Raw genomic sequence first — 288,358 nt, 5'->3', positions numbered from 1 at the left:
TGTGGAAGCTGTGCGGCATTGGAGGCACTACCTAGCCGGTAGGAGGTTCACCATCATCACCGACCAGCGGTCGGACGCCTTTATGTTCGACAACGCAGAGCTCTCCACCTACACATACGATATTAAGTATCGTCCGGGGGCGCTCAATGAGCCCCCAGATTCCCTGTCTCGCGGTACATGTGCCAGCACGCAAGAGGATCGACTGCGGGCTATCCACAATTACCTCTGTCACCCGGGGGTCACCCGGCTTGCCACTTTATTAAGGCCCGCAATCTGCCCTACTCCACCGAGGAGGTCAGTGCCATGACCAAGGATTACCAAGTCTGCGCGGAGTGCAAACCGCACTTCTATCGGCCAGGCAAGGCTCACTTGGTGACATTCGGGGCAGGAGCTGCAGTGCAGGCTTGGGCCACCGTCTAGCCCATTAGACCTGATTGGGCATGGGGGTATGCACCATGTTAACATCCTCTGCAGGCAATGGTCTTCGGAATCCAACCAGGAATAGTGGCCTTCATCCTGGCCGGATGCACTGAGGTTATCCGAGCAGGAGCTGCTCTGGGAGGACATTGCAGGGGTGGAGCCTGCGCCAGAAGAATAGGAGGCAGCCGGTGAGGATGGTGAGCTGGTCACTCAACAGGCCGAGGAGGAGGAGGGAAGGAGACGCTGCAACAGGCCTCGTGTGCACCAGCAGCCCCTGTCATTCGATGACCTAACGGACCGGTCATGTTGCTGAAGACTCCGGCTGAGCAGGGGGACAGAGCGACATCTCTGCCAGATCATGGCGCACCTGGCACTGCAGGGGTATGTTCGCAGGGCTGTCAAGGTAAGAGCCACTCTGAACATTAACGCAATGGGGTCCTTCCATACACAAGTGGGGACCTGTCTGGAGACTCGCAGATCTCGGTGCACAGGTTTCATGGAGGCCCTGTTATGTCCAGACATCGCAATACATCAGTCTGAATATGGACCAAGCCTACCAGGATGCCCGGGCAGCCAGGTTCACCACTATCACCGGGATGCCCAGGTCCAGGGGGTGATTGACAGGATGCATGTCGCCCTACGAGCTGCAACCCACGATGGGCTGGTCTTCACAAACTGAAAGAGGTTCCATGAACGTGCAGCTAGTATGTGACCATGAGCTGCACAGCATACACGTCTGTGCCCAACACCTGCGCAGTGTGCACGACGCTTTCATCTTGGCACATTTGACAATTCTTGACACCTTTGAGATGCACCCCTGGGTAAGGAGTTGGCTCTTGGGTGACGGGTTATCCGCTGTGTTTGTGGCTGATGACGCCTATTCAGAGGCCACAGACCAACGCGGTGTCCCCTCTACAATGACACCCGTGCAGCGACCAGGGCCGTGATCGAGCCATGCACTGGCATCCTGAAGATGCGGTTCAGGTGGCTGTCCTCTGGAGCGACTGGTCCTTGATGGGCCCGCCTGTTGCTCGGGTGTCCAAAGTGGCATGGTGCCACACTGCTTTGCCCGCTGTCCATTGGATGCAGCAGTGACAGGACGGGGGAGTCCAAGATGCTGTGATATTTCAGCACCTCCCCTGCGGGAGTCACCGGCACGGTCCCCATCACCCCCTCCTCCCACGGTTTGCCCGTGGTGGACACGGTAGCACAGTGGTTAGCACAGTTGCTTCACAGCTCCAGGGTCCCAGGTTCGATTCCCAGCTTGGGTCACTGTCTGTGTGAAGTTTGCACGTTCACCCCGTGTCTGCGTGGGTTTCCTCCGGGTGCTCTGGTTTCCTCCCATAGTCCAAAGATGTGCAGGTTAGGTGGATTGGATTGCTCACGCTAAATTGTCCAAAAAAGGATAGGTGGGGTGACTGGGTTACAGGGATAGACTGGAGGTGTGGGCTTAGGTCGGGTGCTTTTACCAAGGGTGCAGATTCAATGGGCCAAATAGCTTCCTTCTGCACTGTAAATTCTATAATTCTATGATAGCACCCGGCCTACTCCGTAGGATGGATGCAATTGGACTGAACTCCTGGGGCCCACCGCCACCTGTCACTGCCAGTCCTGGAGGTCCGCTCTCGTCTCGACCAGGGTCTCCATGCTTGTGCCATGGAGCACAGGCACTGGGCCACCTTCCTCTGGGATTGTGACACATCACTCAGTGACTGTGCCACCTCCCTCCGTGACTGACACAGGTCTACCAGCGCCCTAGCAATGCAGATGACTGGGCCAAGAACTGGAGCGTCACTGCTATGTCCAGGTGGCCCTGGTATATGGCTGCCTGTGACAGGTCAGCCCTGTTCTGTACCTCGGCCATCGCCCACATAGATTACCCCAAGGCCTGGATGGTTGCTGACAGCCCCTCATGTAATACCTGTCTTTGTGTCTGCATCTCCATTATCGATGGGACCACCCTTTCCAGAAGCCCAAGACCTGTGCGAATGGCAACTGGTCCCTGGTGCTGGGCCACCCTACAGCCATCGACCCTGTTGGGGGTTCCTACCTCCATCTAATCTACCGCAGCACATGTGTGGTGCACACTAGATACTGCCCCAAGAGTCTCTTATAAGACATAGAAGCAGAATTAGACGACTCAGCCCATCGAGTCTGCTCCCCATTCGATCATGGCTGATATTTTTCTCATCCCCATTCTCCTGCCTTCTCCCCATAACCCCTGATCCCCTTATTAATCAAGAACCTATCTATCTCTGTCTTAAAGATACTCAGTGATTTGGCCTCCACAGCCTTCTGCAGCAAAGAGTTCCACAGATTCACCACCCTTTGGCTGAAGAAATTCCTCCTCAACTCTGTTTTAAAGGATCATCCCTTTAGCCTGAGATTGAGCCCTCTGGTTCTAGTTTTTCCTACATGTGGAAACATCCTCTCCACGTTCACTCTATGCAGGCCTTGTAGTATCATGTAAGTTTCAGTAAGATCCTCCCTCATCCTTCTAAACTCCAACGAGTACAGACTCAGAGTCCTCAAACGTTCCTCAGACAACAAGCTGTTCATTCCAGGGATCATTCTTGTGAACCTCCTCTGGACCCTTTCCAAGGTCAGCACATCCTTCCTTAGATACAGGACCCAAACTGCTCAAAATACTCCAAATGGGGTCTGACCAGAGCCTTGTACAGCCTCAGAAGGACATTCCTGGTCTTGTATTCTAGCCCTTTTGACATGGATGCTAACATTGCATTTGCCTTCCTAACTGCCGACAGAACCTTAAGAGAATCGTGAACAAGGACTCCCAAGTCCCTTTGTTCTTCTGATTTCCTAAGCATTTCCCCATTTAGAAAATGTGCTACGCCTAAATTCCTCCTTCCAAAGTGCATAACCTCACATTTTTCTGCATTATATTTCATCTGCCACTTCATTGCCCACTCTCCTAGCTTGTCCAAATCCTTTTGCAGCCCCCTTCCTTCCTCAATACTACCTGTCCCTCCACAGATCTTCGTATCATCTGCAAACTTAGCAATAGTGCCTTCAGTTCCTTCTTCCAGGCCATGAAGTGGAGATCATAGATCATAGAATTTATAGTGCAGAACGAGGCCACTCGGCTCATCGAGTCTGCACCGGTTCTTGGAAAGAGCACCCTACCCAAGGTCAACACTTCCACCCTATCCCCATAACCCAGTAACCCCACCCAACACTAAGGGAAATTTATCATGGCCAATCCACCTAACCTGCACATCTTTGGACTGTGGGAGGAAACCGGAGCACCCGGAGGAAACCCACGCACACACTGGGAGGATGTGCAGACTCCGCACAGATAGTGACCCAAGCCGGAATCGAACCTGGGACTCTGGAGCTGTGAAGCGATTGTGCTATCCACAATGCTACCGGCATTGGACTGGGGTGAGCACAGTAAGAAGTCTTACAACACCAGGTTAAAGTCCAACATAACTTTCAGAGCACTGCTCCTTCCAGGTCGCATTGTATATTGTGAAAAGTTGTGGTCCCAGCACAGGCCCCTGAGGCACACCACTAGTCACCAGCTGCCATCCGAAAAAAATACCCCTTTATTACCACTCTCTGCCTTCTGCCAGTCAGCCAGTCCTCTATCCATACCAGGATCTTACCCTTAACACCATGGGCTTTTAACTTATTTGACAGTCTCCTGTGTGCACCTTGTCAAAGGCCTTCTGGAAATCTAAATAAGTAATGCCCACTGGTTCTCCTTTGTCTAACTTCCTTGTTACCTCCTCAAAGAATTCTAACAGATTTGTCAGACATGACTTCCCGTTGACAAAGCCATGCTGACTCAATCCTATTTTATCATGCACTTCCAAGTACTCCGCGATCTCATCTTTAATAACAGACTCTAAAATCTTACCAATGTCCGAAGTCAGGCTAACCACTCTATAATTTCCCGTCTTCTGCCTCCCTCCCTTCTTAAACAGCGGTGTACATTAGCCACTTTCCAGTCCTCTGGGACTTCCTGCCTCTAGTGATTCCTAAAAGATCACCACCAATGTCTCTGCAATCTCCTCAGCTCAGCTATCCCTTTTAGTACCCTGGGGTGTAGTCCATCTGGTCCATGTGACTTATCCACCTTCAGACCTTTCAGTTTGCCCAGAATCTTCTCCTCAGTGATGTCCACTGCACTCACCTCCGCCCCTTCTCCTGAAGCTCTGGCATCCACTGGTGTCTTGCACTGTGACGACTGATCCAAAGTAACTATTCAGTTTGTCTGACATTTCTTTATTTCTTATTATTACTTCTCCAGCCACGTTTTCCAGTGGTCCAATGTCTATTTTTGCCTTACCTTTTATATATTGGAAAAAACTCTCCCTATCTTCTTTTATATTACTAGGTAGCTTGCACTCATATTTCACCTTCCCTCCCCTTTTGCTTTCTTAGTTGTTCTCTGCTTGCTTTTAAAGGCATCCCAATCCTCTGGCTTCTCACTAATCCTCTCCACTTTGTATGCTTTTTCTTTTGCTTTTACGCTGTCCTTTACTTCCCTCGTCAACCATGGATGCCTTGTCCTCCCCTGTGCCTCCCAAATAACCCCCAGAAACCCCTGCCATTGCTGTTCCACTGTCTTCCCTGCTGGGCTCCTTTTCCAATCAACTCTGGCCAGCTCCTCCCTCATGTCTTTGTAGTTACCCTTTTTTAGTTGTAACACCATTACATCTGATTCCAGCTTCTCCCTCTCAAACTGCAGAATAAATTCTATCATACTGTGGTCACTGCTCCCTAAGGGTTCCTTCACCTTAAGTTCCCTAATCTGGTCTGCCTCATTACACATCACCAAATCCAGAATTGCCTGTTCCCTAGTAGGCTCTGTCACAAGCTGCTCCAAAAAACATTTCTTAAACTTTCCACAAATTCCTTTTCTTGGGATCCACTACCAATCTGATTTTCCCAGTCCACCTGCATATTGAAGTCCCCCATGATTATTGTGATATTGCCTTTTTTACATGTTTTCTCTATCTCCCGATTTATTTTCTGCCCCTCATCCTGGCTACTGCTGGGGGGCCTGTACACAACACGCATCAGGGTATTTTTACCTTTCCGATTCCTCAACTCTACGCACAGAGATTCTAGGCCTTCTGATCTGATATTGCTCCTTGCTATCAATTTAACTTCATTCCTTACTAGCAATGTAACCCCGCCCCCTTTTCCCATCCACCTGTCCTTTTGATAAGACACATATCCTTGGATATTTAGATTCCAGACCTGGTCCCCTTACAGCCACGTCTCTATGATGCCCACAACATCATACCGGCCAATTTCAATGTGCGCAACAAGATCATTTACTTTGTTCCGTATACTGCGCACATTTGTCGACTTTTTTGCTCTGCCTGAGGGGGATGTTGTTCTCTATTTCCCCTTCAGTGATGACACCTTCTAAACTAATGCTCTGGTTCTGACCCCCTGCCATTTAAACCTCCCAGCTACTATGTTGCTACCACAGTGTGTCTTTAACCCGTATGCGGTGGACAAATGACTGCGAATCGACTTTGTTTAATCAAATAGTGTTTGTTCACACTCACACAATGTTACAGTTAATCAATCACTCCATCAACACAAGTTATTCTACAGAGTACTAAAAGTTCATACTAGACCTTAACTTATCTTCTAAGTGACTAACAAGTACCCTGACAGATATTGGCCTTTATCTGTGTGCTGACTCCTGTAGTGCTCGATGCTTGGTCCTCGGTCTGGTCTGATGCTCTGACTGTGGTCTTTCTTCTGTTTGGTGGCTGGGGAAGATCACTGTTCTTTCGTTGCTGTCACTGGCTGCTGCAGAGAGAGTTTCTAAGATGGCGCAGCACCTTTTAACATTCCTGGATTTCGCGCCATTTTGGGTGATCTCAGGATCATTGCCAATCAGTTGATCAGTGCTCGATCACCCTGATTGATTAGGTCCAGTCAGGGGCTGCCACACCAATTTCAGGATGGGCCCTCAGCGGCCATGCCTGCAGAGGTTGGGGGTATGTAGTCTTTCCAAATAAGGACTTTAGGTGCCGCTATGTCTGGTAAACAAGTGTGATTGACTGGATAGTTCTATTGTTCCTGGGATGGTTTGGAGATGGCCTTTTCCATATGTATTGCAATGTCTAGGCTGCAGCTTGCTCATCGGTGTTTAATTAAACTGTAGCCTGCTTGTCCATATACTTGGCCAATTCTCCCAGCATCCTTTGCAGGAAGCCTTCTCAGGTGATCATTCAGCCACACCTAACATGTTCAAACAAGGTCAGTATCTCTGGGATGATGGAGGGTGTTGGCGACAGCTGTGATGGGAAGTCATTGTTGTCCCAGGACTGGTGCTCCGGGGTGTCTTGGGCTGGCGTTTGGGGACTCGCGTCACGATCCGTTACCTCCTCGCCGCTTGATTTTTGCTTGGGGTTGGGTCGGGGGCGAGGGGCACCAGAAGGGCCCCCTCGTGATCAGGTGATCCTGCAACACATAAGATATGACCCATGATTGGATTGCAGGTTGGGTTGGTAGTGGGGGTGATGTGGAGGTGGTGAGGGGGTAGTGGGAGTGGTGAGAGGGTGGTGAGGGGTTGGGTGGGTATAGTACCATGCATGCTATGGGAAACCGTAAAGCAGCGGGGTTTCCCATGGTTGCCCGATGCTGATCTCTGCCTGGGCGACCGTTCTCTCTGTGAGCCCACCGATCAGGTCCAGTAGGTGTCGTTCTGTGGTAGTGAAGAGCCGAAAGGTCCTGCGGACCCCCTCCGATATCTCTCTCCAGTTATGCGCCGCTTTCTCGTGAGAGGGGACGAGACAGAAAGTGCGCAGAGTTAGACTGTCAGCCACTGGCAGCATAGGGGGTGGGCAGCTGATGGCTTTTGTGGTAAGGGCACCGGCCATGGCTGCCGGTATGGGTGCTGGCATGTGGTGCAGGGTGGGGAGCATGCTCACTGCCAGCGGGTAGGGTTTGTTCGTCCTCAAGGTGGAGGAGAGGCAGGATACGGGTGCTTGGGATGGGGGTTGGGCCTATTCACCCAGGCCTGTGCTGCAGTGAAGGTCAACAGCAGGAAAGTGCCAATCCAAGTGGACAAAGTCGATAAAGGTGAAATGACTTTTAAAAAGTTGAAAGTTGCTTATACAGCAGTGTGATCAGGCTGGCAGAAAAAAAACAGTAAGCGCAAATCTTTCACATAGACAGGGAAGCCACTATGCAGTTTCAATGTTTCAAGGTTTTCCAGTCTGTCAACTTAATTGATCAACAATGACCCACTGTTCCCTTCCCTTGTTGACCCTGGCAGGTTGGGAAACCCATGTGCTGGCTGTTAAAACCAGAATGCTGGTAAAAGACTCAATAAATTGCTTGTTTGAGTACTTAAATAAAGGACCTGGCAGCTCCACAGGGGTTTCTCACTCACCTCAGTATATGTTCCGGTAAAAGCTGAAGTGGGTGGAATCATTTTGGTTTTCCAACACGCCATCATTTTTGGGGACTAAATGCCCAACCGCATCAGAACCATTCGCAATTAAAATGGCACCCTTTAGATTGCTATTTATCCTTGAATGCTCAAATAACTGTATGGGAACTAATGGCCTCGAGGGATTGATGAGAGGACTGTAGCAAGAGACTCCAACCTGTTCATAATTCCTTTGACTGCGACTACCATCTTTCCTCCATGAGGTGAAATAATTCTAATGTGTTTATGGAATTTTGTGATTCCGAAAATATTCCTATTGCATGGTGTAGAGCAACCAGCAGTCCAACTCAGAACTGAACTAGAGTCAAATTAGATACATTCCATTGGTTTATGTGGGTTTGGGACAAATATTCAATCATTCAGTTTTGAAGCTTGTGCTTTTATTATTAAATTATCAGATTCGAGGGCAGCACGGTGGCTCAGTGGGTTAGCCCTGCAGCCTCATGGCGCCGGGTTCCCAGGTTCGATCCCGGCTCTGAGTCACTGTCTGTGTGGAGTTTGCACATCCACCCCGTGTTTGAGTGAGTTTCGCCCTCACAATCCAAAAGATGTGCGGGCTAGGTGGATTGGCCATGCTAAATTGCCCCTTAATTGGAAAGCATGAATTGGGTACTCTAAATTTATGAAACAAAAAATTATCAGATTCTCCTTTGCATTTATTCTTCCTTGTATTTATTCTATATTGTGATGAAAACATACTTGCATTCTGTCTCAAAGATGTTGGATTCGGATTCTTTCTGGGCATAAGTCCAGGCTGGCTTTCATGAATTTCACAAAGTGATATTTTTGGAGAAAAATGCAGTGGTAGATCTAAGGTGTTAATGATTTAAGTCCAGAGTCATTGCATTCAATCACAGCTTTTACTTTCATTGTCCAAAAATGGCTATCCTTGTAGTTTTGAGAAGAGAACCATCATTCTTTGTACAATGGTCTTTTGTTTGAACATGCCTCCAGAGGTTGTCCAAGTCATGTTGGCACACATCAAAGAATCAGGCTCCATGTGGGGGTTTATGGTTTTGATTAAAACTTGCTTCTGAGACTTTTGAGAATGGAATAGGGTCACCAATTGATGAACAGCTCGGTGGTTGGGGTCTTCACTGAAGATATCAATGTCGGGTTTCATGTGCTTAATTCAACAGTCTGCAGTCTGTTTGCAGCTCTCCAGCCAGAAGTTCTGTGTTTCAAGTTAGTGCCAGCACAGCAGGAAAGAAAGGTCAGTTTCAAACTTTACAGATCAGGCAATGGGCTTCTGTTTAAGACATTATCTAGAAAGAATGAGTGGGACCTTCATTAGTTTATATTATCTTGGTGGGTAGTGAAGTGTCAGATTCATTGCTTTCTACTGTGTACCATTTATTTACCTGTTTTATGCAAATAATCCATCTGTTTGGTTCAAAGGCTGAGTCTTTGGCTGCTAGAAAGCACATTCAGTTTGCCTTTTAAACTTTAGGGAATCACACACCATACAAGAGAGGTTATAATAGCTGGTTCTGTGTCTCAATCAATCAGATTTGCTATTTTTTTTTTCAGATATTGCACTGCAAAGATACCAATCTTCCTGTGGAGGCAGAGGGCATGACTGAGATAAACTAATTTTGCGACTGTGTTCACTAGGAAAGAGGACATTGTCAACGGAGCAGTAAAGGAGGAGGCTGCAATAATATTGGAAAAGGTAAGATGACATGAAAGGAAAAGTAATTTCAAGGTTGGCAAATGGAAAATTTGAAAAATAGAAAATAGATGTCTCCCAGGCGACTGAGTTTTCGAATTATAGATGTCCCGGCCACAATGTTCCAATCCTCCTTGGACTTGTATGTGGTGCCAAAGGACTGGAGAATTTAAAATGTTGCACCACTGTTTAAAAAGGGGGAGAGAGATAAATTGGGCAACAACAGGCTAATCAACGTGAGATTGCTGGTGGGATTAATAAATTAGTAATACAATATGGGTTAATAAATTAAAGTCATCACATTGGGCGGCACGGTAGCACAGTGGTTAGCACTGTTGCTTCACAGTGCCAGCGTTCCTTGTTCGATTCCCGTTTGGGTCACTGTCTATACAGAGTCTGCATGTCCTTCCTGTGTCTGCTTGAGTTTCGTCCGGGTGCTCCGGTTTCCTCACATAGTCCAAAGATGTGCAGGTTAGGTGGATTGGCCATGCTAAGTTGTCCTTAGTGTCCAAAAAGGTGAGGTAATGTTGCAGGGATAGGGTGGAGGTGTGGGCTTAAGTAGGGTGCTCTTTCCAAAGGCCGTGGCAGACTCAATGGGCCAAATGGCATCCTCTGCACTGAAAATTCTAACAAAAAAAGTGCAGCAGGTCTGGCATCATCTGTGGCGAGAGAAAGTGAGATATATTTTGAGTCCAGCAAAGCTGTTCTGAAGAAGAGAATAAAGAGAAGCAATATAAACTACTGGTACAACAAGGGGTGCAGGAACAAAGAGAACTGGGGTATATGTTCACAACACCTCTTTGAAGGTGACAGGATGAGCTGAGAAGGCTGCCCTAAAAGCATATGGGATCCTTCGCTTTTATAATGATAAATAAGAAGAAACTGTTTCCAATGACAGAAAGGTCAGTAAACAGAAGTTGCTGTGATCTGTCATGCCCATTCTTGGTTGCTCTTGAGGAAGTGATGGTGAGCTGCCTTTATAAGCTGCTGCAATCCATCTGGTGTGGGAACACACAGTGCTGTTTGGAGCAGAGTTCAAAGATTCTGATCGATGTAAAGAAGGGCGCATGAAGTGAGATGTGTGCTGATTGCACAGAACATTGACTATGAGAGCTGTGTGCTCCCTCTGCATCCAATCAAGCAGAAATATTTATTTTGTTTTTCCCACTTGAGGTTGATGGCAGTTCATTGATTTTGAAGGATAAAGCATTTTCTATAAATTAAATAAATTAAACATGAATTAACAGATAAGTCATGGCCAATACATATCGCAAATTACGCATTAAATAGTGAATACAATAAAGGCAGACTCACAGATTTACTAGGAAGTCCCCTCAACACATATGACTCAATTTTCAACAACAAAATAATCCTCAAAGTTCTGTACTACATTGGGAAGAATTTCACCTCCTTTTCCTCAAGGGTTTAACCGCTGATTCTCATCCAACAGCAGCTCCCAATTAACCTGAGTTCCATGGGGAAGGTCACCAAAATGACGTACAGCTGCAGAACCTCCTCGGCATGCTGCCAGCAATCTTGATGGCATGATTCCCAAAAAACAACCTAGTGCACCTTTTGGTGATTTTGTTTGGTCAACCATTTACTTTAACTAACAGAAACACGCTTATGTGTGCTTGTTGCCAGATCCTAGATGCTGCCTTCATTTTCTTCTTTTTTCAGCTGTACTTCCTTCTCACCAGCAGAACTTGGTCACATAGGCTGATTTTCACACCGGCTGGGCTCATGTGGACCTGTTTTGCATTGTTCTGCACAGCACCTGACATCATCATGCTTGACAGCTGATGGCGGAACCAGCGCATTCTTAAATGTGTGGACTACAACTCCCAGATTGCATCAGGCAAAGGACAACTGTGCAGTATTGGCAGTGCATAGACCCCAGTGTGCTGGAACGGAGGTGTGGTGTCTTGAGACATATACTGGAGGCTTGATGAAAGGCAAAGGCAGTCAAGTAACAGGCACAGAACATAGAACACAATACAAGTCTTAACAATTCTGCTCCTTTGCCCACACTACCTGTTCCAAGGATTCCGAGCAAATTCCCGGGGTTTGCGCGCTCCTGTGCAATTGACCATGATCTGGTCCATGGAGCCCCCCTCCCGAATGGGGCTGCGCTACCACACTGCTCTGCACCCCTCCAAGTCACTTGTTACAACTACACCAAAAACTATAAACAGAAGTTATAAATGTTAGCAGAGACAACAGAGGAAAGAGTATCCATCAAAGTGTCAATTGTCCTGGAGACCTCCGGGTCCTCCCAGACCTCCGTAGCCCTTTCACAGGCTCAGCACTTTTTTGGCAATCGAGTGGTCAACAGTCGGTGCCACCTCAGGAGGCTCCACCTCAGGAGGCTCCACCTCAGTGACAGGCGAGATGGCCTCACCCGTCTTGACAGGTGCAGCTGGTTGAGCAGAATCAGGAGTCCCTGGCTCCCCTTGGCTGGACAGAGTTACAGGAGTGTTCACTATGCTAGTTCGACTTGTCAACTCCAAGTTGGGGGTCGCCACCCCATGACTTCTCAAATGACCGGCGTACTTTCTGACTGTCTTCCCGTTAACATTGACCACAAAAGACACCGGCCCTGACTGGGCCACAACCCATCCTTCTAACCAAGGCATGCCTGAAGCAAAATTACGGACCAAAATCGGGTCTCCCACCCGGAACAAATTGTTGCATCTCTGCTCTGACTGCTGTGTCTCCACCCACCCCGCCAAATTTGGAAACAGAAGATCTAATTGCGTTCTCAACCGACGGCCCATGAGCAGCTGAGCTGGTGTGACACCCGTGGTGGAACGAGGGGTTGAGTTGGACAGCAATAAGAAATTAGCCAACCGCTGGCGAAGTGGTCTGTCAGATTGCTTTTTCATGATGTTTTTGAAAGTTGGAACAGCCCCCTCAGCCAAATCATTCAGCGCTAGGTGGTAGCGCACTGTCTTTGTGTGTCGTATGCAATTTGCTCGCACAAAAATTTGGCAATCATTGCTAATGAAGGGGGTGCCATTGTCTGAAACAATTGACTTGGGAAGTCCTTGCATGGTAAAGATTTAGCACAAGGCATCTGTCATGGCCGCCGAAGTAGTGGTCCCCATCTCTTGACCAATAACCACGTGGAGTGGGTAACCATCAGCACTAAAATCATCTTGCCCATAAACAGGCCAGCATTGTCAATGTAGACCTTGGTCCATGAGTGACCTGGCCATTTCTAAGGGCGAAGGGAGGCAGAAGGTGGCAATGATTGCTGCATTTGCCAAGGGTGGCACTGTGGTACAAGTTCTTTAATGGCTTTATATATACCTGGCCACCAGATATAGTTGCACGCCAGCATATTTATCTTTGTCTGCTTTGGGTGGGCGCTGTGTTTTTTTACATAGAATTTACAGTTCAGAAGGAGGATATTCGGCCCATCGAGTCTGCACCGGCTCCTGGAAAGAGCACCCTACCCAAGGGTAATACCTCTACCCTATCCCCATAACCCAGTAACCCAGTAACGCCACCCAACACTAAGGGCAATTTTGGACACTAAGGGCAATTTATCATAGCCAAACCACCTAACCTGCACATTTTTGGACTGTGGGAGGAAACCAGAGCACCCGGAGGAAACCCATGCACACACGGGGAGGATGTGCAGACTCCGCACAGACAGTGACCCAAGCCAGAATCGAACCTGGGACCCTGGAGCTGTGAAGCGATTGTGCTATCCACAATGCTACCGTGTTGCTCTTAAAGTAATGGCCCCCTGGCCTGAAGTGGGACGACCATCCGTGATCCTCATAAAATCATACCATTTTCACATCTCAACTCGTCCTGATAAGTGAAGTAGGACCTCTGTAATTCATACTTCTCGCAATGCCAGCCTGTCTGTATCAGTCGTTTAACCTATGAAAGTATCGGGTCTCTTTGGGTCCAGTTGCGGATGTGGCTGGCGGACATTGGCAGTGTCTAGGAAGTTTAACGCCAGAATTATCTCCTGGCGAACAGGTGGTGGCAGTATGTTCTTGGGCAGGGGCAGGTGCCTTAGCAATTTGCGTCTCAGGTGGGTGCTGGAAAGCATAGTTGTAGGCTGTCAACAGCAAGGCCCATGCTGCACGCTCGCTGAGGCTATGGGTAGTATTGACTTATCTTCCCTTAAAGTCCAGTAATGGCTTGTGGTCAGTCACTATGTCGAACTGCCAAAAGTACACACACTGGTGGACTATCATCATACCGTATTTAACCGCTAAGTCCTTCGAGAAGAGTCCTTGAAGGAAAGACGATAAGGCGTTCCAAACCACCTCTCATTTTGTGGGATAAAACTGCCTGTATCCCCGATATATCACATGTCAGCACAACTCGTTTTTCCAGGTCAAAACGCACCAAGACTGTAATGTTTGCTTCATGACTCAGAAGGCTTCCTTCTGGGGCTCTCTCCATTGCCACCACTGATTCTTCTCTAATAGCTGGTGAAATGGTGCCAATGCTGTGGCTAAATTCGAAATAAACCTTCCATAATAATTGACCATACTGAGGAAGGATTTAAGCTCACTGATATTTTTGGGTGGAAGAACGTCTCATATAGTCTTGACATTTACTTCCACTGGGTGTAACCCTGTCGCATCAATGTAAAATCCTAGGTGCGTCACTTCTGAGGCCTGAAATGTACATTTTTCGTGTTGTAGGCAAACGAAACCTCTTTAATATTTCCTCGAGACTGGTCATGTGTTCTTCTGGTGTAGTGCCGGTGACTAGCATGCCATCAAGGTAAACCTTCATCTTGAGAATTTCCTGGGGGAGATTTTCCATTGTGCTCTGGAAGATAGCGCATCCTGAAGTGATGTCAAATGGCCATCTGATATTCAGGAAGAGGCCTTTGTGGGTATTGATTGTAGCAAACATCTGAGACTCCTTATGCAAATCTAGTTGCAGATAGGCACGACTGAGGTCTAATTTTGAATAGGTAACCCCCCCCCCCCCCCCCCCCCCACCCTCCCAGCTGCCCTGTGCGTTAGCACAGTGGTGAGCGGCCTGGTGGCACAGTGATTAGCACTGTTGTTCACAGCTCCAGGATCCCAGGTTCGATTCCCGGCATGGGTCACTGTCTGAGCAGAGTCCACATGTTCTCCCTGTGTCTCTGTGGGTTTCCTCCCGGTGCTCCTGTTTCCTCCCACAGTCCAAAAGTTGGGCAGTTTATAGCACCAACAAATCCTTAACGAACAATCGGGTTTAAGGACAGGGACTATCAGCACTGCCCTTTCTGAAAACTGTATCGGCTTGATCATACCCAGCATTTCCAATCTCTAGCTCTCCTTCAACCTTCTGATGTAATGAGTGTGGCACTGGTCTGGCTCTGAAGAACCTGGGTGTCGAATCTGGATTGAAATATATCTTGGATTTTACGTCTTAATCTGGCCCAGTTCCTTGTGGAAGACGTCTTCAACCTCCTTACGACATCTTGGAGGAACCTGTTGGATAATTTGAAGATTGCTAACCAATTGAGCTGAACCATTTGTAACCAGCCTCTTCCCAACAGTTTCGGTCTATGTCCTCCCACGACAGCCAAAGGCGGATTGGCCTCCTGCCTTCTGTAGGCCACCGGGGTATTGATTGTTGCAGGATCTTCAAAATGTATGTTGAAAGCTTTGCTGTAGTACTCTTCAAACTAAAGACTGTGTTTCTGCATGAAGAAATTGGAAAGTCTGCCCACCCACTACAGTCATTGAAGCCCAGGTGTCGACTTCCATTTGAAAGAGTTTACCATTTACCCTGAAGACAATTTCAGTGGGAGTTTACTTATTGAACTGGACTGCATTCAAACCACGCACTGCATGGTCTTCATCAGAGCTCTTTTTCACTATGTTCAATGGTGCTGTGACTGCTCCTGCTGCTGTTTTTTTTGCATTGGTGCACTTTGCCTCATGGGGCAATATGCTTGAATATGCCCTCTTTGGTTGCATTGGAAGCACATAAACTCCCAAACATGACAGGTCTCCTGGGGATGGTCTCCCCCACAATGATAGCAGTCCACCTTGGACTCTGGTTGATAGCCCAACTTCTTCCCATTCCGATCAAGCCCCAAGGACTGTGCCTAGTACTGCGCTGTGCTGGTTGATCCTGCCACAGACTTCGCAGATGTACCATCTCATACTTGGTTAACCTCCCCTTCAGCCACCTTTACGAGCCCAGTGGCACTTTTTGCAGCATACTCCGTCACCTGAGCAATCTCAGCCACTTTCCAATGTAATCATGGTCTCTACAAGAAGTGTCTTCTGGATATTAAGGTTATGGATTCCACAAACCAGCCGATCGCGCAACATGTCACGAAGCGTGGCCCTGAACTCTCAAAGTTCAGCAAGCTGCTGAAGCCTGGCTCTGAAGGATGAGACTCTTCATGGTCCCTCACTGCAGAGTTAAACTGATAATGTTGGAGATTAATCGAGGGTCTTGGGTTGAAATATTCTTTAACTAATTTTACTATCTGCTCAAAGGTTTTCAAGTCAGTTGCCTCCAGGGACGTGAGGTTCCAAATCAAATTATATGTTGGGGCCGACAAACTGTCAGAAGTATCACCTTCTGCTTGACGTCGTCTGTGATCTCATTTGTGGTAAAACAAAATGGGGCTGTTCAATATACTGATTCCAATTCTCAAATCCTTGGTCAAATGGGTCTAGTTTTCAAATTATAGGCATTTCCATGCTGTGGTGATATGCCTGTAGCTAATATTACATGTACTCATCAGTGTGACCTCCCACCAGCAGGTGGTCATGTACTCAGCAGTGTGACCTCCCATCAGCAGGTGGCATCAGACATTAGTCAGGTGGCATCCTGCTACCAGGAGAAGGTTGTAAGGTGTACATGAGGACAGTCGCACATAAATGTAGTTCCAGGAGTCTAATGTAATGCTATGATAACTTGGTCTGTATCTAATCGTAACCTTACCAAGTGTATATTAACAATTCATATTTCTGGCTAAGTCACCAGCAGTTCTGTAGAATTATTGTAAGACAAGATCAAGGAACACAACATGGTACCAGAAGTTCTGAAGATTTGAGGTAACGCCAGGAAAGGCGAAGTTAAAATCGGCTGAAGAACCAACCTGGTGAACTGCAACCATTGGTGACTCAGCGCAATAAAAGATACTGAAGTTCGAGATGGAAAGTTTAAAAGCACCCCTTCAGCTTCCAGTATCAGATAACGTAGATGGGAACTGGCTTGTCTTCAAACAGCAGTTCAAACTCTATGTCTCAGCACTTAGCCTGCAGGCACAGCCTGACCAAAGACGAATTGCGTTGCTGCTCATGGTGACGGTCCACAAGCAATTGAAACATATAACACTTTTGCTTTTGATAATGAAGAGGAGAGCAAGAGGTGCAATGAAGTCATTGGGTACTTCGATCAACATTACCCCTCCAAAATGAATGAGACATTTGAGCGATACATGTTCCATACATGTACCCAGAAATCTGGCCTATTTTTCAACAGTTTTGTCACTGACTTGAGCTGAAGGCCCAGTCCTGCAATTTCAGTAGTCTGAAATCTTCTGTAATCTGCAACCAAATTGTGTTTGGCATGTTAAATGATAAGCTACGTGAGAGGTTGCAGTGGGAAGAAGATTTTATATTGGAACAAGCAATGAAGATTTGCCATGCGAGTGAGTTAGCGGCACAGCAAATCAGCACACTCAGCTCGAAGCATTTTACCGTCAACATAGAGGAAGATGCCAGCGCCATTAGCGCTGTGATGCACGTCATAAAGAAACGGGATCTCAGTGCGGGCAGCCATTTTAACAGCCAACAGGAGCCGCCATCTTGTGCCAGAATGTGGCAATTGACATGGCCCATGGCAATGTCCGATCTTTGGAAAAGTCTGTTCCAGGTGTGGTCATGTTGGCCATTTTGTGAAACAGTATTTTTCGCACCCTACAGTGGACCATGTCAGATCAGTCGCGCAGTTGATGAGATGTCTCCGGATTAACAATTCTTCATCGATATTATTACACCCAAGGACCAGAAGAGTCTGACGCAGAAAGCTGAAGGCCTAATCTCAAAAAGTAAAGGCATTAGTAAGAACAAACCCTGAACCTAGTTATGCGACTGTACATTCCAGAAGATGGGTGGCCAGCCTAGCTCAACAAATCCCAGCGAGACATGATAGTGCAGTCATTCAATTCAGCAGAGGTACAGGCGGAGGAGGACAAATCAGATGAAGAGGTGGAAGAGCCAAAAAGCATTCCACAATTCTGGTTAACAGTCTTCAAGAAGGCATATGTACTCAGTGGCATGATACAGGAGCATAATGAGCCTGTATTAAAGCATCTAAAGGTGTGAATGTTAAATGTTCAGAGCATGAAAAACCGAGGAGCTTCACTCTGAGTTCACGTTGGAGCCTAATATGTACTTTACAAATTAAATGATTACAAAAGAATACCAGGTAGAATCGTGGCCTGACGAGCTTGGATCTTCATTCCCTGATGAATGAGAAATCATAGGGCGCACAGGCTGACAAATTGACTGGAAAAAAGGGAAAAATTCATGTTAAAAACAGTCAAACTAAGCTGCAGCACAAGGGTCGGCGTACTCGTAAAACAGTTACAAAACTGTACCAAATGACTAATTCCTTAATTTCTTCAGTCCTCCTTGAAATTGGCGGCCCACTGCGAGAACACATAATTCCGTGTGCAATGTTGTATTTTACAGGACAAATTATTGCAGAAGATACTGACTCTTGTGATGAATACTATGAAGATATATATGACGATTACGAAGCTGATGAGGAAAGTAAAGATGTGGAAGGCGAGCCAGTTGAAGACAAACATGAAATGTTCATCAATCTATTTCGTAGGAGTAATGGCGAGCTCGATGAAGGGACCCAAGAAGCGCTGCTCCAGTGATTTGGTGGGAATGACGAGGTGGTGACAAGGGACTCCCAGACTGGGCAGGACACCGTGAAGTGTGAGAGCTCTGAGATGGCATGCTCCAAAATGAAAAGTGAGATTGAAATGGCCAACACCATGGAGGAACAGCTCTCGAATAAACTGGTAAGAGAAGATATTGTACCAATCTTGGAGAAGCTTTCTCCAGAGGCATATGGGTAATCGTCACAGGCCTCTGAAATGGTCCCTGTTGCTTGAGGTTACTCCGCCGGCAGATGGGTTAGAAGGACTGATGACTATATCGCCATGCAGCTCGTCAGATCACACATATACACATGAGCAAGACTAGGATGATCCATCAGCTGGATCATCAGGGCCAGAAAACATTTGTATCATCATTTGCAGTGATGAAGAGCCATTAATCGTTGTTCCAACAAGCCAAGAAGGGACAACACCTGATGTTATTAATGTGACTTCCACCCAGGCACCAGAGAGCGAGGTTATCAAACCTCCAGATGATGGCGCAGAATTGGGCGTGGCTACACAATTCTTTGGAGACACGTCGGCACCACAGGTCTCAACTGAGGATCCACACACTTCTATGCACAGGGTGCAGACAGCACTAAAACCAGGGATTGCCAAACAAAAACATAAAAAGAAATGAATTCATCAGATGATCGTTAAAACAAAAAAGAGGAGGAAGAGGAGGAGAAGAGTGGGAGAGCTAGTACATCTCACTGACAAAAACAAAAGAGAAGATGTTGATGTTGTGATTGACAAGCAGAGATAGAAGAGACAGAGAACTTACAGCAAAGCAACAAACAACTCTGTGGGAATAAATGGAAAAAGAAGCAGCTGGTGACTCACGTGTGGCCATTAAGGATAAATGCCTGCAAAAGGCACAATGTTCAAAGGATACGAAGCAAGAGACTGGCATGCAAACCAGTCTACGAAAAGGCTGGCAACAGCCCAAGTGATCACGGCGTGATCCCGTGAGGGAGGTACAATGAGCTGTGCGAAAGAGACAGATGCTGATCAGAAATATCATGTCTATGTCTAGTTATATCTGTTCCTGTTGTTTATGTTTATCACAAATGTATAAAGCAGAGATAGTAATCATGTTTGTACACAGACATCAATATCACCGAAGGAAGGGGGATGTTGTGACATGCCTCTAGATAATATTACATGTATTCAGCAGTGTGACCTCCCACCATCAAGTCGTGTCAGACATTAGTCAGGTGACATCCGGCTACCAGAAGGTTGTAAGGTGTACATGAGGACAGTCGCACAGAAGGGTGGTTCCAGGAGAGTCTAATGTAACTCTATGATAACTTGGTCTGTATCTGATCATTACCTTACCACATGTACATTAATGAATCTTAATTCTGGCTCAGTCACTGGAACACAGCACACAACACACACCTGACCTAATTGCTTCTGACTCTTGATGGAGCTTCTCTACTTTCTCAACTGTTCCTTCCTTTCCCCCTCAATTTATGATGACTGACAGCTGCAACTGAAAACTTTCACCTCGTCCCCATTGTGGTGCCTCAAGACAGGCACTGAAGGCTTCCCGTAATTAGCAAAGAGATTTATTGATGAAAGGCAAAGGCCATTGAGTAACAGGCACACAACACTATACAACAGGTCTCAACACTTTGGCTCGCTGGTCCACACTGCCCGGGAGCCTGCCCCACTGCCCCATGCAAATTCCCTATCGGCCCGGGTTCATGCGCTCCTTCCTGTACAATTGGCCCCGAGTGGTCATGTCGTTGTGGAGCCTGCCTTCTGAAAGGTGCCGTGCTACCACCAAGGGGGAGGGGGATTTCACAATAAAAGGAGAAGGCACTGATTGACCATTAGCTGGAAAGTGAACCTGCTAGAAGCAACACTTTTATGACAGTTAATGTGTAACAATCAAAAATTACAAAAGGAAATGGGGCGGGCTGTCACTTGGTCGGGAATAAATTTGCAGCGTTATGGGGATTGAGTAAGGCTGGCTGGATTGCTCCAAGGGGAGCTGGTATTGACTTGACGGGCCAAAAAATCTCCTTCTGTGCTGTAAATGATTCTATCATTCTAACATGCCTTTGCTTGCACCAATCTGCTTTTATGTTCTCGCCGCCATTCTTGTTCATTTTGATCTGCAGCCTGACTGCCACTCTGGCTGCCCCACTCGCATACTGATAGTTACACAGAAATTACAGCCTTTATCAAGACAGTCTCAATATTGCTAAGACATCCATATTCAGGCACTTTCCTGTAAGGTGACTGTTCACACCACTTAATCTTGTGTTTCATGAGAAGTTTTATTGAATTTAAAATGCACAAATATATAAATCTGTGCGGATTTGAATACTTATTTAGTTTTTCCTCACTGACTGCTTGGAGTAGCTCTATATTAAAAGGCTGTGTTCAAACATCACTTCAACAACCTTTTACATTTTTGCAAGTTTGGAATTTGTTGTTAATTGGAAACATATGTCTGAAGTGCACAGCATTTATTTTTGATAACACAAGACTATGTTAACTATTAAACTTCAGTAATATGTTTAATACATTATCCCTCTCTGACTTTTCAATTTCTTTAAACAATGCAACGTCTGGGTTCAGCAGACACATGCTTTATTCCATCATTATGAAAAGGGCTACTGCACCATTATCTTGGCAAATTAATTTTCAAATGGGAGGTGCTGTCAAAGAAGCCTTGGCAATTTGCTGCAATGCATCTGCTAGATGGTATACATTGCAACCACAGTGCACCAATTGTGAAGGAAGTGAATTTTCCGTCCCGCTGCACCAGCGCGCCCAGGGATTCGCCGTCTCGCCAGCCAGCTAATGGGGTTTCCCATTGTGGGCAGCCCCACACCGTGGGGAAATCCCTTGGCTGCCGGCACAATGGAGAATCTTGACAGCGGAGAATCCAGCTCTCAATGGCTGACCTGCTCCTCCAGACATGGTACTTATGTGTCATGTACAGTTGTGTTTCTGGTCGACAGTGACCTCAGGATGTTGATGGCTTGGAATTCTATTTTGTTAATTTCATTGAATGTTGAGGGAAGGAGATAATCTTTTGTTGGAGAAAGTAACTGTGTGACACTTGAGTGGAGTGAAGTTACTTGCACCATATCAGTCCAAGCCTGAATATTGTCCAGGTCTTGCTCTTTGCGAGAACGGACTGTTTCAGTGTCTGAGGAGTTGTAACTGGAACTGAACATTGTGCAATCATCAGTGTACATCCCCACTTCTGACCTTACAATGGTGGGGAGGTAATCGATGAAGAGGTTGAAGATGGTTCAACCTAGGACACTATCTTGAGGATCTCCTACAGTGATGTTCTGGGGCTGAGATTACTGGTCTCCAAAAACCACAACCATCTTCCTTTAGGTATGGCTCAAGCCAGTGGAGAGCTCTCCCCCAGAATTCCATTGACATCAATTTTATGGTTCCTTGATGCTACACTCAGTCAAATGTTTTCTTGATGTCAAGGACAAACAGTTCCATCTCACCCTTGAAATTAAGGTCTTTTGCTTATATTTGGATGACGGTAATGATGTCTTGAGCTGTGTTCTTGCAGAAAACCAAACTAAGCAACAGCGAGCAGGTTATTACTGAGTTATGTGCCTCTTAATAATGCTATCAATTAAATTCTCCATCACTTTGCTGATGGTTGAGAATGGTTTGATTGTTCGGCAACTTGCCAGATCAGATTTGTCCTGCTTTCTGTGAATAGGACGTATCTGTGCAATTTTCCACATTGTCAGATAGATATCAATGTTGTATCTTTGCTAAACAACTTGAGCACAAGTCTACAGCACTACGGCCAGCATATTGTCGGGGCCACATCTTTGCTGTGTCCAGCTGAACTTTTTCTTGATATCACACTGAGTGAATTGAATTGACTGAAAACTATAACATTGGGGACCTCGGGAGGAGTCTGAGATGGATCATCCACTCGGCAGTAGGTGGATGGTGGGTGCAAATACCTCATCCTTGTCTTTTGTATCATGGGTATGTGCATGGATACTTCTCCTTCCATAAGTTGTTTCATTATTCACCACCTTATAAGACTGGATGCAGCAGAACTGCAGAGCATTGATCTGATTGATTGGTTGTGGGAATACCTTGCATTGTTTATAACGTGCTGCTTTTATTGTTTTGCACGCACATGGTCCTGTGTTGTAACTTCACCAGATAGACTTCTCATTCTTAGGTTTGTTTGGTACTGCTCGTGTAACATTTCATGCCATTCTCCAAATAAGTCTAGTGTATTTTTATTGATTTATTCAGATATTTCACATATGTTGGACACCAAAGATCACTCCTTTAAGCTTTCCTTCAGTCTCTATATTTGGACCACGACTTTCTGTATACACAATTCAGTAATGCAGCAAAGGGCAGTGGCTGAATCTGATATTCTAATAGTTTATGGAATTAGCAAGAACTGTTTTATATTTTCCTAATGTTTGTACAGCAGATAAATATACACTCTGTCAGATTGTATGACTTGAGCTCTGAACCATGAATCATCAAATTAAAAATAATAATTAAACAGCAGCACAAAGTTAATACATCAGATTTTGCTTAATTACAGATTTCAATTTTCTGGGTAGAAAAACTCCCCTCTTTCATATGGAGAACATATAAGTAATTAACTCTCTAAGTAATACTGTGGTTTGAAAGATAATGGAAATTTTAATTGAAAGATGGAATAACAAAACATCAAGAAACCAACAATGTAATAAAGCATGAACTTCAAAAGAGAAGGTCCTGCTTGACCAATCTTCATAATTCTTTGAAGAAGTATCAAAAAGAGCAGATAAAGGAATGCAATACAATCAATATATTTGGATATTTAGAAGTCCTTTGATTATCGCATAGGGGATTCGTGACTAAGGCCGGAATGTGTGGATTCGGGTAGCGGAATGGATCACGCGTTGGCTACAAAACAGAAAACAGGGAGGAGAGTTTAATGGTAGTTCCACAGACTGGCAACAGGTGGGAAGTGATATTCTACAGGAAGTGATGCTGGGTCCACTACTGTTCACAATTTACATGAATTGTTTGGACTCGGAGTCAGAAGTTCAATTTCAAAATTTGCAGAGCACCAAACTGAGAGGTAGTTGCTACCAAGGAAGGATGCAGCAGCAAGACATTAATAAACTTGCACAAAAGGTGTGTAACTGACTAATTAATCTCAACAGACAAGTGTGAAATGATACAGATTGGTAAGAAGAACATGAAGGCCCCATACAGATTGGATAATAAGCATCTGAATGGGGGAAGGATCAAAGTGACACTAAAGGTAATTTAGCATGACCAATCCACCTAACCTGCATATTTTTGGACTGTGGGACGAAATCGGAGCACCCAGAGAAATCCACGCACACACGGGGAGAACGTAGAGACTCCGCACAGTGACCCAATCCAGAATCGAACCTGGGACCCTGGAGCTGTGAAGCAACTGTGCTAACCACTATGCTACCATGCTGCCACACATGCAGTTCACAGTGGTGGGGGCGGCGGTGAAGGAGTGGCTGGGGTTGGGATTGGAGGGAGGGGGGGCACATGAAGGGTTGGGGTGGCTTCTCGCGTTGGGGTGGGATATTCTTGGGCTGGGGGCTGTCAATGCAATGTGCGGTCTGGTGTAGGTCGTTGACCTTCTTGCAGCACTAGGGGCCAGTCTCCCTGATCGTGCTGCCTGAGCTGACAGCCACTAACACCTCATCCCAGTGGCACTGACTGCCCGATGGCCATCGTGAGCCTCCCACTCTGGGTCTCACCTTGGCCTGATGGGTGGCTTCGTCCTCATGGTAGGGGTGGGGTCCGGCACATGGCCATCTTGCGCCTCTGTTCATGTTGCTGCTGCCACCGTCTCCGGCGTCTGGTCTCCCCACCTACCAGCAGCCACAAGGGATTGTTCTGCTGGATCCAAAATACCGTCCATACCATCCAATAACTGATAGGAATTGTGAGCGGGTGTTGTTGTGACGAACAGAGGTGCCTCCCAACCTAGGCTCCCACGTTGGGACACTCCACTCCCCAGATCTCGGCAACAGCGTGCATGATGTTGCCTCCTTCAGTGTTCAGGCACAGTGTCCAGGCATCATGGCTTGATTGGGATGCTTAGGCAATGGCTCCCACATGCTACATAGCCCGCCCATCCACAGGAATCCACTCGGGATGTGTGAAGTGCTCACTTAACCAAGATAGCCAATTCAGCAATAGCCTTCAGCCGCACAATACCCTCTCTGTGTCTCCGCAGGAAAAGCTCCCTTACAATCTGCAGTAAGCGGGGGTTATGGGTGGTCAGTGGGGCATATGGGCAGTGATAAGGGTCACACCCGGAACGGGTAAGCACAATCCAGAGGTTGGCATGGAGGAACCACGCGCGATTGCCCCCCCCCCCTCCCCCCCATTGGACCACACTCATCCGCACCCCACACAACTCCGCCCTCCCCCATTGCGGGCCACCCCTGCCGAGGGTGCCCGCCCCCCGTCAAGTTGCCCCCCACAAGATCAGAGATGACAAGCCCAGTGCCCTGGGCTCATTGCCTATAAGTGAAGATGGCCACTCACTCCTCGGCTCCCTGCAGGAACCTTTCCGCCAGGTTCACAGTTTTAAAAAGGAATACAAATCGGCGGCAACGTGACTCCTTGCCGGGGAGACAGCTGTTTCACGGGAGGCCGTTGGCTCCCATTAATTGTATGTAAATAGGGCTGAACTGGTGATTAGTGGTTTCTCGCCACGCTATGGCGTGATCTGATTTCGCCGACGGGAGCATGCTGGTTGCTTCTCCCTGCATGGTTCTCGTTTTTGGACTCTCCCGCTATTCAGCAGTCCCGTCGTGCTCTCACTCAAATGAAACGAGGCCAGAGAATCGCATCCGATATATCTGTATTCCAGTTAAACAAACCAATGTAGTTCAAAGACCACTTATAAATAAAATTAACAATCAGGTTTACTTGCTTTTTTGTGCAAGATCTTGGAGAGAACCGTTCAGGAACCAGCTGAAGACATGCACTGTTGGACTAAAATCTTATCGCAAACTGCCAACTTCAGACCGACCTCATGTGTGGAAGTGTCAGATGCAGAGAGCTCCCTGAGTACCAACAGTGGGAATACTGCTGTAGACCAGGACCATACTGAGTCAAAGTCAGATGATGAGCATCTGGAACGTCCATCAGGCCGCAAATGTTTTATGCCCAGTGAATTCATGGGGAGATCTGTCAGAGAGCCATAATAATCTGTGTGCCATGGCTTCCGTCACTAATGAGTCCATGCGGAACATGAGCACTGTGTTGTCCCTGAGCACAGTTGTATCTGTCCAATTCAGGTACTTCAACCAGCTCCTAAATTAAAATTTACCCAGATGTCTTTATTTATGAGTAGAACAAAGTACGGATACGGATATAATGCAACACACTGTATTAAATATAGTTAACCCGTAAATTACCCACTATACATATAAGAAACACCCAGGATTCGACTATACTATGCGCAAAGGTGGTTTGGTAAGTTGTAGATCAGATCAGTGAGTCCCTCTGGTTCATCTTTGCAAAGGTGATTCTCACGGGCTGTTTCTTGCTTGCTTGCTTCTGGTCTGGTCAGGGTCACCTCACATACACTGAGTCTTTGATTCGAGTCTTCTGCTTGTCTTCTGCTCTCCTGCTTGCTCTTCTGCTTCTTCTGCTTATTCTGCTCCTTCTGCCCCTGGTGTCTCTGAGATGCCTACTAGATCCCCCTCCTGCACTCGCTTTTCCAGAAACTTCTCTGGCTTCCGGCTAATGAGGTTTCGGGAAGGAGGTCGCAGCAGCCAATGGGCCGGTTGGTGACTGTTTGACGGACCACCTGAGCCCGCCCCAGGTGTCCCATCTCTGGTGGTGTGGGCTGCACAAGACATGTTCCCACATAAGGCAACAATAGATACTCCCGGTGACGGAAAGTCTGGCTCGATCTGGGCTAAGAACAACCGACTTCCTGAGGTTTGACTGAAAATAATTTTTAAATGATCACAGCACCAAGCGTACATCCTCTTCCATTGAGAGTGGAGATTCTCGTGGAGATGCTGCATGGACATCATCGGGCATTCCAAGGTTTGCGCTTTGACCTGCAAGCCAGCACACCAGCTGTGACCTCTGTGAGGTCATGGCCAGTGTGAGAGGTGGTTGAGGCACCTAATCTCTGCTAGGTGCTTGCCCCCATCAATGGTGAGCAGGGAGTGCAGATATACCTCACCCTGGTGGCAAGCTGTCTGTCGTCTCTATGGGCTCCTCTCAGTGCACTCTAGAGGAGGGCACCAGCTCCTCCACCCCTCTGCCAGTGGCCACGGCATCTGACCATAACATCTGAATAGTGCGCAGCCATGGGGCTGGATGCTCCTTCCCAAATGGAGCCTACTCCATCATTGGTGAGCAGAGGATGCCCGCCGAGTTCATCATGGCCACCAGAGCATCAAATTCAGCAGGCTGCCTCCAATGCCACTTCCAGCGAGATGGGTCACCAAGGTGCAGCACCCACAAGCGTATGTTTAAGGCACTTTAAACACAACAGGGGCTTGTCATAGGTGATATTATTGTGTTAATTGCTTTCCATTTTCTGTTAGCTTTGGCACATTTATATGCTATTCACTTGTTCAATCTCATAAAAGTTTTGCTGAATTCAATGGGCTGAGTTAATTGCATGCTGTGTATATTGGCTAGTTGTTGCACAGGCTTGTAAGATGCGGGCTTTGCCTGGTGCAGGATTTCCAGGAGCTATCCATTCAATCCTGCAGGAGACACGAAAAGCCTTGATACCTGGGATTGTCGTAAGATGTATGAATCGCGTGAACTCTGGATAAATGGCGCAGGCTTGTGGAATCTGTGTCCTGTGGTCACAAACAATCTGCACAATCATCGAGTGGTACCTCTTCCTGTTGTTGAAAGCCCCGCCTCACCTACTGCCGCTCTGGTGGCCCCATGCATGCAATCTATAGCACCCTGGATGCGGGGAAACTCTGCCATCTCTGCGAATCCTCATGCTCTCCACCGGGCTTTCATCATCTGCAATAAAGTTACTGTCAAAAGCCCCTAGTGGTAAATGGAAGTGCTGGTGTATCTGAAGATGACATCAGTCACTAACTTGACACAATTGTGTACGGCTGATTGAGAAAATCTACATAGATCCCCCACTGAACCCTGAAATGAACCGGAGGCATAGAAGTTGAGGGCCACTGTTATGGCATGAGGTGACCCCCCCCCCCCCCCCTCCCCCGCGACACACAAAGGTGGAGGTGATTTTGGGACCTATCATGTCACAAATTGATGTCACTGTGTCCCTGGAGAGGCAGAGCCTCCTGTTGCACTCATCTCGGTGATCTAGGGGTAGTTGGTGCACTGCTTGTATACTCTAACCATTGAATCTTTGGCGTTTTCTCCCACCTTGGCTTACCTGCTGCTCCTGCACCAACTGAGCCTGTGCCTGTCATCTTACAGGCCTCTTCCCGGGATGCTGCCTGTGCTCACCTTGCCTACACCCCCTCATGCCCCTGTCTTCCTCTTCAGAGTAGGTTACAGATGATGGAACATTATCGTCCAATCCTCAGGAAACTCCTCCTGAAATTCTGAAAGTCACGTCTCAAATGCTAAACGATTAGGAGGAAACTCAAGCTGAACTCTATACTCACACAGCTCAGAGCTCTTTCACACTGAAACTGCTGCTGCACCAGGGACTTTTTATCTCACCCTTGCGATGAGGAAGTGCAAAAATATAATGAGCACCCACCCATTTTCCCCACGCGCTGGGCTAGACATTGCATGGGCAGTGTAAAGGCCCCAGTTGATTAGTCGCTTAATGGCCTTAATTGGCCCTTTAATAATAATATGTATTGTCACAAGCAGCGCCGGCCCTAGGGTTGCTGGCGCCCCGGGCAAGCTGAACTTCGGCGCCCTTGGGGGGGGGGGGGGGGGGGGGGGGGGGGCGGGGGGGGGGGGGGCCGGAGGGGGGGAGCCGGGGGGGCGGGCACGAGGGGGGGGCGGACCAGAGGTGGGGGCGGACCCGAGGGGGGGGCGGACCCGAGGGGGGAGGCGGACCCGAGGGGGGGGCGGACCCGAGGGGGGGGCGGACCCGAGGGGGGGACCCTTGAGCCGGCCCTGGTCACAAGTAGGCTTACATTAATACTGCAATGAAGTTACTGTGAAAAGCCCCTAGTCACCACATTCCGGCGCCTGTTCGGGTACACAGAGGGAGAATTCAGAATGTCCAAATTACCGAACAGCACGTCTTTCAGGACTTGTGGGAGGAAACCGGAGCACCCAGAGGAAACCCACGCAGACACAGGGAGAACGTGCAGACTCCACACAGACAGTGACCCAAGCCGGGAATCGAACCTGGGACCCTAGAGCTGTGAAGCAACAGTGCTGCCCACTGTGCTACCGAGCCGCCCCTAATAGTCAGTGGGTGCACTACCGACTCGCTGACCTCAAAATCGTGTGTGCCAGGATGCCATCGGGTAATACTTTCGATTTCTTCTCACGAATATTTACACACTTCTGGGTCATATTTATGCCCAGCCCAGACACGAAAAATTCTGGCCCAAGTATTAAGACATTTGTTTACAATTACAAGCAGGAATTGTTTTCCCAATATTTTAAAGAGAACGGGATTAAAATAATTTGAAATCTTGACAGTCCTATAGATCGTATCTGTCCCTTTGTTGCCAGTCACCACCAGTGTCACCAATAATGATGCCAATTAATAATGATGCACTTTAGAGTCGCCAGGTATCAAATGATACCACCTCAAGGCTTTACCGGATATCGATCAAAGGACCACACAACCAGTTGGTCAGTTTAAGTTCAAAGGTGGTTTATTTACACACAAGGGTTACTTTGACATGCAACACAAAACACTACAAGTTAAACTACACCCAACAACTACCATAACTTATACTTAACTTCAGGGCAATCGGCTCTATGCAGATGGAGAAGGCCTTTGACCAGATCTTGCGTGGCTGGGTGGAAGAAGTGGCTCTGTTTCTGCTGGGCTCATCCGTCTGGTAGCGATCGTGGTCTTGAACTTGTCTGTCTGGGCATTATGCTGCACTTGGGTTGGCATCGGCCGGATCCAAGAGAGACCGAGCACATGGCTGTGTCTCTTCTTATCCCTCTGGGATTTTGCATTCTTTGGGGTGGTTCTTAACTTGGACCCAAGAATTCGACAGGCTTCGATCACTGCCTTCAATTTTGGCCAATAAAGGGATGTGTGCCTTGATGGCTGGGCATGTCCTTAGCGGTCATTGACCTTGGCTGTTTGGGCTCCCTGTGTAAAGGGAGTGGCGCTGATTAGTCTGTATCTGTATCGGTTACCCGAGTACAGTTCTTTTGTTCTGGGGAAATGGGCCATTAGAATGCTAACAAGCGGAGGTTTCGATCGCGTCTAGCTATCTGGGTTGCAAATACACACACACACTCTGAGTCTGTCTGAGTCCTGGGTTGGTCATAATTCCCATGTCCTTTGCAGGAGTAATCTGAGATGGCTACACCTTCAAGAGCATCGACAACCTTTCTAAACATTCATAACTTAATACTGCGAGATAAGGTCCCTTTTCTCCAGCCGAACATGGGATCTGTTTGAATTCGGTATTGAGTTCAAATTGCTCTGCTGAGTTTGGATTTCCCTCATGTTCAGTGTTGGAGGGAGAGGATAGCCCAGAGAGGTCAGGGACAGAAAATATTTGGTTAGAGCCAAGAAACAAAAAAGGCAAATTACAGTACTCAGCGTAACTAGTGGGAAATATGTTATGGAACAAACTTCCAAGAAAATTACAGAAAGAAGTGCAAGAATTATACAGTCATTATAATTATCTGAACATAGATCAAATAGAATAAGGGCAGACTGGCTCCAATGTTTTAGGAAATTTTTTACAGCAGCATGTTTCCAATCACACAAGAAAGGAGATATTGCTTGACCTGGGGCAGGATTCTCCATTGCCCGGCGCCAAATCGTGCTCACCGATTGGGTGGAGAATTGATTCCAACTCCAGAATCGGGGTCGGCGCCGGTTTAACGGCGGTTTGCAATTCTCCGCCTCCTCCAAACCGACGTCATTGTGACGCCGCCGTGTACAGTTGCAAGGGTGTTGGCGCCCCGTCCCATCCCCGATGTACCAAGTTCCCAATGGCGCAGAACACATGTGGTCTGAGTCGGCATGCCGGATGCGGACTGTGTCAGCACCGCCAACTCGTCCGGGATCCGTGCCACTGGCTGGGGGGGGGGGGGGGGGGGGGGGGTGGTCATCTGCTCGGGCTGGGGGACGGGTGGGGGCTGGCTAGGGGGTGGGCTGTGGGGTCGCAGTTTGCGCGTTAGGTTACACGCACGGCCGATGCCATGTTGTCCGACGCGAGCGGTACAGATCGTCAGCCGTGCACATGCACAGCCTGGGACCCTGCCATTCTCCGGCCGTTTTGGCGCGATCCACGGGCGTTTCACTTGGTGCCAGTGCTAGCCCCTTACCAGTACAGGAATTGGTAAGGGGTTCGCGCCGGTTTTGCTGACGTGAATCTCCCGCGGATTCTCCGTTCAAGCTGGCACTTAGCCGCAGAAACTAAAATTCCCGCCTCTGATTTTTATGAATGAGGTGGGCCAAGTGGAACAAGTGTCAACAAGGGAAGATTTAAGGAGCAGTGAACCTTGTTTCATAATGTTTAGGTTGGCTATAGAAAAGAAGCCAACTTCAATGGGGTAAGAGTGGATCTGATCCAGAAAAACTGAGCTTAAAGTCTGACAGGCAAAACTGTAACTGAACAATGGGATGCCTTGAAAGAAGATGGTTCAAGTAAAGTCAAGGAATATTCCCAAAAAGGGGAAATGAAGGGCAAACAAAGCCAGAGCTCCCTGGATGACAGGAGAATTTGAGGTTAAGATGAAGACAAGTAGAAATTAAAATGAAGAAGAAAAAATATGCTTATGACAGCTGTCAGTTGGATAATTCAATAGAGTTCAATAGAGTTCGATAGAGAATCACACTGAAGACAGAAGATTCAGAGGGGAATTGAAAGAAGTATAAGAAAAGCAAAGAGAAACTATGAGAGGAAACTTGCAGCTCATGTAAAAAGGAACACAAAGGTCTTCCATAGGCATAGAAAGAGTAAAAGGGAAGGAAAAAGAGGAGTGGGGAACAAAAAGTGGATTGATGCTTGGAGGCAGGAGCATGGCTGAGGTATTAAATGAATACTTTGCATCCATCTTTACCAATGAAGAAGATGTTGTGCAGGTGTTGGTGAAAGAAGAGCTAGTTCAGACACTTAGAATTTAGAACAGTACAGCACAGAACTTGAAGTATTTAAAACTGAGGAGGAATTATTGGATAGATTGTATGTGCTGAAAGCTGTTAAGGCACCAGGACCAGATAAAATGCATCTCAGGATACTGTGGGAAGTGAGAACGGAAATTGCGGAGGCAGTGGCCATAATTTTCCAGTCTTCCTTAGCCTCGGGGTGGTGCGAGAGGACTAAGGAATATTGAACCTTTGTTCAAAAAAGGGTGTAAAGATAAACCCACAACGACAGGTCATTCAGTTTAACCTTGGCAGTAAGCAAGCTTTTCAAAATGATAATTCAGGATATAGTTATTGTCACTTGCTCAAATGCAGGTTAATTAAGGAACGTCAACATGGATTTGTTAAGGGAGAATTATATTTAACTAACTTGCTTGAGTTTTTTGAAGAGGTAACAGAGGAGGTTGATGAGGGAAATGCGGCTGATGTACATGTACTGCCATTGGAGTGGCGGTCAGCAACGCCACCTGGGATAGCAGCCTGGCTGGGGAACTTATATGACTTTCTTCAGTTGGAAAAGATCAAATACGGGTTAAGGGGTTCAGCGGAGGGATTTGAGGCAAGGTGGGGGATGTTCGTGACCATGTTTGAGGAGCTGTTCATTGCAGGGGGATGGGGGTGGTAGGAAGTGGGAGGGTGAAGAATGGGAAATATTTGTACAAACTGTATAGTTGTGTGTTGGGAAGTTTGTTTCCCAAGTTGTTTATATGTTGTAGCTTGTCATATAAGTTTGGAATAAAAAACATTTTAAAAAAAAGAATAAGATGGTGATGGTCCCTGAGGGGGTGAATTGGGTGTTCGAGGCCTTTTATAGGAGTCTCAAAAAGTCAGAGCCCCCGGCCGGGGAGGAGGATCTGCGGCGGTTAAGGATGGGTTAGAAGTTCCCAAAGTGGAGGAGGGGCTGGTTCAGAACTGGGGACCTGAACCAGCCACGTGTGTGCGGGCGAGCTGAGTAAGTTCAAGGTACTTTGGGCTGTATTGTGGGACGGGGCAGGGGTGCCAACTCTCCCTGCTGCTTTCCGCCTTGGTGATATACCACTGGCAATGGCACTTAGGGCACCGAGGGACTGGAGAGGGTTGGGGGCGGGGGGGCGTCGAACACACGGTCTCATTGTATACTGCGACCTGTTAGTATATATTTCGGACCCGGTGGGCAGCACTGGAGGCATCATAACATATTGCTCCAAGAAAACATCCCAAATGCACATATAAATTAATTCTCTTGGCTGCCATTTCCAATTTGATTAGCCCAATCTATATGAAAATTAAAGTTACCCATGATTATTGCAGTGCTCTTTTTATGTGCATGTGCTTTTTCTTGATTTAAACTTTTTCCTACAGCATGGCTACTTTTCACAGGTCTATACAATACTCCTGCCACTCTCTTCCTTCCTTTGGTATATGTCACTTCCACCCAAATTAACTCCACATCCTCTGAGCTTAGATAGTTCCTCAGAATTGTACTTATTGCCTCTCTTATTAGCAGAATAGTAAACAATAGCTTAAAATGGCACAGGTGCAGGGCACAGTTTAGTGATAGGGGCGAGGGCATGTATCTGTATATATGTTTTCATCTTAAACACCTGTGCACAATGTGGATATTGGGGATGCTCTGGGCTCAGGGACCTCAGTTTAGCCAGCGCTCACCACTCCAGTATCCCACTCCCACCCCAGGGTTCTAAAAGAGATAGCTGAGGAGATTGTGGCGGCATTGGTGGTGATCTTTCAGGAATCACTGGAGGCAGGGAGGGTCCCAGAGGATTGGAAAATGGCAAATATAATGAGGGAGGCAGAAGACGGGAAATTATAGGCCAGTTAGACTGACTTTGGTCATTGGTAAGATTTTAGAGTCCATTATTAAAGATGAGATTGAAGATTACTTGGAAGTGCATGATAAAATAGGACTGAGTCAGCATAGCTCTGTCAAAGGAAGGTCATGTCTGACAAATCTGAGAATTCTTTGAGGAGGTAACAAGGAAGTTAAACAGAGTAGAGCCAGTGAACATGATCCATTTAGATTTCCAGAAGGCCTTTGACAATGTACCGTATAGGAGGCTGTAAAATAAGTTAAGAACCCATGGGGCGCAATTCTCCTATCAGGAGTGACGCCGGAGTGAAAACCAGAGTGTTTCACTCCGGCATCGGAGGCCGCTCCCAGACCTCTATTCTCCCACCCCGGGGGGCTAGGAGCGGCGGCGTGTCATTTACGCTTGCAATAGGAACATTTCCCCGGAAGTCTGTTGCTTAAACTCCCTGCTAGTGATTGTTGAAGAGACTACAAGGTTTTTTGGCGACAAGCACGTCAACTAATACTCTGCCCTAATAGCAACCAGCTGTTTGGGAGTAGATACAATGTTCACATTGGATGTAATTTTGAAACACAGACTTATTCAGAGAAATTCCACAAGCTAAGGGAGCCCATGAAATGACTTAAAAACCTCTTGGACAGTACTGCTCTATGAAACTCTCTGCACCACCAGACCTATAATGGGGGAAGGTGACATGTAATTGCAGGAGCATCATAACCATTGTCAACAAGACTTGGGCCGGGATTCTCCCCTACCCGGCGGGGCGGGGGGTCCCGGCGTGTCGGTGTGGTTCATCGGGCCGCCCCAAAGGTGCGGAATTCTCCGCAACTTTAGGGGCCAAACCTTCACATTGAGGGGCTAGGCCTGCGCTGGAGTGATTTCCACTCCGCCGGCTGGCGTGATCGGCCTTTGGCGCCACGCCAGCCGGGGCCAAAAGGACTTCGCCGGCCGGCGTAAGGCCGCACATGCGCCAGAGAATCAGCGGCTGCTGACTTCATACCAGCGCATGCGCAAGGGAGGGGGTCTCTTCCGCCTCCGCCATGGTGAAGGCCATGGCGGGGCAGAAAAAAAGAGTGCCCCCATGGCACAGGCCTGCTCGCCGATCGGTGGGCCCTGATCGCGGGCCAGGCCACCGTGGGGGCACCCCCACGGGGCCAGATCGCCCCGCTCTCCCCCAGCACCCCTGAACCCGCCCGCGCCGCCAATCCCGCCGGTCAGGTAGGTGGTTTAAACCAGGCCGGCGGGAGAGGCCTGTCAACGGCGGGACTTCGGCCCATTGCAGGCCGGAGAATCGCCGCGGGGGGCCCGCCGAATGGCGCGGCGCGATTCCCGCCCCCGCCGAATCTCGGGGGGCGGAGAATTCGGGACACGGCGGGGGCGGGATTGACGCCGGCCCCGGGCGATTCTCCGAGCCCCTGGGGGGGGTCGGAGAATTCCGCCCCTGATTTTTCATCACAGCAATCCATACAAAATTTCCTAGGAGCAACGACAATTCATTGATTGTCATCCAATCAGGTCAGTGCAAGATATTTCCGTATATACATTGTTAATTGATTGGTTAGCAAATATTTATTTTGCAATCAATAACCAATTGTTATATTATTTGCTTTTTAATGATTTACCTCATTCCTAACTGATAGAAACTTAAAACTTTAATGGAAAAATAACAGTGCTCATAGGGCTATGTGATTAACTTTTAAATAAGCACTTGAATTTTCAGAATGTATTTTGTTGTATGAATTTCACTGGGGAGTTTATACTCTCAGAATATAAGCATCCAAAGGAATATATTTTTCAAAAACCTGGTGCATGTGCGTAGTTATGGAACTTTCTGGAATCAATGAAGGTTGCTGAAGGGTAATGTTAACAAGAACATGCTATTCAGATCATCTGTGATACTATTATGTCCACGTACTTTTTCTAAGTGTAAATCTGTAAACCTAGCCATATGTGCATTCAGAGGATATAAAATGAAACTTTGGTTAAGGGCACTTGGCGACAGATAATAGAGTTAATCTAACCATGTACATCTGGAGGGTGAAAATCACTCAGGGTTGTCCTGCCCCACCCACTGCCATGTATCTCTGGTCTTGTCAAAGTCAATGGATGGTTGAATGACTCGCTGCATTTGCCTTGGGGAATTGCCAGCAGTGATGTCCGGTCAGAAATTTAGGATCACACTTGGAAACGACAATACTTTGTAACGAACATGCTCATCCTTTGGGAACATGAGTTTGCAGTTTCCAAAGTTTATCATCAACATTGTATTCAGACTCCTCAATCTGTTGGGAAAATACTAATTAAGATTATTAATGGTGTTTCGGGGGTGGGGGAGAGATCAGAAGTTGTGTGGTGAAGAAGGATGGTGCAAAAGATGAGGGAGATGGGTATAAATAGGCAGGCCATGCTCTACATCCTCAGACACAGAGGTAAACATAGAACATAGAACAGTACAGCACAGAACAGGCCCTTCGGCCCTCGATGTTGTGCCGAACAATGATCACCCCACTCAAACCCACGTAACCCATATCCCAACAATCCCCCCATTAACCTTACACTACGGGCAATTTAGCATGGCCAATCCACCTAACCCGCACATCTTTGGACTGTGGGAGGAAACCGGAGCACCCGGAGGAAACCCACGCGCACACGGAGAGGACGTGCAGACTCCACACAGACAGTGACCCAGCCGGGAATCGAACCTGGGACCCTGGAGCTGTGAAGCATTGATGCTAACCACCATGCTACCGTGAGGCCCCAAAAGGTAAGGGAACACAGTCATTGCTAAAGGCAGCAAGCACCAGCACCAGCACCAGCAACACCATCAAGGTTTGTCACATAACAGATATATTTCTGATTAAAACAAGTACAAGAAGAAGAACTAATCAAATCTAATTTCCATTTATTTCATTTAATTCATTTACCTGTTCCACATGAGCAACATCATATGCTCATCCCATAAGAGTAACCTCGAACTAGCTGAAATATATTGAAGACCTATGCAGTATAATTAAATAACAATATCCTCAAACTATGGTTCTCATTTTTGTCATATTTCCCATTACTATAGAAATTCCTGTTACTTTCTTCCCAATCAGATGTGTGATATATGTGTGTTTGTGTGTGTGTAATGAAGAGGGCTGAGTAAAATGGATCCAAATTTGCTGATATGATACAAAGTAGGTAGGATAGTAAGCCTAAAGAGGAACTAGGCCACTAAGTGAGTGGGCAAGTGTCACAAGTAGTGTCACAAGTAGGCTTACATTAACAGTGCAATGCAGTTACTGTGAAAATCCCCTAGTCGCCACACTCCAGCGCCTGTTCGGGTACACAGAGAGAGAATTCAGAATGTCCTAACAAGTACATCTTTTGGGATTTGTGGGAGGAACCTGGAGCACCCAGAGGAAACCCATGCAGACTCTGGGAGAGCGTGCAGACTCCACACAGACTCCACTCCGAGTCGGGAATCAAACCCGGGTCCCTGGCGTTGTAAAGCAACTGTGCTAACCACTGTGCTACCGTGCCGCATGGTTGATAAAATATGACATGGAGGAATGTTATTTTCTAAATGGGGAAATGCTTCGAAAAGCAGAAGCACAAAGGGACTTGGGAGTCGTTCACGATTCTCTTAAGGTTAATGTGCAGGTTCAGTCGGCAATTAAGAAGGCAAATGCAATGTTAGGATTCATGTCAAGAGATCTAGAATACGAGACCAGGGATGTACTTAAGACAGAGATAGATAGGTTCTTGATTAATAAGGGGATCAGGGGTTATGGGTAGAAGGCAGGAGAATGGGTATGAGAAAATATCAGCCAGATTGAATGGCAGAGCAGTCTTGATGGGCCAAGTGGCCTAATTCTGCTCCTATGTCTTCTGATCTTATCATAGATTATTATAGAATTTACAGTGCAGAAGGAGGCCATTCAGCCCATCGAGTCTGCACCAGCTGTTGGAAAGAGCACCCTACTTAAGCCCATGCCTCCACCCTACCCCCTTTATCCCCGTAACTCAACTTAACCTTTTTTGGACACTAAGGGCAATTTAGAATGGCCAATCCACCTAACCTGCACATCTTTGGACTGTGGGAGGAAACCGGAGCACCCGGAGGAAACTCACGCACAAATGGAGAGAACATGCAGACTCCGCACAGACAGTGACCCAAGCTGGGAATCGAATCTGGGACCCTGGAGCTGTGAAGCAACTGTGCTAACCACTAAGCTACCATGCTGCCTAATGGTCTAATGTTAGTAGTGTAGAATCCAATGGAATAGATGCAGGAATGTACGGTAGTTTAGCAATGAACAAAGTTTTATTACAGCATACACAATAATTACAAAAGCCAACAATTCCTCTCCCTGAATGGCCACCCTCCTTGACCTGCACCCAGGTCGGCGGTTTTATACTGAAAGGTTCCCCACTGTTAAGGGGAAACCTTGCCTTTAATTACTGGGAGAGTTCATACTCTGTAGTGAAGGTGGGGAATTATATAGAGCATTGTCCTTGCCCCCCCCCCCCCCCCCCGAGAGTTTAGGTAACACCTACCCCCCAAAGTCTGGAGAAACGCCCATTTCCGTTGACTGAGGCAGGGGTTCTCTCGTTAGCTTGGGGAGCGGACGACAGTCTGGTGTCGGCAGGGTGGGGTCGGCAGGGGTATAATGCACCGGCAATTGCTGTTTTAGTGCTGAGTGCCGAGGAAGGAGCAGTGCAGCAGTTAAGGGCGCCAGTGTAGATGGTGGCTGCCTGACTGTCAGCTGGGCCAGCGTCCATGTTAGAATCAGTGTGTGAGTTCTCTAAGGGCATCTTGGCCTCCTGGGCTTCGACAGGTGGAGGTGATGGTGCCCAGGGCAGCGATCTGGGTGACCGTTTAGGGGTGCGATCCAGGTGGTGATGGTGACTGCGGGCAGACCCAAGCAGAACATGCTCAGGAGGTTCCTGTGTGATGTGGTCTAAGTCACTGTTTTTCAAACTTTTTTGCCCAGGACCCATTTTTGCCAACTGGCCATCCTTTGGACCCACCCTGGCCGGTCGACCTTCACGACCCACGCCAGCCAAGCTTCCCAACCCACCATTCTGGCTTACATTTAATGCGACAGGTGAGCCTGCTTGATCCTCATGATCATACTTGCTTTGTCATTCAGTGTTACATTTCTGCGAAGACGAGCTGATGATTTAAGTTCTCGCTGCATCCTTTGAAAAAAATCAAGAGGTGTGTCCTTGAACATGCCATGCTTTGTCTTCAAATACCTTAGAAGATTTGAGGATTTTAACCTTTATTTTCCAGTACTTCCATGCATATAATGCACACAGGCTTTGCATCCTAATTTGCTTTGGCACAAGCAATAAAACCAGACCTCAAGAAATTGTATTTATATTGCTTTGTTCCTGATTTCAGCTTCTCCTTGATGGGTTGTCCATCAGAGGCCCGGGAACTCATACCAGCACTGCTTTGTCCTGCCGTGGACTCTCCTGTGCAGCTCTCTCCAACAGATTCAGTTGTGAGATCCTGGCCTGTTTGAGTCTCTGGCCCTTCCTTATTACAAATTGATCCATCTTCAATTTGTCACAACTTTTGTTGCTTGCTTGGTGGCAGCTAAAAAATGGAGGAGCCAAAACACGAATCACATGATGTCAGTGTATGTTCCAGACCCATGACCTGCTCTCTGTTGCCGCTTCTGGTGGGAAGACTGCCATTTTTAAAATGGAATTTGGTCCTGGGACACCATGCTGACGTCAGGAGGAGATGGTACCTGGATAGCACGCTGACTTCAAGAGGGACAGTTTGCCCTGCTGGGCACCGTGCCTACGAAGCATTCTCTTTTATTTTAAACAGCACATGGAGTCCCATGAGTTTTATTTGTGAAGACTGATAACTTATAATACACTATTATAGTGACATGATTGCAGAGGTTTCAAACATTCACACAGATTTCACATGCTGGGCCTTAAATTTTCCAAGGAGAACCACACGTCACTATATTTTCTCTGATTGCTACTGGTGCCTTCTTCTTGGATCTCAGTTGAAAAAACAGACAAATTACTGCAATCTGTGTATATGTAGCTATCACATAATCCCCCCCCCCGTGATGGTGTAGGCATTGAAGTACTTGTGGAAGCCAGTGAATTCGTGCTGACTTCCAGCATCATGACGCACCATTCTCACCTCTCACACAAATGTCACTCGTCTCCTTTCCGTGTCCCTCACAGGCCCTGAGCCCCAACAATCCCACTGCCGGAGGTACCACCCCCGCCTCCTCCTAATGGTCAGCAGATCAATGGGCTGCCAGATGTGATGGTAGCAAAGCTATTCATCAGGTCGCGCTGGAGAGGGGCTCCCACCGGTTGGCGGCATTACGCCGTTTTCCGGGGGTTTCCCCGTGGTTTCGCCAGTCGCGATTTTTCAGCCGTTGGGGCCTGAGGGACGGGCGCTGGATCTGGCAGGTTTGGAGCCAGTGGGGACCCCGTGACCGGAGGAGCAGGGGCATGGAACCCGAAGCAAGCGGCGGGGGAAGAGCGTGACCTGAGGCGAGGCCTGAATCCAGCACAGATATAGAGGCGGAGCAGTGCACACCGGGTGGCCCACCGTCGAAGATGAATGTTTGGGATGTTTGACGTCTGGTCCCAGGAGAAAAGATGTTTTGAACATTGATTTTTTTTCAAATTATTTTTATTATAATTTTTTTTAATGTAATTTTTTATTTTGTTTATTTATTTTATTATTTATCTCGAGATTGAAGAAAGAAGGAGAAAAATACTAAGTGGTTAAGAAACGCCACAACTGTGGAGAAGGGAGGAAACACAGGTTTTTCGCCAAAGGAGAGGACCAGTAAAAGCGCTGACAAGATGGCGGATGCCAGGCCGCGTGGTGGGGCCGCGCTATTTACAGTGTAAAGGATGACCGAGGTGGTGGCTGTGGAGCTGTAGAAGCAGTTTGCGAGGCACATGGAGGCGTTGAGGAAGGAGATGGCGGTCACACTGAGATCATTGGTGGAGGAGGCAATCACTCCGGTGAGGGTAGATGTGGCAAAGACGTCGGCCGAGGTGAGAGAACAGGGTGAAAACTGAAGAAAGTGGAGGAGGCCATGTCGCAGCACAGTGACCAGCTCACCTCGATGGGAGACGAACTACAGAGGGTGGTGGAGGTCAACAGAGGACTCTGAGCAAAGCTTGAGGACTTGGAGAACCGCTCGAGGCGGCACAATCTGAGAATTGTGGGCTTTCCTGAAGGGGCAAAGGGCTCAAGGCCAACTGTGTACTTTGCGAAGAGGCTGGCAGAGTTGATGGGGGAGGGTAAAGACCCCTTCCAGTATGAACTGGACCAAACTCATCGGCGTTAAGGCCGAAACTCAAAGTCAATGAGCCGTCAATGAGTAATTATCTACTTCCATAAATACCACATGAAGGAGAAGATGTTAAACTGGGTGAAGCAGAAGCGGGAGGTGCAGTGGGATGGTGCTAGAGTTCGGATTTTCCTCGACTTGATAGTGGAGTTGGCAAAGAGACGAGCCACGTCAGCCGAGTGAAAGTGACACTGTACAACAAGGGTCTGTAATTTGGTATGGTATACCCGGCAAAGCTGAGGGTGACGTCCAATGCCAAAGATTTTTATTTTGAAATGGTGGAGGCGGCTGAGGCGTTCGTAAAGGCAGAAGGCTTGGGACAGAAGTGAGGAGTGGAGCTGGAAGAGAGATTTTGGACAGTGATTGGGGAGCTGGAAAATGGATAAATGTTATAACTTTCTTTTCACTGACCTGTATTGTAACTTACTTGACTTCACATTGTTATAGAGTTTAAGTTTTTGTTTCGTTTGACTGGCATTTTTGCTCCTTTTTCTCTTGCAACGGTTATATGTTATTTCATTGAATTGCATGGGTCGTCAAATAGTTTATCTTTTTTCTTCTGAGACTGGGTGGGAGGGGACAGTATGCCTTTTTGGGGGAGAGGGGTCTATCTGCGCTAGCTAACTAAAGTTGGCTAGTGAACAGAGGTGAGGTGAGAGGAGGGCTGCGGACATTGGAGGCTGGTTAGCAGGTTTCGATGGGCCTACGAGGCAAGCAAGTAGGGAGGAGAGGATCGATACTGGTGAGAATTTTTTGAGGGGAAGTGCAGTGGGGGATTCTGGGAGGGGGAGGGGGTTCGATGTTAATAATGGAGAGGGACGGGTCGGGCTCATGGGGCAGGGCCCGGTGGTATGATGATGGTGAATAGGAAGGCTGTGGGGGGGGGAGGGGGGGGGGGGGGTGAGAGACCCCCAGTTAGGATAGTCACGTGGAACGTGAGGGGGCTGGGAGGCCCAATCAAGCGGTCAAGGGTGCTTGCGCATCTTAAAAGTTTGAAGGCCGATGTAGCAATGCTGCAGGAATCTCACCTGAGGGTAAATCTTACCTGAAGTAAAAAGGGCGGGATTAGTCAGGTGTTTCATTCTGGATTTGACGGAAGAGCTCAAGGGGTAGTGGTAATGGTCAGCAAAAGGGTACGGTTACAGCTGAAGGTGGTGAATAGCGCACCTTACAAAGGTGAGGATCAGCTGGCTCTTTGAGGGGGTAGAAGATGTATGCAAACGTTGCGGGGGGGGGGGGAGCGCAAACCACATTCATATGTTTTGGTCCTGTCCAAAGCTGGAGAATTACTGGAAGGAGGTGTTCAGGGTGATCTCTAAAGTGGTGCACGTGAAACTGGATCCGGGCCCTCAGGAGGCCATATTCGGAGTGTCGGACCAGCTGGGGTTGGAAACGGGCGCGGAGGCAGATATTGTAGCCTTCGCCTCGTTAATCGCCCGAAGGCGGATCCTGTTAGGTCGGAGATCAACCTCTCCACCTTGTGCTCTGGCATGGGGTAGGGGACATATTGGAATTCATCACGCTTGAAAAGGTCAAATTTGAACTGAGGGGAAGGATGGAGGGGTTCTACAATTCATGAGCATTATTCATAATGCTCTTTCGAGAATTGGATCACATCGAACATGAGGGGGTTTGGGGGCTGGGAGGGTTGGGGGGAGATGGACTGTATGTGTTAATGGTGACTGTGGGTGATACCTGATTCCTTTTTGTCATTGTTTATGTTAACATGCGGGCCAATGTTTGGCGTTTGGTGGGAAAAGGGGATCGTTGTTATTGATATGGGGATTGACATTACATTCGTTACTGATCATTGTTTATTGTTGGGTGTAAATTTGGGAGAAAATGTGAAAACGGAGGAGAATAAAAAAAGGAAAGCTATTCATCCATTGAATAATCTAGGTGCCAATCGGATGGAGCAATGAAAAATGCTGCAGCTGCTGGTATTCTCAACCTAAAAGCCGGTCGCGATCGGCATTTTTAAAAGCCTGTCGGGGCCGTTGGGCACTTCTCCTGTGATCGGGAATGCCACAACAGATCACTCCTCCACTGTCCCGACACCTGCCCACAGCCCTGAGTTTGAGAAACCTTGGTCTAAGTGACGGCTGGCATCATGTCCCTGTGCCTGGACTGAATAGTAAACTAGACCAGTTGCTCTGAGCACCACGACCGGGTGCCGAATTTCTGAATGCATACCGTGTCCCCTGGCTTGAAGTCACATAGCTGCGTCTGATTCGGAGCGGTCCTGTCGCTGGCTGATTCGTGCACCTATGTCTGGGATGACGAGGCTGAGATGGGTCCTGAGCCGACGTCCCATAAACAACTCCACCAATGCCACCCCCGTGGTGGAATGAGGGGTCATCCAGCAACTGAAAAGAAACCGGGCCAGCCGTGTCTCCCAAGATCCGGTGGTCAGCTTCTTCATGGCATGCTTGAAGGTTTGGACTGCCCGTTCGGCCAACGTGTTTGAGGCTGGGTGATATGGGGCAGTCTGCACATGTCTGATTTCATTCGAGGCCACAAATTACTCAAACTCCCTGCTGGTGAGAACCACGCCGCTATCAGATACCAACACTTTGAGGATTCCATTGGTATTGAACGTGTGCCTCAGCCTGTCTACAGTCACCTTTGTGGTCACTGTTTGCACCTTGGGGACCTCGAGCCACTTTGAGTGGGCTTCCTAAGGAAGAGGGACATCGTCCCCTAGAATGGGCCAGCAAGGTCTATGTGGACGCGGGACCAAGGTTTTCCAGGCCACTCCCAAGGGTGCATCGCAGCAGCAAGAGGAGCCCTCTGATTCTCCTGCCAAGGGCCACAGCACTGCGCACCTTCTCAATGTTGGAGTATCTCCCAGGCCACCAAACGTAGTTGCAGGCAAGCTTCTTCATCTCTGATACCCCCAGGTGTCCAGTCCATTGTGGAGGTCTTGTAGCAAAGCTGCACATCTGCGTTCCGGGATGACCATCTGTCCCCCATAACAAAACCCCATCCTCCATGCTCAGCTCTGGGAGCTTCAAGGTATAGGCCCACAGATTGTCTGACAAGGCTCTGTGATGGGCCCCGTACTGGACCATATGCTGGACCCAGGATAACTGCAGGTCTGGCTTGCTCCACTCTTTGATGCGGGCAGCCGTGACCGGCAAAGAGACAATGAAGGGAGGGCGCTATTACTGCTGTGGCCGAGGTGGGTGCAGGCGGCCTTATGGAGAGGGGCAGGTGACTCAATACATCAGCATGTGGGATCCGCGTGCCTGGGCTCAATCGGTGAAGTGAACGGGGTGGATGATGCCAATGCAGTCCACAATCTAAGCGACCCAACTCTGTGTCGACCTTGTGGCATAGTGCTTATGGTACTGGGTGGGTGTGGAAATAACACGGTTGTACATTTTCATCCGTACTGATTTTGATCACCGCGCCTTTTATCGTGCTGAGGCCTTTGGCGAAGACTCCAGGAAATTTTGCCAGCATTCCTTCTGGGTGGTGAGGGTACATACAGCAAATGCGTTGCCAGTCCAATTTAAAATGAGGCAGCCAGTTGTGGTACAGAAAGCTGGGTCCTCCACCATGGACTGTCAACAAGGGCAAACATGCAGAGTGGTGTCCCGGCCCTGGCCGCGGTGCCCAGCTAGCTGTCTGCAACCGCCATCTTGATGCTCCGGCTCAGGGGAGTCGCCTCGGTCGCTCCCAGGTGCATCATGGTGATGACCATTGTTCCCGTGGCCAGTCCTGCTTTGCGGAGGTTCGCTTCTCTCGGCTCCAGTTGTGACTGGTCAGTGGTCGCTCCAGTGACCGAGGTTCAGGACCACCAGGCCCTGCAACTTTTGGACCCCACGCTCTCCCGGGAAATGGTGATGTCTACCGCCCATTGGAGGGTTAAATGGGCCTCCACAAAGAGTGTTCTCTGGGTGGCAGCCGGCGTCTCAGAGTCCACAGACGAAATGATCCTGTAGTGATTCAGACAGTGCAGCCCCAAACTCACACTCGGCATCTTCAAGTGCGCCAAAACTTCCCCACTGAATTCCCTTTGCGCCTGCGAGGCCATTTGGAAACGGAACTGGCCGATCAGTATTGGAGGCTTTACAGTAGGATTTACAGTGCAGAAGGAGGCCATTTAGCCCATCTAATCTGCACCGGCTCCTGGAAAGAGCACCCTACCCAAGGTTAACACCTCCACCCTATCCCCATAACCCAGTAACCCCACCCAACACTAAGGGCAATTTTGGACACTAAGGGCAGTTTATCATGGCCAATCCACCTAACCTGCACATATTTGGACTGTGGGAGGAAACCGGAGCACCCGGAGGAAACCCACGCACACACGGGGAGGATGTGCAGACTCCGCACAGACAGTGACCCAAGCCGGAATCGAACCTGGGACCCTGGAGCTGTGAAGCGATTGTGCTAGCCACAATGCTACCATGCTGCCCATGTTAGTAAAAGACTTGGAGAAGGCCTGTCTGGGTGGGTGAGGCTTCTGATGAATGCAAAGGTGGCTCCCGCGACTACGCTCGGTAGGATAACGGTTTGTCAATCATCCTCAACAATGGCATTCAACTGAAAAAAATACTGTATTCACTCGAGGTACTGGGTCTAGTCATTGTTACTAGCATTGAACTGTTCAAGCTTTCTGATGTGCGGCATCTCTCTGCTCTGAGTGGAGGCCTCTCTGGGCCTGGACGAAGTGAGTTGGCATATAATGCACGATGGCTGCGGCAGCTCCACTTCATCTTTGTCGCCAGTGTAGAATCGAACGGAAGAGACACAGGAACACACGTTGGATAGGAGTGAACAAAGGTTTAATATAAAAGAGTCACCCTCCTCGACCCCCAGGATTGGAGTTTTTATACTGAAAGGTTCCTCCTTGTTCAGGGAAACCCCTTTCCCAATTACCGGGGGTGTTCATACTCTGTAGTAAAGGTGGGGAATCTTATGAAGCATAGTCCTTGGCCCCTGAGGGGGTTTAAACAGTAGGAAAATTAAGAAGCAGGCCATTTTGAAATAGTGGGAGACTGGGAGATGTCAGCATTCAGATGGACCTGGAAGTCTTTCTACATGAATCAAGCAATTAGGAAAGCAAATTATATATTGTTCTTTATTACAAAGGGATTGGAGTTTAAGAGTAAAGAACTATTACTACAATTGCAGAAGGTTTTGGTGAGGCCACACCAGGAGTACTGTGCACAGTTTTGCTCTCCGTAACTAAGGAAAGCTATACTTACCATTAAAGGAAGTGCAACAAAGGTTCACAAGTTTGTGGGACTACTGAAAATAAGGAACTGAAAGAATTTAGTATGAATAAAGAGGTAGTACTTGAAAAATTAATTGGATCAAAAGTTGAGAAATAGCCAAGACCAGATAAGCTTCATCCTGGAGTGTTGAAGGAGGAGCTTATAGAAATAGTGGGTGTATAGTGGTTCAAAATTCTACAGATTCTGGTAAGGTTCCTGCGAACTGGAAAATATCAAATGTTTAAGAAGTGTGGGAGGCAGAGAACTGAAAATTACAGATCTGTTAGTTTGGCATCAGTAGTAGGAAATATGTTAGAATCTATATCGAAGGATGTGATAACAGGGCATTTGGAAAATAAAGATATGATTGGGCAGATTAAACATAGATTTACGAAAGGGAAATTGTGTTTGACAAACTTGTTGGGAGTGTTTTGAGGATATTACTTGCAGCATAGATAAAGGCAAACCAGTGGATGTGGTGTATTTGGATTTTCAGGAGGCTTAAGGTTTCACACAAAGGGTTAGTAAACAAGAGCAAATGGAACTGGGTGTATGCTATGGAACAGTTAACTGACAGAAAACAGAGAGTAGGAATAAACAGGTCTTTCTCAGGATGGCAGGCTGTTATTAGTGGGGCACTGCAAGGATCAGTGCTTGGGCCACAGCTGTTCACAATCTAGATAAATGATTTGGGTGTGGGGACCAAATGTAATATTTTTCAATCTGCTGATGGCACATAACTTGGTGGGAATGCGAGTTGTGAGGGTGATGCGAAGAGGCATCAAGGGGACTTGGACAGGCTAAATGAATAGGCAAGATCATGGTAGAATATAGGCCAGAATTTTCATTTTAAATGCATTCATGTGCCAGACCTGACCTCGTGTGGAATTGTGTGAGAAGACATCATCCTGCACTGGAGCAATATTATGTTTGGCGGGTGCACACCAGAGTTGGCAGTGTGCCTGCCAGCAATTAAGTAATTAAGGTTAGTTAAAACTTCAATGAAGTAACATTTATAGTGCCCATGCGGGTTTGCATTCAGCAAGGACACCAGGGAGGCCTTGATTCAACGTACCTTCAGCTATGTTGCCAAAGCATTGCTTCTACCTCATGCCAGGGCAGCCAACCCCTTACCAGGTGTTGCAATGACCCATTCCATTAGACCATAAGACATAGGAGCAGAATTAGGCCACTTGGCCCATCGAGTCTGCTCCGCCATTCAATCATGGCTGATATTTTCTCATCCCCATTCACGACTTCTCCCCATAACCCCTGATCCCCTTATTAATCAAAAACCTAATAAAACCATTGAAACCAAATTCCACATGCTACCTGTGCAATAAATTTCACAGCCTTCCACATCTATTGTGAGCCACTGGCATGCCATGTACCTTAAAACAAGTGATGCATAGTCAGGCTATTAACACAACAAAATTTAAATGCTCTTTGCACTTACAGACAATGAACTCAACAGTTATAAGGTATTAGCAGTCACACCAGTCACGGCAGAACGAAAGATCACCCATGCAAAGTTCATGTTGAGCACAGGGTAATGTCAATTTAAGATTGCGAGTGGTGAATCCTGGTGCTCCCCATTCCCCGCTTTGCTAACAGCGACATTGAGCCGTGTGCGTTGGACCACCTCATGGTGGCTGACATGGGCTGCCACCTCTACCCAAGCCTTCTTGCTCAGGTGCGGTGCTCTCCTCCTGCCATCCCGTGTCGGAAAAATGACCTGCCTGCCACGGACCTCCTCCACCAGAATTCCGAGGCAATCATATGAAAATCTAGTAGAGTATCCACTGGACTTTCCCTCCTGTCTGCCTGCTCACTTGGTGCTTAGACCATGACTGCTGAGAAAGGCAAGGTCAGACAGTCTCTTCCAGGCAGCTCCCTGAGGTTACTCCCCAACTCCAGCCATCCTTCAGGAAACTACAAATTTTTTAAAAAGCCTCCAACATGTCACCAGTGGACCCAGGGCCCGACGAGCTCCCACCTGGACCACCCAAGGGTCATGTTTCACGGTGGGTGGGCGTTAATTGGCCTGCATGCACAAAATCTGCGATGTCAACCAGGAGCGGATTCCACACTCACTTCCGGACTTGCCCATTTGGCACGCATGATTGGCATGAAATTCATAATGCGAATTAGTGTGAAGTTATCCACTTTGCTTGGAAAAACAGATAGGCAGAGTATTTCTTAAATGGTGAGAGGTTGGGAAATGTTGATGTTTAAAGGGGCCTGAGTATCCTTGTTCATGAGCCACTGGAAGCTAGCATGCATGTGCAGCAAGCAATTAGATAGGCAAATAGTATGTTGACCTTCATTACGGGGGTTTGAGTCCAAGAGTAAAGATGTCTTGTTGCAATTTTATTGAGCCTTGGTGACACTACACCTGGAGGATTGCATAGAGTTTTGTTCCCCTCATCTCAGGAAGGATGTATTTGCCGTACAGCGAGTGCAATGGAGGTTTGCAAGGCTAATCCCAGGGATGGTGGGTTTGTTTTATCAGTAGAAATGTGTAAACTGGACCTGTTTTCTCGAGAGTTTCAAAGAACGAGAGGTAATCTCATTGAAACTTACAAAATTCTTACAGGGCGTGACAGGGTAGTTTTGGTTAGAATATTTCCCTTGGCTGGTGAGTCTAGAACCAGAGGACGCAGTCTCAGAATAAAAGGCTGGCTATTTAAGACTGAGATGAGGAGGAATTTCTTCACTCAGGAAGTGGTGAATCTTTGGAATTCTCTACCTCAGAGGGCTGTGGAAACTCAATCATTGAGCATGATCAAGGTAAAATAGATAGATTTCTGGATATCAATGACATCAAGAGACATGGGGAAAGTGGGAAAAATTACACAAGAGCTAAATGATCAGCCATGATCTGTGCTAATGATGCAACAGAGTCGATGGGCCAAATGGCCTACCCTTTCCCCTATTTCCTATATTCCTATTCCTAGGCCAATGTGTGATTGCATTGAGAAATATAATAACCTTAAAGGGGTTGAAAAGGTAAGTGCTGGTTGGAGTGCTAGATAAAGGGGTTACAGTCTCAGAATAAGGGGTCAGCAATTTAGGAATGAGATGCGGAAAAATTTCTTAACACACAGGGTTGTTGTTATGGAACAGGATGTAGAGAACCCCAAAGTGTATCATGGAGTTTGAAAAATGAAATGAAAATCGCTTATTGTCACGAGTAGGCTTCAAATGAAGTTACTGTGAAAAGCCCCTAGTCGCTACATTCCGGCGCCTGTTTGGGGAGGCTGTTACGGGAATCGAACCGTGCTGCTGGCCTGCTTGGTCTGCTTTCAAAGCCAGCGATTTTGCCCAGTGTGCTAACCACCCCTTACCTGAATTTATCTGACCCACAACTTTTAATAGATTGTCGTATGGGGAGCACACAGCCCACTCTACAGGTGTGGTACAGCAGAAATGGAAAAGTAGTTTTTAAAGCAAAACAATGTTTATTGTATGGACTCAAGTTAACCTTTTTAAATCATACAGTGAACATCTTAGCAACCATTAATTCAAATACAACCCCCAAAGAATACAACACTAAGTAATCCTTAATAACTTCCCAAACAACATCCAGAAGACAAAAGAAACGCCTTTTAACAGAAGCACATCAGGTTTACATTCACGACTGAAAACATTTATAATTCTGAATTCACCAAATGATCAAGAGATAGTCTTTTCATGGCAGAGATCTGCTTTATCTGGCTTCAACTCCAACACTGAAAATGAAACTAAAACACACCCTGCAACAAACAGCCTAAAACGAAAGTAAAAAGCTGACAGACAGCCCAGCTCCACCAACACTCTGACATCACTGTACCAGCCTCCCCGAATAGGCACCGGAATGTGGCGACTAGGGGCTTTTCACAGTAACTTCATTTGAAGCCTACTTGTGACAATAAGCAATTTTCATTTCATTTTCATTTTCATTCACTGATAAACACCCATTTCTTAAAGGTACTCTCACATTAAAGTTGTGAACCTTTGGAATATTCTACCGTACAGAGTTGTGGATGTTCAGTAGCTGAGCATATTTAGATGAGAGATTGACAGATTTTTAAATTCCAATGGAATTAATGATATGGGGATAGTGTTTGAAGGTGGAGCTGAGGCAGATCAGCCAGGATCTTATTGAATGGCTAAGCAGACCCAAAAGGCCCAATGGCCGACTCCTGCTACAAGTTCTTTCATAAAAGTACCTAATTTTATAGGTACGGTATAGGGGTGGCACAGCAGCACAGTGGGTTGCAATGTTGCTTCACAGCTCCAGAGTCCCAGGTTCATTTCCCGGTTTGGTTCATTGTCTGTGCAGACTCTGCACGTTCTCCCTGTGTATGCGTGGGTTTCCTCTGGGTGCTCTGGTTTCCTCCCACAAGTACTGAATGACGTGCTGTTCGTTTAGACATTCTGAATTCTCCCTCTGTGTACCCAAACAGGCACCGGAATGTGGCGACTGGGGGATTTTCACAGTACCTCATTGCGGTGTTAACGTAAGCCTACTTGTAAAAGCCACTAATAAAGCTTATTATTATTTTGGCTGGAATATTTTATTTCCTTTTCAATACCTTGGCCAATACTTATCCCTCAAACAACAACACAAAACACAGATTATCTGGTCATTGTCACATTTCTGTCTGTGGGAGCTTGCTGTGTAACATGTGGCTGTCGCCATCTAGAACATAGAACAGTACAGCACAGAACAGGCTCTTCGGCCCTCAATGTTGTGCCGCGACATGATCACCCTACTCAAACCCACGTATCCACCCTATACCCGTAACCCAACAACCCCCCCCCCCCTTAACCTTACTTTTATTAGGACACTACGGGCAATTTAGCATGGCCAATCTACCTAACCTGCACATCTTTTGGACTGTGGGAGGAAACCGGAGCACCCGGACGAAACCCACGCACACAGGGGGAGGACGTGCAGACTCCACACAGACAGTGACCCAGCCGGGAATCGAACCTGGGACCCTGGAGCTGTGAAGCATTTATGCTAACCACCACGCTACCCTGCTGCCCTATTATAAACCCTGCTGCTGCATTATAAAAATTACTCTACGTAGCTCATTGGTTGCAAAGCGCTTTAGCGCGTCTGGAGGTGGCGCAAATTCCTGGTTCCAACCTAAAATAGAGTTGAGGTGGCGAAAAGGCGCTTTCTAAATGCATGTCATTGTTTACTTGCGGCAGTCAAACTGCAATGAAATCATTGGGTCCATCTATCTGTGTTATAGCTTCTGAAATCCTGTCAATTCAATGCGATTTTTGCGGTCAACTCTCAGTTTGGCAATCAGTATTTCATATTTATACACCGACTTCCCGGGACCGGTTCTCGGTGCTCACAGATACAAGGGGCACAGGAGGCGGCCGCCTGCTGCACTGACATTCGGCTTCCCCGAATTGTTGGCCGCACGGACACAGCCGGCTCTGGGCCAAGAGAAGCGGCGGGGCCGGCAGGAAGAGCGGGCCGTGAGGCTGCTGTAGCTGTGGGCCGGGCCTGATCCAGCCGAGCTGAGCCGTGTTTCCACCGTCATTTACCCTCTGCAGTCGGAGTGACGCTCGCCAGCAGAGCTCTTGGCAACATCGGGGTGTGGGCTGAGGGGCAGTGCCGCACCCAGAGCGGGCACCGGGGTGAGTGGGGTAGGCAGTGCCGCACCCAGAGCGGGCACCGGGGTGAGTGGGGTAGGCAGTGCCGCACCCAGAGCGGGCACCGGGGTGAAGGGCAGTGCCGCACCCAGAGCGGGCACCGGGGTGAAGGGGGTGGGCAGTGCCGCACCCAGAGCGGGCACCGAAGTGAGTGGGGTGGGCAGTGCTGCACCCAAAGCGGGCACTAGAGTTCAGGGGGGCGGAGCCGAGTGGCGTCTCCTCGTTTAAAGCAGTGAACACATTTGCAGCGATTGAAGGCACCGAGCCGGACACCCAGTAGGGGCGGGGAGAGTTTCTGGCTGCAGGGTCTGAAGCTGAAGCTGCCAGTTCTCGTCTGAGAGCCCGGGTCTCCGCCCTGGCTGCTGCTGCTGATCGGCCGCCTGGCTCTGCTGCTCCATCGAGCGGCCATAGCATCTTGTGCAATACCGCGCCCCCGGTTTAATAAGGAAGAAGAAGTTTGTGTGGAGAGAGAAGCCCAGTACAAGAGGTCCGCACGCCTTACATGTTCCTTATTGGATTAACTTGTGTACTCGCCGTAAACTGTGACGCTTTCAGCCGCTCGCTCAGTTCTCCCCTCGAAAACATTTAGTGAGGAAAAAGACGGAGTGGAGAAAGCTTGCTTCGCTTTTGGTGAGGATGAACAGCAGCAGTATTTACGCCAGCCGTAAGAGGCGAAAGCCAGTTCAGAAAAGGTAAGATAGTTGGAGGTTAATGCGGATTGTGACTCTTTGCTACATTGTCCTTCCCGGGTGCCGCAGCTAGTTTGTTGCTGTCGGAGACTAAGCGGGTTCAAAGTAACACTGATCTTGGCATATGGAGAAAATTGTCCGATGTGGACCCGCCTGTCAGCCTCAAGAATTGTCTCGAATCTTTTTTTTAATATTTTGTTCTCAGTATCGCGAGCTGCTTTACTTTGGTGATTTATAAACGTGCTGTATTTCTGATATCTGAAGATCCTGCATTCTCCCCTTTTCATTCAGTCTCAACGCTATCGGTGTGGAGTAACAACACTTCAGTCTTCAACGTGCACTGCGATTTTACACATGTGGCGATTTGTGAAATTTACTGAACAGTTACTGGATAATTTAGATTTTCTTCTTGTTGATCTTACTGCCCCGGTAGCTGGAAATGTTGTAAACATGGGCAACGTCTTTATAAAACACGCGCTTGGAATATTAACTATATAACCCAAGAAACAAAGCCCACCATTCACTCTAACCCCAAAATTCTATAAGATTCCTCGCGCATAACAGGTGATCAGAACACCCTTTTGCCATAGATTCTTGAAACCTAATCTCCGACTCTGCCCAAAATAATAACCTATAGAGCTGCAGTACAGTTGCTGTACTATAAACTAACTTTAGTGTCCCTCTGGAAAAAATAAATTCGATTTGCTTGTTTGTCAATAGCATTTATCAGTAGTGAAATGTTATATGTAACTTGAGCACTGTTGTACTCTTGAAAGCAGGCATTTGCAGTTTAGAAACATACTAAATTTACAAAATATTTAATTAGCCAGCCCATTTGTTTTTATTTGCTTTTTGCTCACCCCTCCTAAATGCAATTAGATTGTGAAAGTACTGTAGATCAAAGAAAATGGATGAAATTATAACTCTTTGTGACCTATTGCAAACGCAAATACTTTTTTATTGGAGGAGGTTTTGGGTGGGTGGGTGGGTGGGGGGGGGTAAAAAGGAGATAGGAGTGAAGGGGGGAGGTTGTGGCGGTGAGAGAGTAGGAGGAGGTTGATATTATGTAATCTTCCTGCAAATAAATGGTAATATTTGGAGATGATGTCACCAACACTACCTTTCCCTTTGCACTGTGTGGAGCAGGGGAAGTTTCAGAGTGACATCACTGGCCCCGCTCTGCAACATGTGCACTTGTTTGAGATTTAAATTTACATCCATAATTTATTTACTTACCTAAAGTGCTGTATACAAAGAGACCGAATTCCACCCACGTTGCTGTTACATTTGTCAAAAATTATTCTACTTATAGCTTACAAAGCATATTTCAGTTCTGTGATAATTATGTATTTGAGCAGAGCTCTTTCTCCTAAAATGGTGAGACAAGGGTGATTCAGTTTTCATAATGTACCTCCCTGGCTCCCAAGCATATGTTTTGGGTAGAGACTTCTAAAGCAGAGTCATGTTTTTGTCAATTTTGAGCCAATGAATATGCTTCTTCCACATGCTAATACTGGTTGGCAATAAGAGATTGTAAACAAGGGGTGCCCCTGGATAAAGGTGGACTGTGTCTCTGATAGCAGAGCTATGGAACTGGCATCACTTTGTTAATTTAGCCAAAATTATCATTATACTTTCTGTAGTGTTAGCTGTTGAATTAACCTCAAGTTGTAACCTTTTGTTGTGTGGCTTTTACAACAGAATATAGGCCACGATCCATAGTAGCCTGCTTCCCATTTTTAAATTGGATCCCGACTTTGACTTGACAAAAAAGGGGAAAGGGAAGGAATAAATATCTTGATATATGTACATCTCAAGGAAAATTATAGGGGCCTTTTATTTTTAACGATTGACATAAGTGCAATTTTAAAAATATCTAATGGGAAGCAGATGAACACAGCTTTGTGTATGTTTATTTTTACTTTTAAATAATTGAGTGTTTGTAGTTTTTTGAAATCCATCTTCTTGACCTTTCCAAATATCTAATTCTCTGATTCAACATCTAATTTGTTTAATTATGTCTGAAAATCACCGTGGGACATTTTTCTACATTAAAGGTACAATATAAATTAAGTTATTAAGGACATTGAACATAGCACATACAGTGCAGAAGGAGGCTATTTGGCCCATTGAGTCTGCACCGATCCACTTTAAGCCCTCACTTCCACCCTATCCCTCTGACCCAATAACCTCTCCTATCCTTTTTTGGACACTGAGGGCAATTTAGCATGTTCAATCTACCTAACCTGCACGACTTTGGACTGTGGGAGGAAACTGGAGCACCCGGAGGAAACCCATGCAGATATGGGGAGAATGTGCTGACTCCGCACAGACAGTGACCCAGCGGGGAAACAAACCTGGGACCCTGCTGCTATGGAGCCACAGTGCTAACCACTGTGCTACCATGCTGCCCTTATTGTTTTTGTATTTTCTGTAACTCTGTTACTCAGTCTAGGTTCCTCAGTAGGACATTATAAGCACAAGCGAATGGCCATATGCTTTATATCTATTAAGTCAGTCAAGTTTGATTTATTGGAAAAGTGCCACCTATGTAAAGGGCAGAAATTGGCAACTGTACTGAGAAACCACTATAAGGCTCTCAGTTTAACATATGAATCTACTATTGTTGCTAATAGTATTGTTGGAAACAATCCAGTGTGCAACAATGTACTTTTTTTTTCAAGTTTTCTATCGAACGGCCTGGCACATATGCATATATTTTCCATCTGTGAGTGTAGATCTGCATAAAATTAAACCCATAGATGTATCTTTCATGTGGTGTTTCAACTGGATTGGCAGAGAAAGGATGGCTGGAGATGATAATGCAGAGATTACTTCTTCCCCAGTTTTAGAGGGTTTTCCTTTGTTCTGTAAAATGTAAGATATTCTAGATTCTGGTGCTATGATTTATTTAGAGCCAAATATGCTGTTTACTTATTAGCGTAAGTGGAGCCAGAAATCTGAAACTAGCTAATGACAACATTTAACATTATGATTGATTTTCTATTTACCATTTGCAACTCCACTATTTTGCAGAATATTTCCCAGAAATTGATGTTGGGAACAGTTCTTGGGAGGAAACATGAGTGCCCTTCTGCAATAAAGTACTTTTGAGGAAGGAGGAGAGGACTGGTAGTGTGGTCTTACTTTGGCAGTCAGCTCTTAATGCCCAGATATTGGATAGTATAGAATCTGATTTGAAACATCAGGATCCCTTTCTTTGGGGTGTTTTGTCCTCCCAATTGCTGAAGGAGACATGGTAATGTAGATTGCCAGTGCAGATTACCTAGGATACATTGCACAAGAACAGGCCATCTGGCCCAATGAGTGTAGTACAATTCCACTCTATTCTCCTGCTATTTTTCCTCCTCAGCACTGGACAAGAGATAAGGATGATGATGAAGTCTCTTTTTAAAAAAAATTATATATTTTCTGCTGTCAGGCATAAAACATTGCAGATTGTGGCATCTATCAGATGCACTCTTATGAATTCCGCTTAGCAGGGGAGTGCATCTGCTTTTGTTGAATGTTGGTTAGGTGCTTTCTTTAAAGGACGATAACTCTAGGAAGGTAGGACTGTATAATGCAGATTTTTTGAGCTGAGACAAAACATTTTGTAAAAAATACAATGTAGAAAACCACCCTGAAATGTAAAACAAAATAGTGGGATAGGATGCTGAAGTATTTTAAAGTTAGAAAGAGAGAAATAGAGAGATTCTAAAATTTAGGGAGAGAATTTCAGAAAATATGGCTCAGGCAGTCTGTTACCAATGGTGGAATGAAGGGAAGGGTTTGAGGAATGCAAAAATATAAAGGCCAGAAGACTGATTTTTGGAAGGAAACATGAGAATGAATGAGGTAGGGAAAAGGGCAGACCAGGGTGATGTAAAATTGTTTCAAAGTTTACGTGCAATGGTTTAGGAACCAATGTAGTTCAGTAGTGTGCAGAGTAAGACTAGTCAGCCACAGTTGTATTTTGTCAGATTGGAGTTTATTGAGATTGAAAGATGGGAGGTCGATTGACTAGGTGAATATGGTGAAATTGAGTCCAGGAGAGATAGACAGCTGGATAACTGATTCAGCAAAAGTGAGAGAGTTTGGAAGCGGGAGTAAATGGTTACCATGTAGAATAAGATGTGGAGTTTAATGTTCATCCATTGTTGAATAGTTTGACCAGTTCACCCCTATTTCTTATTGCCATTATTCAGCCTCAACATTTTGATAGGTAATGATGGAGGGTCCGAAAGGAATTGTTTTCATGACCGAAGCCAAACAATGACGACTCGGATGATCTTGATGTTCAATTGAAAGACATTTTGACTCAGTGCCAGACAAGGAAGTCTGACAGCACTGTCCTCTACATCTATCAGAAGTGATAGAAAAGTGGAACTGAGTGTTTCCAGCATAGATATGGAAGTTGACCCTGTGGATGATGTCATTGGCAAGTAGTATATAGAGGAGGAAGAAGCTAGGCCATGGGTATACCCTCCGAGAGCCCGAAGCTGACCTCAGGAAAGGGGGAATTAAAACTGTGGGACATACAATGTCAGTGCTGGGACAAATACAGATGGAACCACCAAGCATAGTCCCATAGAGCTGGAGAATGAGAAAAGAGGTTATGAGATGTTTATACACGATAGGAAGGTTGAGGAGAACAAGAAGACAAAATTGTTTTGTACCTTCGGCCAAGTTACTCAAATAGAAATGAGAAATCAGTTTAATGTCTGCGCTCTGAGGTGGATTAAAAGGTGCCATTATTTTGAAGAACAAGGACATTTTATGCACTCTACTGGCCAATATTTATTCCGTAACCAATATGCAATGACAGATTATCTGGTCATTCTCACAATATTGTATGTGAACTCAGAAGTTGGCTTTCGTTTTTCCTATACCAACAGTGGCTGCACATCAAAAATATTTTATTAGTTGCCAAATAGTTTGGCACATTCTGATATTAATGATCTGCAAATACACGCTACTCTTTTCTCTTTTCAAAAGCAATTAAACAAAGGATTTTTGAGAGAGGTGGTCATGGATCCTGGAGGTGAGGATGTTTCAGGACACTTTGGAGAGGAAAAGGAGGGTAGGGAGAGGATGGACAAGTCGAGGATAGGGGTTACGATGAGAGGGTGGCGACAGCTGTTTTGAACAGGGAAGGGTTGATGCTCAGCAAAGGGAGCGATTAGCAGTATCAACAATAGTGCACATTTAAATTAAGCTTTTAACATGCTATGATACCACATGACACTTCAGACAATCATTATTGGGCAAAATCTGACTTCAAATTATACACGGAGATAGTAGAACGGGTGACCAAAGATAGAGAGGTAGGTTTTAAGAATTGTCTCAAAGGGGGTAGTGAGGTGATGAAGTTTAGGAAGGGAATTCCAGAGTTTTTAAAGCCTAGGCAACTGAAGGCATGGCTGCATATGGTCAGAAAATGCAGTTGGGGGTTCACACAGGGCCACAATTGGAGGAATACAGGGTTCCTGGTGAGTTGTAGAACTGGTGGAAAATATTACAGAGTTTTATGGAGGTATTTGAACACCTGTTGAGCAGATACATCAGTGAACACATGGACTTGGTGCAAGTAAGGATATGGGCAAGAATGTGCTGAGTTTATACATAAGGTGGTCATAGATCGTGAACGCTTTGATGAGAGTGAGAAAATAGTCTAGAATATGGTGGAGATGTGAGTAGTGATTGTTACAGTACTGGCAGGGCTAACAAGCAAGAGAGGTGGGAAAGAGGTGCAGGGAGGTGAAGCTCAGAGTAAGAACTGTCCATGGTTGTTGGAAACTGAGAGATAAAACAGTTGTAGTTTTTGAAATAGGCATGCAAACTGCACCAAGAGAGGGGCATAGTGAGACTAATTGTTTTTCAGGAGAGTTTCTAGCTGGTTTGGGAGATTAGAGAGAAAGTAGATTAAGAGCAGTATCAAATGGGGAAAGGGTTGGCTCTGTTTGGGGACATAGTGCAAGCCAAGACTGAAGTGAGGTGAGTTATGGCTGGAGAAGCCAAAATGAGGAGAGAGCAGATCAGGAGGAGAGTCCAAGATAGGTGGAAACTTTGGTTCAGACAGACTAGCCAATATATGCAAATGAGTGGGCACATCCAGTGATCCCCACTTTCAGAAGCAGCAAGATAAGTGCAGTAAGGAAGATTCTAGGCACTAGTTATCATTTTAATGAATTTGCTGGACTCTTAGATGGAAACGTCAGAACTATGCATTGTGCTTTAAACTTGGTCAGTTATGCACTTCGTGGGAGCAACGGTTTGTTTAGAACCTTGTCTTGTATGTTGTTATGAAATCCATCTTCACTGCCACACTGTTGACTCCCAGTAATCCCCGGGAAGTGACTGAACCTTTTGGAAGGCTCTAGGTCCAAGAATCTTTGCTTTCCCTTGGTTGGATTTTATTTTTAGTAGCAATTTTAGCTTTTTTAATTAAAAAAATGTAAATGCAAACATTCTTTAATGTACTCCGTACAAAAAACAAAATAACTTTAATTTGAAAAGTTTTGCTCTGTGATTTTTCTTTTATTTCTCTTTATTTCATGCATTTGATGTTCCTGTGGCGCAATCTTCCTGTCTCTTCTGCAAAAAGGATCCAATTGTGTTGCAATCAGTTCCCAATTATTTATCATCTGACCGTGATGGAATGATTGCCAATCAGAAACCAATAATAATCTTTATTGTCACAAGTAGGCTTACATTAATACTGCAGTGAAGTTACTGTGAAAAGCCCCTAGTCGCCACATTCCTGTGCCTGTTCGGGTACACGGAGGGAGAATTCAGCATGTCCAAATTACCTAACGGCGCGTTTTATGGGACTTGTGGGAAGAAACTGGAACACCTGGAGGAAACCCACACAGACACGGGGAGAACGTGCAGACTCCGCACAGACAGTGACCCAAGCTGGGAATCGAACCTGGGACCCTGGAGCTGTGAAGCAACAGTGCTAACTGCTGTGCTACTGTGCCGCATTCAACTTTGAAATGAAATGGTCATTTCACTTGAGTAACAAAGTTGACTTTTTGACTTTCCTGCCTCTTATGATGTCATGTACAAGGATGTGAGATATTCTGTCATCCACTGAAAAGAGTTTCTGACTTCATAAAATCTCATACACAAGTGCAAAAATAAATCAAAAAGGCTGATGGAATTTTAGTCTTAATATCTCAATTGCAAAGTAAGGAAGTTATGTACTGGAAGTTATACACTGGTCAGATTTTATCTGGGTTACTTTTTCCAGTTTACAGCATCACAACCCATGAAAACAGTTATAGCCTTGGAGGGAGCACAACGCATATTCATCAGAATGTTGCCGAGATTTAAAGGGAGAAATTGAAGATGGTTGCATAAAATTGCTTTCTATTTCCTTGAGTTTAGAAAGTTGAAGGATAATCTAAGCAAGGAGTTTAAAATGATATTCAGTACAGTAACTGCAGAGAAACTATTTCCTTTGCTGGGGAAATCCAGAAAAAGGGAAGAAAATCTTAAAATTATGGCTAGACTGAAGCAAAGATTAATAGATTTTTGCTCGGCATGAGCGTCAAGGGACATTGAACAAGGCTGGATAAATGGAATTGAGGTACAGGTCAGCTATGATCAAATAAAATAATGGAACAAGTTTAAGGGACTGAAGGACTTACTCCAGTTCCTATGGGCAGCAGAGCAGAGCTACTGATCAGCTGTTCTGGGGAAATTTGCATACGTGCAGTGCGGTCAGCCTAAGTTGAAGGTGAACCTGCGAAGAAGACCCAAGGAGTTTGAGTAAAGGCAAGCAACCAGCAGAGGGCAGCAGAGCAGAGCTACTGATCAGCTGTTCTGGGGAAATTTGCATACGTGCAGTGCGGTCAGCCTAAGTTGAAGGTGAACCTGCGAAGAAGACCCAAGGAGTTTGAGTAAAGGCAAGCAACCAGCAGAGGGCAGCAGAGCAGAGCTACTGATCAGCTGTTCTGGGGAAATTTGCATACGTGCAGTGCGGTCAGCCTAAGTTGAAGGTGAACCTGCGAAGAAGACCCAAGGAGTTTGAGTAAAGGCAAGCAACCAGCAGAGGGCAGCAGAGCAGAGCTACTGATCAGCTGTTCTGGGGAAATTTGCATACGTGCAGTGCGGTCAGCCTAAGTTGAAGGTGGTTTGTGGAGGGGCTGTTGGCAAGTGACAGTTAAACCCGAAACACTTTGTGAGTGTTTCCCACCCTACCTCCTCCTCTAACCAACCCCCCCCACCCCACGGTGGTTGGGAAGCGGGAGCAGGGGCCTGTCGTGAAGGTGAGTGAGTGCCTTTAAATTTGCTTACCTTTCAGCGGGATCAGGGTTTGAGGTAATATCAGGTAAGCTCTTCCTTTCTTTTTCTTTTTCTTGTTTTTTTTTAATCTAGAGGGGATGTCAGGGAAGGCAGTACAATGCTCCTCCTGCAGAATGTTTGAGGTGAGGGACGCCGTCAGTGTCCCTGCTGATTTCATCTGTGGGAAGTGCACCCAACTCCAGCTCCTCAAAAACCGTGTTAGGGACCTGGAGCTTGAGCTGGATGAACTTCGGATCATTCGGGAGGCAGAGGGGGTCATAGATAGGAGCTTCAGGGAAGTAGTTACACCAAAGACTGGAGATAGATGGGTAACTGTAAGAGGGACTGGGAAGAAGCAGTCAGTGCAGGGACCCCCTGCGGTCGTTCCCCTGAGTAACAAGTATACCGTTTTGGATACTTGTGGGGGGGACGACTTACCAGGGGTAAGCCATGGGGTACGGGCCTCTGGCACGGAGTCTGTCCCTGTTGCTCAGAAGGGAAGGGGGGAAAGGAGTAGAACATTAGTAATTGGGGACTCAATAGTCAGGGGCACAGATAGGAGATTTTGTGGGAGCGAGAGAGACTCACGTTTGGTATGTTGCCTCCCAGGTGCAAGGGTACGTGATGTCTCGGATCGTGTTTTCCGGGTCCTTAAGGGGGAGGGGGAGCAGCCCCAAGTCGTAGTCCACATTGGCACTAACGACATAGGTAGGAAAGGGGACAAGGATGTCAGGCAGGCCTTTAGGGAGCTAGGATGGAAGCTCAGAGCGAGAACAAACAGAGTTGTTATCTCTGGGTTGTTGCCCGTGCCACGTGATAGTGAGATGAGGAATAGGGAGAGAGAGCAATTAAACACGTGGCTACAGGGATGGTGCAGGCGGGAGGGATTCAGATTTCTGGATAACTGGGGCTCTTTCTGGGGAAGGTGGGACCTCTATAGACAGGATGGTCTACATCTGAACCTGAGGGGCACCAATATCCTGGGGGGGAGATTTGTTAGTACTCTTTGGGGGGGTTTAAACTAATTCAGCAGGGGCATGGGAACCTGGATTGTAGTTTTGGGGTGCGAGAGATTGAGAGTAGAGAGGTCAGGAGCACAGTTTTGACTTCGCAGGAGGGCGGCAGTGTTCAGGTCTGTGGTTTGAAGTGTGTCTATTTCAATGCCAGGAGTATACGAAATAAGGTAGGGGAACTGGCAGCATGGGTTGGTACCTGGGACTTCGATGTTGTGGCCATCTCAGAGACATGGATAGAGCAGGGACAGGAATGGTTGTTGCAGGTTCCGGGGTTTAGGTGCTTTAGTAAGGTCAGAGAAGGGGGCAAAAGAGGGGGAGGTGTGGCGCTGCTAGTCAAGGACAGTATTACGGTGGTAGAAAGGATGCAAGATGGGGACTCTTCTTCCGAGGTAGTATGGGCTGAGGTTAGAAACAGGAAAGGAGAGGTCACCCTGTTGGGAGTTTTCTATAGGCCACCTAATAGTTCTAGAGATGTAGAGGAAAGGATGGCGAAGATGATTCTGGAAAAGAGCGAAAGTAACAGGGTAGTTGTTATGGGAGACTTTAACTTTCCTAATATTGACTGGAAAAGATATAGTTCGAGTACATTGGATGGGTCGTTCTTTGTACAATGTGTGCAGGAGGGTTTTCTGACACAATATGTTGACAGGCCAACAAGAGGTGAGGCCACTTTGGATTTGGTTTTGGGTAATGAACCAGGCCAGGTGTTAGATCTGGAGGTAGGTGAACACTTTGGAGACAGTGACCACAATTCGGTGACCTTTACGTTAGTGATGGAAAGGGATAAGTATACCCCGCAGGGCAAGAGTTATAGCTGGGGGAAGGGCAATTATGATGCCATTAGACATGACTTAGGATGTGTTGGTTGGAGAAGTAGGCTGCAAGGGTTGGGCACACTGGATATGTGGAGCTTGTTCAAGGAACAGCTATTGCATGTTCTTGATAAGTACGTACCAGTCAGGCAGGGAGGAAGGGGTCGAGCGAGGGAACCGTGGTTTACCAAAGAAGTGGAATCTCTTGTTAAGAGGAAGAAGGAGGCCTATGTGAAGATGAGGCGTGAAGTTTCAGTTGGGACGCTTGATAGTTACAAGGAAGCGAGGAAGGATCTAAAGAGAGAGCTGAGACGAGCAAGGAGGGGACATGAGAAGTCTTTGGCAGGTAGGATCAAGGAAAACCCAAAAGCTTTCTATAGGTATGTCAGGAATAAAAGAATGACTAGGGTAAGAGTAGGGCCAGTCAAGGACAGTGGTGGGAAGTTGTGTGTGGAGGCTGAGGAGATAAGCGAGATACTAAATGAATACTTTTCGTCAGTATTCACTCAAGAAAAAGATAATATTGTGGAGGAGAATGCTGAGACCCAGGCTATTAGAATAGATGGCATTGAGGTGCATAGGGAAGAAGTGTTGGCAATTCTGGACAAGGTGAAAATAGATAAGTCCCCGGGGCCGGATGGGATTTATCCTAGGATTCTCTGGGAAGCCAGGGAAGAGATTGCTGAGCCTTTGGCTTTGATTTTTAGGTCATCATTGGCTACAGGAATAGTGCCAGAGGACTGGAGGATAGCAAATGTGGTCCCTTTGTTCAAGAAGGGGAGTAGAGATAACCCCGGTAACTATAGGCCGGTGAGCCTAACGTCTGTGGTGGGTAAAGTCTTGGAGAGGATTATAAAAGATACGATTTATAATCATCTAGATAGGAATAATATGATTAGGGATAGTCAGCATGGTTTTGTGAAGGGTAGGTCATGCCTCACAAACCTTATCGAGTTCTTTGAGAAGGTGACTGAACAGGTAGACGAGGGTAGAGCAGTTGATGTGGTGTATATGGATTTCAGTAAAGCGTTTGATAAGGTTCCCCACGGTCGGCTATTGCAGAAAATACGGAGGCTGGGGATTGAGGGTGATTTAGAGATGTGGATCAGAAATTGGCTAGTTGAAAGAAGACAGAGAGTGGTAGTTGATGGGAAATGTTCAGAATGGAGTTCAGTTACGAGTGGCGTACCACAAGGATCTGTTCTGGGGCCGTTGCTGTTTGTCATTTTTATAAATGACCTAGAGGAGGGCGCAGAAGGATGGGTGAGTAAATTTGCAGACGACACTAAAGTCGGTGGAGTTGTAGACAGTGCGGAAGGATGTTGCAGGTTACAGAGGGACATAGATAAGCTGCAGAGCTGGGCTGAGAGGTGGCAAATGGAGTTTAATGTGGAGAAGTGTGAGGTGATTCACTTTGGAAAGAATAACAGGAATGCGGAATATTTGGCTAATGGTAAAATTCTTGGTAGTGTGGATGAGCAGAGGGATCTCGGTGTCCATGTACATAGATCCCTGAAAGTTGCCACCCAGGTTGATAGGGTTGTGAAGAAGGCCTATGGTGTGTTGGCCTTTATTGGTAGAGGGATTGAGTTCCGGAGCCATGAGGTCATGATGCAGCTGTACCAAACTCTGGTACGGCCGCATTTGGAGTATTGCGTACAGTTCTGGTCGCCTCATTATAGGAAGGACGTGGAAGCTTTGGAACGGGTGCAGAGGAGATTTACCAGGATGTTGCCTGGTATGGAGGGAAAATCTTATGAGGAAAGGCTGATGGACTTGAGGTTGTTTTCGTTAGAGAGAAGAAGGTTAAGAGGTGACTTAATAGAGGCATACAAAATGATCAGAGGGTTAGATAGGGTGGACAGCGAGAGCCTTCTCCCGCGGATGGAGGTGGCTAGCACGAGGGGACATAGCCTTAAATTGAGGGGTAATAGATATAGGACAGAGGTCAGAGGTGGGTTTTTTACGCAAAGAGTGGTGAGGCCGTGGAATGCCCTACCTGCAACAGTAGTGAACTCGCCAACATTGAGGGCATTTAAAAATTTATTGGATAAGCATATGGATGATAAGGGCATAGTGTAGGTTAGATGGCCTTTAGTTTTTTTTTTCCATGTCGGTGCAACATCGAGGGCCGAAGGGCCTGTACTGCGCTGTATCGTTCTATGTTCTATGTTCTATGTTTTAAGGCTAAGAAACTATGCGATCAAGAATATCCTTAAGCACAACTAAAATGGAGCTTCCCGCAATTTCAGATTGCTGTTTTCCATTTTTCAGTGCTATTTCTAAATCATTACTTCCAAGAGGCCTCCAGGTGTGCTCACTACCCATACAAATAAAAGGCATCAGAAATTTCTGGAGAGCCACTAGTTTTGAGGTCTCGAAACAATTAACCACTCGATGGTTTGTTTTTGTGTTTTTACCCAAATGACCTTATTCTGGCAAATTTTGTGGGACTGATTTTCTCTGTGACTTGATGCTCTTTTTCTTACAGAATTATTGCAGTACTGGAGCACTGAAAATGTTTGCACCCATCAGCATCATAACCTTTCAGATGTGGTAGAGCATGGGCTAGAGGCAGATTAAAATTTCCTTTCATTTCCTTGAAATAAATTTATCACCTTTTAAAATAAGTGTTAATATTCTGCTTTAGAAGTGACTGTTCAATTAATGCAAAGTTGTGACGATTAAAACAATGATTGGGACTATTCAAACTTTTTGCCGTAAAGAAAAAAGGATTTCCACATATTCTAAAGCACAGTATATTCTACCACATGTTCTAAAACACTTTACAACCAACGATGTAGTTTTTGAAGTGCCATATTAGTTATGTTATGGGTCAGGATGTAGAGAACCCCAAAGTGTATCATGGCGTTCACCTGACCCACAACTTTTAATAGATTGTGGTATGGGGAGCACACGGCCCACTCTGCAGGTGTGGTACAGCAGAAATGGAAAAGTATTTTTTAAAGCAAAACAATGTTTTATTCTATGACCTCAAGTTAACCTTTCTAAAACATAGTGAACATCTTAGCAACCATTAATTCAAAGACAACCCCCAAAGAATACAACACTAAGTAATCCTTTAAGCTTTCCTTTTAACATCCATAAGACTTAAAACACCTTTTACCAGAAGCACATCAAGTTAAAGTCATTACTGTTATTAGTTTTAAATCACCAGGATCGATTTACAGTCTTTAGATTACAGAGATAGACTCTAATACACCTTCTGGCTATGACTGCAGCTATGCCGCTCTGAAAATGAAACTAAAACACACCCTGCAGCAACAGCCTAAAATGAAAGTTGAAAAGATGACAGACAGCCCAGCTCCACCCACACTCTGACACCACTGTTAGGATGCTAAAATCCATCCAAAGGTACTATTAGTTTGAATGGAATTTAATCGCAGGCCATAGAAGTTAAACCATGACCAATTTATGCACTAATATGGCCCAGGTTCATACACATGTTCATAATTGCCAAATATTTAAATTTGAATAGTTTGTTGGCTTCAACAATGTAAGTAAGTGTTAATAATAATCTTTATTAGTGTTACAAGTAGGCTGATAATTAACTTCACTCAGTTTTCTTTCAATCTGATACAGTCCACTAAACCTTGCTTTTAACTGTTCACCGAACAAAGGTAATAACACTTGCACTTTCTCCCCAACTATAAGACTATGGGCGCGATTCAAAATGCGACACGCCGCTCGGAGAATCACGGGCCGCCGTTTTTCATAGCGACCCCGCGATTCTCCGAGCGGCCGGCCGTTCCCGACCGGTTCATGCCAGCGACAACCACACCTGGTCGCTGCCAGCATGAACATGGCGCCAACAGCTGTTTTGTGGCTTGTGGGGGGCGGAGAGGGGATTGAGCACCACGACCGTGCTTGCGTGGGGACTGGCCCACAATCGGTGCCCACCGATTGTCGGGCCGGCGTCTCAAAGCCGCCACGTCTTGCGGGGCAGCGGAGGGGAAGACGGCAACCGCGCATGCGCGGGTTTGAGCCGTCAACCGTCATGACGTCAGCCATGCATGCGCGGATTGGAGCCGGCCAACCTGCGCATGCGCGGCTGATGTCATTAGGCGCGCCGGCCGCGTCATTCTCGGCGCGCCGGGCCTTGACACCAGCGACAAGGCCCGGCGGCCGAGATATAGGGCACGGCCCTCCTAGCCCCCGGGGGGGGGGGGGGGGGGGGGGGGAGGGAGAATAGTGGGCCAGGAGTGGCCTCTGACGGCATCGTGAACCTCTCCGGGTTTCACGACGGCGTCGGGCCTTGCAGAGAATTCTGCCCTATGAATCTGTGCTCTCCTATCAGCCATCGCTTTCATTCCCTGCTGTGCTACCTTTAAATGTTTCCTTGTCACTTCACGAGCCCGAGAAATTTGATGCATAGTCCAAAAGTGTAATCTCTGATTTCTTACTTAACAACTTTTCTTGGATTAATTTTAGTTGTCCTCTCACTTGATGTCCATAAACCAATTATAAAGACTAAATCTTATAAAATCATTTGATGTATCCCTAATGACAAATAATTAAAATGGAATCCCTTTGTCCCAATCATGAGGGTAATCTTGACTATGTGCTCACATCATTGTTTTCAAAGTTTGATGCCACCTCTCTGATGCTCTCTGTGGCTCTGGATGATACGACGATAACTTATACTGTTTTATTTCCATGTTATTCATGACTACTTTAAATGATCCATTCTCTTGGCTGTAATGTTTCTTTATGGTATCGCTTCAGGAAATATAGTGGACATATCCATACCATCATTAATTTCCACTTCATGTTTTTGAACGTGGTCCAACACAGTTGACTAGAAGTCTTGTGAAAGATTCTTCGAAAGCTGGAATAAGGATCAAACATGATTGCTTTATTGCAGTTTGTGGTTTCCCTATTACTTGATATGTGTGATGTGGTTTGATTAAAATTTAACTACATCTTTATGTAGTCCCAGCCAGTAAAACTGTTTCTGTATCTTTGCTTGTGTTTTCTTCATTCCTGTATGTCCTTCTAATGGCTTGTCATGAGTTATCCATAGAATTTCTTTTGTATACTCGGGAGATAATGCAATTTTATGTATTTCTGCCCATTTGTCATCTGCACTAAGATAAGTGGGATGTCATATTCTCATTAATATGCGATCCTTTACATAACTACATTCAGGAATACATTGAACCACCAGTTCTGAGTAAGCCGTTTGATAGATTTGTTTTAATTGGGAATCCCCCTGCTGTAATTCCATCAGTCTCTTTGAGCTGTAAAATAGCTAACGTTTCGAGTCCGATGACTTTGTCAAAGCTTTGACAAAGTGTCATCGGACTCGAAACGTTAGCTCTTTTCTCTCCCTACAGATGCTGCCAGACTTGCTCAGATTTTCCAGCATTGTCCCTTTCGTTTCAGATTCCAGCATCCGCAGTAATTTGCTTTTATCCAGTGTATTTTTGCTTAATGGTAACTGGCTTTCATTTATTTTGTCAGGATCTGCCAGCATTGGGAATATCAGTTAGTAGAGAATCCCTACAGTGCAGAAGGAGTCTGCCCCAACTCTCTGAAAGAGCTACCTTCCTCGGCCCATGACCCCACCTAAGCTGCACATATTTGAAGACTAAGGGCAATTCTTTTTTTTTAGCATGACTGATCCACCTAACCTGCACATTTTTGGATTGTGAGAGGAAATCGGAGCACCTGGAGGAAACCCATGCAGATATGGGGAGAATGTGGAAACTCCACTCAGTCACCAGAGGTCAGAATTGAACATGAGTTCCTGGTGCTGTGAGGCAGCGATGCTAACCACTGTGCCACCCATAGAATTATATCTGCAGCCTGGGTTCAATCCCTATACCAGCTGTGGTAGTTCGCATGAGTTCTGCCTACTTGCATTGTCCCATGCTCGATGCAGTGTTGCTCCTCAAGCTATATAACCACTTGTCTCTTTCCAACAAAGTGAGCTACATACAATGCACTGACTCTCCAAAGAGCACCCTATCTTGGCCCACTCCCCCACCCTATCTTGACTAAACCTGGGTCTTTCTTGTCGAATCAATCTTGATGCTTCCATTTGACAAATTCCAGAATCTCTGATACTGCAATATGAATGACATTCTTTAACTTCTTCCAAGAATCTGCAACGTCTAATTTCTACGATATTAGCAAATTCTCCTGCTTTTTTCTTTGTTCCAGTTCCTGCTTCTATGCCGGGTCGTTTAGGATAGTTAAATGTATCATTTTGGATGTTATCATCTGAATGCTGGTCAGACAATGGGCATGTCAGGAGCACAATGTACTAATCAGCATTTGTTACCTCTAAGTAGAATGCACATCTTTAGGGTCTCTCTGTCGTACAAAACATAGTTCAACATGTGCCATTGTTTTAGATCTATGGTGCATCCATGTTGTTCTCAGTTTATCACTTTATTGAAAGATTGTGTTTGTGATGATAAGGCCAAACTTGCTGTACCTGGGGAGAATAAGCTAGATGTTGGGGTTTACTGTAACAATGCCATGGTGTCCCATATGCTAGTCCATCCCAAAAGAGGCATTGGAATCACCAAGAGTGATGAGCTTGCCCTAGTATTGCACTGCTTTGATGATTCGGCTGCAATTGTTGTAGAATGCTTCTTTGACCACCTCTCTCTTTCTGTTATTGTTGGTGCATAGGTGCTGATGAGTGTTGCTTACTGGTTTCTATTTGAAGTACCATGAGTCGATTGTTGATACCCTTGGGAAGGGAGTCTGCTTGCGTGCAAACGCAGGTTGAATGGCAAAGCCTGTCTGTCTGACTGGTGCTTAGGCTTGCCAATGCAGTAGAATGTGTAGCTTGCATCTGTTTCCTCAAGATGAGTAAGAAGCCTTACAACACCAGGTTAAAGTCCAACAGGTTTGTTTCAAATCACTAGCTTTCGGAGTGCAGCTCCTTCCTCAGGTGAAGAAGGAGCTGCGCTCTGAAAGCTAGTGATTCAAAAAACCTGGTGTTGTAAGACTTCTTACTGTGCTCACCCCAGTCCAACACCGACATCTCCACATCCTCAAGATGAGACACCTGCATCACTTAGAGCAGATATTGTATCTGCCCAGAATTCTGGTTATGAGGGCTGCGCTATGCTGTAGTCTTAAAATATTGTCTAGAAGTGCCCTGACATTCAACAAACCCAATGGCATCTGATAGTTTTTTTTTCTACTGTTTTTCTGGTGATCTACCTTTTGGGGCCCAATGATTTATCTTCAGGAATAAGAGACGTGTATTACTTTGATAGATTTGAGAAGCTAGGGTTGTACTCCTTAGAGAAGACCAGGTTCAGAGGAGATTTGAGAGAGGTGTTCAAAATCATAAGCAGTTTGGACAGAGTAATTAGAGAGAAAATGTTCCCATTGGTTGAAGCATCAAGAATCAGAAACACAGATTTGCTAAAGAATCCAATGCAACAACGGATTGGAAAGTGGCTAATGTAACACCCCTGTTTGAAAAGGGAGGGAGGCAAAAGACAGGAAATTACAGGCCGGTTCGCCTGACTTCAGTCATTAGTAGGATCTAGTCTATTATTAAAGATGAGATTGTGGAGTACTTGGAAGTGCATGATAAGAGCTGATTGAGTCAGCATGGCTTCGTCAAGGGGCGGTCATGTCTGACAAATCTCTTAGAATTCTTTGACGAGGTAACAAAGGAGAACCAGTGGATGCAATCTATTTAGATTTCCAGAAGGCCTTTGATAAGGTAAAAGCAAATTACTGTGGATGCTGGAATCTGAAACCAAACAGGAAAGTCTCAGCAGGTCTGGCAGCATCTGTTGGGAGAGAAAAGAGCTAATGTTTCGAGTCCAGATGACCCTTGACGAGGTGCCGTATAGTAAGCTGTTAAATAAGTTACAAGCCCATGTTGTAACTTGGGTAAGATACTGGCATGGATAGAAGATTAGCCGACTGGCAGAACGCAGAGAGTGGGGTATTTTTCAGGATGGCAGCCAATGACTAGGTGTTGGAAGCACAATATTTCACAACATACATTAACGATCTGGAAGAAGGAACTGAGGGCACTACTGCTAAGTTTGCAGATGATACAAAGATATGCAGCGGGACAGTTAGTATTGAGGAAGCAGGGAGCTGCAGAAGGACTTGGACAGGCTAAGAGAGTGGGCAAAGAAGAGGCAGATGGAATACTATTCGCAAAAGTGTGAGGTTATGTTTTGGTAGGAAGAATGGAGGCATAGACTATTTTCTAAATGGGGAAATCAGAAGCACAATGGGACTTACCTCGTATTAAGTTGATCTTATCTCTACACCTTGCTACTGTATAACTGCAGTGTCTCCTTCCTTCCTTACGTACGGTATGCATTGTTTATACAGCATGCAAGAAACAATACTTTTCACTGTATACTAATACATGTGATAATAATAAATCAAATCAAATCAAAATCAAACTTGGAAGTCCTAGCTCAAGATTCTCTTAAGGTTAATGTGCAGGTTCAGTCGACAGTTAGGAAGGCAAATGCAATGTTCACATTCATGTTGAGAGGGCTAGAATACAAGAGCAGGGATGTAGTTCTGAGGCTATATAAGGCTCTGGTCAGACCCCATTTGGAGTATTGTGAACAGCTTTGGGCCCCGTATCTAAGGAAGGATGTGGTGCCCTTGTAAAGGGTTCAAAGGAGGTTCACAAGAATGATCCCTGAAATGAAAAGCTTGCCACATGAGGAGCGGTTGAGGACTCTGGGCCTGTACTCGAAGTTTAGAAGGATCAGGAGGGATCTTATTGAAACTTACAGGATATTGAGAGGCCTAGATAGAGTGGACGTGGAGAGAATTTTTCCACTAGTAGGAAAAAGTAGAACCTGAGGGAGGCCATATCCTGAGACTTAAGGAGCAATCCTTTAAAACTGAGATGAGGAGGAATGTCTTCAGCCAGAAGGTGGTGAATCTGTGGAAATCTTTGCCGCAGAAGGCTGTGGAGGCCAAATCACGAGTGTCTTTAAGACCGAGATAGATAGGTTCTTGATTAATAAGGGGATCAGGGGTTATGGAGAGAAGGCAGGAGAATGGGGATGAGAAACATATCAGCCATGATTGAATGGTCCAGCAGACTCGATGGGGCGAATGACCTAATTCTGCTCCTATGTCTTATGGTCTCATTGTCAGCATGAGGGAAAAAATCTTTTTATACAGTGAGTGGTTACCATCAGAAACTCAATGCCTTAATTAGTGGTGGAGGGGATTCAGTTGTAGATTTCAAAGGGAAATTGGGTAAGCACCTGAAAGGGGCGGGGGAAACGAAAGGCTTTGGGGGAATGATGGGGATTGGGACGAGCTAAAGTGTGGAAACCCAGCTCACTCAACGGTTCCTTCTATGCTGTAGCCATTCTATGATTCTATCCAGCAAAAGTTGAACTCAGTGGCATGGCATGAATCAGTATGTGTCAGAAGAGCCTTTCACTTAACACGTCTGCTGCACTAGAGGAAAATGTTTTAAAGAGAAGATTTCAAAAAATAGTTGCTAATACTGAAGTCTCAAATTTAAAAGCACTTTCCAAATTTAATTTCCTGTGCTGAAAAATAATTAAAATCTCAGCTGAACTAGTATGTTAGCATCTTGGCAGTAAAATGTTACATTACACATTACTGAGTACAATATATCTGTTCCTGCATTATATCATTGAACTTCTCATGCACACAACTGTAGGAGATTCGCTGGTGTTTACAACAATATTTTGGTCCTTTTACAAGGGAGTAGATCCAATTTTAGTTTGGGCTCGGTTACATCTTTTTGTTTTACAGATTTAGAGTATCCAATAATTTTTTCCCAATTAAGGGGCAATTTAGTGTGGCCAATCCAACTAACCTGCACATCTTTGGACTGTGGGTGGAAACCGGAGCACCCGGAGGAAACCCACTTAGACACGGGGAGAACGTGCAGACTTCACACAGACAGTGACCCAAGCCGGGAATCGAACCTGACACCCTGGAGCTGTGAATCAACTGTGCTAACCGCTGGGCTACCATGCTGCCCAACAACATGTGTCGTTGGGCTTCCTTTTTGAGAAGGTATCAGATTGACATGAGTCAGTCCTGTGTCACCTGAATTTCCAACCACTTATAAGTTGCCATGTACTTTTTTTTGTACAAATTTAGAGTAAAAGATTATATTTTTTCCAATTAAGGGGCAATTTAGTGTGGCCAATCCACCTAACCTGCATATGCAAAGGTTGTGAGGGTGAAACCCATGCAGACACTGGGAGAATGTGCAAACCCCACACAGACAATGACCCAGGGCCAGGATCGAACCCAGGTCCTCAGCGCCGCAGGCAGCAGTGCTAACCATTGCGCCACCGTGCCGTCATTTGAGCTCGGTTACGACACCCTGGGCTAGTGCACAGTCAATTCCAGCCCCACGTGCCCCGCACAAATTAATTAGCCAAAAAGTCGTATATATTCCCAATAATTATTGTCACATAAACATGATTTCTGTTTATTTATAACAAGAACTATAATGAAATATGCAGTAAACACAGCTGGTTAATGACAAGCTAATACCTAATATCCATTTACTATGCCCCCTTCGTCGTCTATACAGATAAATACACAAGACTGACAAACACAAAGGTAAAAATCATAAATGGATGGAAGAAAGAGGGCGGGATACTCCCTTTTGGGGACTAAGTCCCCACGCCCGCTGGAAAACTAGTGAGAATCGTTCTGGACTTTTTCCTCAAAGGTCCGGGGTGATTCTCCATTTTCCAGGGAGCTAGCAGAGCCCTGGCTTGTGTCCCGCAGCTCTGGCTGCTGGTGGGTCCCTGCTGTCCAGACCGAGTGGCCACGCAAGCGCATGGCAGCCGCAAGCTGGTCCACGCAATCACGGGGTGGCCCATCTCAGCGCGGGCGCTGCTGACATGGGGGACCCACACTGCGGGCCCGAGCGGAGGAAGGTAGGTCCCTCCCAGATTGCGGTGATCCCCAATCGTGGGCCTGGCCACCGCTGAGGCCCCCCCCCGGAGTCAGATTCCCCCTGCCCCCCACCAGGATCGCCACCGCGGCCACGGGTCCGTGCTCCCGCCGGGTGGTACCAGATATGAACCATGCCAACGGAAGTTCGGCCAGTCGACCACGGAGATTCGCCGCGGGGACCCCCGACTGGCGCCTCGTCGACCGCGCACGGGCGACTGGCGGGTCTGAATCACAGAAGCACCACCGCGCCGGATTTCTGGTGTGAACGGCTATTCTCCGTCCCGCGCGGGTGGGATTCCAGCACGGAGGGTATGAGAATCCCACCCAGAGTCTTTATTCCAGAGGATGAGTTGGATTCTCCAAAAATGGGGCTATGTCCTCAGGCACAAAATAAAGAGCAATTCACTAGCTGCAGGGGACTAGCAGGGACCCACTGTGAAGCTCTCCGCTTTGGCTGCGGATACGGGCCCCTGCACCTCCGGTTCCGGGTCTACGCCTGCGCACGGCGGCGGCCTCGACAAGCACCATGGCAGACTCGGACCGCAGACCGTCACGAAGAATCAAGGTGCCTCCGATCGGCCCCGTACCCCTTCATTGGACCGGCCCGATCGCTGACCCATAAGGCCACCACCCCCCCCCCCCCCCCCCACCCCCCCAAGCTGCTGGATCTTCCGCCCCACCCCCCCACCAGGGCGGCTGCGGGCTGTGATTGGGCGCGAATGTCGATTCTCCACCCCCGCGCCAAACGCAATTTTGGCGCAGAGCTACGGAGATTCCAGCCCAATGGTTTCAGCACACATTCCTTCACAGCAAGCTTGCAGATTAGAGTCCTTGGTTTGCATCCTGTTATTATCTTCTTTGTCGAAACACTGCTTTCAGTTCGAGGTTCGCATTCAGGCCTCTATCTTTCTGGAGAAAGAGTTTGTCGTTTCTGGACTCTACTTGCCTGTATTGATTACCCTGTACATAGGTACATCCAGGCACTCTGCCAGTTCAGAAACACAGTCTTTCTGAAGAACAAACGGAGAGGCGAGGATAGCAGACCTTCCTTGGGGCTGCCAGGAGTCAGACTGAAACCCAAATGAAACCTCGGGACCCAGAAATCATCCCAGTGAAATAGGATCCAATCACCATTGGTTACTGGGCAGAACACTGCCTTTTTAGGCCAATCCTTTGGCCATCAGTCAAACAGAGCCCCAACCAATATCTCTGTCACTGGTGCTGGCCAGTCTGCAGCTTCTAGTTTAAACCAGCAGTTTTCTGGATTCTCCCTGCTTGAATTAAAGACACAGACTGCTTACATCAGCTTGCCTTAAGGTGATGTGCCCATTTATCATCCATGGATAAAAATGTAACGGCAAGAAATAAAAGAAAAGGGGAGTAAGGGGATTAGCAGGAAGGACTCTTGCAGCTCCTACTCCATTCTTCTTAGAGTTAGTTGATGCTTATTTATACCTGTGATGATGTGAATGAAACTGTGACACTTGTGATGCTGTTTTTGCTTGAACTTTACATTTGTACTTGTAGAATTTTTCCCACATTCAAATGCAAACACTGTTATGGTTAGTTGTGGTTGGAAATGTCTATGTTTTACCAAACCATTTAGATGTTGCTTTTATGTTTCCGTTCCTCATGCTTATGGCACATCATATCTATACTCCATGACTCAGTCCTTTTCTTATAAATGTTTTATGAAGTGTTTATTTCTTTAAACTCTCACCACATGCATTTTCAGTGGGAAAGCTTTTATTTAACTCAGCAAAAGTGCCTTCTTTCTCACTTTTTCCATGTATTTTTGTTAAGTTTGCTTGTGAATCTTCTTCTTGCATCCTCTTGAAAGGTGGTGAATGTGATGATAGGAAGGAATCCGAGGGTGTGCAAATTGCATGATCCACTTGAAAATGCATTGCTATTTTCAGGTTATGGCAACTCCCTCCGTTTGCCTCGATTTTCTGTTTTCCTCTTATCACCATTCCTGTACCCCCATTGAATTCACAGCTCCTTCCCCTTTGCACTAGCCCTTCAGATTGCTTCCACACAGTCTACATCATTAGCTCACACTAACCTCTCTCCTCCTCCACCCCACAACCTGTTATTTCCTATCTCTTGCATTTCCCCTTCCATGAAGCTCTTGGCTCCTTCTCTTTCCTTCAGTCATACTCGCCTGTAGCTCCCTAATTCTTTCCCATCAACATGGATATGAAGACAGCATAAAAGCCGGCTGCTGCAGCCGTTGTGCCTGAATTCCCACAATCCGGAGCGCCGCGATTAATGGCTTCGCAACCCCCAAACACTCGCCTCCCACTTTGAAAATGCCTGTACCATAGAAACATAGAATTTCTACAATGCTGGAGGAGGCTATTTGGCCAATTGAGTCTGCACCGACATTCTGAAAGAACACCCTATCCATGTAACCCCATAACCCCACCTAATCTGCACATCTTTGGACTGTGGGAGGAAACCGGAGCATCTAGAAGAAAGCCATGCAGACACGGGGAGAAAGTGCAAACTCCACACAGTCCCCCAAGGTGGGAATTGAACCCAGGTCCCTGGCGCTGTGAGGCAGAGTGCTAACCACTGTGCAACCCATACTGTAATCTATGATGTAGGAAAAACATTTAACCAGTTAACAGTGGGAATGACAAGGGAGCATAATGTGAACTGTGATCAGTCATTAGAAGTGGGTAAACCAGCATTGCCAATGGGTTGGTGGGTAACCAAAGCTGCAATACCCAGAGGCAGGGATGTATAACAGCCTGAAAGGAGGTCAGTATTGAAGAGTGAGAGGACAAGCAGTTTAAGGCCGAGGGCAAAATGCAGTGCCTCGAGCATGGGGACATGAAGACTATGGGAGCAAGGAGAGCAGGCTAAATGATTAATATTATATGCTTAAAATAATGAAGCTAAACTTGAATACACTTCACCTGATACAATTGTGTAATCCAATGAATAAAACAAAACATTGCAGTACCATCTGTAGAAATGGACTTGGAGAAATGGCAGTTTTAAGAGCAGCAGCATCTCTGTGAAGTAAATAAAATGTGGCTGTCCAGTAAACATAATCAGGTGTGAGGAAAATGTGACTCAGGAAGTAAATATGACAAACTGAAAATGCATGCTAAATGCAAGACTTGTAACCTACAATACTTTATATATTAAAATATATAAAGGTACAGTTGCCATAGTCCCAGATGACCTTTGGCTGTTTCCCGTTTTGAGGGGGAGAGCTGACTGGTGGTGGTTTAACCTGAAGATCACCACACTTCAGGCAAGGAGCGTGGTTGAGAAGACGGGCCTGCATGAATAAGATACTTGGATACAGCTTGAAACATCAATTTCATTAATACTTCAAAGATGGAAACAAAATGAATAAATAAATGGGCCACTCCCGATTTATAGTACAATTTCATTTTTTGGCTCCTAACTTTATGATTCGTCCTTTCTTAATGAAAGTACTTCAGAACACTTTTAGAACTTCCAGCAACAAATTAAATTTAATTAGTTTACTGCAGCAGAATCATGAGTGTTTGAAGTTCTATCCCTTGCAAATGGAATGCTATGCCTCAATGTTGGTAAGAGTGGGTTGGGATATGCCAACTGAATGAACAGCAATCGGCAGGACAATAAAGGGAATGTGAAGGAGTAGGACCAGTGTTGGAGGGGAGAGTGTTTTATCTTGGCCAGTAGTATGGCCAAACAATGAGATAGACTGGGTCCTCTTATATTGAGGTGAGGACAGAATAATTGGCATGCTTTTTTGGATGGAAGAAATGCCCTTTGAATTAGTTACCTTGAAGGTTGGTGGGGCGGGTGTGAGTGTGATTTAGCTCATGCTTACTTTTTGCCATATCCAAATTGCTAGTGGCATGTTGCATAGGTTATACTGATGTCAATTGTTTTAAAATGTTTGGCAATTTTATAATGGCAAACTGAGGTTAGATTTCTGATTTAATCTGACCATTTGCCACTGTAAACCAGGGTACCAGAAAATGTTCATCCATAATGAGCTTTACAGTGAAAACTTCACCCATTTATTTCTCCTCTTTTCATTTCCTTGTATCTTTTGTAAGAATTGACTAAGATTCATGTGATAGCTGGTGAGGAAATAGAAATTTGTTACCCTCGGTTGATAATTTTCATTCACTTTGACAGAAAAATATAATTACATTTTTGCAGTTGTATTATGAAGTGCAAAGGTCATGGGCTGTAAACCCCCCCCCCCACACCACATTTCTGCCCCGACCCACCGGCGGGATTCTCCATCACACCGGCTGGTCAATGGGGTTTCCCATTGTGGGGCAGCCCTACACCGTTGGGATACACCCGGGCGCGGCAAAACAGAGAAGCCTGCCGACGGAGAATCCCGCACCTTGTGTTTATTGACGTCTCCCTAAGTCTTCAACGACTTAGGATTTGTAACTTGGGTTGTCAACCTTGCTTACGGAGATGCATGGTGCCAGGTTTGGCATAGTTTGAAAGTGTATTGTAATGTTTCTAATTTCATGACATGAAAGTTAAAAGATTGTATTATTAACACAAGTTTTTTTTTCTCTTTAAGTGTGAAAACCCAGGCGTTTGAAGGAGCAAAGTCAAATCCATCCAAAAGGCATCGGGACAGATTGAATGCAGAGCTAGAACGCCTGTCCAGCCTCCTGCCCTTCCCACAGGATGTTGTAGCCAAATTGGACAAGCTGTCTGTTCTCCGCCTCAGTGTCAGTTATCTCCGAGCTAAAAGTTTCTTTAATGGTAAGGCCACTGTCTGAAATATGTTTCATATTCATGCTATTAGCTAAAAGGAAAGTACTCTTGTGAATAACAGGATGCAAAAAGGGGTGTGATTCCTGCGGAAAGTAACATTTAAATGTTATCATATGATCTTGAACTTTGTTGGACTGTAAGGGAAGTTTTCTTTTCGCTGTGAAAATAGATTTTTCTTTTATGAATGCAGGTGCGTTAATCCATGTCTACTCCCTATCAAAATCGTAAGAACATAAATGTAACCTGCTTTAACCCTTGTGATAGTTGAGCAAAATATAATTTTGGAAAGATTCCATAACAGTCTAATGTGGATAGGAATTAATTGCCAAATCTGGGCTGTTTTTGAAAAGGTTGCCCTTGAAAGATAAAGTATATTCAATGTAAAAATTATATAAGCATCATCTGTTTTGTTTAGCTAATCACTTGCAGAGATTTGGTTTCTTAAGACTAAATAACAAACAACCTAACTTGAACTTGTCACTCTGGAGAGTTTCAAAACTTATTTGTCATTAGAACACTATTTGATCCTATTTCCAAAGTGCAATAATAGATATGAGGGTAATGGCCGGAATTCTCCGGTTGTTGCGATTCATTTTTCTTGCCAGCAGCGCACCCTCGCCAGTGGGTTTTGCGGTGGCATGGGGTGGTTTCAATGGGAAATCCCATTGACGAGTGGCGGGAAGAGAGAATCCCAGCGCCAGTGAATGGCACGCAGTCGAGTAATATGCGGCTGGGGGACCGGAGAATCTCGCCCAATAATTACATTGCAAAACGTAATTTTAAAATTATTATTTTTCGAAATCAAATATATTAATTTCTGAGATTGACATGAATAATATTGTTGGACAACTTTATACTATTTATGCATGTTTGTTTTCACAGTAAAGCAGTTAGCTGCTGGATGTGGTGATGGGTCTATGGTGTCAGGGGATGTAGTAGAGAAGCATGGAAGGTTAGGCATTCTTGCAACTCCACTGGGAAAGCATTGGACTACCATTCCAATGAGCTGTACTTTAAATTCCAACTTTTTGTGTGCTATTTTGTTTGTAAATCCGCTAACTATATTATCTCAATTTACTAATTCTTGGGAGGCTACTAAATGAGATTGCGATGTGGTAGATTGATAATCTGTTGCAAGTGGCAAGTCGGATGAAAGGGGAAGAGCCAAAATTGGAATTGCAATTGAAATTCCTTCTACAATCCTATCTCCTGATTGTCAAAGTAGTGCCATTGACATGTGGAAGGCTTGGAAAAAGAAAATGGTGATGGGAAGAAGCAAAGGAGGATTTAAATGGGCTAACAATATTTGTATGCACATAGACTTTTTTTTTGAAACACAGATTTTGCATTTTTTCTTGCAGATGTTTCCTGAGAATGTAAATATTTTATCTTAGAAAAGAAAAATCCCAATTGCAACATGTAGGACTTAAAAAAAGACGAGTGACATATTTTAGCTCTGTAGCAAATTTGCATGGCCTCTTCTGCTAAAGTTATACTTTAAAAAAAAAAGTGCTAATGATTGTATCTCTTCAGGCCATTGAAGATGACTATATTGCTTTATTCATCTTTTCACTGCCTGAGGGCAATAGTTATAGCTGAAATTTAATAACAGTAGGCTTTCGAATCATTGTTGTATTCGAAACAATGTATTTGTATTAGGGGCTGATTTAGCTCACTGGGCTAAATCGCTGGCTTTTAAAGCAGACGAAGCAGGCCAGCAGCACGGTTCGATTCCCGTAACAGCCTTCCCGAACAGGCGCCGGAATGTGGCGACTAGGGGCTTTTCACAGTAACTTCATTGAAGCCTACTCGTGACAATAAGCGATTTTCATTTCATTTCATTTTCATTTTCCTTTCATTTCATTGTAGTCGTTTAAAAGTCATGTTAATTTAAGTTTTCTAATATCATATTGTCTTTTTCCAAATTGTGGAATTAGAGTTGTTAAAAGTCACTGCTGTATGTTAACTTAATGATAAAAGTATTCCCACATTATAGGTAACTTCTTTGAGTTGAATTGTCCACCTAACATTTTGGTTGTTGGTTTAAACATTTGAGGGCTTCAACTATATGATTTAGTCTGATGCATTCTATAAATTACATATCAAAATGGACAAATATAGAACTGTTCAGTTTTTATTTTTCAAATGTATTTTTTAATTTAGAATAGTTCTTTGATTGTAATGCAGTTACCTATCACTGGAATGCTAATTATATTGGGTAGCACGGTAGCACAGTGGTTAGCACAGTTGCTTCACGGCTCCAGGGACCCAGATTTGATTCCCAGCTTGAGTCACTGTCTGTGTGGAGTCTCCATGTTCTCCCCGTGTCTGCGTGGGTTTCCTCCGGGTGCTCCGGTTTCCACCCACAGTCCAAAGATGTGCACGTTCGGTGGATTGACCATGTTAAATTGCCCTTGGTGTGTAAAAAGGTTAGGAGGGGTTATTGGGTTACGGGGATAGGGTGAAAGTGTGGGCTTGGATGGTGTCCTCATTCCAAGGGCCGGTGCAGACTTGATGGGCCAAATGGCCTCCTTCTGCACTGTAAATTCTATGATTCTATATTGTTAGGATACACAGGTGAAGAACATTGTTTAATTTACTTTTAAACGTGTCTAAATAGAGGATCACGTGGTGTGGAGGAGGGTGGGGGATGGAGGAGGACCACCTCGTAGGCCTGATTCAGCTCCTAGCCCAGACCAAGGTGGCTATTAACAGGTCTAGGCAGCGAGTGGTTGAGTGGGTTGTCTGTCCCGACTGGCTACTCCTCGGCCGTGGCTATATTGGCGGCTGGGTGGCCTTGGAGAGCAAGCACATGGTGTATCTTCTTGCATGATTCTGCCCTTCTATGAACAGTGCGCACTGTAGGACCTGGGGTGTGTGTGCATGCATGCGTGCATGTGTACCCGGAATGATATTTTGGTTTAGTTTTCCTTTGAAGTTATGTTTTAGTTACAGTGCCCAACCAGGGGGTGGCCCTCCTGTCATTATTGTTTAACATTTTGATCATTTGTTCAATTGAAGAGAGTATAAATTGGGGAGTCACCACAGAGCATTGTGAGGAGGGTGGAAGACCTCCTCATAGCCTGCTGTTGGGTCAGGCCAAGGTGGCTATCAATAGGTCCAGGCATTAGATGGTTAAGGGAATCCAGAACTGCCCACCCTCTCCCGCAGTGACGTGTGCGACTGGGTGGCCCTGGAGTGGGATCATGTGGTGTCCATCATTACTTTCCAGGCCTTCCGTGACCTGTGGGCACTGCGGGAGCAGGGGTGCACCATCACCCCAAGGGAACAACATTTTGGTTTGCTTAATGAACGTTTCTTTTGACGTTTTTATTTGTTTTTGTTGCAGTGCCCCGCCAGGGGTTACCACCCCTCTCAATTTAGATTTTTGTTAATGTTTTGATTTTTTTTTCTTTGATCAACTAAAAGAGTATAAATAGGGGACAGCTGAGAAACTGGATAGGAGGGAAGGGCTACGAGACTGAACAAAGTCAATGAACTCTCTCAGTAAGGAAAATCTCTGTGTCATGGTTTTGAATTCGCCAACTAACTTCAACTCTATTAACATTACCCCGGTAATTATTTCAGCAACATTTGCTTTAGCATTAGAGTCTGAGCTGAATATTCAAATGACTATAGTAGGACATGTGGGATCTCCTTGCATATAGTAGGCAATATGAGTCAGCTGGTAATATTAGAACAATTATTTGAAAGATGTTTCATAATATGAACAATATATCCCTTTTATCGTTGTTGATTTCTGAAGCAACCAAAACTACTGACAATTGGCCAACTCTGCCAGCCCCTTTTGAAACAGTTTGGTCTTTATGGGTATCCTGTTAGAGTTCTAATTGCCTTTATTTGGAAAGAAAAATCAACCTTGATTGTATGATTACCAATTTTCACATAGCTGTTTGTTTTATACGCTATTTTTATGCATTTGTAGGAGCATTACCAAAACTTGGCACGCAATCTGTTTTGAAATTTCTGAAGGAAATGTATGGACATAAAGAGCAATCTGCTAAACACTGCTTCAGGGCTTAAGATAACTTTTTTTCTCTCCAAATTGCTATGTTTTCTAGTAGCTATTCACCATATGTTTTAACTATAAATTGTGTCAGTTTCTAAATTACTGCAGATGGTGCTTTTCATAGGATAGCATTTAAACTTCGAATGCCTTGGAGCACTAAACAAATTTAATGTTGGAAGATTGGTACACACACCTAGGTGGCGCCTGAACAATCGCATCTTGTTTTCATTCTTATTGCTGAATCTCTTTTCTGTAGCATAAATCTTTCATCAAAAATTGACTTGTACATCCTGATTCTGGCACCAAATCATTTTATAAGTCATACACATGCGAGAAAAAGGAGACTGCTGTAGCATTGCACGTAACTCGCAGGTCTATATCGTTATTCCACAGTGCTTGGATTTTAGCAATTCGTCTTTGAGTCAAATACTCTTAATAAATAACCTGGTTATTTGTAACATCAGTTATAGTCCTCTTTTTCATCTCTAAAGCTTTACACAGATGCAGCACTATGTTTTTGGAATACATTGGGTAAAAAATTGGCTTGCCCTGGTTTTTGGGTGTGGCTGGGGTCGGGGGAGGGGGGTGGAGTGGAGGTGAGGCATCATGATAAGCAACCTGCAGATCATGCAAATCAAGGTTGGGGTAACACAATTTTCATGTACCAACCTCATCTGCCTGATTATAGAACTAGCCTAAATGTCTCCAGTGCATCTTTTCTTCAAGCTGCCTGCAGCCTTTGTGCATGGTGCGCTTGAAAGGGAAGCCACAAAAAAAACATTGTCAGTATGTAAATTATTGCAAGTGGACAACAGGGCAGATGGAGATTCCTACACTAATGTATGTGGCACTGTAGGTGTCAAAACAGTGTAGGTAGACAGAAGGAGATGTGGTCCTGTAGGCATTTTGGAGGCACTCGAAAATAACCCTCCGTACGGACTGGAGGCAGGTGAGTACTGTTACAGAAGACTGGGGTAAGGACATTGATGGGAACAGCATATAGGAGAATTCTGATGGACACCTACTATCAAACTGCTTCCACCCTTTTTCCCTTGCTGCCCACACGCAACTACCCCCACCCCATTGAAGAGATGGCAACATTTTCTAGCGAGTCCAGGAATTCACTAAACCATGCCTGAAAACATTCCAAAGTATTTCAAGAGACATTACAATAGAAAATGTTCCAGGAAATTGTGTGTAATTAGGGTGCCTGGTTCTTTAAATAATGCTAGCAGAGGGCCCACCCTGCAGTCACACAATTCTTTGTTCTTGAGTGAGCAAAAAAGAGTCTGTCATCTTGTGTGTTGCCCTAATCTGCGATTCTGCAGTCACGTCATTTCAGCCAATTGAGCAATGTGAAGACAGGATAGTGCCAAATCAGTGTCGTTCAGCACCCTACCCTCAAAGCGCCTCACATGGAAAACAGGACAAGGCTAAACAAAGCAGTTTTGCACCCATTATCCTAAATTCTCACCCATTACACTTTTCCTTAATGCACACATGGCAGGAGTTTTCATCGCACCAAATTTAGATGTGCTGTTCATTACAGAAGAGGATTTAGTGCTTTAACAAGAACTTGCATTTATTCAAATTTTTTATGTTAAAACTTAAAGAAATAAAGGCAGGTAAATTATCATAAAACTGTATTCTCTACTGTTTATAGATCAATCTGTGTAGACACTTATTATGAATCTCAAGTCAACAGACATTTTTTGTTAATTTGTTTTCAAGTAAGGATGTTAAATTGATTTGGCAGTGGTACATTAATGTTGCAAGATAACTGGTACAATGCCACTAAGTTATTGTCAAATCTGCCTCATGTGTCCCTCATTGGTGATATAATTGCCATCAACTTATTCTTGAACAGTGTAGTTTTTCTACACTGGACGTGACCAAGTAGTTGACTATTAGAGAGGGAGTTGTGTGTTGAACTAAAAGTGTAAGCAGGTGTTAGGTAATTGTTGGGTTGATTAGGGGCCGTGGAGTCAGAGCTTTTTGAATTTAACATTGCTAAAACTAAAACCATTCAGTTTGATTTTCTCTGTACCCTCACCTCCCAATTTTATGCTGGTGACCCATTCCAGTTGAACGTGGCACTGTGAAATCCATGTTTGCAGTTTGATCCTGAAATTGAAAATTCATACCTATCCATCATGCGCCATTGCTGAAACTCTCAACCATACCTTAATCGCCACCAAACTTCAATTTTTCCATGCTTTTTCCCCTGACCTTCTGAACTCTATCCTAACTAGATTCCCAACTGTCCAAAGCTCTGTTACTTGCATTCTATCCGACATCAAGTTATTCTCGTTTGCCTTGCCTGTTAACCTTGTTTGCATCAATGTAATTCGGTACTTCTTCGACAATGCATTAAATCCATAACCTTTGTTCAAATTTTCAAATTACTAATATCGAGAGCAAGCTCAAACTTGCAAGTGTTTGTTGTGGAACTCATTGAGCATGGGGAAAACCTAGCTTGGAATTTGCAGACTCTGGGAGTTAATGTTTTGAAGTATAGTTCCCAATCATTGTCCCTTTTATACACACTTGTGTCCAAGCTGCTTGGCAATTTTTCGGGAAGATGGAGGTGGCAGCTGAAATGCTGAAACTAGTATGGCAGGGGGGTGGGCACCGGAGCAATAGGTCAGAAGGTGAAAGCATTGAGGGAGAACTAGGGAATAGGGCCAGTATGGCTCTGAGGCAGAGCAGACAGGGAGATGTTGCTGAACACAGCGGGTCTGGTGGCCTGAAGTGCATATGTTTTAATGCAAGAAGTATTACAGGTAAGGCAGATGAACTTAGAGCTTGGATTAGTACTTGGAACGATGATGTTGTTGCCATTACAGAGAACTGTTGAGGGAAGGACCGGATTGGCAGCTAAACGTTCCAGGATTTAGATGTTTCAGGCAGGATAGAGGGGGATGTAAAAGGGGTGGCGGAATTGCGCTACTGGTTAGGGGGAATATCACAGCTGTACTACGGGAGGACACCTCCGAGGGCAGTGAGGCTATATGGGTAGAGATCAGGAATAAGAAGGGTGCAGTCACAATGTTGGGGGTTTACTACAGGCCTCCCAACGGGAGCCAGCGGGAGATAGAAGAACAGATAGGTAGACAGATTTTGGAAAAGAGTAAAAACAACAGGGATGTTGTGATGGGAGACTTCAACTTCCCCAATATTGACTGGGATTCGCTTAGTGCTTAGACGCGGCAGAGTTTGTCAGGAGCATTCAGGAGGGCTTCTTAAAACAATATGTAGACAGTCCAATTAGGGAAGGGGCTGTACTGGACCTGGTATTGGGGAATGAGCCCGGCCAGGTGGTAGAGGTTTCATTAGGGGAGCATTTTTGGGAAGAGTGACCACAATTCAGTAAGTTTTAAAGTGCTGGTGGACAAGGATAAGAGTGGTCTGAGGGTGAATGTGCTAAATTGGGGGAAGGCTAATTATAACAATATTAGGCGGGAACTGAAAAACCTAGATTGGGGGTGGATGTTTGAGGGTAAATCAACATCTGACATGTGGGAGGCTTTCAAGTGTCAGTTGAAAGGAATTCCGGACCGGCATGTTCCTGTGAGGAAGAATGATAAATACGGCAAATTTCAGGAACCCTGGATAATGAGAGATATTGTAGGCCTCGTCAAAAAGAAAAAGGAGGCATCTGTCAGGGCTAGAAGGCTGGGAACAGACGAAGCCTGTGTGGAATATAAGGAAAGTAGGAAGGAACTTAAGCAAGGTGTCAGGAGGGCTAAAAGGGGTCACGAAAAGTCATTAGCAAATAGGGTTAAGGAAATCCCAAGGCATTTTACACGTACATAAAAAGCAAGTGGGTAGCCAGGGAAAGGGTTGGCCCACTGAAGGATAGGCAAGGGAATCTATGTGTGGAGCCAGAGGAAATGGGCGAGGTACTAAATGAATACTTTGCATCAGTTTTCACCAAAGAGAAGGAATTGGTGGATGTTGAGTCTGGAGAAGGGTGTGTAGATAGCCTGGTTCACATTGAGATGCAAAAAGACGAGGTGTTGGGCGTCTCGAAAAATATTAAGGTAGATAAGTCCCCAGGGCCTGATGGGATCTACCCCAGAGTACTGAAGGAGGCTAGAGAGGAAATTGCTGAGGCCTTGACAAAAATCTTTGGATCCTCACTGTCTTCAGGTCATGTCCCGGAGGACAGGAGAATAGCCAATGTTGTTCCTTTGTTTAAGAAGGGTAGCAAGGATAATCCAGGGAACTACAGGCCGGTGAGCTTTACATCAATGGTAGGGAAATTAATTACTGGAGAGAATTCTTCGTGACAGGATCTACTCCCATTTGGAAGCAAATGGACGTATTAGTGAGAGGCAGCATGGTTTGTGAAGGGGAGGTCGTGTCTCACTAACTTGATAGAGATTTTTGAAGAGGTCACAAAGATGATTGATGCAGGTAGGACAGTGGATGTTGTCTATATGGACTTCAGTAAGGCCTTTGACAAGGTCCCTCATGGTAGACTGGTACTAAAGGTGAAGTGACACGGGATCAGGGGTGAGCTGGCAAGATGGATACAGAGCTGGCTCGGTCATAGAAGGCGGAGAGTAGCAATGGAAGGGTGCTTTTCTAATTGGAGGGCTGTGACTAGTGGTGTTCCGCCGGGATCAGTGCTGGGACCGTTGCTGTCCGTAGTATATATAAATGATATGGAGGAAAATGTAAGTGGTCTGATTAGTAAGTTTGCAGATGACACAAAGGTTGGTGGAATTGCGGATAGCGATGAGGACTGTCAGAGGATACAGCAGGATTTAGATCGTTTGGAGAATTGGGCGGAGAGATGGCAGATGGAGTTTAATCCAGACAAATGTGAGGTAATGCATTTTGGAAGGTCTAATGCAGGTAGGGGATATACAGTGAATGGTAGAACCCTAAAGAGTATTGAAAGTCAGAGAGATCTAGGTGTACAGGTCCACAGGTCACTGAAAGGGGCAACACCGGTGGAGAAGGTAGTCAAGAAGGCATACGGCATGCTTGCCTTCATTGGCCGTGGCATTGAGTATAAGAATTGGCAAGTCATGTTGCAGCTGTTTAGAACCTTAGTTAGTCCACACTTGGAGTAGAGTGTTCAATTCTGGTCGCAACACTACCAGAAGGATGTGGAGGCTTTACACAGGGTGCAGAAATTTACCAGGATGTGCCTGGTATGGAGGGCATTAGCTATGAGGAGCGCTTGAATGAACTCGGATTGTTCTCACCTGAACGACGGAGGTTGAGGGGCGACTGATAGAGGTCTACAAAATTAGGAGGGGCATAGACAGAGTGGATCGTTAGAGGCTTTTCCCCAGGGTAGAGGGCTCAATTACTAGGGGCATAGGTTTAAGGCGCGAGGGGCAAGGTTTAGAGGCGATGTACGAAGCAAGTCTTTTTACACAGAGGGTAGTGGGTGCCTGTAACTCGCTGCCGGAGGAGGTGGTGGAAGCAGAGGCGATAGTGACATTTAAGGGGCATCTTGACAAATACATGAATAGGATGGGAGTAGAGAGTTACGGACCCAGGAAGTGTAGAAGATTGTAGTTTAGTCGGGCAGCATGGTGGGCACGGGCTTGGAGGGCCGAAGGGCCTATTCCTGTGCTGTACTTTTCTTTGTTCTTGTTCTTTGTTTGTGCAGGAGAAGGATCTCTTCTGCTGTTGAGGAATTATTCAATGGAACCAGCAGTCATGATTGGAGGTGACCAATCTTGTTCTCATCAGTTATGTGGCATTAGTTTGATTTGAAAGAGTGAATTGACAGCTCCTTATTCATGGCAGCTTATCTTGTGGACTGGGGAGAGATATGGAAGGGCTACAATGACTTGTAGACCTCAGCTAAGATTGTCTTCAAAGCATCCAAGTACAGGAAATGATGGGGGGAGTGAATGATATTCATTTTTTAAAAAACGTTCACTAGAAATAGAAAGATGCAATTTTTGGTAAATGCTCCACAAATTCATCCAATGTTTCTCCAGTTACAAATAATGTGTGCAGTGCTGCAGAATGGAAGCGTCATGGTTATTTCCTGGATAACTGCTACTGATGTGCAGCTTGATGTTACTGTGGTCAGATAACATCGGAACAGAGTGCAAAGCTTGTTTCCTTTCACAAAGGTCATTGGGTTAACATGAGGAGACCTGATGCTCACATGGGTGCCATGTGCAATGCCTTCAGTAAGGGAGTTTTTGCCAACTGCTGAAAACTGTGGTTGAATCCAGCTGCTTCCTCCTCATGCAAAGTGATGAAGGTGTTGTCTCATGCACAAATAGGATTTTTCATTTGGTTAACTTTTTTGTTCACTGGAGACTGATGTGGCCATTGTATCTGAGGAAGGCTTGCGAGAATCAAGCTGCTTGAAAGACTCGTATCTCATCTCTCCCTTCGCTGCTGGGAGAAGAGCTGTCCCTAATCCACATGTTGAGTGCAAATCATTTTGATGGGAGGAGCTGACTAATTTCTCTCCTGACTGACCACTTTAAAAAAAATAATTTCATGTTCAAATTAGTTGTTTTAAGCCTTCACCCTTGGCTACAAGGCGTCAAACATTTTAACATTTCGCTCAAAGGAATTTAATGTATATTTCTACAGTTGGTCATGCTCCACATACATATTAACTATGCTTTTCAAAAATGAAAGTTTCAGTTGTGAAATGGTCTCATTTTGTGGCTGTATGTCTGGTTTATAGAAGCAGGGCATATGATTTAATCTATTAGTAGCTTTGTGGCTAATTGTCTGAATTTGAGGGTAGAGTGCCAGACTAGGTGGTTTTCCTTTTCAGACACTAGGCTTCCTGAATGCAGTTTTTGGTGGTAACTTTTAGATTTGTTTGTAAGATCTTTTGAAGACCATTCATTTAAACAATCAAATCACTTTGGATGAGAGAAGAGTTGGTCAATTTTTTTTTTGCTAGGTTTTGGAGATTGAGACTTTTTTTTTAAGGTGTGCAGATGGTACCAGTGAGTACAGGCTAGGGATGAAATGTTACCATATTTTTTCAGAAGTGTCAGGCTCAGGCTGGAAACCGTGTGCAGCTCTCAATTGCACAGATTAGTTTTCTCTCCAGATCTTGATGTCTCAAGAGAGAAAAGAGTGGACAGAGTTTATGCCATCACTCTTTAAAGACGGTGTCACAATCTCAATCAGGTACTGTTATTGCACAGACCACTTGGGATGGGCCCTGATTGAGATTGTGACGCCATCTTTAAAGAGTTCCCTGATCGGAGTGATTGGCACTGCCAGGTTGGCTGGGCCAGAGCCAGGGGGGCATTGCCCGGCCATGTCCTGTACCTCAATTTGCACTCCAGGTGTGGTCATTACATCTATTTTTTGCTTTCGAAAACCAATATTGATTCTTGCTGGCGTGACATCACACTGCCGGGGGGAGTATTCGTCATGGCCGCACGCTATGGTGTGAAGTTGGTAACCATGTTATAATATATTAATATTTATGGAAATAAGGTTCATGTCCAGGGAAAATCTCAAACTGAGATCTGACTGGCGCAAATACCGTTTTTGACCACTCATGAGATTTAATGGCCATTACGGGATTTGTGCCCGTTGCCAACGGGGCGGCTAGATCGCGGGCAATGTTTTATCTTCTGAATATCATTCAATTCCCCCTATCCATTTCCTCTACTTCGATGCTTTGAACACAGTCTTGGTTAAGGTCTGCAAGTGTAGTGTCGTCCTTCCTTATCCCTCCCCAATCCATTAAGCTGCCATGTATCGTGAGCTGTCAACCATTCTTTCAAATCAAAATGAACTTAACCCTCCTTATGTTGAAATAGAATTTTTTCAAGTGGTAGGAATCCACATTTGCCATTTGTAATTGGCCAATTTTAAACACAATTTATCACAGAGTTGGTGTGATCATGAATATCTAATTGTAAATTCTTTCAAAATGTTGTGGGTGAATTCTTTGGGAATTTTCCCCCTGCTGCCGCAGCACCTGTAACAATGGTTTCCAACAACTTTGTGGAGCTGAAACTCAGGCAAGACCATTTCTCTATATAGCTGACATGGTTCAAATGGTAGCAGATTTTTCCCCCAAGTATTCTCTATCTTGAAGTCGGAGAGGAACTGTCAAAAAATGCCATGTAGCAAATTATAAATTATTCAGACTAGAAAGACCTAGGTTTGGTTCTTGTCTGTGTTGAGTTAATTGATCTGAACTGCAGCAGCAACTGTGATGCTACAAATAGCCTAAAAAAGGATATTTAAGCCACGGTTCTTGGTTCTGGTGGTCTGTGCAATAACAGTGCCCGCACACTATATAAAACTTGGCTTGGAATAGCCTGTAATGCCTTTCATTGCCAATACGATTTATGACACTCCCCATCCCCAACCATGGTGCTGCACGGTAGCATTGTGGATAGCATAATTGCTTCACAGCTCCAGGGTCCCAGGTTCGATTCCAGCTTGGGTCACTGTCTGTGCGGAGTCTGCACATCCTCCCCATGTGTGCGTGGGTTTCCCCCGGGTGCTCCGGTTTCCTCCCACAGTCCAAAGATGTGCAGGTTAGGTGGATTGGCCATGATAAATTGCCCTTAATGTCCAAAATTGCCCTTAGTGTTGGGTGGGGTTATGGTGATAGGGTGGAGGTGCTCTTTCCAAGAGCCGGTGCAGACTCGATGGGCCGAATGGCCTCCTTCTGCAGTGTAAATGCTATGATAATCTTGGCTGACACAAGAGAAATGGCTATTAGAGCCAGGTATCCAGAGGGTTAGGTTCAGTTGTGGACTTGTAACAAATAACAGTTACGCATCTTTTAGGAACAAGTGTGGAAGTGCTGGGGGGGGGGGGGGGGGGGAGGTAGAAGACTGGTCAAAAAAGGTTACATTGAAAACAATATATATCTCATTTAAAAACGTATATATCTCGTTAAGAGGGCACAGTTTGTAAATTATTGGATTGCTAAAAATAACAAAATATTTAAATCCATAGAATCCCCACAGTGAGAAGGAGGCTACTCGACCCATCTAATCTGCAGCGACCCTCTGAAAGATCACGCGACCGAGGCCCACTCCACAGCTCTAGTCCAGTAAACCCACCTAACCTCCACATCTTTGGACATTTTTAAAAAATAAATTTAGAGTACCCAATTAATTTTTCCAATTAAGGGGCAATTTAGCGTGGCCAATCCACCTATCCTGCACATCTTTTGGGTTGTGGGGGTGAAACTCATGCAAACACGGAGAGAATGTGCAAACTCCACACAGACAGTGACCCAGGGCCGGGATTCGAACCCGGGTTATCAGCACCGCATCTTTGGACACTTGAGGGGCAATTTAGCATGGCCAATCCACCCAACCATCTTTGGACTGGGGGAGAAATCAGAGCACCCGGAGGAAACCCATGCAGACACTGGGAAAACATGCAAACTCCAGACAGGCAGTCACCCAAGGCCGGAATTGAACCCGGGTCTCTTAGTGCTGTGAGGTGGCAGAGCTAGCCACTGTGCCATCATGTGAGAGAAATGCCTGAGGGTTTCCTATTGTCCTTTGATAGCTTCTTTCAACCCCACAACCTCTTCCAGCTGGGCCAATAAGGGCATCAGACACATGAGAACAGGACTCCCTGTATGCTTCCTTGAAGTCTCATACCATCCTGACTTGGAACTATGGGCGAAATTCTCCAACCACCAGCAGGGTCGGAGAATCGCCTGGGGCCGCCTAAAATCCCGCCCCCGCCGTGGCAGAGATTCTCCGCCACCCGAGAAGTGGCGGCGGCGGAATCTCGCCATTCCGATCGGAGAGGCCCCTGCGGTGATTCTCCGGCCCGGATGGGCCGAAGTCCCGCCGCTGGGAGGCCTCTCCCGCCGCCGAGGTTTGAACCACCTCTGGAACGGCGGGATCAGCGGCGCGAGCAGGCCCCCGGGGTCCGGGGGGGGGGGGGGGGGCGGGGGGCGATCGAAACTCGGGGGGTGCCCCCACGGTGGCCTGACGCGCGATCGGGGCCCCCTGCTCTGACTCCGGGCCAGTGCCCTAGCTGCACTATTTTCCTCCGCGCCCGCCACGGCCTCCGCCATAGCGGAAGCGGAAGAGAACCCCACATCGCACATGCGCCGGCAGTGACGTCAGTGGCCAGCTGCCGCTGACATCACTGCCGGCGCATGTGCGGACCCGCGAAAGCCTTTCGGCCAGCCCCGCTGCCGGGGGCGTCGGTTTTTTGCGCCGGTCTTCTGGTGCCAACCGCTCCGGCGTGGGGCTGGCCCCCAAAGGTGGGGAGAATTCCCCACCTTTGGGGAGGCCCGACCCCTGAGTGGTTGGCGCCACTCCCCTACTCCGGGACCCTCCATCACGCCGGGTAGGGGAGAATGCCGCCCTATATCCCTATTCTCTCACTGTTGCTGGCACTCCCTAACAGTATTGTGGTTGTACTAGCACCCGAAGGACTGCCAGCAGTTTAAGACTAAGACGGCTCAACGCCATCTTCTCAAGTGCAATGAGGAAAACAAATTGCCAGCAACAATCGCTTCCTTGGAAATACATTTTTTTAAAATCTGCTTAAACAAATCTTTAGTTGTTTTAATTAAATTGTTGAACTTTTTATTTATTCATGGGACGTGGGCATTACTGGCAAGGAGGTCAGCATTTATTGCCCATTCTTAATTGCCCCTGTGTAAGCAGTTGGGGGTGAGCAGGGACGTTTCTCTGATAATTTAGTATTTTTAAATCTTTATGCAATGGTGACTTTGAAATTGTCAGGTGATGACCATTTTATATTTTCTGTTGAGCAGTCAACGTTTACTGTGATTTAAGTTCTTACATACAGATTACATTTTATTTCCAGTCCTCATTTAAGATTAATACATAAATTATTAAAATGAGTACTTAAATTATTGAAGTGCTAAAGAGAAGTATGAGTGTTAATGTCTGTGTTAATTCTTTAAAAGTTTCTCTCAATGGTCAAGTAAATATTTGTGATAATTCAAAAATCACGGGCCAAAATCTTCCGGCTGTTCCCTGCGGGATCTTCTGGTTCTGTCGAAGGCGCACTCCTGCCTTGAGTTTCCCGGCGCTGTGTGTTGGATTAAATGGGAAATCCCATTGACAAGGGCAGAAGGCGGGACCAGTTCCCTCCGCCAGGGAACACGCTGTGGTGAGGCCGGAGAATCTGACCCCTTTTAAAAAGTAAACATATTATTCAAATTCCATCACCACCAAAATGCGGGGGGGGGGGGGGGGGGGGTGGTGGGTGGTGTGGTTCTGCAATAGGCTAACTGATGTGAGCAATCACGTAAATTTGTGCCCAATTAAATTGCAAACTTAAGTTTAAAAACTGCTCTTTAACAGGGCGGTTGTTCCCGGAAGTGGGGAGTTTATCAACAATTGAGTTGGATGGAGAGCAGAAGTTACATGAGACAGGAAGTCACCTCTTGTGTGCCAGAAAGCAGTGAGCCATTGTCCTTGTGACTTGTATGCTGCTGTTTATGTGACGGGGTGTTTTGGGAATAGGATACTGAAAACTGAGGTTGTTGAACTTAATGTTTTTTAAGGAAAATTAAAACTCGGCTTAGTGCACAGTCAAACATCTCTTCTCTGTGTAGAGCAGCACCGGCTTTATAAATTGAAGTATAAGAAATGCTCTTCTTAAAAATCATGGAATATCAGGCAGTTTATATTTTGATTTAAAGTCTGTGTATGGGTGAAATTCTCCCATGCCTCCATCCCCGCCCCCCTCCCCCAGCTGATGGGTTCAAAAGCGGAGGGGGGGGGGGGGGGGGGGGGGGATTCTCGAGGAGGACAAAAGTAGATTTTAGCCAACCTGAATTTCCAGTCGGGTCTTATGTTGGTGCCTGCCACGGCGGATTGGGAAACCCACTGGAAACTGGCGTGAAACAAATTTGGATCCCGCTAATTGGGTGCAGACGAAGGCCTGATCAGAATCTCCTCCCTCCCCCTCACAATGCCTGATTGTCCAGGGTGCCAATGGAAAAACAGGTTGGTGCAATATGCGTCTGGGACAACATGGCAAACAGATGTTGGGAATCGCCTAAACAATGCGCCAGCCTAAAAGCCTAAATATTGAGACTGGGTGAGAAAATAGGAGCATGGGCTAATACCTGCCTGCTCCACTGTAAAATTGATGCCACATGGGCGGGATCCTGGAGGGAATCCTGCCAATGCAATTTTGTGTCCCCTCCCAACTTTCAGAATCCGCTGCAGGGAGGGGGGGGGGGGGGCGGGGGGGGAGAATATGTAGAATTCCGGCCCGAAATATTTTTAATATCCCATTCAGAAACTAACTATTGAACCACCATGTCAGCTAAGAATCAATTATTCTATTATTTTAAGTCCTTTATGCAATCATGCGAGTTCCCTACCTACCCAACGAATACCTGAGTTGGACCTTGTACTGTTTTTGTTTTGGAGATTTTAATATCTACAGCACATAACCACTACTTTATCCAGTTCATAGAATTTACAGTGCAGAAGGAGGCCATTCGGCCCATCGAGTCTGCACCGGCTCCTGGAAAGAGCACACCACCCAAGGTCAACACCTTCCCCTATCCCAATAACCCAGAAACCCCACCCAACACTAAGGGCAATTTTGTACACTAAGGGCAATTTATCATGGCCAATCCACCTAACCTGCACATCTTTGGACTGTGGGAGGAAACCGGAGCAACCGGAGGAAACCCACGCACACACGGGGAGGATGTGCAGACTCCGCACAGACAGTGACCCAAGCCGGAATCGAACCTGGGACCCTGGAGCTGTGAAGCCATTGTGCTATCCACAATTCTACCGTGCTGCCCCAGGCCAGTTCTAGGCCTATGCCTGTGCATTGTTGCTGTCGCAATCCTTGTTGTCCTGATTTACATTAGCTGCAATATATTGGGGGCAATTCTCCGAGCCGTGCGCCGGCCTGGAGAATCGCCGCGCCCGCGCCTTGACGTCGGCGCGAGATTCTCCGAGGTGATGAGAATCGGCGTCATTTGCACCGGCGCGTTTGGCGCGGCGCCATCCGCGGACCGCGGGAATCGACAGGGCCGCCGATTCTCCGGTCCGGATGGGCCGAGCGGCCGCACCGATATGACAGAGTCTCGTCGCCGCCATTTGCCCCTGGACGCTACCGGCGGGAACTCTGCGGGAACGGTTGGGGGGGGGGGGGGTTGGCCTGTGGGGGGTAGGGGGGTCTCCGTCCCCGGGTGGTGCCTCAGATGGGATCTGGCCCCCCCCCCGGGTTTACTTCCTGGCGCAGCTGGCCCCTGAACACCGACCCCATGTTGAGTCGGGGCTGGTGCACAGAAGAAGTCCCTGCGCATGCACAGGTTGGCGCGGCCCAACAGCACATGCGCGGGTTGGCGCAGCGCCGGGGAGGGAGGCTGGAGCGGCATGAACCGCTCCAGCGCCGTGTTGGCCCCCTGTGGCACGCGAACACTTGGGCTCCATTTTGAAGAATTGCCCCCATTAGCTTTCATTTTCTGTGGATTTTTTCCCAATCCCACGGCTGGCTGCTCCTCACCTGGCCTCGCAGTGCCCTGAGATGACATTCTTTTCCATCTGCCCCCCCAAAAAACAGATTCTGGCCCCTCAGCCAACCAAATGATGCAGGTCTCCCATTTCCCCAATGTATTCCTAAGATCTCGTGATCAACTTGGCACAGAATAGAGAAATGCAATGAGGTTTGCCATAACAAGTCTTCACTTTGGTCAAGTAGTTGATATTTTTCCTCATTGTACAAGGAATATTTTTGTGTGTGCCTGTTCTTTAGACAAAGTATTCACTCCCACCCCTTTTCCTGACTTAGATTTTCTCCCCATTTAATTTTTACATTCGGATATAACTGTGAAGACTTTGTTGTTACATCCAGACATAAAAATAATCAAATGCCAGCTTAGTCCATTTACACTATGTGGACTGTCATGTGTAATTTCTGCTCACCATGGCCAAGTTGTCTGACCATTCACGCCGACGGGACGCTGGATCCGCTGATCGCACACCCCTTCCTGTGGGTTTCCTGGCGGCGTGGGGTGGCTCCAATGGGAATTCTCGTTGACCATGAATGTCGCGCTACCTCCCGCCGCCAAGAAACATGCGGCTGGGAGGCCAGAGACTCATGGCTGATGCCTTCCAATTGCCCCCATCCCCCTGAACGGCCATCCATCAATCTCTTGGGAAAGGTGTTTGGCGAAAAACTTAATTTAATTTCTGACCCTCTATTCCAGGAGCACAATGTCATCTTTCTTTCTATATGTTGTCGTTACATTGACCACTTTGACGAATCTGTGCTCCTCCCTTTTTAATATTTACAGCAAATCTGCATTCATTGCACACCACAGCAAATTGTTTCAGAGGCAACTATGTAGTTCTACATAGTCAATGCAAATGAATAATGTTTAATTCCTTCAATGTTTTAAATACCTCCATCAAATCTCCTTGGTCAATATCCCCGGCGTTCTCGACTTATTTTAATAGCTGAGTACCTGTAAATACGTATTACTCGCACAGTGGTTAGCACTGTTGCTTCATAGCGCCAGGGTCACGGATCTGATTCCCGGCTTGGGTCACTGTCTGTGCGGAGTCTGCACCTTCTCCCTGTGTCTGAGTGGGTTTCCTTTAGTCCTGAAAAATGTCTTGGGCGAAATTCTCCGCACCCGCGGAAAGTCGGCAAACGGTCGTAAAAATCGGGACCGTTTTACGACGGTCGCGAAGGCTTCATTTCCCGACCGATTCACTTCCTGGAAATGGGCTAGCAGCGCGGCCGCGTCAATTACGTGCGTGATGACGACGGAACGCGACGACGACACGAACCCGCCCATGTGACGCCGCCCGACGCCGTAAAAAGGCGCGGGCGACCACAGAATCTGTCGGGCAGGATGTCGGAGCCTAGGCGAGCTGCACCTCGCTTTATTGATGCAGACGTCGAGGCGCTGCTCGATGCCGTGGAGCAGAGGAGGGGCATCATCCGCCCGCGGAGAGGGCATCGCCAACCTGCCAGCACAGTACGCCAGGCCTGGCGTGACGTGGCTGCTGCCGTCAGTGCTGTGGGGCAGACCCCTCGCTCAGCAGAGCAGTGCCGAAAGAAGCTACACGACCTCACCAGGTCTGCCAGGGTAAGTGCCATGAGGGTGCCCCCTAGTCACAACCATCCCTCCCCCTTAACTGCCCGGGGGGGGGGGGAGAGGGATTGGGGCAGAGTTATTTGAGGGTGGTTCACAAAGTTGTCACAGACCCAGCGCTCTGGCCCCGAGGAGAGATGCAATCATCTGATGACAACTTGCCCCCCCCCCCAAACTGTGCCAGTATCAGAACGGACTTCTGATACCTACCGTTTTGTAATGATCTACCTATGTTTCCTCCCCCAACAGGCCAAGGCCGGTCATAACCACCGTGAGCGGCACAAGACTGGAGGGGGTTCGCCCAACATGCACCCCCTCAGCACCTTTGAACAGAGGGCACTGGACCTTGTTGGGGGGTCTGCCACCCGCGATATCGCGCAATGCGAGGTTGGCGGAACTGCAGCAAGTGAGACAACCCTCCCTGACAAACACCCTCCCCCCCCCCCCATCCTCTGTCCCTTCACACACCCTGCCCACTGGGACACCTCCCCATCCTCTGTCCCTTCACACACCCTGCCCACTGGGACACCTCCCCATCCTCCGTCCCTTCACACACCCTGCCCACTGGGACACCTCCCCATCCTCTGTCCCTTCACACACCCTGCCCACTGGGACCGTCCAGCGGCCTGCCGAGCAAATCGAAATAACCCGTCTCATTCTCTTCCCTAGGACGTGATGCCGAACGACCAGGGCCGTCTGGCTGCAGACGGAGACAGGAATCTGCCGCCACCTCACCCGGTGCCTCACAACAGAGGGTGCCCGATCAGCGGGCAGCCCTATCTGCCCCAACCCAATCTGCGGACCAGGACGCACAGAGGGTTCGAAGTCCACCACCACCACCAGAAATGGCCAGGGACAACCCTCCTGTCGCTGAGCGGCCCCACACCCTGGACGAGGACCTAACCATTGAGAGCGTCGGGCTTGCGGCACTGCTTTCTCCCACCACTTCCATCATCCCAGAGATACACACCCCGGCGGGCCTATTTAGTGATGAGTCTCCTGGGGCACAGTCTGGTTGGCACATCACAGATGAGCAGGTACAGCAGGTGGAGGTCGGAGCAACAGAGGGCCCGGACTCGCGGAGGCCAGACCAGGCCCAGGATGCAGCTGGCTCCCAGACGTTTTCGGAGTTCCTGGAGTTTCTCAACCCACCCGCACAGCCGATGCCTCAGGAAACCCAGGGAAACAATGACGGGATGAGGGCTTCCTTCCAGACTCTGCAGACGCTGTTAGAGGAGTCGATCCGCGTCCAAGAGCAGGGAGTGGTGCCGCTCATGGCAGAGACCCAGTCCGACACCGCACGGGTGGCATCCGCGGTGGAGGCAATGGGTCAGGTTATGCAAGACGTTGGGATTAATGTGCACGCGTCATCCTCGGCCCTGGACAGGGTTGCCCTCTCACAGGCAGCAATGTGCCAGAGCCAAACCGACATTGCCGGCGCCCTGCGGGCCATGGCCGAGTCTCAGCAGGTCATTGGCCAGTCGCAGCAGTCAGTCGCCGAGAGCATCAACCGCCTGACACATGTGCTGGATGGCGTCGTGCACAATCAGGTTGAGATCGCACAGTCCCTGGCGGGAATGTCTAACTCCCTGGACTCCGTCTCTGCAAACCTTCGGATCCTGGTGGATACCGTTGCAGGCCTCCAGGACTGGCAGCGCCAGGTGTCGGTGGTGCGACGGGGAACCTCCCCGCTTGCACCTCTGTCCCAAAGTGAGGCCCGGGGGCCACCGGGCTCCCCGAGGGAGGAGGAGGTTTCGGGGCCCGTCCCATTAACTCCATCACGGGACGTCCCGGAATTCTCGGCCTCCCCCCGTCCCATCCCTGGTGCATCGGGTGGGCAGCAGGCAGAGCAGGGTGGCACAATGTCACCCGAGACGCCCGCAGAGCAGCCTGGCCCATCAAGGCCGGGTCGCCCCAGGAAACGCTTGGCCAAGGAGAAACGAGTCGAGGGGGGCGATTCGCAGCAATCCTCCTCCACTCCTGCTGTATCATCTGGGGATTCACTTAGACGTAGTGGTAGGGCCCGTAAGGCAACTAAGATAGACACTGAGTAAGTTGGCACGGGTGAAGGGCACAGTTTAGTTGTAGGGGCTAGGGCACCTGTAAATAATTGTTAATATTAAACGCACTGTTCCACCTTACTTGTAATACCGTGTGATTGTTCCACAGCCACAGGAATCGTGATGGTGACCGAGTGTCGCTGGGGGTGACGGGTGGTGAAACCTCGGTGCCGGGTGTGCAGTCCCTGCCCCTACCCCCCTCCCACAGCTAGCCCACGCGGGCACGTGATGGAGTGTCAGTGACGAACTCAGCGGCCACCAAGGTGGATGGTTCAGCTATTGCCATGGGTCAGACTCTCTCTAACGATTCTGAGCTCACAGCTCTTCGCAGAGCGGACTGTCATCATTCCACATGGCACTGATCACACCCGCTGACACAGCCATCAATGTTGTGCCATTCCGTCTGGACCCAGTGATAAGCGTCATGTCGAAGTGGAGCAGTGTACACTGAGGGGGGGGGGGTTGTGGTGGTGGCAGTTGTGTGGTGACCCTCTGCATGACTAGCGATGCAGGTGGTGGTTTGGTGTTCATCGGGGACGTCACATGCGATGCGTGAACCGTGCTGCCACCATGGCGTCGCGTGCCCGCCGTCCTTGCCGGGTCCGTCGTGCCGCCTCCTGGACATCACCAGCACCTGGGTCGTGTCTGCGTGCTGCGCCCGCCACTCCGCCAGCGTCCTCCTCCTCCTCCTCCTCCTCCTCCTCCTCTGTGCTGGCACCACTGCCACTAGCTTCTCCCTCCGCCTCCTGCAACAGGTCATCTCCCCTCTGCATCGCGATGTTGTGCAGCGCACAGCAGACCACTACAATGCGAGCGACCCTGTCGGCCTGGTACTGCAGGGCCCCTCCGGAGCGGTCCAGGCACCTGAATCTCATCTTCAGGAGGCCAAGGCAGCGCTCCACCACACCCCTGGTTGCTGCATGGGCCTCGTTGTATCGTGTTTCCGCATTGGTCTGAGGCCTCCGTATCGGCGTCATCAGCCAAGACCTCAGCGGATAACCCCTGTCACCTAGCAACCAGCCCCTCAGCCGGGGGGGACGTCCCTCAAACATCGCAGGGATGAACGACTGCGCTAGTATGTAGGAGTCATGCACACTCCCTGGGAACCTTGCACAGACGTTCATGAACCTCATGTGGGGGTCGCATACCACCTGGACATTAATGGAGTATGTCCCCCTCCTGTTTGTGAACACGTCCCTGTCCACAGCAGGCGGGCGCATGGGGATGTGAACACAGTCGATTGACCCCTGAACCCTCAGTATCCCGGCCACACTGGCAAATCCACGGGCTCGTGAGTCTTGACTTGCTCGGTCCTCGGGAAAGGTGATGTAGCGATCGGCGATGGCATAGAGGGCGTCGGTAACATCCCGGATGCACCTGTGCACCGATGACTGGGAGATCCCAGAGACGTCCCCGCTCGGAGACTGGAAGGAGCCGGTAGCATAGAAGTTCAGAGCGACCGTCACCTTGATGGCTACCGGGATCGCGTGTCCTCCCCCCGTTCCACGTGGGGCGAGGTGCGACAGGAGTTCGCAGATATGTATCACTGTCTGCCTACTCAGCCGGAGTCTTCTCCTGCAGGTGATGTCCGGCATTGTTAGGAAAGAGACCCGGACACGGTACACCCTCGGCTTTGGTCGTCGCCTCTGACGCCGTGGCTGCACCCTCACTCTCTCCTCTTCCTCTTCCTCCTCCTCCTCCTCCTCCCCCCCCCCCCCCCCCCATGCTGCTCGACGACTGGCAACTCCTCGGCCCTTCCCTCTGCTGCTGCAGCTGGCCCTGCAGCCACTGCGGGTTGTGGGTGTGGATGCTGCTGCATCTCCAAATCCAGTAGAGCTGCCCCAACCACTGCGCAGAACATAGCCGTTCTGTTCCCATGCATCGTGCTAACCTACAGAAGGGTGGTGGGGGGCAGAGAAACGGGACATGTTAGATGGACGTTAGTCGACACCTCGGCAGCCGCCAGCCATGGGATACCAGTGTGTCCCGGTGGCCTGGTCGCGCTGCTGACACGCGGTCAGCCTAACCCCTGGTCACTTTCTGCATCCAACGGCCAGTAAACTATGGCCTCCTCACGGGTGCGTCAGTGGCCTGTGGCCGGAAGCCACAGGGGAACCAGCGGCCGTGTCCTCGTCACCTGCACACCATGGCATGGTGGCAGACATTTTGTTACGGGGTTGGACGGCTCACTCTCTACCTAACCCCCCCCTCCGTCGCCCCCCACTGCCCCCTCCGTCTCCCCCACTGCCCCCTCCGTCTCCCCCACTGCCCCCTCCGTCTCCCCCACTGTCACCTCCGTCTCCCCCACTGCCTCCCCCGTCTTCCCCCACTGCCCCCTCCGTCTCCCCCACTGCCTCCCCCGTCTTCCCCCACTGCCCCCTCCGTCTCCCCCACTGCCCCCTCCGTCTCCCCCACTGCCACCTCCGTCTCCCCCACTGCCACCTCCGTCTCCCCCACTGCCCCCTCCGTCTCCCCCCCACTGCCCCCGCTCTGGACCCCCTCCCGTTCCCCGGGATGCCTTCCCCGTTGTGGCCAGACTCGAGCGGTGCGCTGAGCGGTGCGCAGAGTGGTGCCCTGACCTCCTCCAAGCAGTCGTCAGCCAGGCCGACTGGTTGACGAATTTAAAAAGCAGGTGTGTTTCACGACGTCCCAACAGGGCGCCATGACGTCAGGACTTCGGCCCATCCGGGCCGGTGAATAGCGGGGGGGCTCTCAGTGGCGATTCTGGTCGTGTCAGGGGCGGGAAGGAGGCGTTTGTCGGGAAACGCGACTCCGACAATTTGCGGGGTTCGGAGAATAGCGGGAGGGTGTCGGAACAGCGTCGCCGTAAAAATTTCCGACGCCCGCTATTCTCTGACCCGTCGTGAGTCCGGAGAATCTCGCCCCTTGTTTGGTGAATTGGACATTCTAAATTCTCCCTCAGTGTACCTGAACAGGTGCCGGAGTGTGGCGATTTCACAGTAACTTCATTGCAATATAAATGTTAGCCAACTTGCAACACAAATACAGATTATTATATTATTATCACCTTTTCCAGGGCTTTAATTTCTCATATGTGAGTGGGCCGAAACTGGAAACTGTGACTTGGATTTTCATCCTTGTGATGTGAAGTGGGAGTTGGGAACATTCCTGGCTCTGTCCACATGTCTCAGAATAAATTGCTCACAAAGACAGGCACTTCATTGCCAGGGGGATGGGTGCAGGCTGGAGTAAGGTCAGCTGAACTGGAAGAAGTTTGGAGTCAGCCACAGAGGCTGCCTGGTGTGGAGGCCTGTTGTTTAAACGGCCCACCTCTGTGTTGTGGGACTTTGCCCCAGTTAACGTAAAAACACAAATGGCCCTTCAGTCATCATGCCTCATTTCACTACAAGTTATTCAAATATTCAATCATCCTTTAAGGTATCAATATCATAAATACAAACATTGTGGTACTGACAGCAGAGATCAGAGAGCCGGAGCTGTCAATCAAATAATGTTTGCTTTTCTGGAGTGCAGTTGTTTCAACAAGCCTAATCGTGTCTGGCTGCTCAGCCTTTATTAGCTTGTAGTGAAATGCCTTTTATTTCCAACATAGCAGAAAGTTATGAATAAATTACTTTTAACACTTTTTCACATCCTGTTGTCATTACAGGATTCATTGGTTCTCGACAGTGGATAGTTCAATAGGCATGAAAATGGCATAACTTGGCATGAGGGGCCATGGGGGTGGGTAGTAGGGCAGAGCTTGGCATGGGGAGTGGTGGAAGTGCAGAACGTGGAAAAAGGGGCAGAAGGTGGGAGCTTTTGAACTTGCCTTTGAAAAGGTCCTCTCACTCAGACTAGGGTCCATGACTCCTCTGAGGGGCTGTGAACCACAACTCTTTTAAAAACCTGGCTTGAAAATTGCACTGAAGTATCCCTAGTGGAGGCAAGATTGGGAGTACCAGATGCGCGCTTCTGATAGGAACCAACCTGCATCCTTTAATGGCACTGAATATCAGACATCCCAGGAACGGGGTTGTAAGTCTGAAATCGGAAGCCGCTCGCCATTTTTAAAGAGATCGGCAGTCATCTCAACACTGAAATTCGAGGGCTGTATTCGGATAAGACCTAACCAAGGCTCTTTTTTAGCAACAAAGCAATATTTACACGTCCTAATCCTCTTATAGTTCAATAATTTTGCAGCATCATGATTTTTTAAAAGATCTATGCCCCCACTTACATGGGTGATACTAAATGTATTTACTAACTGCCAGATAAGAAGGGCCAATTTTCCTCCATTGCAATCAGAACTTTGGGAAATCTATTTTTCTTCTCTATGTTCGTGCACCTGCACACGTTTTTATACTATCTGTCACATTGTGAACCTGTTCCACTCCCCACATTCATAGATAATCTAGTTACACTGTCGATCATATTTTTCCCTTCCATTCCTACTGTTATCTCCTGATGCTGGGTTAATGCTTCCACGTGTGATGATTGTATTCCCAGCTCCTCTTCTTGGGTTTAACTTGATGCTGAGTGTTGCTGAACTAGTTACCATGAGATAGCATCACCATTACAAGTGTCCATTGTTGTGTATTTCAAGATAGTTAACAATCAGGGTTCCTTATCTGTTTTCGCCAATTGATCTGAGGTCAACTCCCATCATCCAAGTTGAGATCAACTAAGACAGGGGATCGGACCTGCCTCCCCCAACCCTCAAGTCTTTTCAATTAAGTGCTTAATTTTCTATTAGGAAAAATTATAGTATCCAGAGACATCACATCAACCCATCACTTTTGAAAGCTTATCTTGTAGATTGGTCCTGGTGTTTTTTTTTCTTTTACGCTTGCTTGATCTTTGGAAAGAATGAATTCATATAAAAACTTTTTGCCTGGTGTCTGATTGAAAATATAGAATGGCTAATAATGTTGGTATGCCCAGTATATTGGCTTTCATCCTTTCTAAAATACTTAAGAGTTCCATTATAACATGCAATCCATCCTTATTGGCATTTGTGCCACAGGCTAATTATTTTATTACTGAAAACAAACGAGCACAATAATGTTTGCCTTAAATCATTTCCATTTCATTAAATATTTTGAAATGTGTTTTTGGTTTGGGGCCATTTTAGAAGATATGGCTTCACAATGATCTTGCAAATTAGAGCTATATTTTCTTTAATGGAATTAAACTTAACTGGTTTTCATATTCTACATAAGTTTTAAAAGCATGTATAATTGTTTTAATTATTGCAGGCTGCAGTGGATTCTTGTAAAACATACATTTTATGACTGCATTCAAAATCGTGTAGGCACATTTTATGACTACATTTGAAATCTTGTAGGCAAAAGATTTCCTTGGTTGCCATATAGATCTTTTAAATCCAATTTTAAATGCTGTGTTTCAAAGAAATAATCTGCATATCTGTTTCTCCTACCAAGGTGGATAACTTCACATTTTTGGCATTATATTTTATCTGCCATGTTCTTGCCCACTCATTAAGTCTGTCCAAATCCTCGTGAAGCCGCTTTACATCTTCTTCACAATATTCTTTCCTACCTAGCTTTCTTTCATCCATGAAATGATCACATTTGGTCCCAAGTGATCTTCAAATTATTATATCATGAACAGCTGGAGCCTAAGTACTGATCCTTGGGGCACTCCACTAGTCAAAGCTTGTCAACGCGAAAAAGACCCGTTTACTCCTTCTGCCTTTTTGCCTGTTAGCCAAATCTTAATCCATATTAGTATACTACCTCCTATTCCATGTGCTTTAATTTTGCTAACCAATCTCCTGTGGGGGACCTTTTTAAAAGCCTTCTGAAAAATCAAAGTATACTACGTCCACGACTCACCTTTTATCAATTCTGTCACTAATATCCTTTAAAAAAACGATGTCATACATTGTTTCCCATTTGTAAGTCCATGCTGACATGCCCAATCACATCATTATTATCCAAGTGTCCATTTATCACATCCTTTTATAACAAATTCGAGCATTTTTCCCATCACTGATGTCAGACTAACAAGTCTGTTTGTTCCCTGTTTTCTCTGCCCTCCTTTCTTAAATAGTGGGTTGACATTTGTTACATTCAAATCTGCAGGAACAATTCCAGATTTATAGAATTTTGAAAGTTGATCACCAGTCCGTAACTTCCTCTTCAGTCTGTGATGTAGAATATCAGGTATTGGGGACTTACAGTCCCATTAATTTCTCCAATACAACATTGATACTAAAACACTTCGATTCCTCATTCTCCCAAATTTCTCATTCTCCCTAGTCCCTTGTATCTCTAATTTTGGGAGATTTATTTGCTCTTCCTCAGTGAAGACCGGCATTTCTCCATTCCCCATTATAAATCCTCCTGACTCTGCCTGTAATGGACCCACATTTGTCTGAGCCAAGCATTTCCTTTTTACGTACCTCTGTACGCTTTTACTGTCTGTTTCTCTACTTTTTTTGCTAGTTTACATTCATATTCTATCTTTATCAATTTCTTGATCCTCCTTTGCTTTCTCTAAAATGCCTCCAATCCTCCGGTTTACCACTATTTCTGGCAACGTTATCGGCCTTTCCTTTTAATCTTATGCAGTCCTAAACTTTGTTAGCCACAGTTGACAAACTTCTTTCTTTTTAGGGTTCTTTGCTCTGAATAAATATATAGCTGCTGTAAACTGTGGGATAATCATTTAACGACTATCCATTATCTATGTATCTGTATACATTTTTATGTAATTTCCCAACACCGCAGTACCTTGGTGCACGACAATAAATTAATCAAATCAAATAAATCAGCTCTGCCACTTTGCCACTCATACCTTTATAATTTCCTCGGTTCAAATTTAGCACCCTGGCTTCAGATTGAAACACCTCACTTTCAAACATCATGTAAAGATTCTGTCACATTATGGTATCTCATCCCTAAATGTTCTTTTACAAGATTATTAATCTTGTTTTTGTTGCATAATACTGGGGCTGCCTTTTTCAAGTCAATTATTCAACATGTTGCTCTAGAAATCTGTCCCTAACACACTCCAGAAATTCATCCTCCGCAGCATTATTCCTCATTAGGTTTGCCCAATGTGAGAAGATTGACGTCACCCATGATTAATTTATTACCCATGCTACATGATTTTCTAAGACAAAATCATGCCCCATACTACCCCTATAAATGACATGGACTATGTTCCTGTCGAAATTTCTGGAACTGCCCTTTATATTTTAAAATGGAAACTCACATGGTGGCTAAGATGCTAGCCAAGTGTCAGATGACGGTCTCTTATTCAAAACCGGCTATCCCAACCTCCCAGAAAGTTCTGATTGAAGCTCCCTGGATGGGGGCCTTCCTTGGAATGGACATACCAAGACAAATGTTATCTGTAGGAATTAGATATGCTTTGTCTTGATTTACCCAAAACGTCTCATGTCCAAGATCAGTGCTTCACAAAAGATGTGATCTTTCTAAAGGAAAAAGGAAATTGTAGAGGGCAGCACTAAGTGAGAGCTGTCTTGGAAGCACTGTGCAGTACTAAAAGAAGTGGTCGCTTGTCACTTTTCTGGCAGCCAAAGATCTTGTTAGCATAGACTGAAGGAGTAATCCCCATTGTGGATTCTCATACTATTTGCCATGAAGGTCAGCAAAGTAGATTTTTATCAATGGTCCTTTCCCAGCCATTCTGGAAGATGAGCCACTGACAAAACTTAAATGAACATTCAAAAATAAACCATGTAGATGATGGAGTGTGCTTCTCTCATTCTCTTCATAAAGAAAAGTACTTACTAGAAATTGCTTTGATTTAGTTCATCCAAAATTTAATCTAAATGAAATTTGTAAAAGTTTGAAGTTTACTAAAATCACCAGGGAACAAATCCTGAAAGTGGATACATGTTCAGCATACTTATGTTGTTGTTAGTTCAAAGTACAGCTGTTCCAGAAACTATTTTGTCTTCTCTCCCATCAGATTTGTGAGATGAAGTATCGTTTTCCAAAACCATTCACTTTTACAAAAAAATGTTTCATGTCATTTATTTAGTTTCAAGTGTATACTGGCCAGTTTCCGGGCTCTTTATTACTGGGAAACAGTATATTGTGTTTTCAATGGCCTTAAAATGGCTACGTTTAAAGTAGCATATAAAAGAATGATCTTGGTTGGAAAAAATGCATGCAGCATTACAGTTACACAATTTGTGCACCCAAAAACTACTTCCAAATTTACTTAGAATGCTCCTTTGATCCATTGTCAGCCATTTAGTAACAGTTTGCATGAAATGGAAAAAGTGACATTGATTTAGTACGGTTAAACTCGCCAGATATTTCTAAACCTTGAGGATTTTTGAATCTTATGAAACTTGTTGGATCACTGCATGTGGTGTTGTTCCAGACTATTTGCTGGCTGAAATCTTCTCATGCGAGAAAAATTCCACAGGAAAACTTGGTAAAATTGAATGGTTATTTGTTTTAGTGCTGTTGTTCAAAGGTTAATTATTGGTCAGGACACTGAGAGAAACATCCCTGCTCTTCTTTGGATAGTATTGTGGGATCTTTCATGCCAGCCGAAGAGAGCAGATGTCGACTTGATTTAATGTCTCATCCCCAAAAAAATGCCTCTCTGGCTGTGTTCCTCAGGGCTGCATTGAAACTTCAGCCTAAATTATGTGTGGAAGTCTCAAGTGAGATCTGAATCCACGATCACCTGACTGAGACAAGTGCTCTCACTAAGTTGAGTTGTTTTCGTTCCACAAAAGTACAGAGATGGCGGGAAAGCACAAAACGTTGCTGTTATCCCATAAAGGTCTATTGTACCTGTTCTCGATAAGCAATGAGTTTTGACTTCTTGTAATATGCTTGGAGGAACAGATACATGTTTGAATAATAAAGATGAAATATTTTGGCTGCCAGAATTTGAAATCTGATGACAGATTCCTGCTTTTATCCTCTGACTAAACCTTCTGCTGGTGTCTGTGGAAATGTTATAGAACATAGTTTAGCAGGACTGTACAGAAATATCTTAAGTTAGCACCTAACATTGTGACACAGATGCAATGGGGAATTTGGCTTCTTTAGCTTGTTGAAAGATCACCCAATCTATATAAATGGTGCTGCTAAACTGCTGGTGGTAGCTTTATTGCTGTAATGTAAACATGATTGTTTTTTAAACTGTTTAAATTACATCTCAATTTTGTACTTTTCTTCACAACAACCCTCCAACCTTTATTTATTGCCGTCACTATTCTCTGTCAATGCTTACTCAATGCAATATAATAGTTCTCTGAGGAGAGAAAACAGCAGGCCACATTAATGGAGATATATTTATTCACGTATTTATATCATTCTGGGAATTTGCCTTATTATCTTTGGTGATCATTGATTGGTTTGTTTAACTGTACTAAATTTTCCTTCACAATAAGCTCAAGAGATGGAAATCAATAATGGTTGAACCTAATGAGTTATGTAGATGAGTACAGTGGTCTTTTTCACTTGTCTAGTAATTCAAAGTGGCCCTATTTCTATTCAGTGTTTTTCAAAGAAATAAGAACTGACATTTAATACTATTTAATTTATAAGCAAGACGTGAGTTGCAATTTTTATGATCAATTGTGCTTTAATGAGTTCAATTGATGTAAATGAATCAAGTTTATTAAGGTCATTTGAATCTTGACAACTATTCTTCTTTAGCCTATGTTAGACATATTATATGCAGTTGGCTTTCACAGTGCTATTTTCTTTCCCGTTTCTTTCACCTATTCCCTCTCTAGAATGGAGTTCCATTCACCCTTTAGTACCTGTCCCAAAGTCACCATTATTGAAATGCCTACAATAATTATACTATAAGGCATAGCCATGTGCAATATGAGGAACCCTCACATGTGAACTGTGCTCGATTGCGCTGAGAAGTGGGAAAGTTGAATTTAACCGTCTTCACTTACCCCCCCGCCCCCCCCAAACTGATTTTGCTCAGATGTTATGTTTTTACTACTGATACTGTTGAGCTCAGTAACACATTAAAAGAAGAATTGAATCTGGATCTTTGCTGGACTTATTGGGTAAACGTGCTAAACTTTGGGGAAGTATATTTAGGTTTTTAACAACGCTACTGATTAGATTCTAGTGATATTGAGCCACCTTCTCTAGTCCAATCAGATCTGAATCACTTACACTAAAACAGCATAGAGCTTGGCTTAAATCGTACTCATGAAATTGAAAAGAAAATCATCTAAATACTTTCTTGATTGTTGGATAGTATGGATAATGCTAAAAAGCTTGTTTAAAGATGTAATGTACATTAAATGTTATATAGCACAAGAGGTTACACTATTTTAGGCATTGCATTTTATTGACTGAAGACCATCAGGGAAGCTTTTCAGTATAATGTTTTGAGACTTGCAGGTTGCAGACATAAATACTTGCTTAACTAGCTCGAACATGATAAAGCAGCTATTGGATAGTACAAAATATCTGCATAAGTTTGAAATATGTGCATTGTTGACAGCAACATGGAATGAAAACAGGTATCAAAAAATAGTAATCCCATAGTGTAGTTGCTGAATTCACGTTGTAATTAAGGTGAACATTTTAACATGCTGTTATATCTTTTGATACCCATAAGTTAGAGCTTCATCAAAAATATTTCTTTCAGCTCTCTATGTGGCTAATGGACTGTTACATTGTTACTCACTGCATGATTTCAGTACAGCAGTGAATGTGATACCTGGGGATATGTATTCGTACAATAATTAGTTCATAGTTCTTTACTATTGAATGTTGTCAACAACAAAGATTCTGAATTGAGCTTTAGGTTCCTGTAGTCATTTCTGGCACCAAATTTTCTGAAAATGTTTTGCTGGCATGGTTTCTTCCAGTGTTGAAATAGGTTGGTGATTCTTCACCGTGGCATAACAGACAAAGTCATAGATATCTATATGACTTCTCTCTCATCTATATGAATTTAGAGTGCTGAATTCATTTTTCCCAGTTAAGGGGCAATTTAAGGGCAATTTAGCGTGGCCTATCGACCTACAATGCACATCTTTTTGGTTGTGGGGGTGAAACCCACGCGAACACAGGGAGAATGTGCAAACTGTAAGTGACCCAGGGCCGGGATTGAACCTGGAACCTTGGTGCTGTGAGGCAGCAATGCTAACCACTGCGCCACCGTGCTGCCCACCACAATACCCAATCCTTGACTCTGGCAATCAGCTTATTTTCCACCGTCTCTTGGAGCTTTTTTTCATGCTTTTTGTTTAGATCTTTTGGTGTTTCACTTGAGGGATAAATCATTGGTTTCATCCTTGGAACAACGGTGATGCAATATTCAAAATCTTTAAAGCGTCCAAACTTCTCATCACAACGCTCTGGGTATGTTTGGATCAGATCTACCTGGCTTCTGATTGGAGGTTGTCTTTCAATCAATGTGCTATCTTCAGCCCTCAGTTTTGCCTTCTTCATCTCCTGATTTAGTGAGATAAGCTGCAGCTCTTCACCACTGCTCAACCCCAGGATAGCAGGGCCATCTGTTTGAGTGATGTAGAACATACAATTAACATCTTTTGTGTACCATTTATTTAGGTTATTCCTAGCCTTGATTATCAGTTTGCCCATATGCTGTTAGCACGATGTTCTCCGTTTCAGAGAGTCTTTCTTGGACAACTAAAATGTTTCGGCTTGCATACGTTATGGAATGTGGTTCAGGCTGTTATCACAAGTGGCCTGAAATCAGAACAATGGAGCCTTTAATGATTCCACCTTACAGCCCATGGGATTTAGCCGCTGTCCTTGAAAGAATGTGATGTTTTTATCAGTGGTTCTGTTTTTCCCAAACTCATGTCTGAGTTTGGGAATTGTATGTTTCAAACATTTTAAAACTGGGATTTAATATTTATGCTCTAAACTGCCTTTTTACCTATAATTAAGTGTATTTAAAATACCTGACTTCTACAACAACCATTTTGTTTCAAATTTTCAGCAACGATTTTCTGGTATAGTCTGAGTGGGACGATGTTACACTGTGCTCAAGCCTAAGCTTCGGATTTACAGTTGTGGGCTTATTTCTCACCCTCTTCCTGATCTGAATGGTTGTGAATTTATTTTCCCTCTGTACTGACACATCCAGCATGACCCCGTTGCCAAACATGCCTTCAACCTCATCTTCCAGGATATGCATCTGCTGGTTTAGTTTCTTCCTCATTCACCCTATTACTCTGTCTCTGATAACTCGTTTATCATCTTCTTTCTTTGTTCTGAAGCTCTTTTGCCAGTGATTTGGTTTTCCACAAGTTCTCCAGTTTGACCGATCTGTGGGATATTTTCTTCTGTGTGTGAACTTGTGATCCTTCACAGCTCTTGCGTTTCATTCTCTCTGTCTGGTGTGCATTCTTTTGTTGCTGCCACTACACCAACCCTACTGCCTTTCTGTTGACTTAGTTGAAAGCCAGCTGTTTGGGTTGTCAACGTCTTCACCTGTCTGCTCGTGGCTTCCTGTGCTCTGGTAGTGTTCTACAGCTTGTGACATTGGGAGCTTGTCTTTTCCAATTAAATCTTCAGAGTGTGTGGAGCCCCAAATGAACTGATTTAGCAGCCTTGAATTTGCATTTTCTGACTGCACTTCTGCAGTCTTGTGAAAATGTCAATGGGCTCAACTGATTTCTGCCTCATATTGGTAGATCTGATGATTTAACCTTGACTGGAGATGTGTGATAAAATGTTCAAAAATTTGTCTGAGTTTCTGCTGTTATCTTCAGTCACCTCCCAACTATTAAACAAGCTATTTGACCAGTAATATTATTACTATTAATACAATTTAGACCAGTGAGCCTAACATCGGTAGTAGGGAAGTTGCTGGAGTCCATTATCAAGGGTTTCACAGCACAGCATTTGGAAAGCAGTGGTGTAATCAGTCAAAGTCAGCATGGATTTACAAAAGGAAAATCATACTTGACAAATCTACTCGAATTCTTTGAAGATGTAACTAGTGGAGTTGACCAGGGAGAACCGGTGGATGTAGTTTATTTTGACTTTCCGAAGGCTTTCAACAAGGTCTCACAGAGCAGATTAATATTGCAAAATTAAAGCGCATAGTATTACAGGTTGTTTGTTCCTTGAGATGGATAGAAAGCTGGTTAGCAGACAGGAAGCAAAAAGTTGGAATAATTGGGTCTTTTTCCGATTGGCAGGCAGTGACTAATGGGGTACCGCAGGGATCTGTGCTGGGACCCCAACTGTTCACTTATATATTGATGAATGGAATGAAATGCATTATCTCCAAATTTGCAGATGATACAAAGTTGGGTGGGAGGGCGAGCTGTGAGAAAGATGCAGAGATACTTCAGCGGGATTTCGACAGGCTGAGTGAGTGGACAAATGCATGACAGATGTAGTATAATGTGCATAAATGTGAGGTTATCAATTTCGGTAGCAAAAATGGGAAGGCAGATTATTATTTGAATGAGTGTAAATTGAGAGAAGTGGATATCCAAAAAGTCAAGGGCCGGGATTTTCCCCTACCCGGCGGGGCGGAGGGTCCCGGCGTAGCGGAGTGGCGCCAACCACTCCGGTGTCGGGCCTCCCAAAATGTGCAAAATGCTCCGCACTTTTAGGGGCTAGGCCCGCGCCGGAGTCGTTTCCGCCACATCGACTGGCACCAAAACCGGTGCCAACGGTCTTTGGCGCCCGCCGCCCGGCATCGGGGCTAGCCGAAAGGCCTTCGCCAGTCCACGCATGCGCCGGTGCGTCAGCGGCCGCTGACGTCACCACTGGCGCATGTGTGGTGGGGGGGTCTCTTCTGCCTCCGCCATGGTGGAGGCCGTGGCAGCGACGGAAGAAAAAGAGTGCCCTCACGGTACTGGCCAGCCCACCGATCGGTGGGCTCCGATCGCGGGCCAGGCCACTGTGGGGGCACCCCCCGGGGTCCGATCGCCTCGCGCACCCCCAGGACCCTGGGGGGCCGCTCGCGCTGCCAATCCCGCTGGCACCAGAGCTGCTCCAATTCCCACCGGCAGGAAAGGCCTGTCAGCGGTGGGACTTCGGCCCATCACGGGCCGGAGAATCGCCGCGGGGGGCACACCAATCGGCGGGGCGTGATTCCCACTTCTGCCGATTCCCGGGTGGCGGAGAATTCCGGCCACGGCAGGGGTGGGATTTATGCCGGCCCCGGGCGATTCACCGACCCTGCGGGGGGTCGGAGAATTCCGCCCAAGGTGTTTGGTGTCTTGAAAAATATTAAGGTGGATAAGTTCCCAGGGCCTGATGGAATCCACCCCAGAATACTGAAGGAGGCAAGAGAGGAAATTGCTGAGCCCTCAGAAATCTTTGGATCCTCACTGTCTTCAAGTGATGTCCCGGAGGACTGGAGAATAGCCAATGTTGTTCCTTTGTTTAAGAAGGGTAGCAAGGATAATCCAGGGAACTACAGGCCAGTGAGCCTTGCGTCAGTGGTAGGGAAATTACTGGAGAGAATTCTTCAAGACAGGATCTACTCCCATTTGGAAGAAAGTGGACGCATTAGCGAGAGGCAGCATGGTTTGTGAAGGGGAGGTTGTGTCTCACTAACTTGATAGAGTTTTTCGAGGAGGTCACAAAGATGGTTGATGCAGGTAGGGCAGTGAATGTTGTCTATATGGACTTCAGTATGGCCTTTGACAAGGTCCCTTATGGCAGACTGGTACAAAAGGTGAAGTCAACGGGATCAGAGGTGAGCTGGCAAGATGGATACAGAACTGGCTATGTCATAGAAGGCAGAGAGTAGCAACGGAAGGGTGCTTTTCTGATTGGAGGGCTGTGACTAGCAGGGATCAGTGCTGGGACCTTTGCTGTTGATATTCTATATATATCCCAGAGCTGAAGGGGTTGGATTATGAGGAGAGGTTGAGTAGACTGGGACTGTACTCGTTGGAATTTAGAAGGATGAGGGGGGATCTTATAGAAACATTTAAAATTATGAAGGGAATAGATAGGATAGATGCGGGCAGGTTGTTTCCACTGGCGGGTGACAGCAGAACTAGGGGACATAGCCTCAAAATAAGGGGAAGTAGATTTAGGACTGAGTTTAGGAGGAACTTCTTCACCCAAAGGGTTGTGAATCTATGGAATTCCTTGCCCAGTGAAGCAGTTGAGGCTCCTTCATTACATGTTTTTAAGGTAAAGATAGATAGTTTTTTGAAGAATAAAGGGATTAAGGGTTATGGTGTTCGGGCCGGAAAGTGGAGCTGAGTCCACAAAAGATCAGCGATGATCTAATTGAATGGCGGAGCAGGCTCGAGGGGCCAGATGGCCTACTCCTGCTCCTAGTTCTTATGTTCTTATGTTCTTATATATGATTTGGAGGAAAATGTAACTGGTCTGATTAGTAAGTTTGCGGACGACACAATGGTTGGTTTGGTGGAATTGCGGATAGCGATGAGGACTGTCAAGAGAATACAGCAAGATTTAGATCGTTTGGAGACTTGGGCGGAGAGATGGCTGATGGAGTTTAATCCAGACAAATATGAGGTAATGCATTTTGGAAGGTCTAATACAGATAGGGAATATACAGTGAATGGTAGAACCCTCAAGAGTATTGACTGTCAGATAGATCTAGGTGTACAGGTCCACAGGCCACTAAAAGGGGCAACACAGGTGGAGAAGGTAGTCAAGAAGGCATACGGCATTCTTGCCTTCATTGGCCGGGGCATTGAGTGTACAAATTGGCAAGTCATGTTGCAGCTGTATAGAACCTTAGTTAGGTCACACTAGTGTTCAATTCTGGTCGCCACACTATCAGAAGGATGTAGAGACTTCAGAGAGGGCGCAGACGTGATTAACCAGGATGTTGCCTGGTACGGAGGGCATTAGCTATGAGGAGTGGTTGAATGAACTCGGTTTGTTCTCACTGAAACAACGGAGGTTGAGAGGTGACCTGATAGAGGTCTACAAAATGATGAGGGGCATAGACAGAGTGGATCGTCAGAGACTTTTTCCCAGGGTAGAGGGTTCAATTACTAGGGGCAATAGGTTTGAGGTATGAGGGGCAAGGTTTAGAGGAGATGTACGAGGCAAGTTTTTTTACACAGAGGGTAGTGGGTGTCTGGAACTCGCTGCCGGAGGAGGTGGTGGAAGCAGGGACGATAGTGACATTTAAGGGGCATCTTGACAAATACATGAATAGGATGGGAATAGAGGGATACGGACCCCAGAAGTGTCGTAGATTTTAGTTTAGATGGGCAGCATGATCGGCGCAGGCTTGGAGGGCCGAAGGGCATGTTCCTGTGCTGTACTTTTCTTTGGTCTTTGTCCTCGTGCATCAGTCGTTGAAAGTAAGTGCGCCGGTACAGCAGGGAGTAAAGAAGGCAAATGGTATGTTGGCCTTCATAGTGAGAGGATTTGAGTATAGGAATAGAGATGTTTTACTGCAATTGTATAGGCATTGGTGAGGTCAACCTGGAGTATTGAGTGCAATTTTAGTGTCCTTATCTGAGGTAGGATGTTCTTGCTACGGAGTGAGTGCAGCAAAGGTTTACCAGGCTGATTCTTGGGATGGTGGGACTATCCTATGAGGAGAGACTAAATCGGTTAGGATTATATTCATTGGAGTTTAGAAGAGTGAGAGGGGATCTCATAGAAACTTTAAATTTCTAACAGGAATAGACAAGGTAGATTCAGAAAGAATGTTCCCGATGGTGGGGGAGTCCTGAACTAAGGGTCATAGTTTGAGGATAAGGGGTAAACCTTTTAGGACTGATGTGAGGAGAAATTTCTTCACCCAGAGATTGGTGAATCTGTGGAATTCACTACCACAGAAAATAGTTGAGGCAAAGCGTTGTGTAATTTCAAAAAGGAATTGGACATCGCTCTTGGGCTAAAGGGATCAAGAGATATGGGTGGGGATAGCGGGATCAGGGTATTGAACTTGATGATCAGCCATTATCATAAGGAATGGCAGGCAGGCTCAAAGGGCCAAATGGCCTCCTCCTGCTTCTATTTTCTATGTTTCTTTTCTGCCCACAAAAGGATGTGGCTGACCCTTTTCTCTTCTGTGGTGCTTTTTAGAAAGCTCAAAAATTACAGTCTGTACTTTTGTTAAACTTTTCAAATGCCTCGACAACGTCATCAGCCACCCAATTCATCATGGGCTACAGCTGTGTGTTTATTGTTGTGGTGGCCATTTTATGACTGCACAATTTTTAGCTAATTTTTCTGTCTCTCAATAATTTGGGTTATTTCTTCAATCAAGTTTAGCATTAAATCTGTTCAAACTGTTTGGGGTTTTTTGCTCACAGCAGCTGCCAAGATGTTATGACTTCTGGCTCCCAAGGGTTAGAAAGAGTTACACTTTAGACTCAAAATGCAGGAGTTTCATGAGTTTATTTCGTTCAGCACTTCCAAACTGATGAGTATGACACATTGGGTGTGAGCTGTCAGCTACGCTGCACCCGAGAAGCAGCGCACTGCGGTGCAGCATGGCTGATGAAAGCCAGAAGACCCCACTCCCAGAATTTAACCGGCTTGCCACACCTTGCGAGATCCAATGCAATTTCGTGAGTTGTTGCGATATAAATCCCGCCACAATGGGCGGGATCATCTTTTGGCAAATCTGCATATTAAAGCGAGGTAGCAAGCCGCACTCTAATGTGCAGATTCCCGAGATACCGGAGGCATTGGTACTCAATGCCTTTGCCTTGGTAACCTCAGGTGAGCGCCATTCAGCACTGTTTCACACAAACAGGGAACAGACAAAACAGCACTTGTGGGGGTCTCTCATGGAAACAGCAGGCCTCAACAGCATGCACTTTGGGCAGGGTAGTGCCCTGGCACTACTGGTGCCACCTGGACATTCTGGCAGTGCGACCACTGTGTCAGCCCCAGGTGGCACTGCCAGCTGGCATAGGCACCACCAGTGTGCCAGGTTGGCACTGCCAAGGTGCTGGAACCTTTTGCACATGCGATCGGGCAGGCGTGCCTGGCGTGGGTGTTGATTGGGGTGCGGGAGGGGGCCTGGACCCTTCCATAGCGTGTTCGGCCTGGAGGTGGGAGGGTGGGGGGGGGGGGGGGGGGGGGGGGTGGTCAGGGATCGTTTCAGGTGCCTCGGAGATCGGGTTGTCAGTTACAAAATAGCTCCCGATCTCTCGCTGCACTGGGGAGTTCTGGTGAGCAGAACCCACTACTGTACAAAACGGGACTATGTGCGATCTCGGCCGTGCATTCTCTTTTTGGAACCCCTTATTCAATGTGAGCCAAGATGAATAGCCATGTGTTTTTCTGCACTGCAAGCGCTGGGAAACAGCGGCTAAATGCACTCGCTCGGTGACTTTGTTCTTTTTTTTTAATTTAGTGTACCCAATTCATTTTTTCCAGTTAAGGAGCAATTTAGCATGGCCAATCCACCTAGCCTGCACACCTCTGGGTTGTGGGGGTGAAACCCACGCAAACATGGGGAGAATGTGCAAACTCCACAGGGACAGTGACCCAGAGCCAGGATCGAACCTGGGACCTCGGGGCCGTAAGGCTGCAGGGCTAACCCACTGTGCCACCATGCTGCCCGACTTTGTTCTTTTAGGAGAATTGCGTCTAATGGTCCTCGGCACATGTCAGTGCAACAGTGAATGGGCACCCAGGATATATGTTCACATAACTATTAGTTCATAGTTCTTTATGAAACTAGCAATACAACACTTGCTGAAGGATGCTTATGAATCTTGATCTGTTTTTAGCTGAGAGTAACAATTCACTACAAAGGAAAATGTGATGCACTGTGGGTGGAATTCTCCAAAAGGATTTCTAAGTGTGGTGTCCAGTTGGAAAATAGGGGCGGGATTCTCCCCTACCCGGCAGGGTGGGCAGTCCTGGCGCCGAGGAGTGGCGTGAACCATTCCTGGGTTGGGCCGCCCGGACCTTCAGGGGCTAGGCCAGCGCTGGCGGGGTTGGCGGCGCGGCAACTGGCGCCGTAGGGCCTCCGCCGGCCGGCGCGAGTTGCCGCATGAGCGGGAGCGCCAGCGTGTGCTGGTGTCATCCCAGCACACGCGCAGGGGAGTTTGTCTCCGCACCGGCCATGGCGGAGGTCCACAACAGCCGGTGCAGAGGGTAAGAGTGCCCCCATGGCACATGCCCGCCCGCGGATCGGTGGGCCCAAAACGTGGGCCAGGCCACCGTAGGGGCATCCCCTGGGGCCAGATCCCCCCCGAGGACCCCGGAGGCTGACCGCAGAGCCCGGTACTGCCGGTAAGTACCAGGTCTAATTTACGCCGGCGGGAGCGGCCTAAAACGGGCGGTGCTCGGCCCATTGTGGGCTGGAGAATCGGCGGGGGGTGGCTGCTGCCAGTGGCCGCCGACCGGCGCGCCGCGATTCCCGCCCCCGCCAAAACCGGTCAGCAGCCGGCGGGGGCGGGTTTCATGCCGCCCTCTGGCGATTCTCCGGCCCAACGGGGTGTCGGACAATCCCGCCCCAGAGCATTTAGTTAAAGAGGAATTAAATTGACGTTGCGATCGAACAGCCTCGCTGCACCTGACTCGGCGACGCAACAAGGCCGTTAAATTCCGTGAGAATCCTCTGGCGGGATTTGCAATGCTTGGAATGCCTCGGAAGATCTAATGAGATCTCGATGGACGAGATCCAGATTACCAGCTCATTTAAATATGTTGCCACCGGATTCTCCCGAGGCCCAGAAACTAACTCCCGTGCCTGGGAGACCTCGCCATGGCGCCATTTCGTACTGGTCCACACACCAGGCATAACGGCACCTCAGAGGTTTTCCAGAACGTCGGAGTCCCTTGGGTGGTTGGGCTCTGGGCAGGTTGGTACCTTGCCACTACCACCTGGGGGGGTGGGGGGGGGGGGGGGGGGGGGGAGTGGGTAATGACAAATAATTGTTCTAGGAAGAGGATTGAAAATTAATATTTGGAGTTTAAATTCTTTTTCCATAAAGCCAGTACTGTTTGTCCACTGATATTAAATGAATGTAGTTGTATTTGTTACAGCAGATTTTGCACATGCATAGATTTTTAGAGATGATATTCTCTTTCAGTAGAAGAAATTAAAAACTATATATTTTGTGTTAGTGGTGTCATGCACAAATTACAAGATGGATTTTGCTGTACTTGTAAGAAACTAAGTTGTTTCTAATTTCCTATTCTGGAAGCTGGCAAGTGGCCAGGACTTAGACTGAAAACATTCTGGCTCCTTATTTGGAATTGCATTAGTGTTGATAACAGCTCCCATAATAGCCACAGTCCAAAACGAGAATGTATAGTTGAGTCCTTCCATTTGTTCGCCGTTTTCAAATAAAGTCATTGAATTATCATTGAATGACAAACACTTGAATTTATGGTGTACCTTTTAACATTGTAAAATGTCCTTCGGGGCCTTAGAGTGAAAATTAGATACTAACGGTTTACTAAAATTGACATAAGCATTTTGGAAATTACAATCCATATGTACTGGCTTTGTTTTTTCATTGATATGCAGAAACTGCTTCAAGTTGATATGCACATGATGCCCATTATGAGACAATTAAATAGGTACATATCTATCACCCTAGTGCAGTTTTTATCTTAATGCTTCCACCTTCTTTTAATGATATGCCGATTCAGTCAACTTGCCTTGTAAAATGTGCAATTTATAAGATGGAATGCTCCATCATCTTATAAACTTAGATCTGTCAATATAACTACTGTAAAGCTATTTGTTCTAACTGCTTTGTGAAACCATTCCGAAACAGCACAATCTTCTAACACGTGAAAGATCAATTTTTTGAAAAACTTTGCAAAATTACTTAATGTGACTTCAGAATAAATAATTTTCAAAAACTGAACATTATGACATTGATGCATTTTTTTCCCATATTCTGACCTATGGTGTAGAATAAAATAAAGAAAAAATGTGCATGTCGTCACTAATATAGGCAAATGCAGCAAGTCAATGCACTATTTTATAAAGATTAATTTGAAGAGTTCCTGAATGGACTATTTCTTGAAAACGTCTGTTAGAATTGTTTTACTTTTGAATTGAAGGATTATTCTGTACTTGTGTTTGAAGTGAGGCACTGTTTAGCCATAGATTTATCACTTGGGTCAATTTATGGAATGCACACCAATCATAGATTGTCTGGATTTTTGACTTTGAGCCCAGATCAAGTTTTAGTACCTGAAATGATAACTTAAAAATGGCACGAATAAATTGAATGGTTTTAGATTATATTTTTTTTGTTGTAATTAAGTTGTGCTTTGCACTGAGTTTAATAATGCTTGTTCCAGAACTTAAAGTCGACATTAGAACTCGTATGTGAAACCTTCAGAGTGTCCTTGTTGTGCTTCCTTTGACTGCCATCAGTACACATCCCAGACTTGAGCTCTCCATAGAAGATTCACTTTGGTAATTTTGGATACATGATCAGTCCAACTCTGTTGCGACTGTCTAAGTATGGTGTGGACGCTTGGCAGAACCGCTTGGGAAGCACCTCCGTGAATGGTATTTTTTTCCTACTTTCTGATGCTCAAAATCTTCCGAAGACAGTGAACGTGATTGAGCTTCTTGGCATGACCCTGGTACACAATCTGAGTCCTGCATGCATAGAACAGAATGGGCAGGACTATTGCTCTACAGATTTTCAGCTTGGTAGGCAGACTTAGTCCTCTTAATTCCCAGACTGATGTTCGATATCTGCTGAAGGCTGCACTTGCTGTGGCAATTCTTGAATGTGTTTCATTGCCGACGTAGACCACTCGGGAGGGAGCCCTGCCAAGATAAGCAGAATTATCCACTGCTTACAGGTTCGAGTCATGGACTGAAACATTGGACTCAAGATAAGGCTTTCTTGGAGCAGGTTTGATACATTCATTTGGTCTTACGATCAGCTCGAAGAAAACTGAAGTTGCCCAATTTGCTACATTGCATGTGTAACTCTGAACCGGCAGCTAGTGTACAGTCATCGGCAAATCCAAAATCGTGAAGTATGCACTTGCCTGAGTTCGTCACAGATTGACCAGCTTCCCATCCTTGCCCTATCTTGTTTCAATTCTGCAATCATTGTCGTGGAAAGCATCAAGAGCATGGCAGAGAAAAACACACAAGTGGGTTGCACTAGCAAGCAGCCCTATTCAACTCTGTTAGTGACTAAGAATGGGTCAGAAGACTCGCTCCCATTCAGAGCACACAAAGGCCTGCCTTCCTGAACAGCCGCGCCGCCCTGTCCCATGTGCTGACTTCGAGACGTGGCCTCATCAGAGGGGCGGAACGTGGGGTGCTGGTGGCCACTATTTCCACTCCACGGGACAGGTTGAGGTTAGCACCCAGCGCTCCCTCCTCCCGGTCGGTGCCCATAGGACCCTGAGGTTCACCTTGAGATGGAGGGGCAGTAGGAGCCCTGGCTACCCCTGCATCATCTGGCTCTGCCAGCCCTGGCGGATCCCCAATGTCTGCACCATCATATCGACGCTCTTGGCGAAGCTCCTCAGTGACAAGGACATGCTCTGTATGCAGTGCATCGACTATGCCCATCTGTGACTGGGACAAGCTCCACAGCACCTCAGAGTCTGTGGCTGACTCTCCTGAACCCTCGGTGGATCAGGACATCTGAGAGCAGGACATGTCCCGGAGAACCTCATCAAGGCCAGCCTGGTACAGGGTCACATCCCCAGCGAGTCGAACATTCTGCCGAGACCCTCAGCCATGGTCGTCAATTCCCGGCTTGGCTAGCTGTCTGTGTGGAGTCTGCACGTTCTCCCCGTGTCTGCATGGGTTTCCTCCGGGTGCTCTGATTTCCTCCTACAAGGCTAGATAGATGTGTTTGTTAGGTAAATTGGACGTTCTGAATTTTCCCTCTGTGTACCCGAACAGGTGCCTGAATGTGGCGACTAGGGGATTTTCACTGTAACTTCATTGCAGTGTTAATGTAAGCCTACTAATGACACTAATAAAGATTACTATTATCACTGACTGCACAACGCCTTGGATACCTTCACGAATGATGCCGACATCGTGCACGAAGCTCTCCACTGCGGTTGCCACCCTAGCAGTTTTGGCCTTGGTGCCAAGCATTGCCAATGACATCTCCTACACCCACAGCCTGTTGGACTCCCCTAAATGGCTATGGATCTGCTGAGTGACGTGGACATCCCCCTCTGAATGTCCCAGCTGCTCCCTATCATCTCCAGGTACCTCTGTACAACAGGCTCAGCATCAGGCTGGGTCCTGGTCACCATCACTCCAACAGATCCACAGCCGCTGTGGGTTCCTACCTCCACCTGATATACATCAGCAGCAGTGTGGTGCTCACCAGATTGTACCCCAGAAGGCTGACCACTAACATGTCCCACCGAGGACTATGTATCTGCTGGTGGAGGGCGGAGATGGCAGGTGTGCCACGACTATAACAGCTGCGTCCTTGGAGGTATCCTCCGAGGTGTCCTCCTGGGAGTCAAGAGAGGATGCTGCCCAGGATGGGCCTGCTCTATCGACTGGAGGACCTGCGGGAGAATGGATGTGTGGTCAGTGGGCGGGATGGGTCAGTCAGTAAGGGAATAACAATTCACTTTTGACAGGTCCTTTTGGGTGGAGCCTGGTGATTCTTCATCTCTGCAGCATCCGCCAGCCTCCGCGTGGGTGACTGCCCTGTCCTCGACCACCCAAGTCACCTTCAGGGCATGCTCCTCGAAGGAGGTGAGGATTCTTAAGTCCGGCACACCCCCGCCAGTCTGGGCCCTCTCCCGACGATTATGGGAGAGCTTTTCCTGAAGAAATGCCGAGGGGGCATCGTTAGCCACCTGTGTGGTTCACAGTGGTGGGAAGGGGGGTGTGATGGGAGGGCTGGGGGGATGTTGAAGGGGGAGGGGGTGAAGGGAGGGTTGGAGGTCGCATAGGGAGTTGGAGGGGTGGATGCTCCCCTGTGGGAAGCGGGGATGGCGGTGGTGTCTACGTACTCGTGCAGCCTAGTGTAGTTTGTTGACCTTTTTACGGCACTGAAGGCCAGTCCTCCTGGTCACACTCCCCAAGGTGACTGCCTCATCCCAGGCAGCACTGGCTGCTCTGTGGCTGACTCTCCTGGACCCTCGGTGGATCAGGACATTCCTCCTGGCCTCCACCGGGTCTAGCAGCCTCCCCATATCTGCATCCCAGAATCTTGGGGCTGGTCTCCTCGCCATTATTGCAAGCTTGCTGGGTTTGGCTGAGCATGTGCAGCTTAAATTTTCCCAGTTGCACTCTTCTCCACAACAAGACTCCCTGCACTAACTCTATCAAATGTTTCATATTTTTGAAGGCCTTTATTAGGCCTGAACCTTCCTATTGTACTACAAAAGAGGTTCAGCCTGTCAAAATGTTCTTTAACCTCACATTTTAAAAAAAAAATCATTTTTATGGGATCGGTCTTCGCTGGCTAATGTGGTCTAACTATGATTTAGCATAATTTCCCGACTTTTTCAAATCTATCCCCCTGGAAACAAAGCCTAATTCTTGTTCTGGGTCTCCCTCCCCCCCCCCCCCCCCCCCCCCCCCATGACCGTGCCACCCTGTGCAACCTTTAGTCATTGTTGTATTTGTACTCAGTAATCCCTTTTTTGTCCGCAACACGAAGGCCAGGATTTTTGGGATCTCTTCTCCCAACCTCCACCACCGGAATAGTTGATGGAGGATATATCGAGGCCGACAGGTTTGCCCCGGTTCAAATTGGATGAAGATTGGATTTCTGCACCTCAACCGGGCAGAGGACCCACCTTCTGAATTGCAGACTTGTGCATTTTCCTATAATGTAGTGCATTACACAGCAATTCACCTAACTGTCCCATTGTAACAGTGCCCAAAAATGACAATGGTGGGTGTGGCTTTGGATTGTTTGTGGAATGCTTGTTTATGCAACTTTTGGCTGTGACTCAGAAATGAAAAAAACCCAGAAAGAATACTTTAGTTTCAACATCCCAGTCACTACTTGTGGCTTGGTGGTCAGAAGTGAGCTGCCATGTGATGCCTATCTTGCTGATGAATTTGGCTTTGCATTAGCATTCTTTTCTTTCTGCACAGAAGTGCATACAAATACAATCTCTATCAGAGGCAAAGTATGATTTGGCTGCTAAATCTGTGGATAATTCTGGGTATCTGGGAAGGTTTTTTTTAACAATTCAAGCGTTCCGGTGACTTCCTAAACCACAAGGAACAAATTCCAGTGCTTTTTAATTGTCTGAATCAGAAGCTTTATTACTGCCTTAAAATCACTCGAAGGTCTTTGTTATTACAAATAAAGATCTTGTATTAGGCATACTTACTCTTTACTGATTAATTCTATGGTCAGTATAATATATAGAGTTGAGGAAGCCAGTGTCATTAGGGGTGGGTGATTGAAAAGGTGTTAACAGTGCTCAATTGATCTCAATTGCCTAATATAGTTGATATTCCCATCATTTTAATATCTGCATTGAGAATAAGAAAGTGAATTTTGCAAGGGATATTTTTATTGCCTTGAGTAATTAAATTGATTATTAAGAATTAGTTATCACTCTGTTATACTTATTTTTTCAGACTATAAACTCCATAAATAATAATAGAGACTTGCACTTATAAATGCTCTGGCACATCTCTCCAATGCCTCAACATGTCCCTACAATGAATTACTTTGACAATTACAATTATTTAGGCAAATGGTTTGTGTTTACAAAGTAATGATACAGTAGAATGAACACCTGAAAATTATCTCTACTTTCTTTCTGTCAATTTATCTATTGAGTGGAAGTTCCCCAAGTTCCCTCCAAGAGGTTCAGTGGCAGGGGTAGGGGGGAGGCCCAGAAATCGGTTTTACACTGGCATGAATTTGCAGCAGGATCTTCTGGTGCCTGCCATGGTGGGTGGGTCAGAAAACCTGCCACAGGCCAATGTGCACTTCCTTTGCATCCCATTAATGGCATGCAGATGAAGGACCGCCCCCGCACCAGATTCTCTGCGATGCCGGTGTGAAACACGTTTAGAACAACATGGTGTGCAGATGTCGGTATTCACTTGAACTATGCCTGGGTCAGCCTCTGGAGTTCGGGATGGAGGCCGCCTGCAAACCTAGATCCTGGGACACTGCAGCAGTGGATTAGGGGTGGGGGGGGGGGGGGGGGGGAGGTGGACCTTCCAGATTCAGTGTCCTGGAGGAGGTCCATCTTCCAGCCTCAGGATGATGCTGGAAATCCATCTTTATTTTAGGAGTGACCCACCTTCTTTTTTCAATAGTGGGTCAGTGATGTTGGGTGCCTTTTCAATATGGCACCCAGACATGAGGGAAGACCATGCGGCATCCAGGCCTGTCACCTAATAGGGTGCAAAACGTCCTGGCACATAATGATTGAGATCGGGGCAGGAAGATTTGCTGTGTTTTCCCACCAGCTTCTGGAGTGGGAAACACTCCACATTCCCACTCTGCAGGAAAACAGAAGAAGTCCACCCATCCTTTCTCTTGTATTCTTCCTCTGACACTCCCCTTTGTCCATTTAGCATGCCCAACATTTGGTTCAAAAGGCAGCAGTTGTCCCTTGAGCCTTGCCCAAGTATCCATTCTTTATGTGTAAATTATCATAGGCTATTTGTTTACAGAAAGCAATGCAGCTGAGCCCAATGATTGCATCCATCCTTGAACAATTCAGCAGAATTTGGTGAACCTCTTGTAGAAGCAATGTTCCTTACTTGCTTTTCCTTCCCTTCACCTTTCCTCCCTCTGCATTCACGACTGCTGAGGCCAAATTTAATTGATGCTGTTTCAATTAAGGTCATCTAAATCAGCACAGATAAGGGGTGTTATATTTTTCAGCTATCATGAAAACGATGAGCCATTAAGAAATAAGCAGATGTATTCTTGTTTTGATGATGTAGATGTCTTTCAGTGAAAGCTTGTACAGAAATTAAATCTTTTCTATGGTGTGCATGTGCTATTTTCTGAAGATTATGGCGCACTTCATTTTCGTAACCTTTCATGTTACTTAATAATTTAATTTGGAATTCAAGCAAGGAAGAGGAGTGAATGTGTAATACTGCAGTTTGTACAGTTTTGGGATTCATGTATAACGATCGGGAATTGTGGTAAACACTAGACTTTCTATGAAACTATTACTGTGCAATTCAAATGGAGTCTGCAATCTGCTTCAATTGCCAAATTCTTCCTCTGCCCTGTGATTAATATCGAGACACTTTTGAAGCCTCCCTCAGCAGAGAACTTGGAGGCCAGGATGTATTTGTTTTGGTCCCTTGCGGACGTTGATTTGGAAGGGCACACAGCAGATTTCCTTCTGACAAAAATAGTTCATTTAATTTTGGCTGCCATTAATTGCAACCAGCATTTTCTTGAGTACATAACCCAAGTGTAGCCACACAGTGTATGAACCTATCTTCCCTTTTTATTCTCTTAATTTCCCATGAGAAGGGCTGTAGTGTAACATTTTCCAATTTCTGCTGCAATTTCAGCAGCAATGCAGGGTCTGAATTAAGTCTTGTTTCAGAACTGTGTTAATTATAATAATGGTTAATGGAAGAATGAACAATTCTGATGAATGTGGCTTCCTGAGGATTGTTTGGAGTATTTTATTCATAAATGTTATCACTAAATGTAATTTGCCACATTACTGTGTGGAGGATGATATTCAAGTTTGTAATATTTTGAGTTGGACCTTCATGCCATTAATATAATTGTATGAGTTTGTCATGATTTGCATAGATTTCTGGGATTCTGTAGCTGCGTTTGGAGGAGTTTTCTTTTGTCACTGTGTAAGCTATAACATGGCAAAGTTGCTTACCTCTTTTCTTGTCTCCCACCAGTTTAGATATTCAGATGAAAGAATACAGTGCACTTTACAGTGAATAGATCTATTGTGGTAGTTTGTACAGGTAGTCTTCAGATTCAGAGCTACCTGGCCTGTGTGTGTAAGGTTACTGCTTAAGTGCTCCCTGTGAGGAAGTGGTGTAGGCTGATGAATCAAAATAATTGTAGTTCTTTGTAAACTTGACTGCTGGTCAGAAGAATTCATCAAAGGTTGACATTGCTTTTAATTGTTTTACATTTGTAACAAGGTTTGATGTCTGGAGTTTGATGGACAAGCACCACTCATAAAAAAAGTATATTGTAATCTGAGTTCCTCATAGGGTCTAGCAGCTGTTCATGGGGAGATGGTGGCATAGTGTATTGTCATTAGACTAGTATACCAGTGACCCAGAGTAATGCTCTGGGGACCCATGTTCAAATCCCGCCACTGTAGATGGTGAAATTTGAATTAAATAAAAATCTGGATGACCATGAAACCATTGGCAATTGTCATACAAATCCACTTGGTTCACTAATGTCCTTTTAGGGATGTGAAAATTTAGAGTATTATCTGATTAGTTCCCAGCTAGTCGGCTTTCCTCACTCTCATGGTTAATACGATTTAGTCAATTCTTCTTAATGATTTCTCAATTAAACCTTTTATCTATCTCATCTATAGCTAACCAGAAAAGGCAATTTCTATCAGGAAAGAAATCTGCCGTCCTTGCCTAGTCTGGCCTGCATGTGACTCCCAGCCCTCAGCAATGTGGTTGACTCTTAACTGCCCCCTCAAGGGCAATAAATGCTAGCACGGCCTGCGATGCCCACATCCCACGAGTGAATTAAAACAATTATCTATCACATATCTTCAAAGCAATTTAGAATGGTTGTTTCCATTTGTGCTGGTGTGGAGGACCAGCACAAATATTGACATTCCCTGTTCTACCTTCTAAAAGACAGTACTAGCGATCCCTAAGAAAATCATGCTATCACAATGTGTTTATTCATATATAGTATATCCAAATGACTGAATTAGAGAAATTTGGCAAGATGTTAGAAAGCAAATCACTTCCAGGACTCAGTCACTGCCCTCTGGGATTCAAAGGCTCCAATTTGAAAAACATTATGATCCAGAGGAGTGTTTGTAGGGTTTGTCATTGTAAAGTTATTTGTTACTGTGGTGCTCCCATGGCGAGGACCGAGAGAATTTGGTTTCTGCTTCACTAATGATGTCCGAAAGATCTAAGATTTTTATTTTTTCAGATTCAGACACAGACTGAGAACCTCAGGTGATCTGATTCTGTATGCGTATGACCATTCACACCATGAGATTTGGTAGCTCTGAGAAGCTTTGATTTGTTCAGCAGACTAAAGCCCCAAAACCAAATCAGTCTGGTTTTTTTTAGTGCTACTATAATTGCAAATGATTGCTCAAAATAATGAAAATGAACCTGCATCCATCTTGCAGTTATGTTGCTAATAAACTGAGAATGTTAAATCCTTGAGATTAAAATCCACAAAGTGGTTGCAAACAGTAACATGCTTTAGGGGTTGGCATCAATTACAAAACTCCCAAGAGGAGGGGGAAACTTGGTTGCGTGAGTAATCTAGAAGAGACATGTTGAACTCTTGACTCTACAGAGGGGTTATGAAACAGTTTGATAGTTGTTGGCTCAAACTACAAACTTTGACCTGTTTGGCTGAATTGTGGATACATTGCCAAAAGTTGATATAAACCAGTATAAGGGCCACGTTTTTGGGTTGCATGCAAACTGCAGTTCAGCTCAGTTGAGATAGTATCTTAATGCTCTGCTAGCACACAATGTTAAGGTTACATGACGTGTTTATGTAAGTCTGTGAGATAAACTTTGTCAAGGAAAAACATATCTATTGTAGTTTTTCCGCTTCAATTTAATGAATAGTTAGACTTGGTAATATTAACCTAAAGAGGGCCTTATTGTGTTAATTGGATTGAATTTGCACTTTGAATTGGGCGACCTCCACATGCTGTTCAGTGAGCTGCAATTAACAATACATGTATCTTGTTTATGTACAGCAGTCTCGCCTCCGATGGTAAAAGGATGGCCTTTTGGTGAAGATGAGCTTGAGGTCAGGTGTAATGCCTGATCTTGTATGTCTCTCTTGTGGGGACCATGAATTCAATTCAATTTGAATTGCTTTTTGGAGCAAGCAAGGAGCTGGATTAGGGTTTTGCCCCTGTCCACACTCTGAGCTCTGGCTTTGTAACTCTGATAAAGTAATAACAAAAAAAAGTATGGAGGCCCCTAATCTGGAGTCCAGCCACTGGTTAGTAAAGTGATGATATATTGTTTACAAATAGGATGATAGGGATTAGCAGAAAATGCTAGAAATACTCAGTAGAGCAAGCAACGTCTATGGAGAGAGCCAACCAGTTTAATATTTTAAGATAATGACATTTATCAGTTTTAATGCAAGGTTATTGACCTGAAACACTAAGTCTGTTTCCCGCTCCGCAGATGCTGCCTGACCTGAGTATTTTGCTTTTTATTTCAAGTTTTCAGCATTTGCAGTATTTTGCTTTTTGATTTAAGATGGCATGGGAGCGTGGTGACTCGCTGCGAGCTCTCTCGCACAGATCCTCTTCCTACATCTCTTATAACCGTACTAACCTTTTAAAATTATGTTTATGTATTTACATTGTGTATCTATGCAACAACCTGTCTGGACTGCATGTAGAACAATACTTTTCACTGTACCTTGGCACACCTGAAAATTAATCCAAATCCCATTCTGAGAGGTTGATTAAATATGGGATTAATCTGAGTTCTTCGGATTCTTCCTCGCCTATCAATTTTAGGAAATCAACTTAGTTTCAATTATTATCAGATAAATTAATGCGGCAGTTGTTTTTTTTCAAATGTCATTGTAATTTCTGCCTAGCCGTGTATTCAAGAGTCGTTGAGGAAATTACTGCCATGGAATGGATTTTGCCTTCCCACTTATCCTTCTATTTGCAAACATGAATTCTCTTTCTGTTTCTCTCACTCCCTTTTTAGCTCCCTGCTACGTGCTTATCCACTTGTCCCCCCCTCCCCCCTCGGTAATTTTTTTTCAGCCTTTCTCCCCTGCATACTCTCCTTGTCCCATGACCACCATCTCCCTAACGCTTGCTGTTTCATCTGGTGTGTCCACTTATTGACTTGGTGCACATGTGTGTGCTTGCTGTCTCAAGTGTTCTTTCTCTCCAGTTGCATGCACATACCCTTTCTTTCTGATTTTCTTCCTTAATTCCTTCCCCTTCTCTGCATACTACCAAAAAAGTAGCTTTTGGTTCAACATTTTTCTCACAATATTGTTTGTGTCAGATCAAGGGCCCTCATTAGTCACATTTATACATCTACATTTCAGCATTTGTAGTGCTTTGAGTCAAAAGACCCCAACAATTGCCTTAACTTCAACATTCAAGGTTCAACTTTTGCATCCGTCTGATAATGTTCATCACGTAACACTTGACATGTGTGTTGGCCAGGAATGCAGAAGCAAAAAATCTGGCCTTATGCACACTGTGGGCGCAATCAAACAGCCTCGTCGCGTCCGACTCGGTGATGCGACATTAATTCTTGCTTGGGACGCCTCGTGAGATCGAATGAGACATTGCGATTTGGATCTCACTCTCACTGGGTGGGATCCAGATTTGCATATTTAAGTGAGCAGTTGGCTTCCCTTAAATATGTTTGCGCTCAGAGTATCCCAAGGCCAGGGATCGGGCGGCAGAACCAGGGATACCTCGCCGTGCCGGTGTTTAGTCTTTGTTTCCACAAACATGGACCAGGTGTAATGGCTTGGCGATTTGAGGCCCTTGGTCGGTAGGACTCTGAGTAGAGTGGTACCCTGACACCCGCAATGTCAGCTGGGCACCTAGGCACTGTCACACTGCCAGGGTGTCCAGATTATTCTGTCCCAGGGTGCCATGCCCATTTGACGTGGGGTGAGGGTGGGCTCAAGTGCCCCTAATCAATAAATTAGGGCATTGGGTGTGTCCAGTGGCCACGGTGGTGGTAGCAGTGCAGGAAGTGAGGTAAGTGCAGCCTCGATGGGGCATTCCCCGGAGTCCCCCCCCCCCCCCAAAAAAAATCAAGAGTCCCGTTTAATAACGGGATCATTCCTGGCGCTGCAGGCTCTGAAAAATACCCCGCTCTTTGCGCCCAAAACAAGACTTTTTTTTCATTAAATCGCGTCCTATTGATATTTTAATCAGTAGTGCAAATGGCTCATACGGGAAAGTGAATTGGGTGTGGTATAAAACAGGCTGAAGCTGAGCTGTTTTGGCACTACTAGAGAAGACCAGTTTCATTCACCACAGCTATTTTCATAAACACACAGAAATAATCTGATAAAAGGGTGGAGTTTGTTATTTAGTGCTGTTTGTGTTATATATGATGCAAATTTAAAATATGTATGAGATTTTCTGTGTGTATGTAAAATCTCAAAATGGCTTGGGAGAGAGGAATAGGGGCTGTTTAGCACAGGGCTAAATCGCTGGCTTTGAAAGCGGACCAAGCAGGCCAGCAGCACGGTTCGATTCCCGTAACAGCCTCCCCGAACAGGCGCCGGAATGTGGCGACTAGGGGCTTTTCACAGTAACTTCATTTGAAGCCTACTCGTGACAATAAGCGATTTTCATTTTCATTTCATTTCAATTTTCTAATTTGAGCACATAACTAAAATGGAGGTGTGTGAGTGAACAAAGCCTTTTCTGTATTCAATCATTTTTCTAACCTCCCAGCAGTGAAACTACAATCACTCGTGTTGCTGATTGCAGTAGCTGCTGATTATAGTAGATTATAGAAGATAATATTTGTGAAATAAAATGGGTAATTTTTAACAAACTATCAGGTAGAAAACGAATGGGATCAGATGAGCATTTTGTCTGATTTTTCTTAACATTGTGGAGAATAAAATGGGGTGCATTGTTGTACTTTTGTTGCCACAAAGAGAAAAGGCATGGAGTTGCCCACACTCTGGATTCTTGTACTTTACTTCATTAATGCAACAACACGTATCAGAGATCTGCTGCATAAATATTATGTTATTTCGAAACATATATAGAATTCAGTAAGACAGTCTCTGTGGTGGACATCTATTCCTTGTTGGTAGAATGCAACCTCTGAAGTGTCCTCGTTCCTTACTGTGGATGGTACCTCTTGAGCAGTTAATTCAGTATCTATCACAATTGGCATGGGAAAGTCCTCAGAAGCAGAATCTGAACTCATCACTGTCATTCAAAGTATTGCTCTCTAGATCTTGTCAAGACAGAAACTCTTGAGAAGTGTCTGAAAACTCATTTTGTGCAGCAAGTAACTGATCAGCATGACGTCACCAAACGCTTCCATCATCCATATATACAGTGTATGATATTGGACCTGCCTTTGCTAGGATCATAACTGGAATCCATTTTTAATTGGTGGTGTAATTCCCAGATAGCATTCACTCTCCCTGATTAAATTCTCAGCTTTTAGAGATTTTCTCCCTCCGAGCAATTTGTGCTTGATGTTGTTGTTTAGCAATCTCGGAAGTATCAGGTGGAGTTAACAAATCACAGCAATATTACCATTGAACTTTGAATGGGAACATGTACAGTGTCCGGTTAAGATATTAGAAATTTGTTTCCTCTCCTTGACCAAGCGCCCTGGTCCTTCGATACTTTGATAGAATGCTTTAATGATTGCTCAAAACATCCAGCCAATCCATTGTTGCTGGATGATATGGAGCTGACTTCAAATATATACCGTTCCCCTTCAAGTCATCCTCAAACTCCTTCAAAGTAAACTGAGTACCATTATCACTGACAATCTGCTCCGGTGTTCCAAATCTTGTGAATATTTCATCTAGTTTTTCAATGGTCTGCTCAGTCGTCGTTGACTTAATAATTGCGACTTCTGACCATTTTGAGTGTGTGTCTCAGGACATGTGTCCGTCCAATGGACAAGCACAATCGATGCATATTCTCTTCTAGGGCTGAGTTAGACATTCTCATGTACACCCCAGAATGGTGAAGGGTTCCTTAATTTTGAACAAGATTGGGATTGCCCAAATATCTCTTCAATTTGAGCATCTAATCCTGGCCACCAAAAATAACTGTGTGCTAATTCCTTCATCCTTACCAAAACAGGATATCCCTCATTCCATTGGTCAAGGATTCTACTATGGAAGCACAGAGAAATACTCATGTGGATTCCCCACAATAGAACTCCATTCTGTACTGTTAACCCAAGTCTTCATGTGATGCAAGCTTCAGGTCTGGATTTTTCCTGTGAACGTTTGTCAGCATTCCTTTTTGGACCAAGTCCCTCACCTTCCCCATCACCGGATCGGTTCTTGTAAATATTTGAACTTGAAATGAAGTTACAGGCACACTATCCAAGTGTGAGAAATACAAAATATTGAAGATGTTTTCTTCTGGGTCATAGTTGACTTGTAATAGCAATCATGATAAAGCATCAACATTTGCATGCTGCTCTGACTTACGATGTGCTGACAATATCAGTGACTGTCTTTGCAATCTATTAGCTGCCAAAGAAGGTAAACCTTTATACGGCCTAAAGATTGTAGTCAAGACTTGATGACCTGCCAAAAGGGTAAAATGACATCCATAAACATAATGGCGGTACCTTCTTGCACAAGAAATGATTCTCAAAGCTTTTTCTAGCTGAACGTAATTCATTTCTTCGCTAGTAAGGGTACATGAAGCAAATGCTGTTGGTTGTTCCTCTCCTGAAGGCATAATGTGCAAGACAACACCACCAACCCCAGAAGATGAGACATCGCAAGCTAATTGCAAATTCATTTTAGGATTATAATGAACTACTCTGACTTCAGTAAAGCTTCTTTCACTTCATTGTATGCATTTTACGTTCTTCTGACCAGTGCCATGCCTGTTTGACACATAGAAAAGTATGTAAAGGCTTCAATTGTATTGCTAAATTCAGCCATTATAATTGGTCAATCCTAAAAAAAACCTTAATTGTGTCACATTGAGGATACGGGTGCTTCTAAGATTGCTGACATTTTCTTCAATTCTTTGCATAAACCATCTTTGTTGATGATATGACCAAAAAAATTATAGGTGACACTTTTCCTTCTTAAATCTCTGGTTGTGGTTTTGTAACCGCATCAGGATGGCTTCCAAATTTGTCCAGTGTTCCAGTTCACTTGAACCGGTGATGAGTATATCATTTAAATAACATAGCACTCCATTCAGTCCACTTAGAATTTCATCCATGGATCTTTGGAAAAAGTACAGGTGCAGATGTTATTCCAAAATAAAGTCTTCTGCATATAAAAAACAGACCTTGCATTATAATGGTGGGAAGTAGCTGAGATTCGTCCACCACATTCATCTGCAGATATGACTGTGAAAGATCGGTTTTACTGAATTTCTGTCCTCCAGGAAACAAATCTTTCAATCATTGCAGTGACTATTGATCTATGTATAAAACTGGGTTAATGGCAGTTTTAAGATCTCCACAAATTCTCCCTGTGATCCCGTTTGAATAAGGAATGAATGATTGATGCTGCTCAATCACTTATAGCAACAGGTACACTGACTCCTGTCCTTACTAATCTTTCTAGTTCTTAAACTTTAGGCCTGTGGCATATGGTGCGGTTCTAGCTTTGAGACATTTGTGTGTGCTGCCTGGCTTAATTTTTAGGTGTAGCTGAACTTCAGTCATAGAGCCTAGTGAATCTTCAAACATCTTATCATGGTTCCTCAGAAGTTGTTGCAAGTTGTTCTTTGAATCCACTAATTGACTGTTTTCCAGTTAAGCCTCGCCTTAGCCACATAGAACATAGAACAGTACAGCACAGAACAGGCCCTTCGGCCCTCAATGTTGTGCCGAGCCATGATCACCCTACTCAAACCCACGTATCCACCCTATACCCGTAACCCAACAACCCCCCCTTAACCTTACTTTTTTTAGGACACTACGGGCAATTTAGCATGGCCAATCCACCTAACCCGCACATCTTTGGACTGTGGGAGGAAACCGGAGCAACCGGAGGAAACCCACGCACACAGGGGGAGGACGTGCAGACTCCACACAGACAGTGATCCAGCCGGGAATCGAACCTGGGACCCTGGAGCTGTGAAGCATTTATGCTAACCACCATGCTACCCTGCTCCCCCATACTCTGCCAAATAGAGCAGGAAAGTTTCCATGGATGACGTGAAGAGGCAACTTCGCCATCTGCCCATTTGCTTCTACTTTTACCATAATGCAACCGTTTAATGATATGACCGCTTCAGTTTACGTCCTTACGGTCACATTTGACTATTTTAAAGGCAGATGTTTCAGCGTTTAATGGTACATTGTCTCAGGTATTGCGATACTGCTACATCTGTATCCACTTCTATTTTAATTTCATGACCTTCAATTTTTGGATAGGCCCAAAAATGTGGACTTCCCTGCATTGACAAGACACCTAGCTTAAGCTCTTGCAATAGCTTTGTTTCACTATCTTTTGAGTGATATGAGCTTCAACCACTAATTTGTAGACATGACCTGATTGTTTACTTGTATTGTTCTTCTTTGTTGATTGTTCCACATCAGCTTTTAGAGTTAAATCACTTACTGTAAGCAGCTTCCTCTGAATAGCTTCACTGTGTAACCCACCCGTCTCGAAGAGTATCATCAAGTGTTGTACCAAATTCGCAATATTTACCTAACATTCCTAAAGACGCTGCAAACTGTAAAATGGTTATGCCTTCCTCCTGAATACAGCTGTGGAATTGGAATATTTCTGAAATCAATGTCTCTTTAAGATTTTCTTTAATTCACTGAAGGACTTGTCTCCGGGTTTTGCTGGGTGAACAAGATTTTGTAGCAGCATAAACGTTTTACAGCCAACTGGGCTCAGAAATGTTGCGACCTTTAGGTTTTCCGGTATCTGATTAGCTACCAGAAACAATTGGAATCCTTCTTCATATGAATTCCATGTTTCCTAATCATCATCAAACAGGTCTATGGTGCCCGTTTTTCCTGCCATTTTTGGATCTCGGATCCTCAGGCCTGCGCTTCCTTCCTTCTGACGGTGTTGGAAAGTATGGCACAAGCAACCCCTTGAACAAGCAACTACAAAAACCTTTCCTTTTATGCCCGAGTATATTTTGACTTTTGCCTGAGTAATGACCCATATAGAGTCGACAGACTTCAAAATCCCTGTTCTCCGCATCTTGTGTAGCTTCGCCTAGTGCATGGTTCCTCCAGCCCAGACCACACTCACTTCAACGCAAGCAAGTCTTCCCTGACTGTTGGTCTTCTTACTTAGTTATTGTCAAAAATGTTTGTTAAACCGTCACATCAGCGGCAGTGCTTCGTCCGGCGTCTGGGTGTGTGAGTCCAGTCCTGAGAATCTTCCATTGTTCTCGATGCTGTCCCACAATTAGTCAACAAAAATCTTCTTTCCAGAGATTTTTCTTCCTTTGTCCTCGTCACCAGTTTTCTCTCCTGTTATGTTTCTTTGTTGTCACAAAGAGAAAAGGTATGGAAGTGCCCACACTCTGGATTCTTGTAAAACACAATGTGAGGTTTATTAACAATGTTGCTCCTACACACAAGGTGGTGATCTGCTCAAAACCCGTGGAAACACTCTGCTGACGTCACTACACACCACGTGATGCAGAGCCAGCAAGAATGTATGCCCAGATGCATAACAATTGTTAATTGGGTGATTAGCCCAGTCCTGTCAGTTTCTTACTGAGCAGGGTTTCATGCGAATCACTGCCCAAAGCTTGGAGAATTCAATCTCCAGCTTCCTTCCAAACTTTTTTAGAAAAAGGAAAAGCTAAAATCTTCACAGGATTTCCGATTATATTATTTTTTAAGATTGCATGCTGGAAAATTCTGTTAACTCTATGTGGCAAAGTGACTGAACCCTATCTAGCCGCTAAGGGAAAAATATCCAGTTGAAGCGTAAGCTTTTTGAGTAGGCAAATTTGAGTTGTAAATATTGAAGGTATTCTTGGACATAAAGGAAATATTGCTGTGAATGTTTATAATTTTAGATTCAAATATTGTTTTGGACATTTTTCTAAAAATATTTTTTAATAAGGGTATTGGTCATTACCAAACTGTTGCAAACAACTGTTTTCATATGGTTTTCCCTATTTTGATATGTTTTACAATAACAAATAGTGTCCCGAGAAGAATTTTTCAGGGAGTTATGTTTATGGACATGCAGCCAGTGCCATATATCAGACTTTTAGTACATGGGTATTGCAATATCTGAGCCATCCTTTTTTAAACCAGCTCTGACATACCAGTTAAAACAGTGACTGTTAGATGGCCAAGTTCAGAAATGAAGGTTTATATTATGGTGTTTTTTTTTAATTGTGCTACAAACGATACAGCATATATTTATTATCAAATTGCCCAAGACTTGAGGAAATTTGTCTTTGCCATTGACGAAGAATGGGCTCATCGAGAAATGGCAGCCCGCTTTGTATTGCACCTTTTCCTTTCCATTGTGGGCAAGAAAATGTAAAAAATGTAAAATGGGCCATCAAATTACTTTGTCCATTTCACATTGCAGTGAAGACCAGTTTCACTTCCGTCAATTTTATCAGCTCCCCAGTATCTTGGCTGGTCTTGTGCAACTTGCCCAATAAGAGTCAAGGGCATAGATATGCAGCATTAGTTAATAATTAACTGTTAATCCTGGAGAAGTGTGAGTATTTTATTGACATGTAATTGCAACATTTTATGATGTACTGGTAATGCAAATGCTCCATATGATTCTTGCTCTGCTTTCTCATATTTAAGGGCTGCTCACTGGTTCTTTATAGGTATGATTAGAGCTCAGTGGTAAATCTGGTCTAGATTTTGCTGAAAAAGAAATGGCATGGGAATGATGAACTTTGTTATTTATGCACAAATTGGCCAGCAACTGTAGAATGCCCATTCCGTGACAAATCGTTGCTGGGTGATTTGTGCTGCACCGTTGATTTTTACAAAGTTGCTATGTGTAGTAATCCACGGGAGGCAGGAGTTCCGTCACCACACCAATATTTATTTACAATAACGATATTACAGGAGCAGCTACAAACAGTGCTGCTAGCAGTCCAGTCAACTAAAGACTGGCTCACAAAGCCTACACAGGTGATTATATGGGCCCCCTCAGTGAGCTATCATTGAGGGAGCTCATACTCCAATTGGCCAACCAATAAAGCCAATTGGTGTTCATTACACCCCCCCCCCCCTCCCCCCCAAGGTCCGAGGAATTTCTGCCAGCTGGCATTCCTCTGAGCTTCTTCCTGCTCCTCATGTCTGGGTCTGTCACCTCTGTGTCATCTGCCGGGTCGTTCTCCGAAGTGGGCAGGGTGTACCTTATAGGTGCCCGTCTTTTCCTTGACGACCTCCTTGGAAGTTGTTCTTCCTCCTCCTCGGGGAGAGGTGTCGCGGCGGTCTCGTCGAGTGTGTCCATTTCCGACTCTGATGACTGGATGACGGGGTCTGGAGAAATTGCTCGGAGCTGGGGTGTGGGTATTCTTTCCGTCTGGGATATCCCAGCTTGAGGCGGTCCTGCTTCGCCTGCCTCCAGGTGTGGTTCTGCTGCCCTTATTTGGTCTAGGTGTTTCTTCAGCACCTTACCTCCTATTGAAACCGCATAGGATATGGGCCTTGTTTGGGACTCTACCGTGCCTTTGACCCACGTTGGTCCATTCCCATAATTCTTGACCCAAACCGGTGCCCCCACCTGGAAATGTCTCTGCTGCCGACTATTATCATGCCCCCTGCGTTGGGCCTCCTGTTGTTTCTCCACTTTCCCCGTTAAATTTGGGAAAAGGAGACTCGGCCTCGTTCGCAGCCGCCTTCCCATTAAGAGTTCAGCTGGCGGTATGCCCGTTGTGGAATGCGGTGTGGTCCTATAATCAAACAGCCAGTGGGAGAGCTTTGTGTCTATTGACGCTGCCGGCTGCTTCTTGAGTCCCGCTTTAAGTGTCTGGACCGCTCTCTCTGCCAGGCCGTTGGTCGCTGGATGGTAAGGGGCCGTTTTGATGTGACGGACTCCGTTTTCCTTCAGGAATTTTCCAAATTCCCCACTTGTGAATGCGTTACGTTGTCCGACACCAATACCTCCGGAAGTCCATGTGTTGCAAACGAGGCCCTGAGCTTTTCAATTGTCGATGCTGTGCTTGCCGTGTTTACCCGGTGGACGTCCAACCATTTGGAGTGGGCGTCCACCATCACCAAAAACATTGAGCCCATGAAAGGGCCGGCGTGGTCAATATGCAGGCGGGTCCACGGTCTGCCTGGCCATTCCCACGGGTGCAATGGCGCCGCTGGTGGCACTCTTTGCCCCTGTTAGCACTCCTGGCACCGACGTACCAAGGCTGCTATGTCTGTGTCCAAACCTGGCCACCAAACGTAGCTTTGAGCTAGCGTCTTCATTTTAGACACCCCTGGGTGTCCGTGATGTAACTCAGTTAAGATTGCCTGACGGCCCTGAGCTGGGACGATTACCCGGGCTCCCCATAATAGGATACCGTCTTCTACGGTTATTTGGTCCCTTCTGCTCCAGTATGGGTGCATCTGGGGTTCCACTGGTCTTTCCAGTTCCCCTGTTAGCAGTAAATGCTTCATCTTGGCTAAAACTGGGTCTTTTTGCGTCCACAACCGAATATGTTGTGCGTCTACTGGTAGGGTGTCCAAAACATTTAGAGTCATTACTGTCTCCTCTACTTTTGGTATTTGCGGCGGAGTGTCCGGGAGGGGAAGTCTGCTCAAAGCATCTGCATGTGCTACCCGCATTCCCGGACTGTGCTCCAGAATGTATCTATATGCCGCCAGTAGCAACGCCCAGCATTGGATTCTCGCTGATGCAATCGGGGGTATTGATTTGTCTTCTTTTAATAACCCTAATAACGGCTTATGGTCCGTCACTATGGTGAATTTCTGCCCGTACAGATACTGGTGAAATTTGTTTACTGCGAATATCACCGCCCTGTCCTTCCTTCTCGATTTGGGCGTACTTCCTCTCAGCCATCGCCAAGGTCCTCGAAGCATAGGCTATTGGCCGTTCTTCCCCATTCCTTCCTCTATGGGCTAAGACGGCTCCTACCCCGTAGGGGGATGCATCACAAGTGACCACCAACTCCTTCCTTGGGTCATAATGCTCTAGGACATTTTCGGATGACAGCTGTTCCTTAATGTACCTAAATGCTCGGTATTGGCGGGTGGACCATTTCCATTCTTGCCCCTTTTTTAGTAGATGGTGGAGGGGTTCTAGGATGGACGCCCTATTTTCAATAAATTTTCCATGATAGGTTACCAACCCTAGAAATGATCGTAACTCCTGGACCGTGGTGGGAGCTGGGGCTTCTTTTATTGCCCTTACTCTCTTCTAATGGATGTAAGCCTGACTCGTCTACTTTATATCCCAGGTACGTCACTTGTGGGGCCAGAAAAACACATTTTTCCCTTTTTAGCCGTACGCCTGCCTTTGCGAAACGCCTGAGCACTTCCTCCAGGTTCCTTAAGTGTTCCCTGTTTGTCCTACCCGTGATTAAGACATCGTCCAAATAAATCGCCACCTGCGGTAGTCCCTGCAGAATATTTTCCATCGTACGCTGGAATATAGCGCAGGCTGATGACAGTCCAAAAGGTAGCCTAGTATAACGAAAAAGGCCCTTCAGGGTGTTGATCGTAGCGAACTTCTGGGAGCCTTTGTCCAATTTTAACTGCAGGTAGGCATGCCTCATGTCTAGTTTCGTGAACAAAAGCCCACCTGCCAATTTGGCATATAGGTCGTCTATTTTCGGGATTGGGTATTTGTCCAGCAGTGCATATTTGTTTACCGTCTGTTTGAAATCTCCACAGAGACGTATCGAACCGTCTGGCTTCAAAATTGGTACCACCGGCGCTGCCCATTCCGAGAACTGTACTGGTCTGATAATGCCGTCGCGCCGTAACCTTTCTATTTCATCATCTACTTTCTTCCTTAATGCAAAAGGTACCGGCCTGGCCGTACAAAATTTCTGAAGGGCTTCTGGGTCCACGTGCAAAGTTGCTTTGGCGCCTATGATTTCCCCCAAACCTTCCTGGAAGACCTCCGGGTATTTTTGGAGTACTCCACTCAACTGCCCGCTTCCACTTTGGAAAATTTTCATCCAATCTAATTTTAGGTCTTTCAGCCAGTTCCGTCCAATTAAGCTCGGTCCGGAGCCCTCTACTATCGTCAACGGTAATCTGAGCAATTGATTCTCATATTCCACAGGTACATGAGTCGTGCCTAGAACTTTCAGGGGTTCCCCCATGTAGGTTTTAAGTTTCGTAGATGTTTTTGTTAGGGTTAGTGGCTGGAGTCTATCTTTGATTTTTCTAAATGCTGCCACTCCCATTACTGATACGGCCGCACCCGTGTCTATTTCCATTATTGTCGGCCGCCCGTTCACCCGTGGGGTAATCCTAATGGGTTCTGCTTTCTTCGTTGTAATATTATATAATTGTTCCCCTTCGGAGGAGGATGGGGCATCTAGGTTGTGTCGTTCCCTGCGTCCCCATCTGCTATTCCTCTTTTGCCACCTCCTAGGGTTTCTGTCGTTGTTACCCCACTCTGTCTGGTGCCAGAAACGGTCCTTCTCTGTTGGGGGAGCCTCAGCCGGTACTTCCCTCTGTCTCCAGTTAGTCCTGGCAGACTTGGGGGCAGTTCTGGGGTTTTCCTTTCTCCCTCTATTCCTCAGGTTTTTCCTGAGAGCGGCTATCTGGTAGCAGGACCTGTTGTGGTAGTCCCTCTCACAGGTATCTACCTCGATTGGTGTGCCCTGTAGTTCCTGCGCCCCACTTGCTGCCTTTTCTAGGGACAGTGCGAGCTGTAACGCCTGCCTGCAGTCTAGCTGCGATTCCGCCAACAGGCGTTTCTGTATTGTGAGGTCGTTTATACCACGCACTAACCGGTCCCGAAGCATTTCATTTAGCATCGGGCCAAACTCACATTTTTCCACCAGCCTTCTCAGGCGGGTCAAGAAATTTGTGACTGACTCCCTGTCTTCCCGCTTCGCTGTGTAGAATCTGTACCTACGCAAAATGAGGGGTGGTTTTGGGTCGTAGTGCTCTTTCACCAATTCCGTTACTTCTTGGAAAGTTTTCGTGTCCGGCGCATCGGGATAAGTCAGACTACGTATAATGGCGAAAGCGGAGGATCCGTACGCTGACAGCAGGATAAGCCGTCTCCTTTCGTCCGTCAGAATATCATTTGCCCGGAATAAGTAACACATTCTTTCCACATACTGGGACCAGTCCTCAATAGCCAGGTCGAATGCCTCTAACCTCCCAAAAAATGGCATTTTAAAAAAATGGCAAGGCTTACCCTCCGAGTGCGGCAGCTGGTCTCCGCAAAATTCGTAGTTTACCTCGTCGCCACTGTAGTAATCCACGGGAGGCAGGAGTTCCGTCACCACACCAATATTTATTTACAATAACGATATTACAGGAGCATCTACAAACAGTGCTGCTAGCAGTCCAATCAACTAAAGACTGGCTCACAAAGCCTACACAGGTGATTATATGGGCCCCCTCAATGAGCTATCATTGAGGGAGCTCATACTCCAATTGGCCAACCAATAAAGCCAATTGGAGTTCATTACACTACGTTTGCACATTAATTGCCCATCAAGCTCCCCAGCAATAGTTAAGTCTTTTAATTAACAGGATAATTATCCTTTTAACAGTGCAATTATTTTCTCAACCCAATCTTTTTTTGCCTCACTACTTCTTTCTCTTTAAAATTTTTAGGGCCGCATGGTAGCATAGTGGTTAGCACAATTACTTCACAGCTCCAGGGTCCCAGGTTTGATTCCCGGTTTGGGTCACTCCCTGTGCGGAGTTTGCACGTTCTCCCCGTGTGTGCGTGGGTTTCCTCCGGGTGCTCCGGTTTCCTCCCAGAGACCAAAGATGTGCAGGTTAGGTGGATTGGCTATGCTAAATTACCCTTAGTGTTGGGTGGGGTTACTGGGTTATGGGATTAGGGTGGAGGTGTGGGCTTGGGTAGGGTGCTTTTTTAGCTATGCGAGCCTGGCTCCCGCCAATTTTGGCAGGATCCAGATCACGAGATCTCATTAGATCTTGCTAGGCGTAATAAGCATGGGAATCCCAGGAGAAGCCTCTCCTGGGATCTACGTGGAACGTTGCCGTTAAATTGCACCCTTGATTTGAAGCAAATTAGCAATTCAATTGTAAGGTAAAATTGCCTCAAGAACCAATGGAAACCTGGGGAGATACAGTTTTGAATAGTGATAGAATTGGGAGGGCTGACTGGAAAATATAATGGTCAATACGTTTTATTGCTTAAACTGTAAAATAAATTGAATTGTGATATGTTTTGACAAAACTATGGCAGCAGGCAGTAAGAGCAACAATGGTCTTATGATCTCATCGAATGGTGGAAAAGACTTGGGCTAAATGGCCTACTCCTGTTCCAATGCAAGTGCAAGGCTGTAAACTATAAGATAATTTAGAAACTAATTAAACTCACCTGGGAGATTGGCCAGAAGGGCAATATAATGAAATGTTTATTCTAACATTAATTTGTGTAACATGTCAAGGACGCATCTTACAATATTCGCTGCAGTCAAAATAATTAGTAGTTAATACTGACTTGAGAAATTGAAAGACTTTTATATGCAGGTAGACAGAAAGGATTCATTGAACAAAAGGAAAAAAACTGCAGATTTAGGTTCTGCAAAAGCTGTGTGCCCATGTTGCGTGACATCACTTTGTACGTTATTTAAAGAAAAATACCTTTAATATGGATAAACCTTTCACTTCATTATGCTCTTAACGCAATATTAAAAATAAAAGATTATTAAAATTGCTCCATTCTGAATAATATCTGATAAATTTACTTTAGTATCATTCAAGGTTACAATTTAAAAAAAAAGCTCAAGTAAGCTCTATTTATTAAAGTTTGGGATGCATCCCTGACGCAATGCCTCCCTGTCAGAAGTTGCCAAATGGTAACCAGCCAGTGTATTGTTTTGCTTGCATAATACAGTCATGTGTCTGTTTGTTTAAGCTGTTTTCAATGCAAGTATTTACTCTTAATAGGACAAATGCCTCGGGGGCAACTATTTGTAAGACTTCTAATATTTTATATGCTAAGTGAGGTTACGTTCTGGGCACAATTTAAAGGTTTTCTTTCGATAATCTTGACATGGCAAATGAGAGCCTATTTAGGGTGGTGGGAGAAGAAAAATGGGAAAGTGGTGATGTGTTTGTTAGTGACATCAAAGCTTGTGTTTTTGATGATTATGAAATGTTAGTAAGTGCAGAGAGTGATTTTAACCTGACCCTGAAGCTAACTCTGTAATATTCGATAACGTAATTTCACAGGCCCTATCTTGGAACGCGATTCTTTTTTGCAAGCCTTCAAAAAAAATCCTTAAACATCGCATACAGTTTTGGTGGAAAGGCTCAGATGAAGGAAATAAAATGGGAGGGAATTCCTGTGGAATATACAGATTAGTTGCACCGACTGACCTGTTTCTGGACTTTATATTCTATGTAATTCTGATTTATCAGTTGAGGAGCTCAGTAAATTTCCTTGCCCTGTGAAAACGCCAGACATCAGACAATGTTGAGCACCCCTTTTAAATGAAATGGGCAAGTCAGCTATAGTAAATTATGGGTGCGATTTAACTAAATGGGAATTATGTCCCATAATGAGCGCATTTAGCCACGTGAGAGACACAATGCTATTTAACCTGTCTCTGGTTAGGTAGGGAGCCTCAGCAGGGAATGTGCAGCCGAGGCTGCACTTGCTCCTGTTTCTGCAATGAGGAGCCCCGCAGGCAAAAACTCCTCGGTGCAGGGAGAGATCGGGATGCCATTTTTAAATGGCATCCCAATCTCTCGAGCCCTCGATGCGACCCCCAAGCTCCCCTGTCATAGCCCCAACTGACTGTAAAGGGCTCCCCGCGCAGGCCACACCCCGTGCAAAAAAGGCCAGCTTGATACATTGGCAGTGTCGGCCTGGCACCCTGGCAGTGACCCTGACAGCTGGAAGTGCCAACCTGGGCAGCACAGTGCTGGTGCTCAAGTGGCATCAGCAGTGCCAGGGTACAGCCCTGCACAGAGGACATGCATCTAGGGGCCTCCAATCCCCTGGGAGACCCCCACGAGTGCCATTCTGTCTGGTCACTGTTTGTGGACACCAGCACTGGATGGCGCTCGTCTGAGGCCTCAAGGCAAAGGGGATAGAACACATCCCTTGGTTACCTCGGGGAACTGCATATTAAAGTGAGATTTGCTGTCTTGTCCTAATATGCAGATTTTCCAAAAAGTCCACAATGGGCGGGCTTCACATCACAACCTCTCACGAGAACGCGTTAGATCGTGAGGCATTTTGAGCCAGGTTGATCCCGGGAGCAGGTGCCCCGTGATTTACCGGTCATTTTGCGTGCAGCGTGCTCCTTTCTAGGCGCAGGATGGCCGGTAGATCACGCCCCTTGTTTCCATATGTCTTTGCTAAATATTCCATACTCTCATACTATTTTCATAGATTTTCAAAAGAAGAAAGCAAGTTTGTCTTGGTTTTTTAATCATAAAATTACAGGTCTTGCATTTTATCAAATAACAGGGAGGAAACTGGTATTGAGGCAAATCGTTTTCAAAATAAATACTAAAATTCTCCCTGTGTCTTAGTGGGTTTCCTCCGGGTGCTCCGGTTTCCTCTCACAAGTCCCGAAAGACGTGCTGTTAGGTAATTTGGACATTCTGAATTCTCCCTCTGTGTACCTGAACAGGCGCCGGAATGTGGAGACTGGGGGCTTTTCATAGAAACTTAATTGCAGTGTTAATGTAAGCCTGCTTGTGACAATAAAGATTATTATTATTAATTTACTAAATGCAAAAGACGCTATTAAATCATTAAAACAAAAGTAAAATACTATGCATGCTGGAAATCTGAAAATATGAAAACAGAAAATGTTGGAAAAACTCAGCTGGTCTGACAGATCTGAGGAGAAACAAGAGTTAATGTTTTGAGTCCAATATGATCCTTTGGAACTCTGGAGTTCTGAAGAAGAGTCATATTACACTCAAAAGGTTAACTCTGTTTCTCCCCAGACACTTTCAGACCTGCTGGGTTTTCCAGCATTTTCTGTTTTTGTTTCTATTATAGTCTCGTCTTCATAGAATCTCTATAGTACAGAAGGGGGTCTCTCGGCCCATCAAGTTTGCATCGACGCTTCAAAAGAGCACCCTACCTAGGCCCACTCCCCTGCTCTATACCCTAACCCCATCTAGCCTACACATATTTGGACACCAAGGGATAATTTAGCATGGCCAATTCACCTAACCTGCACATCTTTGAACTGTGGGAGGAAATCAGAGCATCTGGCGGAAAGCAAGACAGACACGGGGAGAACATGCAAACTCCACACAGACAGTCATCCAAGGCTGGAATTGGACACGGGCCCCTGCTGCTGTGAGGCAGCAGTGCTAACCACTGTGCTGCCGCACTGTCTCTAATTATATCAATCACTATTTATTTCCGGTACTGTACTGTGTTATAATATGCATTCTTGATGCCAGTCAACCATGTTCCCACCCTTCCCGCCCCAACGAAATGTGTTGATATACACGTTACTATTAAGAACTGACAATTGATAATGATACCCGTGATCAACCAGGATAAACGGGCGGGTGGGCAGGCGCACCCTTATTTAAATAACTCAGATTGTCATTCTTTGAGGGTGCACTGCCTTTGCACATAGGATTAACCAGTTCTTAAGCAGTGTTTACTTTTAATGGTGTTGATTTTGAATATGACTACAGTTGCTAGACAACAAGATATGCGAACAATGGAAACCACTGTTACTTGGGCTGTATTCTGAGTTGAAGACTTGTCCCAGTTCTAGTGTTCTCTGTTTGGTTTAAAATTCGGCAACAACATCTGAAGTAAATTTGATCGTATTGTTATGAAGTAAAATTGATCATATTGTTAAAAGCCTTCACTGACATCAATCGTGTTTTCTTTTAAATTAGCTTGGATATCTGCTTTAATCTTTTCTCGTATTTTGTCCTTCTAAGTGAAAGAGGCAGTGATACTGGGCAGTGGGGAAGTTGGTTCAGAACAAGTTAGCAAACCAAACGGGCACAAATGTTATGCACTTGGAGTTGATAAATTATCTTCACAACTTTGCAATTCCAGCGGAACCTTCCCTTATGTCACAAGAAGACTGCGGAGGTTAGCAATGTTAGCAATGTAAGAAGTGTACTGTTGGATTAGAGACAAAGTAAGAATTCACCCAACTTATAACCATGGTTAAAATAGATGGCTCAAAGAAAGTGAAGCTTTGTATCTTTGAGGCTAGAGATAATGCACCATCAAGGTTGCAGTCAATCAAAAACTAAGTAGTGTAACATAAGAGGGTATTGAATTGTCATGCTGAGATAGGGTTCTGGAGGCAAATTCTTACTAATCTGTATGTAAAGAATTGCATTCATTTGCAGAGCACAATGTGCACAAGCTAATAACAGATAAATGCAGGAAATAGTTAATGCAATATTTGCTCCAGTTTCTTATCTACAGTGCAAATAAGAGGTCTAAGTTATAGCATGGAAAGTCTTGGTTTACCCCATGATATCAAAAATAGATCTTGAAGTGACGACAGTCTGTATACCTCCCAAGGCCAATGTTTGTTTCGGCCAGTGTTTTTCAAACTTTTTTTCCGGGGACCCATTTTTACCAACCGAAAAACCTTCGGGACCCAACCCGGCCAACCTTCGCAACTCACGCCGGCCGACCTGCGCGACCCACCATTTTCTCTTACCTTGTTTGTTTCTGTCAAAAATGGAGGAAATGGTTTTAGGTCCCTTTGGCCCCAATGGTCACTTTGGCCCCCCCAATGTGAAAAAAAAAGGCTGCGACCAGATAAAAACAAATGCGGCCGCACTGCGCATGTGTGCCCGATCATCGGTGCGCATGCGCAGTGCGGCCAAATTTTAAAAATCTGTTCCTGACCATTTGGAAGGCTGCTCGCAGCCGGCATTACTAAAAGGCGGCTGTTGCACACGGATTTGCGCGATCGGGAGCGCCACGACGGACGGCTGCGCGACCCTTCAGACACCCGCTCCCAACCCTTCCACGGGTCGCGCCCCCGAGTTTGACAATGCCTTCTTTAGGCAATTCCGCTTGCTTTTCAAGGATATGTTAATTTATCCTAATCTCTTTCACTTTGGTTTAGTATAATTTAAGTTGCAACTCTGTCAACCACCTTCGGATGGCTTTCTATGTTAAAGGCACTAACTTTAACAATGTTGTTCACTATCTGCTTTTAGTACGCCAATCAATTCATCCAAGTGTACTTTTTCCAGTCTGCAGTAGATATAAGCTTGAATTTTACACTCCTGTTCAGTGGGTTAAAAGGTGGCGACGATTCGGACAGTGAAATTGTACAGACTGAATTCCCTTCAGAGCCCACCCACCCCGAATATGATCCTACAATTGGAGAGGCCCACCCGTGCCCCTATTAAAGCCCTTTAGTGGTCTCTTAAGGTCCTTTTCCCAGCAGACCTCAATTTTCAGGATGACAGGTGCTGGATATCTTGGGGTGGGAAACAGAAAAGGTTAAGAACCTCTACATAGATTGAAAGGGAGTTGGGTAGGGGTGTGCCCCTCCACTGAAGCCTCCTACTGACGGGAGCCTTGGTCTTTACAACCAAGGTGGAACTTCTTTCCAAGTGCAGATTGCCAATCCGTATTCAGTTGAGCCTAAAATGGCAGCAGGCCTGACCCAAATGGCAGGAAGGTGTTCCCCTCTGACTCTCGAACCCCCGCCATCTGAAAGATTCAGGGCATATTAGTGATTTGCCATGTTGTTTCTGTGCTGTATTTTTTAATTGTTCTGTTGGGATGAATGAAAATTTGGTTCCAGCTGAAATGAGGTCAGACATCAGGACATATCCCCCCCCCCCCCCCCCCCCCCCCCCACACACACACACACACACACACACACACACACACTGCCAGCCCCTTTGATAAAATGTTGCCCAATGTTTCTACTTGAATAGAGAGATAGCTGAAGGACAGAAACAGCGAACGGGTAAAATACTCATAAACGTGGTTACTGATATGCACCAGTCTGCACCGGGGTCCCTTTTCTAGAAATGATATTGATGTGGGTACAATTGGACTAATACACCACAGTTTCCCGATTCCTACCGATTTGAGGAGTGACAATCTGTGAGGAGAATTGAAGGAGACAAACAGATTAGTGGAACCCGACGATAAGTGGCAAGTTCCAAGAAATATGAAGTATATTTTGGGGACATAAAGAAAACTAAACAAGGCAATGTATCCCAAATTCTTAATATTTGCACCTGTAGATCTCACTTGAAAAACGGAGTTCAGGCATAAAACACAATTTGGTTTTATGTTTAGAAGCACTGAATACAAAAGCAAGGAAATTATGTTGCACTTCTATGGTTAACATTAGTTGGGTTACATTTGAAATACTAAATATGATTCTGAGTACCCCGTTATGGAAAGGATAGAGCAGTGGAAAGGGTACAATGAAAATATCAGAAATGAGAAGTTGGAAATAGTTTTGAACAGCTGCTTCCTAAATATTAATTATTTCAAAAGGGAAGGGGGGAAACCAAGGTTGGTTTTTGTACAAGGTTTTGAAAACTTAATTCATGAATGATTTGTTTCTGGTGACTACAAGCTGTATTGATGTTATAATGGCATCTTAAAAGGGAATTATTTAAATGTTTTTACAAGCAAGCCACCTTTTACATATATTCACATAAACCTGGCTTTTATGCAATTGATTCTAGATAGACTTAAATGCATTGTATTGTCTATCTAACAGCAACTCCTGGAAATATTAAAACTATCCAGTAGTTCAATTGTTGCCAGTATCTAGAAAAGTATCTGATTGCAGTTCTGTCAACTATCTTGGTGCATGCTCAGGCTGAACGTAATAATGCAAACCATCTACGTTTTGGTCAACATTGAGTGGTATACTGACCATCCATTCTTTTGACATGACTGCATTTTACTCCTGAGATATTCCCTGCCTCCTTCCTTGTCTCATCTCCAACTTGCTGAAATTCATGTTCATGCCTTCATCTCTTGAAGGGATGATTTCTAAGCACTATACCAGCCCTCTTTCTTGTCCCAAATCTAGTGTCTAATCCAGAATTCTGTGCTGAGGGGTGGCACGTTAATCCTTCTAAACTCCAACGAGTACAGACCCAGAGTCCTCAACCGCTCCTCATATGACAATCTCTTCATTCCAGGTATCATTCTTCTGAAACTCCTCTGGACCCTTTCCAAGGCCAGCATATTCTTCCTTAGAAACAAGGCCCAAAGGTGCTCACAGTACTCCAAATGACGGCTGATCAGAGCCTTATACAGCCTCAGAAGTACATCCCTGCTCTTGTATTCTAGCCCTCTCAACATGAATGCGAACATTGCATTTGCCTTCCTAACTGTCGACTGAACCTGCATGTTAACCTTAAGAGAATCGTAAACAAAGACTCCCATGTCCCTTTGTGCTTCTGATTTTCCCATTTAGAAAATAGTCTAAACCTCCATTCTTCTGACCAAAGTGCATAACCTCACACTTTTCCACATTGTATTCCATCTGTTACTTTTTTTGCCCACTCCCCTAGCCTGTCCAAGTCCTTCTTCAACCCCCCTGCTTCCTCAATACCACCTGTCCCTCTGCATCTCTTTGAATCATCTGCAAACATAGCAACAGTGCCCTCAGTTCCTTCTTCCAGATCGCTAAAGTATGTTATGAAAAGTTGCGATGCCAACACCGACTCCTGAGGCACACAAATAGTCACCGTCTGCCTTCCTGAAAAAGACCCCTTTATCCCCACTTTTTGCTTTCTACCTGTCAGCCAATCCTCTATCCATGCCAGCATCTTTCCTTTAACACCATGGGCTTGTATTTATTTTACTCCACACAAAATGGTCTTTCACCCAACAGTCTCACCAGTCCTGTACTTCCTAACCCACTTTTTAAAATTCTTTATTTCTTGCTACTCTCCTAAAATCCTACCTCTTCTATTATTGCTTTAGTCAATTTTATCTTCTTAGCCCTCTTCCCCCTAAACCTCCTCTCACTTATGCATATCTATTTCACAGAATTCTGATCGACTCAGTTCTATGAATGGTAACATATAATGTGATCAGATTTATAAAAGATTAGAATAATATTCTAATTCCTAGAATCCCTACAGTGCAGAAGGAAGCCCAGTGAGTCTGTACCGGCCCTTCGAATGGGCACTCTGCCTATTTACGAGTCACGCACTATCCCCGTATTCCCATAACCTAACCTGCACATCCCTGAACACTAAGGGGCAATTTGGCGTGGCCAATCCTCCTAACCTGCACATCTTTGGGGGGAAACTGGAGCACCCGGAGGAAAACCATACAGACACGGGAAAAGCGTACAAACTCCACACAGACACTGACCCAAGGCCGGAATTGAACCGGGTCCCTGCCGCAGTGAGGCAGCAGTGCTAACTTCTGTGCCACTGTGCCGCATGTTGTCTTGAAGACCACGCATTTTCTTTTTTTCACTTTTGAAAAGATTAGTTTGCTTAAGTACTGGAAAGTTGTGTAAATGTGAAATGCTTCAATTTTCTCTTTGTTTTACAGGTTATGTAATGGATTTAAGTAAGGATAGTGAGTGCTAAGCATGGCCATCATCTAAAATTGGTATCTCCTTCTGAAATCTGAAAAATTCCTTCTCCCTTTTCTCTGTGGGGAACCAAGATCGCCCAGTGTGCAACAGTTGAAAACTTGTAGTCTGCCCTCTACTCTTTTTGGTTAGATTTATGATGTTTGCCTTCATACCCACACTATCAAATGTAATTACTTTACTGTGTTTCTTTTAAACAAATTCTCATTTCACACAATATTTGAATTTGGAGAAACACCATTTTCTCGGAGAAAATATGTAGCTTTGAGTTCCGGAGCCACAAGTTGGTTCCAACAAAATAGCAGGAAAAGTATTCTATACTGAATTTTCTCCAACAACTGTGATGCGCAGAACTTTTCATATCAGTTTGCACTTCTGCTAAACAGTGTCTAAATGTGTAGATAGAAAAGGAGGACTAATGGGTTTCCTATTTCCTGCTTTGATTCTACAAGTGAACAATGGGCGGAACTGTTAGCATAAAGAGCTGCTGAATGACGCCAAATCATAAATTACCGTTACGGCATCCTAACCTTGGATTTAAGCTAAATGTGTTCTTGCAGCATTTATGCTCTTCGGTTAAACTCATGACTGATTAGTGCTAAATGTCAGTCTTGGAGTTTTCATTTCAGACACCATATAAAGGACCATTGTTTACTTTAGCCTGGCACAACTGATGGGATTTAAGAGTTTTATATTTTCATGATGAGGAAACATTTTGTTCTGAATTAAAGCTTTTGGTTTTGGATTTTCTCTGTAAGATTTAGGAAGTTAGCAGTTACAAGGGGATGGTTTTGAGCACACTGGCTAAAAACCGCCTTTCCAGCTAGGTTTTGTTGGTTCCAGTTTGCCCAGGTTGTAAATAGTATTGTGCTGAATAATGGTCTTTGTTCATTTTAGACCTGTTGTGATCCACAATACATGACTTGGTTTGGGAGATTGACAGTCAAATTAATAAGCAGTATTCTAGGTGTTATCGTTTGCAAATAATGTTACTAAACCAGCTATAAATTTGCAACAAGTTGTGTTTTGTAGAGACAGATCAAAATGCCTTAGTTCATTTTAAAAAATTAATTCATGGAATGTGGGCATTGTGGCGAGGCCAACATTTATTGCCATTTCTAATTGCCATGGAGAAGGTGGTAGTGAGCTGACTTCTTGAACTGCTGCAGTCCATGCTGTGTAGATACACCCACAGTGCTGTTGGAGAGGGAGTTACAGGGTATTGACCCAGCCACAGTGAAGGACGGAGATATATTTCAAATCAGGATCGTGTCTGCTCGGAGGGAAACTTGCAGGTGGTCATGTTCCTACATGTCTCTTGCCCTTGTCCTTCTAGGTGAGCTTGGAAAGTACTGGGCGGGATTCTCCCGTACCCGGCGGGGCGGAGCTCCCGGTGGGACGGAGTGGCATGAACCACTCCGGCGTCGGCCCGCCCGCACCTTCAAGGGCTAGGCCGGCGCCGGAGTGATTTGCGCCCTGCCGGCTGGAGTGGAAGGCCTTTGGCGCCACGCCAGCTGGGGCCGAAGGGACTACACCAGCCGGCGAGAGTCCGCGCATGTGCGGGAGCGTCAGCATGCGCGGGGGGGGGGGGGGTTCACCTCCGCGTCGGCCATCGCGGAGACTGACACGGCCGATGTGTAGGAAAAGAGTGCCCCCACGGTACAGGCCCGCTCGCGGATCGGTGGGCCCCGATCGTGGGCCAGGCCACCGCGGGGGTACGCCCCGGGGCCAGATCACCCCGCACTCCCCCCCCCCAGGATCCCGAAGCCCGCCCACGCCGCCAGGTCCCGCCGGTAAGGGACCTAGTCTGATGCACGGCGACGGGACTGGCAAAAAACCAGCGGGACTTTGGCCCATCGCGGGTCGGAGAATTCGGGCAACCCCAGGGTCCATTGATTCGCGCCAGTCTCTGCCATTCTCTGAGGCGGGCGGCGCGATGCACGCCTCGCTAACTTTTGGAGGGCCGGAGAATTCGGCGGGGGCGGGAGTCACGACGACCCCCGGTGATTCTCCGACGCCCCGCCAGATCTCACTGTCTATGGCGCCTTGGTAAGTTCATGCAGTGCTCTTGTAGATGGTACACATTGCTGCCACTAGGTGTTGGTGATGAAGGGAGTAAATGTTTGTGGATGGCGTGTCAATCCAGCAGGCCCCTTTATACTGGATGGTGTCAAACTTTTTGAATGTTGTTGGAGCTGCGCTCATTCAAGCAAGTGGAGAGTATTCCATCACCCTTCTGACTTGCTCCTTGTAGATGTCGGGCAGACTTTAAGGCGTCTGCGCGAGTTGGCGCATGCGCGGGATCGCCAGCGTGTACTGGCGTCATCCATGTGCAGGTGCGTTCTTCTCTGCGCCGGCCATCGCAGACTGTTACAGCGGCCAGCGCGGAGGTGTTCCCCGATCGCGGGCCAGGCTACCGTGGCCATCCCCCCCCCCCCTCCACCCCGGCGCCAGAGCCCCCTGCGCCCCCCCTGCGAGGACCCCGCAGGCCACCCGCAGTCGGGTCCCGCCGATATGGAGCAGGTGTAATATACACCGGCGGGACTGGCCGAAAACGGGCGGTCACTCGGCCCATCACGGGGCAGAGAATCGCCGGGGTGCCGCTGCCAACAGCCCCCGACCGGCGCAACACGATTCCCGCCCCCACCGAAAAACCGCCGCTGGAGAATCCAGCAGCCAGCGGCGGGGTGGGATTCATGCCGCTCCCCCGGGCGATTCTCTGGCCCGGTGGTGGGGGGGGGGGGGGGGGGGGGGGGGGGGGGGAAGCATCGGACAATCCAGCCCCTGGTCTCCACAAATGAGGACCAGACTGAACAGTACTTGTGAGGGTTCCCAATGCGCTCTTTTTGCGACTTTGTTCCCAATTAGTTGCATCAAGTGTTGTGTTGGCGAGTTTGGCGGGGTGTTTCTCGTCAATTTTTGGGGGAGATCCACACCAGTATTCATCTTTTTGGGCCTTGGGGAGTTTCTTTCAGGGCTAGCCCACACGATAGAGATTCTTTCAGCAATGGAGAGATAAACTCACTGGTGAGATCGGAGTGGCGTTTTGAAATGGTGTCTTGGTCCCTAAGTGGGATTGAGGGTCCCATACAGCTCCCCACGCATGTGCAATGTCACCCCCTGCACACATGGGCATTACCCCACATCCTCCCCACTATGGGGTCGCTGAGGGCCTGCCACCCTTCACTCCCCCAACCTTTATGAGGCCTCTTCATCCCCGCCCTTCACCCCCACCTTCCATAACCCTTAATCCCCTCCATCATTGGCATGGCCCCTTTGGGCCCTGACCCTTTGCAGTGCCACCTGGCACTCATGCACCCCGACACTCCATCCAGGCACCTGGCAGTGCCCATGCCAGCCCCAGGTGCCGGAATGCCTGGTCAACATTTGTGTGGACAATGCTAAATAGCATCCAGTCGAAGCCTCGCTGGGTAGGCCGTTAGTTCCCAGAGTGCAGAGAATGGTCATTTAAATGTGCATACCTGGATCTCGCCCAGCATGAGCGAGATCCAGATCGTGATGTCTCGTGAGATGTCTCGAGCGTTGCAAATTCTGCAGAAGGCTACCAAGTGGGCGTGATGATGACGGTAAATTGAGCCTTCTATCCAACCTCACCTACAACAGTATGTGCAAGGAGCTCATGGACGTCTTTGTCCCCAAGATCATCCAATCAGCTGGCTTTGCACTCTCTTCCACAAGGCCATCGGACCAAACTTATTCTAAAGTTTCATTGCTACCCTGGCCCTAGATTCACACCTTGTATCTGATTCTTTCTCTGTTTCCCTTCATGCCCTCCTTGTGCTCACCTTGCCTCCTAAGACCTACCTCCTGCTCCTTTTGACCCTATTCCCACTAAACTGCTGAACTCTTAATCTCCCTGATCGGTCTGCATGTTAGCAGATTAGTTAATGATTCTCTCCACGTGTTATTTCTCTATCCTTTAAATCTGCTGTCATCACCCATCGTCCTTGCAAACTGCTGTCCCATCTGTGACCTCCATTCTTCTCAAGACCTCAAATGTGCTGCTTTATTTCAAAACCTTCCAAACATGTTTTCCTCACTCCAAATATCCATAATGAGAACATGAAACCATTTTTGCTCTTTTTAAGTGAAAGTGAAGTGCACTGAATTCTATAGCCCTGAGTTTGAATGAAGCTCCATAACCGAATAAGTAGGCTGATTGCGTCCCTCAAAGCTCTAAACATTAATTTCCTTACCTGATCATTATCTCTGTACTTAGCTCCTGTAATAATCTCCCTTCACCTGGCCTCTTCAGCTGCCAACAGTTACCTAACAGACAAAACACTAATGGTTGGTAATAAAATATGTTTAGAATCTTGTGCAGAGAAATTTTGGCCCATTAAGTCTAACAGACTGAATTGAAATATTGCTTTGACTGTACTGTTTGTTAATATTTGCTGGAATGTGAATGCACCAGGCTGACAGTAAAATGGGCTAAGCATTTATTATAAACTGCTTATAGTATTGCTAACCTAAATACCATACTGCTCTGAATGTTGTTCAAGCGTAGTTGAGTGTTTTGGCCAAGGGCGCTATTGTGACTGGTACAGGCTTGGAGGGCCACAGGGCCTGTTCCTCTACTGCATTGTTCTTTGATCATAGTTCTCCCTGCCTCTATTTGTTTTTGCGTTTTTCTGTTGTGATAGAGTACCTTTTTATGTTTCCCTGTCGGCCATTTCACTCTCTTTGTCGCATTTTGTATTGGATGCTTTCAGTCTGTTTAAAGTGCGAGTGTGAAGAATATGTCAGGAATGCGGGTGAAAAAATACTGTTGATGCTGGTAACGTGAAGTAAAATCAGAAAATGCTGAGTACTCAGCAGGAAGGGCAGCATTTGTGAGGAGAGAGAAATGGTTAAAGGTTTCGATGAACTTCTAGCGGGATTGAAAGAATGGTGAGATATGACCGGTTTCAAGCGAGTACTGAGGCAGCGACTGGTATGGGGGATAGGGAAACAAAAGGGAAGATAGTGATAGTGTGGAGGGCATGAGAACTTAAATGACCGAAGGGATGAAGGTGAAAAGCAAAAGGAGAAGGTAAAAAGATGTAAATAATGATTCTGATTTTCCCATTTGCGTCTCCCTTCGGCTTACCCACTGCTTGATGATGTATAAGTTGTCTGACAGTTTTGAGACAGTGAAGAGAATGCTGGTGAAGTAGAGTTGGGTATAATCTTCATACGTGAAGAAACTAGAACTTTCATTATAAGTAATATTGTTCAGGAGCAGCATGTAGATGAGGAATAGGAAGGGACCAAGTATTGAATTTTGGGGAACACCACAGATAAAAGTACAGGAATGAGGAGAGAAGCTAGTGAAAGTAATATTCATCTAATCCTGACCAGAGTAAAATTGAATTTGATGAGAGTGGAGGGATTCATGCATGGAATTCCAGGAAAGATAGGAGGTGGGAATACCATCAAGGCTTTGAGAGGAAAGGAAGGTTGGAGGTGGTGGCAAAGTGGTATTATCACTGGATTAGTAATCCAGAGACCCAGGATAATGATCTGGGGACCCCAGTTTGAATCCCAGCACGGCACGTGATGGAATTTAAACTCAATAAAATATCTGGAATTAAAAGTCTAATGATGACCATGAAACCATTGTCGATTGTCGTAAAGACCTAACTGGTCCACTAATGTCCTTTAGGGAAGGAAATCTGCCTTCCTTGCCTGGTCTGGCCGACATGTGACTCCAGACCCTGACTCCACAGCAATGTGGTTGACTCTGAAATGGCCTAACAAGCCACTCAACCGCAAGGAAAAAAGGAATCAAACAGGATAAACCACCCGTCATCAAACCAGGCACCGGAAACAACAACGGCAAACCCAGCCCTGCCGACCCTGCAAAGTCCTCCTTACTAATATCTGCGGCTTGTGCCAAAGTTGGGAGAGTTGGCTCACAGACTAGTTAAGCAACAGGTTGACATAGTCATACTCACAGAATCATACCATACAGATAATGTCCCAGACATCACTGTCACCATTCCTGGATATGTCCGGTTTCGCCAGCAGGACAGACCCAGCAGAGCTGGCAGCACAGTGGTATGCAGTCGGGAGGGAGTTGCTCTGGGAGTCCTTAACATCGACTCTGGGCCCCATGAATTCTCATCATGAGGTCCTTCATCATTGATCTGGTGGCGACCATCAGCTGATGAATCAGTACTCCTCCATGTTGAAGGCAACTTAGAGGAAGCACTGAGGGTGGCAGGGGTGCAGAATATACTCTGGTTGGGACTTCAAAGTCCATCACCAAGAACGTCTCGGTAGTACCACCACAGACCGAGCTGGTCGGGTCCAAAAGGACATAGCTGCTCGACTGGGACTGCAGCAAGTGTGAGGGAACCAACAAGAGGGGAAAACATACTTGACCTCATCCTCACCAATCTGCCTGCTGCAGATACATCTGTCCACGTCGGTATCGGTAGAAGTGACCACTGCACTGTTCTTGTGGAGACAAAGTTCCATCTTCACATTGAGAATACCCTCCATAGTGCTGTGTGGCAATACCACCATGTTAAAATAGATAGACTTCAAACAAATCTAGCAATTCAAGACTGGGCATCCATGAGGCGCTGTGGGCCATCAGCATCAGTAAAATTGTATTCAACCACAATCTGCAACCTCATGGCCTGGGCTGGTTCAGCACACTGGGCTAAATCACTGGCTTTTAAAGCAGACCAAGGCAGGCCAGCAGCACGGTTCAATTCCCGTACCAACCTCCCCGAACAGGCGCCGGAATGTCGCGACTAGGGGCTTTTCACAGTAACCTCATTGAAGCCTACTCATGACAATAAACGATTTTAATTTCATTTCATTTCATTTCATATCCCCCACTTCAGCATTGCCACCAGGCCAGGGGATCAACCCTGGTTTAATAAAGAGTGCAGGAGAGTATGTCAGGAGCAACATCAGGCATACTGAAAAATTAGGTGTCAATCTGGTGAAGCTACAACACAGGGCTACTTGTGTGACAAACAGCATAAGCAGCAAGTAATAGACTGAGCTGAGCGATTCCACAATGGACGCATCAGATCTAAGCTCTGCAGTCCTGCAACATCTAGCTGTGAATGGTGGTGGGCAAACAACTCACTGGAAGAGGAAGCTCCACACATATCCCCATCCTCAATGATGAAGGAGCCCAGCACGTATGTGCAATAGACAAGGATGAGACAATCGCAACAGTCCTCAGCCAGAAGTGCCGAGTGGATGATCCATCTCGGTCTACTCCGGGGATCCTCCGCATCACAGATGTCAGTCTTCAGCCAATACGATTCACTTCATGTGATATCAAGAAATGGCTGAAGGTATTGGATACTGCAAGGGCTATGGGCACTGAAAAAATCCTTGCAGTAGTACTGAAGAATTGTGCTCCAGAACATGCCACACCCCTAGCCAAGCTGTTCCAGGACAGCTACAACACTGGCATCTACCCGGCAATGTGGGAAATTGCCCAGGTGTCCTCTACACAAGAAACAGAACAAAGGCAACCCAGCCAATTACCGCCTTATCAGTCTACTCTCCATCATTAGCAAAGTGATGGGAGGAGTCATCAACTGTGCTATCAAGCGGCACTTACTCAGTGATAACCTGCTCACGGACACTCATCACTTAATTCCTGATCTCATTACAGTCTTGTTCAAACATGGACAAAAGAGCTGAATGCCAGAGGTGAGGTGAGAGTGACTGTTCTTGACATCAAGGCAGCATTTGACTGTGTATGGCATCAAGGACCCCTAGCTAAACTGGAGTCAATGGGAATCCCGGGGGAAACTCGCCACTGGTTGGTGTCATACCCGGGACAAAGGAAGATGGTTGTGGTAGTAGGAGTTCAATCATCTCTGCTCCAGGACATCACTGCAGGAGTTCCCCAGGGTAGTGTCCAAGGCCGAACCATTTTTAGCTGCTTCATCAATTACCTCCCTTCCATCATAAGGTCAGAAGTGGAGATGTTGGCAGATAACTGCACAATGTTCAGCAACATTTGCGACTCCTCAGATAATGAAGTAGTCTATGTCCAAATGCAGCAAGGTCTGGACAATATCCAGGCTTGGCCTGACGAGTGGCAAGTTACTTTCGTGCCACACAAGTGCCAGACAATGACCATCTCCTAAAAGCGAGGATTTAACCATCTCACCTTGACATTCAATGGCATTACCATCGCCGAGTCCCCCAAAATCAACATCCTGGGGGTTACCATTGATCAGAAACTGAACTGGATTAGCCATATTAATATTGTGGCTACCAGAGCAGGTCAAAGACTAGGAATCCTACTCTGAGTAACTCGCCTCCCTGATCCCCCAAAACCTGTCCACTATCTACAAGGCACAAGTCAGGAGTGTAATGGAATATTGTCCACTTGCCTGGATGAGCGCAGCTCCAACACCACTCAAGAAGCTTGGCACCATCCAGGACAAAGCCCAAATTGCTATCCCTCCCACAAACATTTCGTCCCTCCACCACTGGTGAAGTGGCAGCCATGTGTGCCATCTACAGGATGCATTGCAGTAACTCACCAAGGTTCCTTAGACAGCACCTTCTATACTCACGACCACTACCATCTACAAGGACAAGAACAGCACATACCTGAGAATCCTATGAACTGGAGGTTTCCCTCCAAGCCACACACCATGCTGACTTGGAAATATATCGCCATTCCTTCACTATCGCTGGGGAAAAATCCTGGAGCTTTCTCCCTAACAGCGCTGTGCCTTTACATGCACCTCAAGAACTACAGCGGTTCAAGAAGGCAACTCACCACCACTTTTTTAAGGGCAACTAGGGATAGGCCATAAATGAAATGAAATAAAAATCACTTATTGTCACGAGTAGGCTTCAAATGAAGTTACTGTGAAAAGCCCCTAGTCGCCACATTCCGGCGCCTGTTCAGGGAGGCTGTTACGGGAATCGAACCGTGCTGCTGGCCTGCTTGGTCTGCTTTCAAGGCCAGCTATTTAGCCCTGTGCTAAACAGCGGCCTAACCAGCGATGCCCACATCCCGTAAATGAATAAAAACAATGAAGGGACAATTATTTGCAAGGATGGTGTGATGTGAGGTTGGGTTTTGAGAGGAAAGGATGGCAGATTTGAAGGAAAGTGGTAGGTGTTATCTGAAGAGCGAGAGAGCAGTTAACACTTTCGGTTAAAATGGAAGTCAGGGTGGGAAGTTGAGTGGCAGTAAGGTTGAGGGAGCAGGAAGTGGGTTTTGTGGCCAAGGTGAAATCAGACCGCATGAGAGGAAATAGGAGAAAAACCAGACAAAGATGCAAGTTCAGGTATTCGGTAAGGAGAACCCTGAGAGGACGTTTGGCCTGATGGGTGAGGGGAAGGAGGGAAGTGGCAGAGCCAACTGATCGGCTGGTTTCAATCCTAGTGTCAAAGAGGCTCATAAACCCATAATTATTGTTGGAGATTAAGTTAAAGCAGGCAGGAAAGAAGGATAGTGGTGGGGTGGGTGGTTTGGTGGGAGGCGTATCTCTGTATTCCAGAATAATTCTGGACTAGTGAACAGTTTTGGCAGATGAGAGCAAAACATGATGATGGTCTAGCCAGATCTGATGGTCAATGGGTAAACTTTCGGAAAAAAATTTTGTGTACCCAATTCTTTTTTTTTCCAATTAAGGGGAAATTTAGCATGGCCAATCCACCTACTCTTCACATCTTTGGGTTGTGGGGGGTGAGACCCACGCAGACACGGGGAGAATGTGCAAACTCTACATGGACAATAACCCAGAGCCGGGATCGAACCCGGGTCCTCAGTGCCATGAGGCAGCAGTGATAACCGATGCGCCACCGTGCCATCCGGTCAATGGGTAAACTAAATGTTTGTCATATCCATTGAGGTCTGTGTCCCTTGGACTTAAGGGAGCAGAGGTCAGAGCCAAACAAACGGAAAGGCCAGGATGATAGAGAGTATTAGCAACTAAGGTGGAACAGGGGGTGTGGTTGAGCAGACTGATAGCTGCAAAAATGTTGTTACGACAGGTGAAAAGTTGGGATTTGAAGTGGAGTTGAAAGTGAATTGGAACAGATTTCTTCTGAGGGTGATAAAGGAAGTAGAGAAGTACATCGTAGATGCCCTAACTATAATCTTCCAGAGTTCCCTCGGGCAGGATTCTCCATTGTGCGGCGCGCCCCCGTGGCAGCATGATTCTCCTTCCCGCCAGCCGGCCAATAGAGTTTCCCATTGTGTGTAGCCCTATACTGTCATGCAATCCCCGGGCATTGGTGCGCTACCTGCGCTTCGGAGAATCCCGCCAGCAGAGAATCCAGCTCCTAGATTCAGGAATAGTCCCTCTGGCTTGGAAAAATGCACATGCTACTCCACCATTTTATAAGGGTGAAAGGGAGAAACCAGAGAATTACAGACCAATCAGCCTAACATCTGTGGTGGGAAAATTACTGGAGTCTATAATCAGGGCGAGCCAGCATGGATTCGTGAAAGGAAGGTCATATCTGACTTGTCTTACTAAATTTTTTGAAGAGGTGACTAAGGTAGCGGACAGGGGAATGTCTATGGATGTTATTTATCTGAATTTCCAGAAGACATTTGATGTAGTGCCACGCAAGAGACTGTTAACTAAGGTGGAAGCCCATGGAATTGAGGGAAAATTATTGACATGGTCAGGAAATTGTTTGAGTGACAGGTAACCGAGAGTGGAGATAATGGGTCATTACTCTAATTGGCAGGACGTGACTAGTGGTGTACCACAGGAACCTCCATTGGGGCCTCAATTATTCACACTATTCATTAAAGAGTTGGATGATGGCACAGAAAGTCATATATCTAAATTTGCGGAAAATACAAAAGTTGGGTGACATTGTAGACAGCCTAGATGGTAGCATAAAATTGCAAGGGGAAATTGACAGACTAGGTGAATGGGCAAAATTGTGGCAGATGGAACTTAATGTAAGCAAGTGTGAAGTTATCCATTTTGGACCAATAAAGGATAGAGCAGAGTACTTTCTAAATGGAAAGAGGTTAAGTACAGTGGATGTTCAAAGAGGGTCAGCTGCATAGATCCTTAAAATTCCAGGAACAAGTGCAGAAAATAATCATAAAGTCTAATGGAATGATGGCCTTTTTATCTAGAGGATTGAAGTATAAAGGGGTTATACTGGGATTATGCTGCAGCTGTATAAAACCCTGGTTAGACCTCACTTGGGGTACTGTGAGCAGTTCTAGACTCCGCAACTTAGGAAGGATATTTTGGCTTTGATGGGAGTGCAATGTAGGTTTACAAAAGTGATACCTGGATTGCAGACGTTGAATTACAAGGAGAGATTACATAAATTAGACCTGCTTTCATTAGAATTTAAACGGTTAAGGAGCGATCTGAAATGAAAAATGAAAATCGCTTATTGTCACGAGTAGGCTTCAAATGAAGTTACTGTGAAAAGTCCCTAGTCGCCACATTCCGGCGCCAGTATTCATGATATTAACAGGGAAAGACAGGGTGGATGAAGATCAACTATTTCCACTGGTTGGTGATTCTAAAACTAAGGGGCAGAGTCTAAAAAATAGGACTAGGCCATTCAGGAGAGATGTTGGGAAGAAACTCTTTACTCAAAGGGTTGTAGAGGTTTGGCACTCTCTCCCATAAGCAGCAATTGAAGCTAGAGCAGTTGTTAATTTTAAATCTGTGATACATTTTTGTTAAGCAAAGATATAAGCAAAGATAGAGGCTGGTTTAGCACAGTGGGCTGAACAGCTGGCTTGTAATGCAGAACAAGGCAGCAGCGTGGGTTCAGATTTCCATACCAGCCTCCCCGAACAGGCGCCGGAATATGGCGACTAGGGACTTTTCACAGTAACTTCATTGAAGCTTACTTGTGACAATAAGCGATTATTATTATTATTATTATTATTATTATTATAAAGGTATATGGGGCAAAGTGGGTATATGGAATAATGCCACAGATCAGCCATGATTTCATTGAATGGCATGACAGGCTCGTTGGGCTGAATGGCCTACTCCTGTTCCTATGTTCGTCCAAGGAGTGGACACAAGAAAGTCTAGTTAAGGTGGGGGTATAGGGATGTGGGTGGAGAATGTTTAAGGAAGCAATCAGATCTGTCTTATCTATACTATGATGTGGAGATGCCGGTGTTGGACTGGGGTGAGCACAGTAAGAAGTCTTACAACACCAGGTTAAAGTACAACAGGTTTGTTTCAAACACTAGCTTTCGGAGCACAGCTCCTTCACATTCACCTGAGGAAGGAGCAGTGCTCCGAAAGCCAGTGTTTAAAACAAACCTGTTGGATTTTAACCTGGTGTTGTAAGACTTCTTACTGTTATCTATAATAGACACTGGCTCATCTCCTGTGGCAATGATCATTGGTTGGTCTCCTCCATGCACAGCTGCTTGGTCACAGAGGTTAGCCAATTAATCCCATGTTTTGTAAATGTCATCTTACTTCAGTCCCTCAAATCATGCAGCAGGACTTCCAGGCAATAGTCTGAGACCTATGGGTGGGTGAGGTCAGAAGGGTGCCAATCGTCACAGGTCCACTGTCCATTCCTGTGATCACTCCATACCCAAGAATACACACCTAGGTGAGCCTTTCTAACTTATGCCGGGATGTCTCTATTAGCTACAGCTCAGCCTTAAACACCATTATTCCTACGAAACGCATCTCCAAACATCGTGGCCTGGGTCTCGGCTCCTCCCTCTGCAACTGGATCCTGAACTTCCTAACCCACAGACCACAATCAGCAAGGATAGGCAACAACACCTCCTCCACTATCATCCTCAACACCGGTGCCCCACAAGGCTGTGTCCTCAGCCCCCTACTATACTCCTTATACACCTATGACTGTGTGGCTAAATTCCCCTCCAACTCGATTTTCAAATTTGCTGATGACACCACAGTAGTGGGTCGGATCTCAAACAATGACGAGACTGAATACAGGAATGACATAGAGAATCTGGTGAACTGGTACAACGACAATAATGCCCCTCAATGTCAACATACCATCCTGCCCACCCACTCTGGGGAACTGTGTGTGTATGTAAAATCAAATATGTTTTGCTAGTGATTACTCTCTAATTGCACAATGAATCATATATGCCTAACTACAATTGATGATTATAATTGCATATATTAAAAGAATAAATGGTCAGTCCACTCACCATTGGTACTGTTCAAAACGTATTTTCATTATACACATCATGCAACATTTGAGTTTATGCCAATAAATGTGGTTTTCATTTTGTTTCTGCAGTTACTTTGAAATCAAATGGGAATGGCATCCATGGAAACCGCATAGCACCTGAACAAGGAAATGATCTTCAAGAGGGAGAACTTCTGTTACAAGTAAGACTAAGTTTTGATTTAAAAATAAATAACAAACCATATTTGGGAAAAGGAATTAATTTCGTTCCTATTTGGTGTGTACTGATTTGCAGTCTAAATATTATTTATATTCTCCTTTGCACTGTTGAAGATGTTTAGCCTCATTATTAGCTGAATATTGTGACCTCAGTGCTCCGGCATGTTCACTTTTAAATGAAAGTTCCTGTATAATGTCATTCATTTCTGGTAAGGGGATTTTAATGGTAAGTGAAGGGTTGGAGGAAAAGTGATGCCCTGAACAATAAGTAAATGATAACAACAAATTGTATTTATATAGTGTCTTTCATATTGTGAAACATCACAAGATTCTTCACAAGAGCGTAATCAAGCAATTTGACACTGAGCCACATAAGGATACATTTTGACAGATGAAAGTGGCAGTTTTAAAGAGCAATTTTGAAGGAGGAGAGAGCACGAAAGAGACAGATTTGCGGGGGGGGGGGGGGGGAGGGGGAGTGAAAATCTAAAGAGGGTCTGTCAACTGAAGACTATTGATAGGGTCTGTCATCTGCTATTGATAGACTGGTTAAAATAAATAAACCAAATCTGTTATATTTTAATTATTTGTGCTGGATAAATTGATAGGAGCAGGTAAAGCTATATTTACTTTGTCGGGGGCGGGGCAAGGTGGTGGTTGGAGGATCAGGGGATGTAATAGGGAGAAAACGTTCTATTGAAGCTCAGGAAGCTTGCTCACTTTGTGTGTACAGATGACAAAAATTAAAACCTATACCAATGTGTGTGCATTTACTGCCTGAGACAAAAGCATGAATCTGAAAAGAATGTGAAATCAACACTGATTGTTCGGCAGTAATAGTTGGTTTGTTAGAGTTGGAAGCAATGAGCACAATATCTTAATTATATCATTGCTGTTTTCATTGTTCACTTGCAGCATTATGGTATGGGCACATTACAGGAGTAAAGAAATGAACAATGTAGTGGGCAGAACAAATTCCTCAAGAAGCTGAGCATGATTTTCAATTAGTGCATCAGCACCTATTGTTTGGAGAAATACTTCCACAATGTATTAGATGTTTTTGGACATAGCCCATTTTGGTTCTAATGTTTCTGAGCTTGTTTTGTACTGTTCTGCATTATAAAGTATTTATTGCTAAAATGTCAATGAAGTTTAAAACTTAAAAATCGCACTTGGGAACCTTCAATGTCAAAGTTCTTCATATTTGTACAAAAAAGAAGTTGAACCAGTTGGAAAGTTGAATACAATTCTGCAGATTTCCATTGCGAGGAAAACCAAACGTCAAACTTAATAATGCATGTTTTCAGAAAGCCACATATGGCACCTGCCACAACTATGTCAAATTTTCATGAAACCAGGGGCAGCACTGTACCTTTGCTTTTTTTTAAATATAAATGTAGAGTACCCAATTATTTAATTTTTTTCCAATTAATGGGCAATTTAGCATGGCCAATCCACCTAACCTGCACATCTTTTTGGGTTGTGGGGGTGAAACCCACGCAGACATGGGGAGAATGTGCAAACTCCACACGGACAGTGACCCAGGGCCGGGATTCAAACCCGGGTCCTCAGCGCCGCAGTCCCAGTGCTAACCACTGCGCCATGTGCCGCCCCACTGTATTTTTGCTTTGATAAAGAGTCATCCAGACTCAACATTAGCTTCCTCTCTCTCCACAGATGATGTCGGACCTGCTGAGATAGTCCAGTATTCTCTGTTTGTGCTTCAGATTCCAACACCCGCAGTAATTTGCTTTTATCACTGTATTTTCAAAGTTGTAATCTATGCTTGATGCTGTGTATTATTATATCATTATTTTTAATACAGCCCCAGCTGTAACAACAGCCAGATTGCTTGTGCAATTAATTTGGGGCCCATTTGTAATTAAGAAGTCCTCTCTGTCCCCATTAAAGCCATTTCATGGTTTTGCTCTAAGTGTGATGGGGGACTGGAACCCACTGCCTGAAAAAGTGGTCAAGGCAGAAGTTCACATTGCATTTAAAAAGAAAAACTTGGCTATGCACTTGAGGTGCCTCAACCTGCAGGTCCATGGACCAAGAACTGTAAAGTGGGATTAGACTGGATAACTCTCTCTTTAGACTGTCACAAACACGATGGTCTGCATGCCCTCCTTCTGTAGTGTAAATCTGTCTATGTTTTTATCAATTATGGCATTTGACCACCTGTTAGTCCAAATCAAGGAATCCACATTTTGTCTCCGACTCTAGAGTTTCCATCAGTTTTTCTTTCCCCTTACCATCTGTAGGCTTTTAAAAGCTAACTTGGCACCATTTCATTACTACTTCTCGATTTACCTAGCTTGCGTGCGGGCCCTTTCAACCTTGGTGGTATCCTCTATTATGGGGTTTGGTGTTTCAGCCAGGTTCCTAAATTTAAACAAAATCTTCACTTATCACTAAGTAGGATCTCATCCTTGTTGTTAGTTGAGAAAATATTTAACCCAGTCAAAGCTGTTCAAAGAGCCTTCTGTAAGTAAATGAGACAATTGAAAGCAAAATTTCATTGCAGGCATGTCAGTGCTTAGGAATGCATATATAGACCACTTGCAGGGCTAAAGGCTATTTATATCTACTTTTTAAGCCTTTTTTGATAGTTATAGTATTTTATGTTAATGGAGATATAACTAACTAGAATATAAAGAAATGAATTAAATATTGTAGTTACATTCAGAGAATAAAACTGAATAAATGTATGCAAGTACATACAATGTATTATTGAGGTAATCGAATTGTAACGTATAACTGTGATCAACCTTTTATAGAGTTGCTGAAGCATCAAGCTGTTTTTGGGACTTTCTTGTTACTTGTTCCCAAAGTTAATGTTTGTCCTGGCATTTGGGGATGTTAAACTCAGTTTTACAGTGTAGTTTTAACACATTTCCAAAGATTTTAGCCCTGATCAAACATTAACTTTTTTTGTTAAATATGGAATGAGCAGGAACAAAGAATTTAAATGCTTAGAATATTAACAAAACATGTATATCCATCCAAATTCATAATGTTGCAAAGTGACAACAGGACAGATAACTCCTTTGTTGATGTATTTTAATCTTTTAAAAATGCTTTGCCTCGGCTTGAGGTTGCATCCAAACACGTATCACTGATACTTGCATCATATCTGGCAATTCATTTTATTCACCAGTATATTTTATCCCAGTTGTGCAATTTATCAGTCATGCAACTCAACTTTATGTGAATTGCAGATTCACACCAGGGTCTTGAAGCAAGATGCGAAAGCAGTTTTATTTTTCACAATAAGTGACTTGAAAGCTCTTAATTAGAAGTAAACAAGCCAAGATCTTGGGAACTTAATCCTTGTGGGAGCAAAGAAAGACATGAAGAAATTACAGCATTGAGAGAGTTAGCAGAGTAGAAATGGGAGGGCGACCTGAATCTTGTCTGGCACTGTCATTTTGTGGTGGAGTTTGTGATTGCAAGAAATGTCTGTACAACTCATCAACACTGTAGCAGTGTTTAAAGTCAATAACTTGTCTGTTCCCCACTCCATGTTTTTCAGACTTAGAGTTGATGAATGATGGCCTCTTTGTTTGTAATGTAGAAGAGTAGAAAGTATTGTAAAGGAACTCATTGAAATATTTTGCTTTAAAAAGGCACAATTCAACTGATTTTCCTGTCTTAATTTAGGTTGAGAATGTTGTACCTGCTTACGCAGCTTTTTTGGAAGTGGCCTGTGAATGATTGATTTTAAATTGTGTTCTTCAGCAGGTTGGAGGCAAACATATTGTATGTGGACGGATCTCCTAAGTAATCAGAATGAAGTAACTGAAATAGGAAATGAGCATACGAAGATGTGTTATCTATTACTTAATATTGTCACCAGACGGACAAATGTATGCATTGTCCATTCTGAAATGTACTCTTTTGATAAGCAGGTGAAACTGGCCTACAGCAGCTACTGTGTTGCATTTGTGAAGGACACCAACCAGCTGCTTTCTGGAGAAGGAAGGAGGAATTTTCTGCTCCGGCGAGCAGTAGGAATCATAACGGGAAGGAGCATTTAATATGATGTGAATTAAAAAATCAGTTTCCAACAGAGGGAAATTGGTTTGGAATTTTGGTTCCCCAACTTTCAAGGCAGGTTGGGTTTCCTGCTGAGCAATGTCAGGGAGCCCCATTTTAATTAATTGGCATGCCATGAATGCTCGTTTAACGCCCAGCTCATCAGAATCAAATTCCCCTACAAATTACATTCCCTGCCAGCAGCTATTAGAATGGTTTGTTTCGTGACTGTAGAGAAATGGCATGCACCTGACAAGCTTCACTTATCAACAACTTTTGCTGCTCCCGCCTTCCTTTTACACCGTCACTAATATTTACCGGATGCATGTCGTACAAGCTGCACCAAGGCTGGACATGGGAGGCACAAGTAGGGTGAAGGGTGAGATAAAGGCAAGACTGGAGGGGCTGTGGAGAGGGGGGGGGGGTCACTGGGCAAGGTCCAGAGGGGAAGGGTGAGGTGAAATGAAGGCACCGCCTTTTGGGGGGTGGACTGTGCAGGGAATGAGGCCACACTGTCTGGGGCATGACGGAAAGCTCTGCAGGACACGTCTGTCTTGATCTAGTCTTGGGCAGGGACGTGGCCTCTCTTGGCGGCAGTAATGATTATGCACAGAATTGTGAGAAGTACATGGTCAGTAACCGAAAACATTTGGTATGGGGGTTCGCGATATGGCACTGGGGGACACAGGGCTCAGTTGTGTTCAAGGGAGGTGGTTGAATTTGGTAAATCGCTAATTCTGAAGCTATGAGGGGATTGTTGGATGGTCTCATGGTGAGAGGGATTCTCTGAAAGTAAGGGACAGGTGGCCTCAAGGAGAGGGGTCAGATCAATAAAGGGCAGGGGACATCAATATTGAAGGCAATTGGGGGAGAACAGGAATATCAACATTAACAATTATGGGGTCAAGTGTAACTGGGAGGCCGGATTGGGGTTGGTAATTGTAGAGGAGGATGGGAAGAACTTTGTGCATGTTAGCAGTAAGTTAATAAGACTGTGGAGGGGCTAGCACTGGCACCACATGGAACACAATCTATTCCAATGAAAAACGTTGCGAGATTGCTGAATCTGTGATTGACACTCGGGAGGCTGACAAGCTGCAGCCACATATACACATTACAACCCCCACACACACACACTCATCCCAGCCAACAAGATGGCACTGGTGTGCTGGACCGAGCCCATTCAACTGATTGGTCGACTGGAGCCAGAGGGCAACTAGGAGGGTGGCCTGGGGGGGGGGGGGAACCTATACGACCCATGGCCCTAAGTTCACAGTGGGTTGTCAGTGGTGTAGATAGCTGCATGGCTGCCTCTCCGGCTGCGGCAATGGTGTTCCATGCCCTTCCACCCCGATCATGCTCTCCACCTCCTGCCCCACCCCTCCCCCCCACCCCCACGCCTCCTGGCCCTGGCAGAAGTCTCCTTGCCAGTGCCACAACTGCTAGCAAGCTGTGGCGATGTTGGACACTTTCTGTATCCCCCCTCTCTCTCCCTCAGCAACCACAATGCCGGTTTCACGATTCTTAAAAGCACAAGTGAACCGCGTCGTCGGGAACTTGGCCCATCGGAGGCAGAGAATACCAGGTCAGGCCTGCCAATGATATGCAAACGGTGTTTGCTGTCCGTGCGTTCCAGACCACATTAACCCCGCTGTTGAGGTGACGGAGAATGCAATTTGGCATCAAATCAGCGTCTGCCACAATTTTTTGGCACCGGTACCTATTCTCCGATTAAGCGCGTCTCCTGATTTTGCTGTTAGCCAACGGAGAATCCTGCCCATGGTCTTAAGAGCTCTCTTGTAGCTGCATGTGAGATTAATTGATCAACAAGAATTTGACTCTCTGAACATCCAGCTAATTTGTGATCGCAGAGACAGATCCTGTATGTATGTGCTGGGTACCCAGCGAGCTCTCATGACTCTCACATCTTGACACACTCTCAGATGTCACTGATCTTTTGTGGGGCTTGGTGCTTTTGGGGCTGGCTCCTTGAGGAAGAGGGGTACCCCAGAAAACCTGACTGATGATGCCCATTCTCTGTCTACATGGTGCTGCTGAAAATAAATCTATTACCAGGCCCTTGATAGGGCAGTTGATTGGCTTCCTGAATGTGCGATCTTGATGTTTGGACTGATAAAGCAAGGCTCTCCAATACTCACCACAGTGTATCCAGGATTATTGTTGCTTTCTGTGCCCCATACAACATTACAAGGGAGAAATGCGGAGTGAAATGTCTCCTTTGATAGGAGGACGTTGAAAGTGATGCATCTGACAAGGGCCAGGATGTAGATGAGTCACATTAAGAAGCCATCACATGGGAACAACTTGGCAAACATGCCCACGACAACCTGATACCTTCAAGATTCTAAGAGGAGTAAAGTGCAGACACATTCTCACAACAGTTTCTTTGGCCTTTGCTGCCTAGAAGCTCCATCCCTTTCTGTTCTCAGTGAGAAATCCTCTCTCAAGTGCATGTTCTCATAATGATTACAAAAATATCAGTACTCACTACCTGCACTAATGATGAGATAATCCTTGGAAGGGTTTAAACCTCCGTTAACAGAATAGCCTTGGTAACATATGGCCACTGTGGAACCTGAATAGAATATAGAATTTACAGTGCAGAAGGAGGCCATTCGGCCCATCGAGTCTGCACCGGCTCTTGGACAGCACTCACTTCTCAAATGCCCTTCAGTAACTCCATATAGTATATAGTACTTTCACTAGTATTCCCCTCATCCAAGTCAGTGTACATGGCGACTTAAGGGTGGCACGATGGCACAGTGGTTAGCACTATGGCGCTGAGGACCCGGGTTCGATCCTGGTCCCGGGTCACTGTCTGTGGAGTTTGCACATTCTCCCCGTGTCTGTGTGGGACTTACCCCTACAGCCCAACGATGTGCAGGTTAGGTGGATTGGCCACACTAAATTGCCCCTTGGAAAAAATATAAATCGTGTACTCTAAATTTACACAAAAAAAAGTACATGGCAACTTATAAGTGGCTGGAAATTCAAATGACACAGGACTGTCTCATGTCAATCTAATACCTTCTCAAAAAGGAAGCCCAACGACACATGTTGTTGGGCAGCATGGTAGCCCAGTGGTTAGCACAGTTGCTTCACAGCTCCAGGGTCCCAAGGTCGACTCCGGCTTGGGTCACTGTCTGTGAGGAGTCTGCACATTCTCCCCATGTTTGCGTGGGTTTCCTCCAGGTGCTCCGGTTTCCTCCCACCGTCCAAAGATGTGCGGGTTGGGTGGACTGGCCATGCTAAATTGCCTTAATTGTGGGGTAATTGGGTTACGGGGCTGGGGTGGAGGCATGGGCTTGAGTAGGGTTCTCTTTCCAAGGGCCTGTGCAGACTCAATGGGCCGAATTGGTGCTTCTGCACTGTGAATTCTATGTTGAACTTTCAGGTTTAACCAGATTGCTGACTCAACAGTAAGCAGTATCATGAGAGCACCATATATCCCATCGCCAGTTCTTCATTCAGAATGTTACAGCATCCTCATGATACTGAACCCAATTGTCTTTCGCACATGAAGCAGTAGCCATTAACAAGATGTACTGCAGGAACTCGCCAAGGTCCCTTAGGCAGTACCTTCCAAATTCATGACTACTACCATTTAGGACAAGAGCAGGAGGTACCTGGGAGCCCCACCACCTAGAGGTTCTCTTCCAAGTCACTCACCACCCCGACTTGGAAATATATTGCCGTTCTTTCACTGTTTCTGGGTCAAAATCTTGGAATTTCCTCTCTAACAGCAATGTGGTTGTACTTACACCTCCTGAACTACAGTGGTTCAAGATGGCAACTCACCACCATCTTCTGATGGGCAACTAGGGATGAGCAATAAATGCTGGCCTAACCAGCGGAGCGCACATCCTGCAGATGGAATTGAGAAAAAAACTAGATCTAGATCTTGAGGTTTGTTTTCATAGTACATACTTAAAGTGACTCACAAGGGCAATGATAGTCTGAGGTGCAACCACTCAGGACCCTGCACTAGTCAGAAGGCTGACGAGTCTCTTTCTTAGATGACCTTGGCATTAGGGCGAAACCTTGAGCCGTTACCTTTGACACACCAATGAGTAATTACTTCCTACACGGACCCTTTTAAGGCCTTAAGAGAGTTGTATTTGCATTTCATTGAGAGCATCACAGCCCTTGATGCTAAGAGCTCTGTCATGTGATGAATCCCACATAGCTGAGGGTTGTTCCTTTACCTAAGGACCACTTAAAGTCTTGCTAAGGTCCAAATAAAGATCGTGGGAACTCAGGAAATGGCTTCGTCAAGCTGAACTCAAAACCCGTAAATCATACACTGTATCCCCTTTTGCAGTCAAGTCTAAGGTGCCCATTTTTTTCTTCCTTTTTTGTCTAGTACAGTATCATGCATGCAGGGAATGAGAAACCAGAAATGGAAGGACATCCAGCCCTAAATACATAACACTACAGGCAGGATTTACCGGCCTCATCGCTCCCGACTTGGTGGTGTGATGAGGCTGCTAAATCTTCGATCGGCCTCTCGTGGGATTCGCAACACTTGAGTTGTTTTAAGATTCAACCGAACCTTGTAAGATGGACATCATCCAGATCAGCATATTTAAATGAGCCATCAGGCTCATTAAAATATGTCTGCGCCATTTTCTCCCGAGGCCCAGGAACTAAGCCTCCCCAGAGAGGCCTCAATTGGGCAACGTTTAGTATTAATCCTCAAAAATGTGGATGAGTCGTACGGCACCTGGGGGTCTCCTAGGCCATTGGAAACCCCCAGGTGGTCGGACTCTGGGAAGGATGGTACCCTGGCACTCCCACTGGCACCCAGGACCATGGAACTTCCAGCCTTCACCTTGGCACTTCCTGTGCATCCTGGCAGTGCGAACTAACACTTCCAGGGTGCCTGAGTGGCACTGACAAGCTGGCGGTGCCAAGGTGTCTAGGTGCCAAGATGCCCGTGCCAGGGGTTGGGCCTGGGGTCCCTTGCCCTTAAGAGGTAGTGGGGGGGGGGGGATTTTGTGCAGGAGGTATGTTGGGTGCAATGGGGGTTCTGGAGGCTGATGTGGGGTCGCTGCAGCTGCCGAGAAACATCCTGCTAAATGTGCCCAAAAGTAGACCCTACATATGAGAAACATGGAAGCCAATGGGCTTAGAGGGCTTCCAATACCGATCTGAAAAACAGGTTCAGCAGGGAGGATCCCTTTTAGTATGGGACCGAAGGTTGTTTGCATTTCAGGGCTATCCTGGACTAGTTATCCATTGCCCTTGGCCTGCATGGAATGAATTGCTGTCTGAGTTCCCTTTAAAAATGGCACCAAGACATTCCGCCCCATGAGTTGTCAGTAGGGCAGGCAACCTCCTGCCCACACCGCCAAGACATTCGCCGAACTCCTCACAAATGCAGAATTAATGAGCTCTCAATTGGAAGACCACATGTGTTAGCCGTACCGCTGCCCAGCAGGAGTCGCTCGACTTTCCTGCCTGCCACTGGACATGTCTCCAGACCGAAAGATTGCGCTAAGGGTCTGTGGAGTCCTCAGTGACAGTGACTAAAATATACCCAGATTAAAACCAGCGAGAGATCATGAGACTCACACCTTGGGTATAAAAGATACATCAGTCAGAGGCTGCCACAAGGGCAACAGACTTACTCCATCTCCCTTTTCTCTAATACCTCTCTCATCAAAGCTGAGAGTTTTGTGGTTTGATAACCCACCAGAAGACCTCATTTCTGCATGGAGAGAGTTCTTAAAGAAAAAAGTCTAAATAAGCACCACTGTCTCCAAGATAAAAGAGAATCAACTAACCACGTTCGCAGATTGACTGCTCCAGTGAGGAATGCAAATACCAACAGTTAATGTGGAAAGTGACCGTTCAGCTATGAACAAGCATCTGAGCAAACCATGATTTTTTTGCTGAACTGTTACATGGCCATGTTTTTTAATCTGTTATTCTGCAGAGTTTTATTGTCGTTGGGGTGGCGTTTGTGTTTGTGGGTTTTGCATTAGTGTGTAATTGGACGTATTTGTACATTTTAAAACTTTTTGTTAAATTCTCCATTTTTTAGCAGAGTGAATACTAGCTCTTTACTTGTAATAACTTGAGGAACCTGGCTGGCTTTGTTCTTACACCAAGCTACACAGTTAGGTCCATATACAATATTTGCAATATCACCTTTTTAAATTCAAAATCTGTTACAACCAGCCCAGGAATGGGACAAAGAGGAATCAGTTCACCTCCCCTCACCTGGTCAAATCTTGCAACAGAAAGAATGAAGTTGGATTGGGATCAATTGAGCATGGACCTTGCAAGAATTTGCAGGCTTACTGCGTGAAAGGTTTTCCGACTTAATCAAAAAATACCATAATGCTGTACATTTTGAGAAGACGATGGGTGTTGGGTACATTTGACAAGTATGCATGTTTCCTGCATATGGAGGATCATGATGAGCATGGCTTGGAATGCACTGGGTCATTTCAACTTTCCTATGCCTCATTGCTAAGTAATTGACATTTTGTTAATCGGTGCTCATGTCAAATCCTGAATTAGGCAATGGTGGAATACTTGCACTTTCAGTGAATTAAGTGTTTGAACTCTTTGTTGCGTCTCTGATCATCCATGACAGAATCACAGAATGGTTACAACAGATCAGGAGGCCATTCAACCCTTTGTGTCTGCATTGGCTCTAGCAAGGAGTAATTTACCACTCCCCACCGCTTCACTGTAGCCCCAAACACATTCTCCCTTTTCACATATTACTCTTGAATGCTTTGATTGACCCTTCCCCACCATACTCTAAGGCAGTCCATTCCATTAGCTGCTTGGAAAAGATTTTCCTCATTTTGTCATTATTTGATTAATTATTTAAAATCTGTGCCCTCTGGTCCTCAATCCTTGCACCCAAGGGAAACAGTCTATCCCTACCGACTCTGTTCAGACCCCTCATGATTTTGAATACTTCTATCAAATCTCCTCTCAACCGTCTCATCTGCAAGAAAAACATTACAACTTCTCCAATCTGTCTATGTCACTGAACGTCATAACTCCTGGGACCATTCTCGTCAATCTTTTCTGGGCTCTCTAATGCCTTCACATGTGAACAAAATGAGGTCCCAAGAACTGGACACAATACTCCAGTTGAGGCCAAACCAGTGTCCTGTACAAATTTAACATAACTTCCTTGCGCTTATGTTCTGTGCACCTGTTGATGAAGTCTAGGATACAGTATGCTTTATTGATGGCTGACGGCCTGTCATCCCATCATCAATTATTCATGCATATGTGCACACAGAGCCCTCTGCACTTGCACCTGCTTTGGAATTGTACACTTTTATTTTATATTGCTTCACCATGTTTATCGTACCAGACTGAATCACTTCACACTTCTCTGCAGTAAATGTCATCTGCCACTTGTCCGCTTATTCCATCAATTTGTCTTTGTCCTTTTTGAAGTCTAAACTATCCCCCACACACTCTACAATGTATCCAAGTATCATATCATTTGAAAATTTTGAATTTGTACTCCATCATGTACTCCAAGATCCTGTTATTAATACTTATCAGGAAGAACAAGAGTCTCAACACCAACCCCTGGGAAACTCCACAAGAAATCTTCCTCCAGCCTGAAAAACATCTCTTAACAATTCTATTTCCTGTCACTCAACCAATTTAATGTCCATGTTGCTACTGCCCCATTTATTACATGAGTTATAACTTTGCCTACAAATCTGTTGTGTGGAACTTTATCAAATGCTTTTTGGATATCTGTGCATCAATAGCAGTACCCCAATCAACCCTCTCTGTTAGCTTTACAAAAAAAACTCCAACAAGTTACTAAAAATGATTTGCCTTTAACAAATCTATGCTGGATTCTGTTATTAACATGCAATTTTCCAAAGTAATTATTAATTTAGTCCTGAATTATTGTTTTTGGAAGCTTCCCCACTACTAGTGTTAAACTGACAGGCGTGTAAAACATAGAAAATAGAAGCAGGGGGAGGCCATTCATTATCAAGTTCAATACCCTGATCCCGCCTTCACCCATAAGAATTTAAGACATAGGAGCAGAATTAGGCCACTCGGCCCATCGAGTCTGCTGTCATTCAATAATGGCTGATATTTTCTCATCCCCATTCTCCTACCTTCTCCCCACAACCCCTGAAACTCTTATTAATCCCTTGATCCTTTAAGCCCCAAGAGCTAATCTAATTCTTTCTTGAAATTACACAACGTTTTGCCTCGACTACTTTCTATGTTAGTGAATTCCACAGATTCACCAATCTCTGGGTGAAGAAATCTCTCCTCGCCTCAGTCCTAAAAGGTTTACCCCTTATCCTCAAACTATGACCCTTAGTTCTGAACTTCCCCACCATCAGGAACATTCTTTCTGAATCTACCCTGTCTAATCCTGTTAGAATTTTGTAAGTTTCTATGAGACCCCTCTCACTCTTCTAAACTCCAATTAATATAATCTTAACTGATTTAGTCTCTCCTCATATGGCAGTTCCGCCATACCAGGATTCAGCCTGGTAAACCTTCGCTGCACTCTCTCCATAGCAAGAATATCCTTCCTGGAAGGCACTGCGGCACAATAGTTTACCAGTGCTGCCTCACAGCTCCAGGGTCCCAGGTTCAATTCCGGCCTCGGGTGACTGTGTGGAGTTTGCACTTTCTCCACGTGTCTGCATGGGTTTCCTCCGGGTGTTCCGGTTTCCTTAAAGATGTGGAGGTTAGATGGATTGGCCATGATAAATTGCCCCTTAGCGTCCAAAAGGTTAGGTGTGGTTCCTGGGTTACAAAGAAAGAGTGGAGGCATGTGCTTAAGTAGGGTGCTCTTTCCAAGGGCCAGTGCAGACTTAATGGGCCAAATGGCCTCCTTCTGCACTGTAAATTCTATGATTCCATGATTCCTCAGATAAGAACAACAAAACTGCACACAATATTCCAGGTGGCCTCACCAATGCCCTGTACAATTGCAGTAAACATCTCTTTTCCTATACTCCAATCCTCTCGCTATGAAGGTCAACATACCATTTGCCTTTGTTACTGCCTGCTGGGCTTATCTTTACACCCTTTTTTGAACAAAGCTGTAACATTTGCAATTCTCAAGTTCTTTAGCAACAACCCTCTTGTCTAAGAAAGACTGGGAAATTATGGCCAGTGTCTTCGGAATCTCCACTTTCATTTCCCTCCATATCCCTGGATGCATCCTATCTAGTCCAGCTGCCTTATCAACTCCTAAGTGCAACAGCTTATCAAATGCATCTTCTTTATCAATTTTAAGTGCCTGAACTACCTACTCATTCACCATGATTTGCATAGCATCTTGTTCCTTGGTAGAGACAGCTGAAAAGTAGTAATTTAATACCTCCGCTTTCCCCTGCGTCCATGTTTGAATTCACTTTTTGGTTTCTTATTGCCCCCACTCGTCCTTTGACCACCATTTTATTACTTTTATGCCTCTAAAATATTTTTGCTTTCCCTTTCATATTAGCTGCCAGCCTCGCTTCGTACTACCTCATTTCATTCCTCTTACATACTTCTCTTTCCCTCTGAACTTTCTATCTTCACCCTGGTTACCAGCATTATCCATCCGGGTGTGACCGAACCAAATGCATTCGAAGTGTGGTAGTGATCGGGATTAGCCGAGTGTTTCCCAGCGGCTGACCCATTGAGGCCGTCACCAGTATTTTAACGTTAATTTGGTCACTTAATGATGTTCCACAGGCATTATGCTGCAAATGATTGTCCCACCAGTTGATCCGCCTGGACCGCGCCCGGCTGCTCCCCGCTATCCAGGGAAACAACACTTAAACTGATCTCGCAGAGCGAACCCCAGACATGCATGCCATGCCACCATGTAGAGCAGCGCCGAAATTCGGGGATGCCGACCTGGCCAGGTTCATGTACACAGTCGAGGATCCGGGGGTGTGGCATGGACCAGGGATCACACACTCCCCCACCCCCGACTGAAACACTCCCCCCCTGGCGGTTCCCCCACATTTCTTCTTCCCCCCCCCCCCCCCCCCCCCCCCCCCTTCCAGTGCCCCTGGGCTAACTGCCTGATTTCCAAGATGGCTACTCACCTCCTCGGATCCTCACAGCAGCCATTGCGCTGCCATCACGTTTTTCATTAGGTGTACTAAACTGCGCGCCCGCATGACCACTCGGGGGAGGCGGTTAGATCACAGCTCAATTTCAGCCTCACCCGTGATCTAACTGGCCCACTCATTTTCGTTCCTGGTGCAACAAGACCAGTAGATCACGCATGATCCAGAAAACTCTTCTCCTCCCTAATGCTCCACAGTGTTTCCAACAGCTACTCGAGCACAGAACAAAAAGTTCTTTAGCAGTGAAAGCTCACTCTCTGAATTACTTTGAACATCAGTGGTCCATTTAGGACGACAACTCTTCACTTTTGCATTTTGAAGGCTTCCTAGCCTGTCAGTTTCACTCGGCTGTGCTGTTGCCTGGTTGACCATGGGTTAAATTCCAGGTTAACTCACAAGCTATTTGGAGATTTTAATAACTTACCCGAAAGCTCCAAAGGCATTTCCAACTCATCTGCAAACCCACCTGGTTAAACCAGTAAGTAAGTGGAATCATGTCTGTTTTCTAATCCGACACTACATCTCCCCAACACACCCAAAACTGCACCTTTGCGTTTAAAATAATTTTTTAAATACAAATTTACAGTACCCAATTATGTTTTTTCCAATTAAGAGGCAATTTAACGTGGCCAATTCACCTACCCTGCACATCTTTTTGGGTTGTGGGGATGAGACCTGCACAGACACGGGGAGAATGTGTAAACTCCACATGGACAGTGACCCGGGGTCAGGATCGTGGGTCCTTAGCACCGTGCTGCCACTGTGCTGCCCTTTACATTTCAAATTCTGCCCAAAATGCTTTTTTTTTAAAACTAAAAATGATGTTCTGTAGTTACCTCTCTTCTTTATCATCTCTTCTTCTTCACCAGCAGTGCTTTATGAGCCACTGACCAGATCCAATTTTTATAGAGGTATAGGCATGTCTCGAGTGGCCTTGGATCTACTCTCTGGAGTTCCCTTCCTGAACCCCTATGATTGTCCACTTCCTTCTCTTCCTTTTTAAGATACTCCTTAAAACCTTTCGTCATCCCCCACCAAATTCTTTCCCTTTTTGCATTGATATTTGCATTTATTTACTGCCATGAGATGCTTCTCTATGATAAATGTGTTGAATAGCTGCAAGTAAGATGTCTGCTAAACTACCTGTAATATAAATGTTGAACCTGAGCATTAACTTGAGGGTAAGGGAGCGAGAATACAAATTGATGTGGCAAGTTTTGGGATTGATGCTCGGAAGCACATCTTCACAAACACTGAAGTTATTCTGCTGGGTAACAATGGAAGGTCATTTATGATTATTTCTTCAAATTAAATGTTGGTAAGAACAGTGAACAACATTCTTTTATTGCTTTTTATGAATAACCCTGAGCAGAAGCTCATAGTCTGGGAGCCATGGAATTTAATCCAAGCCCATTCACTTGTCTGCCAAGTTTTTAATGTTCTATTTGCTATCACAGCAATCACCATGAACTCTATTGATTCAAAGTGCAGATAAATGGCCCTTGCGTGACTTATCAAGAATGAGTTGCTGTGCAGGGGAAATCTTGTCCAAACATTGTTTGATTGTGACTTATTTGTAAGCGTTGAGGCTTTGAAGCTATATTACTACTGCTGTTTTTGTTTTGTATTTTCAGTCCACATTATGCGAAGTTGCTTTTTACATCTAAAGTGCGTGAGAGTTCAAAAAGCATTTGAATTTCTAACTTTCTTTGCTGGAAACTTGGAACAAGTTAGTATTGGGGTAATCTAATTGTAAACCCTGTGTGGTACTGTGTTTGTCTGAGAACTGCTTCAATATGTTTGCCAATTGATACAAATTTAAGTACTTAATTACAAATTTGTCCAGTGGAATTAATAGCATCAAAAGTTTTAATTTAAGAAAATTATGCAAGGATAATTGTTCAGGGAAACCAAAATTTTGCTTGCTGCATAAAAAAAATGTCATTAGGGAGGCAGGTACTTTTCATTTTATCCGACTTCCATGAGTCATCTGCTGGCAGTGGCATGGACAGAGAAGCCAACTCGTAATTAAATAAAACGTACATGCAAAGTGGTTTGACTGATTTGGGTACCAACTTGTTTCCCCTGTTTGTCTTCTCCTCTATGATGAATTGAGTCCAATCCTAGACTTTATTAATATTGTGCTGTGCCATCATTATATTTACCTGGAGTTGAGTGGATGTTTTTTATTGACGAGTTCAAGCTTTTTCTGTTAATACACATATCTTAGCAGTTCTTTGCATTTGCTATGTGGATGTTTCAAAATCTCTCAATGCTGGACCTTGATGAGCTCAGTTTCAATCACAAGAATATCTATTTGACTTACGTATTTAACGAAATGATTTTCATATGAAGTAGCATTATTTTGACCACCAAAATCGTTTATTTCACCCCTTCCAAAAGAAAATTGTAACATCGAAATGGGGGGGGGGGGTTTATAAAGTTCCCTAAAGTTTGGATATGTGTGTGGATACAAATAATATATTGTTATGGGTCAAGGTTTAAAAACTCCAAAGTATATTATGGAGGTCACCTGACCTATAACTTTTTGTTAAATTTGGCAAGGTTGAGCACAAGATCCCTCACTTGAGGTGTGGTTCAACAGTCTTCCTAGACACTTTAATCAAAATTAGTTTTATTCTAAGAACTTACTTAACATTTATATAAACACCCAGCAAGAATTTTTATTAATTACATAAAGATACCCAACAGCTACAGTAATCTATGTATAGCACTTAATGAATTCCCCCTTAACTGTTCCAATTGGAAAACAAAATCCCATAAACCAAAAACCCCTTTTCAAGGGGGTTGCCCATCACTCTCCATTCTCACTTGAATAAGACTGGCTTTTCCTGAGATTCTAATCCCGTTTTATCAGCAGGTTTAAACCCTTCCGGAAAGCAAAACAGCAGGCGCTATATTAAATGTTTTTTTTACTGGAACAGATATTTAAAATGAAAATAGAGAGTGGCAGGCCTAAACACTTCTGTTCTTTGTCTGAGTCCACAGCAGCCAAATGTGAAAGCAAAACCAAAAACAACTCACAGAGCCACAGCCCACCTCCACCCACACAATGATGTGATAAGACAAAAAACTTTCTTAAAGGGACACTCCCATGACAATATTTTTTGTGGTTTTGATGTATTTCTCTTCACGCTCCAATCATCGATGCCCCCCCCCCCCCCCCCCCACGTTAGCCAGGTGAGCTAGAGGCATGGAATGGTTGTGATTACCTTTACTGATATTTTTCGGGGAATCATGAATGTATGAGAACGCAAAAGGTTATTCAGTGCTCCGAAGATTAATGCCTCACTGATTAGTATTGAAACAATCATCCACTTTCACCTAACCATTATGAAAATTACTTCCTGACTGTATATGAATTGTTGAATTCCCATGTTGAGAACAAAAAGTGAATGTAATGTATTTTGCGGAGACATTCTTTAAAGCTCATGTGTTGTCAGCAATTCCTTGTTTTCACAGACAAATCAAAAAAGGTGTTAAATTGACATCTTTAATTCACAAATGCTTAATTTATGGTACCACTTTTGACACCAGAGCTCGTTGGAGACTGGACGGAAGTAAACTTGATGGTATCCAAGGTACCTTGATCTGTACAAACATCAGGGGTGCAATTTAATGGGAAAGGTCCAAATGCTGTAATGAGCAAGGTTTCTCGTGAGCTCCTCGACAGTCGCAATGCCGAATTCCTGACTACTATCAAATGGCACTTAGTCATTTGTTTGGGCCCTAGTAAAGTCCTCTCGGGCGTGCCCACACATAAAATTATTTTCAGCACTGGACAGCTGAGCTTGCTGGCCAGACCAGGTCCTCAGAGATTGGTCCATAATTTTGGAAGGATGCCCCCCGATCTCTAAGTGAGCCTGTGCCCCCCCACGGGCATTGTCACCCTGCACACATGGGCATTACCCCACACCCCCTCAGTGAGGACACCCTGCATTGGGGTCGCTGAGAACCCCCCTTTCAGGCCGTCCTGCATCACCTTTCTGGCATCCTCACCCAGAATTTCTTCTCCCCCCCCCCCCAATGTTCCAGAGGGCAATTATGCCCGCCCTTCATCCCTAACCTCCATACACCCGCTCACCCCTCCTTTCATGGACATCATTTCCTTCAGACACGGATCCATGATAGTGCCACCTGGGCACCCTGGCACTGGAACCCTGTCAGTGCTCCAGGCAGCCTGGCAGTGCCATCCAGGGTGGTGGTGCCAAGGTGTCAGCTGGCCAGTGCCCAGGTGCCAGGGGGTGAACCAGGATACCACCCTGCCCTGTCCCTGGCGACCCAGAGGCCCCCAATGGCCTGGGAGATACCCTGTTGCTGTTCCGCCTGGTCTTCTTTTGTGTGGACCAGTACTGTGGCGAGCCCATTAGATCCCAGGAGGCTGTTAGATTGGGTGACCATCTTGTTAATGAAATGGACATTGGTCGTAATTGCTGATTATTGTTTTCTCGCTATGCCTAGGCGAGTACAGGGGCAAGCCGATTAGATCTCAAACCATTTTGGCGCCTGGCAAGCATCCCGATTTAGATGCTCCCACGATCTAACTAGCTCACATGGATTCTCGGCAGGCATGCAAGACCATTAAATTGCACCCCAGAATTCCAAATTGTGGTTTACTAGAGCAATTACTTTGTATTCACTTTGTACTTCTGACTACTACTGTGATCAACCAACTGAGATATTAAAAGCCTTTACTTTGATAAAGGGTTTTGATAGAGCCATCCAGACTCAAAACATTAGCTCCCTTTTCTCTCCACAGATGCTGTCAGATCTGCTGAGATTGCCCGGTATTTCTGTTTTTGTTTCAGATTCCAGCATCCACAGTAATTTGCTTTCATTAAAAGCCTATGTTGTAAATGCCTCTTGAGAATTTTTTTCATTTATAATATTTATGTGAATAGAACACCTGTAGTTGAGCATCCGCAATGGTACATTTTGAAATGAAATGAAAATCGCTTATTGTCACAAGTAGGCTTCACATGAAGTTACTGTTACTGTTGCATTCCAGCGCCTGTTCGGGGAGGCTGGTACGGGAATTGAACCGTGCTGCTGGCCTGCCTTGGTCTGCTTTCAAAGCCAGCTCTTTAGCCCTGTGTTAAACCAGCCCAGTGATTGGATTGAAATTGATTGGAGTTGATTTGTTGTCACGCGTACCGAGGTACAGTGAAAAGTATTGTTTTGCTTACTCTCCAGACAGATCATTCCATACATGAAAAAACATAGGACATACATAAATACACAATGTAAATATATAGACACAGGCATTGGGTGAGCATACGGAGAGTAGTACTATTCAGTAGAGAAGATGTGTAAAGAGATCAGTCAGTCCATAACAGGGTTATTCAGGGGTCTGGTAACAGCGGGAAATAAACTGTTTTTGAACCTGTTAGTGCGTGTTCTCAGACTTTTGAATCTCCTCCCCAATGGAAGAAGTTGGAAGAGAGAATAACCCGGGTGGGAGGGGTCTTTGATTATGCTGCCCGTTTACCCAAGGCAGTGGGAGGTGCAGATAGAGTCAATGCATGGGAGACGGGTTTTGCGTGATAGACTGGACTGTGTTCACAACTCTCTGTAGTTTCTTATGGTCTTGCGCCGAGCAGTTGCCATACCAGGCTAATATGCAGCCAGATAGGATGCTTTTCTGGTACATCTGAAAAAAATGGAAGACTCAATGTGGACATGCCGGATTTCCTTATCGACGTGGGTGGACCAGGACAGATTGTTGGTGATGTGCACACCTAGGAATTTGAAGCTGTCAACCATCTCCACCTCGGCAGCATTGATGCCGACAGGCGTGTGTACGATACTTTGCTTCCTGAAGTCAAAGCTTTCTTTCTTTTGCCACCTCTCTTACTAATCTGATTTGAGGGCCAACTCATCATGTATTGTTACAAATGTATTGTTACAAATACATTATTTAACCATACACAATGGTGAATATTCAGAACCTGTGCTCAATATCCAAAAATTATATGCCCTCCCCATCAGAACAGTTACTTCTCAATGTGAAAGTACTCGTGTAACCCATTTCCCAATTTGCTGATTGGCATAACGTTGACAAATGATGGTAACAACTCGGTTAAATTTCAGAACATTTGAGTAAAATGTTAATAAAGTGGATAAAATTGAAAATATTTGTTGCAAGACTTCAGATATTTAAATACTATTAGGTCCAGGGCCTAGGTTACAAATTGTGACTAAACTCATATTCTTTAAATAGTGCTTTCAGGAAGTATAAATAAGGGGATGCCATTGCTGATTCAAAAGTTTCATATTATTGTTGGTGTTTGTACCTAGATTCATTTATCGCACATAGTGATGAGTGGATTTAAGTTATGATTAACTAGACTGAACATTCCACACAAGTCCTGGGACATGACAGTCAGTTTTGGCCCACAGCTAAACTTAATGCTATCTAAGACCAGAATAGTCATCTTATCTGATTTAATTATATCCTGACTCTAGTAGTGGAGCATTTCAAATGTAAATATACGTGCCAGGCATCAGTTGGTAAAAATGTCAAAATACAAGACTGTGTAGTAATGTGGCCCCATTGCGGGTGTGGGCTCCACGGACCACGTGACTGGCTAGGGGTCAATTGTGCAGGAGAATGCGAACATCACAACCCAAGGCCCTCTATTATCCATCAACGTTATAAGTTTAACACTCCAGTAAGGGACTATGACGAGTGTGTCTCAGCCTTCCTAGCCAGGCTTCACCAGCTTACTGAACACTCAGTTTGGGACCACGCTTAGCGACATTTTGCATGACCAGCTAGTTTGTGGGATCCATCACCTTAATATCCAGAAGAAGCTTCTGGCAGAGACCATGATTACATTGGAAAAAGCGACGGAGATAGCTCAGGCGACGGAGTGCAATGAAAAATGTGCCACTGAGCTTTAAAGTGTGGCTGAAGGGAACGTTAACAAAGCATGAGCAGTATGGCCATGAGGTTTTCAGTGGGATCTACAGGAACAGCGCAGAGCCAGGTATTGTCTTTGGTACAGGACCATGACCCAAGGAGTGGGAAGGAATTGGGGCTTCAAACCAAAACCGAGGTGACCTGCTATTATTTTGGGAGGGACCATCCCCAGGATATCTGTCATGTTCGGGGGTTCATGTGCTTCCATTGCAACAGAAGGGGGCACATTTAAGCTGGTTGCCGCATTAAGCAAAGCATTCCCATGCAAAATAAAAAAAGCAGCAGCAGTCCACAGCACCGTTGAACTTAGTGGAGAAGAGCTCTGAAGAAGAACATGCAATGCATCATTTGAAATAGTCCAATTGAATAAGACTGCTCTGATTGAAATTGATTTTATGGTAAACTGCAGACCCCTTAAAATGGAAGTCAACCCCAAGGCTTCGGTGACCGTGGTGGGTGAGCAGAACTTCCAATATCTGCGTGCAGGAATACAGTCTTTAAGCTTGAAGAGTATTACAGCCAAACTTTCGACATACACTTGGGAGATTTCGAAGATCCTCGAAACAGCCAAGATCCCAGTGGCCTACAAAAGATGGGAGGCCAATCTGCCTTGAGCCGCCATTGAAGGATGTAGACCCAGTCTGTTTGGAAGAGACTGGCAGGGCTGGCTCAAGGTACCGGCAACTCGGGCAGTCGCCCGGGGCGCCATGTGCTAGGGGGCGCCATCATGAGACAAAAACCTAACTTGTTTGAAGAGAAAAGGAACCAGAAGAAGGAAAGAGAGAGAGAGACTAAACAAATTGTCAGTTAAACCCTCACAATCTTAGTTTGGGCTACAATAAGCTGAACAGCCACAAGTGGGCTGAAAGCAAACTTTAGGAGAATAATGCCTCACACTCTGAGACTGGCTCGGAATTTTTCCTACTCGGAGCGCTGCAGTTTCTGAGCTGCTATTTAGCCCCCTTGCAATGCGCAGCTTAGGTCAGCGAGAGTCAGGTATTTTAGATTAACTGGGTCTAATTGCAAGCTTCCCAAAATGTCATTATACTTCTGGTGCTCTCGAAGTGTTGTTTAAAAAAACACACACACACAAGGAAGGCAGATTTTGCCGCCGTAAATAGCTTTGGAGGGAGTTTTTGGGCACTCCTTGCCGAGTTAACCTTGATTAAAAAAGATGTGGGTTGTATGCTGCCAAACCCTTTGCACTTCTCACTAAGTGGCAATGAAGAAGCAAACAATTGGCGTCTGAGGTCCTGAATCTAAAAAGAGGTAGGTCAAGGTTCTTGGCTATTTGTTCTCTTTAATTTTTCTCTTATGAACCAATATCTGGTGTCATGTTTTACAAGTAAATTCTCACAAGTATTCACTGTTGAAAATTACTGCTGGAGAGGTAATATTGTACCTGGGCAGCTCCTGCTGCGATGTCAGGGGCCAAATTATATTTAAAAATTATACTTGTAAGGGCGCCGAAGTTCAGCTTGCCCGGGGCGCCAGCAACCCTAGGGCCGTTTCTGGAGACTGGTTACAGAAGATTTTGCTCAACTGGTTAGAAATCTTCAAAATGTCAGATGAGTTCTGCAAGATGTCTTTAGGAGGTATGAAGATGTCTTCCACAAAGAATTGGCCTGAATTGAGGACGTAAAAGCCAAGAAAAAGAAAAATTTCAATCCGGATTCAACACCAATCTTCTTTAGAGCCAGACCACAGCCAGTGCGTTGCTTCAGGAGGTTAAAGCAGAGCTAAAAAGATTGGAAGAGCTGGGTATGAGCAAGCCAGTTGAGTTTTCACATAGTTCCTGCACTTAAACATGTTTGGTTGGAAGGATTTATGGGGACTATAACCTGACAAATCAAGCTGCCCAGGTCAATTAGTATCCGATACCCCAAATTGAAGACCTCTGCCTCAAGCCAATGTGAGGCCTCTCCTATTCAAAATTGGACCTCATTTATGCCTGCCTGCATCTAGAGTTGGATTAGGAATTTCAGATGTATGCTATAATTAATACACATAAAGTCCTCTTCCAGTATATCAGACTGCTGTTCAGCATTGCTTCAGCCTGTGCTATCTTTCAACACAAAATGGAAAATCTCCAGGGAATTGCCAAGTTGATAGTTTACCTTGATGATGTGCTCGTCACTGGAACTACAACAGAAGAACACATGGTCAGCCCAGAGGAAGTATTAAAGAGATTTTATGATCCATGGTCTACTTAAAACCTGAAAATGTACTTTTCAGACCTCCAAAGTGACGTATCTCAGATTTTGCATTGATGCCACAGAGTTGGATAGTCAGAAGCTTTTTCCCAGGATGGAAGAGTCAATTACGAGGAGGCATAGGTTTAAGGTTTGAAGGGCAAGAAGGTTTAATGGAGATGTACAAGGTAAGATTTTTACACAGAGGGTGGTGGAAGCCCAGAACCCGCTCCTGGGGGAGGTGGATAGGACCACTACATCGATGGTCACGGTAGGTGCATTCTCCCAAGTGTTTGTCATTCATGGACTACCTGAGTCAATTATTTTCGTTCAGACAATAACACCCCCTTCACCACTCATGATTTCCAACTTTCAAGAATGCCATTAAAAAGCAATCCTGCAAACCACTTTGCCAGATGTTGGCTTATTTTTTGTTGTTGTTCAACTTGACCCCTCATTCAACCACTGGAGTCACGCCAGCTGAGCTGCTTGTGCGCCGTCGATTGCAAATCCAATTGGATCTTGCCTTTCCAAATTTGGCAGGAAGGGTGGAGGTACACAGGGCCTCCCAGAAGAGTCAGCGATCAGAGCACAGAGGTGACAGGTTATTGCAGGTGGGAGATGCGGGGCGGGATTCTCCAGTAATGGGCTACGTCCCCACACCAGCGTCAAAACAGGGGTGTTTCACTCTGGAATTTCCCTAAGAATTGTTTCCCTAAGAAAAATTGATTCTCCAATTTGCAGGGGGCTAGCCTGGCCATCTGTGAGGCCCCACCCCTGAAGGATCCCCCCACCAGGGCAGCTGCGGACTGAGTCCGCAACCGTCACCGACCGTTCCCGACAGGGAAAAGGTGGTTGGAACCACGCCATCAGGAACTCGGCCAGTTTCCCTCACAGAATCGCCGCAGGGCCCTCTGTCAATGGCCCCCTACCCATGCCGCGCCTGCGTGATTTGCGGCGATTCTCTGGGGACCGGAGAATCGCGGGAGCAGCGTCACACCGGATTTCGGCGTCAACGTCCATTCTCTGCCCCCGCGCCGATCAGGATTTTGGCTCGGAGAATCTCGCCCCCGGGTTTGGTCCGAAATGTTGCTTCTGGTTTGCATTGGTTAGAAGGAAGAGTTGTGGCCCTGTCAGGGCCAGTATCTTATGTGTTCACCATTAACAGAAAGACCGTCAAATAACACATTGTCCACCTGAGGTGTTGAGGGGTGGCGAGCCCTGATGTGGAGTTGACAAATCCACCAAGCATCATGAATACTCCTGTAACTCGATGCAGCCAAATGTTCCAGGGACTCCCGTTTCTGTTCAACCTGCTGCGTCTGTCGAGACCAGTAAGGCTAGTTTGACTGTCTTCTAAGTGGCATCGACTGTGGACCACTCGATCATCGAGAAGAGTGCCATGCCTGTGGCTGGGATACGGAGGTCTGGGAGGACTCCTCAGGTCTCTGGACCAATTGACTTTCTTATGGATTCTTTTTCCTTGACTGTCTCATTTTTAAAGAAAATATATTTAGAGTACCCAATTCATTTTTTCCAATTAAGGGGCAATTTAGCGTGGCCAATCCACCTACCATGTTTTTCTTTGGGTTGTGGGGGCGAAACCCACACAAACGGGGAGAATGTACAAACTCCACATGGACAGTGACCCAGAGCCAGGATAGAACCTGGGTGCCGTGAGACTGCAGTGCTAACCACTAAGCCACCATGCTGCCCTGGATGTCTGTTAACCATTGCAACTTTTGCACATAGTTTTGGGGTAGTGTTAAGGGACTGAAGGGTGAGAGATGTGGTAACGTGGCCCCTTTAAGGGAGTGGGCTCCATGTACTACATGACCGGCTTGGGGCCAATTAGGTGGGAGCCCGCCAACCCCAGCCAGTGCGGAGTTTGCATGGGGCCCTGGGAGCAGTACCCCGCCAGTGTGGACCCTGTTGTATAGTGTTCTGAACCTGTTATCTAACTGCCTTTGCCTTTCATCAATACACCCTTTTGTTTATGACTGAAAGCTTCCAGTGTATGTGTCAATCCACCACAATATGGCATATATAAACAACAGGGATAGCCTGTTGATCTGGATCAATTTTTTTCAAATTTACTTCATAAATGGTTCTTCGTCCTAATTGATTCACGACAGTGACATAAGAAATTCAGTTTTTGCATGTTTATCCTTTTGCCAAACTATACTGTAAAATATATCACTACCTAGCGATAATTTGTTTTAATGCCAGGTGTATATCTGGCTGTCACTTTATTCTGGAAGGTCTTTTCATGTGGAAAAGAATTTCAACTTTCGAGATTAATTCTGACGTATAGTTGATAAACTGACAAACTATCTTGAGCAACGTAAATTTGATCCACATTTAATTAAATAATACTGCCCTTTTGCCTAAAATCATTTTTCCCTTTAAAATAATTTGCAAAACAAAGGTAATTAAAATAGGCACTGTTATTGTAGTGGACTTGTGCTTTAATACCTTCAGATATAGCAATGGTGTTAACTGGACTTGTTCATACTTCTCACTTAAGGCATTATCAAGAAACAGAATACCACATTAGCTATCTTCAGAGATGGATACAACTGTATCTTCAACTTGATACAGTAAAGGAACTTTTCAACTGCAGCCATCTAATTTGAATTTTTCTGTCAAAATGTGTCACATAAAAGTAGCTCTCATGTAAACTTTTTTGGTCAAAAAACTGTTGGTGGAGTGAGCAAGGTTCAGCTATGCCACTGGATGCTATTTCAATAAATTTAACCACTATTTCCTATGTTTCCAGGATTGATCAGAGAATCTGGACAGAGGTTATAAATAATTGGATTAGCTGAAGAATGCTAAGTTCTGAAATCTTTGGCCATTCAGAACTGAGCATTGATTAACTTTCATTTCAGATGAAGGGCAGGTATGGGCATGCAGCATTCAAAAATGTCTCTTGGTCAGGTGCTTGAGCAGGTATATTGCATATTCATTATTTGTGTAATTCAATTATGAATACCATTTATACTGTGGAAGATTTCTATATATCAGCTATACAATATTTAACTCATTCTTTGATAACATCTTGTTTTTTATATATAAATTTAGAATACCCAATTCATTTTTTCCAATTAAGGGGCAATTTAGCATGGCCAATCCACATAAACTACACATCTTGGGTTGTGGGGGCGAAACCCACACAGACATGGGAAGAATGTGCAAACTCCACAGACAATGTCCCAGAGCCGGGATCGAACCTGGGACCTTGGCGCCGTGAGGCAGCAATGCTAACCACTGCACCACCGCGCTGCCCATAACATCATGTTCATGACTGCAGCTCTGCAGGTGTTCGAACCAGAACATTTCAACCTTCTTCACTTGCTTTAAGTACTTAATAAATTGAACAGGATTGCATAGCTCAGGAGTTCTCAATTTGGCACCTACAGGTTGATGCTACTTTGTTGCCTCATGCATTATTTACAGCTGGCCCAAGCTCTTGCTTCTTTCTACCTGATTTTTTTTTGCTCAGCTGTGGAAACTCTCTGTTCCAATCTGCTGGTGGAATTTCCTGGCCTTATAGTTTTTGCCAGGTCTAGTTAAACAGCAGGAAGTTGTATCAGGGAATGAAATCAAATGGTCCTTTTTTCACACCAATCCTCTCTCCTCTCTCACAATGATTGTTGGCTCTAATTTGTTGTGTGCTAATTTCACATGGGTTGCAAGCCCTCAAGGGATCTCAGCTTCTATCCCTTTACCTTTCCTTACTCCGTCACCTCCTACTGCTCTCTTCCTACCTCTCTCATTCCCTGTTGCTTTCCATTTTTTAAATTTCCTTCATTCTCTGGCTTTCTTTCCTCCCTCTCCCCCACTTCTACTCCTCTCTCCATAAAACATACTGGGCGCGATTTTCCGCTCCCCATGCCGGGTGGGAGAATCGCGGGAGGGCCGGGCGACTCACGACACACCGCCCTGGCAGCCCCCACAATTCTCCCCCCCCCCCCCCCGCTCGGAGAATCGCCGCTCGCCGTTTTTTACGGCGACCGGCGATTCTCCGGCCCGGATGGGCTGAGCGGCTTGACATTCCCGACCTGTTAACGCTGGCGGCAACCACACCTGGTCGCTGCCGTCGTGAACATGGTGCCAAAGGTTCGTTTGTGGCTTGTGAGGGGCGGAGAGGGGTGTGAGCACCACGGCCGTGCTCGGGAGGGGACTGGCCCGCGATCAGTGTCTACAGATCGTTGGGCCGGCGTCTCCAAGGGACGCACTCTTTCCCCTCCGCCGCCCCACAAGATCAAGCCGCCGCGTCTTGCGGGGCAGCGGAGGGGAAGACGGCAATCGCGCATGCGCGGGTTGGAGCCGGCCAACCTGCGCATGCGCGGCTAACGTCACTTAGGCGCCGCCGTCGCATCATTCTCGGCGCGCCGCCTTGACGCAAGCGTCAAGTCCTGACGGCTGAGATTTACGGAACGCCGCTCCTAGCCTCCTGGGGGGGCGTGAATAGGGTGCGAGGAGCGGCCTCCGAGGCCGTCGTGAAACTCGGCCAAGTTCACGACGGCCTTCCCGATACCGCGCGGGAGCGGAGAATTCCGCCCATTGTGTTCTGAACTGTTAATCTGCTCCATTTATAGTGAGAAATCCTCAATGCTGTTTTAATTGAACCAGCTAATCTTATTGCACATCTCAATAGGCTAAGCACACCTGCAGAGTGGTAACACAAATTTTTTCAAAACCTTGTTAAAAAGTTCAACCTAATTGCATACAGAAACAAATCGCTTGCAATGAAAAATGCATGGCACCCTCTGCACAGTGCTGATATTGATCAGCAATTTTGACCTTTGCTATTGTAGTTTACAATGGCGTCAGAATGGCAGGATTAAATTGCAGCCCTTTATAAATTACTTCCAGCTATCTCTGATATCCTGTATTCTATTGAATGATAATTACATCACTTTCTTTACTGGGTATGAACCCTGTTCCTAATGATAGTTTACACTTTATTTTTAGACTGGTTATTATCATGCCTAGGGAACCCACAAAAAAAATAGCTATCTGGCAATGCAGCCTTTTCATGCATTAGGTAAATTCATTCTATACTAGGACTGCCAGAATATTGGCCTCTCTCCCCTGTCCCCTCCCTGATTCCATCTCCTCCTACCCTGATTTACCTACCCATTTCCTTTTTTTCCCTTATTTCCTTCATTCTAATTCTCTGGCTTTCTTCTCTCTTCCTTTCCTCTCCATTTTATCTCTCCATTCTTAATAGAGCATACCATGTACTGAACTGCTAATCTCTTTATATGGTGAGGAGACCTCAATGCTGAAGTGCCTGGTGTGATGCTGTATCTTGTGACACTAACAAAGATTATTATTATTATAAATTGCATGCTGAAAGTAAATAGCTCTGCTAAGAATTTGTTCCTTTCCCTGAAATTACATTAAATGTAAAGTTACATTAAATGTAAAGTTAATATTCCATGCTGATTTATTTTGCCTCCTACCATCATTGTTATTGCACGATGCAATAATAATCGAGCTGTAATCAGTCTTTATCAACTCGTCCACAGCAAAAAGTACATAATTGAGTTTGCTATTAATTTTAAATTGTTGAAAAATGTTTTTACTCTATACATACCTTTGGTGTGGTGATTCTCATCCCCCTCGTGCAAATGGCTATCGCTTATCATACAAAATATGATAAATATTTTTCATGATAAGTGATAGCCATTCGCTTGTTCTTTCCACAGGGAAATTCTATGACCAATCAGAGTCAAGCTACCTGGTTTAGATTTCAAACAATGCTTGGCAATTAACTGTCGGTCATCATCAACTGCTGCATCCTCCATGGCAATGCCTTTGCCAATCTGAGTCCACTTGCCAACCAATCAGCACCCTCTTTTTATACAGTGTGAAGCTGCTGTTTCCCCAGACATTGGTATTCTTGTGATTGTATTAGATCTCCCATTAAGTCCAGTGTTTTGAATTTGTTCTTGCATTGAAGTTGATTTTTTTTAAAATTGTACTGTATAAAATTTTGTGTTAACTACGTGTCTTACATCTGAGCTGACACAATGTGATTTTAATTGGCTGATGAAGCCAGATTTCTTTTCATTGAATTTGCCAAGTGTAATGTTCACTTAGTTTGATTTGACTTGAAATTTGATAATATTTTGATTGTGCACACTTCTTCAAAATGTAAAAACTCATTGCAACCTGATTATAAGAACTAGGAGCAGGAGTAGGCCATCTGGCCCCTCGAGCCTGCTCCGCCATTCAATGAGATCATGGCTGATCTTTTGTGGACTCAGCTCCACTTTCCGGCCCGAACACCATAACCCTCAATCCCTTTATTCTTCAAAAAACTATCTTTCTTTACCTTAAAAACATGTAATGAAGGAGCCTCAACTGCTTCACTGGACAAGGAATTCCATAGATTCACAACCCTTTGGGTGAAGAAGTTCCTCCTAAACTCAGTCATAAATCTGCTTCCCCTTATTTTGAGGCTATGTCCCCTAGTTCTGCTTTCACCCGCCAGTGGAAACAACCTGCCCGCATCTATCCTATCTATTCCCTTCATAATTTTAAATATTTCTATAAGATCCCCCCTCATCCTTCTAAATTCCAATGAGTGCATTTTGTTAAATAACTATATTTTCCAGTTTTCTCATGGCTTTTCCGTGCATCCTGAAAATGCTCACTGCTGTCTGCAATTTAGCTTCATCGGCACACATAACCTTCTAGTACATTGCTCAAGTGACCATTAATTACACATGAGTCTAGAGTGTTGGCAGGTAATTCTACTACAGTAATATTCATAGAATCATAGAATTTACAGTGCAGAAGGAGGCCATTCGGCCAATCGAGTCAGCACCGGCCCTAGGAAAGAGCACCCTACCTAAGCCCACACCTCCACCCTTCCTCCCCCAGCCCAGTAACCCCACCGAACCGTTTTTGACATTAACGGGTAATTTAGCATAACCAGTCCACCTAACGTGCACATCTTTAGACTGTCGGAGAAAACCTGAGCACCCCGAGGAAACCCATGCAGACATGGGGAGAATGTGCAGACTCCGCACAGACAGCTGGGAATCGTACCTGAGACCCTGGAGCTGTGAAGCAACTGTGCTAACCACTGTGCTACCGTTTCCCATCCACCCCCCTTCCCATGTCCCCTCCTGATTTCCAACTTCCAGATTACTATCTACTAACCTATCTAGAGGATGAACCGAGACAATTTTTTTTCTTCAATCATGACATCTTGATTATTGTCGTACTGTAGTCCACTAACATGGTGCAGCAGAACCAAAGTAAGACTTAGGTTGGTAAGTGGCAAGTCACATTCACACCACACATTGATGGTGGCGTGGTGGTAATGACAAAAGATTAGTAAGCCAGGTTCAGGCTAATGCTCTGGGGTACATAGAACATAGAACAGTACAGCACAGAACAGGCCCTTTGGCCCTCAATGTTGTGCCGAGCCATGATCACCCCACTGAAACCCACGTATCCACCCTATACCTGTAACCCAACAACCCCCACCTCCTTAACCTTACTTTTATTAGGACACTACGGGCAATTTAGCATGGCCAATCCACCTAACCCGCACATCTTTGGACTGTGGGAGGAAACCGGAGCACCCGGAGGAAACCCACGCACACAGGGGGAGGACGTGCAGACTCCACACAGACAGTGACCCAGCCGGGAATCGAACCTGGGACCCTGGCGCTGTGAAGCATTTATGCTAACCACCATGCTACCCTGCTGCCCTGTATGTGGGTCCAAATTCAATTATTAATTCCAATTAATAAAATCTGGAATTACAATCTTGTCTCAGTAACGTTGACTATGAAATTGACTGTTGTAAAAACCTATATAGTTCATTAATGTTCCTTTGGGAGGGAAACCTGCCTTCCTAACTCATTTTTCCTGTGACTCCAGACGCACAACAATGTGGTTGACACTGCCCTCTGAAATGGCCTAACAAGCCACTCAAATGAGTGCAATTAGGGATGGGCAGCCCATGCTGGCCTTGCTGCCGATGCTCACATCCCATAAAAGAAGCAGCAAACACCCAGAACAGTGAGGTGTGTTCCATCACACTCCTGACTTGTGCCTTCGAGATGGTGGACAGGCTTTGGGGAGTCATCAGGAGAGTTTCACATTGCAGAATTCCCAGCCTCTGACCTGCTCTTGTAACCACAGTATTTGCATGGTTGGGTCAAAATCCTGGAACTTCTCCTTCAGCAGCACTGCACCACATGGAATCCGACATTTTAAGAAGACAGCTCACCATTACCTATTCCAGGACGATCGGATATTAAATGCTGGCCTCGACAGCAATGTCCACATCTTAAGAACAGATTTTTTAAATCTTCCAAGTCAATATGAAGTAGTGCCACATAAAGTGGTGTATTTGACCACTAGCTGTTTTGAGCCTGAATTTTTAAATTATTTTCAACCCCCATCCTACACAGAATCCAGCTATATGGTATGCATTATGAGACATTAAAATAGTTTGAAGTTTCTTGCCATAAGCTTCTTTCTTCTACTTCCACCTGTATTGTGTCTACTACTTCATTAGGTTCACATTTCACTTATGAATAAATAGAGTATAACATTTGATAGGAAAAGTTTTTGTCCCATTACTGATCCATTTTGTTGACCGATTTTTGTATTCTTTTTACTTTCCAGGCTCTCAGTGGATTTGTGCTGGTGATTACAGCTGAAGGTTTAGTTTTTTATGCATCCTCCACCATCCAGGATTATCTCGGGTTTCACCAGGTAGTTTCTTTTATCTTTTTGTTGCAATACATGTGTATAGATCTGAAAAATGAACAACTTATTCATCACAGTTTTGGATTTCCATGTTAATATTCCATGTTTGCATGTGACGGCTTGTGTATGAAATTCAAGTTGGACCTGAAGGATCTGATTGCTTTGGTATTTCCTTTACCATTAACTGATGCAGAGATGTAATTTGCTGCCTGGCAAAATAATTAAGTTTATTTTTCAGGAGTTATACTAGGCAAAGACTCAAAACTACTATTTATTTACTCTTTCGCTCAAACACTAAAAGAACCCTACACAGTAAGCTCTAGTGTTGCTGAACTAAATTTTATTGTGATGGCCTGGAGACACACTTCACAGTTCACACAGTCACTCAATGAAAACATTTTTTGAGTTTTGTTTTTAGTGGTTTACATTTGGAATGCAGGTTTAATTACAAACTGAATTTTCAATCATAGAATCCCTACAGTGCACAAAGAGGCCATTTGACCCATTGAGTCTGCACCGACCCTCTGTAAGACGATCCTACCTATGCCCACTACCCAGCCCTATCCACGTAATCCCACTTAACCTGCACATCTTTGGACAATAAGGGGCAATTTTAGCATGGCCAATCCACCTAACCTACACGCATTTGGACTGTGGGAGGATCCAGACGAAACGCATGCAGACACGGGGAAAACATGCAAACTCCACACGGTCACCTAAGGCCAGAATTGAACCCGAGTCCCTCAGCACTGGGCATCAACAGTACTAACCACTATGCCACCATGCTGCCCACTGTTAAGGTTTTGTGTATTTTAGGTCTTTTATTTTTGTTTCTCAGTTTTACTGGTCACTTCTTCATGGTGGGAATTAAGACCAAGTACAGTTATTTAGGTAAAGTGTGGTTAGATTTTGGGGGATAATTGTAGCAATGTATGTAAAAAATATTTCCGTTCCCATTTTAATGTCATATATTTGGTCACTTTATATTTTATTGTAAATGTATTTAATTGCATTTCTAATTGAATCACTTGACACTTCATCTTGAGGGCTTTAGATTTTGGTCAGCTGGATTCCTGCATAAGTACTTCTCATTTCTGGATGTTGATCCAAAGCAGACAGCAAGGAACCTCAAAATGATTTGAGTTTACTGTACATTCATCTGGTGCAAGGTATTTTGAAAGCTGCCTACCTCACTATGGCATCTCGAAGTGAGACGGATGCCAGCAGTCCAAATGGGGAGATATTTAGTTGACCCTAGAGATCCAATTACATTATTAAAAGACTGTTAATGGTGGGGAGAGATCTAGTATCACTGAGCGGGATATTTTGACTATGGATGCAAGAGACTAAAGGCAGTGGCACTGTGGCGATAGAGCACAAGGGCAGAGAACACACAGCCAACCAAAGTGAGAAGAGAAGAGGATAGACACTAGAGGTGTTGGTACAAAATACAGAATGAGCTTGTGGTGGAACTTGGAGACCTGGATGAAGATTTTGGGTTGCATGAGCTAAGAGAGACACTGTAGGTTGACAAGGTCGAGTGTGAAGAGTGAGAGGCACCATGTGTAGGACAAGAAGTGATCAGTGAAGTTCTATATTAATTGTAGTTTATGTATGTTGGAGATTGGGAAGCCAGTGATGAGGATGTTGGAAACTTGAATGTGAGGAGCCCAGCAGCATGAATAATTGCTGCATGGCAAAGGAGGTGGTGCAAAGAAAAATGTTGCCTGTATTTCAGAGGTGCCACATTTGGTAATTGGAGCATGTTTTTGAATTGAGGTTGAATGCCATCAGGATAAACTTCAGTTAAAGACCATGAAAGGCAGTTCCATCAAAAGTGAAGGTAGGAACAGCCAAACAGGATTGTTATGATCCTGCCAATATTGAACTGTGTAAAGCTCTGCTTTGATCAATGCTTTGACGCTTCACAGCACAGCCTCAGACATAGAATGAAGAATGGCAATATGAACTATACATTTAAAATAAAGCAGAGGAACTGATACCTGGGGGTTTATATCCACAGATCTTTGTGGCAGAATATGTTTGTTTTTATCTGTTCGTGGGATGTGGGCATTGCTGAGTAGGCCAGCATTTATTACAAATCTGTAATTGAGAAGGTGGTGAGCTACCTTCTTGAACTGCTGCAGTCCATGTGTTGTAGGAACACCCGCTGTGTTGTTAGGAAGGGTTCAGAGATCAAGAGGTTCCCAGCCTCTGCCCTGCACTTGTAGCCACAGCATTTATATGGCTAGTCCAGTTCAGTTTCTGATCAATGGTAACCCCTCCCCCAGGATGTTGCTAGAGGATTACCATTGACCAGAAACTTCGAAAGGCATATGGCTCATGGACTTTATAAATGGAGACATAGAGCTGAATTTTAGTTTCAGGGCATGGGGAACATGGAATTAGCCATGGCTGGACACTCGGAGATTTTCAAGGAGGCGACTGTTATGATTCCCGTGTGGGAACTGTAAATCAAAATAATCAAGTTACCAAACAACCCCAAATGAACAAACTACCAACACAAATTCACTTTTTGTAATTTTTACTTTCACATGAATTAAAAAAAAATTTTTTTTAAGAGTACCCAATTTTTTTTTTTCTAATTAAGGGGCAATTTAGTGTGGCCAATCCACTTAACCTGCACATCTTTGGGTTGTGGGGGTGAAACCCACACAGACATGGGGAGAATGTGAAAACTCCACATGGACAGTGACTGAGGGCCGGGATTTGAACTCGGGTCCTCAGCGCTACAGCCCCAGTGCTATCCACTGCACCACATGCCACCCTCACTTTCATATGAATAAGAACAAACACAAATTAAACATGAATCAGCTGGCACACGATGCTTTAAATAAAAATGTTAATTTCACTTTAAATATGTACGGCAACAAAGATATGTCTTATGTAACCACAAGTGACTTGTCGGACGGCTAGCCAAGCTGTTCCAGTATAGCCAGAACACTGGCAATTACCTGGCAATATGTAAAATTGCCCAGGTGTGTCCTGTACACAAGAAACAGGGCAAACCTAACACAGCTAATTACCACCCTATCAGTCTACTGTCCATCAAAGTGCTGAGAGAGTAGACAGTGCTATCAGGCAGCACTTACTCAGCAATAACCTGCTCGTGGATGCTCAGTTTGGTTCCACCAGGGTCACTCAGCTCCTGACCTCTTTACAGCCTTGGTTCAAACATGGACAAAAGAGCTGAATGCCAGAGGTGAGGTGAGAGTGACTGGTCTTGACATCTAGGCAGCATTTGACCTAGTATGGCATCAAGGAGCCCTAGCTAAACTGGAGTCAATGGGAATCAGGGGGCAAACTCTCCCCTTGTTGGAGTCATATCTGGCATAAAGGAAGATGGTTGAGTGGTGGAGGTCAATCATTTCGACTCCAGGCCATCACTAAAGGAGTTCCTTGGCGTAGTGTCCTAGGCCCAACTATCTTCAGCTGCCAAATCAATGACCTCCCATCATAATGTCAGAAGAGGGGATGTTCACAGATGACTGCACAACGTGCAGCACCATTCGCGACTCTTCATATAATGAAGCAGTCTTCTCCAAATGCAGCAAAACCTGGACAATATTCAGGCTTGGGCTGACAAGTGGCAAGTTACATTCGCACCACACAAGTGCCAGGCAATGATCATCTCCTACAAGAGAGGATCTAACCACTGCCCCTTGACTTTCAATGGCATTACTATCGCTGAATCCCTACAATCAATGTCTTGGGGGTTATCATTGATCAGAAACTCAACTGGACTAGCCATATTAATATTGTGGCTACCAGGGCAGGTCAAAGGCTAGGAATCCTCGGCAAGTAACTCACTTCCTGACCCCCCCCCAAAGCATGTCCACCAACTACAAGGCACAAGTCAGGAGTGTAATGGAATACTCTCCACTTGCCTGGATGAGTGCAGCTCCAACAACACTCCAGAAGCTTGACACCATCCAGGACAAAGCAGCCCGTTTGATTGCTACCCCCATCCACAAACATTCAAAACCTTCACCGCTAACAAACAGTTGCAGCCGTGTGTACTATCGACAAGATACAAAGCAGTAACTCACCAAGGTTCCTGAGAGAGCACCTTCCAAACTCACGACCACTACCTTCTAGTAAGGCAAGAGGAGTAGATACCTGGGAACCCCACCACCTTGAGGTTCCACTCCAAGTCACTCACCACCCTGATTTGGAAATATATCGCCTTTTCTTCACTGTCACTAGAGCAATATCCTGGAATTCCCTCCCTAACAGCAAAGTGGATGTACCTACACCTCAAGGACTGCAGTGGTTCAAGAAGGCAATTCACCATCACCTTCTGAAGGGCAACTAGGGATGGGCAATAAATGCCGGCCTAACCAGCGATGCCCACGTCCCATAAATGAATGTTTTTAAAAGGTACCCCATCACTTCCTGACAATTGTGGCACCATGTGCAATTTCAGTCTTTCCAGCTCAATTGATTTGGCCCTCATGTCGCATTTATCAGCTGGCATATTCAATCCACGATCCGGTTAGCACTAGCAGGGCGCACATCTGCCAACCCTCTCCCACCTGGGAGAGAATTTTCAGCCAAAAATACCCAGTTCACAATCTGGACCTCGAATGCAAACTCTTTGCTTAAAGCAGAGTTATTCACACCACTTTTTCGAATTCAGTACATAGAATTTACAGTGCAGAAGGAGGCCATTTGGCCCATTGAGTCTGCACCGGCTCCTGGAAAGAGCACCCTACCCAAGATTAACACCTCCACCCTATCCCCATAACCCAGTAACCCCACCCAACACTAAGGGCAATTTTGGTCACTAAGGGCAATTTATCATGGCCAATCCACCTAACCTGCACATCTTTGGACTGTGGGAGGAAACCGGAGCACCCGGAGGAAACCTACGCACACACGGGGAGGATGTGCAGACTCCGCACAGACAGTGACCCAAACCAGAATTGAACCTGGGACCCTGGCGCTGTGAAGCGATTGTGCTATCCACAATGCTACCGTGCTGCCCACTTACCTTTTAGCTCCACTGTTCATAGCTTCCCCCCCCAAGAGCTTCTGGAATGTATTTTTTTCTTCATGCTGCTGAACAGAAAACCAACCTTTTTGTAAAGCTTTTGCTGGTTTCTCCTCACAGTAATTCTGTGTCCTTGCTTCTGTCTCTGTCCGCTTTTTCGTGTGTCTGCATCTGTGTGCTGATCTCTTTCGCCTTCCAGCTCTCTAGCTTGTAGCTCTCCTTTGTGCTTGGCCGCACAGCTTGTGTCTTAACTGCCTTGGTATTGATATTGCTTCCAATTCAAGGGTTACAAGGCCACATGGACCACTATTTCTTATTATCCAAAAAAATTACAGTTGATCCTTAATGATTGATGCAAACTTTTAAAAGTCCTTCTCAAGGGATCTTATAAACAATTACAGATTTCACATTTTAAATAAATTACAAATTTTCCATACTGTACTGCTTCCAGGCCAATTGTCCCCACAGCGACCAATTAAGAGATTCCTTCCCGGAGCCATGTCCAGTTGAGAACTGAACAGTGGGTTGGTGGACCAATGAGAATGCTTTGGGAAGTAGTAGCCTTATTGGGTGAGGTGAGCACAGCTGTTGCACCTGAGAACACAAGATGGAGGTGTCCCCTGAAGGTGTGTAAATAGACCAAATTACACTGTGCCCACAGCTGCACACAATTGCCACCTGAACCCAAAAAGGACACCTGGTAGCTTTCCTAATACATGCAGCAATGTAGACCTTGAAATATAACAAGGATAAAGCATTACAGCACAGGAGGAAAATCCAATCCATGGCAGCTCTTAGCTTTTTAATTAGCTTGGTTGTATTTAGGGTACCATAAATGAAATATGTATATGCAATCACTAATTCATTTCCGAAAGCCCACAAAGTCCCATGGAGAAAATTAGTGTTTTATCTCATCGTACTCAAAAAGAAATATAATTTTTCTGTATTTGTCAAAATCTGAGAAAATTTAATTCAAAATGCAATTAAATTTCTCAAAGAAAATTCTTTATTAATCTAGCCTTCAGTTTTCCCTTATTGATTCAAGAAATACCTGAGATTATTTCACATTTTAATAAATTGCATGGGTAGGTCTTTTCTGGTCAGCAGTGAAGTGATGACAAATGTGAGGTTATCCATTTTGGTAGGAATAACAGCAAAAGGGATTATTTTTTAAATGATAAAATATTAAAACATGCTGTTGTGCAGAGAGACCTGGGTGTGCTAGTGCATGAGTCGCAAAATGTTGATTTACAGGTGATTAAGAAAGCAAATGGAGTTTTTCGTTCATTGCTTGAGGGATGGAGTTTAAGACTAGGGAGGTTATGCTGCAATTGTATAAGGTGTTAGTGAGGCCACACCTGGAGTATTGTGTTCAGTTTTGGTCTCCTTACCTGAGAAAGGACGTACTGGCGCTGGAGGGTGTGCAGAGGAGATTCACTAGGTTAATCCCAGAGCTGAAGGGGTTGGATTACGAGGAGAGGTTGAGTAGACTGGGACTGTACTCGTTGGAATTTAGAACGATGCGGGGGGATTTTATAGAAACATATAAAATTATGAAGGGAATAGATAGGATAGATGCGGGCAGGTTGTTTCGGACTGAGTTTAGGAGGAACGTCTTCACCCAAAGGGTTGTGAATCTGTGGAATTCCATGCCCAGTGAAGCAGTTGAGGCTCCTTCATTAAATGTTTTTTAAGATAAAGGTGGATAGTTTTTTGAAGAATAAAGGGATTAAGAGTTATAGTGTTCGGGCCGGAAAGTGGAGCTGAGTCCACAAAAGTTCAGCCATGATCTCATTGAATGGCAGAGCAGGCTCGAGGGGCCAGATGGCCTTCTCCTGCTCCTAGTTCTATGTTCTTATGATGCTCACCACTAGTGTCAAGTCAAAAGGATTTCCAGGTGTCCAGCAACAGTGACATAAGGTAAGCAGTCAATCACATTGTGATAGGTGACAAACCAGAACTACTACATCCCTTGACTTTTAAATTTTGCAGAAAACAAAATAAATGATTGAGACATACTTATGGGATTAAGGTAAAAGTCGAAATTATATTTTTAAATTGTGGAATTTCTTATCATGAATGAGAAGCATAGAATTTACAGTGCAAAAGGAGGACATTCGGCTCACTGAGTCTGCACCGGCTCTTTAAAGAGCACCCTACGTGAGCCCATGCTTCCACCGTTTTCCCGTAACCCAGTAACCTCGCTTAACATTTGGGCCACTATGAGGTAATTTAACATGGTCAATCCACCTAACCTGCACACCTTTGGTCTGTGGGAGGAAACCTGAGCACCCGGAGGAAACCCACGCAGACACGAGAAGGAAGTGCAAACTCCACACAGTCAGTCGAATCCAGAATTGAACCTGGGTCCCTGGAGCTGTGAGGCATCAGTGCTATCCACTGTGCCACCTTGCCACCCATAAAAAGTTTGACATTTAACAAATGTACAACTTTCTTTCCAGTGTCTGCAAGAATGGCTAGCAGTAATTATGAACTTAGTATGGTATTAAAATCCCAGCTCTACCACCTCAGTCCCCAAGGAGTAATTTTTTCAAGGGTTTTTACAGATGCTAAAAGCATAAGAGTGTGGGCAGAATCTTACCAGAATTTGGCAAAGTGTCAAGCTCAGACAGAAACTGATGTGCAACCCTCCAGTTGCAGAGACCAGGGGCTGGATTCTCCACCGGCGGGATTCTCCGTTTTGCCGGTAGCCTGGAGAGTTCCCGACAGCGTGGTGTTGCCCCACAATGGGAAACGTCATTGACCAGCCAGCAAAGCGGAGCATCCTGCCAGCGGGGTGAAACAGAAATCTGCCACGGCGGGGCACAGAATCCACGCCCAGTTTTCTCACGGAACCTTAAGCCTCTTTGCTTAAAAAAAAGAGTGGCATGGTTTACGCCATCATTCTGGTGAGGCAGATCCTCTTCGAGCCAAGAACTGACTCCAAACAGATCGGGTGCTATCTCTAAGCGGTCCCCGACCAGCGCTGCAGCCGAAAGGCCCCAGTCCACAAAGTCTCGGGCACTCTCTCCGCCGAGAATCATGTTTCCGATTCTTGTGAAATTCTCCACCCTCGCCACCAATCTCGCAGTTGATGAGTGCAGTCTAAAGACTGTGCCATGTAAAAGGGCAACTTGTTGTCAATTCAGTGATTTCTCATTGATTGCAGCCTAGGGTACCTCAACAGAGCACCCTTTGGAGAAACATAGAATTGCTGACAACAGCTTTTGAAATACCATGTTTAACTGTGCATGTGAGGACTCCAGATGTTACTGTCAGTTCAAAGGAGGAAAAGGGTAAATCCTGACAACATTGCCGTCATTACAACTGCAAAATCCAAGCCAATGTGTAATATGTAAATTACTTCCAAATGCAACAAGCAATTACTGCTTACAAGCATAGATTGGCTGGTAATTTAATTTAAAAATATGGTTTGTGGTACATTGTAAATAAACTAGTAATGATGCTTATTTCATGAAACTAAGGTAACCTTTATACCAGGAAATCACTGGCTCCAAAGAAAAATCTGCTGTTTATTCATTTCATGTATAGAATGTATAGCCAATTTAAAAACATGTTTCGTTTTAGGAGATGATAGCTGCAAAATTATGCTCTGTGGCATCTGTAGTTTTGGCGTTATGGGTGCCATTTTGGTTCCAAGATGGCATCCATGTAATGTGCATATGCTTCTAATGTGGCACACATTAAGCACCACCTTGATAAAGTTGCTGGTGTAGGCACTAGTGGTATGTGCTGGAAGTATGAAGCATGGGCAGATCATGATATCAGTCAACACATATCAGTGATTTGATGCTGGCATTGTCATTTTTCAACCTCACACCCCCAAGTTAAGTCCCTCTCTTAACCAGGCACTACTGAACACATGTTCTCTGGTGCTATTTGAAGGTATTATAAGTGACTTGAAGATGAATTGCAGCATGATTTGAAAAATGGAAAAAAAAGCATGATTTCTGCTAGTTCTGTTGGAGTTTGTAGAAATACTTGGTTGTTTTTTGCAGAGTTGGTTAATTTTGGTGAAGCTAAATGGTGCTGCTTGTGAGAAGACTTTAGTTCTGACTTGAAGTGTTCTGGTTAGGCCTTTTGATTCTGGCCATGGATGCTGTAGTTCCAGCCACCTTGAGCTGCAGCATGAGAGGGAGCTGGAGTAGAAGGTAGCAAATAAGCGGACAAGCTGCTCGCAGAGCAACGGGGCGGGGGTGGAGGAGAAGAGCCCTCTACAGGAAGACTTATCCGCCTAGAATCTTGCTGGAATATTTCCCTTCTCTCCGCCTAAGCTCCAAGCAGTATGTCCATCATTTATGTTTTACGAAAGAGGTGTCAAAAGAGCTCTCAGACGCAATTTATCAAAAAAAATCCCATTTCGGACGTGTTTAATGGTCCCACTATCGAACGGAACTCAGTTATATTTTTTGGGGCCTCAGCAGGGCCTTCCCTGCCGAGGCTGCACTTACCTTTGTTTCCTGCACCGGGGAGGTCCACTCGTCAGTGCAGGAGGTGGACCTCCCAACGCGGACTCTGGACCCTTCCCTCCCCCTCCCCTCCCCCCCCCCCCCCCCCTCCCCCCCATAATGCCTCATTATCTGTTGGGGGGCTCTCGAGCCCCACTGCACCCCATCTCATAAGGGCAGGGCACCCCGATACTGGCATAGGCAACATGCCACCTTGGCACTGCCAGCCTTGCAGTGCACCTGCCAGTGCCACCTGGGGACCCTGGCAGTACCAGGCTGGCACCCGGGGGCACTGCCAGAGTTCCCGGCTGGCAATGCTAAAGTGGAATCCGCAGTGCCAGGGTGTCACCCTGCACAAAGGCCGACCACTCTGGGGCCTCCGATTGGCTGGACGCTTTCCTCCCTCCCCTTCCCTCCCTCTGCCTTCCCCCCTCATCCCGTGCTGTTCTGCCTGGTCCCCGTTTTCGGGGACCAGTGCTAAACAGCACCCGGCTAGTGTCTCTTTGGCAAGAGCATTAGATCCCAGGGGCTGGTTCGCTCTGGTGGGGACACATTTAAGTGTGCCTAACTGCAAATTTAAGTCCTGCCCACCGTGGGATCGCAACGTCTCGTGAGATTCCGTTTGAGCTTGCGAGGCATGGTGAGCTGGGTAAATCTTGTGACAGGACACTTGCGAGCTTTACCGGCCACATCGCACTCCTCATCTCTTACAACCAGAGCTGCAATCTGAGAGCACAGCAAGGACAGCACTGCCAGTGGCTGTGAAGGTGGCCGTCTCCATGAACTTCTTTGTATTGGGATCTTTGAAGCAGATGTCATCTGTCAAATAACCAATTCACCGGTGAGTTGCTGCATCAGCGAGTTGACAGGTGCTCTTCGTGTCAGGAGTTCATTGTGTTCTCTGTGATCACAGAAACAGGCAGATCGCACTCGTGGCTTTACCAGGGCAATAGGCTTCTCCATCCACACAAGGTGCCATTGAATGCGCACAGCTGACTTGTGCGGGTGCCACATCGAAACGGTGATGTGGAATGCAACTGAAGAGATTACCACAAACTAAATTTGCAGTTGCTGTGCCATCATAAACAGCACATCATGCTTATGAATGCACGCTACCCTGGCAGCAGTCAGCAGCTTGCTTTTCCCTCTGCATTTCAAACACTGCCTCCCTTCGAGGGCGGCACAGTGGTTAGCACTCCTGCCTCACAGCTCCAGATATCCGGATTCAATTCCGGCCTTGGGTGACTGTGCGGAGTCTGCACCTTCTCCCCATGTCTGCGTCGGTTTGCTCCAGATGCTCCGGTTTCCTCCCACAGTCCAAGTATGTGCAGGTTAGATGGATTGGACATGATAAATTGTCCCTTAATCTGAAGGTGGATAAGTCACCTGGACCAGATGGACTGCACCCCAGGGTCCTAAAAGATATAGCTGAGGAAATTGGTGATGATCTTTCAGGAATCACTGGTGGCACGAAAGGTCCCAGAGGACTGGAAAGTGGCTAATGTAACACCACTGTTTAAGAAGGGAGAGAGGCAGAAGACGGGAAATTATAGGCCGGTTAGCCTGACTTCGGTCCATTGGTAAGATTTTAGAGTCTGTTATTAAAGGTGAGATTGCGAAGTGCTTCGAAGTGCATGGTAAAATAGGACTGAGGCAGCACGGCTTTGTCAAAGGGAAGTTGTGTCTGACAAATCTGTTAGAGTTCTTTTGAGGAGGTATCAAGGAAGTTAGACAAAGGTGAACCAGTGGACGTGATTTATTTAAATTTCCAGAAAGCCTTTGACGAGGTGCCGCATAGGAGACTGTTAAAACAAGTTAAAAACCCATGGTGTTAAGGGTAAGATCCTGGCATGGATAGAGGATTGGCTGACTAGCAGAAGGCAGAGAGTGGGGATAAGGGGGTCTTTTTTAGGATGGCAGCCGATGACTAGTGGGCCTCAGGGGTCTGTGCTGGGATCACAACTTTTGACGATGTATATTAATGATCTGGAAGAAGGAACTGAAGGCACTGTTACTAAGTTTACAGATTTACAAAGATCTGTAGAGGGACAGGTATTATTGAGAAAGCAAGGGGGCTGCAGAAGAATTTGGGCAAGCTAGGAGAGTGGGCAATGAAGTGGCAAATGAAAAACAATTTCATAGCCGTGCTGTGAGTATCCGATAACCAGCCAATATTCCATATGAAGCTCACCTAGTCATAGGATCCCTACCGTGCAGAAGGAGACCATTTGGCCCATTGTATCTGCACCAACCCACTGAAAGAGCACCCAACCTCCGTTTACTCCCCACCCTATCCCTGCAACCCCACCCAACCTGCACACCTATGGACTGTGGGAGGAAACCGGAGCACCCAGATGAAATCCACGCAAACACTGGGAGAATGTGCAGACCCCACACAGTCACCTGAGACCGGAATTGAACCCAGGTCCCTGGTGCTATGAGGACGCAGTGCTAACCACTCTGCTGGGCTACACTTCTGCATTTCCATTATTGCTCATTTTAAAGGGGTCTTTGCCTGTCTTGTGCCCCAATGTTGTGCTACCCCAATGGCTGAAACATAGCTGCTAAAAGTAGGGGTGGAGGCAGATAGATATCCTTGCAGGAAAACCTTCAGCAAGTTGGAACCAAAAAGGCCTGTCTGTGATACTGAACCACCTCACCAGCTGTCTGGATGGGCCTACTGAGAGGTAACAGTAGGGGCATTGGTGGAATGACAGGATTGGGAGTACAAATGCTGTCATCCACAAAATCACTGCTGCTCCTCAAGGAAGCATTTATCCAATCCTAGTATTCTGCTGGAAGCCAGATTACTGGACTGCTGTGAGCTGCTGCAGATCCCTTTTGAGCACTGTTATCCGCAGCCAAGGTGAAAATTATGCAAATTTGCATAGCCCAACTGGGCTTGCATGACAACAAGCAGAAATCTCAGAACATCAGTCTGAACTTGCACTGCAATGCTCAGAGATTGAATGACTTCTGATTGTGCTGGAAGGGAAGTTGAAGCAGAATTAGATGCTGCATCATGGTTGGGTCAGCAAGTGTCTGAATGGAATTCATCACCACGTCTGTGCTGGAAAGGATGAGTTTCAAGCTTAGTGCAAAGCCTTCTATGATCTATGGTGTAGTTTTTTTTTGGCAGGCCAGTCAGTGCACCAGGCATTTCTGTACACATGCCTATCATTCTTTTTCTATAAGCGGCCCCATTGACTTTCTCATCTGAGTCCTCTGCAACAAAACTCATGTACAGCCTCACCCTCTGGTGAGCTTGTACCTGCGCTATCCTTTTCATCCTCCCCTGGCGTAGGCCACTCATATTTTGAAACTCCCCACATGCAGATCCTTCCAGTCTGCTACCCTGTAAAGTATATGAACTGGTAACTGGGAGGGTGAGAGTAAGGGATGATGTTTCTTCTTGGTCTGTCTCTTGTTTCTCTTGGACTTCAGGCTCCTGTAGCAGTGCCTGGCCAAGTGGCAGTTCTGGGGTTTCTGAAATTAGAAAGGGATGTGGGTAAAGTTGGGATGAGGGAAGGGTGAAAAGCCAGCAGTGCATGCTATATCAACTGTAAATTGTTAATCAGAAAAGAGAGTGATACGAGGGGAAAGACATAAGACCTCGATTATGCAGGAACTAACTGCCATCCTCCGGCTTGAGCTGCACCACTGGCCATAACCACTCTAATGGCCAACACTGCCACCTCCATGAATGTGCAGACATGCATCTCTGCCTGTCTGCTGCCAGTTTGGAGCTGCTGCCTCTGGTTATATGTCACCTTATCCTGCAAGAGAGAGGGAAGCGTGTCAGTAATGATGGTGCAGTGTGTTGTGCTTGTGTGTAAGCTGTGAGGTTTGCAGCAGTGCTAAATGAATGAGGTACAGCTATGAATGTGAAAAATTAGCACTTGATAGAAATTGTTGGTAGGTCAGTGAAGGAGATGGGATGAATACAACAATGTGTGAGGTTCATTTGGATGGTTACAGCATGTAAAGGTGCACTCACTGGCCTTGATCTCTTGTGTGAGCTCACTTTACTTCATCTGACACTTCATCCAGCCACTCCGAGCTAGATTTTATTAATAATAATCTTTATTGTCTCAAGTAGGTTTACATTAACACTGCAATGAAGTTACTGTGAAAAGCCCCAAGTCGCCACATTCCGGCGCCTGTTCGGGTACACGGAGAGAGAATTCAGAATGTCCAAATTACCAAACAGCACGTCTTTTGGGACTTGTGGGTAGAAACTGGAGCACCTGGAGGAAACCCACGCAGACACAGGGAGAGCATGCAGACTCTGCACAGACAGTGACCCAAGCCAGGAATCAAACCTGAGACCCAGGAGCTGCGAAGTAACAGTGCTAACCACTGTGCTACTGTGCCACTCTCTGTTCCGTAGCTCTCCCCTGTTAGCAAGCCAATCCTCTATCCATTCTACTATGTTATCTCCTACACCATGAGCTCTTATTTATTTATTTTTTTTAAAAAATTTATTCTCCTTTTTCACATTTCCTCCCATATTTACACCCAACAATAAACAATAATCAGTAATGAATGCAATGTCAATCCCCATATCAATAACAACGATCCCATTCTCCCACCAAACCCCAGACAGTGGCCCGCTGTTAACATAAACAAATGACAAAAAGGAATCAGGAATCACCCATAGTCACCATTAAAACCAATGTATCTACTTTTTCAGCTGCCACTTTTTAAAAAGACCATTGGTTTATTAGGGGACAGTTAGCATGGGCAGTAAAGTGAAGGGTGGGCTTTAACTTTTTGAAAAATTCCAACCGTATAGGGTACGTAATTGATGTTTTATGTACACATGTATGGATTTCAGAAGCTGTTTCATGATGTACTATGATTGTGGGCAGCACAGTAGCACAAGTGGATAGCACATGTGGCTTCACAGCTCCAGGGTCCCAGGTTCGATTCCTGGCTTGGGTCACTGTGCGGAGTCTGCACGTTCTCCCCTAGTCTACATGGTTTTCTCCGGGTGCTCCGGTTTCCTCCCACAGTCCAAAGACGTGCAGGTTAGGTGGATTGGCCATGATAAATTGCCATTAGTGACCAAAAAAAAGGTTAGAAGGGGTTATTGGGTTACGGGGATCGGGTGGAAGTGAGGGCTTAAGTGGGTCAGTGCAGACTCGATGGGCTGAATGGCCTCCTTCTGCACTGTATGTTCTATGTTGTATGTTCTAAGAGATCGTTGATAATTGAGGTGTGGCAGTAAAACAAATGTGGTTTATGAAACACAAGATTAGGCCTCTTGATTCTGGTTTACACTCAATCACGTTATGGATGATCTGTAGCTCAGCTCCAGTCATGGTTTAGTTGGTTGCCTCTCAATCACAGGGTTCAGGGTTTAAATCCCACTCCAGGGTTTGAGCAGAAAAATCAAGGCTGACGCTCCATTGCAGTTCCGAGGGAACATAGCACTAGCGGAGGTGCCATCTTTCGGATGAGGTGTTAAAGTGAGGCCTGGTGCGGGAAGAGAATTAGATTTGGACATCGAGTCTGCTTGGGTGGATGCAGAAGATCCCATGGTACTATTTCAAAGAAGAGCAGTGGGGTTATTCCAGAAGGTGACCTGACCAATACTTATCCCTGAATCGACATTACGAAAATCAGAATATCTGGTCATTATCTATTGGAAAAGATCTGAAGGAGAGTATCTATCGCCACTTGGAACGGCAAGGTTCAATCAGGGATAGTTAGCATGCTTTTGTCAGAGGGAGATCATGCCTGACAAATTTGATTGAATGTTTTGGGCATGTGACCAGGTGTGTCGATGAGGGTAGTGCACTTGATGGAGTTAGTTTACATCGATTTCAGCAAAGTCTTTGACAAGATCGCACATGAGAGACTTATAAAGAAGGCTAATGTACAGGAGGTTGAGGGGGGATTTGAGGAAAAATGTTTTTACCCAGAGAGCGGTGACGGTCTGGAATGCACTGCTTGGGGGTGTGGTACAGGTGCGTTGCCTCACATCCTTTTAAAAGTACTGGATGAGTACTTGGCACGTCATAGCATTCAAGGCTATGGGCCAAGTGCTGGCAAATGGGATTAGGTAGGCAAGTCAGGTTTCTTTTGTGTGTTGGTGCTTGATGGGCCGAAGGGCCTCTTCTGTGCTGTATTATTCTTTGATTCTGTGATCTCTGCTGTTTTCTGGGTGCAAGATAACTGCTGTATTTCCTATATTACAACAGTGACCACAAACGGTATGGTAACACAGTGGTTAGCACTGTTGCTTCACAGTGCCAGGGACCTGAGTTGAATTCCCGGCTTGGGTCACTGTCTGTGGTGAGTCTGCATGTTCTCCACATATCTGCGTGGGTTTCATCCGGGTGTTCCGTTTCCTCCCACGGTCCAAAGATGTGCAGGTTAGGTGGATTAGGTCTTGATACTTAATCTAACAGAAGTTTATCAACCTCTTCAAAATTTCAAGTGACCAGGCATCCACAGCTTTAACGTCGCACCTTCTGGATTTCCCCTACCTTTGCCTGGTTAATGTGTTTCCTTATTTCACTCTTAAATGGGCTACTTCAAATCTTAATTCATAGCTCCTTCCCTCACTGCAGAAAATTGTTTCTCTATATCTGCTGTATCAAATCCTGTAATCATTCAAAATATCTAAATAGATTCAAGATAAGAGGCAGAAGGTGTAGAGGGAACATGAGGAATAACTTTTTTATACAGAGGGTAGTGGGTATTTGGAATTTGCTGCCTGAGTTGGTGGTGGAGGCAGAGACATAAACTCTTTTTAAAAAGTACCTGGTCCTGCACCTTAAGTGCTCTAAGATACAGGGCTATGGACTGGGTGCAGGAAGGTGGGTAATAAAGGTCACCTAGATGTCTTCGGGCTGGCATGGACAAGATTGGTCGATTGGCCTCCTGTGCTGAAACTTTTCTATGATTCTACGATCTCAATTGGATCGCACCTCAACCTTTTAAACTCAAAAGAATACTCGCCAAGTTTATGCAGCAAGTCCTTATAATTTAACCCGTTATGTTCAGGTGAATCTACATAATACTCCTTCTGTAGGGGTTCTGTGCCCAAAACAAAATGCAGTGCTTAAATTGGATTGGAAAAGCTCGGTACAACTGAAGCATCACTACCTCCATTTTGAATTACAATCCCCTTTCAATAAAAGGCAACATTCCCTTAGCCTTTTTTGATTAATGTTTCCAGCAGCGTGGACACCTAAATCCCTTTGCTCCACAGCTCTTGGTCTCCAATTCCATGTGCAGTCATTATTGTGATCCAGCCTTCGGAACATTGTCAAATGCCTCCAGGAATTCAAACATGTAATATCCAGAGACATTCCCTCTCCACGCTACTGGTGACTTCCTCAAAAAGATATATATAACTAGATTAGTCGGGATGTGGAGATGCCAGCGTTGGACTGGGGTGAGCACAGTAAGAAGTCTTACAACACCAGGTTAAAGTCCAACAGGTTTGTTTCAAACACGATTAGTCGGGCAAGACATGCCCTTCAAAAATCCTTGTTGACTCTCTTTGAGCACTTGGACAGATATTAATTGGTCAATATTACTGGCCTTATTTTTGTCCTTACTGGAAAAAGGAATGGAGGTGGGCAGGTATTTAAAAATGGTTAGCACAGCGCCGAGGACCCGGGTTCGATCCCGGCCCCGGGTCACTGCCCTTGTGGATTTTGCACATTCTCCCCGCGTTTGCGTGGGTCTCATCGCCACAACCCAAAAAGTTGTGCATGGTAGGTGGATTGGCCACGCTAAATTGCCCCTTTAATAATAAAAAATCTAAAAAATATATATGAAATGAAATGAAATATACGCTATTTCTGCAACTATACTTACTTATACTCTGAGATGGAAATTATCAAGTCTTGGAAATTGTTGAGTAAGTTGCATTATATTCTCCATTACCATTTATTTTGTATTAAATTCACCAACTTTCACAATTAACATATTTTAGCTTCCCTTGGATCATTATATTGTTCCTTCATTCTGTGAACAGATACAAAATACTCACTTAATATTTTTTATTATTATCCATTATTGTTTCACCTGCAATTCTCTTATAGGCCTGTATTCCCCTCCATTCCCTTTTCTAGGATCATTTTTCTGTTAACTTTGCTAGATTTTTTTCATTTTTACTTTTTTTGCACCTCATTACTTTTCTTATATCTTCTCAGTGCTTTATGAAGCTCTCCTGTTCTGAATTGCTGCTTTTCCTTGCATTTGCATAAGCCTTTTCTTTTAGCTTGAACCTGTCTCTCATTTCTGAAAGGAAGTATAGCCTATATGGTAAGAATCTTAAGGGTGACAGTTTTCATGTATAGATCTTTAAAGTTTGCGTACATGTAAGGTAGAATATCTAAAAATGCAAAGTGGAATTCTAGATTTTATACATGGTGGCCATTGATACAAATGCAAGGAAGTGATGTTTATTGCTGAAGGGAGAGACATGATTCCATGGTTTTATGTCTTGTACTTATCAGATTAAATGCAAGAACGCCAACTTTTAAACAATCACAATAATTTATACTACAGGTGAAAGGGTGCTGATTGTTGCCAAATCGCCTCTAATTGCTTTCTCCATGGCAATGTCTCAGCCAATAGAGAACCATAGGCTCCCAAACTCCTGGGTAATTTAAGAAAGGTGTAAGACTTGAACATATTGGCCGGGATTCTCCGACCCCGTGCCGGGTCGGAGAATCTCTGGTGGGACGCGAGAATTGCGCCCCAACATCGGCTTCCCGATTCTCCCCCGCCGATTCTCAGGCACCCGTGGGATTCCCGCCACGCCGGTTGGGGCCGTTGAAAGCGCCCCCCCCCCCCCCCCCCCGCCGATTCTCCCGGCCGAGTGTCCGCCGGGTTCAGCTGAGTCCCGCCGGCATGGGTTACTCGGGTCCCACACGGCGGGACCTGGAAGGTGTGTCTGCGGGGGCCATCCTGGAGGGGGGGATGGTGGGATCCGACCCGGATCCGACCACTAAGCCTTGAACTTCCTTTCTATGTTAAATGTGCTGTATAACAATAAATTGTTGAGAAAGTGACTGAGGTGAACTATTTCTCACTATTGCTGATTTTTGTTATCTGGGGCGGGATTCTCCGCAGACCGTCGTAACGCCGATTTCCGGCGAGAAAAATCGGTGTACATGACTCCGGCGTCGGGGCCTTCTTTAAGGCCGCTATTCTCCGTTCCCGGAGGGGCCAGCAGCTGACTGACGCGATACGCATCAGTTTCACCAGCTGCGGAAGTGGTGAGACCCGGCGTTTTTTGGAGCAGGAGGAGGAGAGAGACAGACCCGGCATTTGGGGGGTGGTTCCGGCATTTGGGGGGGGGGTTGCGGCATCGGGGGGGGGGGGGGGGGGGGGGGGGGGGGTTGTGGCATCGGGGTGGTTGCGGCATCGGGGGGGGGTTGCGGCATCGGGGGGGGGGGGGTTTGGGGGCAGCGGCGTGCAGAGAGGGGGGGGGCGACGGATGCCCGGGGCCAACGCACCGTCGCCCCCCCCTCTGAACGCCGCTGCCCCCTACCCCAACCACCCCCCCCCCTCACCACCCCTACCTCCCTCCCCACCACCCCTACCTCCCTCCCCACCACCCCTACCTCCCTCCCCACCACCCCTACCCCCCTCCAACGCTCGCAACACCGCAACCCCCCACCCTCAACGCCGGGTCCCCCCCCCCCCCAACGCCGATACCCACACCCCGACCCCCTCCCTCTGAAGGCCGGTACCCACACACCCCCCCTCTCTCCTCCTCCCCCCTTCCTTCCTCCTTCTCCCCCCCTCCTTCTTCCTCCCCCTTCCTCCTTCCCCCTTCCTTCCTCCCCCCCCTTCCTTCCTCCTCCCTCCTTCCTTCCTCCTCCCCCCTTCCTTCCTCCTCCCCCCTTCCTTCCTCCTCCCCCCCTTCCTTCCTCCTCCCCCCCTTCCTTCCTCCTCCCCCCTTCCTTCCTCCTCCCCCCCTTCCTTCCTCCTCCCCCTCTTCCTTCCTCCTCCCCCCCTTCCTTCCTCCGTTAGTGGGGGGGGGAGGGGGGTGCGGCGTTAGTGGGGGGTGGGGGGTGCGGCGTTGGAGGGGGGTAGGGGTGGTGAAGGGGGTAGGGGTGGTGAGGGGAGGGGGTTGGGGTAGGGGCAGCTGCGTGCAGAGGGGGGGCGACGGTGCGTTGGCCCCGGGCATCCGTCGCCCTCCTCCCCCCTCCTTCCTCCTCCCCCCCTTCCTTCCTCCTCCCCCCCTTCCTTCCTCCTCCCCCCCTTCCTTCCTCCTCCCCCCCTTCCTTCCTCCGTTAGTGGGGGGGGGGTGCGGCGTTAGTGGGGGGTGGGGGGTGCGGGGGTGCGGCGTTGGAGGGGGGTAGGGGTGGTGAAGGGGGTAGGGGTGGTGAGGGGGTTGGGGTAGGGGCAGCTGCGTGCAGAGGGGGGGCGACGGTGCGTTGGCCCCGGGCATCCGTCGCCCCCCTCCTCTGCACGCCGCTGCCCCTACCCCAACCCCCCCTTCACCACCCCTACCCCCTTCACCACCCCTACCCCCCTCCAACGCCGCACCCCCCCACCCCCCACTAACGCTGCACCCCCCCCCCCACTAACGGAGGAAGGAAGGGGGGGAGGAAGGAAGGGGGGGGATGGAGGAAGGAAGGGGGGAGGAGGAAGGAAGGGGGGAGGAGGAAGGAGGGGGGGGGAGGAGGAAGGAAGGGGGGGAGGAGGAGAGAGGGGGGGTTGTGGGTACCGGCCTTCAGAGGGAGGGGGACGGGGTGTGGGTACCGGCGTTGATGGGGGGGGGGGACCTGGCGTTGAGGGGGGGGGGACCCGGCGTTGAGGGGGGGACCCGGCATTAAGGGGGGGGGGGGTTGCGGCGTTGCGAGAGATGGGGGGCGGCGTTGGAGGGGGGTAGGGGTGGTGAAGGGGGTAGGGGTGGTGAGGGGAGGGGGTTGGGGTAGGGGGCAGCGGCGTTCAGAGGGGGGGGGCGACGGTGCGTTGGCCCAGGGCATCCGTAGCCCCCCCTCTCTGCAAGCCGCTGCCCCCAAACCCCCCCCCGATGCCGCAACCCACCCCCCCGATGCCGCAACCCACCCCCCCCCCGATGCCGCAACCCACCCCCCCGATGCCGCAACCCACACCCCCGATGCCGCAACCCACCCCCCCGACACTGAACGGCGTCAACCATCGTCAATGGTTGACGCCGTTTTAAAGCAACTGTGATTTTCGCCGACGTGACCCATGGCCACGTCGGCGGGACTTCGGCCCATCCGGGCCGGAGATTTGTGGAATCTAAAAATATAATGAAATCCCGCCGGCGCCAGCTGTTTTCAGAGGCTGCCGGCGGGATTTGCACAGCGCCAGTTTTTGGCCGGTCAGAGATTTAAAAACCCTGCGGGAGCGGGAATAACGCCGCTGCCGGCCGATTCTCCGACCCTGCGTGGGGTCGGAGAATCCCGCCCCTGATCTGTAGGGAGATGGAATTAGCTGGTATAGCGATTTTGCATTATCAGTTTTCAATAGTTTGTGTGTTCCAGAACAATTTGAAGCTTTTAAGGATTTTCTTTGTACAAAGATAAATATTTTCTCCTTTCCAAACTAGAAGAAATTGTAACTTTTTAAAAAGGCAGAAGTGGAACTAATTTGGTTGTGAAATAAGTTACAGGCAAAGTATAATTTTCCATCGGCCAGTCATAATTAAACATGAAGTGCCAGCCAACGAAAGTTTGTAAAATGGATGGTGCTAAATAACCTACTGCAGGCTCACTGTATATAACTGGTGAAGTACGAACAGTCCATATGCTTATAATTCAGTCAATAAACTAATGCTTTAAACCTTTTTCTGAGCAAATAAAAGAATCCAATTTGCAGTATATAATTACAAAATGTGCCAACATATTTTGCATTAGAATAATGTTGATTCATTCAATTAGAGAGCTGCACTCAAGAAAAATGATAAGGTTTGATTAAATGTTTCCTTTGCCAATGCTTTATATTTATGCTATCCAGAGTGCATGTTGGTTTGATTTAGGACGTGAGCATTTCTCGTGGCCACTGTTTTACTGCGCTTCCCCCCCCCCCACCCACCAAAACCCCTCCACCTCACCCTCTCAACTTTGCTGTAATTTTCCATTTTATTTGTTTTGTTTTACAACTGGTTTTCTGTTTCCAATGTTGCTCGTTTCTAGATTTTTTTTACTTGAACTTATTCAGTAAACCATCAGATACAATTTGTGTTTTTTAAGAATTTATAAGACAATGCAAAAATCTTTACGCACTATAGTTACAGTTGCTAACAGCTCAGTCCTTTAATGTTCATTATAGAAATTATCTTGGCTTTATTTATTTTTAATAAAAATGCCTGTAGCTTGATCAGTGTTCCGTTTTCTGAACCATAGGAAAATAATTCAAACAATAGTATTATACAAATAAAGGTAGGAATGTCACAGTGAGAAACTTGGGCAGAACTTTATGATCCCCTGTGGGCAGGCCCATAAAATGCCGGGAAAGGCACCCACCTGACGACCTCTGACTCGGCTGAGATTTAACGGCTGGCAAACCTCAAACAGCCTGCCCACATGCCAGTTGTGGCTATTGAACAGCCAATTAAGGGCCACTTCTTGCGCAGCTGCAATTTTTCCTGGCTGATGGAAGGAGACTGGCAAAGGGGGGGCCGGGGAGGGGGGGGTGGGGGGGGGGGGGATTCGGGGGGGAGCTCATCAGATAAGCCTGCTTTGGTCTCAGGCAGTTCAGGGTCGAGGGTGCCTCCTTCACATGCACCCTTTTCAAATACGAATCCCTCCTCCCTGAGATTCCCCCTCCCATGGTCTATGTCGTCCAGCTTTCACCCCCTCCTCACCCATCAACACCCTTCCGCCTCCCAGGCCTCCTATCCTGGTCCCGACATTCCAACTCACCATTCATCTGGCTCTTGGGCCATATCCTTTGGGGATTGGGTGAATGCAGTGATCCCCATCCCAGTGGCGCTGCTGTGACTGAGATCGGGTGGCTAATCAAATTGGCTAGCAGATATCTCAGAGGCAGGTCTTCCTCTCCAGATGGGGATGGAAGACCCATCTCAAGCCCATTAACAATCTTCAGAGTGTCTAATGACTGCAGGACAATCTGTTAGAGCGGAATTGAGTTTAATGTTGATTTTTTTCAGTATTGAGATAAGACACTTCGCTACTTGCAAAATCCTCCACTTTTGTCACTGACAAGTGTCATAAAACATTAAATTGAATAAACTATTTGTGGATAATACTTAATGTGGATAAGATTGATATGCTTTGTTTGTTGAAGATTCCTGTCTTTATAAAATAGCGCATTCTTTGAACCAGGATAAGCAATGCCAAAATAAATCTGCTTGTGTTTACTGTAATTTAAGCATTGGTATAATACTCAGCCTTTTCACTTGCATGAGTGGGCCTTGATCCAAGCTTAAGGTAATCTGAAATTGCAAAATTGGTCAATGGTTTATAGTTTATAACCAGTTCTGGTTGAATCGGTTGGTATACCGGATGTGCAGAGACTTAGTGGTTTACCAAAATAAACACTGAATGACAACCACATAATTGTTAATTTTCCCAAAATGGAGTCCTAGTGTTTATTTTGTTTATACTTGATGCCATCTATAATAGTTGAAATCTGTTTTTTTTTTACAGTAGAGACAACATAATAATTTAAACTATGGCATGATTATTTCTTAGTGCACTGTAATGCAGGGTATTTGAGCTGTGTTAGTTACATGGAAGCTGATGAGTTCAACATGGTGATCGGATTACTGATGTATACCTTGCATAAAATTCAAAATAAAATTATGTTTTTCCTTTCTTCATGACCATAAGCAGTGAATGAAAGGTTTTGTAACTAAATTCGTGCAGCTGATAGATGGTATACTGGAGGACATTTAAAAATGCATCTGCTTTGAGTATGTGTGTGATGTGTTCTGATATATTTGAAGTTAAAGTATGAGTTTTTAGAAATTATTCGCCAACCGTAAAACTGATATTTTGTCCATGTGATTAACTATCTTGTTGAGGGGTATGTACATTATCCAAGTGTGCACCACTCAGAGAAATTGTTCTCTTTCTGTACTTTAATCGCTTTTTTTTTAAAGAAATGTCACCGTATTTCTATTTTTTTTAATGTGTGAACATTGTTCTATTTTGCAATCATTACAAGCTTGGATGATCCTACTACTAACTTTCATCTTGCTCAAATTGAATGCTTTTGTTCACTCTATTCCATTGAAATAATTTAGAACAAAAGAATGTGAAGTCAGAGAAAAATAGTTTAGCTTAACGTACATGGCTCATATCATGAAGCTGAATTTAAAACTTACTGGGATATATTTATTTTCTGTCATCAGTCTGATATCATTCACCAGAGTGTCTTTGAACTGATCCACACAGAAGACAGAGCTGAATTTCGCCGACAACTTCACTGGGCTCTGAATCCAGCTTCAACCCCTGAATCAGGACAACTAGTTTCAGGTAGTACTGCAAATGTGCTTAAAAGTTGAAATTAATCGAATGAACAAGCTCCCATTCTGTGTAGCAGCGAACGCTCATCTCATTTGTGATGAATTAATTACATAAAAATAGCATTGGCAAGTAACTTGTGAATGACTATAAGATGGAAAATGTTAAATAAGCATGGCCTTTTGAAATGTCCACACTTTCCACGCCGCCTCCCCCAGTTAACAACATTTTAATAAATTTGATATCTCTAATCTCGTATTGTTACAGCAAGGAAATAATATGTGAATTCCCAATTTATTTATGGAATTTAACTGCATTTAACCAAGTGAATTATAAGCATTGTAGCTATAAAGTCAATTATGCCTGAGGTCTCATGGGTGTATTGATAACCATTGAGAGACCATGAAGTTAGTATTTTGGGGGAAAGAACACAATCATAGGTGGAATTATTTCTTCAGCCAGAAAATTAATATTCTTGTGCTTATGCAGTAAAACTTTGAAACATTTAACTGTGCAAATGTAAAAGAATGAAGTTCCATTTATACAATGCATATTAAAACCTTGGGATATTCCAAAATCCTTACAACTGCTGAACTATTTCTAAAATGTAGTCACTATTGTAATATTCAGGAAAATTATTCTGTTCAGTGGCATGAAGCAAAATGTACTTTTTTCAAATGTCTTATCAACCTTTCTTAGTCTTCCTACACCTTCATCCTATAACTGAGACTGAGAATTAGTTCACAATGCAAATGTATGTAAATACTCTGGCAGTTGGTAGCCATGATGGAACATGAGGTGCGTTTCATAATCAAACATGAGACGAGAATGACTGTCCAGTGTACATGTGCGTCCGGGGGGGTGGGGGGTGGGGGGGGCAACCATTTCATCTGCTTCATCAATGAGCTTCACTCCATCATAAAATCAGAAGCCTGGATGTTTGCTGATGATTGCACAGTGTTTATTACCATTCTTGACTTCCCAGATAACCAGATAGTGAAGGAGGCTATGCCCCCATGAAGCAAGACTGGTCAACCTTCACTTGGGCTGTTAAGTGTCAAGTTACATTTGCATCTCACAGAAGAGAGCATTTAACCATCTTGCTTTGCCACTCATAGGCATTGCCATTGTTGAATCTTCCACTATCAATATCCTGGGGGTTATCATTGACCAGAAACATTAACTAGACCAGCCATATAAATGCTGTGTTTTGGCCAACTAACACCCCTGAGTCTGTCCATCATCTACCAGGCGCAACTCAGGAGTGTGATTGAATACTCTCCATTTGCTTGGATGAGTGCAGCTTTATCAAACTCAAGAAGCTTGACATCATCCCAGTCAAAGCAACCCACTTGATCAATCCCCCACATCCACCACTTCAGGTATTCACTGCCTCCATCAACAGATGCATAAAAACTCACCTAGATACCTTTGACAATACCTTTCAAACTTGTAGCCTCTACCACCTAGAAGGACAAGGACAACTGATGCATTGGAACATCACCACCTGCAATTTTCCCTCCAAATCACACACCATTCTGAATTGGAACAATATTGTAGTTCCTGATTGTTGCTGGGTCAAAAGCCTGGATAACTCACTTTCTCTTTTTTTAAAAATGGATTTTATTACAAACATTTATCAAAACAGGTTACAACACATAAACACCCAGGAAACATACTTCTTGGCAATCAACCATAGTCAACTTTTTTCCCCTTTTTAACCCTCCTCCCCCCTGCGACGAACAGCTCCTCAAACACGGTCACAAACTTTCCCCACCTTTTCTCAAACCCCTCTGCAGAGCCCCTCAACTCATATTTTATCTTCTCCAACCGTAGGAAGTCAAACAGGTCACCAACCAAGCCGCTACCCCCGGTGGCAATGCCGAACGCCACTCCAGCAAAATTTGACGCTGTGCAATCAGAGATGTGAAGGCCACAACATCCGCCTTCCTCCTCTCCATGACCTCCGGCTTCTCTGAAACCCCAAATATCACCACCAAAGGTTCCAGGTTCACCTCCTCCTCCACTATCCTGGCTAAGACGGCGAACGCTCCCGCCCAGAATATTCCCAATTTTTTGCAACCCTAAACATGTGTGCATGATTCGCTGGCCCCTGTCCACACCTCTCACACTCATCTGCTACCCCCTGAAAGAACCCACTCATTCTCGCCAGAGTCATATGCACCCTGTGCACCACCTTAAAATGTATCAGGCTCATCCTTGCACAAGAGGCAGTCCCGTTTACCCAGCGCAATGCCTCACTCCATACTCCCCAATTGGTCTTCCCTCTCAATTCTCCTTCCCATTTCTCCTTGGCCACCCACTTACCTCCCTGTGCTCCCCCCCCCCCCCCCCCCCCCACCCCACCAGCCACTTTACTATATCCCCAATTCTTCCCTCCCCTTCCACATCCGGTAGCAGCAGTCGCTCCAGCAGGGTGCATCCTGGCAACCTAGGGAACCCACTCCAGATCTTTCGCGCAAAGTCCCTAACCTGCAGATACTTGAACTCACTCCACCTCAGCAGCTCTACCATCTCCCTTAGCTCTTCCAGACTGGCAAACCCTTCCTCCAAATACAGATCCCTCAAGTTATGGAACTCCCTTTCTCACAGCAGATGGAATACAGTGGGTCAAGAAAGCTGCTCGCTACCAACTTTTCAAAGGCGATTAGGAACAGGCAACAAGTGCTGGCCTTTCCAGAATTGCTAATGTCCCATGAACCAATAATGTAAAAAACATCTGCTCGAGCCTTATAGCCTATCATTTAGAATACAGTAATAACAATGTAAAATTCTAGGCTTGTATCACATCTACAATGTAAACTTTATGCTAAGGGCCCCACCGGTTGAAGAACCAGTAGGAACCCAGTGTTCCTTCAGTCTAGGAGGCCCAACACCGTTTAAGTTCAATCAGACACTTACCTGGCCAGCATTGGGCCTCCCATGTCATCAAGCTCCCAGCAGGATGAAGGTCCCCAAGAGGCAGGCAGGTCTCCAATACTGGCAGCATCACTGGGGGTTGTGGCTGCTGTTGATAATGCTATGAGGTCTTCACCAGGCATCATAATAATAATCTTTATTGGTGTCACAAGTCGGCTTACATTAACACTGCAGTGAAGTTACTGTGAAAATCCCCTCATCGCCACACTACGGTGCCTGTTTGGGCACACTGAGAATGTCCAATTCACCCAACAAGCACGTCTTTCTGGACTTGTGGGCGGAAACTGGAGCACACGAAGGAAACCCACGCAGACGCAGCAAGAACGTGCAGACTCCGCACAGACAGTGTCCTAAGCCGGGAATCGAACCCGGGTCCCTGGCGCTGTGAAGCAACAATGCTAACCGCCAGATACGTGGGGACAGGTGAATGGGGCCATCATGGGGAGGAAAGTGGGGTCAGATACAAGAGCAGGTGCATGTTTCAGGGCTTTATGAGCAGCTTTGGGAGACACCGGAAACCCTGCAAATCCCGCTACATCCTGACCCACTATTAAATCCTGATGGGCTCAGGAATAATCAGATTTAAATGGCTCATTAATGAGCCTAGTTGATATCCTGCTGTCAGCAGGTGGAATTTTCATGTCAGGCTCTTCCCATCATCCCACTAAATTTATGGCAGTTTTCCCACTGCAGAAAATCAGATGGGGATGTCCCTTGTTAATTCTCCCAGTCCCTTATGTTTCTGCTTGGGTTAGGAGAGGGGGAATCTGGCAATATTGGATTACCACCCATTACAAAGCATGCAAGATTTTCTTTTTGATTGATTATAATGTGTAGGTGTATTCAATAGGCCGTAATAGTGCATTATTCTTCCTAATTCCAGCTAGCTAGCAGCTTATCTTCTATGACTGGCGGCTGACCTGATGCTACCAGTTTTTCACTAGCACTCGTAGCTTAAGTCTTGAAACATCTCACAAAAGTCCCAGTTTATTGCTAAACTGCAGTTCAAAATAATGGAAAGTTAAGGTAAATAAATGTCACAGTTAGCATTAGCATTAAATGTTTTACTGCAGGGTGGTGGCATGATTTAAAGGTTGATTTGACCTTGCATGATATAAAATGAACCATTTAGTCCAACAAGGGATTTCCTTCCAGTGACAGTGGACGCCATTTAACATGCAAAAAGTGTCTCGCTTTGCGTATATATAGCGGTGTCTTGGCGCCGCAATGGCCCCGCTATCAAATAGAACAGTTTTTTCTCTGGCCTTGGTCAGGAACACCCCGATCTCCTGACCCCCCCCCCCCCCCCCCCCCCCGTTGGAATCCCCACCGAAGACTCCAGACCCCGCTACTGCCTCAACTTGCCTCCTAGGGGTCCTCGAACCCCCATCATCCCACCTTTTATCATAGAATTTACAGACTTTACAGTGTAGAAGGAGGCCATTCGGCCCATCGAGTCTGCACCGGCTCCTGGAAAGAGCACCCTACCCAAGGTCAACACCTCCACCCTATCCCCATAACCCAGTAACCCCATCCAATACTAAGGACAATTTTGGACACTAAGGGAAATTTATCATGGCCAATTCACCTAACCTGCACATCTTTGGATTGTGGGAGGAAACCGGAGGAAACCCACGCACTCATGGGAGGATGTGCAGACTCCGCACAGACAGTGACCCAAGCCGGAATCGAACCTGGGACCCTGGAGCTGTGAAGCAATTGTGCTATCCACAATGCTACCGTGCTGCCCGAGGGCAGTGCACCCCTGGCATGGACATCCTGGCACCTTGTTTCTGCCAGCCTGGAAACCTGGCAATGACCCTGCCAGCTGGAAATATCACCCGGGCACCCTGGCCTAGGAGACCCCCACAGATGCCATTCTGCCTGGTCCATGTTGGTGTGGACCAGTGCTAAATGGCGCCATGGTGAGGTCTCCCAGATGCAGACGTTAGTTCCCGGGCCTCGGGAGAATCAGGCGCAGACATATTTAAATGATCCCAATGGCCCGAATATGAAAATCTGGATGGAGCCCACCGAGGGCAAGATCCAGATCACAACGGCTCGCAAGATTTAACGGCCTCGTCGCATCACCGAGTCGGGGTGTCAAGACTATTTTTTCACATCCAGTATATAATTCAAGTCGATTGTGGACTGTACTCAAACTATCCCCCTGACTGAAGGTTCTGCAAAATTCTTATTGATTAATCGAGATAATAGTACAGATTTTGCAGTAGTAATGATTGTTAAACTCTATTTGCCTTATTTACTCTTCAACATCTGGAGTCCACACACAGTTAAACAGAGGAATCTAAAAGATGCTGTCAGTGTTTTTCCATGGGGTTTGCTTCTGATGTTCCAGCAGACCCAACCAATTAGAAAACACAAAACTGATAGAAATTTGTCCTTTTATGAAATTAACCTCATGGTTTAAAAGTCATTGCAAAAGTTGCACCTTGATGAATGAAGTCTAACTGTATTTTCAGCAGCATACTAAGTTCATTTTTACTGCCGTAAAATCACTCTGGCCCCTGTAAAACTGGTATTTGTGGTATGTCAGCTTCCTTCATTGTGATAAACATCCATATTTTTTAACTAATTACATTTTCTTTTAAATTTCTTTATGCTAGTTCAGCTTCCGCCTTAACCCCATTCTCTGTAAAATTGATATTGAAAAGTGAAGTATAAATGTGCCATTTACTTCCTGGTTTTCTCTCTCTGAGAATTCTTCAATATGACTTGATGCTTGCTCTGTTTGATGACATCCATGCAGATCCCTTTGAATTGGTGCCAGATTCAAACTGATGTAGGGAGATGTGAAATTTACACTACAGATATTACTGGACCTTTCTGTGCCGCTTCTAGGTCAGTAGTGAACATGGATGCTTAGCTGCTGACTGCATAATTCGAGCCAATAAAACAAAATTCCTTCATTTCTATTCTTGGAACCAGCTGGTTGATTTATTTTATTATGATTTTCCAGAAATTATTATTTTCCATAATATTCTCAACATATAGTTATTGTTTAAAACCTTACACACAAGTACAACAACTTAGATTTATATAATGCTATTAATGTAATAAAATGTCATAAGGCACTTCATAGAAACATAATGAAACAACGCACATAAGGCAACATTTTGCAGATTGGCCAAAAATTTGATCAAAGAGGAGCATCTTATAGGAAGCGAGATTAATGAGGGAGATACAGAAATTTAGGAAGGAATTCTAAAGCTGAAGGCCTAGGTAGTTGAAAAGATAATTGTACCAGTGGTGGTACAATTAAGGCCAGGAATACATAAAATGGCAGGATTGGATGATAACTTGGAAAGTTATGGGAATAAAGGCAATGAAAGAGGTCGGGAGGAGGAGAGGCCATGGAAAGATTTGAAATGAAGAATGAAATTTGAGGTGGTGTTGTAGGCCAGTGTATGTGGGATGAAAGGTGAACTGGAGTTGGTGCAAATTGAGACTGGGCAGCAAAGGTTTGGATGAACTCAAGTTCACATTGATAGAATGCTGGAACCAGCCAAGTGTGCATTGGATTAGTCAAGTGTCATGTGAGAGTAACTTTACAAAATGGGTGTTTATAAATGGGTGTGTATATAAATATCTGTCGTGAGAATACCTTTAAGAAATAGGTGTTTATTACTGCTGTGATGTCAGAGAGTAGGTGGAGCTGGCCTGTCTGTCGGCTTTTTACTTTCGTTTTAGGCTGTTTGGTGCAGGGTGTGTTTGAGTTTTGTTTTCAGTGTTGGAGCTGAAGCCAGGCAAAACAGGTGTACTGTTGATCTCTCTGCCATGAAAAGACTATGGGCGCGATTCTCCGTGCCAAGGGGGGGCCCACCGATCGCGGGCCATGCGTCCGTAACGGAGGCACAATTTTCCCTCTGCCGCCCCGCAAGATCAAGCCGCCACTTCTTGCGGGGCGGCTGAGGGAAAAGACGGCAACTGCGCATGTGCGGGTTGGCGTTTCCAACCTGCGCATGCGCGGCTGATGTCATCGGCCACGTCAGCTGGTGTGACGCTTGACGCCGCCGTGCCGCATGGGGCCGCGCTCCTAGCCCCGCCCAGGGGGGAGAATCGGCACCGGAAGTGGGCGTGAAGGCTGCCCTGGGTCACGGCCTGTCTCACTGCAGCCTTTATGATTCTCCGCATTTGCGGCGAATCTCGCCCTATCTCTTGATCATTTGATGAATTCGGAATTATAAAGGTTTTCAGTAGTGAATGTAAACCTGATGTGCTTCTGTTAAAAGGTGTTTCTTTTGTCTTCTAGATGTTGTTTGGGATGTTATTAAGGATTACTTAGCGTTGCATTCTTTGGGGGTTGTATTTGAATTAATGGTTGCTCAGATGTTCACTGTATGTTTTAAAAAGGTTAACTTAAGTTCATAGAATAAACATTGTTTTGTTTTAAAAAATAATTTTCCATTTCTGCTGTACCACACCTGTAGAGTGGGCCGTGTGCTCCCCATACCACAATCTATAAAACGTTGTGGGTCAGGTGAACTCCATGATACACTTTGGGGTTCTCTAAACCCTGGCCCATAACACAAGTCTAGAAGTAATAACGGCATGGATGAGGCAGAAGCAGATGAGCTGAGTCAAGAGCAGAGTTAAAAGTAGAAATAGGCGGTTTTAGTGATGATTTGGATATGGGATTGGAAGGTTAACTTGATATCAAATATGATACCAAGGTTGGGATCAATCTGGTTTAGCAGTAAACAGTTGTCAGAGAAAAGGATGGAGTTGATAGCTGAGGAACAAAGTTTGAAGCAAGGACTAAAGGCAATGTTTTCAGTCTTCGCAATGTTTAATCAGAAAAAATTTCTTCTTATCTGGTGTTGGATGTCTGGCAATTAGTCAGATAATTTAATAACAGTGGAAGAGTCAGGAGAGGTGGTGCTGAGGCAGGACTGAAAGTCGGTAGTGTACATGTGAAAACTGATTATGAGCTTTTGGCTGCTGTCACCAAAGGACAGGGCTTAAATGAGAACTAGGAGGGTGACAAAGATAGATTGTTGCGGGACACCAGAAGTAACAGTGCAGGAGCGGGCAGAGAAGCAATTGTAAGTGATTCTGTGGCAATAGCTAGGTAGATGTGAATTAAATTGAGTGAGTGGAACTCTACCTGGGGCGTTGTTGGAGGAGGATGGTGTGGTCACCCATATCAAAAGGAGTAAATGAAGTCCAGAAGAAAAAGGAAGGACGTTTACCTTTGTCACAGTCTCACAGGGTGTCATTTGTGGCTTTAAAAATAGTTTTCAAACTGTGACAGGGGTGGAAACCTAATTGGAGTGAATAAGGCCTGGAGTACCAGGAAAGGTGGACACAAAATTGGGAGGCAACAACATGTTCAAGGACATTGGAGAGGAAAGGGAGATTGAAGATGAGGAGGTAATTTGCAAAGACTGTAGAGTCAAAGGGTGTTTTTTTTGGACATCCATAACAAAGACAGATTTCAAGGAGAAAAACCGAGAGAGAGAATCATTTGTCATATGAGTGTACCTTTCAGAAATGGGTGTTTATAAATGGGTGTGTATATAAATATCTGTAGTGAGAGTACCTTTAAGAAATGGGTGTTTACTACTGCAGTGATGTCAGAGTGTTGGTGGAGCTGGGCTGTCTGTCAGCTTTTTACTTTTGTTTTTGAGCAGGCTGCAATGTGTGTTTTCGTTTCGTTTTCAGAGCTGGATAGCTGCAGTCACAGCCAGAAGGTGTATCAATCTCTCACTGTAATCTAAAGACTGTAAATCAATCCTGGTGATTTAAAACTAATAACAGTAGTGACTTTAACCTGATGTGCTTCTGGTAAAAGGTGTTTTAAGTCTTATGGATGTTAAAAAGAAAGCTTAAAGGATTACTTTGTGTTGTATTCTTTGGCGGTTGTATTTGACTTAATGGTTGCAAGATGTTCATTGTATGTTTCAAAAAGGTTAAGTTGAGTTCATAGAACAAACTTTGTTTTGCTTTAAAAAATACTTTTCCATTTCAACTGTACCACAGCTGTGGGTCAGGTGAACTCCATGATACACTTTGGGGTTCTCTAAACCCTGGCCTATAACACATTAACAACGTCAGTTTGTGAGGATTAGGAAGGGAAAATGGATGGTCAGTAGTTTAGAGAGGGTGGCATTGAGGCATGAAGGATGTGCGCTTGGAGAGGACATGGGAGGGGATAAGAAGAAAACTCGAGAAAGTTGTGAATTCAAATCTAGAGCAGTGCGAAGTTTTGGATGACGTTTGGCCTAATGGGCTTGTTGAAGAGAGAGCCATGGCAGAGGCACGTGATCAGGATAATCCTGATATTAACAACAGTGAGCTTCATGAGCTCTGCTTAATTATTGCTGGAGGTGAGGATGGAGAAGATGATGGAGATGGTTTTAAGAAGACTATCTTAGCATGCCAGTATGATCCTAGAATGGTAATGTTCTTAGCAGACAAGAGCGTCGCCCAAATGTGCTTCATGGCGAAACCAGTTGTCCAGCTTCTGATCAAAGATCAGAATATACAACAAAGGGGAAAAGTATCAGTGTGGTCAATTGCATCCCAACTAAACATGGTGCAAGATACAATGCTGGCTAACCCCCTCATGGTGCATTTTCCCAGGAGAAAGGATAGCAGTTCAGCATAAATGCTCACAAAATTCCTCTCTGGATCTCCAATGCAATTCATCAAGGCTTCAAAAGATAGTAATAGTGTATAAATTCTTATAATCCCAGCTAATTAACAACTGTAACTGGAAATGCCCTGTTCGATTCATGTTTTTCAAAACAAACTGGCGCCAATCCAAACCCACTCTATAACCGCCACATGTTTTGATAATTCTTTTTGCAGAGATTGTGACTTTGTGAAAATAAATACCCTATGTGGGGGCAACATAGTGGCACAGTGGTTAGCATTGCTACCTCACGGAGCCGAGCTCCCAGGTTTGATCCTGGCTCTGGATAACTGTCCATGTGGAGTTTGCATGTTCTCCCCGTGTTTGAGTGGGTTTCGCCCCCACAACCCAAAGATGTGCAAGGTGGATGGATTGGCCACGCTAAATTGCCCCTTAATTGGAAAAAATTAATTGGGTACTCTAAATTTAAATAAATAAATACCCCACGTCAGCAAACCTATTTCTTTGCTTCAGTGTTTAAGGGCAATCCCTATCATGCTCAAATAAAATATCCAACCAGTATCTGCCTAATCACTTCATCATTCTTAAAGTGAATCCTATTTTAGATATATTTGCTCCTCGAAATCTGAGTTTTCTTTTCTAAAGTTGTCAACCTTATATGTTTGCCTTGCCCATGGCCATTTCCTAATACCATGAAGGAATTATCAATTGCCACCCTCTCTCCCTCAATCCATTAACTTCAACCAGATCCCTGTATGGTATACACTTAAACCAGCTGCCCGTTTCTAATTGAATATGTATCCAAGTTATTTATCCCTCTCTGTCAATTCTATTTTTTGCTCATTTTCTTGCTGTTTCTCTCCTGTGCAATAAGTGATATTGTCTACCGTTTCTGTTACTTATAGCTGACATTTGCATTGCTAATGCTCTCATTATTAGCAATTGCTTCGGCCTCTTATGTACGAACACATGCTCAGTTAACAATGGATGCAAAAAATTCACTTCTATTTTAATCAGAATTTTTCTTATCACAAATTTTAATCAAAAGCCCACTTTTCCTTGACACTACTAGTGACCATGTTCCTAAATGCTTTCTGTTATTCAGGCCCTTAGTGTTACTTCAAAGCTAATTTTTGCAGCAAATTCTTTGTAAACATTCACTTGCTAATGTTATTTATGATCAATAGGGCTGTAGGGCTCCCGCCTTGGCCGGCGTAGAGGAGACGACACCCCCCCCCCCCCCCCCCCCCCCCCAAGCAAGTGCCAGAATATGCCAGCTGGTCTGCACATGTGCAGAACCATGCCGGCGGTTCTGCGCATGCGTTTACTTGCGCCGGCCCTTCGGCGCCGGCTGGCACGGCACCAACTCCTCCAGCGCCGGCCGAGCCCCCGGAAGAGAAAAGGATTCCGCAACTTCCGGTCGGTCCGACGCTGGAGTGGTTTGCGCCGCTTTTTACGCCAGCGTTGGGCCATCGCAAGGATTTGGGAGAATCCCGCCCCCTGTGTTAGTGATCTAATATTCAAATACAAAGATGGCAGTGAGTGACCTTACACTGTTTGCAATATTGCACCTCTCAATAGTCTTTAAGGGCTGCGGTCCTGCCCTTGCCCATTAAAGAAAAGTCTTACTCTAGCTTTGACAGCCGCTTTGTCTAAGGGCTGTACTGTCATTACTTCAACATTCTTTGACACCAAGGTTAGTGTTGGCCACAAGATCGCGAGCAGCTGGCTTTAATTTTGAAGGGTTGCTCTTCCTAAGTTATGAAACCCTTCTGCCTACAAATGGTAAATATATGGCACATTTTTTTCGACCACGTTATGCCCAAAAGACCCAAAAGAAGCCGGGACACCCCGATTACAGCACCTCACAAGACCTAACGCCATCTCACGAGACAGTGCATTGTGGGCATGATCACTCTTTGGAAAATCTGCATATTCCCTCTCAGAGGGAAGTAAGAGACTGCTGTGTGCTCTGTTTCACAGAGACATGGCTCACCCCCGCCTCACCGGACTGTGCCATACAACCTGAAGGCTTCTCTATTCACCGGGCGGACCGCACGGCATCTTCAGGCAAAGCGAAGGGTGGAGGGGTTTGCCTCCTCATCAACTCCTCCTGGTGCTTGGATGTGGTGACCCTGGCGACCTACTGCTCCCCAGACCTGGAATACTTGACCGTAAAGTGCCGCCCATACTATCTTCCACGTGAGTTCACTTCAGCCATTATCACAGCGGTCTACATCGCACACCCCAGGCAGAAGTGAGGAAGGCGCTGGATGAACTGTACACAGTCATAAACAACTATGAAACAGAACACCGGGAGGCCTTGTTCATTGTGGCCGGAGACTTCAACAAAGCCAACCTCAAGAGTGTACTGCCAAAATTCCACCAGCACATCTCCTGTCCCACCAGGGGCGACAACACTCTTGACCACTGCTACTCAAAAATCAAGGGCACCTACCGTTCCATCCCCCGACCGCACTTTGGGAAATCAGACCATAAGACTGTGCTCCTTCTCCCGGCTTACAAGCAGAAACTCAAGCGGGAGAATCCAGCTAAGAAGGTTGTGCAGTGTTGGTCCGAGGAGACAGAAGAGCTCTTACGTGACTGCTTGGAGACAGTGGACTGGTCCATATTTAAGAACTCAGCGACTAACTTAAATGAGTATGTCACCACCGTCACAGACTTCATCAGCAAATGTGTGGACGACTGCGTGCCAAGGAAAGCAGTACGTATGTTCCCCAACCGGAAACCATGGCTCAACCGCAAGATTGACTCCCTACTGAAGGACAGATCTGAGGTGTTCAAGGCAGACGACCCTGTCCTATACAAGAAATCCAGGTACGACCTCCGCAAAGCCATCCGGGATGCCAAGAGAGAATATCAAACTAAGCTAGAGTCATAGACAGACTCTCGGCGGTTGTGGCAAGGACTAAACAACATAACAGGCTACAAAGCGAAGCCGAGCAGTATCTCTGGCAGCAGCGCACCCCTCCCCGATGAACTTAATGCATTCTATGCTCGGTTTGAGCAGGTAACCAACAATCCGCTATCGAGTGCCCCAGCAACCCATAATTCACCCATACCCACCATCACAGTTTCCGAAGTCAGATCGGCCTTCCTGAAAGTGAACCCACGGAAGGCGATGGGCCCGGACGGGATCCCTGGTCGTGCACTCAGAGCCTGCGCATACCAGCTGGCAGAGGTATTCACAGACATCTTTAACCTATCCCTACTCCATTCCGAGGTCCCCACCTGCTTCAAGAAGACCACCATCATACCAGTACCAAAGAAGAACCAGGCAACGTGCCTCAATGACTACCGCCCGGTGGCCCTGACGTCAGTTGTAATGAAGTGCTACGAGAGGCTGATCATGAAGCGCATCACCTCCATACTCCCGGAACGCCTTGACCCACTTCAATTCGCATACCGTCGCAACCAGTCCACATCAGACGCCATTTCCCTGGCCCTACACTCATCCCTAGAGCATCTCGAAAACAAGGACTCCTACATCAGACTCCTATTTATTGACTACAGCTCCGCCTTCAACACCATAATCCCAGCCAAGCTCATATCAAAGCTCCAAAACCTAGGACTTGGCTCTCCACTCTGCAACTGGATCCTTGACTTTCTGACCAACAGACCACAGTCAGTAAGAATGAACACCAACTCCTCCTCCACAATAGTCCTCAATACCGGTGCCCTGCAAGACTGCGTACTTAGCCCCCTACTCTACTCCCTGTTCACACACGACTGCATGGCAAAACTTGGTTCCAACTCCATCTACAAGTTTGCTGACAGGGCAGCACGGTGGCCTAGTGGTTAGCACAACCGCCTCACGGCGCTGAGGTCCCAGGTTCGATCCCGGCTCTGGGTCACTGTCCGTGTGGAGTTTGCACATTCTTCCCGTGTCTGCGTGGGTTTCGCCCCCACAACCCAAAAATGTGCAGAGTAGGTGGATTGGCCACGCTAAATTGCCCCTTAATTGGAAAAAATAATTGGGTAATCTAAATTTAAAAAAAAAAAGTTTGCTGACGATACGACCATAGTGGGCCGGATCTCGAATAACGACGAGTCTGAATACAGGAGGGAGATAGAGAACCTAGCGGAGTGGTGTAACGACAACAATCTCTCCCTCAATGCCAGCAAAACTAAAGAGCTGGTCATCGACTTCAGGAAGCAAAGTACTGTACACACCCCTGTCAGCATCAACGGAGCCGAGGTAGAGATGGTGAGCAGTTTCAAATTCCTAGGGGTGCACATCACCAAAAATCTATCCTGGTCCACTCACGTTGACGCTATCACTAAGAAAGCACAACAGCGCCTATACTTCCTCAGGAAACTAAGGAAATTCGGCATGTCCACATTAACCCTCACCAACTTCTACAGATGCACTATAGAGAGCATCCTATCGGGCTGCATCACAGCTTGGTATGGCAACTGCTCGGCCCAGGACCGCAAGGAACTTCAGAGAGTCGTGAATACCGCCCAGTCCATCACACGAACCTGCCTCCCATCCATTGATTCCATCTACACCTCCCGCTGCCGGGGGAAAGCGGGCAGCATAATCAAGGATCCCTCCCACCTGGCTTACTCACTTTTCCAACTTCTTCCATCGGGCAGGAGATTCAGAAGTCTGAGAACACGCACGAACAGACTCAAAAACAGCTTCTTCCCCACTGTCACCAGACTCCTAAATGACCCTCTTATGGACTGACCTCATTAACACTACACCCATGTATGCTTCATCCGATGCCAATGCTTATGTAGTTACATTGTATATATTGTGTTGCCCTATTATGTATTCTCATGTATTTTCTTGAATTCTGTTTAATTCCCTTTTCTTCCCATGTACTGAATGATCTGTTGAGCTGCTTGCAGAAAAATACTTTTCACTGTACCTCGGTACACGTGACAATAAACAAATCCAATCCAATCCAGCTAGTTTCACTTTAATGTGCAGATTCCCGATGCTCCTGAGGCATGGGATCTATCTCTTTCGCCTCGGATGAGCGCCGTTCAGTACTGGTCTCTACAAATGGGGACCAGACAGGACGGGGATCTACTCGGGGAATGGAAGCGCCCAGGTGTAGGCCCTTTGGGGAGAATGGTACCCTGGCACTGCTGGTGCCATCTGGGCACCCTGGCACTGCCAAGTTGCCCAGGTGGTGCTGGCAGGAGCACTGCCATGATGCCAGGTTGGCGGTGCCAAGCTTGCATTTTTTGCATGGGGTAATAGGGCATTGGGTGTGCCCTGCGTGGGTGTTGGGGGGTGGCTGGGGACCCTCCCATTGTGCATTGGGGTTTGGGGGTGGTGGTTTGCGGGTCATTTTGATGGCTCCAGAGATCGGGATTCGATCTCTCGCTACACTGAGCGGCGCTCCTGCACAAAACGAGACCATTTGCGGCCTCGGTTGCACATTCCCTACTGAGGCCCCTATCTAACACGAGCACCATTTTCTAGCATTGTTTTTCTCGGTGCTGCAAGCGCGGGAAACACGCAGCTATACACACTCACTAGAGGACTTTGATTCCCATTTAGTTAATTCCACCCATTGTTTGTCATTCTCTTTCCAATCAGTCACCATCATCGAAATTTTAAATCTGAAAAGGTAAAGAGTGATTCCTGTTGGAAGGTGGAACTGTTTTGATCCAAATTATTTATTTGAGAACACAAATGAGCAATGTTGAAGTGGGCACTGCTCCATCCACTGCACTCCACTCAAATTTCCTTTCCTTTGATCATTTTTCACCCTGCAAAGTTGGTGTTCCACCCAATTGTTATTGCTGTCAATCATTAGCAGTTAGTAAGGATTCCACAAAGAAGAACGGTGAGCAGTTAATATTTATAAGCAGTTAATGGTGTAAAGTAATTGTGATACATTGCTCTGATGCCTGGTGTTCAGCGCCTACAGAAGGATGGAAAGTCTGAAGGTTTAGAATCATTCAAGGCAAACTGAGCCACATAGACTGAAATGTTGCCTTTAAGATAAGGTATTTAATGTAGCACGTTATGATCTTTTAATATCAGTTTCATTTATTTTCTGAGAGTTCACTTAATATCATTTTGAATTCATGTTTGTAGACTTTTATTTTGGAATGCCTTTGAGTTTTGCCCACACTCCAGAGTAAACTTGCTGGTATAAATGTGTCTTTTCATAACAGCTGCTGGCTAAATTAAGCACAGAGTGTAAGCTTCAAATCATGCACCACTACTTTAGAAACTGTAAGCTGATCCAGTAGTTGAGCCAAGTAGATTACTTGAGCACAACCACTTCACATACATTATACACAGCCAGTTGCGTGTGCTGTCACAAATAAGATTCAGATGTTAGTGTACTAATGATGAGCCTCATTTTTACAAAGCAAAACTGTTTCAAGAAAGTGTGTTAATCTGAAGGGTTCATCTTCTGTGTCGACCCTGGACCCAGGCTTTTGGTCAGAACATTTGTAATCACTATGAATGGCATTTGAAACCTTTTTAAAAATTACTGTCCAGTACCTAAAGATAGTTCAATTTACCACATGGAAAAAGTGCAAGCACTTTAGTATAGATATAGATGCCTTGAGCAGCAGAAATGCCAGTGCTAACCAAATACGCAGTCAGTGCAGCAGTTGTTGCTTAGCAACAAAAAACTGAAAACATTGGATGCAGTTAATAGGCAGTATGAGAGGTGAAACATTGACCCCCCTTTTGATACAATTCAAAATGGACAGAGGGGATAATAGAAATAATGAACATGTGTAGAATATATAGTGATATCTGATTCCTTTTTGTCTGCATTTGTAATACATCCCCAGACAAATAGGGCAGAATGTGTTGCATCGTTCTACCCATGATTCCTTTATTAAGCATTTCATATATTCTCCAAACTCTTTTCAAACTGTATTAAATGTGGCCTCTATTTGCCTCTTCTAGTGCAAAGTAGGGTGTGTGCCTGTTCTCTCCACAAGCTTACTGGGTGGGATTTAGTGGCTGCTTTAGCAGTGGCCGCAAATTCTGTAAAGGCTACGAAATCTCACGAGAGGCAAAATCCGGATTTGCACCAAAGGCAGGACTTTGGAACGCGATCTTTCTGGATCCTCCCCAATGACACGATCAGGTTCACAGGAATGGTACAAACCTGATTTGCATCAATTTGAATCCATTACAATATACTTAAAATGGTTAACGTTGTACCTTCAGCTCCATTAAATCTTCCCACCCACCCACAGAATGTGCAAAAAATGGTGGGAGAAAAGGCGGGTCTGTGATGGACATGTGCAGAGCTGACAAGCTGCAACTACGCGTACACCTACACTCTCCCACACTCACACCGATCTCGCCCATAAAGATGGCGACAATTGTGCTGGACCGTGTCCCCATCCAGCCTGACCCCACAGCCTGGCCACACTCCACTATTCCCCCCAGCCTGGGCAGAAACCCCCCCCCCGGCCAGCTGAACGACTGTGGGCGATGTATGGCGATGCCAGACACTGTCCTTAAGCCCTCACTATCTCCCCGTAGGCACCACACCTTTTGTACGACTGTTGAGACCACACGTGGACCGTGCCGGCGGGAACTCGGGCCAACGTAGGCGGAGCAGCGCAGGTGTGCCCGATAATGAGATGCCAAAGCAATTGTAACTGCGCATGGCATGTGTTGCAATTACGCTGATTTGGAGGAGCAGAGCATTGCGACCCGGCATCAAACCGATGCCTGGCGCGATTTCGGCTTCGGGAGCTATACTCCGTCTGATCGCCATTCGAGATTTTGGCGTCGGGCAATGGAGAATCCCGTCCATGATGTCAAACACACATGTATCAGAAATAAGGGGAGTTAGAGCGCATTTTAAAATATATACAGTCAAGTATCCTTTGATTGTCCTTGAGGCATAGATTTTGAAAGTTGCGGTTGATTTAGGTTAGCCAGTTTCTTGAATGCAATTAAATGTAGAAGATGTTGCAATTATTATGAGATCTCAGTTTACTGGCAGATTTCTGGTAGAGTTGGCGTCTTGAACTGGATGACATACTTATTCTTGACTTGAGAAGAAGGGTGCTGGTTACTGTTTATTTTTCAGCTTTTCCAGGCTACTGACCAATTCTGCCTTCAGCAACTTGTGTGCTGTGTTAAACAGATTTCACAATGGTTACTTCAATCACATGATCTCTCTCTCTCTCTCTCTCTCTCTCCATAATGATTTCCGAAGACTTTTGTTTGTCTGAACTGATGGTTGCTTTTCTTTCATGGACAAGGATGATTAGATTGTGCGGCGTCCCAGTCATTAACCCCTGAATGAGTCATTATCCAGCTTGATCAGATAGGGAAACATCTTTCACGTAACTATAGTTCTTGCAGACTTTTTATAGACATGTAAATGTTGGGTCCGGTACAGTTTTCAGTAAATCCTTATAAAGTAGTTCTTAACACCCTCAGGTGTGAAATTCCATGAGGGTGTCTGAACATGTCCAAATTGTGATTCACATTGGAACTTTCCAGAAGTTGGTCAACTTGCAATTCCAGATATCAGGTGATTTGTCACAGCCACCTTAAGCCAGTATCTATTCTTGTTTTTAAAAAGTGCTTTTTAAACAGTTCAGTATATGTTTGGTCAACCGGTGAAATTACAGATTGATATAATTCATGCACAAGTCGCATCATCATGACAGTATTACAATTAATAGTGTACTTATTTGTGGTATTTTGTCATTGTGCATTTATTACATTGCTCATACTGTGTATTGCTTTTAATTCCCCAAGTGTTAGTACTTTTGCTTCGAAGGACTTAAGCATATAACATAATTTAACTTAACATGTCAGTTTAGTAATGAGTGCTACATTGTCAGAAGTACTAATTTTCAGATGGGACATTAAACTGAAACCCTAACAACATATTCAGGTGGACACCGAAGACCACATGATACTGTTTAGTGTGCTGTGTTTTGAATCAGTTTATGTTTGATTCTTTTCTTCAAACAGTGGCAAGTAATAAATTTAATTTCCAGTTTTCAGAAAACTTTCGATGCAATAACTTCATGCTCTGCCAAAGTACTATTGATGCATTTTTTTGCTCTGTTGTCATTAAGCTCAACATCTGGCATTAATTCTGTTCCATGCTCTTGTTTGCAGAAAACTTCTATTTTTAACAGTTAATCTCTGCTTTCTTGAAAGCAATGTCCATAATCTTCAATCAATCCATTAACTACTCTGTGAAGGGTAGAACTAAGATAGTAGAACAACAAGAATTACAGATATTTGAGGATGATCAAGTTAGGAATATAATTATTGTTTCCATCATCTGAATCCACAAATGAAAGTGCATCACACTTAGCTTTCCCACATGTCCTGTTTTTCATGTGGGAGAGGGAGGTTTTGTTATGGCGTTGCTTCTTTGTCTTTTGGGTCTGATGGATGATGTCCGCATTTGTTGGATTGCCATATAATCGCTGGGAATTTAGAAATGATAATATAACACAGGACAAATATGTGCACTGATGACTTTAGATGGTTACGATGATATGCATGAGGAAAACTTTCCTTAGAATACTTCTAAACAATGTGAAATACACAAGGATGGCAATTGATCAGCGCTTGCCATCCTGAGTCAGCTCCCAACACGCAGCCAGCAGCTCTCGAAGTCTTGGAAGGAATTCTGCCTCATGAGAGCTGTCGGGCAATCAGATTGGCCAACAAATATTCAACTGGGTGAGGCACAGTGCTGCAGTGGCCAGATGTGGTACTGCGATGTTCTGAATGGGATTAAGTCCCAGTTCCTTTGAAAAGGTAAGTCCTGGTGTGGAAGGGTAGGGGGCTGCCAATTGGGGGATAGTCAGGTGTGGGTTGGTGGTGGTGATCGTGGCATCAGTGGATAGGGCAGGGACTGAGTGGGTCCTGGAGCTCCAACATCCATTAAATGGACATCACGGCCTTAATAGATGAATGGGTGGGTTTCCTGCCCAAGCATGAAATTGCATCTGGGTTTGAGAGGATGGGTTCCGCCAGGATGGGGAAAGTGGGGGGGCATGCATTCATTAAATATTATCCCTGCCTCAGAACCTGCCTTGGGGCGAGCATAAAATTCTGCCCAAGTTTTATTTTTCTATAGCCTTCGTATTCTAAATCTCTGACATGTGACATTATCTTTCATTCAGGTGAAAATAGCCTTCTGTTACCAATCACCCATTACAGTCCTGAGCACCTTCCTCCAGAAAATTCACCATTTTTGGAAAGGAGCTTTGTATGCAGGTTAAGATGTCTCCTAGATAATTCCTCTGGATTTCTGGTAAAGTTATTTTTGACCTTTTTGTTTTCTTCACTGTTCAACATTCACATGAAATTGTTTAATAATGAAATACATTTATTAAACTATAGTCACTTAGTCCTGTGTCTGATGTAATTCCAATGCCCTAAGTTAGAAAGCACTTGCTTTGGAATATATTGTGAAACAATATTAATAGGTGCTCAGATAATTCCTAGACAGCCATGTCTCCTGGCAGTTGATCATATAGGAGAATTAATGCAAGTTCACAATATAAAGCATTTTGAAATTGATGACTGAATATTGCATTGCAGAAGACTCAGTGACAGATTGATGAGAAAACGTAACTTTGACCTACTATTCATTTCTGAATGGACATCATGCAGAAATGATGCAATCATTTGTTTAAAAGTACATCTTAAGTGCTTCTAAATCTTGAGAAAGTTACAGTGGTCCATAGTTTTCTGACAAACTGATGATTGAAATAATGGAAGTTAACATTATTTATGCACAAATACTACAGAAACTGTAGGTGAGTGGGTTAAATGCGATGTCAGAACATTCATCCAAGATGTGCTGCTCTGCTGTTAACTTTGAGAAAACAGGATCTCACTCTCTTCCTCAACATTTAAAATGCATTGAGTGGTGTGATGTTGCCGTATTTACATTGTAGACACAGACTAAACTTGCCACAGAAAGTTCATTTCAGCCTAAGTAACCGTTAATAGATGTGATACCTGTTAGTTGTTGCAAGCCAAACCCTCTGGCACTGAAAATTAACTTTACAAATGTGGTATCTCATTTATTCAGGTTTTATTTCCTGTTGAATTTAGAATTATTTTCTTTTACTATTCTTTTATCTAATTTCTCTTTTTCTCAATACAATCTTCCCTTCCCTCTCTTTATTTTACAGTTTTGATCTGATTTAGTATTGAATCCATCTACTCTAAATTTCCTTTTGGATCCTTGCACTGTCAACTTCACAAAACTTCAATTTGATCAATTATGGGATGCCTTGTTCACTTGGGTCCCTCATGCCTGGTATGGCTCAGCACAGTATTACCATCTTGCACTTTCCTCAGCTTACGCACAGAAAATGTAAAAAGCTAAAAGTTGTAAGGGCAAATAAAATTAATGGCCAATGTCATAAGTCTCAAACAAGAATGATTCACTTGTTTAATGTCTTTTTTTTCGACTAGTGCAATACTGCTAATAATTTCACACTAGAAGAGGAATTTTAGAAAATTGTACGCCAATGCCCGCAGCAAGCAAATCTTATAGAATTACCTCTTCAGAGTCAACGTTTCTGAATACCTGAACATTTCCTCAAGTTATCAAATCGTGCAGTTAACTAATTAAAATCCAAAACACTCTGGGCGAAATTCTCCGTTCGGAGTGAATTCTCCGAAGTCGGGATTCTTCCTTTTTCCGGCAGTCCGGGGGATTCCCGATGGTGCGGGGCTGCCCCACAATGAGAAACCCCATTGACCAGCTGGTGAAACGGAGAATCCCAACGGCGGGATGGAGTATCCTGCCCACAGTTCTCCAGCCTGAGCTGAATAGCACCTGATTTGGGAACCGCTGGGAGCGCAAATCAGGAAGCGATTCCCAATCCTTCGCCATGCAAATCATTTAGAACTGAGATGAGGAGAAATTTCGTTGCTATTTTGGGGAAAAGGGAGAAAAGAGATCCATGGTGGCAACCAAAATACAAGACAACGACATCTGCTTGTGACCATGGAGTGATTACATAAGAACATAGGCCATCTGGCCCCTCGAGCCTGCTCCGCCATTCAATGAGATTATGGCTGATATTTTGAGGACTCAGCTCCACTTTCCTGCCCAAACATAACCCTTAATCCCTTTTTTCATCAAAAAACTATCTATCTTTATCTTAAAAACATTTCATGAAGGAGCCTCAACTGCTTCACTGGGCAACGAATTCCATAGATTCACAACCCTTTGGGTGAAGAAGTTCCTCCTGAGGGTCAGATAAAAGGCTGTTCCTGTTCAAAGTCACAGAAAAGGGCTCTTTTTACCCAGATCTGGTTGGAAGTTTGATGAAAAGGCGTAGGTGAATGTCAGAGGAGTAGTTTATCCCTGGAATGGTATGTCTTCTGATCACCGGACCCGGCAGAAAACAGTGAGAGGTTTGGCTGGAAAATCAAAACAGTCTTATGCTTCACAGACAGTCTCTTCCAGCATGCAGGCAGGGGAGGAGCAAGCTGTAAGGTGCAGTGGTCACACATTCGGGAGATTGAAGGAGTGATCTCGGACCACAGCGATCATGTGGTGGCTCTGAAGGTGGAGGTGGGGCTCCTAGGAGACCTCTGTAAAACATAGAGGGCAACGGTGGAGGAGCAGGAGAATGCCTCGAGAAGGCAGGCCTGCCTGAAGGAGTGGAAGGTGTGAGTGCCACGAGGTATGTCTCGAGGATGCTGGCAGGACTAGTGGCAGAAGGGGTGCTAGATAAGGCTCCTGAAGTGGACCGAGTGCATAGGTCTCTGAGGCAAAAGCCTAGAGCTGGGGAGCTGCTGCGGGCGGTGATCGTGAGACTCCATAAATTTGTGAAGAAAATTCTACGGTGGGCCAGGGAGAAGCGTAGCTGCGACTGGGAGGGAAATAACGTCCGGATTTATCAGGACATCGGAGCCGAGTTGGCACAATGGCGGGCAGGTTTCAACAAGGCCAAGGCGGTGCTGTACCGGTGGCAGATCAGGTTTGGGGTGCTCTACCCGGCGAAATTATGGGTGACGTTTGGAGGCCGGGAGTATTATTTTGAGACCCCAGAAGCAGCCGAAGACTTAATTGAGGAGCATAAACTGGAGGAGAACTGAGTGGACAATTCTTGGGAACCGGGGTGCTGGCTCTATGTAATGGTCGGGAGCATGTTTTAAGTGGGTGTAGGGATTGGGGCATTTTTGCCCGTTTTTGGGGGGGGGGGGGGGGGGGGTTTCTGTTCAATGTTGAGATTGTAAGGTGTTGTAGGGGTGCAAAGTTTATGTTGGGATGGATGTTCCCATCCCCCCTCCTGTTTTATGGGACTGTTTGTATTTGACATGTGTTTGTTTGCTTTTGGCGAAGGCTACCTGGAGTTCAGGAGAAGTCCTTGTTTGGGTGGGGGAGGGTAAGGCCAGCAGGAGGCCTTCTTCTTTGAGCTGAGGAGTGGGGGGGTGGGGGGAGGAGAAGGAGGGGGAGGTCATGAGATGTGCCTTTGGGCAAGGGCAGCCGCGCTAGCAGGTTATGCTTGTGAACGGAAGTAAGGTGGTGGGGTTGAAGGCCAAGAGGGGTGGCCGGGGGAAGGGAGGAACGGGGAAGTGGGGGGAGGGCGGGGGGGAGAAGGGGAAAGGGAAAAGCGGGGGGGGGGGGGGGTTTCTGCGATACGGCAGGTGGTGAGAGATGACATGGTCAAGGGCGAAGAAAGGGACCATCTGGGATGGGCTCGGTACAGAGTGGAATTAACGGGGCAGGAGTTAAGTGGGGAAGGTGACGGACGGCAGAGGGGATTAGAGGCGCAAGCCTCCGGTAAGGTTAGTAACGTGGAATGTCCGGGGACTGAATGGGCCGGTTAAAAGGTTGCGGATGTTCGCGCACCTCAGGAGCTTGAAAGCGGGGGTTGTCTTTTTGCAGGAGACACACCTCCGTGTGAAAGACCAGGTTTGGTTAAGGAAGGGGTGGGTCGGGCAGGTTTTCCACTCGGGGTTTGATTTGAAATCGAGGGGAGTGGCGATTTTAATGAGCAAAAAAATGGGATTTGTGAATGCGAAGGAGGTGAAGGATCCAGGTGGGAGATATGTGAGTGGGGTATAGGAAGGGACACCGGTAGTGTTGGTAAATGTGTGTGCCCCAAATTGGGATGATGTGGGTTTTATGAGGGGATTACTGGTAGCGATCCCGGATTTGGCCACATACCAGTTGATCATAGGAGGAGATTTTAACTGTGTCCAAGAGCTGAGGGTGGATAGATCGAGCCCCAGGTCAATGGGTAGGGTACGAATGGCAAGGGAGCTGGGGGGGTTTATGGAGAGGATGGGTCTGGTGGATCCATGGCGCTTTCAGAACCCAGGGGGAAGGGAGTATTCCTTCTTTTAACATGTCTATAAGGTGTATTCGAGGATTGATTACTTTGTCGTGAGTCGGGAGATTTTGGTTGGGGTGGAGGGGGCAGAGTATGCGGGGATAGTTATCTCGCACCCCACTGGTTGGATATTCGGTTCAGTACGGAATGCGAGCAGAGGCCGGGTGGAGGTTTGACTCGGGGTTGTTGGCGGATGGAGGTTTTTGTGATAAGGTGCGGTTGGCGATTAGGGATTATGTGGAGTTCAACCAGAATGGGGTGGTGTCGGTGGGAATTTTTTGGGAAGCACTGATGGCAGTGGTCTCGGGAGAAATTATCTAATTTACGGTTCGTGCAAATAAGGAAAGGAGGAAGTAATATAAGACGGCTGTTGAATGTGGTGATGAATCCGTCGAGAGCTCTGGTACCGGAGGTGGTGGTGTCCATGGACGCAAAGAAAGCATTTGATCGGGTGGAGTGGTACTTGTTCGAAGTTCTGGGAAGGTTTGGGTTTGGGCCGAGATTTGTGGCATGGGTGCGGTTGCTGTATGTGGCGCCAAGAGCGAGGGTGAGGACGAATGATATGAGCTCACGAAACTTTGACTTACACAGGGATACGAGGCAGGGGTACCCGTTGTCACCGCTGCTGTTTGCGCTGGCCATAGAGCCATTGGCGATGGCTCTCAGGGGGTCGGCAGAGTGGCAGGGGATAATGAGGGGACAGAGGGAGCATCGGGTGTCGCTCTATGCCGATGACCTCTTGTAAGTTTCGGGTTGGTTGGAGAGTATGGGAAGGATTATGGGCCTGTTGGAGAGGTTTGGACGGTTCTCGGGATACAATCTAAATGAAGGGAAAATCGAGGTATTCCCGGTGAATGAGCTGGCACAACGGGCTCATTTCGGGGGAATGCCATTTACAGTAGCGAGGGATAGGTTTAGGGGGTTTGGTACGTTTCGGCATGGCCAGTTCGGCGTGGCCAGTTCGGCGTAGCCGATTCGACGGAGGAATTTTTCGGCGGAGGGACGTTTCGGCGTCAAATTAGTTATAGTCGCAAAATGTTTGTGCAGCCCATTTCTTGTATCTTTTCCTTCCAGCCGCCTCAGATATCGTGTTTGTGCACCAAACCGGGTCTCTTAAAGAAAGGCACCAACATTAAACTCTTAAAGAAAGCCGGTGTTACTGAAAGTATTGAATCAGCTGCCCAGTGATCTACACTGCTGTCTGACTTAACACATGGTGTAAAGTCACAATATCTTCAGTAACACCGGCTGTGTAAAGTCAGACCCGGTTTGTTGCACAAACACGATATCTTCAGTAACACCGGCTGTGTAAAGTCAGACCCGGTTTGGTGCACAGACACGATATCTTCAGTAACACCGGCTGTGTAAAGTCACAATATCTTCAGTAACACCGGCTGTGTAAAGTCAGACCCGGTTTGGTGAACAAACACGATATCTGAGGCGGCTGGAAGGAAAAGATACAAGAAATGGGCTGCACAAACATTTTGCGACTATAACTAATTTGACGTCCCTCCGCCGAAAAACTCCTCCGCCGAATCGGCCACGCCGAAACGTCCCATTCCGATCGGCTATGCCGAACTGGCCCCACCGAATCGGCCACGCCGAACTGGCCACGCCGAAACGTTCCAGCCCCAGGTTTAGGTACTTGGGGATTCAGGTAGCGAGGGAATGGATGGGGCTCCATAAGTGGAACTTAACGAAGCTTGTGGAGGAGGCCAGGGAGGATCTTAAGAGGTGGGATACACTGCACTTAACGTTGGCGGGGAGGATCCAAGTGGTGAAAATGAATATTCTGCCGAGGTACTTGTTTATCTTTCAGGCTCTCCCGATCTTTATACCAAAGGTTTTTTTTCAGAAAGTGGAGACAATCATCTCTGACTTTGTGTGGGCGGGGAGGTGCCGAGGGTGGGGAGGACCCTGCTGCAGAAGGTGGATGGAAGTGGGGCTGGTCAAGGTGAAGGATCTGTATTTGGAGAAAGGGTTTGCCAGTCTGGAGGAGCTAAGGGAGAGGGTAGAGCTGCCGAGGGGTAGTGAGTTCAGTTATCTACAGGTTAGGGACTTTGCACGAAAGGTCTGGAAGAGGTTCCCGAGATTGCCAGGATACACCCTGCTGGAGCGACTGCTGCTTCCAGATATGGAAGGGGAGGGAAGAATTGGGGATATATATAATTGGCTGGGGGAGCTGGGAGGCGAGCGGGTGGTGAAGATCAGTGTGAAATGGGAAGCGGAGCTAGGAATGGAGATCAATTGGGGAGTATGGAGAGAGGCACTGTGAAGGGTAAACGGGACCTCCTCTTGTGCAAGGATGAGCCTGATACAGTTTAAGGTGGTGCCGAGAATGAGTGGGTTCTTTCTGGGGTTAGCAGATGAGTGTAAGGTGTGGGTGGGGGCCAACAAATCATGCGCACATGTTTTGGGGTTATGAAAAATTGGGAAGATTCTGGCCGGGAGTGTCTTAGCCAGTGGAGGAGGGAGTGGACCCGGCCCTTTGGTGGCGATATTTGGGGTTTCAGAGAAGCCGGAGCTCATAGAGAGGAGGAAAGCCGATGTCTTGGCCTTCGCCTCTCTGATTGCACGGTGACAAATTTTGCTGGAGTGGCGGTCGGCATCGCCACCGGGGGTAGCAGCATGGTGGGTGACCTGTATGAATTCCTGAGGTTAGAGAAGATAAAGTGTGAGTTAAGGGGCTCAGCAGGGGAGTTTGAGAAAAGGTGGGGGATGTTTGTTACTGTGTTTGAGGAGCTGTTCGTCACAGGGTGGGGGTAGGGGGGGGGGGGGGGGTGAAAAAAGAAAAATTCTGTACAAACTGTATAGTTGATTGTTGGGAAGAATGTTTCCTGGGGTGTTTACTTGTTGTAACCTACTTTGATACAAGTTTGATTAAAATGTGTTTTAAAACAAAATTTTTAAAAAATACATGACAAGGGCTCATGGAGTTGGAAGTAATAAATTTGCGTAGATGGAGAAGAGGTAACAGACATGAAACAAAGAATAGATGTGAAAGAGCACATCAAAAATATTTAAATTGCATTGACAGCAAGGATATAAATTAGATCAGAATAGCAAAGAAAGTTTTCCTCTTCTCAGTTCTAAATGATCAGCCCCTTATCCTGAGGCTGTTCCCCAGTGTACCCAGCCAAAATAAATAACTACTGTCTACCTTGTCAGACCCCTTCTAGGTTACTTCTAATTCTTCTCAACTCAAGAGACTGGAGATCCAGTTTACAGAGCCTCATGTCATGGGACAACCCTCTCACCCTCAAAACATTAGCATTTAAAAGTTTCATGCTTCTCTATTTTTGCTCCCAAAGTGAATGATCTCACTTCCCCAAGTTATACTCCATCCACCAACTTGTTGCCCACTCACTTAATTTGTCTCCATCTCCTTGCAGCCTCTTGCATTGCCATCCAGCTTTCTATCATCAACACATTTGGATACATTTCTCCCTGTCTCTTTGTCCAGGTTGCTAATATAGATGTGATTGAGCCTTGTGGCACCTGTTATGGGCCAGGGTTTAAAGAACCCCAAAGTGTATCATGGAGTTCACCTGACCCACAACTTTTAATAGATTGTGGTTTGGGGAGCACACTCTACAGTGTGGTACAGCAGAAATGGAAAAGTATTTTTTTAAAGCAGAAAGAAATGTTAATTCTATGAACTCAAGTTAACCTTTCTAAAACATACAGTGAACATCTTAGCAACTATTAATTCAAATACAACCCCCAAAGAATACAACATGAAGTAATCCTTTAAGCTTTCCTTTTAACATCCATAAGACTTAAAACACCTTTTACCAGAAGTACATCAGGTTAAATTCGCTACTGTTATTAGTTTTAAATCACCAGGATCGATTTACAGTCTTTAGATTACGGAGAGAGACTCTATAATACACCTTCTGGCTGTGACTGCAGCTATCCAGCTCTGAAAATGAAACTAAAACACACCCTGCAGCAAACAACCTAAAACAAAAGTAAAAAGCTGACAGACAGCCCAACTCCACCCACTCTCTGACATCACTGCAGTAATAAACACCCATTTCTTAAAGATACTCTCACTACAGATAATTATATACACACCCATTTATAAACACACATTTCTTAAAGGTACACTCACATGACACACCCCACCAATTAAAGTCTATCAACGTGAAAATGCTCCTCTTCTCCCGATCTTCTGCTTGATGTCCATTAACCTCTTCTCCATCTTTGCTAATTTATTACTTCCAGCTCCATGAAAGATATAGAACCTCTTCTTTCTGAGAGTTTATTGACTTTGTTAGTATTAACACTTTTCACATGCACCCAGGGGCGGGATTCACCACAATTGACGAATTGGCCCGGTTCCAAGAACGGCGCGAACCACTCCGGCATAGGGCCAACCGGAAGTTGTGGAATTCTCTGCACTTGAGGGGGCAAGGCCGATGCCGGAGGGGTTGGCAAAGCGCCAGCCGGCGCCGAAGGGACTGTGCGAGTTAGCGCATGCGCAGAACCGCCGGCGTAGTTTAGCGCATGCGCAGACCAGCCGGTGTAGCCTGGCCCATGCGCAGGGAGGTGTTTTCTCCGTGCCGGCCAGGGTGGAGCCCTACAGGGGCCTGCGCGGAATGAAGGAGTGCCCCCATGGCACAGGTCCGCCCGCAGATCGGTGGGCCCCCCACGCCCTCCCAAGGACTGCACCAGCCGGTCTACCAGCCAGGTCCCGCTGTGTGGGACCATGTCCAATCCACGCCGGCGGGACTGGCTAGAAACAGACGGCCGCTCGGCCCATCGGGGCCTGGAGAATTGTCGGCGGGGTGCTGCCAATGGCATGCCGGAAACCCGGTGCCAGAGAATACGGCAGCCGGTGTCGGAGCAGCGGGCGGGATTCAGCCGCCCCCGGGGGATTCTCTGACCCGGTGGGAGGTCGGAGAAGTGTCCCAACTATCTCATATTTTTGTGTTCAAATACCCATCGTCTGTTTCCTTTAAAAATGCAATTGACATTAATAAACCTTAATAATGTGACTTACACAATGTTGACAACATCCTCAGAAAGCTTCAATAAATTTATAAAACACTATTTCCCTTCTGTAAAAACATGGGGCGTGATTCCCGTTGGCCGACGCCAAAATCTGGGTTTGCGATTAGTCGGAGAATAGCTCCCGACGCCGAAATTGCACTGGTTTGACGCTGAATCGTAATGCTCCACCTCCTTGAAAATGGCGTCAATGCGGCACACGGCACGCGTAGCTGAAACACCGTTCGCATATCATTAGCGGGCCCACAGACTATTCTCCACCTCTAATGGGCCGAGTTCCCGACAGCACGGTCCACATGTGCTCCCACAAATCGCGAACCTTGCGTGGTGGCTGCTGGGAGAGAGAGTGTACGGACAGTGTCCAGCACTGCCATACTTCACCGACAGCTGTGCCGCTGGCCGGGGGGCTTCTGCCAGGGCTTGGGGGAGTAGTAGGGGATAGCCTGGAGGGGGCTGTGGGATCAGGATGAACGGGTACGCAAGACCATTACCGCAGCTGGCAAAGCAGCCATACGGCTTTGCATGCCGCTAACAGGTCATTTTAAGCCTGGTGCCTTGGGTCGTATAGGTGACCCCCCCCCCCCTCTGGCCTCACCCGACCCATCATCTGTATGGGCACTCCAGCACAACCTGTTCCATCTTTTCGGCCCTGATCAGTGTGTGTGTGTGTGGCGGGGGGGGGGTGTATTGTTTAAGCCCGGCTGCAACCTGACAGCCATGCGAGTGTCCTTCACGGACCTGGCAATTCCTGCACCATTTTTTTGTGCGATTCAATGGTGTTCCACGCAGTGCCGGTGCTCGCCCCTCAACAGTAACAGCATCAGTACAGGTTTGGCACCAATTTTATGGCGTGAAAATCCACTGATTCTCCGTTGGCATCAAAACTTAGACTCAGAAACTGAGAATCCAGCTCACGTTGTATCTGTCCGATCAAACTAAGTTGATAAATTCCAGCATTTTCCCAATGACTGATGGCAGATTAATCATTCCCTGTTTTCGCCGACTTTCCTTTCTTGGATAGAAAGAAGCTCACTGCCACCTTCTCAAGGACAAATAGGAATGGGTAACAAATGCTGGCCTTGTCAGCGACACTCCTATCAGAATAAAAAGGAACAGTTATATTTGCCAACTTCCTATCATTCTAGAATCCAGGGAATTCTGAAAAATCATAACCAGTGCATCCACTATTTCTGTAACGACCTCTTTTTGAACCAGTTTGTCGGCTTTTACCCTCTTGGGTTTCTCTAGTATTTCATCGCTACTGATATTAGTTACATTAAGTGCCTCACTCTGAATAGCCTCTTACTCTTTCTGCTGTCCTACAGTGAAGCCAGAAGCAAAGTATTTGTTCAAAATCTCTGCCATTCCTTATTTCCTATGATAATTTCTCTCACCTCTCTTTCTAAGGGATTATGGTTTACTTTAATCCCCTTTTTATGTATGGCTCTTATTTCTGACCAGTTTACTCCCACTTTTTTTTCTTGGCTAGTTTCTAAAACTCTACCAATCCTCATGCTTACTACTATATTTCAAAACATTACAGGACTTTTCTTTTAATCTAATATTATCCTTAGCTCCCTTAATAAGCCACGGATGGATTTTCCTTGCACGTTTTTTAATGGAATGTATTTTTGTCAAATTTTGGATCATTCCCTTGAATATTTTCCATTGTTTATTTACCACCATGCCTTTCTATCTATTTACCAAATCAAACTTCAACAGCTCTCCCTGCAGACCTATATAATTGTCAATGTAACTGGCTTTATATAAAATTCTTGTTCTGCACTTCCATTTGTTGTTCTCAAATTCACTATGCAATTCAGTTGTATTATAATCAGTTTTTATCCCAAAATACCCTTTTGCTATGAGATTACGGATATCAGGCCAACTCGCCTTTGGTTCCTTGTTTTCTTTCACCCTTCTTTTTTGTGACCGTGTTACATTTTCTGGCTTTCAATCCACTGGGACGGTTCTCGAATGTAGGGAATTTTGGAAATTCACAACGAGTGCATCCACTAATTAACACTGCTCCATTGCACAATACTAGATATAAAATGTTCTTATTCCAAATTGTTCCCGCAATGAAAACAGAAAATGCTGATCCAGCAGTATTTGTGTGGAGAGAAACAGAGTTAATGTTTCGAGTCCATATGATTCTTCTTCACACAAAATCATTTCACAAAATCTTCTGTCAAACTATCTTTGTCAGTCTGTATGAAGATTAAAGCCCCTCTACGATTATTACATTGCCTTTGTTACAAACTCACATTATTTCTTCTTTAAGTTTTTCTGATAGTATGACTGCTGTTAGGTACCTGTAAACTACTCCCACGAGTGGTTTATGCCGCTTGTTATTCCTAATTTCCACCCACGTTGATTCTGCTTCCTGTTCTTCTGTTCATAAACTCTGCGCTGTTTCGTCGCTGGCCTTGAGATGGAAACATCATGCTGTGGCTCTGTTCAGGAATAGTCGGCTCTCCTTCGATTTCTGGCTGCCTCTTCCACACTCGTGCGATTCTTCTTGTCGTGCCACATTAAAATCTGTACCTTTTCAGTAATGTGTGCACCTGAATTTTTGCTAGCATGTGGTTTAGTAGAAATGTCATAAAGTGGTGTCGTTAGGCCTGTTAATGAGAGTGATTAGCTTGTACTAAGATTGTGGCAAATATATAAGAAAAGGACAGGTAAATCAATGTGCATAATTACAAGTTGATCCGTGGATGCTCCATGACATATAGTCACTGCTTTACATGTGCACAGCGAAGATAAGAATAATTGCATAGACTATATGCTACTTTTCTCCAGTTTATGCAGCAACCATATCATGTCGAGCTTCCCCAGATGGTGACTTCCTTTTAAAGCCATCTTTAAGCGTTTAGGACTCTTGATTTCATCTACGTATTTTGTTCAGAAGACATTTTACTGTAAAGAAAAGATTTGAAAAAATAAATACTTTATGCTGTGTATTTTAGATAATAGCAGTTTTTTTATTTTGTACCGAGCCTGAAAGTAAAAATGTTTTCCTGTGGAATATTTGAAACTGATAGTTTAAAATCATAAAGGATCCAATGTTTGCTTACATCTACAGATTTAATTTATGCCTATCCCAGCTCAGCACATTCCCACAAAGGGCTGGAATTTGCTAAAAAATGACAATATATTAATGGCACTTTTGTGGAAACATCATGCTGTGGCTCTGTTCAGGAATAGTCGGCCCTCCTTCGATTTCTGGCTGACTCTTCCACACTCGTACGATTCTTCTTGTCGGCTAAAATTTGCATGTTAATTGTCCATTCAGCGTGTCACAGAAATTCAAGTCTAGTAATTAAAATATAAGTAACATTTTAATGATCTGATCATTTTTGAGGACTGCAATCCAAACCCTCTTGCACAGAAACTCAACAATTAAAAGTGTCTGGTCTCATTTCTTTGGTTTGTGAATTGTTCCTTATTTTTATTTATTAAACGATTATTAAATGTATATTAGCCACAATTTGTCTAAAATCTTCTTTTATGAAGACTGATGTGAAGAATCCATTCTACACATCTGCCATATCCTCTCCACTTTTCTGCTCCTTTAAAGACCCTCCTTAAAATTTGCCTATTGATTACGTTTTCAGCTACTCCAATCAGATAGCTCCTTGGCTTGACATGCATTTTATGATTATGCTTTTGACTTTGCAGATCAAGATAGTTTCTTACAGGTCAGAAAATTGCCGGGGGGCAGCGTGAATCCCACTATCACGCAGGCTGACGAACTCTCCGCCCCATTTTTTGGCGGTGGCGGGGATCACGTCACGCCAGTCGGGGGCCGTTGGCATTTCCCCCCCCCCCCCCCCCCCCCGGCGATTCTCTGGGCCCCGCTGGGCCGAGCAGCCGCCCGTTTTCGGCCGGTCCCGCCGCCGTGAAATTCACAAGGTCCATACCGGCGGGAGCTGGCTCTGAGGGCGGACTGCGGAGCCGTCGGTGGAGGGGGGGGGGGGGGGTACGAGGGGATCCAGACCCTGGGGGGGAGGGGGCCACGGTGGCCTGGCCTGCGATCGGGGTCCACCAATCAGCGGGCAGGCCTGTGCCGTGGGGGCACTCTCCCTCCACGCCAGACTCTAACGCTCCGCCCTGGCCGGCGCGGAGAAGAAACCCCCTGTACATGCGCAGGGATCATGCCATTGGTTCTGCGCATGCGCCACAACACACTGGCGCTCCCACGCATGCGCCAACTCGCACGGGCCGGCGGAGGCCCATCGGCGCCGGTGGTGCAGCGTCAACCACGCCAGCGCCGGCCTAGCCCCCGGAGGTGCGGAGGATTCCGCAACTTCCGGGCGGCCCGACGCCGGAATGGTCCATGCCGCTTTTTGGCGCCGGTATGTCTTGCCCGCCAGTTGGGGGAGAATCCCGGCCACTATATAAGTAAAAGTTGTTGGTGTGTGTTGTTTTTATATTTATTGTAGTTCCACAGCAGCCTTATTAAGACAGCAGATAGCTTCTTGGCCTTTTGGCTAAGGTGAGTGTGAGGTCAGGTGTAATGCCTGGATCTTGTATGTCTCTCTTGTGGGGACCATAAATTGGATTCAATTTGAATTGTTTTTTTGGAGCAGGCAAGGAGTTGTATTCTGAGTTTGCCCCTGTCCACACTCTGAGCTCTTGCTTTGTAACTTTGATAAAGTAATAAAAAAAATAAGACAGCAGATTATGCATCTTAATCAGATAAATATACTGAACTATATCACATGCCACGTACCAGATATTCATCACCTTATTAATGCTGAAATGTCAAGATTTCATGTATGTTTGTCACACTATTTGAATGACATTTTAGGAAATTTGGTTAAAATCCTGATGACTTATTTATCCATCCTGAAACCTTAATATCTATTTCCTATGGTGGAATTTAATGTTTGCTCAAGTTTGTGCCTACTTTATTATTCCATCCTCCTTTGCATCTTTTTAGAGTTGTAAGATGGATTTTTTTCTATTTATTCCCTGAGATGGATTTATAGAATTTGTTGGAAGCTGTCATTGGTGTAGCTCTGCCACAGGACATATTATTTTCCCCCATTTCCAAATTTCCAAATGACTAGTACTTGAATAGATGATCGTTCTTCGTGGTCATACACGGCCGTCATTCACATCATTATCATTATCTCTGATGACTGCATCAGTTCTTTCAAACATTCTGCTGTTGCAAGCATAAAATTCCCCTCCGGGGCACAAAAATATCATTCGAAACAGTACTTCATTTGCTGAATTAAAGGAAGCACTTTTTCATGGTTCATAATTGTAAGTTTGCCATCTGGTTGTCTTGGATTATTCTAACTGCACAAGAGCATGTGAAAACAGCTCCAATAGTGCACGCCTCGCTTTTCCAGTGCACCTAGATATTCCCACTAGTGATGGCCCAGGTCAAATGCCTGACTCATACCTCAGACAGAAGGGCAGGCCTCTGTGGAGAAAAGCTAGTAGCAGGCACTGTCAGCATTAAATGTTCAACGTTATCTGGTCAATTTTTTTCTAGAAGTCTGGTTCATGTTATAAAGGGTTTAGCACAGGGCTAAATCGCTGGCTTTGTAAGCAGACCAAGCAGGCCAGCAGCATGGATCGATTCCCATAACAGCCTCCCCAAACAGGCGAGAATGTGGCGACTAGGGGCTTTTCACAGTAACTTCATTTGAAGCCTACTCGTGACAATAAGCAATTTTCACTTTCACTAAATAGTATTCTTTTAAACCGTATACCTTTTGACCTGCATGAAGAAAAATAGTGGTTGATTATATTTTGAGCAGTTGTATTAATTCTGTAGAAAGTGCTGGTTTGTAAATAATAACTCTCAGGATAAAATTGAGGGATTTTATTGTTTGAAAAGCAGAATACTGTGGATGCTGAAAACCCGAAATAAAAACAGAAAATGCTGGAAATACTCAGCAGGTCAGGCAACGTTTATGGAGAGAAACACAACAGGCGTGATTCACGCATAAAATGGCGAAGAATGTGATTTTGTGGACTGGACTTAATGTCTGCTGACGGGCGCATTTAATCAGGTGTTGTTCAGTGGCTGCAGTGTCAAGAAATATTCCACTATCCACAGCACTTTGTCATTTATTTTGGCCTTGGGGAGATTTTTCTTCCTGCCAAAAGTGCATATCAAGTGATTTCCTGCTGGCGAGCTTCCCCCCCCCCCAACCCCTCTTTTCCTCCCCCCGAAAACCCCCAGGCACTCGTCCTCGCCCTCTTTTAGCTTCCCTAAAAGTTGGAAGGTCCCCTGGGACTGACCCCTGGCAGTGCCAGGTTGGCACTGCCAACCTAGCACCCTGGCAGTGCTCTGAGACCCTGGCACTGCCAGGGTGGCACTCCATGGGTACCGCAGAGCCAGGATGCCAGGTTAACAGTACCAGGGTGCCACCCTGCCCTGTCCTCAACCACCCGGGGTCTCCAATGGCTTGGGAGACCATCCCCCAGGTGTTGTTGCACCTGCTCCACGTTTGTGTGGACCAGCACTGAACGGCACCCTGGCAAATTCTCTCAGGCGTCGCCAATGAGTCCCGGGGGCAGGTGAATCCAAAAACAGCACATTTAAATGTGCAGATCTGGATTAGCCCAGCACGATCTGCCAAGCGCACAGAGTTGCTGAATCACGCCCTAAGTGTCACTTTGGGCAGGCTTCGTGGGGTGATTCCCGCAGGGTATTTGGATGTGATCGAGATCTGTATTCACCCACACTTGCCATTTTTTTAGCACTTGGGGAGTTTCTCACTGAAAAATCCCACACTTAGAATTTTTTTCTGCAAGACTGACTCCTCAGACATCAGGGTGCCATTTGTGAAGGGTGCACAGATCTTAAAAGTTAGGTTGATGGTTACCACCACCCTCCACACATAGGCATTGCAACCCACCCCCCAGGCACATATAACACCACCAACCCTCGACCCTGGATGGGCAACCTCTTCCAGGCCCCCCCCCCCCCCAATCTTCCCTGCCGTTCACAAAAAGTCCTGTGACTACCTTACCTCACCATCCAGGTATGAAGGTGACCCGGCCCCACACCCATCCATCCTTGTCAGCATCGGGGCATCGGCCCCAAGTGATCATAGCGCGCAATGGGGTCACTGAGGGCCCCTTAACTTTAAGAATCCCCCTCCCCAACCCCCAGGGCCCCAAGATGCCCTGCCCCTTGGCACACTGGCACTGCCAGGTTGGCATGTCCCCGACCACCCAAGGGCTCCAATGGCCTCTGAGCCCCCCAGCATGGCCATCACGACTGGTTTACTTTTCTGGAGACCAGTATTAATTTGTGCCAGCGTCAGGCCTCATCAGTGGAGCCTGTGAATACCGGGAGCCAGGAGACTGAGGCCTCGAACAGACTGTCCATATTAAATGTATTAAGGACTCATTTAGATATGCTGATCTGGGCATGATCCAGATCACATTGGGGCTAGCCGGTTGGGTGCATCTCGTATGGGCCCTGCGCCTGGTGCGAAACCTGTTTTTGGCCTCTCCCGCTATGGGCCCAATGTAACAGGATCGGCTCTCGGTGGGAAAATCATGCCCAACATTTTAGATCTACGACTTTTCATCAAAACAGGGAAAAGTTTAAAAATGTAATAGGTTTTGAGCAAGGGCTGATTAGGACAAGGATAAAAGGAAGGCCTGTGATGGGATGGAAGAAGACAAGAGAGACTGATTGATTAGTCTTAGTCGAAGTGTTAGTCTTCCCGGGCCAAAGAGAATGGGAACGGGCAAGAACAGAAATAAAAGATGTGCCTGGAACAGGTGTGCTGCTGACTGAAAACAAGAATAGGAGAAACCGAAACAAACAAAGGGATCAAAAATGGTGGGGGATGGGTAAAGATTATGATTTCAAATCGTTCAACTGAAGTCCTGAATGCGTTTAATTAAAACATGAAGTGCTGTTCGGCAAGCTTACATTGAGCTTCACTGCAACAGTGCAATAGGCCAAAGGGCTTCACTGGAACAGAGCAATAGGCCAACGGGCTTCACTGGAACAGAGCAATAGGTCAACGGGCTTCACTGGGACAGAGCAATAGGCCAACGGGCTTCACTGGAACAGAGCAATAGGCTAAAGAGCTTCACTGGAACAGAGTAATAGGCCAAAGAGCTTCACTGGAAGCGTGCAATAGGCCGAGGTCAGAGATGTCAGTGTGAGAGCAAGATGGAGAATTAAAACGGCAGGCCATCAGAAGCTCAGGGTCATGTTTATGAACTTAAAGGTGTTGCACAGAGTGGCCATCTGTCTGCATTTATTCTCCCCAATGTAGAGGTTTTATTATATTGGCATATTTTGTTACTTTTAATTTGTTGGTAACCATTTGGTAACAATAATTAGTTATTTTACCTCTGGAAGTGTGGTGTCTTTGAAAGGTTGACTAACATCATGCCGCAATGGATGCTACGTTTTCATGTAGATAATTAATCCATGTCAAGCAGCATTCCTTTTTTGCTGCTATCAGCCAAAGTTGTCACGTGACGGGCATTTTTAAAAATGTATAAGCCTCACTAGTTGAGGACTTCAGTAACATTTATGCATCAAGTAGCAAGAATGCCACATTAGCCACTGCTGTTGATTAACTTTGTTTCATATTGCATTTTATGAGTGAAAAGTAATGACAATAGGGCGAGATTTTTCCAGCCCCACACTCAGCCAGGATCATTCAGTCAATGGACTGTTGGCTAGCCAGCTGAATTTTCCACAGCCTATCCCGCCACCATGGGGCCATAAACTTCTTTCTGTAATAATAATTGATTTGTAGGGACGCCAGTAATCTGATCTCAAAAATTGGATTCCTCTGTCCTCTTCCCCATGGCAATGTCAAACACAATAGCCTTTTTTAAAATTAGAATTGCTCAACAGCTATCCTTTATCTCAACTCCCTTCCATCTTAGAAGTAAGTAAAAGGACAGTTTACAACCCAGTACCTTCAACACCATTTTGGGACTTTGGGAAACTCCGACTGTGCTCAATGTAAACCCAGGACTGGTGCTATTGTCTCCAAACATAAATACCTTGGGATGGAATCTCTTCCGGCAGGATTCTCCGTTGCGCCGGCAGCGCACCCACGCCCGTGGGTTTCCCTGCAGCGTGGAGTGGCCGCAGTGGGAACTCCCATTGGCAGGTGGCGGGAATGGAGAAGTCAGCTGCCGGCGAGGACACACCGCCCAGGAAAATGCGACTGGCAGACCGGAGAACCCCATCCCTTGTACCTTCTCAATGCAATAACCTGAGCTCTGACAATCAATGCTGCAGGCAGACTGTAGAACAGTTCACATGATTCTCCTCATTTATCCTTCATTTTAAGCTACAGTCCTAAAATGTAATAATCTCCAAAGAGCTATCTGCAGCTCAAACGTGAGCATTCTAGGAGGCGAGTGCATTTGTTGCAGAATGACCTAAAAGTTCCAGTGCTGTGAGTAATGTAACAGTGATGCATAAAAAATATTTCCTGCATCTCAACCACAAAATGATGAATGATAATTCAACTAATGTAATGCACCATCCGTATAGTAATGATTGCACATACTGTGAATGCACAGGTGGAGCCCTTTTCATGGGTGTATTAACATTGGTGTCATACTAAAAAGAATGAATTTTGTTCTAATAACATGTGATTCATGTTGTATTGGAAAAAAGTGTTCAAATCTTTGTGTCACTCAACCTTCTGATGTGCAGTGTTGCAATGTTTCTGTTAAAAATGTTTGCAGCTATTGCAGGATTAAAAATACATGAATACTTTAAAATCTATAAAATATTTCACTAATTAAGATTCATTTTGGTGCTGGCAAATTTGGTCCAATAACTATGGAGGGTTCCCTGATCCCACCACCATAAGTAATGGCATCACTTAAATAAATTAATTTTCCAGTAAAAACTACATATTGAAACCATTTTACTAATTCATAGTTTATAATACACTGCCCTTTACACTAACCTTTACATAGACTGACCTGGTATTGAATACTAACACATGTTCTGGTTCTGCACTTTGGTTTCTTAAGTTTCTCATACACTTTCATCAGTTCCGACTATAATTCTCTGAAACATATTAAAGTTGTAATAACCAATTTCTAAATGTGTTCTTTCAAGGCCATGAATTTCCAAGGCAGACTCAAGTTTCTTTATGAGCAGAACATGAAGGGAAAAGATGGCGCATATATCCCTCCACAGTTGGCTTTGTTTGCTATTGCAACGCCACTGCAACCTCCGTCCATCTTGGAGATCCGAACCAAAAATTTCATTTTCAGAACTAAGCACAAACTAGACTTCACGCCAATGGGCTGCGATGCTAAGTGAGTGATATTATTTGCTTAAAAATTAGGACGGTTTTATTTGATATAAAACTTTATTAGAAAATTCTATTAGAAATTATTGAAATTTAGAAACCTCCTTATGCAAGTTAAATGAATCACAGATATTATTCAAAATATGCAAAGTGCTCACAGGGCCAGGCAACTTGAGCTTGCCCACTGTAACTAACAGCAGAAAAAGGCCTTGTGCAGTCATTAAACAATCATTAAAGGTGCACAATATGAGGCAAAGGGAAAGCCAGGTGTTGCTAGTTTGCAAGAGAGATACAGATTAAAAGAATATTGATCCATCTAGAAGAACACCACATCCGATGAGAAAGTGCAAAACTAAATGTACAGTACTTGGGTTCTGCACATCTATGATTCATTCACATTTATAGTATTATTCTTAGTACTGCCGTAGAATGCCAGCCGAGATTTTTGTGCTCAATCTTGAAGATGGGTTTGAACCCACAATTTTTTGATGATTAAAAGGGACAGCAGTGCTACCAACTCTGTCACAGTTGGTACAACAGGACCGAGAAATAGTAAATGCAAAGATCATGTAAACAAATAATCAGGGGTTGCACGGTCACAATTTCCCAATATGCAGCCAGATAATAATGCTGAGATTCTCTGTCTATAAAGGATGTTAGATCACTGGCTGCATGCCTATAATTTCTGGACGTGTACCTCTATTCACAAGCCCACTGGAACATGGAATCAACTCTATTTGTCCAGCTCTGGTCCTTAAGCAAGCAATTGATATTGATGTTCCAAAAAGGTTTTGAAAAGTAACAAGAATGACATCTTAAAATTGATCTGTTAGTTAGGAAGAAAGGTTTAGGGAGAGTTACTCATTTAGGAATAACCTGGGCTGAGTAGGTCGGATTGGTGCTTTCATAATAATAAAAGAATTGGATGGTGTAAACTTAAAACAACTTTTCAAAATAAATAATTAATGGCCAAAGGAGAATATATAGGTAAATGTCAGTTAAAAGCAGGTAGCATTAGATTCCTCAGAGTGCCTTTGGAACATGCAACTACTGAATGTAGCACAAATGAGTAGACAGGAATCCTTCTTTAAAAGGATTTGATAAATCCCTGATGCTGGAGTTGTGTAGGTTAGTTAAATTGACTCAGTGATGTGCATAATCAATCTCCTGGAGTGCAATCAAAGCCAAAAAAGCAGAATAACTGATCATTCATTTAATTGTTTGTTGAGTCCTGCTTTGCGTAAAAGGGTTGTTGTATTTTTCTATCTACATCACTGTACATTTTAACAATTCATTATGAGAAATGTTCTTAAGCCATTTCTGAAGAATAATAAAATGTGATATATTTTTAATTCTTTCTCTTTATCGTATATTCTTCCTCACACTTTTCTTCCATCCCCTTTTTGCCTCTGTGTTTCTATTTCATTGTTCTCCTTTCTCACACTCTTGTTTATCTGCACATGCTATTCCATACTTGATTCTGTTTTTCTTTTCTGAAGCAGTGGAATTATCTTGCAATCTAAATCATTCTCGGCTCGGGATCTCAGCGCTATGGAACTTTTAACACGTTGTCCTTCCTCTCACTCCCTTCAGATCTTTACAACCCAAACTCTACATTTCATCCACCCTGCTTCCTGATTTTTAACTTGTCTTCCTTCTTACTTTATGCAGCCTATGGTGGTGTCAGCGCTAAATTTCCATCCCCATCTGTTCAGTACCTTCAAATCAAACTTTCAGTCTGCCCTCAGCACTGAGAATATGCTGATCAAAGTACTGTGTGACTCTAGCCATGGTTGTATGCCCCCTCCCCCACTTCTGCACTGTCCAAAAGGGTAACTCCTTTACCCTTCTTAAGCTCCCATTGCTCTAATATTATTGAAAGGTTCCACGCTTATCTGTTCCCTTGTTTTCTCCTTTGAAGAGGAGTTTACCTTTTTGTGATGACCTCCACGGGCATGGAGCAAACTTCCAAATGTATGTTGACAACCCTACTGTACTTCTCCACTTGTTTTGACCCCTGTATCATCCCTGTGCATTCAGATTGGCTGCCTGGCAGTAGATCTCGAATAATGTAATATTTTCATAAGTGAGCATTGAGAAAATCAAAGCCTTCATTTTTGTGGGCCCTGCAATAAACTCCATTCTTTTGCCATTCACCTTCCATCCTCTCCCTGTCCACTGCAGGCACTCTCACCCCATCTTGTAGTACATCTTTATTTACCTGTATTTGTTACTTTACCCCCAGCATGCTGAAATTAAACTTGGTTCTCAATTGCAAATCCCTCTGTGGAAATTCCTTAAGCAACCTATATGCCCTCCTATATGACCCCATGGCATTCCTTCTCCTTTCACACAATTGGTGTTAGAACCTGAAGCCATTTTGATGTTAACTCTATTGAAACATCTATCCCATCTGGATCCTTTCACTTCTTTGAAAAGCTTTTTCGACAAGTTTTATTTCCCTAATTCTAATTTTCTACTGCACTCTGCATCTGTCATTTTCATGTTGCCCTCTAGGGTGTCTTAGGGAGCTTTTCTGTGTTAAAAGAGCAGTGCAACTTGCTTTTGTTGCCATTTTCCTCCCATTAGACTAAACAACTGCCTTTTGGGTGAAATATACAAAAATTTAAATTCAGGCTATTTGTAACATTTCACGATTGCATTATGGGCATAATGAATTACATTTAATTAATCTTCAATCTTTGCAAGTAGACACAGGTGTTGGAGGAGAAATTAATTTAGAAGATATGGTGGAATGCCTGCAGTCTAACTGTTATAGTATTGCGTACCATAAAACACCTATTCGACAGTTTTTGTTAAATTTCAAGACAATGTTCTGTATTTCCAACTGAAGGAACTGGTGAAATTTGAAGGGGTACATGGGTCTGCTTCATTAATGGAATATATAGCAACAGGTTCTAACACCGTATTCTGTTTATTCCATTTAACTGTTTAATTTCCTATTTCACACAATCCATATTGTTTAAATCCTGTTCTTGCCTTTCACAGCACAACATACCATAAAATGAGACATTAAGTATCAGCTATTGTGCTATGTTGACAGTGTAGAGCTGTTTAAATTTGGTTTCTGGTGGTTTTTGTTTAATTTGAGTTGTTCCCTCACATTCAGTAAAAAATGCCATTGTTCTAAAATGTTGAAACATTTCTCATCTTGGCACAGCATTGTTAACCACAGTGATGTTTTTTTCGAATGTATGGTCTATTGTTATAGCAATAAGATTATCTATTTATGAATTCTGAAGGAAATATTCTTTTATATTTAATATAATTTCATATTTATCAGATTTTGTACATGCAAACCTGGCTGACATATGTGCTTAGAAAAATCACTGCTTTGTTTTTCTCAGAGGGAAGATAGTCCTCGGTTACTCTGAGGCTGAATTATGTATGCGAGGAAGTGGCTATCAATTTATTCATGCAGCTGACATGATGTATTGTGCAGAAAACCATGTCCGAAGTAAGTACAGCTTTCAATTTCATGCTGCTGCACCTTTTTGTTTTCATCTGGAAAACAGCATTAGCTTGTCCAGTCAACACAGATTAGAGTTCAATAATCCTTACATTGTAAACTTTCACTGGTCATGGGCGAATTTTGGTCAATTTTATTCTTATAATATATTCAGGAAATCATCCTGTTAACTCTACCAAAATATCAGTAATATACTCGGTATAGAATTATATGGCGGGATTCTCTGAGCCTCTGCGCCGAAATTGAGCTCGGCGTGGGGGCGGAGAATGGGGCCTCAGACCCGTGATCGGGTCCAACACTGGGACGCGATTCTCTCACAGTCAACTGGCCGAATTCCCACCAGCGTGGTTCCCATATGGTTCCACCAGGCGGGAGCTCGGCGTCACGGCTGCGGTGGCCATCCTGGTGGGGGGGGGGATCAGTCTCCGATGGGCCTCCACGATGGCCAGGCCTGCGATCGGGGGCCACCGATCGGCGGGCGCGCGTGATCTGGGGGGTGCCTACCATCTTCCACGCCGACCCGCTCTGTGGCTCCGCCAACACTACAGAATTTTAAAAACCTTGAGGCTCCAGAATTTCAGAAACTGCTCTTTTAACACAGAATTTCTGAAATTCATCTTTTTATGAAGGAGATTCTTCACTTCATTGTTTAATAGATTCCACAAAGTGTGAAATCACATCAGGTGCTTGAAAAGCATCATACCTGAGCAAGAGAGTAACAGTCAATATGTAGAAAATCCCCTCTTTGTCAAATGTTGGAATGAATGCACTAGGATTACTAGAATACACTAGGATTAGCTTAATGATAATGTAATAATTTACAGATACTTTTGATGCTGTTTATTCCAGATATTTGCCGTCTGAGGAACAGATTTGCCAGTGACTAGCAATAATTTAAAATGCTCTAAACTTGTTTTTCGTACTATTATAGTATCAGCTATGGTATTCTCCATACTAAATGTGAATTACTTTACTAGAGTGGCTGTAGATAATTCCTAAAAGTGAATGATTTTCTTTGCAAATTTCAATTCATTCAAATTGACTGCTTATTTAGATATATTCATCTCACTTTTGGTGAAATTATATATGCAGTAGTTTTAATTTACTTGATAGTGACAGACAATAAAGGAACACACTGCGCTATTATAAGGAGCCATATTGTTGACTTACTGGATGGAAAAGTCTGCCTTTCTGTTTTTTTTATTTTGCATTAACTGGAACATTACAATTTTATTTGTGGTTGACTTACCACCTCAAATTTCTGCAATGCATGTTAAGTAATTTGAGCACAGAGAGGTGAGTAAAGCTGGTCATTCGATAACATTTTTATCCCTCTGGTTTCAACATTCCAGTGATGAAGACAGGAGAAAGTGGAATGACTGTTTTCAGGCTTTTGACCAAAGAACATGGGTGGACTTGGGTGCAAGCAAATGCACGATTGGGATACAAGAATGGGAAGCCGGATTATATTATAGCCACACAAAGACCACTCACGTACGTAATGACAGATATATTGAAATCCAGCAGTATGTTCAGCTTTTAATGACTGAAGTAAATTAACAGATGAGCCTTCATTCTTAGCTCTCAGGGGCCCGATCTAGCCAAATGGGAAGAGAGTCCCATAGCGAGCGGGTTTTGTCGCATGTGTCCTGGCGCTTATAGCGCCGAGAAACATAACGTGATCTACTTGACTCTGGCTAGATACGGGGCCTCAGCAGGGAACGCGTGGCAGAGGCTGCACTTAGTCCCATTCCCTGCACTTAGGAGCCTTGCTTGCCAGAACTTCCCAAAATGATGTCCTGATCTCTCAACCCCAATGCGACCCCAGAACCATCCCAAAGCCCAACTCACTTATAAAGGGGTCCTTGCACCCCACCCCACCTCATGTGCACATGGCACCCCCGGGCCCGATCCCGTCACTAAACAAATGCCAAGCTGGTACTCGGGTGGCACTGCCAGGGTGACACCAGCAGTGCCAGGGTACCACGCTGCACAGTGGCAAGCAGCTGGGGGATTCTGATCCCTTGGGTGACCGCCATGAGTGCTGTTCCACCTGGTCCCCATTTGTGTGGACCAGTACTGAACGGTGCTCACCCGAGGTCTCTGAGACAAAGGAAATAAATACCAATGCCTCAGTTACCTCGGGGAACTGTATATTAGAGTGAGATTAGCTGTTTCCCTCTAATATACAGATTTGCCAAAAGGTGATCCCACCCACAATCTCATTAGACCGCATTAGATCTTGCGAGGCATAGCGAGCGGGAGATCCCGGCAGTGGGGTCTGTCATGTACCGGCCACATTGCACCGTGGCACGCTGACTTTCTGGCGCAGCATGGCTGATAGTTCGCGCCCCTGATCTTTTTCCAGGTGGAAAGAAATATATGTACTTGAAACTTATGTTTAATTTTGGTCAGATCTAATGTTGATCATCATTATTTACCTTCTATGTGCAATAGAAACTTCTGTCATCCAATAAGGAAACCAGCTGGAAAACTATCCCTTTAATAACTGCACAAGCATTTGATTTTCTCTCTTTTTTATTTAGATAACTAGTTGTCCTAGGTTATTAATATTTTTCCGTATCATTTGTGATAATTATTTCATACATCAAACAAAATATATTTTGCTGTTTTTAGTTGGTTGGTATGCTTCAGTAGATTTGCACCCTAAATACGAAAACTATTTCCGCATTCAAAGATAGAATTTACTTTTGGATAATGTTTTGCCATTATCAACCTGAGGAAAACTATGTCAGTAGCATTCTTGCATCCCAGGCACCCAGACTCGACACCAAGTACCACCGGGTGAGCTATAATATCATCAGCTGCACCGTAAAACTTAATTACATTCTGCCCCAATTTCCAAGCATTCTCTACCTCAACACTGTTATGTTCTTAATTTCTCTCAATGGCTGAATAACATTACTACTTTAGGGATAGTTTTGTTTGCTGGAAATGCCCATGAGAAATTAAGTAAAACCACGCAGACTCAGTTAATATAAGACTTTTGCAGCCTAAAAACAAGTAAGACTTTCATCTCACCAGTACAGGATAGATTTAAACCCAGACCCTCCTGCATTCAAGTTTATTGATATAGTTAATAGCTGGTTCACTCCTGGAGCACTTTCAAAAAATATTAGCCACCGATATTGCCTTGACGGCTGGCATGTAATAGAGAAGGAACTCCTGATTGTTCTACATCTGTGTCCATGACCAGGAAGAATGCATCAGAAGACATTTGGGGCTTTTGTATGCTCACACAACATTGGTTGTAAATCTGTTAAGTGGTTGGGCTCTAGCTGAATAATCAGAAGTTCTTTCGTCAAGCATTTCTACTGCTGCCTTTACTACCAGGAGTTTGGCTAATTAATTTTCATGAATGGTTAATTATTGGCCGGTAATCACAGAAGCAGTAAACGCTGACCTTTACCAGGTATAACCTTTTGAAACATCTGAAGCACCCACCTCTCTGATTCATCTCGGGTGAGCAATATTTCCCATTAAATACTTTTCTCTCCATACAAGAGAAAGTACTTTTTGGGATTTCTTTAAATCCTTTTTCAGAAACTTGTTGTCAGCCAGCGAAAGCTTGTGAATGCTACTGGCTTTGCTGCAACACCCATCAGAATAAATACTCCTACGTTACTGCTTCAGTCCAGATGCTACTTAAACGACTTGATATTCCTCTAAACCCGGTTGGCAAATGCATGAGTTGCTTCACCTTCACCTGCAACTCCGCCATCTGAGCTCAGAGGTTTACTTCCTTGGCTCTGAGTGAATTATATTAATTCCTCCAAGGAAAGGAGAGTTTGCCACTGAAGATTTCCTGAAGCACTGGTGGTTTTCTCGAGAATCCCTCTGCTGAAACCTTGTTACATACTTCATTTGATTAATGCAATGCACAGAACTAACTTTTGAATGTTGTGTATTGCAGTATTCTACTGGGAATATTTCTGTTTTAGAGCTGGTTCATAAGTCTGCTGATCAGGCTTTTTCTGAGCACCATGGTCTTTTGGAAACTATTTTGGATGCTGCTCCATTCCCTTTGATACCAAATAAACAATATTTAATCTACATGGTTATATTTGATTCCCAATTCACCTAATATTCCAGTTTTTTCTTCAATTGGAAATCTGGGCACTGTGATTAAAGCTTCAGTTTCCTTGGATAAGTAATACAAATGACTGAATTCATAAAAAAAAAAAATAAGCTTCAATGCTACAGATGAGGACAGTGTTTTATCAGAGCCATTGGATAAAATATACATTTAATCAAATTACCGAAAGTGAGAATATCATGGCAAACCTCCTGGAATTGTCTTTTACTTCCCACGGCTTTTTCCCCCTTCTGCTCCATTTGAACGATGAAAGTTTTTATTTGCATTTATAATTCCAAGTTCATTCCTTAACTAGGGGTCCTGAAACCTAGTAGGCTATCTTAATATTTTGGATATTTAGACAACATCATCTTTGAGAGCATCATTACATTAGAAAAAACGATGTTTTGAGTGTTTGGATCTACCATAGATGTTTATAACAAAAGTGAATTTTTCTTCCTATTCAGGGAAGAAGAAGGGGAAGAGAATTTGCAGAAACGAACCTTGCAGTTGCCTTTTAATTTTGCAACTGGGGAGGCTCTGCTGTACGAAGGAAATTGCTCAATGCTTGGATTAATGGATCCTACAGTTCATAAAAGCAAAGGAAATGTTGCAACGGCTATAGCAGAATCAAGAGGGCAAGAATCAGTAGATCCAAATTCCCTCCTTGGTTCAATGTTAAAACAAGATAAATCAATTTATGTATCTGCCCCTTCACAACTTCAGAATTTATGCTTGAGCGAAGAAGCAGAATTAAGTGACCTGTTTCCTAGAAATTGGGAAGAGATTCTATTCGGTGAACATAACAGTATAGGGAAGATGGAGCATGCCAATTGTACTCGGCAGCAAAAGCCTTTTCCTGCACCTGAAGAAAACGTAGATGATCTGGCAAATAACATTGGTAGTGAGCTTTATAACACTATGAAAAGCCTTGATATTGGACTGGAAGATTTTGATCTCCTATACCAAGATGAGACATTCCTTCGGGTAAATTGTGATGAGACTGGAGATTTATCTAATATTTCACTGAACGAGGAAATTCTAACGTATGTTCAGGAATCATTGAAAAAGAGGTCAGACTGCATGTATTCAAATTGTATGCAACAAAAACCACTTAATTCAAGCTCAAGTTGCATGATGCAGCAACCTCTAACACACTTTCAGCAACAGCAACCTCCAACACAACAGTACCAACAGCAGCAACAACCTCTGACACAACAGTACCAACAGCAGCAACAACCTCTGGCACAACAACAGCAACAACCTCGAACACAACAGCAACAACCTTCAACGCAACAGTACCAACAGCAACAACAAGCTCTAACACAACAACAGCAACAACCTTCAACGCAACAGTACCAACAGCAACAACAAGCTCTAACACAACAGTACCAAAAGCAGCAACAACCTTCAATGCAACAGTACCAACAGAAGCAACAACCTTCAGCGCAACAGTTCCAACAGCAACAACAGCCTCTAACACAACAGTTCCAACAGCAACAACAGCCTCTAACACAACAGTACCAACAGCAGCAACAACCTCCGACACAACAGTACCAACAGCAGCAACAACCTCCGACACAACAGCAGCAACAACCTCTAACACAACAGTGCCAACAACCTCCAACACGACAGCAGCAACCAGAACATCAGTTGCAGCTATGTCAGAAAATGAAGCATATGAAAGTCAATGGAGTGTTCACAAACTGGAACTTTGGCAGCAACCAATTAACCAATGGTCAGGAGGAAGTGTTTGATTTCTCTGGCTTAGACAGCACAGCATCTGGATTGCAGTATAAATCTGAATTTAGTGCTATCCCTTCAGCTTGTCAGCAAGACTTTCTATTGTACCAGCAGGCAGCTGCTGTCCCAGCTGAAAATTCTAACATCAATCAAACAAATATGCCAGCAGGTGGCTTTCAAACACCAAACTATACCACAGTTAGTGGCTTGGAAGACTACCTGGACTGTGTGGAACAACATTCAGAAATTCAGGATTATAGTGCAGTAAACCCATTACTTGACCTAATTACACCACAGACATGTTATTCCGGTGCCATGTCAATGATCCCATGTCTAACAGAAAATGATTTGTCCTGTATGGATACTGTGCAACACAATCCTGCAAGCTCTGGTCAACAGCCATTTTTAGCCAAGGTAAATATACTCTTTTAATTTATTTTCTGAATGTGGATATCTCTGGCAAGGTTAATGTTAATTGCCCATCTCCAGTGGTCCCAAGGTAGTGTTGGACCACTTAAGAGGGCACTAAACAGCAAACGATATTGGCATGGAACTGGCATCAGAGGCCAGACTGGGTAAGGACAGTATGTTCCCTTCTCTAAAAAAAACTTGATTAACTTATTCAGTCTTTTGCAACCTTCCTGTAGTTACACAGTCACTTTTCTCCATCAATATCAGTTTTCTTGGTTTCCAGATTTTCTTTCAAATTAGTTCAAATTCATAAACAACCTTTTCAGCTCTTCATTTTTTGGATTGTTAGTCTAGGCATAAGGCTTATTCGTCAAGGAAGATCACACTACTATTAAATCCTTGAATATCTAACATCTATTAACTTTAATGTTAATTATCCTACATTGCCACAAAGGTGTAATAAGTCAGTATTTTACATTAATGAGATCTTTTAGCATTTTTCAGCGTGATTTAACAGGACAAGTTCTAAGTGCCATGGCGAGCAAGGTTTCCCACAAACTCCTCGAAGGCTGCTATCGAACGGCATTTAGTCCTTTTTTTGGGGTCCTAGCGAGATCCTCACCGGGCAAGCCCACACTTATCTTCAGCGCTGGGAGCTGAGTTCACTGGCTAGACTGGCTCCTCAGAGATCGGGCAACCGTTTTGAAGTGTGCCCCCCGATCTCTGAGTGAGCTTGGGGGTTCTCACATCACCACCCAAGGGCAGTGTCACACCCTGCACACATGGGCATTACCCCCATACCCCCCCTCACCTAGTGAGGACCGCTGAGCCCTCTTTCCCCCCCCCCCTTTCAGACTATCCCACACCCCTTTTTGTCCTCCCCCTTTCCAGCAACCCCATCCTGCAAATCCCGAACATTTGGGAGGCCACCCATGCCGGCCCTTCAACCCCTATTATCCATACTCCCCCTTATCTCATCTATCACAGGTCTCACTCTCCTCAGGACTGGACCCTTGGCAGTGCCACCCTGGCACCTTCTCAATGCTCCTGTCAGCCTGGCCGTGCCACCTTGGCAGGGCCAAGGTGCATTCTGGGCAGTGCTAATGTGCCATGTGCTGGGAGAGCGCCAGATTTCCAACCTGCCCCGTCCTGGACCACCCAGGGGCCTCCAACAGCTTGGGAGACCCACTGAGGTGCTGTTCCGCCTTGTCCTCATTTATGTGGACCAGTGCTAATCGTCACTCGTGGGACCTCTTGCTGGCCAGCCTGTTAGATCCCAGGAGGCTATTGGATTTGGCACCCATCTCTTTAATGAGATGGAGATTGACCTTAATTGGTGATTATTGTTTTTCCACCACGCCTCAGCGAGTTCCAGAATCTGCCAATGGGAGCAAGCTGATTAGATCGCAAATCACTTGGTGTCTGATGAGATTCCCGATTCATGTCACTCCTGTGATCGAACCGGTTGGCATGGACGAGGTTCCCGATTCATGTTACTCCTGTGATCGAACCGGCTGGCATGGATGCTTGCCAGGTGTGACGACGCCATTAAATTGCAGCCTTATGTATTAGGTTTCATAACCATGAAAAATAAAAAGTTGCCCATATACACCATATTTTATAAACTTCTGATGTAATGGAACAAAATGTTTGATAGTGCATGTACATTAAAAGTTCACCACGGCATACTTCCTTCTTCTCACACTTGCGCTATCAGCTAAAAATTCAAAGCATAAAGAACTTGTATTTATGTTCAGGAGAAAGCTCCAACACTGCTTGGAATACTGTTATGAGATGACAGATAAGGCCTTGAATTAACATCCCATTCAAAAGACATCACCACTAACAGTGCAGCACTCTCTCTGTGCCAACCTATATTTGTACTCGGGTCTTTGAAATGGAAACTCTCAGCCTTCTGCCGCAAGAGGTGAGAGAGCTACCACTGAATCATTTACCGCTATAAGCAAAGTACAAAATTCAGCTCTTTAGTGCTGGTAGTTTTGGCAACTATGGATGGAGTTTTGAATACATAACGAGTGTCGCAGATTCCTCTCACTGCAGCTGATGCCGAACACCATCTTGGTGGGAATGTACATACAGAGATATTCAGAGTAAGCAGATTGTGGTCAGTCAGTGTCTAATGCTTATTTGATGCCAGTGTTGCCATTGTGAACCTCACCACTCTAGTGAATGCCCTGTCTTAGAAACACACAGCTGACCTTGCATTCAGCAGCACCAAGGACTCTTCAGTTCCAATTCAACAGTATTAGCGCTATTTAAAGGGGTAATCAACAACTTTGAGGTCAGTTGCTACTTACTTGCTGTGTTTGAATTTGAGGACGTGCTGGATATTTTGAGACGTTGGTGAAATCTGCAAGGAGTGATGGGGAAAACATTAATTGTGACTGCAAGGGCTTTGTGAGCACTACTTACTCATAATCATGGTGCCTTAGTAGCAGTTCACCTTGGGCTGCAGCATGAGAGGGAGATTATGTAGATCCACCCAATAAAACAAGATTCCGACAGAATACAGGCAAGAGGCTGTATCCACCTTTGGTCTTCTGGGAGCACTTTGTTGTGTTATGCTTCTTCATGAAGCATAAAGCTGCTTCCTTGATGTATACTCCGACAAAGGAAGGTTCAGACTTGGAGATAGCTTTCACATATTTATTGAACAGTTAAAAATTCTGCTACTTGTGTTCGACTCTCCTGCTAATATTCCTATAGTAACTCAAGCTAACTAACCAGTCTGCTCTAATCCATGCGGTGGGTGTGATGCTTCCTGATCTATCCCTGTCTCTCTGAGTGTCGCCTATGGAAAGAGAAAGAGCATGTGTGCCGTGTCCTTTTATATGGGTAGCCCCCTTGTGGTAGTGTCGCCTCTGGGTGTGTCTTGACTGCCCATCGGTTGTGTCCTATCTTACTGACCTATTGGTTGAATGTCTGTGTGTCATGATGTCTCTGGTGCTCCCTCGAGTGTTTATTTAGTCCTAGTGTATTTGCATTAACCTCTTGTGTATTTACAGTGATGCATATCACCACATCCCCTCCTTTTTTCGTGTTACATATTTTCTGTACATGGTTAAAGAAAATTGAACAAAATAGGTAGATACGTGATGACATGTACAAATCATGATGACGGTGATGATTATACAATAGCAACTAATATGTATGAATCCAAAGTTCATAAATTAATATGGTCGAGTGGCTTTCTTGTTTTGTTGGTGAAGTGGTGATGTTGATGGTGGCATGTCCTTGTGAACGCCGTCAGTGTCCCTGTGCTTAAGGAACCAAGAAGTGGTCAAATCACTTTGTTATCTGATTTGGACTCTTTTTTTTCGATGCTTGTGGTAGCGATGCAGTATGTCATCTGTGTCGTCCGACCTGGACTGTTTCTTGTGATTGCGATATTGATGCAGTATGTCAGCTGTCTTTAGAGCTGGTCTACTTGTTTGCAGTGGAGCAAACTTATCTGCCTTGAAAGCTTGTCTGTAGTTACATAGTCCTGCATTTTCAGAGTTGTACCATGTCGTACCAGTCATTGTTCCAGTGTTGTTGGTTTTGTCGTGCTTGTTGTTGACGTTGGTGCCTTTGGTACACTTCTTGTTGTTTTTGTAGGTTTTGTTGTGTTTGTTGCGCTCAGTTACCACACTGAGTGGAGCATTCGAGTCCTTCACAAAGTTACTTGTGTCAGTGTCCTTTGTCGCATCTGCTGTCTCACTGAGCGTGCCGTCTCTGATTCCTAGGCGCTCCCTGTCTGGAGTCCTGTCCAGTTCACTAGAATCATCCTTGGCTTGTCGATGCTCCCCGTCTGGAGTCCTTTCTGGTTCACCTGAATCAGCTTTTGTTTCTTGACACTCCCCGTCCGGAGTCATTTCAGGTTCACTTCAATCATCTGAGGTGTCACTTGAGTCATCTGAGGTGTCTTGATGCTCCCCGTCCGGAGTCAAAACCTTCAGGAATGCATTTTCTCGTGGAGAGGCTCGAGTGGATGAGGTTTGAATTAAGGTGGTGTCACTGGAGTCACTAGTAGCCTCACTTTGATTGTCGAGTGCCTCTGTACATACTAGCGGAGTACAGTAAGTCTCGCTGTCATGTTGCACATCTTATATGGGAATTGTGATGCCTTTGTCACTTGTCGCACATACAGTGTGTAGACCTTCAGCATCTTCTTGCTGGTTAAATGAGCTGGGTAGACTGTCAGAGTCTTCTTCTGGTGGCTCAGATAATCTGGGTAGACTGTCATAGTCTTTTTGTTGTTCATGTGAGCGTGGTAGACTGTCATAGTCTTCTTGCTGTGCACTTGAACATGGTAGACTGTCATAGTCTGCTGCTGGTTGCTCAGATGAGGTTGCTAGTCCTTCATGGTCTTGTTCATGCAAGGACTGCACTCTGGAGTCTTGCGTTGCTTCCAACGTGGAGTCTGTCAACGAGCTCGCTGTGGAGGCTTGTATCGCTCGCTCTGCGGGGTCTTTCAGCGTTCCCTTTGTGGAATCGCGCATTGGTCTCACTGTGGAGTCTATCTGTGCGCTCTCAACGGAGACGTGCAGTGGTCTCGCTGTGGAGTCTTACTGTGTTCTCTGTCTCTTGGTGTCAGGCCGCAGCAGAATCCTGTACTTCTGGGTTAAGATGTCGTCTGTGCTGGGCTGAGGATCCTCAAATCCAAAGAACTTGTCCTTGTCTGTGTCGGCTTCTTCACTGTACAACACACCTCGTTGCAGTTCGGATTTGGTGCTGAGGTCGCCACGTCCAATGATGAAATCATCTTCCGAGTCGTAGCCTTCAAGAACCATATCATCACTTTTTGTGTCGGAGCTGTTATTGTGCTCGCGATGTCCAAAGAAGTAATCAAAGTCTGTGTCGTAGTCTTCAAGGACTAAATCATCTCTTAGGGCAGTGCTAACTGCTTGCTGCAGGGTTCTGCCGAGGTTACTTTCAGCTACTGGTTGAAGTTCAGGCATGGTGCTGTCGTTCCAGGTGAAAGAATTGTGTTTTCTGGCTTTAAATTTTTTTTTTACTGTTTTAGGATATTTCCCCTTTAAGTGGCCGTGGTCCGGGGCCTCTGACGTCATGACGCTGGTGACGTAGAGCGTAGGAATAGATTGCGCATGCACAGATCGCTTTTCCAGTACTTTGCGCTTTTTGCAACTGCGCATGCGCGGCTTCTCGCGCATGCGAAAACAGACCTTCCTGTTCTGTGCGCTCTTTGCGCAACTGCGCATGCGCGAGAACGCTTCTTTTGGGGAACTGCGCATGTGCGGCTCCTTTCCCAAGATGGCTGCCAATCAAAACTGCCGCTTTCTGCATTTGTAGGCCTACCTTGGCCTCGTGTTGAGTATTGGTGCCTCTTTTAACGTCCTCTCTTGTGTGTTCCTCGCAGTATTCTTGAAACTTGTCCAGGACTGCCTGGAAGTCTCTCTTGTCTTGCCCTTTGGAGTACTTGAAGGTCTTGAAGATTTCTGCTCCTCTTGCACCCGCAATGGTGATCAGAAGCTTTATTTTCTCTGCATCTGCCATGCCATCTAGGTTGGACGCTACCAGGTAGATCTCGCATCTCTGCCTGAACACACACCAGTTTTCACTGAGATTGCCATGGTAACTGAGCCGCTGTGGAACCGGAATCTCGAACATCTTGCCTGGGTGCTGTTGCTGGAAGTCACAGATTTGTTGAGTTGAACTATAGAGATTCAACAAGCACTCACTGGTACCATGTTGTGTTATGCTTCTTCATGAAGCATAAGCTGTTTCCTTGATGTATACTCTGACAAAAGGAAGGTTCAGACTTGGAGATAGCTTTCACACATTTATTGAACAGTTAAAAACTCTGCTACTTGTTTTCGACTCTCCTGATAATCTTCCTATAGTAACTCAATCTAACTACCCAGTCTGCTCTAATCCATGCGGTGGGTGTGATGCTTCCTGATCTGCCCCTGTCTCTCTGAGTGTCGCCTATGGAAAGAGAAAGAGCATGTGTGCCCTGTCCTTTTATATGGGTAGCCCCTTGTGGTAGTGTCACCTCTGGGTGTGTCTTGACTGCCCATTGGTCTTGTCCTATCTTACTGACCTATTGGTTGAATGCCTGCATTTCATGATGTCTCTGGTGCTCCCTCTAGTGTTTTAGTCTTCGTGTATTTGCATTAACCCCTTATGTATTTACAGTGATGCATATCACCACACACAGTTCTTCCACCAAAGTGTGGAGTAGTATGTTTCTCAGCTGTGCTTTACAAAAGAGGTGCTTGGAACTCTGTCACTTCTTGGAACCAGACCTGCAGCCTTGAATAAGGACAAGGACAGCACTACCACTAGCTGAAGGTGACTGCGGCCCTGAATTTCTACCCGTTTGGATCCTTGTGGGCTGGGACAAATAGAATATGCCTGCACCAGAGAAAAGCAGTTTTAATGCATATATAACATTGCCTAGTTAGCGGCCTTCCCCATGCTGCAGAATGCCATTGCCGACTGAGAATGTACAGCCACTGCAACAGCAAAGCATGCCACTCATTGAAGTTCATGTGTAACCATTCTGGTGAGTGCCTGCTATCCTTGATGCATTCATTCTGTGTCTCTGCTGGACCAGCAATCTTTCATTCATCGCATCAAATGAGAAAGTGGCCCCTTGGTGATGAGAGCTATGGTGCTGCATCACAGCTGGCCCATACTTGGCTGGCATGAGAGCCGTGCTACCACAAGAAACATCATCAAACAGACATTTGGGGTACTAATGTAATGATTCTGGTGCCTTAACCGTTCTGCAGGAGTGCTCATCCTGCTGCATCCTGCGTAACATGGACATCATAAAGGCACTGCTGTTTCTCCACACCTTCTCCTGCCCCAACGGCCAAGATTTCGGAAACCGTTGGATCAGTGATATGTAGAATGCATAGATGATAGTAGACATGATAAGACCATAAGACAAGAGCAGTATTAGACCATTCGGCCCATCAAGTCTGCTCTGCCATTCAATCATGGCTGATACGTTTCTCATCCCCATTCTCCTGCCTTCTCCCCATAACCCTTCATTCCCTTATTAATCAAGAACCTATCTATCTGTCTTAAAGACCTCAGTGATTGGCCTCCACAGCCATCTGCGGCAAAGAGTTCCACTGATTCACCACCGTCTGGCTGAAGAAATTCCTCCTCATCTCTGGATCGTCCCTTCAGTCTGAGGTTGTGGCCTCGGGTTCTAGTTTTTCCTATTAGTGGAAACACCCCCTCCACATATATTCTTTCCAGGCCTCTCAGTATCCTGTAATTTTTAATAAGCTTCCCCCCTCAACTTTCTAAACTCCAACAAGTACAGACCCAGACTCCTCAACCACTCCTCATACGACAAGCTCTTCTTTCCAGAGATCATTCTTGTCAACCTCCTCTGGACGCTTTCCAAGGCCAACACATCCTTCCATAGATTCTGTGATTCTGTAAATTCTGTGAGGTCTAGTTGCAATGCACTCTTGTTCACTGACTCACCGCATAAAGGTGCCACCTCTGGGTTACCCAGTAATAGTGCCAATATCTGACCAGAGATTGAATGAACCATGTTTCTCCTTCTTCAGGCTGTTCTTCCTCTAGGACTTCAACCTCCCACATTACTGCCCGGCAAGGTGTCAATTCTTGGGAAGCATAAAGATAGGAGGGCAGAGTTGGGATTGAGAAAATGGGGGAAGCAAGAGATACATGATAACAAATCAATAGTTTGCAGGATGAGAATGAAATAGGATTTGGGAAGTTGGATTAGGAAGGAATATGCTATCCTGTATCAGCTCAGTCATTAGACACTGACTAATAACAGCCTCTCCAAAGATGGCCAGCATTTTCTCCTCAATGAAAGAGCACACATGCATCCTTTTCCTGCCTCCTGTCAGGTGGCTGCTATTGTTATCAGTCTTTGGACATCTTTGGAGAGAAAAGTGTGTCAGTTATTGTGCTGCAGTGTGTTTGATTGATGTGACGGCCACAGTTGAATACACCCATGTGTGCAAGCTATCAAATATGACTGTGCAGATTGAAGGCAGTGTTAAATGTGTGAGGATGTGTTGAGGCTATGAATGTGAGGTATATGTCATGGTTGATAGAGACATTTGGTAAGCCGGAGAAGAGGCTATGGTGATGCAGTGTGAGGCTAATAGTGACATGTGAAGAGCCATTCACTGACCTTGACCAGTTGTCTTCTGTAAGTCATTAAACTTTTCTTGGAATGCGTCCAGGTCTTCTGGGATTGTTTGTTGAATGACTATCTGCTTTCTTAGGATCTGCCTGGAGAATCTCTTGGCCCCTTGAGGGCAGTGAACCTTTCTCTCTCCCTGCTCTAAGCCTCCAACTCAACTTTAGTGAACCTTGGGGCATGCTCTTTGGCGTGTTGTGCCATTTTTGCATGTAGGTTCTTCCTGGTCTTCCACTCCTCTGCCACCACTTCAGACCTGCTGTAGCCAGAAGGCACCTTATCTTTAAGTAGTGTGGGTTAGTTTTAAATAGTGATAGCCTTACACAATCGTGGGCCTCTGCTGAGGAATGCTGCCACTCAGCAATGTGTTTACCGCTGGACTGCGTGCCATGATAATTATCATAGGCAAGAGACAAAGTTTGCAGGCTGCCTGCATCACTTTGACAGGTGTGGGCTAATCGTCTCATCATGCTCCAGTGCCTATATTCAGGAGCTACGGTGATATCTATTTCAGTCACCAATAGCTCTCCTCATCAGATTTAGAATTCATCATAAATTTCAGTTTTAAAGTTTCTGAAACAAGCCAGCTCTTAGTATCATTAAATGTGTGTTGTTAATTACTGACAGCTATGAGATAATGGCACATATCCAAGAAACAATGTTAAAATACTGAATTAATTGTTTGCAGTTCTCCTTAAGAAATTTACATATTAGTGCTTTAAAACCTTGGACAGACACGAGCTTCCCATTCCCCATACCTGTGTCAGACCTGTGTCCTACCTTGCCTTCACTGCTGACAAACCTCAGGAATCTGCTAGTGAGCCAAACCTAGAATTCCTTCCTTCGATCTGCCAAACCACAGATTCCTTCTTCACTGTGGTGCCAGACCGTAGAACTCTGACCCCAGTGCTACCAAACCCAGGGCTGCCCTTCAGTGCAGCTAAATCCCAGGCTTTCTCCCTAATTACTACTGCTACCTGTTTACAACCGATACATTTTCACATCAATATTGTTGTCATCCTGAGTATTAAAAATGGTAAGCTAGGAAAATTAAGTAGCTGTGTCAAAGAATGTAGAGAAAATAATAACTGTTCCATTTATGTTTTTTACAGAATAATGGACAGTTGCAGAAGCCAGCATGCCATTGAATGTTTTGTGTTAGTGTCATAAGAATGTCACTTTAAGAAATGTTTGTCTGCTCAAGACTGCAGTGATGTCAGAGTGTGGGTGGAGCTGAGCTCTGGCTCTGCTTTTTAGTTTCACTTTGAGAAAAGCTTGGGTGTGTCTGTTTTTTTGGTTTTGTTTCAGTATTGGAGCTGCAGCAAGCCACAGAAGGTGTAATGTTATTCTCTCTGCCATGTAAAGACTATCTCTTGAGCATTTGCTGAATTCAGAGTGATAACTGTTCTCAGTAGTGAATTTAAACCTGATGTGCTTCTGTTAAAAGTTTTGTTTTTATGCCTTATGGATGTTAAAAGGAAAGTTTAACGATTACTTAGTGTTGTATTCTTTGGGGGTTGTATTTGAATTGATGGTTGCTAAGATGTTCACTGTATGTTTTAAAAAGGTTCACTTGAGTTCATAGAATAAACATTGTTTTGCTTTAAAAAATAGTTTTCAATTTCTGCTGTACCTCACCTGTAGAGTGGGCCGTGTGCTCCCCATACCGCAATCTATTAAAAGTCGTGGGTCAGGTGAACTCCATGATACACTTTGGGGGTCTCTAAATCCTAGCACATAACATTAGAAATTGATGATAAATAATTGAAAATAACTATGGTTATTTTTATTAAATTCATATAAGGATATAGATGTAATTTTAAATTTGAGCATTGATTTGATATCACATTTTTTGAACAGATGTAAGCAACCTCCCAAAGGAAAATTGAAGTGATTTATAACCTAGAACCTGGGATTAAATTGGCCTGAATCTCATTGTCAGCTGCTGGTGTTCTATACTACATGCTGAATGTACTTTTTTAGTTTTGCTTCCAAAAGAAATTAGCACATAATTAATTTCAGCTTTTAGTACAACTTAAAGATTTGAAAAAGTTTGGAATTATTGAACATCGGGTTGTTCACCGATACCCAGTAATTATCAGTTGAATGTTGGCAGTGGATTTTTTTTTTAACTGAAAACACGTTTTTCTTTGCCTCAACAGACCCAAACTGGATTTAATGATGGAAACAGTAATGAAGTCTATCCAGATATATTCAATAACGTGAATTACACACGGGTTCCACACGATCATCCAAGAGAGCCTGGATCCTACTCGGATCAGTCATGTAGTGGCTTTATGTAGACGATCGTAGAGATTGCTGTCCCGTGAAAAGTGTGAAAGTGTTTTTATGTTGCTTACTGAAAGGAAAGACATTTGTATGTACAATGTGAAGGGACACAGAGCTTCTAAACTGAAAAAAAACTATAAGGAGCAGGAGACTGATTGCACTGTGCTGGACTTTATCGTGGGCCCTACAGTCTTCAGATGGCATGATGCTGTTTTATGGCTGGTGTTTGAGTCTGGCTTCTTGCACTAAGAGTGCGTATGTCTTTTGTTAGACTTTTTATGTGAAATATGAAGTTCTTCCTTCACAGCAAATGAGCTCTTTCAAAATGTTCCATTAGATTTGGGGTAATAGGACTCAGCACAGAGTATTAATTTAAAATGAATCAACTTTTACAATATCTGTAAAAGCAGGTTATTCCAATAATCAATATCAGTATATTAAAAGTAAAAAGATCATGTTCATATTTTTTAACAGATATAATTTTGCCAAACGGAAATGGCCTTTCCAAATTCTTGTGCGCTATAAGATCTTGACAGCCATTTTTCCTTTTCATCTTCCTTCCATACTATAAATATTATGGCACTTTAAAGCAGTTGTAATACAATTACAGACTGCTGTACAGTACTAAAATCATAAGATAATTCTTCTGCAGAGCAGCTGGCAGCAAATACAAAAATACATTTTGTTATATTTATCACAAATTGATATAAATCTAAATATTTGTACTAGCTCCCTGCCTTGGTGGTGGTAGTAGTAATTCAAGCTCAGATTACTTTTGAGCTTAACATTTAACACCATTTATGGATGTTTTCTAAATGGTGTCCCACGTGCTCTAATATTGAAATGTTGAAGCACCCTGTTTACCATAGTAACTTCCCTGAAGACTAAATCAGCAGAAATTATTTTTAGTAACAGAAAGGTATCCTACAGAAGCTGGATAAGTAGAATTACACAATAGGAAACATTAGAATAAGTAGTTAATTCCAGTTGCCAGAAATGTCACTTAATTAAAATTATTAATTGTGAAGATCTTTTACCCACTAAAGCAGGAGTCTGTTAGACCCCATTTCATATCCTCCTTTTACAGTAAATGTATGTAACTTTTCTATTGAATGTGCATTTTAGTTGAGAATAAAATATTCCACCACTAAAAGGGTTACAAGTATATGATAAATTGTTCATGCCTTCAGGAAATTTTCAATATCAGGGAACAACCACTGATTAAAGTGGGTATCTTTAGAAACATCTGTGCACCAATTTTTCCTCCTCCTGCTTTAAGTTGCACTGCTGCACAGACTTCCAACAATGGATACCTGCTTTCTAGGATGGCATGTCTTAACAATTGTCAAGTCAACCATTGCTATCATTGTTTCTACAAAATATTCTGGCAGATAATTTAAATAGAAATGATCTTCCAGCAGTTGTACTATGCAGGGATGTCTCGTTTTGACTTTAATTCATTGAAACCTGTGCCTGATCCCATGAACCATGATATATTAAGTGTATTTTTTTTTAAAAGGAATGTTCTATGCAGCTACCTTGTTTGTGTAACTGGTTGTTTTACAGACGGTGACCGGTCCTGCACGTGGCACGTTGGCAGCATGTAACAAGAAGACAATATTGAGAATTATTCTGTCTCAATAAGAAAATTTACATTTTAGTTGCAGTACTTTCTTCAACATAGCATATATGTGCTATAAGCACACAGCCTCAGTTAGTGTACCTACCTGTTGTATATTGCACTCTTTACGGGAAAAAGATACTTAAAGCTCTCATTGATTCAGTGAGCAGATAAAATAAATGACTACAATAAACATTTGCTTTAATTATTAAAAGCTAATATCTATAGTTTATCAAAGAAAAAGTACTTTCAAGACATTTACTTTATCAGACAGGTTTTGTCAACTTATGAAACATCAATACTGGTGCAAAATGTACCTTTTATTATCAGTAATTGTGATTGATTTTGTACATGTTCCAATTTACACTTAATTGTCCTTGTAAAAATAATTTTATTTTAAAATGAATTTATTACATTTTTTAAACTTTGCTGGTTGTATATGTAAAAACCAAAACGCAATATGCCAGGCTAATATTGTGGGATTTTAAAATATTCTCCCAGTTCAGCTGTCACTACCTGTTTTTAAATGGAGAATTTGAGCTGGGTGTTACATGAATTTAGTTTTCTTGTCACTTAACAGGAGACCCAGGGCGGGATTCTCCAGCCTTGCAGCCACATGCCTCTCGACAGCGGGATTCTCTGCTCCATCCGCTCGCTGTCAATGGGAATTCCCATTGGAGCCACCCCACATCGCCGGGAAACCCATGGGCTGGGGTGCACTGCCAGCAGGACCAAAGAATCCAACCGTCAGCGAACGGCTGGAGAATTCCAGCCCCAATATACGCGCCCTTCAGGCTGGAAACATTTGTAATCCCTCAAACAAAAAAGAGCATTTCATATTGCACACCAAATTAGAGTCAGGTTTGCAAAAGCATGCTTTAAAATGGAGATTCAGACATAAGTCTTCCATTCCCCTTGTTTTAAAAAAGAAACTGCACGGAATACATGCTCATTATGATTTATTTTACTAACCTATTCCAGAAGGCGGTGATGCTGTGAAATAGTTACTTATTAACATATAGCCTAACTAGTTTCTTTAATATAATGTTGCGTTGCCCTCAACACAGTTTATTGTATGAGCCCATCACAGTGCTTGTGGGTCTTTCATGCTTGATCAGTTATGGTCTGTAACTTTACTGAGTATCCCTGAGTGGTGTAAATATGTTTCCAAATCCAAATGCACAAAGCTGTGCTCATCACGTTGAAAGAGATCTGCCGCACACTAAATTATCTTAACTCTGATTTGATCTATATATCCAACACCACTGCATGTTTGTGCTCAGTTTTGTATCACCTGAAAACTTGTGAATAGTTTCAAATCATGAAGCTGATGACTACAAATCATTCAAACCAGAGTGCTGCAGGATCACAAATTTTTATACGCAAGCTTGCAGTGACAAATTATGGATAATATCTGACCATTAACCTTTAACTTAAAGATGGCTTTTGAGAAAGATTGTATGAGAGTCCAGGAAGTATTTTTTACCTTGGTTTCCAGACTGTTTCAATAAGGTACCAACTAAATGGCCATGTGGGAAGTTCATGGGTGGGATTTTCCCTGAGGGCTTCTGAACCCCACTATCAGGTAGAAATATGGGGTTAGAAGCCTGCACATTGTGGGAAACAGTCACTCCTTGTGATTTTCCCTGCGGCAACTAATTAATTAATGGCCAACGGGTGGGCAGGCTGCCCAATAAAAGATGACAGCATTTGAAGCTGGAGGGCCAATTGGAAACCTTGCAGTTTCAAAGCTGCAGCAGGAAGCAGTGGAAGAAAAGTGAGCAAGAGGACACTTCAAAATGGAGGTACCCTTGTTCCAACTTTTAAAAATTTAAATTAAAAAATAGCTTTTGCAGACCAGGCCATCATAGCGATAGGGAGCCCTTTTACAGGGTGGCCTATGGCTGCTCTTGTACCTGTGCAGTTAGGGAGGACTCTGCAACACTGTATCCAATCCCCCTCCCCCCACAAACACACATATAACTCCACCCCATGTCTGCTATCAGGAAGGTGCCGCTAAACAGCTAAACTGGCACCCGTGGCTGCCAGAATCTAGTTCTGATTGGAAGATGACATTCTGCTCCTGTTAACGGGTATTAATAGGCTCTTAATGACTTGGAATAGCCACTTGTCGCATGTGGATGGGTAGGTTTGCCAACCCTTAGTCTTACTTCTACAAAAGTTACCCTCGATAGAATAGAGCACACAGGCCTACCAAACTTGGTTCAGCCTAAAACTCATACTCTATGTTTCTGAAATTTCACAGTCCCTACTCCACCTTTGGAAGTACACACCACAGCATGGACTTGGTCACTGCCCCACACCATGAAGACAGTGTCATTACATAGCTAGGGGAGAGAATCTGCATCAGTGGAGGCTCTCTGTTATTCTAATGGGGATGTTTAGAGGGCCAAAGGGAGCAATGGGCAACATCTGGAATCTGTTGCATTTTTTTTTAGTGAAGTCTTGGTCCTGCCAGATGCAAGATCTCCATCTCACTTGGCCTTATGAGTATTGTACTGAGAGGGATTGCTGGGCTAGCCCAGGAATTCACAAGACATTCCCTTAATGGGCGGGATTTTCAATGTTCGTCTGCAGCATGTTTTGTGGTGGCTGAGGCGGTCCACCATTGGCCGGTGGTGGCATCTTCTGGTTTTCCATTGTTTTCATCTCCCTACTGCAGGTTCCCTGTCGTTGGGGATTCGCTGTTGGCGAGACCGGATGATCCCACCAGCGCAAAGGTTGGGAAATTCTGGCCAATGTCGCTATTAGCCATTTGGGGAACACTTTGAACAACGGTCAACCACACATAGGCCAACTCAGTGATCTTTTCTAATAATCATCTATGTGGCACTTCATAAAGGGGAGTTTGTTTATTGATAAACTATTATTATTCCCCATTGCTGTCATCGGCTAATTTAGATCCTTCCTCCAAGAACTCAAGAAAAACGGGTGGAAAATACTGGAAAATCTCAGCTTATCTGACAGAATCTGTGGAAAGAAAAGGGAGCTAACATCATCCAGAATCGAAATGTTCGTTCCTTTTTCTCCCCACAGATGCTGTCAGACCTGCTGAGATTGTCCAGTATTTCCTGCTGTTGTTTCAGATTCCAGCATCTGCAGTTATTTGCTTTTGTAGAAAAAGAGGGGCTTTGTATCAGATCCCTCACATGCTTTCCAGTATATTCCTCATAGCCAATGTTAAATTTATTTCCTTTATTAAAAATGATGACAACATGATTCCATTGGAATTGGAGAAGACTTCATAGTTCTGTCTTAAATTATATCAAATTAAGCAGCTAGATCAGTCTTCCTAGTGCCTTAATCATAGATAAGATTGTCTCTGCAGTTACTTCCATGGAATCAATTACAATCACACCACTTTATAGTTTTATTGGCATCTTAGAATTGTCCGAAACTTAAAAGTGATGTGGTGGGGGCGGAGATCAAGATCCAGATTAAAAGAGAGATTACAAGATGCTCAAGACACTTTTCATTTAGAAGAGCTGGACTCCATGAACCCTTGTCTCTTAGTTATCCTGACAGGAGAGAGCTGACACCTAACCTTATTTTGGTGTCACTCACCTTGTTTTATGTAAGACCACATGTAAAAGGAACAAATATCCTTCAACACTATCAACCATCGTAACCTTGATTGTAAAGAGAATGAATTGAGCACCTGCCTTCTCACTTTATAAATCTGAAAACTGGCCCCCAAGGAGCATTAAGTGCATTTTGGATTTGAAGTGTGGAATTGGTTTTCATTGTAAATCCTGAATAACTTTTTAAAGGTATGTGAATGTGATGAACAGTAGCTAGGTCTACAAACACTGTATTAAAGGTTTAAAGGGACAGCATTATTGTACAAGAGTACTGTTTGTGAACTACAGCTGTATCATATAAACTATTAAGCCAAATACAAACTACCATGTTACTAAGTGCCAAATATTTAGTACTACCCATGTACTGACTTATCAGAATTTACTTTTGTTGTACATATTAACATAACTACCCATTAGTGTTTTGGCCAATAGTTTCTACAGCAGCTGAGCCTCAGTAGTATACAATGAGATGGTATATGCAAGGGCAGTGGTGACTGCACTAGCACCATAAATATTTGGAAGTACACATTCTGCTCTTTGCCTTCTTTTATGTTAATGTGTTTAAACAGTATTACTGTAAATGTTTCCTGTACATTTTTTGACTTTCTAATTGTTTTGCTCACACATAGCTACGTCCACACACACTGTACATGTTTCTCTTAAAATATGGTTTGTAACAAACTCACTGACTTTCAGTGAAGTTTGTAAATTTTCAATATTGTAATAAAAGTTCACTGAATGTGATTTGGGTTGAGTATCATTTTATGCAAATCAGAAAATAAACAACGGGCAGGATTCCTTGTTTGGGAGACTCTGGGCTGGATTCTCCGATTCTGGGGCTATGCCCCACACAGGCGTGGGAATGTTGGCATTTTGCGTCAATCAAAATGGCACAAAACGGCCACCAATTCCCCGTTTTGCTGGGGGTGAGCATGCCAGTAGTGTAGAGCTCCCAGCTGTAGCTGCTGATGCGACCTGGAGAATTGCCGGGTCCGAGGGTGCTTATGCGCACGGTGGCGGCCAGCAGTGGCTGCACCGTGCTACAAGGCAGGGGCCGCACGCGGACCAGGCCCACAAAATAGTTTCTCTCCCCCCCCCCCCCATTTGGCCCGCTCACGTGCCCCGGGCTACCTCCCCCGCCCCCCACAGTGGCCCCAGCCCCTAATCTGCAACCCCTCCCCCGGCTAAAGATCGGCCCTCCCCCAACTATGGCGGTGCTGAACTGAGTCCGCAGCTGCTTTGCCGAGTTCCCAATCGGTGAGACCATGAGTGATGCACGCTGTCGGGAACTGGGCCGATCCGGGGGTGGGATCCTCAGGCAATGTCCTGAAGCCGTCGATACGGCACATGGTCTTTGGAGGGGCGGGGCATCGCAGACGCGTGCCGCCCCCTATTTGGTTGGAAACTTGGATTCTCCAGGCAATCTCCGAATGTGATTTCAGCGTCAGCGACCGCAGAATCCAGCCCTATGTTCTTCCGCTGGAGCTAAATTGCTCCAGTTTTATGATCCTCTTGTGGTCGGAAAGCTGGATGCAGTTCAGTGTTCCATGTCATGCAGATTTATGCATAGCGCGGAATACGAATAATTCCCAGGGAATCCTGCTATTGGGCCGCCATCTTGAGCGTGGGGCCTCATAGCGAGGTCCCGTTGCCAAGCACCCCCCCCCCCATTGCAAATCAGCCCCGACCTACAATGCACAGATGCCCCCCATCCTGGATTGTTTAGGTGCATCCCCTGCCCCCAAGTATGGGGCTGACCGACTCGCCCCACCCCAGAGACTCCTGTAATAGGGGGCACCCCCCCAGGAACCCCCTCCAAAGACTCCCGTCCCCCTCCTCCCATTCATACAGGACCCCCTCCCCAGTAGTGGGACTCCTGTTTGGAAGCTAGAGAGCAATCCAGACGCGGCAGCGGGAAGCATTATAGCTCTAATACTTACCTTGCAGCTCCATTCCTCCAAGGAGAGCAGCTGTGCCTGGTTTCCACAGATCTATTATCTGAAAGCCATTCATAGGTAGGATGGAAGCTCAGAGCGAGAACAATCAGAGTTGTTATCTCTGGGTTGTTGCCCGTGCCACGTGATAGTGAGATGAGGAATAGGGAGAGAGAGCAATTAAACACGTGGCTACAGGGATGGTGCAGGCGGGAGGGATTCAGATTTCTGGATAACTGGGGCTCTTTCTGGGGAAGGTGGGACCTCTATAGACAGGATGGTCTACATCTGAACCTGAGGGGCACCAATATCCTGGGGGGGAGATTTGTTAGTGCTCTTTGGGGGGGGTTTAAACTAATTCAGCAGGGGCATGGGAACCTGGATTGTAGTTTTGGGGTACGGGAGATTGAGAGTCTCGAGGTCAGGAGCACAGATTTGACTTCGCAGGAGGGTGCCAGTGTTCAGGTAGGTGGTTTGAAGTGTGTCTACTTCAATGCCAGGAGTATACGAAATAAGGTAGGGGAACTGGCAGCATGGGTTGGTACCTGGGACTTCGATGTTGTGGCCATTTCAGAGACATGGATAGAGCAGGGACAGGAATGGTTGTTGCAGGTTACGGGGTTTAGGTGTTTTAGTAAGCTCAGAGAAGGGGGCAAAAGAGGGGGAGGTGTGGCACTGCTAGTCAAGGACAGTATTACGGTGGCGGAAAAGATGCTAGATGGGGACTCT

The 288,358-nt window shown here is 45.3% G+C and overlaps 1 protein-coding gene across 3 annotated transcripts; it reads left to right on the top strand.

The window, feature by feature from the left end:
* Positions 1-51,190: 51,190 nt before the first annotated feature.
* On the top strand, positions 51,191-286,439 carry LOC119966167 (aryl hydrocarbon receptor-like). Of its 3 annotated transcripts, none has more exons than XM_038797466.1 (11): positions 51,191-52,440; positions 78,054-78,241; positions 165,044-165,135; positions 197,098-197,187; positions 220,991-221,114; positions 240,793-240,923; positions 260,084-260,286; positions 263,648-263,757; positions 265,122-265,263; positions 268,333-270,022; positions 279,296-279,450. In XM_038797466.1, the coding sequence occupies exons 1-11, from the start codon at positions 52,385-52,387 to the stop codon at positions 279,329-279,331; spliced, it is 2,862 nt and encodes a 953-aa protein (XP_038653394.1). In that variant the 5' UTR covers positions 51,191-52,384; the 3' UTR covers positions 279,332-279,450. The 3 variants fall into 3 exon arrangements, with proteins under 3 accessions (XP_038653394.1, XP_038653393.1, XP_038653395.1); XM_038797465.1 differs by lacking the exon at positions 279,296-279,450 and adding an exon at positions 280,346-286,439 and having other exon boundaries at positions 51,193-52,440; XM_038797467.1 differs by lacking the exons at positions 51,191-52,440; positions 78,054-78,241; positions 279,296-279,450 and adding exons at positions 180,933-181,027; positions 280,346-286,439.
* The last annotated feature ends 1,919 nt before the right edge of the window (positions 286,440-288,358 follow it).

Source organism: Scyliorhinus canicula, chromosome 5 (assembly GCF_902713615.1).
Source record: "Scyliorhinus canicula chromosome 5, sScyCan1.1, whole genome shotgun sequence".
Lineage (NCBI taxonomy): Eukaryota > Metazoa > Chordata > Chondrichthyes > Carcharhiniformes > Scyliorhinidae > Scyliorhinus > Scyliorhinus canicula.
Note: the sequence above shows the minus strand (reverse complement) of the source record. Positions and strands in the feature narration are given on the sequence as shown.

What these genes read in the sequence shown, in the direction of transcription:
- LOC119966167 (XM_038797465.1), top strand. Translation starts at nt 52,385, where the DNA reads ATGAACAGCAGCAGTATTTACGCCAGCCGTAAGAGGCGAAAGCCAGTT. An exon ending in ATTATCTCGGGTTTCACCAG is followed by an intron (nt 197,188 to 220,990) that starts GTAGTTTCTTTT and finishes TTCTGTCATCAG; the next exon opens with TCTGATATCATTCACCAGAG. An exon ending in ATCAGGACAACTAGTTTCAG is followed by an intron (nt 221,115 to 240,792) that starts GTAGTACTGCAA and finishes TCTTTCATTCAG; the next exon opens with GTGAAAATAGCCTTCTGTTA.